This window comes from Canis aureus, chromosome 1 (genome assembly GCF_053574225.1).
Source record: "Canis aureus isolate CA01 chromosome 1, VMU_Caureus_v.1.0, whole genome shotgun sequence".
NCBI lineage: Eukaryota > Metazoa > Chordata > Mammalia > Carnivora > Canidae > Canis > Canis aureus.
In genome coordinates this window covers 8,482,016-8,690,124 of record NC_135611.1, presented here as the reverse complement: position 1 = coordinate 8,690,124, position 208,109 = coordinate 8,482,016, and the positions used below count along the sequence as shown (strand labels likewise).

Here is a 208,109-nt window from a genome sequence, read left to right as displayed (position 1 = left end):
TTGAGTGATTCTGAAACTTTGTTCACATTATAGGACAGAGGAAATAAGGAGATCTATTTACCCGATGTGGTAGGGAACCAGAGTTCTCACTATGGGGAAGAGAAACACATGAGAAGGAATCAGGAAAGAACTCTGTGTTCCTAAGCCAATAGGAAAGTTATCAGCGTAAACTCATGAACTTAAAACACATGTGTCCTGGCTCTGTCCCCTGAGAGGGGGACAACAGTGATGTTGTCCTGGAAGCAGTGATGGGCCAACAGCTCTGTGCAAAGCTCCCCACCCCCAGGACTTGCTTTCTAGATCTCATTCACTGTAAAGACACCAGGGCTCCTAATTAGTCCCGGGTTGGGAAACACAAGGCCACACTCTCATCCTCTCTGGGCACAGACAGAGCCAAGTCCCTGCACAAACCACAACAATCACCAAACCCCTCTTCCAGGCAGCCCAAGAGAGCTGCTTCCACACCAAGTAGAGCTTCAGCTTCTCTCCACTTCCCTCCTCCTGTCATCAAGTCCCCAGCACCCAACACAGATATCTCCCCATCTCATAACACGAGTTAAGTTCCTACAGCCAGGCCATGTTAGCATCTCTTGCTGCAGCACCCTGCTGGTCATCATGCTGTGTGGTCTCTGTGGCTGCACGCAGCAGGAAGGCTGAGCCTGTTCACTACAGGCTGCGCTTCTCTCTTGTATGAGGACTGTCAACACCTCCCATCCACCCACAAGGTAAGGCACATATAAGTATATGCCAACGACGGAGCTGGAACACATTGCTAGAACCTTTTTTTCATAATTCTGCGACACACAGCCAGAATGGCACTTCAGGAACTTGCTCTACCCTATGCCTCATCTGGCTTTGCTGGTCCCTGGAAACAATTGTTCTCAAATCTTTTGGCTGGTCTTCTTAAGCTATATCCCTAAATAACATGCCTCTCTGTTACGTCTTGATTTACCTGTTTGAAGCATTATTTCTTACCTTACTGCAGCAATATTATCTCTCTTGTACATGTGAAGAAAAAATTTATTCAAATTCACAGGAAAACAAAATGATAATTGCTTGATTTTTATGAAATGCTAAAGCATTTTCTCATAAACCTGTTTGACCCTCATCTGACACTCTTGGGAAATGTAACTTTACTTTGTTCACAAGATATTTGATTAATAATTCAGTTGATGAAGAGGTTTCCCTTCACACACATCCATATTCACTTTCACCTCCTATCTTCCCGACTTACGAGTTTTAAAAACTGATCACAGTACTGCATCATTATGACTAGCAAATACTGATCATTGCTTTCATGAATGATTTCTTTTGCCAAGTGCCAACCTACCCCTCTCTCAAATGTGGAAAACCCCATTTTCTGGGCTACGGTGTCTTCTCTATGAAGCACCAAGTTCCTGACTCCCCCTGAGCATATCCCAACGTGCTTTTGAGGTCAAGTTCAAAAGCAGGGATGGGAGGAGCCTCTGCTGATGACCAGGGACCATCGTGGTCTGGTTGAAATGCTCATCTCACCCTCTCATCTGTGTTGAGTGGATTAGTTGAGGAGGAGCTGGGGTTAGACGATCCAGCCTCACTGTTTAAAGTAAACCTGGCATTGGACAGAACATTAATTCCTTCCCTCTTCCCTCCTTTTTATTGCTGGATAAAAGAAAAGGGTTTACACCATTTTTATGTGAGCTATGTGGATACAGTTTTATCTTTATTTTGGAGAGCTCAAAATATATTAGCATCATTATATATTTGATTATATAACCAGATACTCAGATACCATTTAATGACCCACAGGATGAGGTCAGGTTAGTTTTCTGAATCTAATGTTCTGAGGTCCTTGAAGAGGAAGTGAGGGTAGACAGTGAAGAAGGGCCCATTCCTGAGGGTGTTCTGGGAGCTAGCCATTACAAAACACACTCAGTAATGCTGCAATTTTGACAAGGTCAGCGGAGAGGAGAGCACACAATTATTTGCCTCCTGAAGATGTGGAAACATTTTAGAATTGGAGACAGATATGAACCTCTAGTAGCATATTTTATTCCTTTTCCAACTCAATCTTTTTCTGTTCATTATTTCTCCATTCTCATAACTCTCCATAAAAATCTATGGACAGGATGACCCCCAAAATTCTCCAAATTACATTTAGCAATTCTCTGCAGTCTGCTCATCATGCTGTGACTGCTTGTCAGTGACTGAGGTTGTAGGATTCCTGCCTTGTCAGCTTGAGCAAACCACAGGTTATGGGGATGGGATGGATGTGGAGGAAACATTAATGCCTCTGGAAGAGGCCGCTACTTAGCTTTAAAAGGATGTGAGAAATCAGGTCTCGAGAGAGGCTGATGGATAGTGGGAAGGAACAGTCGGAATGAGACCCCGGTTTACAAGTAGACCCAGGTCTTCCCATTACAGGCAGTAAGTCTGTAGGAGGTGATTTGACATCTTGGGGAAAGTACACAAAAGAAAAAGAGGTGAAGAAATGTTTATAGCAACACTAAACCAAATGTGACACCAAACCAAAACATAAACCCCAAATTCTAAAGGGTCCTTGAAAGTTCAGAAGGCAGATCTTAAGGTGGGTTCAAATTCTCAGAAATGAGAACCAGCTCATAATTGAGTGGAAGTAAAAGTGAAACCCTTGTCACAAGTATTTTCAACTTAGCTACCATGCTAGAATGGCATCTGGAGGAGAAATATTTCTTCTCTTCTACAAAGTACTAACAAAGTATGCTAAAAAAAAAGATCTGGAGACTAAATAATAAACATTTAGCAGTCCTAAAATGCTAGAATAATAATATTAAGGCTCCATGATAAGACACACACCCATACACACACACACACAAACTCATACTGAATTCAACTATATGAAACGTCTCACCCAATAAATCAGGCAAAAAGAAGGAAATTAGTGACTGTTGTCTGAGTACTTGAGATCTACAGCTCTCTGAATATGGAATAGAAACAGATTAGCAGTCATTTTCTTTTCAATTTAATAACCACATTAACTTGATCTGTGCTTTTATCAGCTCTTAAGCAGAGGGGAGACAGATCTTTAACTTTCATTGGGCCATAGAACGATAATGCACAATTCAGACTTCTCAGAGAGTGAGGTAGTGATTGAATGTCTGGCGTCCAACTGTAAAACTAGTTTGAAGATCCCTATATAATCAGAAATATCCTACTTGTGAGAGCCACTGGACATTTAGTCTAGAGTGGATGCCATGGCCCAGGGCAAGGTGATGGGGTCCACGTAAGGGCATTTGCAGGTGAGGGCAGCCCTGCATACAGCTCTGCAGCCTGAGTCATGTGGAGGAGCTTCTGCACAACAGCATGGTCCAGCCCAGCTCAATATATTAGAGCCCAAGCAATGATGGACCATGAAAAGTGGTAAGTGATCAATCTGAAGGTATATGTTGCTTGGTATCAATCCTTTTGTCTCTAGTCTCTTCTCTAAACTCTGATATATATAGCTCTATATACCCATGATATGTGTGTGTGTGTGTGTATTTTGTGTGAGGGAGGGGTCCACTTTCTCCTACTCTAGAGGATACTGGGGTTTCAAATCCACATAATTCCAAGTCCATCTAGACCAAACCTCTTTCTTATCTATTCTTCTCCTTTGAAATTCAGGCACTTTTATACCTCCTGTGGTTTTGTCTAAATATAAGTTCAAATAGTACTACTTTTCTAAATTCAGAAATAACCCAAATGCAATAGTGAGCTGAGCTAGTCTTAAAATGCCCACTGAAGTCAATATTAACTCTACAGTAAGTGACATTTTCAGCATTAGAGACGTAGGGGCAGGTGAACCACCTCATCCATTGGATCCTAAGAGCACATAGCTATTATATTTGCCATGCCAACTAGCAATTAATGTGTGTTCATGTTCGTCTCTGCTCTGAGGGGTTGAGCTGTAGGCTGCTTAACCAGGAGCTCAGTGTCTCACAGCTTGGTGGCCAGGCCCAGAACACAGTAAGTGTTCAACAAATGTGTGTTATGTGTGTTGTGCTGATACATGGCTAAGCCTGGGAAAAAGCACCGCAGCCTGGCACGTGGCAATTTTTTTTTTCTGAGATTTGAAACAATGATGCTCAGATTCCAGTTATGCTTAAATAACAATGAAATCTAAGCAGTTCCTTCTAAGTTATGACAGTAGATTAAAGGCTTAAAAATTTATTTTTTTTCTACTAAGAAAATTTTGGCAGTGGGAGCCTTTTTTTTTTTTTCAGAAACATACAATTTCCATCTTTCTTATTCTATCAAATTATTTCTAAATTTGTTTCCAATTCGTGCATTAAATAATGCTTTTCTCCTATGCTATTCATATGAGACTAGAGCTTAAATTGAACAGTATATCAAAGACTTGCAAACCATATGAATATATGGTTCATTCTGTGTGTTTGTTAACATGTGAACTTGAGACCCATCACACAACATTATTCACCTTGAAAGGTAAACTAAAAGAATTGGTTGTACAGAATCAATGAAATAAAAAGCTCCAAGTGACTACGTTTGTAGTTTACAAATCAAAAGGAGAAGAAAACTTCCACTCTTGGTGCATATATCAAATCTCACCCAAAAACCCTGGTCAGCTCCTGTGGACAAGGGTACATGATGAGCAAAGTTTGGGTCATGCCTGCTTTAGCCACTAGAACCAATATGATTTCAATAAATGGTGACAGAAAAACTGGATATCCACATGTAAAAGAATTAAGTTGCACTCCTTCTTTATACTGCTCACAAAAATTAACTCAAAATGAATTAAGGACTTCAATGTAAGACCTGAAACCATAAAGCTCCTAGAAGAAAACATAGGGAAAAAACTCCTTGACTTTGGTCCTGGCAATTTTTTGGAAATGATGCCACAAGCACAAGTAACAAAAGCAAATTTCAATAAGTGACCATGACTACATCACAGTAAAAAGCTTCTGCGCAGCAAAATAAATAATGAACAAGATGAAAACACACCTTACCTAGTAGGAGAAAATATTTGCAAACATATACCTGTCTATTTCCAGGACATCCAAGGAACTCACACAACTCAATAGCAAAAAAAAATTCGAATTAAAAACTAAGCAGAGGGGGATCCTTGGGTGGCTCAGTGGTTTGGCGCCTGCCTTTGGCCCAGGGTGTGACCCTGGAGTCCTGGGATCAAGCCCCGCATCGGGCTCCCTGCATGAAGCCTGCTTCTCCCTCTGTCTGTGTCTCTGCCTCTCTCTGTGTCTCTCTTGAATAAATAAATAAAATCTTAAAAAAAAAAAAAAAAAACTAAGCAAAGGACATGAGTAGATATTTTCCTAAAGAAGACAGACAGGCAATGCATGAAAATGTGCTCAACATCAGTCATTACCAGGAAAATGCAAATGAAAACCACAATGAGATCACCTCATACCTCACAGAATAGCTATTACCAAAAAGACAAGTGATAGCAAGTGCTGGTGAGGTTGGAGAGAAAAGAGGGCCCTGGTATATTACTGGTGATAAACTGGTACAGCCACAGTGGAAAATACTACGGAGGTTCTCAAAAAAATTAAGAATAGAACTACCATATGATCCCACAATTCCACTTCCAGATATATATCCAAAAATAAAACCACTATCTTGAAGAGATATCTGCACTGCAGCATTATTATACATAGCCCAGATATGGAAACCAACTAAATGTTCATTGATGGATGAATGGATAAAGACAATGTGTGCATATGTTATGTTTATCATAACATATATAAATATATTAATCCCCCACACAATGGAGTATTATTCAGTCTTAAAAAGAAAAGAAATCCTGCAGCATGAAACAACATGGATGAGCGTGAGGGCATTATTGAGAGTAAAATAAGCCAGTCATAGAACAAACACTTAAACACGTAGAGTCAGAAAGTGGAATGGTGGCTGCCAGGGGCTCAGGAAAAAGGGAAATGGGGAATCGCTGTTTAATGGGTATGAAGTTTGAAGATGAAATAGCTCCAAGGATCTGCTGTACAAAATTGTACTTATATTCCACAAAACGGTATTTTATACTTGAAAATTTGTTAGGAGGATTGATCTCATGTGCTTTTTTACAATTAAAAAAAAATCTACTATTTAGATCCATCCAGATTGCTGGATATTATTGTTTATTCACTTCCACTGCTGCAGAATATTCCATTGTGTAAATGGAATTTTAAAAACTGCTTGTTCATCGACTGTCCCATTGATTGGCACTGGAAGGCTCCCAGGTTTTTATTCATGCAAACACTGCTATTAACAATTTTCATGTATCCCTTGATGTTCATATTCAAGAGTATTTCTTGGGGACATACTTAGGCGTAAAGCTGCTAGGTTTTTGTTAATATTCGACTCTAGGGAGCAATGCCAAATTGTTTTTGCAAAATGATTGTGACTATTTACACTCCCCCAACAATGTATAGGATACTCGGGTGGATATCTTCTCCAACATTTGTTTTTGTCAGACTTTTTAATCTTTGCCAACTCTGACTCCAGTCTTGATTTCTATTTCCCTAAATGAAAATGATGTTGAAAACATTTTTATATGTGTATTGGCCATATGAGTTTCCTTTTCTTTGAAATGGCTGCTCATGAATCTTGCCTATTTTTCCAAAGGGTTGTTTTACTTATTGATTTGTAAAAGCTCTCTCTATATATACTACTCATATTAATCCATTATCAATATCATATGATGCAAATATTTCCTCCTAATTTATAACTTATCTTTTCAATTTCTTTATGGTGCTTAGTTTACAAATGTCTTATTTTTTATATACTAAAATTTATTAATCTTATTATATTCAATGCTTTTTTTAAAATCTTGTTGAAGAAATCTTTCCTAGTCCAAGGTTTAAGACACAGCAATATCTTCTACTAAGAGTGTTAACATTTTGTCTTTGGTATATCAGTCTCTAATAATTTGGAACTTATTTCTACATATGTTGTGAAGAAGGAATCCAACTTTATTTTTTCCCATATGGATAACTTTCTTTTAACACTATTAATCAAACTGTCCCACCCTTCTCTATTATGACTTGTGCCACCTTAGTCATATATCAAACTTCCATAGATATGCTTTATCTCTAAGCCTCTATCAGACAGTTTTAATTACCATAATTTCATTTTAAAGTTCTGATAGAGTTCATTAAGAAAAATCCTCTCTTCCTGGTATTCCTCTTCAAAAATGTCCTGGCTAATACAGATATTTATTCTTTCATAGAGACTTCAGAGTAACTTCATCAAATTCTACCAGAATTACCTTATTGAAATTTGACTGGAATTGTTTATTAAATTTGTCCATCAATTTGAAAAGAATTGATGCTAATCTTGGAAGTTACAATGTATTACTTCTACCAAAGAATCAGAGACCAACATCCCTCGGGGAAAAATATCAAAGTCACTTTTTAAGAAAAAAAAAAAAAAATAGGAAATACTGCTGTGGCTGTCTTTGGAAAATATAATTTGCCACATGTGTCTCCTTGTCTCCTTTTAAAGACATTCTTATGGAATGCCTCGGTGGCTCAGTGATTAAGCATCTGCCTTCGGCTCAGGTTGTGATCCGGGAGTCCCGGGATGGAGTCCCACATCAGGCTCCCTGCATGGAGTCTGCTTCTCCCTCTGCCTGTGTCTCTGTGCCTCTGTGTCTCTCATGAATAAATAAATAAAATCTTTAAAAAAATATATGACTTAAACATTTTTAATTTTCCCTGTGGAGATTGTTTTTAGGTAAATTTACTGCTCAGTATACTATATTCTTCATTATTATTGTCAACTAGATCTTCTCTTTTTTTTTTTTTTTAAGATCTTCTCTTTACATGTTTTTACTTGCTTGTAAAGAAATGCAACTGATTTTGAATCCAGCCACCTTACTAAATGCTGCAAATAATGATACTTTTATTTCTCCTTTCTAATCTCTATGATTTAGGATATTTTTCGTATCTTATTGCACTACACATGATCTTTAATAAAACTGATATAGAAGTGGTAATAGCAGGCTTCCTTGTGGCATTCCTTAATTGTAAGGGAATATATACTTCTACTGTTTTTCCATTTAGAATGATAGCGCTGCTTTCTTTTTTTTTTTACATGTTCCTTACTGGTTAAGGAATTACCTTCTACTTCTAATTCACCAAGAGATTTTATCACTAATTATAATAGAATACTTTAAGTACTTTTTCTATACCTACTAATATAGATTTTTTTTAATACACTGATTTGTTTATAACATCATTTAGAACTTTTGTCTACATTCAGGAGAGAAATGGATCTATACTTTTCCATTCTCATACTGTCTTGGTTTGTTTTTGGTACCATGGTTATACTTGTCTCATAGAGTGAACTGGTTGGCATTTTTCCCTCTTTTGACATAATTACAAGAGTTTGAATAAAATTGGGATTGCCCTGGGAATGTTTGTGAGAACTTGCCTTATAAAACCAACTGCCTTGTGTTTTCTTTGTGGGAAGATTATAATCAGTACTTCAGTTTCTTTAATTGCTACAAGACTATTGAAGTTTATTACTTTTGAGATCAATTATAATAAATTATATTAGTCCAAGAATTGCCCATTTCATTTATGCTTTCAAATTTGCTAGTCTAGAATTGTTCTTAATAGTCTAGTAGTATATCTTTAATTTCTACTTCATTTCTATTTATGTCCCCCTTTACATTCACTATAGCATTTGTGTCCTTTTGCTTTTTCAGTTGGTCAGTTTTGGCAGAGATTTGTTTTTTTGTTTGTTTTGTTTTGTTTTTTGTTTTTTTGATGTTCTGTTATAATACCTTTGATTCTATTTCATTGACTTCTCTTGTTTTTTATTTTCTCTTCAACTTGATTTAGGTTTATTCTGTCATTATATTTTTAACTTTATAAAAAATAGACATTTGACTCATTATTTGAAGCCTTCTTCTTTGGGACAGATTTAAAGTGAAAAATTTCTCTCAAGGATAAAAAAAAGCGAGAGAACTTTCACTTTTGCTGCATCCCACAGGTCTTTTGGTATAGAGTTTTCATTATCATTCAGTAAATTTCCATTGTGGTTCCCACTTTAACTTGTGGGTTTTTTAGAAGTCTCTTTTAACTTCCAAATGTGCAAAGATACTTACATTTCTGTTATTAAATTTTAACTTAATTACATAGTGGTAAGAGTTCTTGGTCTATATATATGGACTGATCCTTGAAATTTAAGGCTTTCCTTGTTGCCTAATACTTGGATCAACTGTAAATGCTTCACGTGAATTGAGGGGGGAAATGTGTTTTCTTTAATTCTTGATTGGAGAATTCTGTATATATTCATTAGATTAAGGTACTTGTTATTCAGATTTTCTATATCTTTTTTGAATTGTTGACTGTTTAACCTATCAAAAATCAAGAGCATGTCTTGAAAACTACTTCTGTGATGTCAGTTTTATCAATTTATCCTTGTATTTCCGTCACTTTGGGCTTCATACATTTTGAAGGTATTTTACAAGACGTATGTATGTTTAAAATTGCCACATCTTGAGGAGTTTAATTTTGTCATTATGGTGACCTTTCTCAGCCCTAAATTTTTTTTCTTAAAGTCAATTTTATTCTACTTTAATCCATTTTATTTTGATTATATTCATTTTTTCATCCTCTCATTTAAACCTTTTAAACTACATATATTAAATTTTTGAAATTCAATCTTTCAAGTTTATCCTTCACTTCTGAGTTCATTTACTTTTATTGATCATTTCTGTCATTTTAATTTCTTCTTTCAGTTTGTCTGCCTTTTCCTTTTTCATCCTTTCTTACCCCCAAAAAAGTATCCATATTCATCCATATTCCCCACTCTAATAACAATATATCATTTTATATCCTTTGTTCTTCCTCATATTGATATTATCTAAACTTAACATGTCTTATTTACGTATAATATATAGTAACATGTATAATTTTTAAGATTTTTTACATATGCATACACCTGTCACCATAACCTAGATCAAGATATACTAGCCAGTCAACACATTCATTCTAAAAGATTAACATTATGAATTTGTCAATGAGAAATGAGTTTTGCCTGGTATTGAACTTCACATAAGTAGAATCACCCAGTATGTTTTCTCTTTGCATCAGGCTTCTTTTCCCAATTTAGTATTTTTGACATTAATTCATGATATGCTTATTGGCATTTTGTTATTTTTTTATTGCTTAGCAATATTTCATTTCCTAAATAAACCACAATTTTTAAAAATTTGTTCATTCATTTTAGAGAGACCGCAAAGAGGGGAGGGGTACTGGGAAAGGGAGAGAGAGGGTCTCAAGCCAATTCTGTGCTGAGCGTGGGGTCCAATGTGGGGCCTGGTCTCATTACCCTGAGATCATGGCCTGAGCTAAAACCAAGAGTCAGACCCTTGCCACTCAGGTGCCCCTAAACCACAATTTTTAAAACCTATTCTCTTATGTTGGCCATTCAGGGTTGTTTCCAGCTTGGGGTACTATGTCACCATTTCTTTTGGGTACTATTTTTTTTTTTTCTTTTCCTTTTATATTATTAAATTTTGTAGTAAGGAGTGGTAGAGAGTCCAGGACAACAAATGATTGTAGTCACATACTCCTCACTGCAAAAACAAGCCCTCATGAGTGAGACACAGCATTAGGAAGAGACACTTTTAAGACTGTAGTGCCTTGGCATGGGGGTCTGAAGTGGCAGCAAGCAGAAGGACCTGACTGGGGGATCAGTGCACTCCACCTATTTTCTCAGCCCCTCATGAATACAGGGATTCTGTGTGGCTGCCTGGAGTCTGCAAGTGAGCACACCAGGGTCAGAAATCTGAACAGGCAAGGACAGGAACTGTTTTTCCCAAGGCAACAGATGGGAGAAAGGAGAGCAAATCCCCAAGATCTGCACAAGCCTTGCTGAGCTGCCTCCTGCTACTGACTGGAAGTACACCCAGGATGACACACAACGGTTCCAGCAACCCATGAAACCAGGGCTCTTTCACCACTCTCTCTTTCCTCCTAGGAGTGAATCTGGGAGGAGGATCAGCAGCCCTGACAGTTTAGCATGTTGGTTAGTCTCAGCCCCCACATTCTTAACAATTTCAAATCTTTAAATCATACAGAGCAAATGCTATACATATGGGATCTACCAGTTTTGATTCAGACTCTGTACACTTAAAGCATCCCCATTTGGGTCAAAACTCAAAATCACCACACAGGAGCTCTGGTGCCCTCACCCTGCAGATGGAGCTGTCCATTATCAACTGCAGATTAAGAAATATGCATAAGAGATTGAAAGTGATGCAATTATAGGCTTCACTCCCTACTGCAATTGTGCCAGAAGAATAACCATTTTCCCCAATTTTCATTAAGTCAAACTATTAAAAGTTTCCTTTCAGGCTTTTCCATTGCCCCCTGTGCTCTTTCTGTGCAAAGCAGTGTCATGTTTATCTCAGTTGAAGTCGGAGTCTTCAGTGCCTGCTGCTGCCAAATGTGGGCTATAAGAAACAAGAAGTGGAAGGAAGCTGACAGGTTACCTGTTGATTTGTGCTTCTCACACAGCATGGGTGATACAAACTGGCTTCTTCTGGTTCTTCCACACTGCTGGAGCTGCAGCTTATATAATCCTCAGAATTCACGGTTCTATCTTCAAAAAGCTGAAATCTATAATCTAGCGCCCAAAAAAGAATATCCCAAGTAAGATTCCTAGGAACCAACGGATCTTGAAAGTTTGGTGTCTTTGTTTCATGTTGGTGCTGGTTATATTTTTAAGTATATATAAAATATTGGAGTTTTTTTTCTCTACTGGACTAAAAAATATCCTAAGGTTACAATATTCATAAACAGTGTTTTTTCTTTCACTCTTTATATTTAGAACTTAATCTATTCTCATAAAAGAAACATGCATATTTTGACAGTCAACAGAATTTTTACCTTAATTTACACTGTGAAATTCTACAGCTTTTACTAATATTTTCCACATTCATTCATTCATTCAAATAAATATAAATTGTGCATCTCCTTTGTGCAAGATATTGTGAGAGGCAGAAAATTAAAATTAAAGCTCAATCTAGAAACCATATCTAAGCAGATGGTGGGGACTGTATGCAAATCAGAATACAAGGAGAAAAAAAAATAAGTGATATAAAAGCTTTAAAAAAAAAAAAAAACACCAAAAACCTAAACTAAAACAGGTGTGGAAAATCAAAAACTAAAGAATTTCCTCCCAGGTAGGGAATCTGATGCAGCTTAGAGGGAGAGGTAACATTTGATCTTGACCTTTTAATAAAGCAGAAATGGAAATGTGAGGGTGGGTGGAGGCCCCTGATGGAGGTCGAGAAAGTACCCATAACCTCTAACCTCCGGCACTCTTTTTCTGAACATAGGGCCAGGCAAGAATTAACCAGTAAAGAAACAAGAGGAAGTGCTAAGTTCCAAGAAATCTTATAAGCTTATAGTGTAACGGAAACTCTTAATTGGCCCCCACAGATTTGCTAAGACTTAACAATTCCCTCCATTCTCCCGATAAGTGCAGCAGCGACAGTGGAGCCCATGTGCTCAGGGGCCAGTGGACCCCTCCAGCACAGGCCTCTGGCTTCCATTAAGCAACTCTCATGGTGACCTAGATCCAGCTGTACTTGTTCCTAAGCAATATGAACCACTCAGACTTATTAATGAAATTACAGAACTTGGTTAAATAGTAATGACAGAGTGAGGTGAAAAATTTTTATTTCTTTAAGAACAAAATAAAATGTTTTGCAAAAAATTGCTAACAAGTGGTACCTTACAAAGGGCTACTGAATCTGGTGTGGTGACGTAACTGCAGGGAAAAAAAAGAAAAGTCGATAGTAATAATTAGATAAAGTAGTAAAAATCCATTAGAATTCCTGGGTAAGAAAGTAAAAACAAACAAACAAACAGGAAGAGGCTGGGGTTTAGACTGTTTATAAGTGTGTTAGTTCTTGCTGCATTTCTAGAAACTAAAATTGGATAGCTAAGGCTATCCATGTCAGGGGAATAAACTCTACACAGGACATCTGGCTTCACACTGGAAAGTTATCTTACTTTGTTCTCTGACATTAGTATTTCTGGTTCTAAATGCAACTAGAATTAATCACAAAGTCTAAATGCAGATTTAATAAATTCAACCAGCATCTAATCTAATTTTTTATTTGGGATGCTAATATTTTTACCTCTCATTCTATCACATTTTTCTCTTAAATTAACCAGAACATTGGCCTGTGGAGTGGTGGTCGCCTAACCAAGCCCCTCATTCCGTCCTGACCAGCAGAGGCCTGAGTCACTAGATATGGCAGTGAGCCTGGCTCAAGGACTACGCTCCTTCACCACTCTTGCAGCTGGGAGTGACCACGAATGTGATTGTGCTCTGTCCAAGATGATGTGAGGGCAAGTTGTTGGAGTGCTCAGCTGGAGACATCTTTTTCCATCCTTTTCCTGACATTCATGAGGTAACTTGCTGAAGGAAGCATACTACCAAGTCAGGAGAGCAGAAGGATATGTGCTTGAGTCGCTGAGGACACTGTCAGCCAAGGAATGGCCCCCGGGGGGGCTGCCTACATGTGGGGAAAAAACCAACATAACAGGAAAAAGAGAAAGAAAATCCTCTTTTGCTAAAGCCATTATTATTATTTTTTTTAATTTATTTATTTAGAGAGAGACTGCATGTGGGGGAGGAGGGGCAGAGAGAGGGGGAGAGAAGCAAGCAGACTCAGTACTGGGCACATAGCCAATGCAGGGGCCCCATCTCATGACCCTGAGATCACGACCTGAGCTGAAACCAAGATTCAGCCACTTAACTGGTTGCACCTCCCAGGCATCCCTGAAGTCATTATTATTTTAGATTTTTTACTTTGTGCAATCCCGGCCTTCCTTAACAGATATAAACTGTAAACCAGGTACCATATCCATAAACTGATTCTTTGCAATCCAATCTTTATGAGTTTCATCAGAAATGATTAAAAGTAGTTCTCCATTTTATAATCTGACTTTTTATCATCTCTCTCCGTGGCAAGCCAAGGGAAGAATGTTCTAATAGAATATCTGAGGAAATCATGTTTTCAGAACTTGTCCAGAACTGCAAGCAATCTGCTTGCTACCAGAATGCTGAGTATTGCTGCCCAGATGAACCAAATGGGACACAGACACTCCAAAGGCAGTCATTGGAAGAGGTGAAACCACAGGGGGAAAGACATTATTGAAAAAGGAGAATCGCTTGCATGAAAGAATTCATTCCTTGAAGATTACATTAAAACATGTATTTTTCTCTTGGTTTTCATGCCAAATTAATTAAAGATAAATTTATTGAATGTTACCTTGTGGATCTTTTGTGAGACATTATTTTAAAAGACCTTTTTTTTTTTTTTTTTTTTTTTCTGAAGCAGATTTCTCAAATGCAGAAGAAGCAAATGAAATGCAAAGATGAACATTGTTGGGAAGATTTAAAACAGGATCACGCTGAGCTCGTCATGTCTTGCTGCCAAATCTCAGAATCCTGGGGTTTTGGCATAGTCTTCATCCTGAGCCTTGAGGTCCAGCATACTCTGAGTCAGTCCCAGCTGACTATTTGAATTTTATAAGTAATTTCCCAAGAGGAACATTTTTTAACTTAGGAAGAATAAACTCTAAGTTGCCCATTCACAGAAACAATAGCATTTAATTATCTAATCCCTTTGACTGACTGAATCACAAGTCAACAACAGGCAGACAGACGAAAAGGGCTATCCCCAAACACATGGACTCTTTAAGCTAAGGTTTTCTTTTGGATGCTAAGTTTATATTTCCTGTATTTTTCAAGTCAGGTTGGGGAAGAGCAATATTTCAGCAACTCACAGTCAATCCAGAAAATCTGACAAGCAGAATAAAATGTACCACATTCACCCAGCTGCATTTCACACACCCACACAGTGCTTTGCAAGATTTAAGCTCTCCACGATGACTTGGTGAGTGTCCGTGAGCTCAGGACCTCAGGACGGTGAATACAATCCTTTTGGAATGTTGAAACCTTAGCTGTGACAACATAACTCACTTCCCAGCCTATCCTCCTCACCACATAGAAGCGCTGCAAGGACACAAAGGATTTAATGTTTTAATGAGGGAGAGATACATTTTTGAGAACTATGTAAGAATAATTCATCACTGATGACATCCAAGGGATAATCAACTATGTACTAGGTACTTGCTGGGCACTCCAATCTCTCCCCAACTTTACATGGCAGGTATCCTTATCCCAGTTACAGCTCAAGAAATGGCCTCAAGGCTGCCCCTGGGTTGCCACTGCTGTGCAGGTGCCTATGGCTCCAGAGCCCAACACCCTTTAACCACTCCGTTATGCTCTCTCATTCCCCAAGAGAACCATAGGCATACCTGGCTATGGCAAGAGCAGGGATGCTAATCATTCATATTCCTATCCATCAATCTGCCAAATTTGTGGAACACCTTGAGTCAAGAAGTGGATCTCAGGAAATGGGGGTAGGCAAGATGCAGCCACAAAGACTAATGATGTAAGGTAACTACAGATGCTGAGTATGTTTAATACTACAAAGGAAAATTGATGACCTTCATTTAAAAAGGCAAATTGTCATTTTCACTCCATTCTTTACAGAGCACCAAAGAAAAATACACCCAGCTATTCATATTAGAAAGTGATTTTAGGAAGAGGAGAAAAAGGTTCCAGGTAGGTCTAAGTATTCTACTTTTTCCTCTGTTTTTGAAACCAAAGGCTGCCTCCTCCTGTAAACTGCTCAAGGTCTTAAATTCTGAAGCCTCTCTATCAATGTCTGCACATTCTGTTTAAAATGGTAAGGCTTTGTGCACATTCATAGCACACAGGCAATACTAACCAAACAACCAAAAAGGCCAGGGGATGGGAAATTTGGAGACCACTAGGCATGAACTAGTCCCCTACAACTATGTTCTGAATCTCTGCCTAAACTAGGAATGTGTAACTACCATTGACTAGTCACTTGACTAACATTCGAGACACCCAGATTTAAGTCAGATTTCATAAGTAGTTGAGTGATGTTAAATCATTTTCATGTTCTAGGCAGTTTTCTGTAAAATCAAGAGATTGATTAATCATTGGTTCTCAAATTGTGGTGAGTGCAGAGATCACTTGGGGAACTCACTAATAATTCTCCTGGACATAGGCCTAAGACTCCCTTTCAGTGGGTCCAGGAATCTGTATATCAACAAACATCCTAGGGGATTTTGATGCTGGTCCTACGTTAGTGTCAAAGCTGAAATAGTGGGCTGGTGACCTCAGAAATCTCCTACTTACCAGTTTCCTCATTGGTTGGCTGGACATAATCTGAAGAGACACAGATAGGAAGGGCTGCCGTCAAAGGACTAGGTCCTTGGACGCCAACAGATGACAGTGCAGCTGCTCCTGAGGCCATGACCTCTGTTCTTCTTCCAGGAGTGGTAGTCCTTCTGGGCTTCAGCAGGTAACATCCCTGGAGTAGCTCAAGATACTGCATTATAATTCCCCCCATAGTGTTACCTGGAACTTCTAGGGAAAGGAATCAATTACAACTCTTTCTGGTTTCAAAGATATGAGGCAAAGATAACCCTGATATGTCAATTAATGAATCAATGAACCATAAAAGAAATTATCATTTCCCTGGAGAGATTTGATTTTTGTAGGAAAAATGGTAGTTATGTATAAGATCTAAATACAAAGACAGGAATTCCAATGAAGGAAAAAAAGGAGGCAGCATAGCACAGACAGGTAAGCAGCCACAGACCACACTCAGCCTCCATTTATTCACCTCTAACACAGGGATAACAGTATTTTAGAGAAAGACAGACTAAATAATAAACATTCTGAGAATAGTGCCTGTGATATATAGAGAGCTCTTTTAAGTGGAAGTTACAAAGAAATCCATGTCATTACTCATCAGTGAGAGTTTATATGATAATACCAAGAAAATGGTACAGAATATAAGAAACGAAGAAAAAAGGTAGAAATAATTCCTGATTCCTGCTCTCAGAATTGGTAAATTTTTCAGAGTATTGGCATGTCCATTTCTTTGAATTAACTTAGGTGGCCCAGAAACTCCTGAGCTTCCTAGATCCATCGTTAGGACCTCTAATCAATAATTTTCAGACACCACAGATTTATGTGCTTCTATTTCAATATTTAACATTTGTTCTGTCCTCATGCCTCTAGCGTAAATAAAATTACCTGGCTTGTTTTAGTGATGATAGCAATTTGCTAAAGCACTTTAAAAATGTCATTTTTTAATTAACCTATTAATTTGACTAGAAAAATTTTCCCTAAATAATGAGCATGTACAGGTGTGTGTGTAAATAAGCGTGTACAGGTGTATGTGTGTAAATAATGAGTGTGTACAGTGATGCATTTTTCTTCTCTTACACAGAATTTTCTTACTTTCAAAAGTGTTGGGAAAACTGCTGAAGGTGATCAGTACTTGAATGATATTGGTATAAGTTCTCAGTTTAAAACTAATGTTTGCTAAGAGTTACATCATGAGTACTTGACACAACTTCTTTCTGCTAGATTGTTTATAAGTCTTATTCTTGGTGATGTTTTAGGCTGAGCTAGAATTTGAACCCAGGCCTACCTGATCATAAACTCTAATTCTTCTTTATTACATTTCAGAAGTTAAAAGGTGAAAATACTAAAAATATAGGTGAAAAAGAAAAGGCAAAAGTAATAAAGTGTAACAGGTTTATAAATCATATAGAAATGACTTAATATCACTAAAAATTGCATAAAGAAGCTACTGACAAAATTAGGGACATTTACAAACAAATATGTCTTTACCAATATGTATGTTTTGGGCAATATGAAGGTTTGAGAAATAGGATTTGTACTGAGACAAGAGCCAAATTCCATCTAAAAAAATTAAGGAAAAGAAGGAAATGAGAACATCCTGTCTTCTTCCAATTACTACAATTTACATTCATGAGACTGATAAAAGTCTGCAAGCAGGAATTATTAGTCGATTTTCAGTATCTAAAAATATTTTATTAAATAACTGTTAAATATTATTTTTACAAAGCAAATTGCATAGAAAAATGTAAAAATGTTTGTGTTCCCAAAACGTTCTACGCCTTTTGTCCATCATCTTCTTGTCAGTTGCTCTCTCTTTAAAGAGTTGGTACAAAGGGATAGAGAAGAGATGTCACCAGTTTTATGTCTCATCAGGCAGGAAGGGCACAACACCTTGCAGAAATTTAGCATGTCTCCAGGTAACGGTTGCTACACAGAGTTTGCTTCAAGCTTGGCTCACCTGTCTGGCAGCCATCAGTTTCAGGGAGGAGAATCTCACATTGCTCAGGAAGAGTTAAGAAGCTGAACGAGATTTTCAAGACATTTCAAGTAATAGGCATTTAGAGGGGTTTCTTCTGAGTTTGAGAAAGCTGAGAGAGAAAAATAAGAGTATGGAAGAATAAGTTTACTAAATTTCATGTTGCACTTAAGAACAGAATTCATACTTACTTTTTATTTGTAATTTAATCAAAAGGTATAAACAAAAAACAATACATCTCCATAATGGCAGCTGTTACCTACAACCCCAAAAGAATGCCTTGCTCTTTTCATGTATTAAACCATCTCTCCTAATGCATAAATTCTAACATAACTCAATTATTCACAACCTCTAGAAACTCATGGTCACAGTGAGAAACAAACCAAAAAATCCACAAACCACTTATAAAGAATCAGACCAGGAAAGCACAAACTAATAACCAACAGACTTAGTACAGTTCAAGAAAGACACAATACAGTGCCTTAGCATAAAAAATGTTCAAAGAATAATGCTCATTGAAAACCGGTTTCACTTAAAATGAAAAACGAACTGTCAAAGAAAACCCTGCCTTGTATCACGATCACATCACAGGGCTGAGAGGATAGAGGGGCAATGGGATCTATTCTCGGAGGACTATAATTCAACTCCCTGATGTTAGATCAAAGTTTTCTGTTCAAGGTCAATTCTAATTGGGCCCAGTTCTTATCACCTCAGAACACATTATAGCACGGTGGTATAGCCACTGGCAAAGGAAGTTTAGTGAAAGAAAAGGAAAATGAATTGGAGAAAGATCAAAGACATGTTTTAAGAAATTGTATCTCAAGCCTTCATCTATCAAAACAATTTATTATTTAAATAGATGACATAATGAAAAGCATGGACCGGTATCAGTACATTTTATAATGCTTCGATAAAAATGCTCCTCAAACATCAGCGTAGAAAACTGTCATCTTGCTGTGAACTATCCAAACAATTCATTAATCAGAGAATTCACTTAACAGCTTCCAAGTTGAACTATAATCTCTTTCATAATAAAACTTACTTTTCTTTGCTAAGGAATATGCTTCATCCACTCTTCTTTTTATGGATGGGTTTTTCAAAGTCATTTTTGCCTGCAGGTAACATAAAACAATCCATTAATTAGATTTATTCCCATATGCTAAGGCTCAGGATACTACGATACTAATGCTGCCACTGCTGACCACAGCACTAAGCACAACATTTATAAAGTACAATAATGGAGCCTGGGAACTATCTATGAGTGCACCCCACTGAACTGTCGCCGACATCCTTCCCTCTCCAACTCATTTCTTTCTCTGCCCTTCCCTTTACCCCTTCTCCCCAAACTCAAGCCTTAAAGGAAGACTCAGTCTTGGTTTCAATATTTAATATTCTCTCAAACCCCCAATTTCAGATGAATTATATCAAACGTACAATTGGTTAATAAATATTCACTAAGTGGCTGCAAAGTGTCAAATCCTGTGCTAAGCCCTAGGGATACGAGGTGAAAGTGACAGCACTGACTCTTTCCTCGTGTGCACTGTCGCCAGCTAGCAGAGAGAATAAGCCGCACAGACAAGGGACAAAATGCCGAGAGTATTCGGCATTTTTTTCGGCATTCAGGGATGGTGTCTATCCTAATAGTGTCTAACATTTGGGTCACTATTTAATTGCTAGGTACACAAGGGCATTTCTCTCAGGAATGAGGTGTCTGCAAAGAAAGAAAAGCCCAAAGGTCAGAGAGAGCAAGTGCACGTCCGCACCTGTCAATCGTCCCCTTGGGACTGGCCCTGGGCTGCAGCCTTACAAGAACCAAGGTTTCTCAAAACTCAGAAATGGCGCACACTAGAGAAAGAGGAATCACACAGCTGGATAAAACCTCACTATCTGGTTTTATTTCAGGATGCATTTTTCCTTAATACATCTTTTAGCAGAAACAATCTATACAAACATTAAACCAATGTCAAATCAATTTATATCAACAGGGAAAATTCGCCCAAAAGAGACACACTTCTGAAATGAGAGATCCTGTTAATTAAATGAAAAGTATTTCTACTGATGGCTCACTAATTGTATAAATGCATAAGGCAACAAGGTCTTTGAGTTCATGGTTTTTTTTGTTGTTGTTGTTGTTTTTTCTCTTGCTGATACTCTTCTGTCGTCCCTGGCTACATTCTCAGAGGCTTGGTGTTTGCCCCCGGCTATAACAACAACTTTAAAAACTGACCTTTTGATAATTGTGAATCAGAGCCCAAAGTGCAGCTGCTCCAATCCTCTGAACGTTTTGATTCTCGCTTTCCAGACAGGCAGCTAGCACACTAATGACTTTTTCTAATAATAAACACATTAGAAAAAAAAGTTCAGTCCCAGATATTACAATGTATTCTGTTCTTGGGCTAATCAGATACTCCCTTCTCCCTATCAGAATACATACAAAGTTGGTATCAGTAGACTATGGTAAAAACAATCTTGTATAGCATGTGTGGGAGGACAACCTCAAAACAAATTATTTTCATGACAAGCATAGAATACTCAGGAAAGCTGTGGCAGTATAATTTTTTTGGCCCTAATTCAACAAAGGCACATTCATTTAAACAACGATAGTGCAGAAGTAAATAATTATACAAAGAGTTGTATAAATGAGCTGTTCAATTATAGCTCACATTTTGGTGTGCAGGCAAACAGATTTGTTCTTATGATAAATTATAAAGACTATTAAAAGAACATCAACTGCATGGGTTACTATATAAAACAGTAATCAAGAAATATGAAATTAGTTAAGCCCTTTAAAAAAGGAGTAAACATTTTAGAGAAATGTTTCTGTGTATGTATATACGTCAGAGGAAAAAGTGATTTAAAGGCATATTCAACACTCAAGGTACGTCCCCTTTTTGCAAAGCTAGCCAGAGTATGAAATCAAGACTTATAAATTACCTGCAGCAGCCTACTCATTTTAAGTGAAGATGCAGAGAAGTCCAGTCCTAAGGAAACTGTCAGGGTATTTCAGACCAACATATGAACCTATCTTATTACTTATTTTTATATACCATTAAATTGCATCAAATCATTTTTCCTCTAAAATGTATGTTTAAAAACATGTAGCATTCTGAAGGGTTGTTATTGGGAACTCTGTCTGAATAACCACTCTCCACTCTACTGTGGATGCATCTAAATAAACTGTAACCCAGTTGAGGGCAAAGTGTGTGTCTACTCACTGGTGAATATTCCAACCATCAGGCCAATTTATTTTAGGGGCTCAATTAATACTAGTTTATGAAAGATTCCATAATTAAAGCAACAAAAATGCTGTTTAGGTAATTCTATTTAGTTGTCAAAGAAATCTTAAGGAATTTTACATCTTTTATAGAGAAGAAAAAAAGCTGCTCCACAAAGTATCTTCAGTATAGTGAGGGACAAGTGTAGAAGGTACATATGGGTTCTGAACTTCCCTGCCAACTGGGCCCTACTCCTTACCACCTTCTCTGTATTTCCTAGCCTCCCTTGCTTTCCCTGTGCCATAACTAGTCCATACCAAGACTTATCTGATGAAATTCACTATGTGAAGTTATAGGTGGCACCTGGTACTCTTAGGGTACATCATGAAATGAGAGGGTAGTTTCCTCTGTATCCCTGAGTATCATCAAGTGATGTTTTTATATATATGAGAACATAAAACCCATATTCTAAGTAAGTTTATAATAACTCCTTCTACCAGTTACTATTTCTTAAGCATATTTAATAAAGTACATATACAGATCAATTAATGTGGTGTCCCCAATGATGCAACGAATTTAAAAAAAAATACATTTCATTGTGAAATATAACATGCATACAAAAAAGGCACATTAAACATTTTTAAGTTTAAATTATAGGTGTAAAATAAACACACCCCCCCCCACATATATATAACCTCAAGAGAATGGGTAACAGTAAAATGTAACTAGTAAGTAGGAAATGATGAGTTTTAAATACTTATTACCTTTCTTCTTAATAGAATTGATTTAGTTACAAATTTAGGAATATCATATTGCTAGCCTGAAATCAGCTATCCTAAGAGTAATTTACACCATGAAAATCAACAAATGCTACAAACCAGAGCTGAATTAATGGTAAAGCTGAAAGAGGTTTGTTTTACGACTACATTTTGCATAAAGGTGAGAACTAGTTTTAACAGTATTAGATTTAACAAATTAGATTTAATGACAATAAATTTATTGGGAAAAAGAGCTGACGGGGATGTAATTTCATCTGTCAAATCATGATTGAACTGCAAATACAGACTGTCTAGAGATACAAGAGTTCAGCAAAGTTCTCCCATGTTTGGTACCTATATATTTATAGAATTTGTTTGGTTATTTTAAATCTTTCAATTTTTCACTTTCCTGTCTCCTGCAAACATTTCCAAGCTTGTCACTTACTTATCTAAATATGGTATATTAAATTTATCTTTAAATCTGTTTTTTATAATTCTAATATCTAAGCCTGGGCAGATAAGTTGATGTATTTCCCCCTGCTGGTTCTTACTCATGTTGCCATGTTTCCTTCCTGATGAGCTTGGTCACATTTAACAATACATTAATACTTTTGAAAAATCGTGAAGGTTCTCTGAGGCTTAGTATGCACTTGTCCTCTACCCATCAGGGGCAGCCTGGCTCTGCTAAGCACCCAGGGGCACTGTCAATCGAGGTTCTGCTCAAACCAAGGTCATAAGTCACTTGGGCCATACATCTCTGGGCTACAGTGCTGTGAGGGGCAGTAGGTGGTGCCCATTCCTCACATTTGTTTTTCTTTTCTTTATAATCACCTGAATAAGGGTTGGGGAACCAATATAATTTTGATTCATCCTTCTCCTAAGGCTAGTTCTTTGGAGTTCCCTATAAATACAGACAACATGGCCTATAAACTCCCCATCTTGGACACTCCTGACTGTTGTTTCCTGACTCCTCAGCATGTCTAAACAAAAGCCAAGTGTACAATGTTGGCAAATGTCCTTGAAACAAAAAATACATATTTCATATACATATTTTGTGTTTCTCTAGGCATGAACTTCCAGTCACAATTGGGCCTGGGAGTTTCCCACTATTTTCTCAGTTCTTTGTTTTTTTTTTTTTAAAGGTGATTTCTGATATATTTATAGCATAAATAATATAAATAATAATATAAATAAATTTATATTTTTTAGCATATTTTTGTTGTTCTCAGAGAAGACCTTGCCTGACATTACATTACCAGGAATACTCTAGCTCTATTCCTAACAGTAAGGTCAAACCCCACAACCCACCCCATCTCTGACCATCAAAACCAGAGGTTTGGGCACTAATGATCAGTTTTGCAGTCTTACCTGGTAGATTTTAAACTAGCTGACTCTGCTAAGCCCTCCCTCTGGACCCCAAGTGAAAATGGGAGGGCAGTGCCTATGACGTGCTTCAAAGGTTCATACAAAAACTGCCCAGTTGCTGCCTCTTATCCTGCCTTGATGGCCCCTAATCGCATGTCTCTGGGGCTGAGAAAGCTCTTTTTTACCAAAAATTTGTCCAACTGCTTTAAGCTCAGGAAGAAGAGAGAGCACTGCTATTACAAAGAAACACTAAAAATAAATCCAGAGGGAAAACGTAGACTTTTCATTGCATTCCCTAAAGCCCATTCTTTCTCTAACTCTCTCAATAATAAAGTTGCAGTGAGTAGTCCTCAAAGAAAAAACTTCTTCTGAGAAAGATGAGTAACTAATAGGTGATAGCAGGTCTGGGAACAGATACCTCACATATGCTATCTCATTGCCCTGTAAGGCAGGGCCTATCATTATCCTCACTCTACCCCATGGCAGCTGGCACAGCGTCAGTAGAGGAGCTATAGAAAAGCAGAGCTCAGATCCACTGTTCATTTTGCTAAGTTAAAAGCTGACTGAGCTTCTAAAATCTTTCCCAGTATTTCCAACAATTCCATAATTACCAGGAAAAGAGAATCACCACTGCATACATAGCAGGACATATGCAGAATCATTGTCACTCACTTAGAAAACTCCATGTGCCATAGAAAAACACCTCTAAGAAAAGATTAAGTAAAGAACATGAAAGGAAAACAGAATTAATCTATCTGCAGCATCTACCACATACCATAAGTGGTACTAGGCATTTCATGTGTGTTTATAAACTGATGTCTACCAAAACCAAGAAAGGAAGGGATTATTTTACAGACGAAGAAACTGGACCCGGGGAAGCTGTCTCAGGTGATACTGGAGTGAGCATCCAACACCAGGTGTGTGGAGGTCTAGATCCCACCTCTTTTTTTTTCCCTCCAAAAAAAAACAATGCAATGTAACCTTATAATAAAACTTGCTCCCTATAAAATTCACACTCTCCTCACAGAAACGGCACATGGTTGCAAAAACAGAGCTTTCCATTTCTCTCCTTCTGCTTCAAAATTTTTCTGAATCCTCACCTCCATCTGTCCTATATCTCAGAGAATGACGTCTCTGTAAGGCTAATTTCACCATGTGGTCTTGGGTTCTGAATTCTCCTGCCTGCTTAGGAGCTCTCTCCCAGTCACCAAATACTCATGGGATGCTCACTAGTGATAGGCACAATTCCAGACGCTACAGATAAACATGAAGAAAAGAGATGAAAACCTCTTGACCTTGTAAGAGCTAATGTCCTAGTGTGCACAGACTCGGAATAAACAGATACATGCCAAAAACATACAGTATCTCAACTGGTGGTAACAATATGGAGAAAAATAAAACAGGCAGATGGATTGGTGAGTGAGAAGGAAGTAGAGGGGGCAGGAAGGGGATGTGGGGACTTTCATGCTGACAGGTTGGTCTGGAAAGGCTTCATTGACACAGCAGCTGCTCAGAGACCTAGAGGAGCAAGGGGAGAGAGACAGGAGAAGTCGGGGTGAGGCCACACAGCACCGCCGCCATGCTCCTCCTCCCTGCTACCTCCTGGATCCTGTGCAGCCACCAGGGGCAAGATCTGTGAACCCTGAGAAGGTTCCTGGTCCCTGGAGGGCTGGAGCCACATCTGGTTCATCTCTGAGGAGAGGATCCACCTAATTCATTTCAACAGCCTCTGCTTCCAACAGTGCCTTGAACACAGTGGTATTTAACAAATACCTGACAAATTATTTATAAAACAATTTTAGGTTTTTATCTGAATGGAATACTCTAGGAATGACCACATGTACAGGTGGATGTGTGTGTACGTGTGTGGTGTATACTGTGTGGTGTATACTCACCATTAGCCAGGATCTTGGGCTTATTGGCAGGACTGAAGCAAATATTATGAAAGATAAGAAGAGGTATATAAGGGCTGCTCTTATGCTTATATTTGCTCATCTCTGTAAGTAAGTCTAGACAGCCATCCAGCCTCAGGATCATTTGTTGCCCGTCTTCTCCAAATGATATATTCAGGAGTAACTTCAACCAAAGAATGGTCAGATTACTGAGATGTTTATTTCCTCCTTTTGGCAATGTTAGAGATAGAAAGTTCTGTAAGAAGTTACTCTGTGGGAAAATAGAGAGAATATTATTTTCTTCTTGAATCTTTTCATTATTTTCCTTGTCCCTTGGAGACCAATTAACTAGCATTCTGCTCTTCTTTTCTGCAACCTTAATTCATCCTTTCTCCTAACAACTACCCTCCAAATACTCCATCTATATTGTTTCCAGGTATAAGTGAAAAAGTTAAGAAGAACAAAATCATGCTCCAATTTTAATTCTTACTAATTCTTTCCTGATGATGGATAAAGTAACTACATATAGTCAACTCTTAATTATTTTTGGGTGGATAGTTCAGTTTGGGGATTATTTCAGGCCTCCTGAGTTTTCTCTTTCTGTCTGCCTTCTGGCAATTTTGCTCCTCATTAAAAGCTATCCTATGGGGAGGAAAAAGAAACAAAACCCAAATCAGTCTTGGATACCAGTTAACAACGCTAGTACGACTGAAAAGATCTGAATCTTTATAGCTACAAGCGTTCTTAAAAATAACACAATCTATGTGTACATCTTATATTCACTTTACCCGAGCTGCTTAACTTCGCAGATGACTTCTCGTGGCTACATGCCATTCTAGTACACTTATAGACGAATATCAAACATTTCAGTTAGATAGAAATGTGATCACTTAACTTTCATAACTGTCCAGATTCTCTCTCCTCTCTTTCCTACTTAGTAATCTATTATGGCCTATTTCCTGGGTTCCTTGCATCTAAATCAAGATGTTGGTTTGAATCTGTAAGGTAAATTTAACACTTTTATGTGAAACGACTCTAAGTCTAAAAATGAAATGATATGGAAGTGCTAACTCACAATCTTATACACCTGAAACTAATATTAACTTGTATATGTTAACTAACTGGAATTTAAATAAGAACTTAAAAAATAAAATACAAGAATGAAATGAGCTATAGAAATATTAGCAATATAACCCAAGCAACAAGCAAACTATAAAACTACATGCTCAGTTTGCACTGTCCTTGCCATTACTAACATCTACTTCTCATCGTTCCGTCCAAATTAATGCTTTCTAGCTTTGTCCCGTGCCTCTCCCACTCAGCTAGATCCTGCCATGATACTGGAGATTTGGGCTGACGCTAGTGATAAAATACATGGCAGTGCCTTCAATTATAAATAAGCTATGGGCATTCCTTCTTTTTGCTGGAGCTAAAGATGTTTGTAGATGATTTCCTATACTGGACATGGTAGAGAGAAACAAGACCTTTGTACTGGCTACAGTTTCTAATGCTCAGGGATGAGTAATGGAGAAGTCCAACTGTAGTGACCAGGGCTCATTAGGACAAAGCAGCAGGGGAAGCTCAGGGGTTGCCTAATTAGAGCAGAGTAAAAACAACTTGACTGAGCTAGCTGTACCTGAAACAGAGTCCAGTGAAATATACATCAAAATATGCATGAACACACAGTACCAGAACCACAGACTGAGAGTGGAAGACACCTTCAAGATTATGTTGTTCAACCTGGGAAATTTACAAATGAAGCTTAAGGAGAGAAGGCCTCCAGCTCAAAGTCACATGTCAGACCTGGGATTAGCACTCATCTGGGAGTTCCCATTCTACTTCACCCACGTGCTCTACAGGGAAGGGGCAGGAAGCACTACCCCCAGTCTGTGCTCTCACACACCTCCAAGGACGGTTCAGTAGAACTTCAGAACTCCAATCCTATGCCAGTAAATAAACAGCCAATTCTGCTGGGAGTAATGGACCTCTGATTTGCACCTTTTGCCAATGTATACAGTGTGAGTACTCCCACCATGGTTGATTTCAAGGTGGCACCGTGATGTCAACTAGGTCACAAAATTCCTAAAAATCAGCAATGACACTCATAGCTAGCCTGACTTAGCTCCAACACACCACTGAAAAGACTGTTTCTTACCTAGAGACTGCAATCGATGTGGGGTTTTGTAGGGTGGGTGGGAAGCTGACACAATAGAGGAAAAGGAGACTGAATTCTTATGAATGCTGTCAACTTTCATAATTTGTCTTGGCCTCCATATAAGAGAAACAGAAACACTCAAAGTACTAGGTACTAGTAAACAACAGATAATGCGATCATATTTACATCTTAAAGGATCTTCCAAATTATGGATTATGTTCATACATATCTAAATATAATCTCACTGAACATGTGTATTAGAATTTAACTCATTCAATCCTTTGTAAACTACCCTAGATTAAAATCAGTGATAGGAAGTCAAGTTTTGGCACTGGAGTTCCAGAGGACTGATAACATTGCCTCTTATGTCATAAAGAAGTTACGTCTCAGGGCACCCGGGCAGCTCAGTGGGTTAAGCATCTGACTTTGGCTCAGGTCATGATCCCAGGATTCTGGGATCCAGCCCCAGTCAGGCTCCCTGCTCAGCAGGGAGTCTGTTTTTCCTTCTTCCTCTGCCCGCCCCCCACTGTCTCAAATAAATAAATAAAATCTTTAAAAAAAAAAACAAAAAAGAAGAAGAAGTTAGGCCTAAGTGGGGAGAGGCAGCTGTGATTTCACACACCGTTTTGACAATGCAAATTGAATGGAAATGGTTACTGTTCAATTTGGTCTACATAAAGACTAATACATTACTTTTATGATCTCAAATAAATGTAAGACAGCTGTCTTTCTAAATCCCTCATTTTTGAGGAAGATAAAATATAATCCAAAAGCTAAGAAGATAAACGAAAAGGAAATGGAATGATCATTCTCTAGCTTGTCACTTTTCATGTGTTATCTATCAACTGGCTTTAAACAAAGTGAACTTCTTAATCCTTTTACAATCTTTTAAAATACAATGCCTTGAAATCATAATAATTTAATTTTTAGAAATTAAGTTCTAGATTTTTTACACATGTTCTCCATTAGAAGTATTATTTTACTTTTTTTTTTTTTTTTTCAAGCTATAAAGGTGACTCCTGGGTGGCTCAGTGGGTTAAGAGTCTGACTCTTGATTTTGGCTCATGGCATGATCTCAGGGTCCTGAGATGCAGCCCAGCATCAGGCTCTGCACTCAGCACGGAGTCTGCTTGAGAGTCTCTTGCTCTCCTGCCCCTCCTCTAATTCTCACACCCACTGTCTAAGATAAATAAATAAATCTTAAAAAAAAAAAGTTATGAAGGAGAAATTAAGTACTCACTTTCTGAATTACTCCTTTACAGTCATGAGATAAGGCCAGGTTTGAAAGAAACATAAAAACCATCTGCTGAACTGCAGTGTTCTCAAGAGGCATCTGGGAAGCCAACTTCAGGATACACCCCATCAGAGAGGTGCTGGGGGCTCCTCTATACGCAGCTTGAGCTGGATATTGTCCGTAACTTGACCAACAAAGAGAACTGCAACCTTAAAAAACAAAACAAGCAAACAAACAAAAAACCAGCCTTTCACAATGTCTTCTTAGTTTCATTATTTAGTTAAAAAAAAAAAAAAAATGAAAAACAAAATCTAAGCCATGAAGCATATCTGTCCATCAATGACTTATCCACTACCTATGAACTGCAAATCAGCACTAAAGGCTAGTGCTGAAGTCTCATTTAGTTTCATGGATCTGCCATCTTCACCAAGGGTCTAATGATCTCAATAGGGCATTTTAAAATGCTAAGTTTATTTTTTTAAAGACTAGAATATGCATAAGAAGTTTTTAAATAGTTCCTTAAAAAGACATCTAAATAAAGACTTGTGTAGAAGAACAGAATTTTGGAAATGGGAGGTAACTTGATCTAATGCCTTCATTTTATGGAAGGGGAAAAAAAAGAGGGATGAAATGATCCCAGGGTGTGGGCCCAGAACAAATGGTACCAGCCAAGTACTCTAAATAAAGGCATAGAACTCAGAAAAGCCAGCAACTTGCTCAGAGTGACACAGCTCATAAGCAGCAAGAACCAGCAGTGGCGTAAATTGGTTTTCCAGCATTCAGTGTTTTCTCAGTAAATTAAACAACCATATGGGATTTATCATGGGAGTAAAATAATCATAGAAGAATTAGAAATTCATTTTACTGTATTGTAACATAAATCTAAAATATAATTAACTTGTGAAAGTCCATGTGAGGAGGCCAGCCTAAGTATAACTAGATCAGAATCAAATACATTCTGTAAAATAAAGTCACAGAAGGCAAGGAAACACAAATAAATATAGTGATCTTTCCTGTATTCATACTATATACAGTGTCCAAATAGCAAGGTTTCTATCAAATCTACTAAATGGTGCAGTTTTGCTTGAAAACAAACCAGGTAGGAAAATAAAGTTTCTTCCTCGATTTAGTTACCTAACCACAATCTCAGACTTACATCAATTTGAAGTATAAGAGTAACACAGACTACAGCTTCAAGAGATTTAAAATATGTTTCTTTTGCTCAATGTTTAGCAGCTGATTTTGTCCCTCCTGACTTCCCTAACCCTAAGCTAAGGAGTGAAGGATGGGACAGAAGCATAGAGCACAGATGCAGCACTGGACAGACAGCTCTACTGCACTGATCATGCCGTCAGGAGGTGGTGAGCCGGAGGATGCAGCCAGAGGAGACCATCCAAACAGAAGAACAAGACAGTTAGTGACAGAATGGAGACAAGGAAATTCTGTGCTGTGGTGTATACTCCATACACCACAGTGAAAGTGCAGGAGTTCAGAACCTGAAGGTCTGCCTACACCATCAGTTTCTGCTGGTGAGACAACCAGGGTGGACTCCAGGAATGGACAGACCAGAGCTGGGGTGGAGGCCCATGTCTATTGCGGAATCGATCGGTGCCTATCATGGTAATGACTAGAAGGACTCTGAATTGAGTTCCAGTCCTTTCTCTGCATATCATTCAAAATTTGGAGAACCCAGTTGCTGAGCTGCTGAATGGTGGCTAGAAGTAAGAACGCACACTTGCTGACAAGATCTTATATGTATAACTCAGTTTTTAAGGGGAAGTGAATACTGTCAGCAATTCTATTTTACCTCCAAGGTGGACACGCTTTCCCTCAGTTCAAACAGCTACTTCACACACCTCCTCTTCTCTTCTCAAATCACCTCCACCCTCGCCTTTGCTCACTCTTAGCTGCTGGCCTCTAACAATGTGTGTGGCCCTTAGTGGCTTCTCAATAAAACCGCTGTTAAAGGAATGGAAAGAGGTGTCCCAATGACATCAGTTATCACAAGGTAGACTGTATCCAGAGCTACCTTTTATCATGCCAGCTCTTACTCTAGAATCTATAAAAGTTTTAACCTTTAAGGTCTTATATCATAAGGTTTTTAAGGTCTTATATCATAATTTTTACTCTCTCAATTTTCCTATTAAATTTTCCTATTGCCATATAAGCAGGCAAGTTTCTCCCTCTCTATTCCCTGAGCTAATGACTCTTCCTATCTCAACAAACACATGCTGAAGTATCTTATAATACCTTTGAGAAAGCTTCGCTCTAACCAACATACACTCCAAAGTAGAAGAAATGATTCAAAATATATATTTGATTTTCCAGTCCACTTTAAACAACATTATATAAAATTAGTATTTTAGTGATATTACTGAAAGGCAGTGCTGGGGATCTATTTACCATTTGGAAAATTTGCAGTATAGACACAAAGTAGCTGCAGAGCAATTTGCATCAATGAATCATCCATCAAAAGCCAAGGCCAGAGAGAGTGCAAGACAGGAACAAGATGAGATTCAAGAGCCGCTTCCTGTTGTGAAAAGGAAATATGGACAGTATTAGTCTGAATATATGAAAATATAAAATTAAAATCAAGTAAAAAAAAACAAATCAAGTTACCAACATAAGGAGACAGAAACTGAATTCATCTTTGTTCTGATTAGTACAAGCTGGCATTACAATTTCTGCAGACAGATTCAGCACCTTGCCCAGGACTGCTGGGACCATGAGTCCAGCCAGTCTCAGGAAGTCCCTTCAACACTCACATGGCCACAGTATACAACTTAGGTAAGAAATGCTACAAAAACAGCTTCTGAACATGTAAATTAAGCAAGACAGTGATATCTCACTATACTGAATAAATTCTTATAAATACTCCAGTATGGTTAAGAAATGGGATTTTCTGGTTAAGTAAACATACTGAACAGTTTCAAGTTTGCCCTCCACCTTCTCTCTTCTCTGTGTGTATATGTGTGTGTGTGTCTGGTAAGTGTGGACAGATCAGAAGTAGATTACGGTTTGTAAATAATTTGAATATAGTACAATTTATTTAGAATAATATGTTAAACCAATAAATTCTTAAGTAATTCATAGTCTTTATTACAAAGACTATGTATTTTTACATACTAACTGTTTTCAGTAAATGAAGCAATTGTTTAAGTGAACAGGAATTACTAGGTAACTTATAGACCTATATGCACACACATGGGTATTTATATAAATACACGCATCCTATACAATTTTACGCAGCATCAATGGCAGAAGACAGTGAGATGTTATTCCTAGTGTTCAACCCTCTCCATTATCTTTGACATCATTCCCAATGTTATTCATCCCACTTTCCATAAGCCTGGAAGAGAGCCCTATGATTACTGAGAAAACAGAAACAAGTAGGTCTAAGCTCTTTCTCTACTCTGCAGTTCTGTTCACCTAGTTTATCTGTGTCTCCAACCACTCATTGTTCCTGCCCAGAAAAAGGAATAGGTGTTCCTCTTTTGTTGGAGGTCAGGAAGTCCAACTGTGTTCTGAAACACAGCCTACCCCCTCCTCAGGGAGCTTCATCCATCAATTAGTTCTGTTCTTCCGGTCTCTTTAACAGCAAATCCCCAAGTTGCTCACTTCTACTTATGTTCAAGCAGTTTATAAGTGAGGAGAAACAAACATACAGACTAACTTCTTATAATGCTATATGTCCTAAATTATCAATGCTGCTTTTCATGATCAATCTTCTAGAAAGAGTACTCTTACTACCATCACATCCCATCTCTTCTTGAATCTTCAACTCACTTCAATGTATTTTCTGTCCTAATGGTGCTAACAAGACCACCATGGCACCTGTTAAAGGTCTGCTTTTTCTTTATTTCCACATACCATCTGGACCCCAGGATATCTTCAAATCCTTTCCGGCACTCCTTTCCCAGCTAGAATCTGCCTTCTCTTATAGTTTCCACAGATATTTTCATATACAGCCTTTTGGGGAATTTCAACAGTTTACACTGGTAATTCCTAATATCCTCAAACTGTATCACCACTCAGAACCCCGGAGCCCTGTAATCTACTGACTACCAGCCATCTTCCCCCCGGGATGTCCCAAAGACCCTTCACATTAACGTGTGTAAACCTAAACATTACGCTCTCTCAAGCCTACACTCTGCTCTATCATGTGCACCTGCATTAAAGTAGAGCCTGGAAATCATTCTACATTTCTCTTTTCTCCTATCTCCCTATCCTCCTTCGCTTCTCCACCTGCCCCAGCTGCGGTCTCATCATCTCCCACCTATCCCTTACCTCTAACCTTGCCCAATTCTATTTACCTCACAGCTATCACCATCTTCCCAGTATGGAAACTCTTTAATGTCCCACGTGTATGCTGGTGTAAGGGAGGCATGCATGACTTGCTGAATTACCATAAGAGTACCAAATGATTAGTACTGGGAGCATCTGATACTCCACAGGTAAGTTGGAACAGGAAAAGAAATTAAGAATCTTTACCCCATAGGACTGTATTTATACTCAAGAGTAATCTAAGTACTCTTCAAATTTATTCCTTATTAAACAACTTGGAAATGTAAAAATGCTTTGCCTTAGTGAGAAATTACACTTTCATAGATCGCTAATGTGACACAAATGTGAACACTGTATTTATAACCAGTACTAGCTAGCATCTCATAAATCTCTATGAGCAGATCCTACCTGGAAAGTGTTCCAGGGTATTCCCAGTGTAAGGTGTCATGGATTAATATCAACTGCATCCAGTCACAAGCACACTATGTAGCATAAGGGATCACAAATTTAGTAAATGACACCTCCATTTTGAGTAAAAACTTCATACATTGGGAATTTTAGTAAAATTGATAAACATTTAATTCCCATCAAATTGTTTTGAAATGTAAATTGCTAGTAACACATCATGAACAAATTAACACAGCCTAAGGAGTATGTTCAAAATGTTCATTTTCTAGAAATGTTTTTTCCAATTTCATCACAAGTAAAAGCAAAAAAAAAAAAGAACTTTTTTAAAAAGGAAGCTCCTATAATTTATCTTTCTCTTATTCATTTTCCACAGTATTTCTGTGTGAAAGCTAGTGCTTCAAAAGTGTTGTATCACCATGACAAAGCAAATCAAAGAGCTCAAGACACTGTATCTTATATAAGTTACTAACACAGTATTTTAAATAACAGCATCAATGGGGCGCCTGGTGGCTGAGTCAGTTGAACAGCCAGCTCTTGATTTTGGCTCAGGTCATGATCTCAGGGTTCTGGGATAGCACCCTATGTCGGGCTCCCTGCTCAGCAGGGAGTCTGCTTGAGATTCTTTCCCTATGCCCTTCCCCCTGCTCACGTACGTACGTTCTCCCTCTCTCCCAGAATGAATAAATAAATCTTTTTAAAAATTATAAGTAAATGAATGAATGAATGACAGCATCAATGCTCACAGACACAACAAAACACCTCAGTACTTCCCAGGCAAAGGGGCTGAGTCAAGGGGCAGAATAAGCCGGCACAGCAAGAGGTGAAAAGCCTCCCAAGGTGAACAGGACCATGCTCAGTGACAGCAGTAAGCATTTTCTACCCAAACAGGAGACACTCTTTTTTCCTTATGGATACACTTATTTCCTAGACGCTGCTTGACAACGGACTTTGAAAGAACTCTGCTTTATAAGATGTACCACTTAACTCCATCTTAGTAAAAAACACAACTAAAATGTGTAACCATAGAGAAAGAAGCTCAAGTTTGCTTTAGCTGCCTGAAGTTTCAGGGATAAAGTTAAAATGCTGATATAAACAAGAAATGCCATCAATGTTAAAGAATAACAAGATGCACCCATTTCTATGAATTAACAATGACTTTACGGACCAATCAGCTATGCATCAAAAAAAATCTGAAGAGTTTTTCATGCTTCCTTCTATATTATCTCATATAAAAATTACTGTTTTGTTTTTTTTTTAAAGATTTCATTTATTTATTCATGAGAGACACACAGAGAGAGAGGCAGAGACACAGGCAGAGGGAGAAGCAGGCTCCATGCAGAGAGCCCGATGTGGGACTTGATCCAGCGACTCCAGGATCATGCCCTGGGTCAAAGGCAGGTTGCCAAACCGCTGAGCCATCCAGGGATCCCCTAAAAATTAGTTTAATGCCAGCATTACTATCAAAATTTTGAAGCATCGTTTTACTTACTTTACACTCTTCATTTTGATAAAGACAGTTTCTTAGAAGCTGCATGGCAATGCTTAACTCTTTAATAAAACCATCCTCCTGTTTAAACAAAAAGCAGTTTAAAAATCTGAACACAATGGCATATTCAACTTTAAAAAAAAAAAAAGATTTTATTTATTTATTCATGAGAGACACACAATGAGAGAGGCAGAGACACAGGCTGAGGGAGAAGCAGGGTCCACACAGGGGGCCCGACGCGGGACTCGATCCTGGGTCTCCAGGACCACATCCTGGGCCAAAGGCAGTGCTAAATTGCCGAGCCACCAGGGCTGCCCATATTCAACTTTTTATATAAAGTAATTCCTTCTCCTTTGAGTCACATTACAATGCAGGTATGCTCTCGTGGCACCTGACCACCATAACTCTGAGGGGACTGACAAGCTAATGATCTCTAAAAGATGACCATATCTCAAGAAGCACATCCGCTACGAAAAAGCTATTTCTGTTCTATCAAGCATGGAGGAACTGAGATATATAATAGGCTCCATGTTTCATCTCAATAAAGTGAAGCAGGTACTGACTGGTTTTCAATCATATCAGGTGTTGGCTGACTTTCTCAATGATGAAGTAAAGAACCTTTGCCTAGAGAAGAAAAGGAAAAAGAAGAAAAGAAACTAACAAACATGTAACCCCCTGCATCAAGAAAATTATTAAATAAGATGTTTTCTTGGTTTCTTATAAAACACAACAAAAGTTATTACATAGGTCACTGCTATAATGGCCTTAGCTATATACATATTTACGTATATTTATAAATTTATATACATATGCATTCATCTTCTCAATAAGCCTGTATGGCAGACTATTTTTTTAAACATTATTATCATCAGTACTATATAAAAATGGTGTTATCTTGAGCTTACATAAGCATGCATTTTGAACATGAGTCCAGTAAACTCAATGCTAGAAAGAGACATTCAAAAGTCATAGAAGGAATAAACAGAGATTAGGAATACCAGCTCTACAACCACCCAGATACAGAGCAACTACTGGCTTTATCAGTTCCTAGCTGTATGACTGTGTTGGCCTGCGTGTTCATGAGATAACAAATATGACATACTTAGAACAGTTCCTTGGCACATAGAAAAGCTTAGTATGTTATATCTCATTCCTAGTGCACCCATGCTTGCTTTGAGAAAATATCTTCTTTTGTAGTATAAACAATTTATCTGGTGAAATATACACACTCCAAAATGTTTACAGTAACAAAAACATGTAATACGTAAACCTCATTTTAAGATCTTTAAATGAAACTTAAGTCATATATACACACACAAGCCCAAGCCCAAAGCTGCTAATGTAGAAATCCCATTAATTTATCTAACTATATCTCTCTTCTAAATCAGATACACATTTCTACCAAATATGATGTCATGTATAAGCACAGGAAACTGGAGTGATGGTCTCCATGTCACTCCTTCATCCATCCAGATATCTGGAATTCACAGTTACCTGTTTCTTTAGGGTTGCTTTCCCAGGCCTAAGAGAATCTAGGTTCAGCTGGGCATTAATGTGCTTCATCTGCTCCATGCAGCTGTCTATTAGATCAGCTGAAAGATAAAATCCAAAATAATCAAAAGGATATTCCATTCCCAAATAAGTTGAAACCATATATAACAAAGTCTCCAAAAAATAATGTGTGTATTTCTGATCAACTTCATTTTGCTATTTTCAGTGGGAGATTAACAGATCAGAGAAAAGAGAACTAAAATGTTTAACAATTTCAATGTTTTCAATTTAGTATGATACTCCCCAAATCTACTTTATGTTCTGAGGCATGCATAATATGCTTTAATAGCAAATCACAATTGAAATTACCAGACTTGATGTTGATGTTATTCTCTTTAACTCTTAGACCTGTGTTCCCCCAGTTACAGACAAGAAGTCACAACATTCTGGAAGGGAAATTTATGTGAAAATATAGGATCATCTAACACCGTTGTTACTACTATCAAGACTGTGTGGTTTTTTTTTTCAAGTATGCAATATGTGCTTGTGGTTACAAATATTTAAGTATTATGAAACTGAGTGATGTGATACTTTTTAAAGTTTTCCTAATAGGCGTACCTGGGTGGCTCAGTCAGTTAAGCATTCTACTCTTGATTTCGGCTCAGGTCATGATCTCAGGGTCCTAGGATCCAGCCCTGCGACAGGCTCCCTGCTCAGCATGGAAATCTGCTTCTCCCTCTACCTCTTCTCCTCCCCTCAGTCATGCGCTCCCTCTTTGTCTCTCAAATAAATAAGTAAAATCTTTTAAAAAAAAAAAGCTTCCCTAATATTTATATAGTCTCTAGATTAAGAATCATTACTCAAAAAGTAATCTACATATGTTATCTTTTTATTTTAAAAGTTATGCATATTTACTATGTTTCTGTATGAGAAAAACTTTTTAATCACTGAGATTATAAGTTCTTTACATTTTGATTCCAAAGAAAATTAAAATTAATAAGCAGTAAAATATATGACCTGACAATATGCCATAAAAGTTGATGTGTCACATGGTTACCTTTCAAAGCCTGTCTCTGTGCTCTTCTACTGACAGCCAGAAGTGACATCAGTGTATTTGCAGCAACTCTTTTCAGGACATCTTTGGAGGATTTTCCTTCATAGCACTGCAAAGAATATATATCAAACTGCCTTGAAGAAAAACTTAATCTGGAGCAAAACCGTTGTGAATAAAAGATGTAGTCTTTTTAAAAGGTATTGCTAGGTTTCAACTACTCCACGAAATTCACTGGAACTTGATAAATCATTAAGATTTGAGATTGAGAATGCTCTGTGTGAAAAGGACTGTAGAAGAAATTTACAGTATGGAAAAGGCAACAATCATTCTCAAAGGCTCATCATGTAAAGCAAAAACTGTGCACTTACTCAAATTCACCAGGGAATGTACATATATCTACGTAACTTACTAAAAAGGGCCCTCAGAGAACTGAATAGAACTGCCATCAACTTCCTTCTATCTTCTTCTTGAGACACATCCCCATCCCTTGACTTCCACCAATATACCCATTTCTCAGGGGATGTGGTTCTTTCTAGCTTGCATTTCTACAGTAACATATATCTGTCATATTACGTTTTTCAAAAAAAATATTATTAATTTTGTTGACTTACTTAACTTTAACAAAATCACTTGTAATTTTGAAAATACTAACATTTTGGTATGTTTCTTTTATACATTTGATATTTACAAGTTAAAAAAATTTTCATAATCAAAAATTTCAAATATGTGCAAGAGTGAAGGAAACAGAATAACATTCTCTTTTTAAAAATTTTTGGTTGAACTATTTCAATACTAGATATCATATAATATCATATTCTAATATATATGCCCATAAAGCCATTATCATGCTTAACGTATTTAATAACTTATCTTGGTATCAACCTAATATCCAGTCCAAATTCAGATTTTCTCTTTTGTCTCAAAAATGTCTCCTCACAGTTGGTTTATTGGAATCAGCACTTAATAAAGCTGTATCTATATATCTCCTAAATCTAGAGCACTTGCCATCCCTCACACCTCTCAACCCACCCAACAGAGTTTTTCATTTTGTTCCCTCATGCTGTTGAGTTGTTGAATAAACCAGATCAGTCATCCTACAGAATGTCCCACATCCTGGGTTTGTGTGGTTGCTTCCTTGTGATGATTTGGAGGTGTATTCTCTGCTCTGTATTTCTCATTTACTGGGTGCTGTAGCTCTAAAGGCTTAAGTACATTCAGGTGAAATCTTTTGTGATAAGATTCTCACGTGTATATACATATGAAGTTTAATTACAATTTCAAAGGGTTCATAAATTCCAGTGTAAGAACTAGAAACACCTCATATGACTTATAAATATTAGATATAATTCATAGTTATAATTTTTCCTTCTACTAGTAATTCTCAATGATCCAGTTTTATAATATCATCATTAAAATTAAATTCAAAATAATAAAATTTTACATAAAACACAGTATATCATACACAGATGCAACTTCACTATTCCTGACTGGCCTACACTTGGCAGTGTAACACTGGAGGAGCCTGCAGAATTGGGGGCCCTTCCAGCCCCATCACCAGGGGCAGTGTGATTTCACCTTAAATATCTCACTCGGGCTGCTGCCTCTAACCAGGCAGGTAACCTATTTAGCCAATGAGTTAGATACTACATGTCTGGGCCCAGGGATGCTTGATAAAGATCATGCTAATGTGACCATGAAGAAGGTGGGGGGAAAAGGCAGAAAATTATTTAGGATAATGAATATGTTTGGAGCATAGTCTATAATTATAGTTAATTATGAGCATCCTAATTTGCCTATAAACTTAATCTTCACCACTAACAAGAAAATCACTCTCATATACATACCCTTATTGAAACTGCATGCATTAATGTTTTGAGAAAAACTAAAATGATCTCACTAAAATATATTACTCATCTATTCTCTGCAGCAATGAGGCAGAAAAAAGAGGTCAGAGTTCTAAGGAAACTGTTGTACACACAAATGTGTCTTTTATTCCCTCATGAAATCTCACCGAAATGATAGAAACGGGATTAAACATCAAGACAGACAGACAAACACACTCACTCAGTGATTCACATGACAAGTCTGGGAAACTAGAAAGCACATGGGTGAACAACAAATGCATTAGCAGGCTTGAGAACCCAGAATATCACCCCTATCCATACAATGAATTGCAAAGAGCTGAGGAAATTTAGCACCAGGTACCCCTGGAAGTGAGAACAAAGGAGAATTGTTTGAAAAGTCTCTGAAAAGCAGTTTGAGGACCAAATTTTCCCTGCCACCCACAAATCTCTGCACAGACAAGTCATTCTTCCTCCCCCTACCCCTTGCAAGATCCTGGAAATTTAGTCTCTGGAGAGGATAAATTAGAAAGGTTCTAAATTGGCAAATATGAGGCATATTTGTGGTGGGGGTATTACACTGAAAACAGGAAGGATTAAGTGACATGTGCAAATTGACTTCTAAGACCCCAGCTCTCTTCCTCCTACTTTGTGGCAAAACACTTGGCAGTTGGATTTTCATTCCAGGCAGGAGATGAGAATATTCTTCTCTAGAGATTTTGACAAGATCAAGAAGGCAGGGTACAAAGGGCTGTGCCCAAATCCCCTTACACCATACCACTTGTAGTGGACAGGCTCCACTCAGATGTGCAGGGCTTTCCATCTAACTTAAGTCTCCCAGTTTCAAATGCAGCAGACAACCAAGATTACCAGATACGTGAGAAAAGCTCTAACCAGAAAAAAGAAACCAAAATAAAGAGTAGAAAAAACAAAGAAAAGAGAAATTATGTAAGAAGAAGAAAACTTAAGTTTATTAAGTTCTGACATGTTTGAATACAGTGAGAGGACATCTGATTGCTGGCAAAGTGCACCAAACTTATTAGTAATAATAGAAAATCAGCAAATTTAAAAATAATACAACAGTTACCTCTAAGGAAAAAGGAAGTTGGGCAGGCAGAGAAAGAGGGACACTGTCTGCAGCACAGTTCAAAAGTGTGCAGTATTTTCAGACTTACCACCATACATGCCTTATCTCTAGTCCCCATGAAGATACAGGAAAGCAGGGAACAAGAAGAAAGCCCACTATGGCCAGGTAGGTGGGTGGAGCCTGGAAAGGGAACTGAAGTCTCATTTTCCAAAGCAGCAAGTCAACAGATAATGTTTAAGATAGAGAAATACAAGCATGCTATTTAGAGACATGGAAGGGAAGCATAAAACAATCAGCTAAAAGAGGTATGAGTAGTTGTCTCTAAGACGGAAATAAAGGAAAAAGGCAGAAATCTTCTAGTTGGGTACAAAACTTATAAACCTGTTTGGCGCTCTAAAATGAATACATAGAAAAACTGATATGAAAGCCAAAAACTAAAAACAAACAAAAAAGAAATAAACAGGATTAACATCTAGTAAATCTTCATACTTTTCAACCACAGGTCAGAGTAGAGGATTTGATTTCTACCATTTTCCACATAGTGCTTATTACAGGCTGAGAAGTTGTTTTGAGCATCTATCTGTGCACAGAGTAGGAGCATATGGCTCAGAGTGAGACGCCTGGGAGCAAGAAGGCAGAGGCTAAGATCCCATGTCAGATAGTTGGACGTGACAGACAACAAGCTACTACTGGGTGATGCAGATACACGAAAGAGGAAAGATAAATCAAGAGGATATAGAGCAAAAAACATCATGTTTTTTCATCAACTACAGGAAGAAAGAAAATCAGGACTTAATGTAATTTATTTAAATTTTATGCTCTTTTTAGATCTATTCCCTTCTATACATTAAGTGATCTAGGTATTCTAGTTCAAGACTCTGCTTTCTTTCCAAAAGGCACTGATATAAAGAATAAGTTTTTTAAATTACCGTGAACATTCACTGTCACAGCAGTATCTCAAATAGATAAGCCTTCTCTCCAAAAGATTTACTCTTGAACTTCACCATTCACTAATCTCTAGTACAAAACCTATCTCCTAAAATGTGAAATAAGAGGCTGTTTGCTTCCATTACTATCCTTAAATATCAGACTAAATATAAAGAGCAAAATTAAATCAACATCTCAATTATGAGCAAAATTTATTATTACTGAAAGTTTTTACTACTCTTATTACTTACATGTATTTGCAAATGAAATATATTTTCCCACTAGGGAAGGCAAAATCTCCATTAAGTCAAATGTGTTCAATATGTTATGGTCAAAAGAGAAATATCATAAGACATATATGTCAAAAGACAGAATAGTTTCTAAGAGAATATTCAAACCCTCAAACCTCCTCAAAATGGAATTATGAAAAATAAACTTGCACATAATTTAAGATATAAATACCAAATGCACACTTTCACCATGTACCCACTATGGGAGAGAGTTTGGTAAAGCAGCCACTTAAAAGATTCTCTGTCAAGACATTTTAATTGAAGTTACAACATAACAATCTATTAGGAGGATAGAGAGTTTTAGAGCTAGCTTATATAAATTTAATACAACCCTCTCATTTTACATTTGCATTTTAAGAACTGAAACACAAGAGGTTAAATGACATGCTTAATTAAGGCCACACGTCTAATATTTTTGAGTAAGGTTTTACAGAGAATTGAAATAAATCTTTGAAGGTCATCAATTTTAGTATATTATTTCTTCTGACCATTTAAAGACTGTATATTTTACTTTCCTTTGTATAAAATCTGGCACAATGCACAGCCTACACACATGTATATTAAGAAATGTATGTAATTTATTATTATATATTGCTGTTTCATGTATTTGAATAACATTTTAACTCACATATCATATTTATATAGGGCAGAGTAAAGAAAACATAGTGTTTATAGTTTAATAAAGCTCATTAATAAATGTCCCATCTCACGTGAGGCATACATTTTCTCCTAAGTATGTCACAGGGATACTTCCCTTATTTATTTATTTATTTATTTATTTATTTATTTATTTATTTATTTATTTTTGTCTTAAACTTGCTTGTGCCCTTCTAACAAATATTATATATTTATATTCTACTGTTTATGTGAATGAGAAGAGTATGAATTATTAGGAAAACCAGTTTATATAATTGGTTAAAATAGCCATATCCACACAATACCTTGTATCTTTTATAATTTGGAGGAAATGGAGAGGAAAATTGGCTAGTCATTAGGAAAATCATTGAAATACCCTGTGGCTCTAGAATACCTCATTTTCTTTGGCCAGGAAGGTAACAGCAAAAGATAATATAACTTTTATAATGAATAATATTACAAAATATTAAGGAAAAATAAGGAGCAGGGTAAATTTAGTAAACTCTTGCAGCACAGAACTTTTCCTATATATGTTTATTTTAATCTGATGCATCAACCAACATGAATTTTTATTTGTCACAAGCCTAATCATGATTCCTTGAAACAGCATGACCATAAAGTGAAAGAAAACAGCTAAGAAATAAAATAGCTTTCGTTTGGCCTGGATAGAGGTCTTTAAATTTCACCTGGTCCAGGAGGACCCACAGTCATGTGAGTCAAGGCTCCCAGAGCTAGTGGGCATTCCTGGCCTGGGCAAAGGAGAGGGGAAGAAAAGGACGCAGGGGCAACCTGGGTGGCTCAGCGGTTTAGCACTGCCTTTAGCCCAGGGCGTGATCCTGGAGACCTGGGATGGAGTCCCACTTCAGGCTCCCTGCATAAAGCCTGCTTCTCCCTCTGCCTGTGTCTCTGCCTTTCTCTCTCTCTCTCTCTCTCTCTGTCTCTCTCATGAATAAATAAAACCTTAAAAAAAAAAAAAAGAAGAAGAAGAAGAAGAGAAAAGGATGCAGGGACTCCAGGAATCATTTATATTCCCTTTAGGGGAAAGCATGTTGGTTAAGAGAGAAGGCCCCTTCCCTAGTCAAAAAGTATTCCACTAAAGCCCAAATTAGCAGATTAATAATGCTTTTGAATTGGGGGAAGATCACTGTAAAGGTGTGAATTTGAGTTTCCTCTTAGAATATTCTTTAAAGTGCAAAATGAGACTCAGTTAATCGAATAAAGCCTGGTGTTCTGATGGGGAAAAAGGTAACTGACATACTATCCAGCTTTGGTTTTAAACTAAGAACTGAGTGTAGCAAGTGAGGCAGTAGCTACAGGGAAGCCATGGTCTCTCAAGGTAAGTGACTTTCAGCAATGCTGTGAGGACCTTTTCCCCCTAGGGTTCCAGCTTCTGAAGATGCTGCTGGAAACAGAAGAAAATGTCGGAGACCATTTATCAGTCTCCCTATCTGTGCTCTGAAAATAACGGTAGTCTGTTGGGCAAAGGAGACAGAGACAAAAGTCTCCGAAGAACTCAGAGCCCCACCTTCACTGGACCAGGAGCCGCCCCTGGCCTCTATTAGCCTCGTCTGCATTCCAACATAATCGGAGGCACTGCATACAATGCCAAGTGCTCATGCCAGCAAGATCATAACTCCCCTAGGCAGAATGGGGCAAAAATCCCCAAATTCTAAGCAGCAAAGAGACAGCAACAAATTGGAAGACTGAAAAAACCTTCTGTCTTTATAAAATGTGGCTGGCTGACTGGAGAATGGAAGCAAATCTGTCAAGGCACAAGTTTACTTCTTTTCCACTTTTTAGCAAGAGAAGGTTGTGAAAAATCACAGAACCATGATTAGAAAACTCTAGCAAATTTCCTATTTATATAAAAATAACTATATAACTTAGGAAGCACTTCAAGGGTTTTTTTTTTGGTTAATCTATTTATAAAATCATATTTAGTGATTTCAGAATATTTTTCAATGAACAAAATTCTTGGTTCATATTTTAGGACTGCAAAAAGTAAGTTTACAAGGTAAGTTTTAAGGCAGTGTGGCTTAGAAAGGGGGTATTTTCTCACAAATGTACCAACCAAGTCCACCCACCTCTATAGACAAACCGCCTGAAATATATGTAATTAATGTATATAATAAATGAAATATCATTTAGATGAATATATTTTCAGAGACAGAAACATGTCTTTAAAATGGGAGGACAAAAAAAAAAAAATAAAAAAAAATAAAATAAAATGGGAGGACATTATGAATTATACTTGCATTCCTGAAATATAAAACTTTGGTCATGACATGGCATACTATTTCAGTAAGCTGTTGGATTTATTTTTCTAATATTTCATTTTGAATTTTTATATCATATTCATTAAAAGAAAGTAGCTAACATCAGAGGATCAGCACTGGAGAGGAGATGATTACCTTAAGTTTACATGCTTTTGTTCCATTTAAATGACCATTATGAACATTAATTACTTTTTAATTCAAATGATTGAAAAAAATTTTTTATAAGACCAAGACTGATTTATTTAAAACTAAACAAAGTTTCTGAAAGGTCAAGAAATCACATACCTGAAGAATTACTTCATTAAGTCGTTCTAGAGATTTCTGATTTTCTTGAGTTTTATCGAGAAGTGAAGCCATTGATGGAGTGTGGCATGAATTTGTTTTATTCTTATCCTGGAGATGCCTTTTTGCTTCTTCAGTCAAGAGAATAGAAAGGAACTGCAGGCTGGCAGTAGATAAGGTAGGGCATGTGGTAGACAAACTCACACATGTGCACAACATATCTAAGAGAGAATAATTTCTATGTAAATGTTTGAAAACTTCTTCAAAATTAAAAAAGTGAACAGATCTATTTGAGTAAGTTAATAGCCTTTTTATTTCTAATGAAGTAAAGCTATCAATACTTACAAGTATGAGAAACTCTGGTGTTTAAAGGTAATTTAAACAGTCAACATTAAGACAACAGAATAAAGGAATCTATTTAATCTTCATTTCATTCTTTTTATACAGGTTCTTTTTTGTATGAAAGTGTATGTGTGTATACAAATGCACATACACACTATATTTGCTAAGACCCCAAATAAAAGGATTATATATAGATGAGTACTGACCCCTCTGGGGTCCCATTGGGATCGACAAAGCCCCTGGAGTTTTTGACTTTTCATTTTTTATTTCAGTGCTAATCTAAAAAAAATTTCATGTAACTGTATTCTGAACTATCTAGATCACCCATGTATAATTGTGTTTCTGTTTTCAGACAAGTTGATGCTAAATGGTACTTGCACGAGTCAGTATGCAGTGTTGGCATGGTGCAGAAACAAATGTTTCACAGTAGTTCAGAATAGAGAACAAGAGTGGTTTTGCACAGATTTGCAAACATAACACAGATTAGAAAGAATAGGCAAGCCAATTCAAAAGAAACTACACTGAATCAGTCATTATTAATTTCCTGTTGTGAGCACTGATTTGATCAAAGGAACATTTGATGCATTATACTAATTTTATTGAGTAGCACTGGTTTATAATTTTGTTATATTTTACTTTTATATTATTTAGAATTTGTACTTGCATAAGAGTTATAACCCTAAGAATTTCTACCTAGATTTAGACTAAAAGAAATTCTTATTTTCTTAAGTAACACAAGAAAAATAATTTAGTGAGAGTGGTGTTTCATGAAAATCCTGTTCATTTAAATGATGTCTAAATATTACTCAAGTCTGAGAAAAAGACTGAGATAACATGTTACAAAGTGATAAGATGTTTTAAATATGTATGAACACATGGGTTGAAAACTAAAAACAAACAAAAGCAACTCCATGGCAAGAAATAGCAATGATCATTTTTATTAGTTATGTTTTCATAAACGTTACTATGATCAAAGCTAGCTGTTTATGCAGTAACTTATTTCTGATTAGCACCATGTATTATATAAACTGTGTGCATGTTTTGTAGAAAGATTGTGAATTTACTATGTCCTTATTTTATCACTAGGGAAAGTGTCAGGTAAACAGGCATAAAGCAGGGACCAGCAAACTTTTTCTGCAGAGGGTCAGAGAGGAAATGAATATTCTACACTTTCCGGGTCATCGGCCTTTGTCACAGTATTCAACTCTATCATTGCAGCAGGAAAGCAACCCTAGGGAACATGTAAATGAGTAAGGGTGGCCGTGTTCCAATACGATCATCAATACCATCCTAGTTACCAAAACGAGCATGGGCCAGATTTGACCACTTGGCTTGGATGGCCCACATGAGTAGTACCTTGCTTTATGTTAGTAGTGATTTGGGTGGTAAACTAAATATCCCCACCATGGATGTAAAAAAAAAATCTCAATTATATAGTCAATCTCTTTCAGTTTTACTATCTTCTAACAAAATAATGATTTCTAAATGGTGCTATTCTTCTTAGGGTAAACTCAGAATTAACAATTCCACTTCTTATTGAACATGTATTTCCCTATAAAACTCACTTCAACACTACCACTCTGGTTGTGGATGTATCATCCATCTAAATTTATAGTAAAATGTGAAAAAAACAAGCCAGCTACATTAGTGGTAACTGGGAAACTTAAAAGAACTCTATTTTTAATACATTTAAACTAGTTATTTTTAAAAAGTAACATTTTATAAGCATTTATGTTGAAAAAAGGTCTTCCTGCTATGCTATAATTTAAAGGAGACTTTATGAAAAATTAGACGATAGTCATTCTTAAAAATAATGTTTATGGCTTTAGCATTTCTGTACTATAAGAAAATCCTTATGTCTCGACACACTATTTCTACTCTAAGTTTCCATGTTATCATATATACAGAATTTTAGTTGCAGATTTACCCACTTATAGTGCATATATGTCAAGAAAGAGACTGGCTTCTATGCCAACACATGAAAATCTATCTCATTGTTTTATAATCATGTCATATCACATGTCTCTTCATAAATACCATAGGACTTTCTTAACTTGTTTTTACAGTTTTTTGAACTGGGTTTCAATTTTTCAAAAATGTATTTTTGAGGCTCCTCAAGAGCACTGCAAATTTCTCAAAGTAAATCCCTGGTTTCTATTTCAAATGCCATGCCATAATTACATAATTTTAGAAAAACAATACATATATAAAAATTGTAAACAATTATTATCTTAACATTTATTAGCAGAAAGACCCCCAGCCTAGTGCAAGTATCTTCTTACCAATCACTGTTGCCCAGTGCTTGGCCAGACCCATCATAATAGAAGAGAGAGAGGCAGTAGCAGCTTTCCTCAGGAGCGTAGCCAAAAGGTTAAATAAATGTGTCCATGTATGATAAAAAGCAGATATCAATTCTACATCTATAAAATTAATGAAAACATTTCAAGTTATTAACACAAAGAATAGAAAATACAAAGCTCACAGGATACTTCATTACACACAAGAGGCATACACCTGTCAGATGAAGACAAACGTAATTGAGCATGATCCAAAATTCATTTCAATGAACTTTTCCACTGCTTTTTAAAGAGCTCTTTCATCTACCCCCCTACATAGAGACAAATACACACTCACATATCCTCCTCTTATTAATGCATATTCAACAACAAATCAGAAGGTATGGCAAACTGAATATTAAGCCATAACTTAGGAAACATATATTGTGTATACTATAAAAGCATGGCATTGTTTGTGCTACTTTCATAAAAGTTAAGAAGTACAATGTGCCAAGGTTATGACAGAAAAGAAAGGAGAATTTCTTTGAACAACCAAGAAATGTGCCCCTCTAAGAAAATATGACATGAAATAAGATTCTGCAGCTTTGCCTATAGCTGAGAATGTAGCAATTAACCTTCTATTGTAAGGACAGCCTTTCCTTTCTCTCTACTTGGCAAATGGAGGCTGGAGAGCAGTAGCAATCTGATGACTGTCTTCTCTGATCATGCCACCAGTAGTATCTGCCAGCTTTTGCCAAACTCCATTACCAAGCAAAACTAAGGATTTCCATCTCAGGGTTCTTTTGGAAATGGCATATTCCAGGGAGTTTGGATTAAAGCAATCCTTGGTATGTGTCTCAACGTTTTTGTCATTATCAGCTCTGTAAGGAGTCTTTTCAGATATAATGTTTCCTCCTCCTCAACCCCATGAAACTTTAATTCCATAGATCCTGTATATCTTGTTTATGTACTATCAGTATATCTGTATTTTATACATATAAAGAATTAAGAATAAAGCTTACTGATTTTATTCAATATAACCAAATAAAATTTTAAGTTTAAAGCTAAAATTAAAACACAATTAACATTTAACTTTATGGGATCCCTGGGTGGCGCAGTGGTTTGGCACCTGCCTTTGGCCCAGGGCGCAACCTGGAGACCCGGGATCAAATCCCACATTGGGCTCCTGGAGCCTGCTTCTCCCTCTGCCTAAGTCTCTGCCTCTCTCTCTCTCTCTGTGTGACTATCATAAATAAATAAAAATTTTTAAAAAAACCATTTAACTTTGTAACTACTTTTGCTCAATAACTTTCAATGTAATTTACTCATATAAAATGTATCAAACTATGTATGAGAATTAGCAAATAATATAAATATATACTAGAAAGATAATCAGTATTTTATACTATTCACTATTATTTTTCCAAAAAAAATTTAAAAATTCATTTCTTAAAAATTTTTTACTCAACTTTTACCGTTTATTAGAATGAGAAAATTATTTCTAACTTAACTAGCCAATGGATATACATTCAGATATCAGGGACATTTTTTATTTTCAGGACTTGACATAATGTGACAAATAACCTACATAAAAATAAAACATACATTATTTTTATTTAATTCTCAAAGCCTAAGTCACACACAAAAACAAGAGAATCAATTAAAAAAAAATCCACAGGGCAGCCAATGACAACCAAGACATGATACGACTTTGGGACATCTCGCCATATGACTTGGCTACCTCTTGTCAAATGACTTTGGGATTAAGTGTTGAATCAAAAGTCCTCCGGTCAAAACCATGCACTGCAGTTTTTAGCAATGATACTGTTTATTTCCTGTTTATCTTTGATGAGCTCAGTATCAATGCCTCCCAAGTGACAGCCAAGACAACCCAATACAAGAAATTAAATACGAAGGAATAAGATTTTATTGTGTAGAACTAAGCTCTAAAGGGTCACAAATTGGTTTAGCTAAGACTTTTCCCCCACGGGGGTGATATCGGCCTCACAGAGAATGAATGGTCTATCCTGATTTGCTTAGTTAGGATATCACTATCACTTGTAAACTTTCTTAGTAAGGAATTAGTATTCTTCTAGCACCAGGATATTTTAACATGAATGAGACATTGTGAACTAGATTTGCTGGCATCATAAAACATTTTACTTACCTGAAACCAGGCAAATCCATGAAATTCAAAAAACTAAGAATGAATAGGCAAAAAGTCACCTAGCAATAGCCAAATTATCAATTACTGCATTATAAAATCTTTTTTTATTATCATATTTTAATTCTGTTAAAGATCCTATATTGTTTCACTTTTCTCTTCTACTAAGTACTATGTTCAACTTTTTATCAGAGTATTTTTTTCAATAATTTAGGACCTTCCCAAAATTCTGGTATTTGTTACACTTACGTATACTTGTTATTGCAAATAAGTTAGTAGTAGGTCATTTGGCTGTACCCATAGCTTATAAGAATAATTACTACCTAAACTCACTGCATTTTGCTAATACTACATACAGAACTTTGCCTTCATTTAAACTGACAGCACAGGGGATACTCCTTCATTATACTACGTATTTGCCTCGAATGGTCTCCTGGAACCACTTAAAACATCCAAAGTATAAAACACATTATAAAAGCCTTCAAAATATTGGCAAAGCATGACATAAAATTTAAACTTGGAGTATCTGGTGCAGAGTAAGACTCTTTTCCTCAATATTATTTGCTTCCATCCTAAACTTACAAAATAAAGCTTACCTAACACATCTTTGGTGCATATGGTGAGGACCCCAATGATGTTTGTGACCAGAGGTTTCAGAAGCTCATCCTCAATCACAAGGTCAGGATCTACCAGTAAACATGACTGCAGAAGCCTAGACAAAGAGGACAGGTATTCTAGGAGAAAGGACACCTATTTGAAAAAAGAGATAAAGGAAAACAAGACATATCATATGAAAAGTCTAGCTCAGTGATATTTCTATACATTATAAGCCATTATAAGCCACTTTCTTCGTAACGTAAGTTAATAAAAATAAAATCATAATTCTTAAAGATCTAAAATGAATATGGAGCACACAAAGCATTATTTTCCTCATATTACAAATATGCCATTAATGACCACAATAACACTGTCAAGTATAGTAATGCCAAATGAAGCAGTATTTTCAAAGTCAAATTTCAAATTCCATTTGGAGAAAGAAAGCAAGTTTTTAAGTAGCTAAGCTGTGGAATCAATATTCTGAAAGAGGTAGAAAGGGGGATTCCAAAGCCATTTATCCTATAATTTTATAAAGAAAGAGAGATTACAAAATATTTTCAACACATCTTTCAGGTAAAAATGCAAGTTTGTAACATTCAGTTTCTTTATTGCTATGAAGTCTTTTTTGATGCCTTTGTACACTATACCATTGATTGCAGTTACAGCAAGTCTGACTCTGACGTAGGAAGTGTTACCATAAACAGAGAAGGCATGGAAGGTGAGAGCTAATGAGAAGCATCAGAGAGAGAACCAGAGTCACTGAAGCCTCTCGCAAGCCCACACTCCACCTAGTTACACTCGCCGCTTCCTCAGCACCTCCACTCTCAGGTCACATCTTCCCTCCTGAGGCCTCTTTCTGACCACCCTGCCAAAACAACGCACTCTTTCCCCTACCACACACTCTTTCACCCACCCTCTTCTTCCCATTCTATTTGTCACCAGCTGATAAAATACTTCACATTTTATTTACTGCTGTCTGTCTTCTGCACCAAAGACAGAATTCATGTGGGCAGGCGTGTGTGTTTGCTTTGTTCATGCATCTGTCAGTTGGCATCTAGAGCACAATCTGGCAGAGAAGAGGTTCCAGAACTTTTCTAGAATGAATGAATAATCTTGTGTGAGGACAAACAGCCAAGAAGCAGTTAGCCTACACAAGGCCAGGTGAGGAAGTAGGTAAAAGTGTGAGCTCTGGAACCAACCCATGTACACTGGAATCTTAGCTCTACTCCTTTCCATGTGAGCAACTTTGGACATTTCCAGTCATTTACTTTTAAAATGAAGCTACTAAGGATACTTCATGTGAATATTGGGAGGATTCATATGAGTTTGTACATAAATTAGACAAACAAGCACCCCGTAAATGTTTGCTACTGTTGTTATTCATTCATTCCACAAGCACTGAATGAGTACCTTCCACAGGACAGGCACTGTGCTCAGCATTCAGAATACAGCTGATACAGAAGAACGGGCAAAGCATTGCCTTCACAGAGCTCACTGTAGCCTCCAACCTCATCTCCCCCTCACAGATTCACTCTAGCCACTCTGGCCTCGATATTTCTTGGATAGAGCACACATAACCCAATCTCAAGGGTCCTGCATCTCACAGGACATACTTCAGTTTACATGTCCCTATCTGAAAGAACCTCCCTGACCACCCCAAGTGGAAGAGCCCTATGCTTGCAGCTCTGACATCATTCCCTGTCTCCTGTTTTAGTTTTTCTTCTCAGATATCTATCATCAGCAGCTATATGTGGATTTCCTCATGAACTGCTCTCCCAACTTGAGGGGAAGAATATTTATTTGCATAGCTAAGATCCTGGTACATGGTAGGCCCTCAATGAAAATTTGTTGGATGGATAGACAGTGAATGCAAATAAATGCACTCAAAAGTAAAAATACTACACTGTGACAAGTGTTTTGAAGGAAATGCATACTGTGTTGCATAACCTTATAAAAGGGTATCTATCCTATTCAGAAACCTCAAAGACAGCACTACAAAGCAAGAGCTACTAGTTTTGCCCACCTTTAATTATCATACTACATAAATCTTGTAGCCCTTCTTAAAAATCTGATTTGAGGCAACATTCCTATTAGCAATAATAAGGAATTGTGAAGCATACTTTAGATACAGACACTAGCTATAAGCAAGAACTTAAAAGTAGTATCTGTAAAGGAACAAAAATAAGTTTATTTTTATTAGACTGGGTTTTGAAAATGCATAGAAGTCACTATGTATTTTAACAACTTCAATTTGGTGAAAATGATAGAGATAGCCTAAAATCATAGAATGGGAAGGTGGTGTATACAATATCCTCTTTTTTTTAATATGGTGCTCAAAGATATCCATATCTGGGCAGCTCGGGTGGCTCAGCGGTTTAGCGGTTTAGCGCCGCCTTCAGCCCAGATCCTGGGGACCTGAGATCGAGTCCGCGTCGGGCTCCCTGCATGGAGCCTGCTTCTCCCTCGGTCTGTGTCTCTGCCTCTCTCTCTCTCTCTGTTGCTCATGAATAAAAAAATATTAAAAAAAAGATATCCAGATCGGTGGATAAACATTTTAAGTGGGTTAATTAAAAAAATTTTTTTTTAAAAGCTGGTTAAATTTTTTTAAAAGCTGGTTAATAATGGAATCAGGAAAAGAATCTAGATCTTTATACCCTGCTGCTGTTTTCTACCATGCAAAGATGTCTCAAATTAAAATGTTAAGTAACCTTTTTGAAATAACCTAATCACACCATGTATATTCTGAAAGATTCCCATCCCTCTTCTATGCTTAGTATATTTTTAGCAGAATTTATGTTCCCGGCACTTAAAGCAAATAAATGCACAAAAAGACATGAGGTGAGAGGGAAACATGACACTTACCTGAGCCTGAGTGTGTTCAACTGGAGATGACAAAGGCAGTGGACCCTTCAGCTCCTGCACACAGCTCTCTAGGAAGGTGGCATCCATAATACTGCAAAGAGCAGAAAAAGAAAACCCTCCAAATGAGTAGCATGTTGCTTATTAAAAATTAATAAATTAGTATTTGAAGTCTGAATATAACCTTAAATAGAATTCAAGAGAAAGGATCTTCACAGAGAACAAATCAATGGTTGCCAGAAAGAACGTGGGTGGGCATGTTGGGCAAAATGGATGAAGGGGAGTGGGAGATATAGACCTCTAGTTTATGGAGTAAGTCACAGGAATAAGAGGCACCACATAAGGAATACAGTCAGCGATACTATAACATTGATGTAATGGGACAGATGACAGTTACACTTGTGGTGAACACAGTATAATACATAAATCTGTGGACTAATTAAAATGCACACCTGAAAATAATATAACATTGTGTGTCAACTATACTCAAATAAAAAAAAAAGTAAAAATAAAGAGAAAAGATTTTCATAAATATAATAAATGTATACAAACAGGTATCCTATAATATTTTAGAATGCAGGAAAAGATCTTATCTAATAAATGTGGGAAGCAAGGAATTCTGAAGAAAAAACATCTAATGAAAAGCAGAATAAAATATAATGAAGCTCTTTTAGAAGGAAAGCAAACAAAAGAAAAACCTTGGTGGTAGTTTCCTATTTAAAATAGGAAAAATACTTGCTAGGAAATATGTTCTGATTTAGAAAGTAAAAGACAAAATAATGCAAAACAAATAGGAAAATTTTGTTAAGCCAGGAATAAAGAACATGTTCAGAATATGATAAGTCTTTGCCATAAAAGATCCTTTAATAGCTCTGTTGCCTCAATTTCACAGCAGACTCCTAACTGACTCGAGAAGTCAGAGGATTCCTAAAGCTCATTCTGATGGTTCTCGAGGCAGGAAAACATCCAGGAGAAAAAGTCAAACAACTAGCAGGTTTCTTTTTCTTTTTTTAAACATTTTATTTATTTATTCATAGAGACACGGAGAGAGAGAGATGCAGAGACACAGGCAGAGGGAGAAGCAGGCTCCATGCAGGGAGCCTGTTACGGAACTCGATCCTGGGTCCCCGGGATCATGCCCCAGACTGAAGGTGGCGCTAAACCCGCTGAGCCACCAGAGCTGCCCAACTAGCAGGTTTCTTTTCCAACTCTAGTAGGTCTAGTAGAAAGATGACAAGTAACTGTGAACAAACCCACATCCCACAACTTAATATAAATGGTAAAAGAGTAATGGCAAGTGAGCTGAAACAAGGGATACTTCTTTCTTTTTAAAGTTTTCTTAATATCTCAAAAAGAAAAAGAAAGCACTGTGATTTGACAAAAAGGAAGAAGATATTTCAGATGATGAATGTTCACAGGCAGATGAACGCAAACAACTAAGTGGTCCACAGGAGGTAGGTATAGTAATCTGATGTGGGAAGATAGAAAAGGAACAGTTACTATAAAAAGTGTCCTAACACATCAGCACTTAATCCTGACACTAAAGCCATTCAACAGATGTTACTAATGACACCCCAGAGATTAAAATAACTTCCCCAAGACTGCAATGCTAAGGAGTGAATGAACTACAATCAGACTATCAGTCAGGCTAATTCACGATCTATGGCCATTTTTACTATACTATATAGCCAATATGATAATCGAAAGGTTCTGCCATAAACTCATTAATATTAGCTAAAATGAAATGAAAGAATAAAATCATGATTTCCTAAATTTTATCAGAATACTCTGTAATAGAGAGTTTAATATCCAATAATGAAAAGAACCCCAAATGAATTTGACAATGATTTGCAACCCATGGCCACTATTCTGATATAACCCTAGTGAGATGAATCCTTGACCTCTTTCACTTCCAGTTAGAATTACAAAGTTGAATGCATCATATTTCTTGAGTGTGGTGGAGGACAAATAAGACTTAAAACGTCTGAATTATTAAAAAAAAAAAAAAATCAGGATGGTGGGAGTGCGTAGCAGCCAACATAACAAACCAATATAAGTGCTGTCATAGATCCAAACTAAAATTGTCAAAAGACAATTCTGGCAAAAGCAAAATCCTGCAGTCTAATGAGCCAAAAAAAAAAAAAAAAAAAAAAAAGTAAAAATATATCCCCAGTACACATGAAGTCTTACACCAAGTCACGAATAGAGTGGTGTTGATTCATCTCCACCACCCTTCCTCTCTTACCTACAGAGAAGCTCTATGAGACGGGCCTGCCGAAAAGCACGTGCTGTGTCTCCTGGAGCAATTACCAAGAGGCCGTCCAGAAGGCTGCACACTGCTGAAAGGAGAGGTGGGGTGACCACACACTGCTTGGGCAGAGGGGCAGGAAGGGATGTGTCACGAGGAAGCTGTGCTGATGCAGTTTCATGTGGACCTATTACTGAAAATAAACATTAAAATTATGACTATTTTTTTCTTTACTTTGTGCTTCTGTACAATATTTATAAGTTCTGATCATCAGAGAAAAGTTCCTGAAAGTGCTAACGAGAGATGGTTGGGGAATTTCCCTAATGCCTAATTCATCTGAACCCTGAGGCCAAGGAAGCAGACATCTAACTCCTCCACTCTGTGTGTGTGTATAGTTGTACACAGATGTGTGTGTGTGTGCGTGTGTGTGCCTTGTAAGAGCCAAGACCAGAAGGGCAGTGCACATATTGTGCCCTCAAACATTCAGATACTGAAGAACAAATAGTCTACAACAACCCTTTTTCTAAAACTCTAGAGGCCAGAAATACTTTAGAATTCAAAATTTTTTAGATTTTAGAATAATAGAAAGATGCATATACTGTACATTAACTCACAGCTCCAATGGGATATTGGGCAGTACCCCACAATGAAGTAAGTATTTCTATACTATGATACATGTATAATCACAGTAAACAGGATGCAGAAAGAAGAAATGCCACCTCAACCAGGACTGCTCAGGTTCTGCAGCAGCTATATTCAGGTCCAGGCAGTTTTACACCAAGTGAGTTTTGAGAAATCTTTGAAAGTTTCAGAGATTCTGGATTTTAGAACTGAAGACATGAGACTATAGACCTTTCCTAGAAAACTCAGCAAGGGATTAACAAGAAAGCTACCTTTGTTAATCTACCTCAAGATTCTCCTCATGACCCTTATTATTTCTTTTCTAAAGAAACATTCTCTATTTTGAATAAACTCAGACTTATAGAAAGTACAAGAGTACAAAGAATTTCCTTATACCTTCACCCAAATCCCCACATACTAGTATTTTATTTCTACTTTTTATCTACCTACATAGCTATCTTCTTATGAACTGCTTGCCTGTAAGTTCCAAATACCCCTTCACCCCTAAATTAATTTTCTAAACAGGCTTTGTCTTTTATAATCACAGTACAATGATCAAAACCAGGAAATTAATACTGAGGTAATGGTAGGACATTTTCCAAATTTTGCATGTTGTCCCACTCATGTCCTTTATAGTGCCACAGTTCCTGTTTGGGTCCGATTCAGGGTCACACTTTGGATTTAGCAGTCATGTCTCCCTGGGTTCTAAACTGGAAGATATCCTCAGACTTGCTTTGTCTTTCAGGGCCCTCACATTCTGTAAAGAGCATAGGCTATTACTTTGTGGAACCTCTGATGTTTGAGATTTCCTCATAAGTAGATCTTTTAGTGCATCCTCCCAGGAAAAACAGGATTCCCTTCTATGTCACTACTGTTGGTGTTAACTTTAGCCACTTGATTGAGGTAGTGTCTACCAGGTTTCTCCAACTTTCCTTTGTAATTAACTAATTCCTTAAGGGAAGAATTAGAGGACTATATAACTTTGGGACTATGTAACATCAAGGAAGATTTGACATTTTAAACTAAACAAAACTGGGAAAATTAAATTTAGGTTAATTCCACAGAAACAGTTCAATGGATTTTAAGGGAAAAATTTCAATATTCACAAGATATATATTCCGTGTTTTCAGCATTTTTAGGCCAAGTACAGAAAGGATCAATAAAAGGGGAGGGCACAGCAGTTAAGAAATTCAAACTCATCCAATTTATTTAAATAAACTTTTATATTTTATCTAGTGAAAATTATCCCAGTTATTTAAGTTAATAGTACTCAAATACAGTAACATTTTTATTTTTTTAATGATTCCTTTTACCTTTGTATATCAAATGTAAGTTTACAGATCACAAGAGACCCTGCTAAGTTTTTTTTTTATAAAATAATTTTTCGGGGCATCTGGGTGGCTCAGTGGGTTAAGTTCAGATCAAGTTATGATCTCAGGGTCCTAAGATCAAGCCCCACGTTGGCCTCCTTGCTTGGCAGAGTGTCTGCTTCTTCTCCCTCTCCCCTGCTCGTGCTCTTGCCCTCTTTCTCTCAAATAGAATATTTTTTAAAAAATAATTTTTCTTTTACAAAAGTTGGAAACTAAATTTAAAAATCAAAAATTAGATGTCAAAAGTGTCCCTAATGTAAATGTTAGAGAAAATTATTTTCGCCCTATCCTATATCACTTTGGAGCATATTAATTCCCTGGTTAAGAATCAGCAAAACAACAAATAAAAGGACTAACCAGCTTCACTGGGAAATCCTGCTAGATGTTCCATTTGAGGGAACTAAAATCTCATTACCACTAAAAAAACAATAATAATAAAAAAAATTCACATTTTATCTTAATACTATTTTAAAGAGATGGAATTCTGGAAGATATCTAACAACAACAAAATAATTGTTCTAGTCTTATGGCTCATTGACAATATATATTCAATGCTTTATAGCACTGTTCATTGGCAGATTCAACAAAAAGCTTTTTTGTCAAATATACACTTAAGTGATTGGCAACTAGTAAAACTTTACATGAACATATATTCTAAGCACAATCCTTGAAAATAAATCTAAATCAAGAATGCAACAAACAAAACAAAACAAAAAAAACCCCGCACAACTATATGTCCACACAAAAACCTGTACATGAATGTTCATAGCAGTATTATTCATAACAGTCAAAAGGTGGAAAAATCCAAATGTTCATCAACTGATGAATGGGTAAATAAAATGTGGTATATCCATACAGTGGAATATTTTTAGCAAATTAAGTACTGACAAATACAACATGCATCAACCTTGAAAATGTTAAGTGAAATAAAAGTCACAAAAAACCACATACTGTAGGACTGTTTTTATGAAATTTCCATAACAGGCAAATCTATAAAGAAGGAAAGTAGATTAATGATGGCCTAGGACTGGGAAGGATCGAAAAAGAGGAGTTATTGCTAATGGCAAGATTTCTTTTTGGGGTGATGAAAATGTTCTGAAATTAATTGTAGTGATGCTTGTACAGCTCCGTGAATAAACCACAAACCAGTGAATTGACACTTATTAAATGGGTGACTGTATGGTATGTGAATTATTCTCAGTGAAGTTATTGAAAAAGAGTAACACAACATACTTCTAGAGATAAATCTTCATGAAATTCATTATCAAATTTCATTTCATTCTGTGTCCTTAACTATTTAAACAATGTGAGTTTGCTCCTTTTATTAAGAGAATCAAATGAGTACTTCCTACAATTAAATATTTTTTTATATTGTTACTATAAATTACTAAAAAAAACGAAGTGGGACATTGTTTAGGAAGTTAGGGAACAAATATAATAAAAATTCAGAGTAAAGTCTTAATTAAGCAATTATTTCTGAAGTTTTAGAAAGCCTTTCCCTGTGGATGCTTATATTTCAGTGTTTATGATTACTTTCTTTTTTAGGTAGCATATTCCTTACAGGTGATGAATTTAATGCTACTGAATAAAGGCTTGTACATTCTCTAGAATAACCAAAAGCTAAGTTGTAATCTTCCAAATATATAAAGTTTGAAGCATAATAGAGTTGGAAGCAGTCCCTAATACAAAGTTATATATTACCATTACTAAAAATAAATCCCAGGCTACTCATCAAGCAGTTCTAATAAAATAAAGACTCCACACATTTTGTGGGCTTTAAAATGGAAGCGTCCCCTTAAAAAATACTTATGACCGGACCCTCTCTACTTTCAAATGGACTACTGTAGTAAACTGAAGTGTTTTCCCTAAAGAGGGAAAAAAATGAAGGTAACTAATATCTATCAGTTCCCTAGTTCAAACGCTAAATATTTACACATAATTAATGAGAAACCAGATAGCAGCCAGACTATTTATCTGATGACTAAATTCCATTTATTAGTTAAGGGTATTTGTTTTGTTAATTTATGATATATTTATTCTATCATGTTCTGGGTCACTTCATTTTGTTATCATCCAGACATTATGTTTTATGACTTATTTGATTTTGTTCTCATACAGACAATTAGTTTCAAAATATTTGGACCAACTTGTCATTTCTTTTTGAAAGCAGAATGTCTTCCTGAAAGTGTACCTTGAGCCGCAAACTGGTCATGTGAAGCCTCAGGGAGAGACACCGATGAGGGCCCAAAGGGTGGGAATTCAGTACTCCCCGATGAAGGTGTCACCTATCAAGGAGCAAAGGAAATTATTTTATTCCTAACATTCACTCATTCATGTTCCCACATAGTAAGTGAAACAGAAACAACATGTACAGAAAATATCCTTAAACCAGAAGGTTTTTAACAAAACCACACGAGTTAATATGACTGGAAAACATTCCATATCTTGAGAGTTGTAAGTTTTTTGAATGGCACTTCCTACCTCTTATAGGACCTGCTGGATTTTATATAAATCAGTAACTTAAAGGAGCAAAGTTTTGACTTAAAGCCCATTTAGGATTTTAAGGTCTGGATAAGGCCTATCCCCTCTTATTGCCCAAATGTTAAAAGCCTAAAACATGCTCCTTTAACTTTGGCATAATTCACTGTTTCCCTAAGATAGTTTGCTCTATTTGATTCATAATAAGAGGGTTTTTTTTAAATAAGTTTCAAATAGCACACACAAATTTTAAAAGTGCCTAAGAAAAAAATCAACAGAAATATTAAAAGATTTTTCTCTACCTTTCCCCATATCACAAAAGAACTGTTTCAGGCAGTATGTTGACACTGTGTTTCAGAATACAGTATTTTTTAAAACATTAAGCATAATATAAATTCTGTAGAAGGCAAACAATTTCATCTACAGGTTTACAGATGAGCAGACTGTGTGGTCTCCTAATACAGGAAAAGTTTACACTTATGTGTTTGGCACCTTCTATGTGAAAAATATCTAGAGAGGTCAGATCACTCTTTTTCTTACCATCAATTTATTTTCTCTGAAATAGCCTGAACTTCCCATACCTGGATAAGCTCCATACAGTGCATGCATACTGTATGAGTTGTCACTAGAACTTATGAATCAACCCTACCTTGAACCCAGATACCACACAGCTCAGTACCTGTATATTGATTGTATATGTATCTTAACATATAAAGTAGGGCACCTTAGACTTAATATGATAGAATAAAGCAAAAACCAAGGTTATTTTTGTTTTCACTTTCTGTTAGTAAAGAGAATACAAATCTGAAGAAAATGGCTGACGGAATTTGTATACAGTTTTTAAAATCGCCTTTCAATTTAAGACTTTAATCATCTCTCACTTCAAGTATGACATCACGATAACAAATAAATAACAGAAAGTTGTAGCCAATAAATATAAGCCAAGCCCATAAAGTCATCTAAGAAAGTAAACCTGGATAAATTTCAGTCTAAATAAACACTTATAAATAATATATTAAATACCTTATTTTATATAATATTAGATCCAGGTAATAGGAAAAACCCTGAAGTTTATTTTTCTGATAATGACATTTACCTACAACTGGGTCTAAGATATGTGAAAAAAAATTCCTGTCAACAGACATCCAAATAGCTTTCATGGTCTGTGAAGACGACAATCATAACTGAGACGGTTATCACAAGACACAGGAGCTGACCAATTAAATACAGAGCCTACCACAAGCTCCTTTGTTTGTATAATAAAATTTAGGAGGACAACGATGCCAGAATCCTTTACCTTTTCATTGAACATCCTTTCAACTGACACTCAAGCAATCCTCACTACACAAAAACTAACAAAAAAAACACAGGTAGCATTCAGCGCAGGAAGGCTTCTAAGGGCCCACTGATTACCCAGCTCATTAGAAGAAAGGAAAGTCATAATGTGTGACCAAAAGGTCAGATATTAATAAAAGTTGTGATTTTCCTCAGTAGAGTCCAAGGAAGTGATACACAAATTTAGAAAGTATGATTTTAGAAAGCACCTACCTAATAGTTGTATTACAACTTACTCTATATGGTTGAGAAAACACAAGGACTTCTTTATATACATTGTGTTTTAAAATTTGATTATGGGTGACTTATATTTCTACTAACTTATCTATACCTTTAAAATTTGCTATATTTCCACATTATTATTTTAACAAGTAAAGATAAAAAGTATTAAACTGAATGGCTTCGGTTCTATGCTCAAATCCTTACTTGTTTGAAAATAATCTCCAATGGTATTTATTATATGTAATAATATATACATCCATATGTAAATATGTTACTTGTGTATCTTAAAATCCAAGTAATAACTAGTCTACTTTGAAATTCAAGTATTAGCTTCTGGAAGTTGAAGGGGGTTCACATGAGCCTATGCCATAGGTAGAAGAGGGCTGATCCAGTCTAGGTCCTCACCTGGGATCAGGACCACAAGAAAGGGTCCAAGGTCACACTCTAACTAGGATTCTCAGTTGAGGACATGACATATATTCATGATAGCACCAATACGCTCAGGTCAGAGGAAGTCCTCAGACAAACCTCCAGAATGCTGGCCAGCCAAGCTGAGTATGGCTAAGTCACCTCTTGCCCCAGAGCAGAGAACACACATTCTCACCTGCGATCTCCTCTCTCTACCCCATAGTAACCAGAAAGCCCCAGCTGCGAAGCCAGGGCTGTCCTCATAACAGTGAGTCTAATTCTTTTATCACTTGCTCTATTCATTAAGATGGCTTCAGTACAAAATCACAATCTAGACATTTTCCTCTTTCCTGTTTGCCACATAACACAGCCTGAGATTTTCAATTTACATTCCCTTGTTAAGACCAAAAAAACTGAGTTTTCCTTGAACTGAAGTATATATACTTCTAGCCTTATCACCTTACTAGTATTATAAAAGGCAATAAAAGCCTGTTAGTGCAGATAGATTGGTGTTACTTAAAGCCACTGTCCTAAAACAGAATCAAATTTTTCTTATAAAAACTAAAAAAGATAATAGCCTTTTCTTCAATGTGTTTATAAACAGATTTGATAGCTAAAGAAGCTTTCTGAATCATGCCTTATTGTAAAAGAGGCAGTTACAATTTTAAGAGTCCCTTTGAAGTAGCAGAAAATAGCAAAGTCATTTACCATATCAAAGTAGAATTTGGGCCATTTCCATCATATAAACAAAATGCATCAATGTTCAAAACTATTTTCTTTGTATTCTGCCCTACAGAAATGAAGAGTTCACTGGATGCTTCAAAGTTTCTGAAAGCCAATTTAGGACTTGAATATTTTATCTGTCAAGTAATTTTGTAATATTTTCTATCCTCTTTCATCAAAAGTAGATTGGTTCCCAAATAAGTTATTTGGTTTTTAAAAAATTAAAAGAGAACAAAGGAAGAAAATGAGGATCCGTGAGATGAAAAAGGGTACAAATCTACTCACATTTTTAATAAAAGTATGAAGGCTTCTAAGGAACTCCAGGTTTCACATGTTCATTACTATAGATGATACCTGGTTCTATGCCCAAGAGCAGAAAAGCTCTGGCACAGTTCACAATTTATAATTATTAATTCTCACCAAATTATAACAAGAACTTTAAATTGCTTTGACTATATATAGATCCATGATTCAAATAGATTGTGTACAATACAAATATATATAGATCTATATATCTCTAAAGGAGTGAGTGTAGGATGATATATAAGATTCTTGCCTAACAATAAGATCACTCACTCACATGCAGAGACTTAACCCTAGGATACAGTCACAGTCCCAATGCCCTACTGTATATAATTTATGAGAAGAAGTTTCCTAGAGCTTGTCCTATTCCACTCTACATTAGCTTTGTGACCCTAGGCCAAATGCTTGAATTCTTGAATATACCGCTTCTTCACTTGTAAGAGGGTACCACATTCAAATGGTGTAGATTTACCACCTTAACCCATCTGTAACACTACAGCAAACAGCAAACTAGAGGCTATTAACATATAAATTGTAAAGGCCAAAAGTCGACTCTCTACATATGTTAAAACTAATTATATAAAATACAGTTTACCAAAATTAAGTATATTTAGTATACCCATTTTAGTTACAGTTATCTGCTTAATAAAATTGTTGAAATCTATCTCAAAATGCTTTTGCCAATTTCCTTAAATGCTTGCACTTGACACTGATGGCTATCCCTCTATAGTAACTTAGTTTGGATAAATGCAAACACACCAAAGTGAATACAAAATACAGGGGGGAAAAGCCCCACAAAATAAATACTATTTTCTCTTTCTAATGATTTTTAAAAGAAAAATTATTTATAAAATAGTACCATGCACAGGATGGAATGAATATTCTATTTTCACTAGCTATTACAGTCATTCTAATGTCACATACAAAAAAAAAAAATTAGAAAAAACTAATATGGCGGCATTACTAACCATCAATATCTAAGTTTTGTTAAAAGAATTGATATTAAGGGTGCCTGGGTAGCTAAACTGATTGAACATCTGACCCCTGATTTTGGCTCAGGTCATGATCTCTAGGTTCTTGGGATTAATCCCCACATCAGGTTCCCTGCTCATTGGGGAGCCTGCTTCTCCCTCTCCCTCTGTAGCTCCCTGATTGTGTTTTCTCTCACTCTGTCAAATAAATATTTAAAATCTTTAAAAAAACAAAACAAACAAAAAAAACCAACACACCTGTTTATTTTCATTGTACTACAGCCCTGTGGCCTATATTCCCAACACTTAGGAATTAGAATCTTACTTATATTTCCTTTCTAACTATAATATACAAATTCTTAGATCCTGGGTAATCCACAGTTGGTTGAAATTTATTTAAACAAAGTATATCATTTTCTTTCTCTCCACCATCATGCAAATTGCTGTCTTTCCAGGTTTTCCTGGGGTCACCACACTGGAAGGATGTACCTACTCTATCACTAATTCCTATGTCAAAACTATTTTTTTTAAAGCCTCTTCGATTCATCCCTGGTTTAACTGTCCTTGGTCTACTCTTCATTCTATAAAATAACTTGTAACGACCATCACACAAATGCCAATATATATTTTGTAACATCAACTGTAATATTTAATGTATTTTACTCTGCTGAAATATCTTTAGAGCTGTATCTTTATAGCTATTATGGCTTACCTCTTCGAATCCAAAAACAGACTTAGCTCTCTTAGCTAACCCCTAATCTGGTAATTAAACTTTAGCCTTTGTTCCACACTCCAAACAAACTAGGCATTTTCTGAGTTTTCTATACTTTCAGTAGTACCACACAACTTGGCATGCAGTTATTTTCTCATTGTGCTTTAAGTTCTTGACAAGACTTTCAACTCTTATAAGACGGTACTGAATCCTCAGACATATGTGACATATATGACATATATCTTTTCAACTCCCTGTAAATGTGTGCATATATTTAAGAAAGATTAATCTTTAAAGCTCATTTCAATTGCTACTTCTCGTACATGCCCTCTAATGTAACCTCACTGCACCCTGACCATAACATCTACCATAGCACCTATCACATCTGCTTTGTCGTGAAGGAGTGGAACATTATGGCCAACAACTTGAACCAAACATACTTCTGGATTCAAATAATGCCAGCACTGGAACCTTGACCAAGACACTTATTCACTGCATGCCTTAATCTCTTCTTTTGTAAAATAGCAAAAGTAAGAATGACTTTCAATACTTTTAAGTTTATGAAGACCCATGAGTCATTTCTCTTTAAATGTTTAAATAAACTTAAACTAAAATAAAATCATTTTTATTTAAACTGGTGTTCCCAAAAGTTTCAGAGAATCACATATTTCACAAAGAAAAGCTCAAAAGGAAAGAAACCACAACTCCTTTATTTTGACAATTGATAAAACGGATTAAAAAAACATAGACATAATTCTGCTCAACAGCAGTAAAAAAAGAAGACCACATTTTGGTCAGAAAATTGTTGATGCATACTGGTGTATACTAGGCCTAGGTACCCACCTAATGTGGATATTTCTAAGAAGTAGAAATGAGACTTCAGGAGGAAAAACAACCAATGCCTGACCCTTCCTACCTATGAGAAGGAGACACTGAGCTGGAAGGAAGCCATCTCTGAAAAGCCACTTACAAGGGCAATGCCCCAAAGTGAAAATGACACTCCTTACCCTGTCTATACTTTATGAACAAACATGTCCCAATCCCTATAAAGATTGTCAAACAACTGAACTAATATATTCATTAGGGAACACCATCAAAGTCCCTAAAATAACATTAACTGCCCAGAATGGATAATGACCTAGCAACAGCACACTAGATGGTATGACCCAAATCAAAAGATAGTGCTTTCCTTAGAAAGACAAAATGGAAAAATAAACAAATCAATAAATAAACTGTATCTTTTGTCATATCTGGGAAATACACTAAATAATGATATAAATAACCAGGTACACTTATTGGCAAGATTTAAATCCACTGAACAGATACCTCAATTTGTAACTTCAACATATACTTAACAAAGTATTAGCTGATGTAAGTATGACAGCTTAGGTTTAAAGTAATACTGGTATATGGGATGCCTGGGTCGCTCAGTCGGTTAAGTGTCTGACTCTTGGTTTTGGCTCAGATCATGATCTCAGAGTCCTGGGATCCAGCCCTGAGTTGGGTCCGCACTCAGTGGTGAGTTTGCTGAGGTTTCTCCCTCTCCCTCTCCCTCTGACCCTCCCTCCCATGCATGCTCTCTCTCAAAAAAATAAATAAATCTTTGAAAATAAATAAATATTTACTGGTGTGATGAATAAATTCCCCGAATTTTTTTTCCTGTGAACAAGGACAGATAATATCTCTGACATGACAAAAAAAACATGATTATTAGTAAAATTGGGGTAATGAGACTACTTCTATGAATAAGTCACCAATCTGGTGACTAAGAGTCACCAATACCAAAGCTCTTCTTTTTGGAATCAAAAAAGAAGAAAACAAAGAGTTGACTATAAAAATTCTAATAGATAATTATCTTTTGAGAAACTATACAAAATCTCACAAAGAACTATAAAAGAATTCTTAAAAAAAAATAACAGATTTCATTGGTATATATTTCTAAAAGAATATGTAACATCCAAACACAACCAAGTTGTAAGAATCTTAGGCTCTATTAAGTACTTCTATTTTAATAATGACTAAAATAAATATTTCCAAAATTTTTCTCAGAAAATCTAGTATCTTGATCTCTGAGATTTGTTATTACTAAAGTATCTATTATTAGGTATATTGTATATGTTTATTATTATTATATATTATTATCTCTTATAAAACAGAGAAATGCAAAAGTACTCAAATCTTCTTACGTATGATAAATACAATTTGGTATTTACAAAATAGCTAAGATGACTCAAAGTTAATTAGAGCAATTACTACTTACTGAGTTCCTACTATAAAGCAAACAACTGAAGCATGTACAAATTTCAAGCTTAGTCTATAGATAGCCCTTTTAATAGACAGCGAAGTCTAAGAATTACTTTTAAGCATATATTAATGCTGCCCTTCTGTGAATTAAATAACTAATACAGCTCCTTTTTGCATTTAATCATATGATTTCTCTTGTTGAAACAAAAATACATACTATTTCTAGCACAGAAAGGAAAGCATGACATCTAGTGGAAATGAGGTAATTAGTCAACTTTTCCAAATAAAGGTTCAATGCAGCAGTAACCACAAACTCTTCTGAGTCTACAGAAAATCATGACACCTAAAACTGTAGCAAAAAGTACCAGTGTTGGGATTCCTGGGTGGCTCAGCGGTTGGGCATCTGCCTTCGGCTTAGGGTGTGATCCCGGAATCAGGGATCGAGTCCCATATCAGGCTTCTTGCAGGAAGCCTGCTTCTCCCTCTGCCTGTGTCTCTGCCCCACGCCCCCACCCCCCTGCCGTGTCTCTTATGAATAAACAAAATCTTTAAAAAAAAAAAAAAAAAAAAGTACCAGTGTTGAGAAACTATAGGAGGTGAATTTTATTACTGCCTTATAATTATCTATTATGCTCACATTATTTTTGCTCCTGGAAGTAGGAGTGCCGTGCGCCTCTGCCTTCCTGATAGATCTATGACACAGTAACTGTTCCAATCATTTCTTATGCTTATAAAAAAAGTGAAACCTAGTATCAGTCATATTTAGAAATACTTGGTGTATCTCAAACTTTTTAGAACAAAGCAACTTATGAATGAAAAGAAAAAGGAAGGCAGGCAGGCATAAATTTCAGGTATTTCAAACAATGAAAACAAGCTTCTGACACAAATATTTAGAAATAATGTTCAGAATCTCTAGTACCAAACTGGAATCACTTGAATGGGCCCACTTTCTCCAAATTGCTTTGTCCTTAAGCAAAACCGCACAGTAATCAAGCATTATTATCACATGGGATCTATTCTATTACTACTGATAAACATTTTTGAACTTTTATGCTTCTCGGTCTATCAAATAAGGTATAAAAAAGGTTATAAATTCATCTAAAAGGACATTCAGCATAGCTATATGAGTACATGGGACCCTAGTTCTACAAAGACAGTAGTTTAAATTAATCACAGCTATTGGGACACCTGGCTGGCTCAATCATTGGAGCATGGGACTCTTGATCTCAGGGTTGTGGGTTTGAGCCTATGTTGGCTACAGAGATTACTAAAAAAATAAATAAATAAATTTTTAAAAGTAAGTAAATCACAGCTACCTAAATCATAACCTTATACTCTGTATACAGTCTTAATCTGTCCACTGTGTAAATTCAAGTATTTTCAGAGATTCAAAATGAAGCACTCATGCATTCTTTAGAAGTACCATTGTTTCCAAGGTGGAGAGAGAACTTGGATCTTGATCTTGATTGGACATCCTAGATGGAGCTCTCCAAAACTTGAATGAGTCATCTAAACCTGCGACAACAGGAAAACATCAACATAGTCTCCTGGGTACCATAACATTGAATAGAAAGATCACTTGTTACAGAAAACCAATCAAGAACTAAGGAAAAAAGTTTGCTTAATTTTTATTATTCTTAATTAATTTATATATAAAACTTGTTAAACATTTTAATGACAATTAGTGGACCTTGCTTAATCTAATTTATCAAGACCACCAGCTCCCAAACTTTAATGCGCACAAGAATCATAAAGGACTTGTTAAAGTTATTTCCTGGGTCCTACTGCCAGAGATTCCACCCCCCTAAATCAGGATGGGAGCCATAACTCTGCATGTCTAACAAGCTCACAAAAGATTTCAATGATGTTGAACACTTATTTAAAATGTTCAGACAGGGCAGCCCGGGTAGCTCAGCAGTTTAGCGCCACCTTCAGCCCAGGGCATGGTCCTAGAGATCCAGAATCGAGTCCCACATCGGGCTCCCTGCGTGGAGCCTGCTTCTCCCTCTGCCTGTGTCTCTGCCTCTCTCTCTCTCTCTTTTTTTTTTTTTTTTTTTTTGACACTTCTAGGGCACCTGGATGGCTCAGTCAGTTAAGCATCTGACTCTGATTTCAGTTCAGGTCATGATCCCAGGATTATGAGATCAAGGCCCACATCAGGCTCTGAGCTGGGCATGGAACCTGCTTAAGATTCTCTCCCTCACCCTCTGCCCCCACCCCATATCCCTCCCTCTCTCAATCTGTGTTTTTTTTTTTTTTTTTTAAGTTCAAAAACTTCATCAAATGTCATTTTCCTCTTAATTCCTCCAAGAATTGAGCAGAAAAGTGAACTAGAAGTTCACACTTAAGTATTTCAGGGTAAAGGAATTATGTCTGCAATTCACTCTTAAATAGCTCAGAAAAACATATATATACATGTATATTGCATATAAATAAATGCATATAAATAAATTTTTTAAATTTATAAACACATACCCATATACATGTAGGGGAACAAATACCATAAAATGTTAACATTTGAGAATGCTTATATTCTTCTTGCACCTTTTCTGTGAGTGAGAAATTATGTCAAGATTTTCAAAAAATACTAGCAAAGACTAATCTTAAAATATAACTTATTTTTTAAATCATTAAATTATTTATTATTATGAGACAACAATATTAATATGTGCTAAGATCATAGGAAATCTAAAGAATCTAGAAATAGAAATAAAAAGGTTTCAGCAAGATATTTTGTTTTCTGTTTTGTTTTGTTTTTTTTTTTTAAGATTTTATTTATTTATTATTGAGAGACAGAGACAGAGGCAGAGGGAGAAGCAGGCTCCATGCCAGGAGCCCAATGTGGGACTCGATCCCGGGACTACGGGATCAAGCTCTGTGAAGGCAGACGCTCAACCACTGAGCCACCCAGGTGTCCCTCAGTAAGATATTTTGATAAATGAGTACCATACCAAAAGCAAATAGCTTTTTGATATATTAGCAAAACAAATTAGAAAATTTAGTAGAAGGGGTACCTGGATGGCTCAGTGATTGAGCGTCTACCTTTGGCTCAGGTTGTGATTCCTGGGTCCTGGGATTGAGTCCTACATCAACTTTCCCACAGGGAACATGCTTCTCCCTCTACCTATGTATCTGCCTCTCTCTGTGTGTCTCTCATGAATACATAAAACCTTATAAGAAAAGGAAAGGAAAAAAAAAAGAAAAAATGTAGAAGGAGATGAACAGGAGAGACTCCTAACTCTGGGGAAACAAACAAAGGGTTGCAGAAGGGGAGGAGGATGGGGGGATGGAGTAACTGGGTGACAGGCATCAAGAAGGGCACTTGATCAGATGAGCACTGGGTACTGTACTACATGCTGGCAAATTGAATTTAGATATAATTTTTTAAAAATTAAAAAAGAAAATTTAGAATGAAAAGGTCTCATTCTTGATTACCTAGAAAGAACCTTCCAAAAAGTTTAAAACATCAAAAAGAGAAAAAAAAAAAAAAAAAAAAAACAGTAAAACTTTACTGAAGGGCATGAAATAACTTATAAAAAATTAATAAGATGTCAAAATGTTTTCCATGAAGAATTTATAACATAGAAAAATGCTTAAGCAATGTTTAGTGAAAGGAAGGAACAAAAATATACATAGATATGAACACAATCATGTAAAACAAACAAAAGCTATAGGATGAGAGAAGACGAGAAAATTCACCCTGACGTTAACAAAGGTCATCTCTGTGTAGTGGGGCCCAGAGATAAATGCTCTCCTGGGTACTTTCAATTTTTTAAAAATATTTTGTAACAAACACATAGGTTACGTAGGTTTTCAATAGTTTTTAAATAGTTAGATTTCATAAAAATAAAAATATACTACCATTTAAATCACTACCTTCTGAAGTTCCATCCAGAGCAGAAAAATTCAAATCAAATGTATATCGTCCCAGGTAACAGTGTTTTATCATCTGATTCAAATGTTCATAGAAATGGCAATGATATAGAAGAGCCTGAAGGGCAGGTTTTCCTATGAGCGACAGGCCAGAATCCTCATCGTGGACACAGGGACCCTGTAAGGAAAAGAGGGAGAGAAAAAGAAAGACACCCTGATTATAATGTAATTTCTTCAAAAAGACCTGCTGTCTGCCTCTCAACCCCAGCCTCCCCCCCCCGCCCCCAAGGGACCAAACGGGTCCCAGGTGCTACCAGGATACTTATACCTGACTCTGTCCTTCCACACTCAAAGCAGTGTGACCTAGGGCAAATATTTCATAGTACTCTAAGTTTTTGCTGCCTAAAAATCCTCTGAAGGCAGAAGGCTGATCTACTCTTGAGAGATAAACATTAGTTTACAATGCATCTATAAAATGGTACAGTTTTAACCAAGTAATTACATTTCTTGATCCACGAATACAATAAAAGCAGTATTTTTCAACCTACACAGAATATTCAAATATCTGAAATAATGTGATCCAGTAATTATGTTCCAAATTATTTTTTGCACCTATCAATATGCCAGATAAAAATGAAAAGACTCATCACTACACATGATAAAATCTGTTTGCCACATTACTTCTCACTGAATTAACTGTGACAACAGAAACATGTAGGCAGGCATGCATGCGCGCAGGTACACGCGTGCGAGGGCGCGCACACGCACACACACTCACTTTCCATCAGGAAGCTGAGAAGAATCTGCCATTCTATGATTTTAATCTCATTGTACTTTTTTCCAAATAATCTTTTTGTGCTGCCACTTATTACTTTTCCTGGAATATCCAATGGCAAAAGTTAAGCAGCCAGGATTGGTTTAAAGTTTGCAAATAAGCCTGTCCCTGGCTTATAATTCTATTTTTGGAAAATGACAATAAAGTTATGATTTTTAAAAAAGACCATAAGAGAGAGAAAAATAAAAGACAGAAAACAGCAATCTAAGTTCTAGCAGGAAAGGTATGGTCAAAATATATCCAAAATGTATCATTAACTCTGAGATTTGTGTATGGGTCCCTTTTCTCAGGCCTCCTCATCACCAAGGAAAAATGGATGTTAAAACTTACTATCTGGAAGATAAAATAATTCACAAGTTAAAGATTTAATTAAATCAATATGATCATTTCAATTAATCTTTTTTTCAGGATATTATCATTATAATCAAATATCTTACTTTATTATTAAATAAATTGTATGGTTATAAATCTGTTATTGCTGTATTCTAATAATAAAGCAATTTACATATCTAATAAGAAATAAGAATATATAATAAGCAACCAGCACATGATGGCCCCTGTGTAACTTTAAATTTTGAGGTCTGGAAGAAGCAGACAAAACAGAGTAAAGTACAATAACAGGGTCATGTGGCTGTCTGTTAACCATGGTATATGTTTCAGACAATGTGGCCCTTTCATGTACTACTTTATTTTATTATCTGGGATGAAATAATTCATCCCAAACCACAGAGCCAATCCTAATATCCACAGCTTCAAACTCCTCTATCTTTTAAGCAATTTACAACATTCTAAATGTACAAAACGTGAAATACAGAGATTTGTAAGAATTGCTTAAAATCATGAATTAAAGCTCTCATTACAATAATTCAGAGAAGGAATTAACAACCAAGATGAGAATTATAAATAATTCAGCTAAATTTACTAGCTTAGCTCCAACAACTTAACAAACTTCAATAAACCAATAAAATAAAATGATTAAACAAAGTAGGATGATACTACCTTTTCTAAATATATTTCATAATGATGCCCAGAACAATTTTTAAATTTTATTACACAAATTACATAAAATTTTTACTTTTCCAAAATTATACCTATATACTTATTTCCTGGATAAGTTACACCACAGTCCAAAATTCATAAATGTTTAACAAAAATAAGTGAAGGAATATAAACTATATAAATCTTAAAAACAAGCTCTTCAAGAGCTCTCATTAAATCTATTGATTCTTTATTCTCTAAACGTTTCCTGAGGCTGATGGTTATACCAATTGCTAAAAGGAAAGGTAATACAAACTCACTGTCTTGTAAAATCCACTTTTTCAGGGAGCCTGGGTAGCTCAATCAGTTTGACTTGCTCAGGTCATGATCTCAGGGTCCTAAGATTGGACCCTATGTTGGGCTCTACACTCAGCAGGGAGTCTGCTTGTATCTCTCCCTAGACTCACTCATACTCCTCATAAATAAATAAATAAATAAATAAATAAATAAATAAATAAATAAATAAATAAAATCTTTAAAATGATAATAAAAATAAAATCCACCATTTTTTTTAGTTTTAAGTATTTCCAAAGTAAATGAGAAATTACACATATATAGAACTGTAGTAGTTATTCCCTAAGTATATATAATTATCATAGTGATAATCATTAACATAATCACATTTACCCTTCAATTAAATACAAATAGTCTCTGACTTACAATGGTTCAACCTATAATTTTTCAATTATAATGGAGCAAAGTGATACATATTCAGTAAAATCCACACTTCAAACTTTGAATTTTGATTTCTTCCTGGGCTGGTGATATTCAATAACATATTCTCACAATGCTTGGTGGGCAGCAACAGCCAGCCGCAGCTCCTAGTCAGCCAATGATCACAAGGGTAAATAGCTGATTCAATCACATGCTTTTTATTTTCAGTACAATATTCAATAAATTACAGGAGATATTCAACTGTTTAATTATAAAACAAGTTTTGTATTAGATGATTTTGTCCAACTGTAGGTTGGTAGAAGTGTTCTGAGCACATTTAAGGTAGGCATGGATAATCTATGACGTTTGATAGGTTACGTGTATTAAATGTATTTTCAACTTATGATATTTTGAATTCAATAATGAGTTGACTGGGACATAACCCCATTGTAAGTCAAGGAAGATTCATATTTAAAAATTTTTTTCTCTAGTCCTTATGAATATAAAAAGAAAAGATTGAGAAAATGATAACAATATAAATCATAATAAGAAATGCAAGTTTAAAATTCCATCTACTTAATAAGGTTTCAGAACTCATTTTATTTTTTGTGCCTGGCTGGCTCAGTGAGAGAAAATGAAACTACGGATTGTGGGGTTGTGAGTTCGAACCCCATGTTGGGTGTAGAGATTCCTTGAATAAAAACTTAAAAAAAAAAAAAAAAAGGGTACCTGGGTGGCTCACAGAGTTAAGCATCAGATTCTTGGTTTCAGCTCAAGTCATAATCTCTGGGTGATGAGATCAAACCCTTTGCTGGGCTTCATACTCAATGCAGAGGCTGCTTAAGGTTGTTCTTTCCTTCCCCCACTCACATCCTCACTTGCTCTCTCTCAGATAAACAAATAAATAAAATCTCTAAAAAGAATCTTTTTTTTTCTTTCCCTATATATCACAGTGAAAATTGCTTCAGCCTACCAAGATTGAAGAAATTAAATTCTAATATGAACAAAAGGATATCTCAGAAAATAAAGACTAAGATAAAAATATAAAAGATAAGGAGATAAAAAGAAAATCAATTCGAGAGACCTAATATAGGACTCATATGATATATGGAAAGAGAACAAAGAAAAGTTATTTTTAAAATAAATAAACATGAGGGATGCATGGGTGGATGCATGGGTGGCTAAGTTGGTTAAGCACCCAACTTTTGATTTCTGCTCAGGTTCATGATCTCACGGTCCTGGGATTGAATCCTGCTGAGCATGGAGTCCACTTCTCTCTCCATCTCTCCCCGCCCCCGTCCCTTACCTAGCTTGTGTGCAAGCACATGCACACTCTCCTTCCCACTAAAATAAATAAATCTTAAAAAATAAATAAATAAATAAATAAATAAATAAATAAATAAGAAAAAATGTGTCAGAGTCAAAAAAAAATAGAACATCTAGGTCTTCAAATTAAGGAGTTTAATGAGTGTCAAGCAAGAGCAATGAAAAAGATATATAACCATAAAATTCTAGGACATCAAAGATAAAGAGAGAATGATAAACAAAAAAGTTGGCCATAAAGGGATAAAAGAGCCAGATGGGCATCCAACTTCTCATCAGCAGTATAGGATGTCAGAAGATAGTAGAGCAAAATTCTTATAAGGAATGATTTCAACCTATCTTGTAACTACCCAAACTATCAAGTGCAATTTAAATACATTTTCAAATATGTAAGAACTCATTATGTTTGTTGCTCATGTACTTGTTTTTAAGATAGAAATATGATTATTTTGAAGATGATTTCTAGGAAAAAGTCTCTCAATCAAAAAGAAAGGATGGCTAAGAGTTTAGAAAAAAGTGTGATACGATATAGACTTACAATTCAAAGAAAAAAAATTATATAGATAGATAGCCAGGGACAGAAACTCCAAGGGAAAAAAAAAATAAGTCACCCAAATCACTTAATTAGACACACACAGACACAAACTTATGCATGTATATACACATATATATTAGAAATATACATATAAATATTAAAAACTTTTAATACAATAAATATTAGACAATTTTTCTTCTGAGCCCTGTAAGTATAGATACAGAAATATAACCACAGCCCAGTAAGTGGCTCTATAGTAAATCACTAGTTTTCAATTTTTAGAATCAACTTACATATAAAGCAAGACTGAAGAGAATATGAACGTCATCAACATTCACAAAGTAAAAGTAAAGATAAAACTGACAAAGATTAGCAGAAGTGAAAGAACAGGAATATCTTAGCTACAACTTTCTTACCTTCTTAATGAGGGGACAGAGATATTATCCACAGGTAAGAAGACAAGAAACAGCAGGTAGAGAAACTAAGTCTGGTAATAGAACTAAATTTGCAGGACATTATTTAAATGAGCTAAATCCTGTGTATCAACACAATAAAGGAACAAACATTATAGCAAACTACTATTTAGATATGAAGGTAACTACCTAAAGAATTAAAATCGGTAGGAGGTAAAGCTATCTCTGTGAATGAAAAGAGGCAGTAAATTTCATTATAAGCTCTAATGGTTGTTTTAACCACATACATTTTTACTTAAAAAAAATGCTTCTAAAAATACAAACAATTCATCCAGAGTATAAGTTCTTAAAGAAGATCAAATCTGGAATATGTACATATGTACATATTACACCATTATTTTTTATTCGATTTATTTTAACTAATATTAAGCCTGAATCCCCATTCTCAACGTGCCAAAGCTTCCTAGTGGCAATGGCATGTTAGCAACAGAGCTTTACTCAGGGCAGTAAAGCCAAACCCAGCATATGCACAAAAAATGGTCTGACTCAGGCTTTCCATAGATGACTAATGGTACAAGGTCCCAAACAATGAAGCTTTTCATGCATACACAAGGTTCCGTTCCACAGATCCATCAGTAATTGATGGGGCTGTCTTCTGGCATAGTGGGGAATATCAGCATGGTCTAAGTGCTCTGTCTTTGGATGTCTATATCCTTACCAGACTTGCCCTCAGGTGAATGTGCTGGGGCTGTCAGATCATCTACAAAATTGCCAGGGAGAGTTGAGAAGGACAGTATGCAAAGAAAGAAAACTCTTCAAATCACCAGGTATCATTACAAATAAGTTTGCAACGAAAATCACAAATTATGTCATAGAACACTCCAATTAATTTGAAATCATTGTTTTCAAGGATGCAATAAACTGCAATATTAATTTAAAAACATGTATTTTACTCCTAGTGTCATACTCATTTACCTGTGGTTCAAAAGGAACTAGAAGCAAAGTAAAAATCACATTTAAGAAAAGCAGACAATACAGGCACCTGGCTCAGTCAGTGAGCACATGACTTAATCTCGGGGTTGTGGGTTTAAGCCCCACATTGGGCATAGATGTTAGTTAAAATCTTTAAAAAAAAAAAAAAAGACTAGAGAGTATTTTCAAGAAGAAAAAAGAATTATTTTAATATGTAACAAATTAAAAAAACTGCTGTAATATAATACAGAGATTGGAAAAAAATGATCCTAATTACATAAGCAGAAATCCCTAATTACATATAAATTATGAATACAGATAAAATGATATTGCTTCTCTGACACCAAGTATTTATTGTTTTGTGAAATCAATACTTAGGAGGATTCATGATGAACACCTTTAAAGATGAAAAATATGCACTGATGATTATCACATCAAATATGAAAATGATGCATACTGCAACAATAAATGAGTGGACTATCTACCTAAAACGCAAACACATATGCAGTTTCCACTTATGTCCACCATTAGTACACAGAAGCAATGACTCTTTCCCTCTGTCCAGGAATAATGAAAACGTCTAGAAGCCAGATCTCATTTCTAAATACCATTCTCCATTAAAAGAAATCAGGGCTCTCTGAGTAAATGTCTGATTCTAAGCTGGGGCTGGAAATTCTGGAATATCTTGCTATACCAGAAAATACAGAAGTGCTCAAAGACTAAAGAAAATAAGTTAAAAGGACAAAAGATTCTTCATGAAGGGGCGCCTCTAAGTCAAATCTGGAACAATTTGAATATCTAAAAATAATGATAGAAACAGGCTACAACTCATAAAACAAAGAGCCTTTGAGTCTACACTGAAATGTAGAAAAAAAAAAGAAAAGAAAGAGAAGAAAGAAAAAATGAAAGCTCTTTCTTATAGTAAAATGTAATAAATGTAGAAAGAATGACATAATTAGAAAGTCACCATTTGGCAACCATTCTATAATAATTGCTTCAGACAAGAACGGAAGTCAAAACTAGTGGAAGAAAGTTGATGAGAAGTAGGCATCAGTGCAGTCTCAGAGTGTCTTCCTGCAACAGAAAAAACTGAAACTCCATATGAAGGAAACATGCAGGCTCTACCTTAACCAAGTTAGCAAAGTCAGTATACCTAGTAAGGGGACAAACAGATGATCTTGTTTCCTGATACAATGTACTAACACTTCTACAGCTTTTCTATCAAAAAATGTATAACTTGAATCTAATCATAAGGACAGATAAATCTAATTAAAGAATATTATAAAAACTAAATAGCCTGTACTCTTCAAAAATGTTAAGGTCATTAATGCTATTCAGGAACTATTTTAGATGAAAGAAAGGAGAAAGATACAACTATCTGCAACATGTATTCCTGATCCTAGATCCTGACCGGGTGGTGTTATTTTTTTCTTTTCCTATGAAGGACAATAGTGGGACAACTGGAATAATTTGAATAATTGCCTAATTTTGGTAATTTTTATGATGATTTTATGAGAAGGTCATTTTTAGGAAATTCACACTTAAGTGTTTAGAGGAAAAAGCAGCATTATGCCTGCAACTCTCAACAGTTCAGAGAAAAGATACTTGCAGACAGAGCTAAAGCAAACTTGGTATAATTGTTAACATATGGGGAATCTGGGTAAAAGTTATATAAAAACTGTACTGTTCCTGCAACTTTTACATAGGATTAATTTTTTTCAAAATAAAGTTTAAAAAAATAAATTATGTGGACAATTCAAAGTCCTACCATAAATGTGGAAAGGAACTAAAGCATAAACATACCACAAACTGACAACTCACTATATTTAAGTGCATGAAATTACATTTACCCTTAAATGTGTAACATTTTCAAGTGGGAAGACCAACTTTAATATTACAAAAATTATGCATAAGCTACCCTAATTCTACATAAAATATTATAGCAATGTTCTCTGGATACGTGTTTTTCTTCTCTCACAGGCCATAAGCCCCAGAGAATTTAATCTGATTACCTGTGAATCCCTAAAATTTAGGTACTCAACCAATGTTTACAGAAATGAACTCAAACAAACTACACAGATAATCCCTATCTAACCAATACATTTGTTATAATCAATTCTAAAATTCTACTCTGGTAATTAAAGTTGCAGGGATATGGATCTGTGACAAAGGTTCTCAAACTAAACCCAGCAACATAATCCTCCACGTGCAAGAGTACTAAATTCAAGTCAAACTGCAGAGAACTGCTTTACCAACTGGAGAGCTAGGAGCATGACAGTTTAGAGCCCCATGGACAATGATTCTGTTTTCTCTACCAGAGAAGACTATTAACCTTAAGGAAGAGAAGACCAATATTTATAAGCATCACTCTTAAAAAACAATGCCTTGAGGGATGCCTGCGTGGCTAACTGGCTGAGCGGCCAGCTCTTAAATTCAGCTTGGCTCATGATCACAGGATCCTGGGATAGAGCCCCATGTCCAAGTTTGCACTCAGCTGGGAGTCAGCTTGAGGATTCTTTCTTCCTCTCCCTCTGCCCTTCTGCCCACCTGTGTGTGGGTGCATGCTCTCTCTGTCTCTTTCAAATAAATAAATAAATCTTTAAAAAAGAAAAAAAAAAAAGAACCAAAAACAATGCTTTGAATAGAAAAGATCTGTGGCACACCAAGCCTGATGAACCAAAAACTGGATTCTCATTGCAGCAGGAGCCATGGTTTCAGGTCCCTACTGAAGGTGTTGGGTGCTGAAGGAAGCTGCTCAGAAGTCAGGCTCCTTATCCTCCCCTGCTCATAGTAACTGCCCAGGTCCACTACACTGCTGTATCCATGCAACAGTAAGTGGGGAATCACACTACAAAAATTAAGACCTGATTTTTTAACTTTATTTACTTAGCAATATCATCATGCACTAGCAAAGACTGATAAAGCGCTATCATGTCTGTGGTGGGAACTAAAAGAAACACTGAAAAAATATATGAAAAATATGAACACATATATTCTACACAGAAAGATTAAGTTAAATGGCAAGAAATAAGGCAAGGCAGTAAAGGTAATTTATGAAAAAGAACTTAAATTATAGATAACTGATATCAAATGCTATTGTCTTTCTGAGTAAAGGAAGTTAAAATGGATTATATGGTTTACTGAAAGCATTTTTTAATACTTTTTGAATTAAAATGTTTTAACTGATTTATGACCCACCTGTTCTAGAAAAGATTTAAGGCCTATTACAAGGAAAGGTAAATTATAACATGATAGTGAAAATATAGCAGGGATGAGAGAAAGACAAAGAAAAGTATGAAAATATCAGACCCAGGAATAAAGCCAAAAAACATATATACTAGATAAGCCACATGTTGATAGGAAGGCTCTAAACTTTCTAGCATTCAGCAATAAAAGGAAAAACCAACCAGTTACATAATTTATAGATGCAAATTATTACCACTCAGAAGTACAATTCCAGATAGTGACATGAAATAGGAATTTCTTTTGGGTGTGTAGAGAAAGAATCTGGAGTGGGGGTAGTAATCACAGAAAGACACTGCAGAATGCCCAGTGGAGTGACAGTACAGAGCACATCCACTTAGACTTCAGGCATCAAAACAAAGTGCAAAGCAGTAAAAACAATTCTCTTTGTAAAATGTAATTAATGAAATATCTACCTTAACCAAAATAAAATATTTACAGTGCTTCTAGGTACTGGTGCTACTTCCTGCCCTATCCTCAAAATATTGTGAAATACATAGACAAGCAAATGAAACATTTTTTCGAATAAGATTATCATTTATCATTCTACCAGTTTTAGTTGTAGAATAATAGATGTGTAGCACCTTCTTTCTAGATATAATAAACTGGCAAAGGTCACAACCTTTGGAGATTATAAAATTCCATTGAAGTATCTGAAGGCTATTTTGCTCCCTTCTTGGAACAGCTGTTTTCACTTTGGGATTTAAAGTACCACTAAACTGTTAAACAGGGGGACAAATATGAGGCCACCAACTATTCATAGTGCTAAATAAGGATGCTTAAAATTCAAAAGAAAGACTAAAAACAGATCAAAAAAGAGGAAAAAAATCTGAGTTTACTAAACACACATACACAAACCAATTAGAGCTTATTTTTCTAATTTTGCTTAAGACTAGCAAAAGGTTCATCATCAAATACTATTTGGAATTAGAGTAGCTCTCAAAATTTTTGACTTTGGCCAAAATAAGCAAGGCAAAAGACTGCAAAAGCTCATTTAAAGCACTATTTTCAACTTTTTAATAGAAAATTATTCTTTGATAAAGAACTGGAGAATAAGACCAAAAGCTACAATAAACATGTCACTAGTAACAAAAAGGAACTGTATACTATTTAACTTGTAAAAGAAAAACATGAACATCTATGCATGTTTCTATACTATAATAAAATGTCCCAAGAACTCTAATAGAACCCAGAAGTAGCATTAACTCTTGCTTTCATATTATATTAATTTAAATAATAAAAAAATCATTGACATTACATTACCAAGCATATAAAACACAAGTGTTGCTAGTTTAACAAAGGGACTAGAGATGATTTGTATTTCAGCCAAAAACAACACATTTTAAAATCTAGTTGTTGGATAACAAGCATCAAAATTACACCACCATTAACATAAATATTAATCCTGTGTATTCTTTCCAGTTTTGTGTCCTATAGTTTTATTATAATGCAGACTATGAATAGCCAACCATTATCAGAAGGAATGTTAAACAAATTAGAGGAACAGGTGGAAAGTGGCCTAGGTTTTTCCAGAACTAACAGTTAAGCTGGGTGTGTCAGGTGTGGAAAATAGAGCCTTCCAAGAGTTAAATGAGATGTAGGTCTTGACCTGGATTCAGGATTCAAGTCACTGTCTGAAAAGCTGCCCTCACTGCAGGCTCAAGTGGATTCAGCAATTCCTCCACAGGTATATTCTAATGAAAAATTTAAAAGAAAATTTGGATTTGTCGAGGATCCTGGGGAGTGAGATGCAACAGTATGATTAATAAACACAGAGAAAGAACATATTTTATGTCCCCAGTGACTGCACTTTTCTATCCTGCAAATCATCTAAAAAGTAGTAGGCTATAAAAAAGTTAGGTACTACTAGACTTGATATTCAGAACATGAAAAAAAACTTAATCCAATAAAAACCAAAGAAAGATAAATTATGACCTTAAACTGTACTAAGGAAAGGAAAAAGGGCATTAACATTAATGCATACTTAATCATAAACAAATTTATGTATTATGATTAAATTATAGAGACAGTACAATGAGTAGGTAAGAGAGACTAGCTACACTCAAAGCAAAGATGTGATTTAGAGCAAACTATTTAAACCTTCTAATGCAAAAGTTCCTTAATCTACAAAATGAAAATAATTTAGTGGTTCAGAATTCAAACAATTATACAAGTTAAATATTAAGTTAAATATTGTTAAGCTCCTAGAAGAGTACACAGAATACTGTATTAGCTATTCTATTTCTGTACATGGAGAAAAATCCGTAAATGTGATAGAATATAAGAAAATTTCTACATTTCTTTTAAGAGATCTTGTTGCCATAGTTTCATCAGTAATGAGATATATGCATATAATATACATACACACGCTGAAACTTTATCAATTAATCTCAAATATCTAAATTGATAACTGTTTAAAAGCCACTCACCTGCCAAGTATAATCCTTTATAATTACTGAAGGCATTGGAATTACAAGAAGATTCTGAAGAATAAATGCAGCCTAAAAAAAAAAAGAAAGAAAATGTCAATACTGCCATCTTGTTGTCATCTCTGAAATAACCTATATATTGAAATTTAATAATAAAGAACATTTCACTGGATAACTGAACATCCTGAAACATCATTATGAAAACTGCCAAGCTCATTGCTTATTATATGATGACCTAACAGTGGGTGGAATTATTTCATCAGAAAATATACTTTTTCCTATTTCAGAATTTTATATTTCCAAAAAATGGTCTATAAAATGTAAACTGTTCTGGTAACAGTTAAGAAATACTTACATGTTTCTATTATTACACACACACACACACACACACAGACTCTCTCCCTTCTCTCTCACCCCCCTCTCTCTCACAAGTTCCTTTCAATAAAAAAGTTCTAACTAGAAATACAAACCACAAATGTCCAACTTTACCTTCTAGGTCCTAAAGATAGTCAAATTAAATAACTGTATATATAGTGAAGATTACAATATGAAGATGAGTAACGGGGTAACAGAGGGGGTCCAAGAGAGTGAAATTTTCAACCATCTTAATTCGAAGTCAACAGATATGTTGAAATTCGTAAATCAACAATAAGCTACAAGTTTAAGCATTACTATTAAAAAACAAATAACAAGAAACTATAGCATTTGGATAGTGGAACTGAGAACTTGCAAACAGGGGGCCTGGATCTGCTGTTTCCTCCATAAAGCCTCAAATCACTATTTCATTGCTGTTTTTAAAAATAGTTGCATCAATCATCATTTCAGTAAAAGCAGTAATGAAAGAAAACCACCAATTATTTAGAAAGAATTAAAATAGGGTTTAATTTTCCTCATATTTTATGATTACTAGAGTACTCTGACAGCCATTCATCTCAAGTAAAGCTTTACAGATATTTCTCATATACACTGAGGTAACAGAAAAGTAGTTTTTTTTTCTGTGAACTACTTTCCAATATATAATAATATAGAAGAGTTCATATAAAACATAGCAAATTCTGCCCTGATCTTACCAAAATAAAGGAATCCAGTATTTACTGTGAATTAGTATCTTTTTTATTCTCTGGTAGCATTTTATTTGGGCTTTTTTTGTAGGCAGAAAAAATCACGGTGGGTAATCAGTCCCCAGTCTTTATAAAGACCAACACAACGAATTTCTAGATCTTTATGAAAGGGAAAAAGTACTAAATGGACAGGCATACCTCCCGGCGCACCATACTACATTCCGACTGGTCCAGCAGAATGTTCACCACTGTCCCCCAGAGCCCACCAGAAATGTTTTGACAACTATTTGCCAACGCGACACAGCCAGTTTCAAGGGTGGTCAGTGCTGATCCTAATCCCAATGAAGTGAACCTCACCTGTTCAGATTTAAAAAAGTTGTCAAACCAAAAAAATCCAATTTCCTAACATGAATTCTTAATTTTTCTGGCACATGAGATATCACACTTTCATGACATTGTCTTGACGATCCTAAATTATAAAAGGCACTTACAGAAAATAGTGCCCTATAAATTTATGAATGAATAAAAATCCTATTCTACAATTCAAATAAGCAAATATCACAGAAAATCAAAACCAGGTATAAATAAGAAAAAAAATTATATCTGACAAACCTTGTTCTAAGGAAAGCACTGGGTGCTTACATATCTTTTGTGAACATGATTCCTGTTTATTCCTCCTTTTTAAGGAGGTTATCTATTATTTTGTTCTACTATCCTTAAGTTACTAGTGTTTCCTCCAAATGGCTTTAATTTTTTGAAACCTCTTCTCAAAAAGAAAGAACTCGATCTTTTTATAAATTATCTAGTATTTTCTCCAAAATTACTATAAAAGAAAAATGTTTCAAATAAGATTTATGTGGTATGATGTGTTTACCACAGTGCCACTGCAGCTCAAGCTATGCATTTTGGTTTACTTCTGAATTCTGATTCTAAAATAGTTTCACAGATAGTTACAGGGTAACCAAAAATAATGTAGTCATAACATGGTCATGCAACAAGTCCAAGGTCAGTATTACAAAGAATGGAACCTCTAGGTTCAAATAGTGTTTCTAAAAATCAAGGTTTATAGCATAATAGAAAATAATCATTTCTTGCTTAAAACTAATGGATGGTGCCCATAGTTGACAGTATTGTATACTTAAAAATTTGCTAAGAGGGTAAATCCTATGTTGTGTTCTAATCATAAAAATAACACAGCGGAGAAGGGGAAACCTTTGTAGGCGAAAGATGGGTTTACAGCATTGAATGATTTCAGGGGTTACACTTATCTCCAAATGCATGAATTTGTACACATTAAATACGTACAGCTTTTTGTATGTCAATCATATCGCTTTTTAAAAAAGCGATTAAGTGGACAAATGGCTAAAGCTGGAAAATTTATTAATAATATAAAATTTTGCACTGCAATGGTATTATTCTATTAAATGACACACGAATGTCATTAGGCAGCTATCCTTCTAAAATCTTTGAAAATGGCTAGCATCTCCATTAATTTTTCACTTGTTCTTTCTAAAAGTGAAAAATCCTAAGATTTTTTTTTCTATTTTTAATCTGTAATGAGTTTGACTGGAGAGGATCTGCTCTGAACTGAACTGTGTCTCCTTTAAATTGCTGTGCTGAAGCCCTAACTCCCCTGTTGTTAGAGATTTTAGGAGATAATTAAGGTTAAATGAGGTCAGAAGGGTAGGGTCCTCATCTGATAAGATTGGTGGCTTTATAAAAGGAGGAAGAGAGGAAAGGTCACTGACTATACAGTGAGAAGGCAGCTATCTGAAAGCCAAAAAGGAGAGCCCTCACCAGAACCCAATCATGTTGACACCTTAATCTCAGATATCCAGCCTCTGGAACAATGAGAAAATAAATTCCTGTTTTTCAAGTCACCCATGTTATGTGTTATGGATCCCAAACTGACTAAGAGAGGGAGTAAAGAGTTTAAGGTATGGTCACTAAAATAATCTCATACTGGAAAATACGAATTTATGTACATACATATATTTGTTGTTTCATTTGTTCTAATCTATAGATTAGGACTCAATTTTCCTTCACACTGACCTCTGGGTCTCGGTCAACCCATAATGGAATGAGCCACGCCAATCCTTGTGGGGTAGCATGTCCTTCACTGTGACTGCCCAAAGGCAAAAACCAAAGTGACATCCACTCCTGGAGTGAAAAAAAGGGAAGAGACACATGAGGTAAGTTTCAAAGAATAAAATAGAGGAAGTTCAAATAACTGAATTTTTAAAAATCAAAACAAAGTGTTAAAATGTCCTTAAGACTTGGCTTAAATTCAGTATTTAATCAAAATAAAGGCAATAAAAATCTCAGCTTCTTCTTAAAAAGCTAAATAAAACAATTTTTCTTCAGAACTATCCACCCCATGATTTAGACAAAATGTAGTTCTCTAAAGCACACAAACTTCAATAAAAATAAATCTCAAATAAAATTCAGGTTCACAGCTTCTAAGAAATCTCTCAGTCAAAAATCATGTCTGTCTAAGAAGAAAAGTCGGGCAGCCCGGGGGGCTCAGCGGTTTAGCACCACCTTCAGCCCAGGGCCTGATCCTGGAGACCCGGGATTGAGGCCCACATCAGGCTCCCTGCATGGAGCCTGCTTCTCCCTCTACCTGTGTCTATGCCTCTCTCTCTCTCTCTCTCTCTCTCTCTCTCTCTGAGACCCTGAGACCCGGTATCGAGTCCCACATCAGGCTCCCTGCATGGATCCTGCTTCTCCTTCTGCCTGTGTCTCTGCCTCTCTCTCTCTCTCTCTCTCTCTGTGTTTCTCATGAATAAATAAAATCTTAAAAAAAAAATGTAAGAAGAAAAGTCAAGAGATACACTTTCATAGAGACTTGAAATGCGTGAGCCACAGCACATTCCTTGGCCAGCAACTCTTCAGAAGGCAGCCTATGCTCTCACCGAACTTTGGGCCTGGGCCATCATCTCGTGGGATAAATGAAGCAAGCAAAGAACTGTGTTCTTAGTGACCCCTTTTCCCATAAAGGACATAGCATTTCCTCCTCGCTCCACATAAAAAGAAGTAATGACCTGAAAAACAAAGATAAACAATATCATGGGGGCTTTACTCTGAGCAGTATATAAAAATAAATATGTAACTTTCTACTAACTTGTCTGATCTGAATCCTAACCACATGAAGTATATGTAACATTTTTAGTTTATACATCTCAAAATGGTTACAATGGTAAATTATAGGTTATGTGTTACCACAATTCAATATTCTTAGTTTAAAATTTTCTACCTTTGGAACTTGTGCAAAGATGTGTAGTATCCTCCTAGGAGACTTTTGTGATGTAGAATATGCTCATACATTTTTCAAATGTTACACTATCCTTGAACTAAAAGAGCTTATACATATCTTATTGAAAAATATACTTAGAAATTGCTACCTTTACAAAAATCTTTTGACTATCAGAGTTAGCTAGATTTTTCAGAATAATGATTTAAATATAAATGAACATTTTTTCCACTTCTGAGCAATCTTAGACTTCTATTCCATATTTAAGAATATGTCCATTATTTAAATTATTGGCTCTCAACTTTTTCTCAACTTTCCCACATATCTGAAGGGTTTGATACATTTCCATCAGTAACAAAAGAAATGTTTCTTATCTGAAGAAATATGTCCTTAACTGAGGAACTGAATCAGAATGGACAAGGGGAGTCAGATGACAGCAATTTGAGGCAAAGTTCTTCCATCTAATTTAGAAAATCTTTTAAAATATGTGGCAAACACTTTTGAAACATTTCTGTGTTTGAAGGACATACATTGTCCTTCAAATTGGACAGTACTTGTTCAGATTGAACAAGAACCTTTATAACTTTTTAACTCTTTTTTAAAAAGATTAATTTATTTTATAGCAAGAGAGACTGAGAGACAGCAAGCACTGGCAGTAGGGGAGGGGCAGACGGAGGAGAGAAAATCTCAAGCTGACTCCACACCAGACTCAGAGCCCAATGCAGAGCTTGATCTCATGACCCTGAGTGCCCCACTTATCAACTCTTAAATAAAAATATTCAAAGTGATGAACTATCACTTAAGTCACAAAATTTTAGTAAAAAAGGAATGCTAACCATATTTAGGTGGCCATACATTATAAAAGAAAAATCCATTTTAAGTCCAATCAATCAAAACTCCTTGTTATCTGGGGCGCCTGGGTGGCTCAACTGGTTAAGTGACTGACCCTTGACTTCAACTCGGGTCATAATCTCAGAGTTGTGAGATTGAGCTCGGCTAGGCATGGAGTCTGCTTAAGATTCCCTTTCTCCCTCTCCCTCTGTCCCCCCTCCCCCACTCATGGGCTCTCTAAAAAAAATAGTAATTATAATAATTTTTAAAAAATTTTTAAACTACTTGTTATCTGACCAATACAATAAAAAGTATTTCAGTTTACCCAAGGCCTCTGAATACTTTTATTCACCACAGCATCCTTTAAAGTAAGCCATTTTGTCTTAAGATAGAGACTATATTTCTAGTTTGGATTTTTTCAGCTCATACAGATTATTTTTAAAAGATAGCATAAATCACAAATGTTAGGTACAGCTTATTTAACAAAAGCAATTATTTGAAGATGATTTGGGATCTGTGAGCCAAATTAGAATTTTCATAAACCAAGTAAGTGTGTATTATGTCTAAAAAATAAAACGAGATTGTCTAGGAGTTAAAAACTATAGATGATGGGCACTGCTCTACTATTCCTTCCTCATGTGTGTTTTTGAAATTTTTCATAATTAAAAGTTTGAAACTTTAAGGGACTATATTAGTAATAAGATACCTGAATGACCAAGTCCTTATTATTCTCCTCTAAGTCACTGGAGAGAACTATATTGTGGTTTCATTACTAGTTGAAAAGGGACAAGCCAAGAACTTCAGTACTAGCTCCTTTCGATCTTTTTGTCAGATCCATGGAATTATATTCCATATGTCTGGCTTTAAGGATTTAATTATCAGTCTATTCACCTATCACAATATATCATGCTTAGTTTATTATTTTTTTAAAGACTTCATTAATTTATTCATGAGACACAGAGAAGAAGGCAGAGACATATGCAGAGGGAGGAGAAGCAGGCTCCCTGCAGGGAGCCCGATGCGGGACTCAATCCCCGGACCAGGATCATGTCCTGAGCCAGAGGCAGACGCTCAACTGCTGAGCCACCCAGGCATCCCATCATGCTTAGTATAAAAGCCTCATTTCTCAATTACAAAAAGCAAATATTTCTATTCAAATTTTACTGGGTAAAAACAAAATATCTGTATTAGAAATACAGCTCCCTTCTGAAAAGGAATCAGCTTTAGTGAGAAACTATAAAGTAAGTCATTTGGACCGACAATGACTTTGTTTCAATGTGTACTCACATAAGCCTTACTTGATTCTTTAAAAAGGTACACTTAACCAGTAGGAAATAAATCTAAATGTTTACTAATTATGTAACTATGAAAAGATTTCAAGTTAGATCTAATGGGACTCTGCCACAATGCCTAACAAAAGTGACAGACATCTTCATATTATTTTCCTGTCACTTAATGTGAAGACAAAAAGATTGTCTTTCCAACACATTATATAAAGCATGAAAGGTGCTCTTCTGTTTATACCAAATCAAGATTTGTTAATCAAGTGTTACTTAACTATGGAACATTATAAACAGGGATTGCACTTTTTATCTATTCCTTTGCTAATACATTGTGCTGATTCTTCTTACCTCAAAGACAACTGAACATAGAATTACATTACTGCCTCTTTGCCTCGACTTCTCACCTAGAACTAAGAAGCCTTTTTGTTCTCCAATACGAAAGCTCACTTTAAGTTCTGGTATTTGAGACACAAGGTGTGATCTGAAATCTCTCTTCTTACACAATTTTAAAAATAAAAGCAATCCAGACAGTTTCCAAATATAAACAATGTTAACACTTAAGTTCTTCAGTCACTACTGTAGCAGACCCTCACATATCCCTGCTCTGAAACAAATGAAGTCACTTTACAGAGGAGATGGGCTCCAAAAGGTTTATAAAGGGAGTATATACAAATCATATTACACATAATGCTGTAAATTAGGTACTTAAATATTGAATTATATTTTAAATGCATTAGAGGATCTGACTTTTTAAAAAATATTATGGTAAGTTCTTGAAGCTAACATAACTATTCTAAAACTTCATACACTTCTGGCCATGGACACACTGAAGCTTAGAAGAACTAATTAATATACTGACAGTGTACACTTTTTTAGTAATTATAATTATCCAAGAAAAAAATCTATTTGATTAAAATGGCTACATTAAAATTCATATTAAATTTTATAGTACAGCTAATACTATTTAGGATTCTGAAATCTTTTTAACAAAACAAAGTATACTTTTGGGAAAAATTCTATGTAACATCATCTGAGGCATGGTTTACAGCTAAATGTACAAACATCACCTTAAGCTGGATTTAATAATGAAAGCACAAAAATTAAACACATATCATCACATTCATGTTACATTTTAAATATTACTCAAACTGTATTCTAAATTTAAAAATCACACATAAGACATATATAAATTAAATTACTATTTCTCCAATATGTACAAATTACTGTTAGGATAATGAGAGCTATGGGAAAATTGAAATAATACAAAGATAATTCTCATAAGCTCACAGTCTAACAGATCAACCCATTAAACAAAACAGAAATACAATGTCTTAAGCACCATAATAGTGGCATATACTAACTGCTGCTGGCGTACAACCTAAGAGGAAACCAGTCACTCTACTGAGTGTGTATATCTGGAAGATAAGGAAAGACTTCCTTAAAAGGAAGGTAAATGAATAAGTGAGATCTTAAACTTTGTGTACAGATGGCCATCCGAAAAAGAAAAGAAATTATATGAAGAAACAGACTTTTAAAATAAACTTTTTTATTTAGTGAAAAGAGCCAAATTAAATGGAAACTTCAGGGTAGTGGGAAAAATTAAAACAGATATGAGACTCAAAATGCAAAATTACAAAGAGCCATATGCACTTAAAAAAGAGCTTTGGGTTGAAACATTTCTGTTTTAGGGATGCCTCGGTAGCCCAGTGGTTGAGCGTCTGCCTTCAGCTCAGGGCGTGGTCCCAGGGTCCGGGAATGGAGTCCCACATTAGGCTCCTCTAGAGAGGAGCCTGCTACTCCCTCTCTGTGTCTGTTTCTCATGAATAAATAAAATCTTAAATAAATAAATAGATGGATTTCTGTTTTTAAAGGATAATCTGGTGGTAGGTAGACTGCTGGACCACAAACAGAAACATGCAGCAAGAAAAGGAACAGGAAGTCATGGATACAAGTTGGTCAAAGCACCCCGTATCTAGAATGCCCATCACTATCAAATATTTCATTCATGTTTCAAAACCTACCTCTACATTGCCTCCTCTAAGAGTCTTTCTTAACATCCTAATACAGTTAAAGATCCCAACCTCTGAGTATCATTCAAACTTGGGCTATCACTGAACCTTTCAAGACAAGCAATGCTGATGGATTTGGTCAATCCAATGAGCCATTTTTAGATCCAGACAGTTCATTACTTACGTAAACAGCAAAAGCAATAGTAGCCAAAGGTGCCAGCTTCCAGTGTCCTTTGCAGGGTGACACTGAAACAGAGGGCCAGATGATAGCAATGTGGATAGGAGGGCACTCTGGTGTGGAAGAGTTCATGCCCTGCTGCAGCTAAGCTGCTTATGGCCCACAGCTATACTCCAAGGGAACTGAGGCAGAAAGCCTCACTCATCAGAACCCAGGAGGCAGTAAGAGACAGGCTCGTGACAGACATCCTACAGAGAGCAAAGCAGTAAGAAACAGTCTTGTAGCAGTTCCTCGAAAGCCCCCCATGTTCTCATGTTCCAGAAGGATCACAGGAACTTTTTTAAGACTTAGATCAGAGCAAGCCCTGTCTCTGTGGACTACATGTATAAATGCAAGGCTGGCAGGGAACCCTGATGAAGCTCTTCGCTTACAGAACTATGTATAGCTACATAATTGCTATACTTACTACATTATGCAGAAACTATACTGACCTAAATGATAAAAATGGGACATATAATGTGTGATATCATGTTAAGGCCATGCTTATTAGAAGGTAATGAGAGCTAAAAATACTTGAAAAAAAGCTTTTAAAAAAATCAATGAAATAAGACTCCATCTAAAAATTTCAGAAAAAAGAAGGGCACCTGGGTGGCACAGTTGGTTAACCAACCACAGTTTGGTTTTAGCTCAGGTCGTGATCTCAGGGGGTTGTGGGATTGAGCTTTGCATTGGACTCCACCCTCAGTGCGGAGCTGGCTTGGGGGACTCTCTCTCTCCCTTCTCTCTCTCCTCCCCTACCCCCACCCCTATAGTAAATAAAGAAATTTTTTTTAATTCAGAAATATCAGAAAAAGAGCCATATATTAAAGCCAAAGGAGAAAGAAATAAGCATAAGCAGCAATTAATTAAATGGGGAAAAAACATTAAAGGGAGGATCAACAAAGCCAAATTTCATTCTTTGAAAAGAATGATAACAATAAAACATACAAACCAGCAGTAAGACCATTCAAGAAAACTTAGAGGGAAGGAATAATGAGTACCTGGAATGAAACAGGACCTCACTGTAGAGCTGATATACATTTAAAGAATAAGCTGCACTGATGGATCATTTTAGAGCTATGAATTCAAATGTTTAGATGAAATTCTAGAAAAACATAACTTATGCAAAAAAATTTAAATCTCAAAATTCTAGATTTAAATTCATTTCATTTCATTCAATTTACTTACAATCTTCTCCAAAAGAAAACCGCAGGTCTGATTGCTTTATCATCAAATTCTACTAAACATTTAAGGAAGAAATACTACCAATTCAAATCAACTATCCCAAGTTCCAAATTTTTCCACATATTAAAAAAAAATACATAAAAGGTGGGCTAACTGTGATATTAAAATCTGACAAAAGTTTTATGAGAAAGAAGACATGCAATAATCCTAAAAGCATTTGCTGCATAAGAAAATTGGAAGAGGGGCAGCCTAGGTGGCTCAGTGGTTTAGCACCACCTTCAGCCCAGGTTGTGATCCTGGAGACCTGGGATCGAGTCAAACGTCAGGCTTCACTCATATGTGGAATATAAGAAATAGTGAAAGGGACTACAAGGGAAAGGAGGGAAACTGAATGAGGACAAATTAGAGAGGAGACAAACCATGAGAGACTCCTAATTCTGGGAAACAAACAAAGGGTTGCAGAGGGGAGGGGGACAAGGAGGTTGCAGAGAGGATGGGGTAACTGGGTGACGGGCATTAAGGAGGGCACTTGATAGGATGAGCACTGGGTGTTATACTATATTTGGCAAACTGAACTTAAATATTTTAAAATTAATAATCACTAAATTTATTTATCACTAAATAAATATAGTGATACATATAATGCACTTAACATTATGCCTGACACAAAGGGAGTGATCAATAAATAGTAAATAGCTATTCTTTGGGGGTTGTTACTATTGTTGTTATAGTCACTGGTTATTTTTACTTACTTCAAGTAAACCTGACAAGTACTTAACACAAATTTCAAATGGCTTTGTGAGAGGAGAATGTGAGCTCCATCCTGGAGATGCTGTGAGATGAGCCATCCCTCGCAAGGTCCTCTCAAGGGATGGCAGGCCATAGAAGTGAGGAGCATCTGTGACTCTCAGGCACTGGAGCAGTTTCAGAGACAGCTGTGTTTGGAAAACATAAAAAAGTTCCAAGCATTTTCTGTGTATGTAAAGAAAGGAAAAAAAGAAATCAATAAGAGCATTAAATGTGATGGGCCTAGTGAGTTAACTTATTGATGGTAGAGGGTTACTAATAACTTAATATGTGAGAAAATTACGAAGCAGGAGAAGTAGCAGTCTTAAAACTGGAAAACATAATTAAAATACCATCGAGGGCATATGATGTAAAAGACCAATAACAATTACATTGAAAACATGTAAACGGATATTGGTAATTAGCATCCAAAAATAAAAGTTGGAATGGAAAATTAAATGTGTACTTTAAATGAGTTTAATTGACATATATTAAATCTATACTTTTATTCATTAGATATCATTTAAAAATTTATTTTTAATTAGCTGAAATTGAAGTCCGACACATAATTTAAATGAAACTGTCAGGAACAGAACAAACAAGAAAACACTCTTTATGAGAAAACAAAATCCTTGAAACCAATACGTAGGCATGAGATGAAATTCTTGGAAGAAGTACATCACTTTTTAACAAACATTGAATAAAATCTGAAATTTCTTGTTTTACAGATTTTTACACTGCAAAATTGACAACTACTGACTATATTTTTACCTATCTAATCACAGTATTATAGGTATATAGTTGTATGGTTTTTTAAAGATCATAATTTTTATATACCTGTCATCTGGATGTTTTTAAAGTTTTAGAAACACAAAGCCTGAAAGTTATTTGTATAAATGTATATTTCTCATGAGTCAACAACAAACCACTATAACTGGTGAACAACATGGCAGTTAGGGGTACTGACCCCCATGTGCAACATACAATCCTCGTATACTTTTCGACTCTCTGAAAATTCAACAAATATCCTACTGTTGACTAGAAGCCTTACTGATAACATAAAGTCAATTAACTTGTATTCTGTATATGTTATTGAATACTGTATTCTTACAATAAAGCAAAATAGAGAGAAGAAAAAAAATTTTTCTTTAAAGTAAGCTCTATGCCCAACATGGGGCCTGAACTCACAATCCTGAAGTCAAAAGTTACATGCTCTACCAACTGAGCCAACCAGGCAACCCAAGAAAGGAAATATTAAGAAAATCATAAGAGAAAACACATATACAGTACTATACTGTATTTATCCCCAAAAAAATCTGTGCATAAGTGGACCCACATAGTTCAAATGTGTTGTACAAGAATCACTGTAATGTAATTATCAGTTTTTAAAATGTTCTTCTGGTTTTTTTAATTAACATACAAATAATTCTCATTTTCTGCTCCTTTTACCTTAACCACTCCAAAAGAAAAACTATACTATCAAAGGGAATGATATCCCTGCAAATATCTAACCAACCCCAGTTGAACCTGGCACATCTGCCACCAGTTCCTGGTTCCTGTGAACCTTCCCCAAGCTCCACACCCAATTGGTCTCAACCTCCTTACGCAAGTTCCTCTCAACATCCAAAGAACATTCATCCAAAGAACAGTCCATAGCACTATTTCTCAAAGTCTAGCCCAAGGAACTACCTATGACACTTACTTACTATGTAGATTCCTGAGTTACTGGTCTTAATATTTAATAAGCATTCCAGGAGATTCTATACACATTTCAGTCTACTACCAATGGATTCACTTTGTTCTTGTCTTCAATACTTTAAAGAGGCATAAATGCATACGGTAAAATTCACAAGTGTTTTACATACACCAGCAGGATGGTTTCCATATGAATATAATCATGTAACCACCAAGCATAACAACAAACAAAACATTCTCAGCACCTCAGAAGGTTCATAGGTGACTCTCTCTAGTGAAATTTTTATTGACTTCTATTCTAAATTCACAAATCCTCTTTTATAACATGTCAGGTCGGCTGTTAAGCCCATGCTATGAATTCTTTACCTTATAAACTCTATTTCTCATTTGTAAATTAGTATTTAGTTCTTTTTTGCAGTCTCCATTTCTCTGCTATTGATATTCTACATATTTTTACTAATCTTGTCCATCTTTTCATCTAATATCTATTGTATGTATATTGAAAATATTACATATAATAATAGCTTTAAAGTTCCTGTAATGGTTGACATTTCTGGGTCTTTTTCTAATGACTTTTTTCTCTCAATTATAGGAGACATTTTCCTACTTCTTTACAAGTCTCTTCATTCGTGATTATATGCCAAACATTTGTATACAAGAGCTATTGAAAGCAAAGTACAGGGACACCTGAGTGGCTCAGCGGTTGAGCGTCTGCCTTGGGCCAAGGGCATGATCCCAGAGTCCCAGGATCAATTCCCACATCGGGTTCCTTGCATGGAGCCTGATTCTCTCTCTGCCTCTGTCCCTGCCTCTCTCTCTGTGTGTGTGTGTCTTTCATGAATAAATAAATAAAATCCTTTAAAAAAAAAAAAAAAAGCAAAGTACATAATGGTTTCTCATAGAAATGGTTTGCAATTTGGTCACAAGATTTCGGTTAGGGACTGAGCTTTGAGATCTAGTCAGGTGTTGAGCTGAATTAGGGTTGTTCTGACACTTTAGTTTCTTTCAAAGATAGTATATGTGGGATCAGGTCTTTCCTTCCAGCAGAGATTAGGGAGCTGAGCACAGGAAGACCTCATCAGATGAAAAAACTTTTGTACATCAAAGGACACTATCTAAAGAGTAAAAACACAACCCACAGAATGGGAGAAAATTTTGTAAATCATATTTAATAAAGACTGATGTCCAGAATATGTAAAGACAACTAAACAATAACAAAAAATCAAACAATGCAAAAACAGGCAAAGGACTTGGATAAACATTTCTCCAGAGAAAATATACAAATAATCATTAAGCACATGAAAAGATGCTCAACATCATTTCTCATTAGGGAAATGGAATCAAAACCAAAATGATTCCAGTTTATACTACTAGGATGGCCATAAGAAGAAGTGTTAGGGAGGATGTTGAGAAACTAGAATGCTCATACATTGCTGGTGCGAATGTAAAATGGCATAGCTCCTGTGGAAAACAATTTGGCATTTCTTCAAAAAAGTACTCAGAGTTACCACAGGAACCGGCAATTCTAGTTGTAAAGTATATACTGGAGAACTAAAAACATGTTCACACAAAACATGTACACAAGTGTTCACAGCTGCACTACTCACAATAATCAAAGGTAGAAACAACTTAAATATCCACCAACAGAAAAATGGATAAACAAAAAGTGGTATATCTGTACATGAAATGTTAATCAGTTATAGGAAGAAAGAAGTACTGATATGTGCTACAATACGGATGGACCTTGAAAACATGAAGTGAAATCAGACACAAAATATCACATATGTCTGATTCCATTTATATAAAATGTCCAGAATAAGCAAATTCATAGAGAAAGACAGTGGTTGCCACAGGTTTGGTAAGGGGTAAATGAGGAGGAACCACTTAATAGTTACAAAGTTTCTTTTCAGAGTAATGAAAATATTCTGGAATTAAATAGTGACAGTTGAATGACATTGTGAACACATCAAAACCATTCAATCATATACTTAAAATGGCTGAAGCAGTAAATTTTATCTAATTAAAACAAATTTAAAATAAAAAAATAAAAAAATAAAACAAATTTAAGTCAACTATGGAGACACACTTGAAAATCATCTACATAAAAAGTCATAAAGTCATAGAAATGGGTATTACTGCTCAGAAAATTAAGAGTGGACCAAGACCTAAAACCTAGAGACAGCAAATTGTGTGTGTGTGTGTGTGTGTGTGTGTGAGAGAGAGAGAGAGAGAGAGAGACAGACACACAGAGACAGAGACAGAGAGACAGAGACAGAGATTACAATTAGGCTATACCAGAGACTCCAATAAAGTAAAAGACAGACTACAACTGATTATTACTGAATTCTTTCTTCCTTGATTGGAAACAAGTAAAAAGTAAGACTCTTTGGAAATCAAAGCGAACTAGGTTCTCTATCAATGTCCCCAAATTTTCAATGATACAAACGGTACCTGTCAGTAACTGCCATGAAACTAAGCAGCAAGGTATTGAAAAGAGCAATCAGTTCTTTCTGGAGCTGTTGCCTGACAGCAGTCTGGATGTCATCTGTTTCCTCTCGTGCCTGTGACTCCGTCAGAACCAGCAGGTCTAACAGTGGGTTTGGACTCTAAAAAATAGTATTTGTAAAAAACCATTTACTCTTTAGTTGAGCTGTGTGTTGTTCCTATAAAGATTTTTATTGCAGATCATGTTCTGGACTATCTAAGAGTTCTATTACCTCGCCAGTAGGTATGGGTCTCTAGTGCATTAATAGAGATGTTATGTTCTAAACTCAAAAGGTGCTTCCTATGTTTCCTCAACAAAAGAACAGTACATCTATTATAGAAAACTGAGTAAAATATAGAGAAGCACAATGAGAAAAACAAAAAACCCCAAGATCACACTTCACAGAGATAGCCACTATCAATATATTGGTGCCCACTATTCTTTTTTGTGTGCGTATAAACAGAAACAGAATTATAATTCTGTATTGTTAACAAAACTGAGATCAAGTGAAAAAAAATCATTATTGGTACCCCTTTTTTAACTTAATATTATAATTATTTCTTCAAAAAACTCATTTTAATATCTGATTATTTTTCAACCATAATATTTACCACACCAACTACTAAAGAATCAGTGATTTCTAATTTTACTGAGTCGTGGGGAAGGGTGTTCAATTCTGACTATACCATATGTATGAATTCTAAGCAATGATATTATTAAATCAAATAGTTTTAATGCTTTCAACATATATTTCCAATTTTCTTTGCAAATCGTGTACCAACACATACAACTAAGCAGGGTGGGAGAAGACCCACAGCATCCAAGCCAATGCTGAGCATTATTACTGCTTCAATCTTTACCAATTTGATAGTCTGATGAAACTAGTGCTACTTAAATTTTTTGTTTTCTAACTTCAAAAAAAAATAGCCAAAGAAATATAATGTCATTATTTTCAATACTACTAAGAGTAGAAAATGTTATATTAACCAACCACATTGAAGATATATGGAATAGTTACTGATCACCTATAATGTCATAGGCGCTATGTTAAAAAGAGAAAGAAAACAAGATTCCACTTTTTGACTAAACTAGACGATGTACATTTTCAAATTTTACAGATGGGCAAATGGGTTTATAAAGAGGTTAAATAACTTGTCCAAAGTCCTACAAATGAACAAAGCAAGGATTCAACCTGAAGATCATCTTTCTTCAAAGCTAGTTAATATTCAGTCCCCCGTATTATGTCAGATCAATTGTGCATATTATAACATACAAAAAGAGATGAAATCAAAATATAATTATTATTGTTATGAAATCCTTCCCCTAAAGAACTCAATTTAAAAATAACTGCATTCTTTTTAGAGAAATGAAAGAAATGGGAAGAAAATTCTAGGTTATTTAAATTATGCAGTACATGCAGAATACTTCAATCAGGTGCATACAATTATAAAGAAAACAGTTGAGAGCTTTTAGAAAGTTGGGGACAGATGGTTTGCTTTTAACTTACTTTACTTTACTATGTTTCACACCTAGGTAGCATTTTTTTTTTCAGCCTTCCTTTCATCCTATATCTCATTTGGATCAAATAAAATTACATGAAACATAACTACAACTTCTGTTTTATATAGGAATAAAATAATCAAAATACACAATAAAAATCATAAAATATACATACTCTATAGTATTCTTAGCCCCAAATAATGAAAACCTGACTTACACCCACCTTCCCTCCAGCTCCCATAAATACTGACAAAATTATAAAGCTGTTTTTAATGTAAACACCTTGGTAAAATTTTACTATCATGAGTTATTAATCCTGATATACCCATAAAAATTAACTCCTGATTGACAGATTAATATGTTCTGATAAGTATATACCTAAAACTAAGATTCTTCCCAAAAATCTCATTGTCACTAACTTGTTTATGTGGTACTTGCTAAGACTTTTTCCCTTTATAACACATCTTAGGCTTCCATGTTAATTTTAAGATTCAGTGAGCCTCAGCAACATCACTTCTAAAATATGGGATGAGGGACACCTGGGTGGCTCAGCAGTTTAGCATCTGCCTTCAGCCCAGGGCATGATCTTGGATCAAGTCCCATATCGAGCTCCCTGCATGCAGCCTGCTTCTCCCTCTGCCTGTGTCTCTGCCTCTCTATATATGTGAATAGAGAATATCCTTCTGATCTCATCTCCTACCACTATACTCAATTCATCCTGTTGCTGCCACATGGACCTCTGGTTGTTTTTCAAACACGGCACTGACAGCTAAGTGCCTCTGCACTCTTTTCCTTCCCTGGCTAGAACATTCTTCCCTTATCTATATGGCTGACTCCCACACTTAACTCAGTGTGCTGGACAAATCTTGGTCAAAGCAGCAAGCCTTATCTCTGACCATCGTATTTAAAGTAGCATCCCACCATGACTGTCTAACTCTGCCTTCTTATTTTGTTTCCTCATCATACTTATTGCTCCTACCTGCAGAAAATCTTTGTTCTCTGTCCTCTCCACCCCACAGAATGTACTCCTCACAGAGTACATTCACTGCCATGTTATTTTTATGTAGTCATATTATAGATTTCTTTATAGGTCCTACCTTATCTTCTTGGAAAAACCTTCTCTACTCCAAAGTTTTAAGTAAACACTTTCATACAACATGAAGACTACTTTACTAAACATGGGCTATATAAAAATTATACTTTTTCATTATAGCATCACTAATTTTTACCAATAAATCATTTGTCAGACCTAAAATCCAATTCCTTAATAACACTTACATGTCTAAGAAGTAATTCTAAAAGCCAGTTTAGAAGTTCCACTGATGAGCTTTTTCTTTGTTCCTTCAGTAACTTATTTAAAAAATGTATGATATCTATTAGCAGTTTCTCATCTTCAGTGCAAGCAGGAAGTACCTGTAAAAACCTATAATAAAAAAGACAATTATGGTTTCTAGCTCTTTACAGTAAGTGGTGTGCTGATAAATATTTAACAACCAGGTAAGCAGTAGAATGATTTCTTGCATTTGCCAATTTCCATAGTGTAAATATATCCCCATGGCTGACTGTAAGCCACCAACATAACACAGTTGTGGAGAGATGGCACAGCAGCACACCATTATATGGCATTTTTATAATACAGATATAATAGCTATACATAACCTCAAGAACATATAGGTATTAGTAAAATGTTGTAAAATACGCTGGAAGTGATGATATTTACATGATTACCTTCATTTTTCTCATAATTTATTTAAATTCTCTAAGTTTATTCAATTTCATTTTTAATAATGGCGATGTTTTAATAACTAACTTAGACAAATCCTGATATTCACCTGCCAGCTCTCTCACAAGGAAGTACTGGAGGATTCCAGCAAACCACGGGAAAAGCCAGATTAGGTATCCGAATTGTGAAAGATACATTTTGAGTTCACATCTTGGAAATTCATTTAACCTTACATTTTGAAAACCACACACTTTATGTTTAATAGAAAGTTATACATCTTAGACTAAATTCACATGAAGATTAAAATGTAAAACTGCTGGCAATGGCTACATGTCAGTCTTATTTGTTTCAAATGTAGCCATCTGCTACCAGTTAAACATGTTAAATTTACAAACTAGAGCTTTCTCAATAACTACTAAAGGATCTCCACATGGCAATCAATTTCATGAATTCCGGGTAAAAAGAAAAATGAGATAATTTTCTTAAGAACAAACAAAAGTAAAAACAAGGCAGCCCCAGTGGCTCAGTGGTTTAGCGCCGCCTGCAGCTCAGGGTGCGATCCTGGAGACTCGGGATGGAGTCCCATGTCGGGCTCCCTGCAGGAGCCTGCTTCTCCTTCTGCCTGTGTCTCTGCGCCTCTCTCTGTCTCTCATGAATAAATAAATAAAATCTAAAAAAAAAAAAAGTAAAAACAAAATAAAACAGCCCACTGCAGGTATACCAAACCCATCAGCCACTCCACTGATGTCTGGGCTCCTTTAAAATGTGGATAGGAAAAAAACACTCATTTTGTTCAGCCACATCATATCCTAATTATCTACTTTTGTGAGATAGCAAAATAAAATTTTCTATGATAATATAAAAACTGTATAATTTATTAATTCCAAAATGCAGGGATTAAGAAAATTTTTCTCTTTTGCCATTATTACTTACTACACGTTAAAAAAATTCCAGTTTTCCACACTGAAAAAAAACTTTCTCTAATGATAGCAACATAAAGAATACATGCTCTTATCTTCAAAGATGTGGAGATAAACCCAAATACAATTCAATCCTGGTCTTTGAAACTGGCAGTCTTGAGCTGTATATACTGACCTGTTTAGTGTGGTATGCCACGACAAGGACTTCAAGGTAACCCCAAATGGGCCAGAGCCACCCTTTAAAGACAGTCTGTCATTCAGAAGATAAAAACTCATTCTTGTGACAGCAGCCCTCACTTCCCTGTGGGCTGCAGCCTCGACAATGGAATGGAGACAATCCTTCAGTCCACTAGCTGTATGTGTCATCTTCAGAGTGAGGGTGTCCTCTGTGGTTAACTGCAATGTATCTGAAAATCTAAACAAAAAGAAACAAAGGAAGAGCAACAAAGTTATTTAAATAAAAGCTCACATTTATGTTTATTATAAACTCTAAAAAAATTCTATTTTATCCTCATTTTAAATCTGGGCCAAAAGAAAATCTGGTATATATCTGTCAATGTTAGAGTTTTTTACATTAGCATCCTAAGTGTTTGTATTGACATTTTCCTGCTTACAAAAATATAATTTTCATTTAAACAAGAAAGTGATGACAGATCAGAATATTCGGATATTCCAAAGTAATCTTCATCATCACCACAGTAATGAAAACAACATTTATACATATACTTACTGAACTCTGACTCTAATTCAGACTACATTCCTAGAGATTTATATCTATTAACTAACCAAACTTGGGGCACCTGGATGGCTTAGTTGATTGAGTGACTCTTGGTTTCAGCTCAGTTCATGATCTCAGAGTGGGGAAGACTGAGGCCCAGTGTCAGGCTCTATGCTGGGTGTGGATTCTCTCTCTGCCTCTCCCTCTGTGCCTCCCCACCTCTCATCAGCCTCCCTTCCCCCAGCTCATGTGTGTGCACACATTCTCCCTCTCTCTGAAAAATAAATAAAAATTTTAAAAATAACTAACCAAACTTCATACAATCTCTAAAACAACACAGAGCACATGCTTTTTAAATTTCCTTATGTGATGGTTCCTAAAAAGTAATGAACACATGTAATCTTTAAAACAAAGTAAAAATTATAATCTTCAATGGAAAAACAAAATCAGATGATAAAAAGTAAAAAAGCCATTTGACCTAAAGGGAAAATAAAACCTAGCTAGCTACTTATAATTCACTAAATATGAACTCTTTTTCAATTAAACATAACAGCTTACTCTTGGATTTTAGATTCGGAATTCATTTGCTTCAACAGATTCTCACTCCCATGATACCAGGACAAGTTCCAAGCTATTCTCAGCATGTCTGAGACTGGTTTCAAGGCCAAACAATCAGTGGATAATGGCAAAACTATCGAGTAAGGACTCACAGCATGGTGGCCAACTACACGCACTGGTAGATGATACCTAAAGAAAATACATACAAGTAATTATGAACTTCAAAATTCTTAAACACTACTAAAATGGATGAGCTACAAATGAGGGCTAGTTCTATTCCTCACAAGAATATAGAGATCACTCTCACAGCCTCTATTTTGAACAGTTATCATGCTGTATATAGTATATCATTTACTCTTTTGCCATCCTCTGAACTCCCAAAAACACTTTTTAAAGTCTTGCCTGAAGACTTCCTTAACCTGGGTTGTATTAGAGTTGTTAGCAGAGATGGCTAATGCCCCCTTCAAGTCAAGGCCTGTGGCGACAGTGAGCCACACATAAAAGGTTTCAGGTAGAACATGAGTGCCTACTTTATGCTAAACATAAGTAGGCACTCATGTATTATCTACCATTTGTTCAGTTACATGCATGGCACTGATACCTATTTTACAGATGATCAAAATGAGCCTTGAGGCTAAATAAACTGCCTTAGGTTCACAGGAATCACTAAGTGTCAAAATCACAACTTAATATCGTCACTTGAGCACAGTTTATTGCATCATCAATAAATTCAACCACTATGTGTCACCACAAAGACCCAGAAATATTTTTAGATCTGAGAAGAGATACAATAGCAACAGCTCTTAAACCATTCCAAGTTAATTTAATAGTGTTTAACAGGACAGTAATGTCTAGCATGTTCAAATGTTAAAAAATAATTTTGCTAAAAAAAAAACCTAAAACCCTAATTCACATATTGTGACTAATATTAGATAAATACAACTGGGCAAGATTTCTCAGGGGAACTTTACTGTGCTTTTTCATTTCTTGTGTCTCAATAAGCTAAGGGAGAGTTCTACATATAAATCAGGCTGAATAGTTTTAAAAAAATACTTTTTAAAATTGAAATTTTCTACAAAAGTTATCAAGAATCAAGATAAATGGCTAACACGAGGTCTCGAGAGGGAAACAAAAGGTGATTCTTGGATGTTTCTTTGTGCTAGAACACAAGAAAATAGTAATAGACTCATGGCACCTTGACAAAAAGACACAGAGCCCACTTGAAAGGACTTGACTGAACAACAACAAAAAAAAGGCAAGGCAATCAATGGGGATTTTTTAGTAAGTTAGAAAATGAACTGCACATTAAGACTGAAGAAAAAGAAGGAAAAAAGGGATAAAAAGCACAAGGCAATACATCACAACCAGTTTGAAAAACCACTATATGTCCACCAGATGGATGATTTTTAAAATGACAACATTACTATGAGTAAAGGAATAACAAAACCTTTCTTCTTCTCTATGGACAAATTTTATCTTGAGCTAATTCTGGGCCCGTCCCCAGGACAACCAATAGATATGGAATGTCAACAATATTACTAAGCTGTCTTTTTTGCTTATGGTAAAAATGACTCCCATATCTGGGAATAAATGGTAAATGCACATCAGGAAGCCACAGTTCTGAGCAACCCTGAGTGCTGTGGCTCTTGCAAGCGCCATGTCTTGTGGGGTCCTGGAAACTATGCCTATGGCATAGTAAAGAAGATATTTCCTATCAGCACGTGAGTCTTCTAAGCCAAGACAGCTCCCAGCACCCTCACGTGCAATCTCATTCCAAGCAAGGCCTACTGCAAGCGCGACTTTGATTACTTACCCAAATCTAGAGACTGTGAAGAGTAGGTGATATCTACAAACAAGGAAGTTCACTCTGAACAATATATTTAAAAGGAACTCTTATACACTATACCAGGAAACATGCATATGCTTGTTTACAGGGGTGGATACAGGAACAAAAACCCAGAATCAAACCAATACCTTTTGACTGGAGAACAAATAAATTGTGGTAAATAAATTCAACAACAGAATATTATATAGCCAGGAAAATGATTACAGTACATGTAATAAGATTTACCAAATTATGAAATGTTATTTTTAAATTAATCATAGTTTTATTAAGACATAATTTACTTATCTTTAGAATACAGAGATTTTTAGTTTATATATACAGCCTGATGAATTTTTCCATTTGGATTCATTTGTATGACCATCACTCAGAATAAAATACAGAACATTTCCATCCCTTCAGAAAATTTCTTTGTTCCCTTTTCTTGTCTATTTTTTTTGCTCTCCTCCTAGAAGTACACTTGATCTTAGCCAAAGGGCCAAGAAGCGATGCTCCTAGAAGTAATTACTATTTTGGATATAATTGAAGAAATTAGATCATGTTACAGAATTATTTTTAATTTTCTTAGATGTGATCATGCATGGTACAGTGGTATACAGAAAAATGTCCTTAGTTTAAGGAGGTACATGCTACAATAATTAGGAGGTAAGTAAAATTATGTCTGAAACTTATTTTCAAATGCATCAGAGAAAAATTACATACAGATAAATAAATACACTGAGAGAAAGAGAGAAAAAGCAATTAAGCCCACGTGTTAACAACTGCTAATCTAGGCTGGAGAGTTTCTGTACATCTGAACCACATTCAGATGGAAAGTTAGTAATGCGGACATGCGCTTAGTGAGCTCACCACCGTGAGGAAACACTGAAGCACTACATGTCATGTGATTTAAATGCCAGATAAAAATTGTGAAACTTATAGATTTTGATTTCCCTTCCTGTAACATTTTCCCTTCAAAAAAAAAAAAAATCAAAACAATAAATCATTTACCTTCTAAAAACTGAAACAGGCAAACTGAAGACTGATGGTGAAGAAGGTTTATTGGAAGGATTAACAGACCTATTTCATTAAAAAAAAAAAAAAACACACACACACACACAAAAGGAAAGAAAAAAATGAGTAAACCATGGTTTTATCTAACAAATACAATTTGCTCCTTGACTGAATCTCCAAACAAGAGTTGCAATCGGCTCTATCATTTGTATAGTTACAACATGTTTCCTACTACCTAGATTTACTTCTAAAGAGTAAATTAGCACTTAGGAAAGTCATATAATAATGATTCATAGAATGTAGGCACTGTACTGGCAGGTGAATCTGTCCTCCTCCCACTCGATCCTGCTCAAGTGGAGTGCTAATCACATATTACCAACCTAAACAACTTCCCCAAATTTTCTAATAAACTATTAAAGAAAAAAAACATGAAATTGAGAGTATATACTAAAAAAGAGTATTAATGACAAAAATTGCTGCAATAACTTTTTAATTTTATGCTTAGTAATGTTCAAATTAAAAGTTCAGGGGACTTTTTGAGCCAGTAGGCTTTTTGACTTAAATCAAAATGGAAAACATAGGCTTCATAATTCAGAAATTTCCATGCATTGCTCTAAGATTGCATCAGAAACCTTAATTAAAAGTAAAAAAGTTTTAAAATTCTTATAGCTCACCACATATCCATTCTTGATACTTCATCAAATAATAGAAGACAAAATAATGCTCCGACTTCAGTCACGACAGCACAATTTTCATGAAATATTAAGGAAACTAAGAAATAAAAAGAAGTAGAACTTCATGAAATATCTTTACCTCTAGAAAAATGAACTTCAAATTTAAAGTATCTTAACTCAAAGGGAAGAGATGTCATTCTCAGAAAACTGCAACATGGGATCCCTGGGTGGCGCAGCGGTTTGGCGCCTGCCTTTGGCCCAGGGCACGATCCTGGAGATCCGGGATCGAATCCCACATCAGGCTCCCGGTGCATCATGGAGCCTGCTTCTCTCTCTGCCTCTCTCTCTCTCGCTCTCTCTCTGTGACTATCATAAATGAATAAAAAATTAAAAAAAAAAAAAAAAGAAAACTGCAACATGAACCCACATATACTGATATATGTGGATCTAGAGGTTAAAACAGAGGTTTTAGCAGGTTTGGGCTGGAGTCTGTGAATCCCACAGCCTGATGGTCCAGGAAACACACCTGCACATCCACTCACTAGATACTGTGTACTTTCAGTTTCTCAAAGAAGCAAACTAACGCAGCTTCTAGTAGGTTTGCCAAATCCTTTACTCCAACTAAAGTTCACTCGTTCAGAGATCACCTTAGTTATCATCTGCCCTTTCCTATAAACATATAGTCATAGAACTCGGGTTTGATTTCAACACACTGTGTTTGTGTTGGTGCTGTTTGTTTGTTTTTTTTTAAGATTTTATTTATTTATTCATAAGAGACACAGACAGAGACAGAGACACAGGCAGAGGGAGAAGCAGGCTCCATGCAGGGAGCCCAACGTGGGACTCAATCCCAGGACCCCAGGATCACGCCCTGGGCCCAAGGCAGGTGCTCAACCGCTGAGCCACCCAGGCGCCCCTGTTGGTGCTGTTTTAATTCGTGTATCTTATTTATTACAAGATAATGGAAAAAGAAACTGCTCTGAACTAACAAGACTAAAGCTAGCACCATCACATACTACTAGTGAAGTGGCCTGATCAAATACTGCAGCATTAATAAGCCTTAGTTTCCACCTCTGCAGCACTCCCAATGCCATGACTTCTCAGTGCTCGACAACTATGAAATTCTAACCAAACAGGTATTGTGGTGGTACCAATCACACAGGAATACTAACATAATACAGAGTCAGTAAGTCCAGGAAAGCAGCAACAAGAAATTAATTTCAAAAGAAGTTAATTTTCCTAACTATAAGAAAAGGATAATATCAACCTAATTGATAAGTGACATGATTGAAAGTAGTAATGAACTAAAAACAAACAGAAATACATGTAAGAATTTAATTTTTATAGACACTTTATATCAGTGGGGATAGGATGAACTACCGCATTTCCAAATACATAATTATTGTAATATAATTGCCTACAATATTTAAAAAAATAGATTTAGATACCTACCTTACACTATCAAAATCAATTCTACATAAAGATCTAAATTTTTTAAACACTATAAATGTGTTAAGAGAAAGAATAGAAGCCTTTTTAGAATTTTAAATTCAGAATTGGAGAAGGCCCTCCTTTCAGAGCATGATGAAAAGCTCAGCTGCTATAATAGAAAAGCTTTATATACTTCCATAAAATACTTAAGGCTAATGATAGGCGAAGAAAATCTTAACATAAAATCGAGCATATAAACTCTACAAGTCACTAAAAAGAAATTAAATGCAACAGAAAATAGGCAATTATAAATTTGAATAAATACATGAAAAGATAATCACCTCCACTAAAAATGTTTTAAAAATAGAAAATAATAGTGAGATATTATTTTTACCAATAATATTAAAGAAATTGTTTAAATGAGACTTATTCGGGGCCACCTGGGTGGCTCAGTCAGTTAAACATCTGCCTTCGGCTCAGGTCACAGACCTAGGGTCCTGGAATGGAGCCTCATGTGGGGTTCCCTGCTCAGTGGGGAGTCTGCTTCTTCCTCTCTTCCCCTGCTTATGCACTCTCTCAGTATCTCTGTCTCTCTCCCTGTCTCTTAAATAAATAAATAAAATCTTGAATGAATGAATGAATGAATGAGTGAGTCATATTCAGTGTTAGCAAGGTTATGAGGAAAATAAGCATTTTAAAAAATCACTGTTGGGAATGATGCGGAGATGAACTGAACCATATCCTATAAAATTTCTTTGACCCAGCAATTCTAATTACAGAGCATGCACAAGATGATCATAAAACATGATTACTATTACAGTTAAAATTCTGAAAGAAATATTAATATGACAAACTGAAACTCTGAAACACTATGTAATAGTTTCTTGGTTTCTTGGTTTTGTGTTTTTTAAGAAAACAGATTCACATGTAATAACGTGGAAAGATATTTAAAATACATTTTCAGTTGGAAAAAGCAACACCAACAAATATACAGCATAAAAAATACAACATAGGTGTAAAGAAAAGATCATTCCAAATGATTTTTGACAAAATATACCTAGTACATTCTTCTTTGGGGAAACTGAGAAAGAAAATTTTAAAAACTGCTGATGTTTTACTTTATATCATTCCATACTGTTTGAATTTTTACAATAAGGATGTAGAAATTCAGTAATTATTTAAGACAAAAACAAATCAACATAGGTAAGAAAATTTGGGTTCTTTTCTTGCCTCCACCATTATCTGGTTATGACCTTGGCCAAGTCGATAAATCTCTCTAGATCTCAATTTCCTCACTGTAAGATGGCGTAGTGAGTTTTTTTATATTAAATTTATTTTTTTATTGGTGTTCAATTTGCCAACATAGAATAACACCCAGTGCTCATCCATCAAGTGCCCCCCTCAGTGACCATCACCCAGTCACCACCACCCCTAGTTCCTTTCCCAGAGTTAGGAGTCTCTCATGTTGTCTCCCTTTCTGATATTTTCCACTCATTTTTTTCTCCTTTCCCCTTTATTCCCTTTCACTATTTTTTATATTATTCCCCAAATGAATGAGACCATATAATGTTTGTCCTTCTCTGATTGACTTATTTCACTCAGCATAATACCCTCCAGTTCCATCCATGTCGAAGCAAATGGTGGGTATTTGTCGTTTCTAATGGCTGAGGAATATTCCATTGTATACATAAACCACATCTTCTTTATCCAGTCACCTTTCGATGGACACCGAGGCTCCTTCCCCAGTTTGGCTATTGTGGACATTGCTGCTAGAAACATCGGGGTGCAGGTGTCCCGGCGTTTCATTGCTTCTGTATCTTTGGGGTAAATCCCCAGCAGTGCAATTGCGGGTCGTAGGGCAGATCTATTTTTAACTCTTTGAGGAACCTCCACACAGTTTTCCAGAGTGGCTGCACCAGGTCACATTCCCATCAACAGTGCAAGAGGGTTCCCCCTTTCTCTACATCCTCTCCAACATTTGTGGTTTCCTGCCTTGGTAATTTTCCCCATTCTCACTGGTGTGAGGTAATTTTAAGTTAAGTTCTCACCATGCAATTCTGTCATGGGTTGGATTCTGTCATGATATAAGATTTATAATTAAAAGCAGTGTATCGGGCAGCCCAGGTGGCTCAGCGGTTTAGTGCCGCCTTCAGCCCAGGGCGTGATCCCGGAGACCCGGGACCGAGTCCCACGTCAGGCTCCCTGCATGGAGCCTGCTTCTCCCTCTGCCTGTGTCTCTGCCTCTCTCTCTCTCTGTGTGTCTCTCATGAATAAATAAATAAAGTCTTTAAAAATAAATAAATAAAAGAAGTGTATCTGGTGGATTAGTTATTATTCCCCTGTGGTCTACTCTCCTGTAGATAGAATAATCTTTCTGAAACAGATACCCCCTCAGTTTAAGGATCTTAAACGACTTCTCAGTGCTGTTTCCGGGGATCTACCAGGCCCTGAATGAACTGCCCTCCATGTGTCACCTCATCATCTTCCTCTCACCCCAGAAGCCCCCAAAATCCAGTCATTCCTAACCAACCACCATTTCAAAGATACATTCTCTCTCAACATAACCACGGCTCCATCCAGAAATCAACCCTCTCTCACTGAACTCCTATTCATTTCTGAAGTTCCAGCTTGGATCCAAATGTCCTGGAAGCATTCTCTGATGTTTTCTCACCACCCAATCTGCTCAGGAACACTTCCCTCTGGCACCAGGAATTCCACTATTATAGAGAGTTTTATGCTGTATTGTGTATTTGTCAAAGTCTCCAACTATACTGTCAGCTTCAAGATGTCATTTACCAAACTGATCGGTGTATCCCAAGGGCCTAGCATGTACTCAATAAACATTTGCTGAGGGATCCCTGGGTGGCGCAGCGGTTTGGCGCCTGCCTTTGGCCCAGGGCGCGATCCTGGAGACCCGGGATCGAATCCCACGTCGGGCTCCCGGTGCATGGAGCCTGCTTCTCCCTCTGCCTGTGTCTCTGCCTCTCTCTCTCTGTGACTATCATAAATAAATAAAAATTAAAAAAATAAAATCTTTAAAAAAATTAAAAAGAATAAAAAATAAATTAAAAAAAATAAACATTTGCTGAGGAATTTCCTAGTTGAGTACCTGATTTAAAAAAACTAATTTTGCTGTGGTGCCTGGGTGACTCAGTCAGTTAAGTAACTGACTCTTGATATCGGCTCAGATCATGATCTCAGGGTTGTGGGATTGAGCCCTGAGTGGGGCTCTGTGCTCAGCAGGGAGTTTGCTCAAGAGTCTCTCTCTCCCTCTGACCTGCCCCCACCTCACTCTTGCACATGCATGCACTCTAAAATAAGTAAATCTTAAAAAAAAAAACCCACTAACTTTACCCTGAAACTAAATCCATTAATAAAAAATGTTATAATTTACTTTCAGACTCACTGAAATAGTTCTCACAAACATCAACAAAATAGAAAAATTGTTAATACTAACAGGGTACATATGATGCTGCCTTAGAAAGTACCTTTGAATCTAGTAATATGCTCATGAATGCTTGAATAATTTAAATCAAAACAAGAAATAACTTAAAATTATAAAAATAAAAAATAAAAAAATATAATAAAAATAAAAAATTATAAAAATAAGAATTTAAAAAAAAAAGGCAAACTAGGGACTAACTTCTGAATGAGGTTATTAGGAAGATAATTAACAGGACTAAAGAAAACGTAAGATCCACAGGTACTACTCTTCTAGATCAATCTATTAAAAACTGTAAAAATGTTATACACTATTCAAGATGCACAAGCCTGGACACACTGAGTCTGTTTAGAACTTCACCTGGTTTGGACTTGTATCAATGCTTATATTAAATACACTGTCCTCTTCACTTAGCAAGCAGAAGACATCAGAAGAAAATGCTAAAATAAAATTACTATATTCTACTTTATATTCTAATAATATTTTGAACATAAATATCACTTAAGATAATTAACAAGGTTTAGTATATTGAGAATTTGATCAAGATGCATATTGTAGGATTATTTAATAGTAGTGGCCTAAATTTCTAAGAAAGAAAATAGCACAAAATGTTACCAAGCTCTCTACTGAGAACAGTCAGAAGGAAGAAAAAGAGAAAAAAACTACATGGAATTTTTTCTACATAAACACATTAGTAAGCTACAACCAAATTGAAATGGGTTTAAAAAAAAATCACACTTTATAATAAACTAATGCTCATTCAGGATGGTCTAGTTCCCACTCCACATAAACAGGGTGTACCCTCCTACTATCAGTCTGATGACATACTCAGACACCATGCCAGAGGTCAGGATGCAAAGACACAAGCCAACTAAGACTGCGGAAATGGATTTGAAAGAGTAGGCAGCAATGGCAGCGGCTGCAGCCTGCTCTCTTCATAGATAATAGGTAATTGAGCACCAAATGAAAGCCACATCAACTGTGCAAAGAACAGAATGATCAGCCTTTCTCAGCTCTGAGGCCTCCTCAGTAACAGGATTACAAGGTAATTTCCACAAAAGAAACATTATCCATTGTAATGCATATTTTTAGCAGCATAGTCACTAAAAAACTTTGTTATTCTGTTAGTCAAATGGAAAGTAAATGTTACCTACAGTTAAAGCATAACCCTTAAAGCTGACTTATTATTATTAGCAGAATTTTATTCACCTCTGAATAACAGGGTCAAAAGAGAAGCCTGCTGTGAGAGGGCCAAGCGCATGACCGGGTCCGCACAAAGAACTTTCCTGAAGAGTGTGAGGCTTGGCAGAATCAAACATTCTATGAGCTGGCCAGGAGGGAAAACACAGTTATTGTACAATCATCAGTTCTAAGGGGAAACAAAATAAACTATAATAGTAACTTTTTCTAAATGTTATGGTTTTTTATCAAAATTGTGTAAAACAAAAATGCAAATTAAGAATTATTTTCCGCTGAAAATAAGCTTTGTATATACTTCTGCTTACATATCCTAAAAAATCTAAGATTAGTTTTCCTTTAGAGAGACCCTACTCTTAGAAATAAAAAAATAAACAATGTACTTGGTATTAATCAGGTTTTAATCTCCAAGCACTTACCTAAATTCAGCTGAATTCAGTTTCAGATCTGATTAATAAAAATACCAGTATGTAAAAATGTCTAGGTACACTATTAATCTTACCTCACCATCCTGACCTACACATTCATTTAGATACTCAATTATCGTGTCAACTAAGTGTAACTTTTTCACCACAGCATGCATTTTAATATCTGTTGACAAAAAAAAAAACAAAAAACAGAAGTCACTTAAAGAATATTTTCTGAAGTTTTAAAATTTCAGAGCAGATATTCACAACTCAAAAAGTTTTAAGTAGTTACATCCGGTGTTGAAATTAGAGAAGAAACTTTAAACTTTTACTTTATACACATCTAAACTATCGGAAAACTTTTAAGTAACAAGCACATCTTAATTATTTCTACAATGTAAAACACAAAAGCTATTTAAAAAAGAATAATTAAATCAACTGGTTCAGACCCTGAAAACTACTAAAATTTTAAGTATATAAATGAATCCTTTTATTTGTACATAAGTTATTTTCTTTATATTGTTTCATCGACAATTCTTTTCTTTTCCAAATCCATCACCTCAAAATGTTTAAAATTCTCTACAAGTAATGTTAATAGCTTGCAACGTGGTCATTTTTCTATTAACAGAAACTCAGATCTCAGGGGCAGCTGGCTGGCTCAGGTAGTAGAGCATGTGACTCTTGATCTTGGGGTTGTAAGTTTGAGCCACACACTGAGCGCTGAGCTTATACACATACATACATGCATACATAAATACATACATTAAAAAAAGTTTAGATTTCTAACCTCAAAACTGTCAATAGCAAATATGAAAGTAAAGGATTATAACATACTCTATATTTTCTGAAAAGTATGAGCTTTTAAAGTAAGCATATATGTGTGACTGTGTGTGTGTGTGTTTATTCACTGTTACGGACTGTTTATGTTCCCCCAAAATTGATATGGGGAAACCTAATCTCCAGTGAGATCAGGAGGTGGAGCCTTTAAAAAGCAATTAGGTCATGATGGTGGAGCCCTGAAGAATGGGATTAGTGTCCTTATAAAAGAGGCCTCGGGCAGCCCTGGTAGCCCAGTGGTGTAGCACTGCCTTCAGTCCAGGGCCTGATCCTGGAGACCCGGATCAAGTCCCGTATTCGGGCTCCCTGCATGGAGCCTGCTTCTCCCTCTGCCTGTGTCTCTGCCTCTCTTTCTCTCTCTGTGTGTCTCTCATGAATAAATAAAATCTTTAAAAAAAAAAAAAAAAAAAGAGGCCTCTTCTCCCTATGAGAATACACATACACAGAAAAGATGGCTATCTATGAACCAAGAAGCAGGAAGCAGGCTCTCACTCGACACTGAATCTGTGGGCACCTTGATCTTGGACTTCTAGCCTCCAAACCATAAGAAGTAAATTTCTGTTTTTATAAGCTATACAGTCTGGGGTATTCTAGTAGTGCCACCCAAATATAGTAAGACATATGTGCATACATACACACACACACACACACACACACACTAGAGATATTACTAGCAATAACATCTCTAGGTGCTTATAGACCAGTCACAAGTATTTAATATCTCACAATTTTCTTAACTTATTCTCTCCTATAACTCTCCATATATATATATATATATATATATACACACACACACACACACACACACACACAATGAAAAAAACATACCAATACACATACTGATACTAAATTAGTAGCTATGACTAGAACTACCTTTGGTTGCCAGTTTGAAAAAAAAAAAAAAAAGTTTCCACTACCTGCCAACAAGTGTACACCAAAATTACAAGCTTTATTTTTGTAATGTTAACAATACTAGAAGAATACTCCCTAAAAGCGTTTTATGATCTTCTTAGACAAAGCTATCCACATTTTCTAGAGCCTTATTTTCTGAGTTTGTATCATTATTAAAGCCACAAATATGTTGGATATGCTTTTTCACATTACTCTTCTCATTTCAGATTCCACTAATGTCAGAAAGGAACATTAAGTACATCCCATGTTCCAAGTTAGAATCTTTTCATGTAAGTGCAAAATTATCATTTCTCTCAAACATTAAAGATAAGTTACATACAGCACACATGGGGAAAAATAAAAAAACTAATCCAAGGAATGGAAGCCTATGGAATAACAACACTACAAATAAAGTTAACAATCTATTTTACTTGTTGTTGCTTTTTAAATAAACCTTTAAAAAAAATACATGGTTAAAATGCACTATTTTTATTTTATCTACCCACAAAGTAGTGTTTGATTGATTTATCTACCCAAGACAACAAACAAAACATCATGTATTATGTAAATTAAGAAAGAACATCCAATTCACTGTTAGAATTCTATCAATATTCTAGATAATTCTATCAAATGATATTCTACAGGTTAAATAATGGTAATCTCGGCCAAGAGGGGTCAGCAAACTTTTTCTGAAAAGAACTAGATAGAAAATACAGCAGATTTGGCTGGTAAAAATTGCCTTTGACACATATTCTTTATGTTTCTTTTTTTAAATAATTATTTAAAAATGTTAAAACCAGGGCACCTGGGTGGCTCAGTTAATTGGCTAAGCATCTGCCTTTGGCTCAGGTCATGATCCCAGGATCTGGGAATAGAGCCCTGCATCTGTCTGTATGCTCAGTGGGGAGTCTGCTTCTCCCTCTCTCTCTGCCCCGCCACCCCACTTGTACTCTTCCTCTCTCAAATAAATAAATAAAAAGTCTTAAAAAAATAAAAATGTTAAAACCATTCTTAAGGGCCACAAAAAACAAAACAAACCAGGGATAGCCTGTATCTGGCCCCTAAAACTGCAATTTGCAACCCTCAATACCACTGCACATAGCTATCTAAAATTCAATTATCAGCAGTACAGCAATCATTTTCCTTAAGAGACATTACCTTGCATAATCACAGCTAACTGTTCTGCGGCTGACTTTCTCAAAACAAGATCAATATCATCTGAGGTAAAGATTTTATAAACCTTTTCAACAGTCTCCAACTGAAAACCGGAAAGAAAAAAAAAAAAGAAATTGTTTTCATCTACTTCCAATTGTCCAATAAAATTTTATGATTCATACCATACAAAAGCTCCAAAGCCCACTTACTTAAGTGATATATATACATGCAAATTTACAGCAATAATGTGCTATATCAGGGAAAACTTAGAATCTAAAACAAAGAGCCTTTCTTTTTAAGGTACATTTCTGCCAGGAAGTCATTCATAACCCATTAGCACCTTAAGAACTTAACGGAAAACATCTAAGCCGTATAACGTCTCTGCAGGTAGTAACTTGAGAATAGAGACACCAGAAGTGTGACTCCAGATTTGTCCATGGCCTCCAGAAGACACGAGTCAGAATTCCCTGACCTCTGACTCTCTTCCCTTCTAGAGGCCTTCAAGCCCATGGCTATCTAGGACTTGCTGCCCAGCACTCCAACACAGCCACTCCCACTCCCTGTCACTTCATTCCATGGCAGGGTCTGAGATGGCAAACCTAATAGTGAAGGGGAAATAGAAAAGGGCAGACACTCCTTTACCCCGCCTACTGCTATCTTCTGGCCCTAACACGGACTCCCAAAGACAGTGCTAGGACCCCATATTCCCCATCTTCCTCCACATCACACATGGGCACAGGAACAACTAGCAGTGGTCAGCACTCAGGGAGTCCCCAGCAGGACCTGAGTGTAGTCAGGGGAAGGTTCTCCAATCCTGCTGCTAGGGCTATCACATGGCCCTGAACACTCAGGTTAGAAGAACACTGAATGTGCTTCCCCATTTAAAAAATCCGTCGTATCACCTGGGGCCGTCTGGTCTAAACTTCAGTGAAAACTGACAGACTGTAGACTTGAAGTCTCAGTAGAAGCTATAAAGCATAGGAATAAATCAATAAAGATAATAAATAGCTTTATCTAATCCTGCATTGGCCCAAGATGATTTGGGTACCGTCCCTAAAGATAAAGCAAATGGATGCTAAGACTAAAGATAAGCAAATGGATGCTAAGCTCTGGAGGTATATATAAGGAGACAAAGATATAGAAAAGAGATTAACAACAAAATCCCAGAACCACCATAACATTTAAGAGAAACCACCTTTGCCACCTATATTATTTTTTGCCTTTCATAATACAGAGGCTGATAACTTCTGTCTTAGAAACTTTCTCCTTTTTCCTCATAGGCTATTTCCAACATAAGAACAAGTGAATTTCCAATTGTTTTTATGCCAGTAACAAATACTTGTTTTTAAGAGTCACCACAGAATTTCTTTCCACTACATTAACCTTATGTTGTGAAGATGCTTTTCAATTAATTTGCATTTCCAGTGTATACATTAAATGAAAGGGATATAATGCCTGGCATACAGTAGGCACCCAAGAAATACTTATTAAATAAATAAATGTATCCAGAAGCTAGACAAAGCCAGAACACAATTTCAAATTAGCCATGAATAATCACACTAGAAGCTAGAACTTCTCTTCCTCTCAGATGCATATACAAACTGAAGAATGTAACATAAAATAGGTGATATACAAATGCATCAAGTTACCATGAAATGATAAACCCAAAAGTTATACTCACCCTAATAATCAGTTCTCTTCTGTCATCCAACGTGAGTTCAATAGGTTTTTTCACAATAAATAAATTAGTAACTCTGGAGAGAATTCTGGCATCTATTAAAGGACGCTTTGTGTCAGCCCCTTCTTCCCTTGTGAGATGACATGCTAAAAGCTTTAATGCTAGTGAACGGACCCTAAAGAAACAAAGTGTTTCAGTCAACATTTTTTAATATACAAATATAGACATATTTTAAAAGCCTATAATCACAAAGCATTATTGTATATTAACACAATATATCAACACTATATTTAAAATATAGACATTTTAAAAGCCTATAATCACAAAGCATTATCGTAAATCAACATGATAATTGCCATGCTTATACTGACAACAAAGGTACTTTATTTTTCTATTAAAATAGTGTATAACTACAATTATTCTTTCAATTTTATATTTATAAATAAATATCAGAAATAAGGAATAATCAATAGTTATAAATGAAGAGACTGACTCACTGAGACTATGAACTTCATAGTCTGTGGTCAGTATCACAGTCAATGGCAATAAATTAACACAATCTGCAAATTACATCCATAACTCTTGACTCAAAGTCTAGTGATCTAATTCAAAATCAAAAATTATCATGGACTCACAAACAGGGCACAAACTAACATTAGGTCAAACCTCCAGGAGTGTAATCACATTAATAACTAAAATGTAATGTCACAACATATAAGAACGTTCTTATATTAAGGGTCAAACAGAGTCTTCTCAAATAAGAAAATGCAAATACTTGTGATTCCCATCAAAATTCTATTTTATCTGGAATGGATTAGGATTAAGGTCAGTTGAGTGAGAAGTAGGAGATTACAAGGAAAGATTAAATATTGCATGCCATTAGACAATGAAATGGAAAAACAAAAAACCACCAAGTGGACAAAGGGCCTTAGAGTTGGGAGACAGTGAGACAACTAGGTATGTATCACTACTCTGACAGGTTCTTAAACTATAAAAAAACTAGGAATATTTTAAGTGATAATACAAGTTCCAGGTTTAAGTATTACTTACAAGATGACAGTTAAAAGCTGTGTACTCAGGAAGTCCTCCCTACCACAGCCAAGACTGGGTCACTTGCTCTGTGTGGTCCTGTCACCCTGAAGTCCCAGTAGCACAACACTGATCTTGCTCTACTATAATTAATAATAAAGGATAACTGGTAAAATTTCTCCTCCCAATTCCATGCCTAATTCTATATGGGCAGTGCCATGCCCACGCTGAGTGCTGTTATGTTCCCACAGCCTACTGTGGCTCTGAGGCACACAGATGACATCCAGTAAGTACTTGCCAAGTCTAACAGAAATTTACAGTGATTTTAGTAATAGATATCATTCTTCAGAGTACTGATATTTACTCCAAGATGGAGTGAGAAGTCAGACAAACTTACTCCTTCTACCTATTCTAGTTAGAATAGCTAGACACCTACATAAAGCTTTTCCTTTGCTCCTTTCATTCTAAGCCAAGGCTATACTAAACTCTGGGGCTGTAGCCCCCAGAAAGATGGCCAGAGTAGAGTATGTAAAGCATACATTTATGCATCTCCTATATAAATTCAGCACTTCTTTAGCTTTAGCATGAGGCAACAGAGTCCCGTTATTCCCACCATTTATTTCCTTCAAAAAAATGTTGTGAGCATATTTTTTGTCTTTGTTTACCTGGAGACTGTGAACAGGAAATGCACTTCTATTATATAACATCACCAAATCTGGGGGTGAAGAGTACTACGCTAGCACATTAATAGACACAGCCCCACCGTATGGAGGCCACTCCTGAGATGCAGACATTTTAACTCCACCTACCCCTGCTTCCTGCATCACTTTACTCTCTATCAAACTTTACTCTCTACACTACAGCTATAGTCTCTTCTCTTGGGTCTTCTTCCTCTCCATTCTCTTAATGTTTTAGATTATTTCCACCTACTTCCTTATTTTTCAGTCTGATCATGTATTTATAAATAAGCCACTGTATCATCCTGATGTAAGGTTTGAGTAAAGCAAAGCTATTCATTGTCAAAAGGACATCTGTTCCTCCTAGCCTTTGCAACCGATTCTTGTTCTTCAACACTGCTTACTCATCGTGACTCTAAGCTTTCCTCTTCCCAGGGAAGGAAAATCTAACAACTGTTACCTAAAGAGAGCAGAGAAGATCCATGTCGCAATGATAGAGAGGTAAAAAAAAAAGCAATATATTTTTCTTCTTTTCTTTTAGTTTAAATGATACACTAGTGGTCAAGAAAAGAACACTTTTCTAATTTTCCAAATAAGAGAACAAACTAAATAGATTAAAATTCCTACTTACTCCGGTATATGGTCAGCTGGTCCATTACACTTTTATGAACATTTAATTTTCAGAATAAATGTTTAGAAAAGGAGGCTAACAATTTCTAAAGAGGGAAGACCCACTCAATTCATACCCATGGCTCTATAACCTGCCCACAGCACCAGCGAACACCACCGAAGGCATGAAGGCTGGCCGCCAATGAAGGTTTCAGGAAAGCACCCTCAGATTCATCCTCATGTCTGTTCAGCTTCACACACTGGTCTCCTCTCTGCCTAACAATAAAGAGTCATTTTCTCTTACCTTCTTTAGTTCTACCCTACTTAAGAATGACAGAATTACTATACCTCCTTGGAATGCTCCCATTAATCTTGAACATGGAGAAGAACAGATCCTGCTGTACTTACAATGGCTTCCTGACAAACAGGAGCCGCAGCATGGACTTCAGTCGGGTGGTACAGGGGAGAGCCCCTTCGCCCGCCTCAGGATTCCCTTTCGTCAGAAGGAGAATGGAGTTACCCAAAGGATCTTCTGTGTCAGCATAGCCCTAAAAGATTCCAGAAAAAGAGAAATTACTTTGTTTATACATATTGCTGAACTCTTTAACTTGAAAATAAGAATTCCTAAATTTCTTTCAATTCAGGTGAATAGTCACTTGTCAAAATATCCTATGTGAGGTAAGAATCCTACATACATAAAGTTGTATTAAAAAAATAATATTGGACTTCAGAAAAATATGCCAACTCTCTTGATGCTTGCTAATTTTTTCCATTTTCCAAAATTCTGGTAGTGGCACCTCCCCTAAATGAGGTGCTCACAGATCTTCAGAACTGTGGCCACATGACAGAGAGGGAAGCAGGGCAGTGCCCTGAACTCCCCTCACTCCTCCTTATCACCAAGAATCACGGCTGGAAAAGCCTGTTTCCCAGAACTTGTTAATCAAAGTAGCACTCTGATCACATACATCCATGGATGGAATTCACAAGGCAGCTTAGTTACATAACACCTGCTTAAAAAGCACTGTTAGCTTTTCCTAAATGCCTTTATATAAGGCTGAGTTCTATTTTTCATAGTCAGTGCCAAATGCCTGCACCCCACTTCTTAACCTCCCACCCAGATCCATAAAGTGCAGACAAATTAGCTCTCCTGGTTTAACCTTCTGCCAGAAACAAGACAGCCACCCACTCCCTGCCCCCTTATCCACAGAAACTTCTCGGCTTCTCCTCATTTCTCTCACATGACAGCTCTGCTGTCTGCATGTGTTTCAATCAATCACACTCACCCAAGATAAATGGTATGGGAAATGGGGACTCGCCCAGCATACCTGCAGCACAGGAATGACAGGACAGAGAGACTCAATAAACTTGTTCCAGGTCACTGCTGTCATCATCAATCGTCCCTGCAGCAGATACAGCAAAATGGCCTTGGCAGCAGCATTCACCTGTTCAACAACATGGATCACACAATCCAACAAAGTGAGGCTCCTGTTAAAGTCACCTATGTATCTGTAACATTGTCTAAAATCTGGAAAAGTGCTCTAACCAACAACTCTTTCTTCAAATGCTCGTATTCCATAGCTTCATCTTACATTCTGTTCTCAGCTAGTCTTCCTCCCTAATCATTCCTTTTTTCTAACCTTTAAGCTGTAATTTTTCATTAAATAAAAATTTCCTTGATGAAGTAACCTGATTTCTATAATACTGTAGAATTCATGTCCTACATGAAAAACATAACAACTTCCTCTGAATTCTTGGAGAACAAGTATGTGCTCTTATCTTGATTCTCACATTTTCCTTAACATTCCTTTTTATGTAAATAACATGTCAACTGAAACCATAAATCCAAAGCAAGTTTCTTTTTAGCTTCTCATCATACGATCTAGTTATATTAGAATAGTATCTTGATTTAACTGAGTATCTAATAATTACACTTGTCTTTTGCATTTACTCTTAGCATGCCATACCTCATTTTTGGGCTCTTGAATGCCAAATGCAGAGATTTCATACAGAACTTTCGGGTGAAGTAGAAAATGAATTCCGTTACAAAGTGAAGACACAGGTTTAGTGACGTTATAGACACCTAAACATTCCTGTAAAACAGTTTTTAAAAATTATTGATGCTGATTTTTCCAAAGGATTCCTCTTTCTTCTGTTTACAATTCAATTCCAATTTAACTTTCCACTTCACTGAAACTTTTCTTTTACCTGGTAGAGGATGAAAAACATTTCTCTTACCTCTGAGTTTACATGACATATGTGTTATGTTTCTTTCTGCCAACAAGTGGAGTTTTGATAAATTAAATAACCAAAATTCTGAGACAATCATAATCTCTTGAAGTTATTCATAATGATAGGTATTAAAAAATAACATTTAATAAACCTATCCTAGGGTGTTTACATTTTGCTTACTGAGGTTTGAGAAAGATAATGATAATGGTTGCACAATAGTGTCAACGTACTTAATGACTCTTAACTGTACACTTAAAAATGACTAAATTGAAAATTTTGTGTTACTTGTATTTTACCACATTTTTAAAAGCAAATCAGAAATAGATGAGGAAAGAACTAGTGTACTGAATGGCTGCACTGAGGAATTCCATCCAAACAAATAAAGATACAGAAAATGTGAAAGAGCACTTAAAAGACACAAAGGATAAAATAAGAAGGCCTAACAGATCTCTACTCAGAGGGAACAGCAAGGATAAGAGAAACAGTAGTGAATAAGAATTATCCAAAAATGAAGGTAGACAGGATTCTTTCGGCTGAAGAGTAATAAACAAGATAAATAAAAAATGTACACAAAGACCCTGTAGTGAAACTGCAGAACACAGTGACAAGGACTTTCCTGTCTTAAAAGCAACTGGAGAAAAAAATTCAAGGAAATTATAATCTAACTGCTAGCAGAATTTTCCAACAATGATAGAAGCCTAAAAACAACAAACCACCTTTGGCAGAGTACTAAAGGGAAATCGCAGCAGACCTCAAGTTCTACATCCACATCCTGCTCAACTATCATTCAGGAGGAAAGTAAAATGAAGGCACTTTCAGATACATGTACTATTAGCTACAGACTGTCAATGAAAATACTGACGAACTTATTTCAGCAAAAAGGAGACTGAACCTAAATTTCTATCAATATAAAGTATTTCAAACTAAAGAGCATTAATGAATGAACCAGTAGGAGTCCAACTATTAAATGAAAGGCCTAAGGCAGAAAAAACATACGTATGGTATGAAATTATATACTTTTTTAAGCAGAAAAAACAATGTATATATTATATATAAAGACATACATAAAAAAAGACATACATATATAATAAAAATATTTAAAGCACATAGATGGAAAGGACAAACATCAACTTTATAAAAGTGGTTGTCCTGGTGGATGGAGGAAGTGGGAAAAAGGAAGAAGCTTCAGTTACAACTAATATTTTTATTTCTGGGGATAAAAAGAGGGTCAGAAGTAAAACTGGAAAAATGTAAACATTTGTTATATCTGGTTAGCATTTACAAGAAAGTTAAATAGAAGAGTACACAGAAACATATTTTTAGTACTGTCCTATGTACAATGTTCTTTTTAACATTTAAAGTTAATATCTTATATACTATTCTACACTGAAATATTTTATAACTTAAAAAGAGAGAAACATATTTTCTTCAAAAGAAAAATATTACTAAGAAAACAGATCTGACACTGTAAAATTTAAGGCTAATAATCTAAAACTTTTCCTGAGCATAGAAATGACTTTTGTTTTTTTAAGATTTTATTAGGGAGGGGAGGGAAGAGGGGGAAGTAGACTGACTCCCTGTTGATCAGGGAGCCCAAAGTGGGGCTCGATCCCAAGACCCTGAGATCATGACCTGAGCAGAAGGCAGACGCTTAACCAACTGAGCCACCCAGGCGCCCCAGAAATGACTTTTGAATACATGGCAGAAATTAACATTTTCTTATAGTGCTTCTATCATTAAATAACACAACACAAATATAATTCTTAATAAAACTTCTAGTAAGGCAATTTAATAGCTAGACTTGCTACTTAAGGGAATTAACAGCAAAAATTTCTTAAAGTTCACTAATAATTATCATTTACTTTTATGGTAATAATTCTTATAGCTCATGTAAAATATCAACTAATTTTAGAGTTTTGATAAGAGAATCCAGTTGGTAGAGCTGGTTCAGTTGGTAGAGCATGAATCCTTGTTCTCAGGGTCAGGAGTTCAAGCCCCATGCTGGGTATGAAACCTACTTGAAAAATAAAATAAAATGCTATTTAAATAAATTAACTAATTTAATTTACTTTAATTAAATAAGAGCATCCACTATTAGCTCTCCCCCAAACAAACAAACAAAAAGAAAACAAAAACCCACCTTAGTAATTTCCAGACAGCAGTTATAAGTTTCAATTTTCACTTGCAGTAATGGGTGAGATAACATGCGCAGAAACACCTTCTGACTTTCTCCTTGAAGTAATGGACTGGCCTGCGCAGATTTGCAGCTGGTAAGAAGGTAAAACATCCAAGGCATCTAAGTTAAGTGAGTTACTAAAGAAACTTAGGAGCATAGTGGAAGGGGTTTCTTCCTACTCTAATTCCTCCAACTGGGATCTTACTTACTAATCCACTATTAATATTTACCCCAAGCACTTGTCTCAATGGAAAAAATATGCTCCTAAAAAGTACAAAACAAGTCTTTAAAAATCCCTATTTGGAATGCAAACAGATACAGCCATTATGGAAAACAGAATGGTGTTTCCTCAAAATAAAAACTACCATATGATCCAGCAATCCCACTTCTGGTTATAAAGTACCCTCCCGTGTTCATCCCAGTATTATTCACACTAGTGAATACAGCTGACCTTTGAACAACACAGGGTTAGGGGCAGTGACCTCCACACAGTTAAAAATCCATGTATAACTTTTGGTGCCCCAAAAAGTTAACTACTAATAGCCTACTGTTGACCAGAAGCCCTCCCACTAACATACATAGACGATTAACATATAATTTGTATATTATATGCATTACACATACATTGTATTCGTACAATAAAGCTAGAGGGGAAAAAGTTTTAAAAATGATAAGAAAATACATTTACAATACTGTATATATATTTACTGAAAAAAAAAAAAACAATATAAATGGATCCTCACAATTCAAATCTCTATTGTTTAAGGGTTAACACAATACGGAAACAACCAAGTGTCCATCAATGGATGAACAAATAAAGAAAATGTAGTATATACATTTGGAATATACAATAGAGTACTATTCGGCCTTAAAAAGAAGAAAATCCTATCATTTGTAACAACATAGATGAAGCAAGGAGGACATTAAGCCAAGTAAGATAAGCCAGGTACAGAAAGACAAATATACTGCATAATCTCATTTATTATCTAAATATAAATCTAAAAAAGTCAAACTCATAGAAGCAGAGAGTAGAATGGTGGTAGCCAGGTGGTGAGGAACACAGGGAATGCGGAGATGTTGGTCAAAGCGCACAGGTTTCAGTTATTCCGAATGTAAAAATTCTGGAGATCTAATGTACTCTAGGATGATACAGTTAATACTGTATTATATTCTTGATACTTGTTAAGAGAACAGATCTTAAACGTTCTCACCCCACTCCACCCCCACACACAGAGATATTAACTATGTGAGGTATAAATAAATAAACAATAAAAACCCATATTTAATCAGTATTTGTCATCATGGCATCTACTCTCTCCAAAAGCAATGAAGATACTAAATTCTAAATGGTAATCTGCTCCAATATCTTCAAAATATTTTTAAAATTTTTTTGAAGATTTTATTTATGAGCAGCCCCAGTAGCTCAGCGGTTTAGCCCCACCTTCAGCCCCAGGTGTGATCCTGGAGACCTGGGATCGAGTCCCACGTCAGGCTCCCTGCATGGAGACTGCTTCTCCCTTTGACTGTGTCTCTGCCTCTCTTTTTCTCTCTCTCTCTCATGAATAAATAAAATCTTTAAAAAAAAAAAACAAAAAAAAAACACATTTCCTTTCCTTTAAAAAAAGATTTTATTTATTTATTTATTTGAGAGAAAGTGAGCATAAGCAGGGGGAGGGAGGGAGGGAATTAGACTTCCCTGGTGAGCAGGGAGTCCGACATGGGGTTCAGTCCCAGTACCCCAGGATTATGTCCTAAACCGAAGGCAGATGCTTAACCGAAGGCAGATGCTTAACAAACTGAGCAACCCAGGTGTCCCCAATGTCTTCAAAATAAATTAACTGATGCATGATGCATTCTAAAAATCTATATGGGAAAAAGGTAGGAAGCAATGAAACATTAAAAAAAAATCCTCAATTTAAGTTATTAACTAAAACCTTAAAGGTAGGGCAGCCTGGGTGGCTCAGAGGTTTAGGCTACCTTCAGCCCAGGGCGTGATCCTGGAGACCCGGGATTGAGTCCCACATCAGGCTCCCTGCATGAAACCTGCTTCTCCCTCTGCCTGTGTCTCTGCCCCTCTGTGTGTGTGTGTGTCTCATGAATAAATAAAAATATTTTTTTAAAAATAAATAAATAAAACCTTAAAGGTAAATAAATAAACAAATATGCTTGACTACTTAGTTTGGATGGATGCCAAACAAATGTATAAAATCCAGGGATAATTAATCTTGATTACAGGCATGACATTTTTAGTTTACCCTTGAATAAAATAGCTGACTGCCTTAATGTAGCTATATATGTATAGTTTAGAGGTTAGACATATATAAAAATAATTTTAATTAAAAAAAAACAGAAACGAGATTTAAAACTAGTTCTATTTTCATTGCTCCTTCATTTCATTGCACACATACACAATACATCCTATAATAATATAATCATATCAAGAAAGAGAGTATTACATCTTTGAACACATGCAGATCATTTCCTTTATTAGGGGGAAATGCTGATGATAAGAAAAGCTTCTCAAGGCTTGGTCTGCCAGCTCTACTAATTCCAAGAGATTCTTCTCGCCCTAAAAAAACAGCAGAATGAAACAGTAAACATCAAGTTCATGTACAATAAAATTCTCAACAGCTAAATAAGCAACTTCAAGAAATTTGCTAAGAAAGAAAACAGATGAACATTTGAAGCGGATGGAGAGAGAAAATAAACCATAAGATACTCTAATGAGAGACAGCAAACAGGGTTGATGCAGGTGGGCGGGGAATGGAATAGATGGGTGAAGGGCATTATGGAGGGCACTGGTGATGAGCACTGGGTGTTGTATGTAAGGGATGAATCACTGAATTCTACTCCTGAAACCAACATTGCCCTGTATGTTAGCTAAGTAAAATTTAAATTAAAAAAAAAAAAAAAGGATGCCCGCTGGCTCAGCAGTTAAGCGGCTGCCTTCAATTCAGCTCAGGTTGTGATCCGGGGATCATGTTCTGCATCAGGCTCCCCATGGGAAGCCTGCTTCTCCCTCTGCCTATGTCTCTGCCTGTGTCTCTCGTCAATAAATAAATAAAATCTTAAAAAAAAAAAAAGAAAACAAATTAGATCATTCAGAGACCTTGAGACTATTCATATTTCCTTAAATTCACTTTTCCAACAAGCAAAATAAAAATGTCAGCCTAGGAGGGAAAATGTGGGAAAAGTTCTTAGCTCAATGCTGTAAGACACTTTATTTTTCACCTCTAAGTAGGCTTAAGATTACAATCGAATGGCCTCATTCTTCAGCTATTTGTTTGTAGCCCTATCTCCCCACTAACTGCAGACTAAAGGCAGGACTCATATTTTATGATCCACTCCCCTCTTCTACATGCTGACTGCTTCTACAAACATATAGGATGACTAATATATGCATGATTAACTGACCATGCAGAATACCACAGAAATAATTCAACTTAAAGACAGTTTGAACTTCTATCACAGAGGAAACAAGAAGCCAGTGGCACTGAGATATGGCTAAAGAAAAAGAAAAAAAATAATGGGTAAATAAACGAAAATTAGAGGCTGAGAAAGCTTCCACTGTAAAGAAGAAAAGGAGTAAGAATTTAGTTCATAATTTCTTAAGATTTTCAGGACCTGCTTTGGTACTTTCAAACAGTAAACAACTACTATAGTCACTGTCTACTTTAAGACTTACTAACCTCCCTTCTTTGATAACATACTAAACATCCCAACAATATCTCTAAAAGGATAAATAACAATACATAATTATTGCTATAACACTGCACCTAAAGTCATCCTACTTTACAAACAATCTAGTTCATAGTTTTATCTAATAAAAAATCAGGCTCTTCCTGTGAGTATGTAATAAGTGTCTATAAAATATTAAAGGAAAAATGTGACTATAGATAAGCACTAAAATGGCCCTTATAGTTGTTTGTCAACTGTCACTGTGTTCATATACAGTAAGTCACTTCAAAAAGGAACTCACTATTAAATATTAAGACATTGATAATAATTACTGCCTTTTTAAAAACCACTGGTCTCACGAATATACACCATTCATCCATCTAAAGTCACGTGTACCTTTACACAAATTACATCCTCACTTTAATCTGATAAATGACCACTCGGTAATAATGTATCCCATCTCCAACAATTTAGTTATTGTATGTCCACTAATTTGAAAATGTAGGTTACATTTTCTAAATATTTTAGCAAAGGAATTGTTAAAAGATATTAATGAAACTGTTTACCTCCTTCCCAACATCAGACAGGAAGTTACAGGTACATTCAATTGAATAAACAGCCTCTGCAGTTTGTTTATAAATACTGTAGTTTTCAGAATTCAACTGTTCCAAATATGCCACAACAGCTTCATGAATATTTGGATATTCCAAAGAAACAGGCATGTCCAAAGAAACTAGAAATAATGCTGCTGACATAGGCTCCGGTAAAAGGTGGCTTGCCTTTAATGAATTCAAAAAAAAAAAAAAAAAAAGTTAAAAATTTTTTAAGAAAAACATAGTAGACTATGATCTTAATGTAGCTAGCTCAACTTTATTTTTATCATTCTCTATCACAAACTCTATGCTTCTCCAAAAAAAACTCTATGCCCTAACACACCACTCACTCCTGTGTCTTGTTCAATATAATTTTCTTCTGCCCAGAGTTAAGTCCAGTCCAAATTTCAACTCTTTCCCAAAGCCTGGGACACAGGATACTTCCTTCTTCCCAAACCAAAAACCAGAACTACCCTCCCTCTGAGCCTTCTACCTTGTTTATAACTCTGCTACTGAACTGAAGGCAGGAGGCTTTTTGATCTAAGTATTTTGTACTGTGCACATAAATCTCCAGGATAATGCAATAAACTCCTAAAGACAAGAAGAGCACTTTCCTACCAAAGCCAAACACCTAACCCAGGGCTTATTAATGACACACTGAATTAAGTAACACTACATTAAATAGAACTATAGATTGATTTGAACATAAATTATTTTAGCTTGTATTTTAGAGTGCTAAAGGGGAATTCAACAATATTTAAATAGTTCTAGAACACCCAGAGAAGACTGACCCTTAATTAGTATAAAACCACAGGCCCAAATGAAATATTACACATTTTTTAGCCTGAAATCAACAGATTTAAAATTGAAAGAAATGATTCTAATTTGGTGATAGGATTCTATGAATCAGTGAAGGAAATGAAAAAGATTAAAAATTCAATGTTCAAAGAAAATCACTTGACAGAGCTCACTGCTTTGGCTGAAATGATGTCTTTATTAAATGAGGTTTGGTCACCATTTATTTCATGGATAACCTATCTTAAGGATAACTAGTAACTGCCTGAAAATCTAAGATTAAGGACTAAATCAGCTAAACAATCTTTCGGAATGATACAAAGTTACCAAATAAATATCAGAAAGTATAGGTATCAGGGAACCTGGGTGGCTCAGTTGTTAAGCATCTGCCTTCAGCTCAGGTCATGATCTCGGGGTCCTAGGACCCAGCCCTATGTCAGGATCCTCCTCAAAGGGGAGCTTAATTCTCCCCCTGCCTTCCTCCCTCTACTTACGCATGCACTTTTTCTCTCTCTCAAATAAATAAATAAAATGTTAAAAAAAAAAAAAACTATAGGTTTTAGGTTACTAAACGTGAGGAAAAAAACAGCTATTAATAGCTATTAGGAAGTCAAGAAAAATTTCATGATCCTGTGAAGAGGTCTCTTAGTAGAAAAAAGAGAGGCAAATTGAATTACCTGATCAACTATTATTTGCTCACTCAGTAAATACTTATTGGGCCCCTATAGTGTTCCCTTACTACAGACCAGATCCTGGGGACATAGCAGGAAGAAAATTGAGCCTCTGCCCTCATGAGGTGAACATTCCAGCAGAGAAGGCAAAGTAAATTAATATATTTCATAAGACATCAGGTGTCACCAGCAGTGCTAAGAAAAAAAAAACAAACAGAAACAAGCAAAAAACACACCAACGGATGGGAAAGATGGAGAGGAACAAAACTAAAATGCAGAGTAGAACAAGGAAAGTGCTACTGCTCTAGAGTAGCAGGGGAAGGCTTCTCTGATAAGGCGACAGCTAAGTAAAGACATGGAGGAGTGAGGAGCCATATGGATATCTGGGGGAAAAGCGTCCGTAGAGGACGGAACTGCAAGTACAAAGTCCCAGAGATAGGATTTATTTAGCAGCAAGGAGGCCAGTACACCTAATGCTGAGGGATGGGTCAGGGGCAGCAGTGACCACATCAGGTAAGGCTTGGTGACTTGTCTTTGGAGGAAGCACTGGAAAATTTCAAGCAGGTATCAAGAGCAATCTGTAGGGAAGAGATGAAACAGTGCAAGGATGGAAGGAGGGTCATCAATGAGGAAGTTACAGGAACAATCAAGGCAAGAAAGGGACTTGAACCCTGATAGCAATGGTGGGAATGGCGAGAACTGTTCAGATTCCAGACAGATGTCAAGGAAGAAATGACAAATTCTGCAAAGGGACTAGATCTAGGCATATATGAAAGAGAGGAATCAGACTCTAAGCTTTCTTCCTGATCAACAATCAATAAGAAGAGTGAAGGTGGGGACGCCTGGGTGGCTCAGTGGTGAGCATCTGCCTTTGCCTAGGGCGTGATCCTAAGGTCCCAGGATCAAGTTCCACATCAGGCTTCCTGAGTCTGCTTCTCCCTCTGCCTATGTCTCTCTCTCTCTCTCTCTCTCTCTCTCTCTCTCTGTCTCTCATGAATAAATAAATAAAATCTTAAAAAAAAAAAGAAGGGTGAAGGTGCTATCTACCCAGAGAGGGAAGACGTAGAAAGAACAGAAGAAAAGAGAAGAACTGGGATTAAGTCACATTTTGCTGGAAACATCAATTGTCACCCAAGTGAAGATGTCAAAGAGGACGGTGAATAAATCTGAGTTTGTAGTCCAGGTGACACATGTGGTCTCGAATATAAATCCAGGAGGTGTCAGCAAACTGATGATGTTTAAGACCACAAATGGGATGATGTCTCATGAGGGCCTCAGTCCATCCTGAGGTTCTACTCCTTTCAAAGGTTAGGAAGAGAAAGGGGAATCAGCAAAGGCGATTTTGTGAGTTGGGCACTATGCTAAGATATTACATCCCCATGGATCTAATGCCAAAGGCATCGTGCTCTAGTTTACAATGACCTTTCTCTGGCTCTAGTCAAAAAAGAGAAGCTGATGTGAGAATTAAGCACCAAGGAGATGTCTAACATATCTCACTTAATAAATATTAACTTCTTTTCTTTCTTCTTTTCAGCCCCACTAAGGAATCCTGACATCTTCACTCTTCTTCATCTACATTTGAAACTTCATTATCTCAGCAACTCAAAGCACCATGCTACAGTGTTGAGTTTAATCGTGGCATGGTCCAACAGACTGACCACAGTCCACAGACTGGTAGCTGTCCTACGTCCATAAGCATTAGCCACATGTCAAAACTAATCACTGCAGAACTAATCAGTGCACATCTATCATCACTCTTTGATAAAAAGAATCAACAACATCATTTTGTGTGCTTAAGGGAAAAAGAAGCATAACACTGCTTTCTCTAAACCCTCCAGACTCAGCAGGCAGGGCATTATCTAAAGGGCTAGTGAGAACGCAGACCTTCAAGTCTTACTCCGGCACTAAAGGAGGAGAATATGCAAGATCTGATTAACAAGATCTCTAAATGATCCATTTGCACATTACACTTTAAGAAGTGCTGCTCTGACTCTATCGGATTTAGCAAATTATTGGACTATATATCTCACAGAAAAAGTCAAAGCCTTGTGGTATAAATTCTTCCTTACCTTCAGTCAGCTAGCTAAGAAACAGTCACAGAGGTTCCTAGGATGCTCTGGATCCTGCTTCAGCACAGGGCAGATATTTGTAGCTCTTATTTTATACCAATTTGATTTATCCAACCAGATTATTTTTCGTAAGATTGCTAATACACCGTTTAAACCTGTACATTCTCCCAAAATCTTTTCAAACAAATAATTATTGATTTCAAATAGGCCTGCAAGGTCATTTTGTCAAAACTTTCAAATCCAGGAAGTCTCTACAGAGATTCACGTTATCATTTTCCAACTTCCAAATTATGCATTTGGCAAGTGGCAACCCAAATATTAAAAACCACTTTCCAGGTTGGAAGTTTTAGAACAAACTGCACTTCAATTTTTAGTGGGCCAGCAACAGGCAGAGGGCAGCATAATCTTGTAATCATATAAACTGAAAGAAGAAATTTAACAGCAATGGCAGAGGATTTGTTTATATCTCATTCTAAAGTTCTTAAAGCAATTAACCAATTAACCAATATCTATTAACCAATATCTTAATTACTATCTCCTCCACAGCCTTATTTACTGTTCTAATGGAGTGCCAAGTTATATTTTTAGGAAAGCTACCAGGTATTCACAAATACTGATTTGCCTTCAAAAACGAAGACAATTAAATAAAAAAGAACTAACTTCCAAAAGTAAAAAGGCATGGAAGCTTTATTTTAGTCTAACACTGAAGTAACTCAAAATAAAACAAATTACTGATTTCTATTTTAATTACTTCCCCAAAAGCACATAGATGAAAAAAAAATCTATAATCAAAAGGTAATAAATAAAACTATATAGTTGAAAAGTCTTCCATCAGTAATACAACGTATAAATAGACTGATCATTTGTAATAAGTTAATGAAGCACTCTTAATTTTTCAGTTATATCTTATTATATAGTGAGGCATCCATATTTTAAATGCAATTAGTCTTATATGACTGGAATTCTCCAATGTCCAAGACTTCCAATGTAATACTAATTTTACATTGGAAAATTTCCTCAAAACAGAAAATTTCTTCAGATTAGTCACTTCTTCAAAGTAATTAATGAATGGAAGTTAAAAATTAAAATTAACAGAAGTGATACGCTTTTCCCTAAAGCAAAACACTAAGTTTAAAATTTAATGTTTTGGGGGTGCCTGGGTGGCTCAGTCAGTTAAGCATCTAACTCTTGACTGGGGTTCTGGTCATGATCTCAGGGTCCTGGGATGGAGCCCTACATCAGGCTCTGCATTCAGCATGGAGTCTGCTTGAGGTTCTCTCTCCCTCTGCTTCTGCCCCACCCCCGCCCCCTCTCGCTCTCTCTAAAATAAATAAGCTTCTTAAAAAAATTTAACATTTTGTTCTTGTTTTCCCAGGTGCTAATAGCTAATATAGTACATATAAAAATGTTATGAAAAAATGGAGGTTAGGGACACCTGGTGACTCAGCAGTTGAGCGTCTGCCTTCGGTTCAGGGAGTGATCATGGAGTCCTGAGATCGAGTCCCACATTGGCCTCCCTGCATGGAGCCTGCTTCTCCCTCTGCCTATGTATGTCTCTACCTCTCTGTGTGTGTGTCTCTCATGAATAAATAAATAAAATCTTTTAAAAAAAATGGGAGGTTAGGCTATATGCTCTGCAAAATTCTAGAAAACAAAAGGACAAAGGACAAAAGGCATAGGAAATAGTTCATTAGTTGCAGTAATTTCTCCTATACCTGCATTAAAACATGCCACACCTTTCTTTTTGCAATAAGTATATTACAAGACACTTGTGCATGAATGAGATGTTTTTATCACTAACATTCAAATTCAGCAATATAACCTCTATTTATGAGATGAGACATCTACAGTCATAAGACGATTTAAAAGAAATATCTACACATACTAAAATCATCTTTAACATAGTTATATAATAGAATTGTAATTTGCAATAAAAACTTAACTACAACAAGCAACAACAGTGATGAATCTCAAAAAAAAATAAAAATAAAAATAAAAAAAAAATACAAAACAAAACAAAACAAAAAAAACCTTGTCAGAAAGGAAGAGTTTAGCTTAGAAGAAAAAGGTAATGGATGGGGAAGCAACCTTTGAAATGCTGGTAATATTCTATTTCATGTCCCGGCATGGTGGTTACTTTTTAAACACAGGTATATTCACTTTGTAAAAATGTACTTGAACTGTGTACTTTTCTAAACCATGTTACACGATAATTTTAAGAAATTACCTAAAAAAATTTTTTTAGAATTAATGTTTTTTTTCTATCAAATGATTTGTAAAACTGTTCAGAAATGTTAGTCTTTCTCAATTACTACATTTCCAATATAATCTTTGTACACCATGAAATGATTACAAGAAATGTACAACAGAGCACTTACTTATAATATCCCATAAACTGTAAGCAATAGTGCCTGCCTTACCTTTTCAACAGGGAGAAGCATCTGCAGGACTCGGACTGCAAACAGTGAAACGCTGACAAAGGCCATTCGGTGGTGCACCAGCACTAACTCTGGCTGGTCCTGGCTCACTCCACTTTTATGGTAGCATATGGTATCTCCCAGGGACCTCAACACCATAAGCAGTTTTTCTTTCTGCAGACATTGAAGCACGAAACAGGAAAAAAACAATTTTAGGGAACCAATATGGAGACTTTCACAAATAATAATTTAAAATATTATGACTAAATAACAAAAATAAAAATGTATTCCTCCAAGAATAACCTATACATGCTGAGATGATTTAAAAAGGCAAAAAGGAATAATCAGCTCACCTAAAGTTTTTCCAAACAATATTTTTAATAATGAATAAAAATAAACAAAATACAAAAGCTTAATAAACCATACATTCCTCCTAGTTTCTAGTGTTTAATTGTTCTAACTTAAAAATCTGCATGCAATTTATTGGGCTTGCTGAATGCTTAACACAGTGGCAGGTATAATGGCGGAAAATGCATTATTAGTACAAGAGACATCCTTGCCCTCAAACTGATCCTAAAATTTCTAAAGAAATGAAACAGAAAAAGTCAGATAACTAAAAAAACAGTTAAATATCAAATTGTGTGAATCCTCCATGTAATAAGGTTGTTTCAAGGCAAATGTCCTGCCATCCTAATTTCTAGATAATTTACTACTTAAATAGAAGTTATATCCTTTAAATTGAAAGGCATACATAAAATACAAAGAAAAAGCTACAACATAGTCGGCTAACGTGCAAATCATTACAATATAGACCAAAATACATCTTACATTACACTGACATGCCCCTGTAAACTAGCTGATAAAAGGACAGCATCATAGTAGACATAGACAGTAAGACAGAAGAACAAAGGAGCACTGGAGATCTTACTCTCACCTTTCCACTGAGAATATATGAAAATAAAAATAGGAAATAACCTGTAGACTAAGGATAAAAATGTATGCCAAGAATGTTTTTATTCAAAGATGAATATACTAGAATCAAAACTAAAAGGTATGAGGCCTTAAAAAAATATATAAAGGATCAACACCACAATGAGATATTACTTCATCTATTAGGATGGCTATTGTCAAAAATAATGGAAAATAACAAGTGCTGGCAAAGATGTAGAGAAACTGGAATGGAACCTTTGTGCATTGCTGGTGAGTCTGTAAAATGATGAGGTCACAATGGAAACAGTATGTCAGTTCCTCAAAAAATTAAACGTAAAATTACTATATGCTCCAGCAATTTCACTTTTGGGTAATATACCTACGAGAATTGAAAAAAAACAGGGACTCAAACACATACTTGTACATCACTGTTCACAGAAACACTATTCACAACAGTGAAAAGGTAGAAACGTGCCTGTCAACAGATGAACAGATAGATAAAATGTGGTATGCTATACCTACATAATGTGAAATATTATTCAACCTTAAAAAGGAACAAAATTCTGACATATGACACAACATGGATGAGTCTTAAAAACATTATTTTGCATAAAATAAGCCACATACAGAAACACTGCTATTGTTCAATTCATTGCACTATGAGGTACCTACACCAACCAAATTCATAAAAACGTAGGATAGCAGTTGCCAGGGGCTGCGCCCAAGGGGGAAGGAGAGTTACTATTTAGTGGACGCACAGTTCCTGTTTGAGATGATGGAAAAGTTGTGGAGATAAACAGTGTGATTGTACAGTATGAATGCATTTAATACCACTGAATTATATACTCAAAAAGGGCTAAAATGGTAAATTTTATGTTAATATATGTTTTACCACACATACACAAATTGCATATAAATGAGTAAACTCTTATTATTTTACATGGATCACTTGATAAAGTCAAGTTTTTAAACAAACACAAAATTAAAACTATGATATTTCCTAATCACTGAAGATGTAAAAAAGACAAAATATTCTATACAGTAAAAAAATAGGAAACAAAAAAGGTAGCAAAATTAATAATTTACACATATAAAGAAAGATACCTTTATCTTTGGGCATAAAAGGTTAAAAATTAAACGTCTAATGAAATATGAATCAAAAAAATATACTAAATAGGAAAAATGAATAATTCAGGGCAAAAAAGAAAAACCTGGATAAAGGGGTAATTTTCTTTTGATAAAATGCAGAATTAAGAGTACAGACCCAATATGAATTGAGTCTGTGTGGTCTAAATAACATACAATATCAGGCAAATCCTGTTATTGAAACAAAGATAGTTTTACAAGTTTTAACCTAGTCATTTTCAGCATAATTCATAAATAAGTAGATATAAACTCTGAACATTTCAAAGAACACAACTTCTCAAGTAGCCAAGAATCACTGACAAAAACTAAACATGTACTTAACCAAAAAGAAAACTATGAAATATACTTATTTTCTTGAGAGTAGAATCCCAAGAAAGTAAAACTAAAAATCAATTAAATTTAAACCAGAAACCATTATATTAATAACTACCAGTCTAAAGAAAACAAACCAGAAACACAGTGACAGTCTTATACTATGTTGACATGCAACATTTCTCCATAAAAATACTTTTATATAAAATGGTTCACAGTTTTAATTCACTGAGCTAGAAATGTTCAAAAGGCTGTGGAGTCGTTGCTGGAGAGGGTGAGGGAGGCTACCTTTTAGAGGATATTCATAGCTTTTACAAAAGAAGGCAAAGAATTGCAAAATATTCCAAATATTCTCAATAAAACAGAATTTACAGGGAATATTCCAAATATTCTCAATAAAACAGAATTTATAGGGCAAACACAATTTCTCTACTATGTGCACATGACAAGATAGGCAGTAGATACTGTGAAGCATCTGAAAACAGCAAATGGATCAGGCTCTCCACCTTCCATGCTTCCAGCCTCACGCTCCACTCCCTTCCACTACAGCCTGTGCAAACCTCGCCATGCATCCTGTGGAAGAGCAAGCCCACCTTGCCTTCAGAATGGAGGCTAAACTACACGACCCACCATTGTCTCTCCCACATCTTCCACCATGTATGGCTTGCATGCCCCCACCAGCATCCCCTTCACACACCAGTCAGGATTACACACTCCTCCCTGTCCTTCCTTTCCCCTCTGCCAGATAAAAACCCTTCCTTTACTGCTTAGCCAAATCATACTGATAATTTAATATTCATTTCAGTCATGATTTCCAAAAAGGCTCCCCCCACCCCCAAGATTCTAAGTTGAGAATGTTGTCAAGGCATCCTTGCAAATAAAACATGATTGAAAACCTTCTTAAGTGATTCTTAAGTGACCCTGAAAAAGAAAATGAGCCTCCATTTCCTCATCTATAACATGTGTTAATCTGCCTTATGGGATAATCATGATGATTATGTGACTTCAAAAACACACAGTGCTTAAACAGGAACTACAACGGAGTAAGTGCTACCCTTAAACTATCTTTTTAAACTATCATTCCTCTCTGCTTACCTCTGTTTTACACAGCAAAAGTACCTATCTTCCACAAGAGTCAAAAGAATGGCCTCTTACTTATCTTGTGCCCCCAGGGCCTAGCATATAAGGGGCAATCAAGAAATGTTTGGTGAGCTGAAATAACGGTCTCTGGACTGATGGCAGCAGCAGGGCAGGCATATGCTAATTAGAGATTCCACTCACCCAATTATAAATTCACAGTCGGCTTCACTTACCCTTACTGGGTACAAAGCCTTTCTCTCCAGAAGCGTTCACAACGCTCTCAGCCCCGCTTGAACTCCAACTAGCAATTCTTCGACATACCTGAAAAGCTAAGTTACTCACTGCCAGCAGGTCCGATGGGAATGTAGAAGCAAGGAGTCACACAGAAGGAGAAAAGACTGTTTTTCACTACAGTGCAATGACAGAAGCCACAGAGAGGAGAAAGTAAAACATGAAGAAAGACAGTCCCTCCTCTCCCCCACAAGCTTGGGGTTATCAGGCATGAGGTGAAGATCCTCATTCCTTGAACCTACTACTCACCATGTGATGTGAATGAAGATAAAAACAGACTTGATTTCAAAGGGAAGCAAAGAAGGGATGGAATACTTTAGGTCAACCTAACTTTTGTAAGTGCTTAACAAATTTATCTTAACAAAATATAACCATTCAGTAAAAATGTTTTTCTCTTATTTACTTCAAGGGAAATAAAAACATTCAATGAATGGGCGTGGAGAATACTTTCGACTATGCTTACACAACTAAGGTATGGAGTTCCAGACAGGACTATTTTAAACACCATCGGGAAAAGTCTAGAGATCTGATTACATATACTCAGGTTTCTGCTTTCTGAATTGGTAGCAACATATTTATTATTTTGTTCCTTTAATGCCTCAACAAAAATACTGCTTCTATCTTCCTTTTTAAACTTGATAAAAGTAGGAACATTAAGAAATTCTATTGTTTGCTTCTATTAATATATACCCAAAGGAATGATTTTTTTTCCTTAGTAGGCATTCATTCTTTTAAACAAGTAAATCAAATATAATTTTAAGCAGTATGGTTTTATTTAACATTTCTATCATACCAATTGGCACTTCTACAACAGATTTAACCTTTAAAGTAAAAATAATTCATTGAATCATAAAAGATCAGCAGCCAAAAGTTAAAAGTGAATGACTAACTTTTACAGATGAATGTTCTGGCCAAGAAAATTTAAGTTAATTTAAGAAGCAACCGATAAAACATTCTTCACACTTCTAAGAAAAAAATCACTTGTTGAAAACCTTCAATATGTGAAAATCTTCTAGAAGTACTACCAAATAGTATGATAACCTTAAGGACTAAAGAAAAACTAAGATTAAGAACTATTATCCCTAATTTATGGATAAAAAAATCAAAGACTTGAAATAATATATTATACCTATTATAAAATACATGTTTCTATTTTCAAGAGCTGTGTGTGTGTGTGTATTTTAAGGTTTGGGTTTTCCCACACACAGGTATTGGTATTAAGTAAACATCAGGGGCAGCCTGGGTGGCCCAGCAGTTTAGCTCCGCCTTTAGCCCAGGGCCTGATCCTGGAGACCCAGGATCCAGGAGTTGGACTCCCTGCTTGGAGCCTGCTTCTCCCTCTGCCTGTGTCTCTGCCTCTCTGTCTCTCTGTGTCTCTTGTAAATAAATAAAATCTTAAAAAAAAAATAAGTACACATCAGTATTTTGTTTTTTAGGTTCTAACGTCTATTCACAAGAACCAGGCAGTCTATAACAAAGTTTAATAAAACAAAGGTAAAAAATAAAATATAATATAAAATAAAATAAAATAAAATAAAATAAAATAAAATAAAATAAAATAAAATAAAAATAAAATAAAATAAAATAAAATAAAAAATAAAATAAAATAAAAATAAAATAAAACAAAGGTAGACCTAGGTCAACATAACAAAAAGAGAAAAAAAATGGCAACGATGGGAATCAAAATATATTTTTGTGACTAATAAATTTTGCTTTTGCTTCTCTGACAGGAAGGCATAAATAAAAAAAGAAAGACTTAAGTTACCAGCTTACATTAATAGAAAAGACAGATTATCAGTTCTTCAAAGAAATCGGATGATAATTTTAAAACGGAAGACATAAAATGACAATTTATGATATACTGAAATGTAAAAAAGAATATGGTTTCCAAATACATGGAGACATACATATTTAAGGAAATAGTATCTAACACTCCTGAGGTTCCTATACACGTTAGTCACTCATCTGAAATATTACTTATCAAAACACTTCTTTCAAAAAAATAAAGCCGTAACTCTCAAAAATTATCTTCCCTACTGAAATTCAAATAGCAAAGAACACAGCATCTAGTAATAAAATGAATTTCTGATACACACAACATGACTGTATCTCAGAATAATCTCACTCAAAGATAGCAGACAAAAAAGCATGAGTTCATAGATACAAAATTCTAGAAAATGCAAACTAATCTACATCATGTGTATCCATGTCAAAATGTATCAAAAAACTTTTTAAAACATGTGCAGCTTATTATATGTCAATTATACCTCAATAAAGCTGTTAAAAACCCACATAAATATATATTCACACAGATATGACTAAACAATGAGAAATGTGCAAAATCTATATGAGAAAAATACTCTTAAAAGACGAACATGTAGACTTCAAGAAATAGAGCATGTTTTTCCCAAGATGTGAAGAAAATCTATAATTCAAAATCCAGAACCAATCTTTTTTAAAAAACTGACTAAGGCAGCTATATAAAAAAATGAACAAATATAGGAGCACCTGGGTGACTCAGTGGGTTAAGTGGCGACTCTTGATTTTGGCTCAGATCGTGACCTCACAGTCATGAGATGACATCCCACTCAGCAGGGAGTCTGCTGGAGATTCTCTTTCATTTCCTCCACCCCTCCCACCTTTGCTCTTGCACTGTCTCTCTCAAATCTTTTTTAAAAAATAAACAAATGAATAAAAGATTTTGCAGAGTCAAAAGCATCATTAGGAAAGTGAAAGAAAGAAAGAAAGAAAGAAAGAAAGAAAGAAAGAAAGAAAGAAAGAAAGAGAAAGAGAGAGAGAGAGAAAGAAAGAAAGAAAGAAAGAAAGAAAGAAAGAAAGAAAGAGAAAGAAAGAAAGAAAGAAAGAAAGAAAGAAAGAAAGAAAGAAAGAAAGAGAGGGAGGGAGGGAGGGAGGGAGGGAGGGAGGGAGGGAGGGAGGAAGGAAGGAAGGAAGGAAGGAAGGAAGGAAGGAAGGAAAAGAAAAAGAAAAAGAAAAAGAAAAATCTGAGGAAATAAAAATTACAACCTGTCTTGGGAAGTCAAGGTCCTTAATATATAAAAGCTCATAGAAATCAGAACACAAGACCAATGACCCAAGAGATAAATGGATAAATGCCTGGACTGCTTATAGAAAAAGAAATGAAAATGATGTTACAAAAAAGATCCTCAACTTTACTCAGAGAAGAACAAATAGCACCTAAATCCTCACTTATTTATCCAAATGGCAAAAATCTGAAGTTGGACTATAAACCCTACTGCTGAGTGTGTAGGAGAAAACACATTCTAATAAACTGCTGGTGAGTGAGTGAAATGGTACAGCCATATAGAAGAATGGGACAATATGAGGATTTAAAATACATTTACTTCTTCAAGTATAGTTGACACACAAGGTTACATTTACTTTCAGCCATACAATAGTGATTCCACAACTCTGTACTTTATGTTGTTCTTATAAGTGTAGCTACCACCTGTCACCATGCAATGCTACCATAATATCATTGATTATACTCCCTATGCTGTACTGCTGTACCTTTCATTCCCATGACTTAGACATCCCATAACTAGAAGCCTGTACCTCTCATTCCCCTTCATCCATTTTGCCCATCCCCACATCCACCCTCCCTCTGACCTTTTTTGATATAGCAATCCTAAAGAAATCTACCCTAGAGACACACTTGTACATGTATGAAATGATATATGTGCATTATTCATATTACATAATTTATATTAGCAACTGTGTCTAATAATAGGAAACTGGGTGAATAAGCAGACACTGAAACACTTGTACCCTATCCAACAGAATGATGAACACCTCCACATATGGACATGGGAAAATCTCCATACCTATTATCCTGAGCAAACAGGATATATTTTTAAGTTAAAAAAAAACAAGGTATAAAATCATATATAACATACGATCTTTTATGTGAGATGTGAGAAGAGCAATGAGAATCTACATGCTTACTTGGTTATATTTGCAGAAACTAAAATAAAAATAGAAAATACAAACCAGAGAACAGGATGACAAGGGAACATCTCTGAGTTACATGTTTATAAGGAGAAAACAATTCCCAAAAGTAAAAACAAATTAAAACAAATCTAACTGTATAATAAATTGTAACAGAAAAAAGTTCTTTCAAGTGACTCTGAGGCAGTTTTTTTTCCTGTATTTTTAAAAAGATTTTATGTATTTACTTAGAGAGAGAAAGAGAGAGCTCATGTGGGATGAGGGGCAGAGGGAGAGAATCTCAAGTAGCCTCTGCACTCAGCACAGAGCCTGATGTGGGGCTTGATGTCAGAACCTGAGGATCATTACCTGAACAGAGATCAAGAGTCACATGCTCAACCAACTGAACCACACAGGCACCTCTTGACCGTATATTCATAGTGAGACTTAATCTAAGTCAAAAAGAATTGCAAAGAAATCTTAGATTTTATCAGTTATTGACCACAGTGATACAAACACTACTATTCTGAAATTAGCTTAGCATGTGCTGAAGGTTAAAGCTAATAAGCAATTATGTTGATATTGCTAAAAACTAAGACTTTCTATGAGCAACAGTGTAAGTATGAGCAAAGAAATTTAAAATCAGAAAAATAGCAATTTGGACTCATTTTTTAAAAATACGTATTTCCTAGGACACCTGAGTGGCTCAGCAGCTGAGCATCTGCCTTTGGCCCAGGGTGTGATTCCAAGTGTTGAGATCGAGTCCCACATCAGGCTCCCTGAATGGAGCCTGCTTCTCCTTCTGCCTATGTCTCTGTCTCTGTGTCTCATGAAAAAAAATAAAATCTTAAAAAATACATTATTTCCTAATTACTAAAAGAAGAAAAATGATAGGACAGTAGTTATAAGGACCACACTGGCCTGTTTTTCATCCCAATATACCTCCTCCCATTAAGAAACCAGAATCAAAAAAATAAGTAACCAGAATTTCTAGAGAAATGGCCTGTTTCAGAATGAACAAAATAAGCCTGAGACATATTGGTATGAAAGAAAGCTTTCAAAGACTAATGAGACAATGAAACAGGCTTAAAAGGATCAAAACAAAATTAAATATTATTTACCATATCCCAAGGAAAATACAGATTCTCACCATATCTACAGCAAAAAGGCTGTTGTCATCCCAGATATCGGCTGAAATTGCTTCACCAATAAGTATCATATCCTCTGCAAGCAATTCCAGAACTCTTATTATCATTTGTCTACTACCTAGGAATATAGATAGAAGAAAAAAAATTAACTTTCAAATGAACAGCTATATATCATACTGCTCAATCTTCTAGTTAGTGATACCCTCAAACTCCTATTTTCTCTTTTTATTTTTTTATGTCCTTAGAATCACTGAAAGAGACATATAGGGAAGTCACAATCTACAACCACCATTAACATTTTTGTTCCAATCACAATCCTAATTTAGCCACAAGTCCAATGCGCTCAGAAGTGAGATATTCAAAAAGAAAGTAGCAAAATCTAACAATGCCATGAGATAGGTTAAATTTTTCTAATTCAGAGACCTTTTCGTATTACACATGTAGTATGTGACAAAGCACCAGGTTAGGTTTAAAAATGCATTCTATTAATCTCCTATTTAGTGCTAGGAGGCTACACACCCACCAAAGCAATCTCTTTTCTCCAGAGACAGAACAACAAAGGAATTCTACTATCCATAAGGCGAACATTCAGTCAAGACTTTCTGGTCCCACATACCAAAGGCCAATTTCCAATGAATAAAAGTAAAACCACCAGATCATAAGGGCCTAGATTAATTGTTCCATTAGAACAGCTGGAGCAAGTTCTCTTAGAAATCTCTTATGATATTGAACAATTACAAATTATGCAATAATTTATCACAAAAGGGCAAGAGAACATTTAGAAAAATTTATGTACCAAGATATAGCTTTATAATTATCAATCTGACTTTTTACAGCAAATTAAGAAAAGGTTAAATGCGAAATCATTTAATCTAAAACTGTTCTTCTCAGTATACCATGCAGGCAAACATATATACTTCATGATGCCAAAGTTCAGCTCTTTCTTTATTTCACATTACTAATACATGAATTAATTAATACGTGTGTCTAACTCCTGGCAGCAGAGTTATTCAGTCAGTGATAAGTTAGGGTATTTGGTTTTCCTTAGGATAAAAACATTTTTAATACTTCCCAAACATAGACCTCCATCCTGCTTCCCTCCCCATCATCTCCAACCAGGCAAAAATAAACTACGACACTTAGAAAACAACTCAAATGGGATAGATTTTATTGAGCCAGTATCAACCAAAAAAACAAATCTTATTTATCTTATATCTTGACAAGTTTATCAACTACTGAAAATGTAGAGAGTCAGAGAATAAAATATTGTTATCACTTCCAAACCTTTTTATTTTTTTATTCTTTTTTTTTATTTATGCTATAAATTTTTTGAAACACAATACCTACAATAAACTGGTATGGAATAATTGCCAGGGAGCCCGACGTGGGACTCGATCCCGGGACTCCAGGATCACACCCCAGGCTGCAGGCCACGCCACACCGCTGCGCCACCGGGGCTGCCCCCCAAACCTTTTTATATCTCACAAACTGCTAAGTGCTTAAGGAGCATGGTCACTGGCTTCCGAAGAATCTTGGCTCAAGCCTCCGTTTTAGCTGCATGACTCTGGATAAGCTCCCAAAACACTCTGAACCTCAGTGTTCTCATTTATAAAATGGGGATGAAAGTACTAACTACCACTCATGGAAAGATAAAATGGGTTGGTGTGAGGAATGCATGAAACCATGCACACAAAGCCAGATGAGCAGGACGGGAACTCCACATAGGCTAACTGCTGTTCTAGTGAGTCTGGCAGATATTGGTCATATTATTACTGTTCCTATCACGCTTGACTAAAATTACAACTACACGACCATATATACTTTAGTACATCTTTTTTTTTTTTTTTTTTTTAAGGTAGCTTTTTTGTTTTTTTTTTTATTATTATTATTTATTTATGATAGTCACACAGAGAGAGAGAGAGAAGCAGGCTCCATGCACCGGGAGCCTGACGTGGGATTCGATCCCAGGTCTCCAGGATCGCGCCCTGGGCCAAAGGCAGGCGCCAAACGGCTGCGCCATGCAGGGATCCCTACTTTAGTACATCTTTGAGAATTTACCCAGCATACTGAGAGAAGAGGCAACTCCAGAATGTTTGGGAGGTTTTTTTGAGTTTGGTTTTTTTCAGAAAAAGAAATTACTGCAAAGGTAAGAATCCAGTTTGGGGTTTGTTTGTTTTTCACATGTTTCACAGCTTAACCACGAACTGAGTAGGACAACTGAACAACTGTGAGAGACTCAAAAAGTTTCCAAAGAGCAAAAGCCAAAGATTTTCTTAGCAAAAGCCAAAGATTTTCTTATCCCAGTCTATTCATGCTGGCCCACCTTCTTTAATTTATTATTCTGGTCACATTGTTTTTTCAGTGCTTATGTTTAAAATAGTCATACAGAAGTGGAAGTATATACAAAAAGCCATAAATGGAAGGGGATACTCTATCCAAACAATGCTCATGTCATCCACATTCACTTGGACAATATTAAGACTTTATTAAATTCTAAGAATTTGTATCCCAGGGGCGCCTGGGTGGCTCAGACAGTGAAGTATCTGCCTTCAGCTCAGGTCATGAACCGAGGGTCCTAGAATCAAGTCCCGCACCAGGATCCTTGCTCTGCTCAGCAGAGAAGTCTGCTTCTCCCTCTGCCCCTCCCCCAAATAGTGCTCACTTGAGCTTACTCTCTCTCTCTCTCTCTCTCTCTCCTCTCTCACATAAATAAAATCTTTATAAAAAAGCTCCTAACAAAAAAAAAGCAAGTTCCTAACACAGGTAAGTGAAAAGAAGAAAAGAGTCCCACAAAATGGACAAAACAGCGATAAATTACATAACAAGAACTATGACTTCAAAAACAGCTAACCTGTTCTTAAGAGAGGAACTGCTGATTGCAGAACGGAGACACAGAACTGGGGCAGACTGAGCTGCTGGAATTGTAGTTCCAGAGTGTCTTCGGCCTCCAGCTCAGGCAGATCTATGTGTACCACATCCAAAGGCGAATGCACAGAGATCCTAGAGTTCACAGGAGCATGACTACTACTTCCACTGTAAAATAAACAAATGATAATCCTTGAATATGGAAACAGCTCACAAAAAGGCTTACTGCATCTCTGCTGTCTGGCACATGAGAAGCCTCATGTTAGACACAACTACATTGTTTCATGCAACAATGTGGTCAGATTTGTGAAACCTTGACAAATTATAAGATTAAATTCCATAAAGATAGGTCAAAACTGTAAATGAAACCAAAAATGCACTCATATATCGCTTTTCAAAATGATGTTCTCAAAATTCCTAGAAGAGCAATCAACATTACCACTAATAATCCATTTGTTTCTAGAGAAAAGCAAGCCAATTCATAGCAAAGTTCTTCTGTAATCAACTTAGAGGCAAAACTAAATCGTTTATAGTTTCCTAGATTTTCAGTGATTTTCACCAAATGTTCTAAATAAGCCAGTGTTAGCAACTGAAGAATGCTAGAAAATGCCAGAAAAACATGAGGAGAAATGGATTACTTCATTTAGTACATTCAGCATCACATCATGATTTTGAAAATGTACCAAAAGTGGATCATCCCATATTTCATGGCTTTCTTCATAAAAAATTCTTACCTTAGGTGTCAAGTGAAGGGGTGGGGATAAAGTGCTATAGAAAGGCCTAAAACTCACATTTATAAAGGACCTCAAATTTTTTCCTTTTAATGTTATCCATAATTGAAGCTGAATCCCAGATATACTAATGCTATTGAACATGTAAAACTCCCAAAATTTAATATAAATTTTGTCATTTCTTCAATTTCAACATCCCAAAATACGAAAATGAGGTGGGCTTCTCTCAAACTCTAACAAGCCCCGTGAGGATGGTGTTGAGAGAGGAGTGAGAATTTATATGCACGCAGCACACCAGATACAACTTAGAGAACAAGACAGAAAGGCTTTCCCAGAATAAAGAGAAAAACCATGCCTGACCAAGTAACTCCTACAGAAGGACTAGGAGCACAGGCTCTCAGCTCATACTGTCTCAACACCAGCCTTCCTCTTCACCAACTATATAAACTGGGGCAAGGCTCATTGCCTTTCCCAACCACGTTTGCCTGTAAAATGATGACGATGATAATACCAATGCTATTACAGGATTGTCAGGATGACAAGTAAAGGAGATAAAGCATGTATAGCACTTGGTGTAACACCAACCATGCAGCCAGCATGAATCAGTGTCAGCTTGTAGCAACAGCAGAGTCATGAGTAAATAATCAAGCCAACAGAGGAGTATTCATCTCACTGAGCATTTATTAAGATGACACCAAAAGAAGAGACTAATATGTTTATAAGATGCTGGTAGCCTAGGGATGAGGTAACACACAAACACCCATGCCAATCCCGTTAAACAAAGTTAATATATAAAAATCTATATTTACACAAATAAGTAAAAGACCATAAATTGTGCATCTTAAATGAACCTTTGTTTTATAGCCTCCAATCATTCCCTTTAATAGTAAATACTGATGCATTTAAACTATGTTTAGACTTACAAATGCGGGTTTGAAATACTATCAAAATATTATCTATCATCTAAACCTATGCTTTTAAACTAGATTGCATTCCATTTGTGGCTGATAAAAATAATTTAATAGGTCAAAATCATCAATCTTTTTTTAATCAAATGGAAAAAAACAGAAAATACAGTTTACTACGTAGCACAGGGAATCAAGGGAGTATTTTGTGAACACCTTATTTTGGCAGGAATACACACACAGCGTACAAACACACAAACATACCTATACACACACATAAGAACATACATCTGTGTACTGAGTATTGAGTTAAAACTAAGATTATTTCTTACTGTGGCTCACAGTCAAAAAAGGTATGAAAACCACTGGTTCAACACAAGGCCAATACCTGTGGTAATATTCCAAAAGAAAAGATAGAGAAAAATATTAATCTCCCTCTGAAACCAAAACACACATGCACAAGTTAACTGGGCATTTCAACGGTCACCTGGAAGACACAGCATCCCAATCCTGGCCATCTCCTCTGGGTCGCTGGCCTGTGCGTCCAACCACAGAAGGCCGGGGGCTACTGCTTCCCAGAGAAGGATTCTGAGAATGATGAATAACTCTAACTTCATGACAGTATGACAAAGAAGAATTCTGGGAAACTGTATCTAAGAGGAAAAAAATAAAATAAAATTATCCCTCAATAGCAACAAATTATGATTACGGAATTTTTATGTCATTTTTCCAAAAAAACATTAACAAAGTTAAGATGTTTTGTAAAAACACTTCTATTGGGGTAAAAGTAAAGATCAACCTTTTTGAAGTATTCACTTAGCACATTTAGATTTATATCTAAGTGACCTGATTATCTCTAGCCTTCAAGCCAGCACTATTGACTTGTAACATTCAGGACTGCCAAAGCAAAATAGCAGGTCATGCACTCCGCTGCTCACAACTCTACGAGAAACCCTACCTCAAACCACATGTAAAAATGAACTCAAAAAGAATCAACAACCTAAATATAAGAGTTAAAACCATAAGCTCAAAATAAATAAATAAATATTTTTAAAATTTTTTAAATTTAAAGATAAATAACTAAATAAAAACCATAAACTCTCAGTAGAAAATATAGAGGTAAATCTTCACGATCTTGGATTTGGCAATAGATCCTTAAACATGAAACCAAAAGCACAACCAAAGAAAACAAAGATAAATTGGACTTCATCAAAATCAAAAACCTTTGGGAACCTGGATGGCTCAGTGGTTGAGGTCTGCTTTGGCTCAGGTCATGATCCCAGGTTCCTGGGATCAAGTCCCGCCTCTTCCTCTATATCTCTGACCCTCTCTGTATGTCCCTCATGAATAAAATCTTAAAAAAAAAATTAAAAAAAAAAACTTTTATGCATCAAAGGACATTATGAAGAAACTGAAAACCTATAGAGTGAGAACAAATACCTACAGATCATAGATCTAAAAAAGACTTTATAATCAGGATATATAAAGAACTCCTAAACTCAACAATAAATAAATAAATAAACCACCACGGGTGCCTGGGTGGCTCAGTTGAGCTTTCGACTCTTGATTTCAGCTCAAGTAATGATCTCAGGGTCAGGAGATCTAGCCACTTGTCAGGCTCTGAGCTGAGTGGAGTCTGAACGACGAGCAGGAAGAGGGGCAGAGAGAGGAGACTCCACCTGCTAAGTGGGGAGCCCGACGCAGGGCTCGATCCCAGGACCCTGTGATCATGAACTGAGCCAAAGGCAAACACTTAACACATTAAGGCACCCAGGCACCCAGGGCAAAGGACTTTAAAAGACATTTCTCCAAAGAAGATACACAAATGGCCAATATGCATGTAAAAAGTCAATAGGAAATCACCCACTAGTCATTAATGAATAGTCTGTAGGGAAATACAAATCAGAACCATAGTGAAATACCACCTCACACCTACTAGGATGACTGTGATTTTTAAAAGGGAAAGTAACAAGTGTTGGTGGCATGGGAAGAAACTGGAAGCATCATAGGTTGCCAGCTGGGAAGTAAAATGAGGCAGCCACTGTGGTCAACAGGTTGGTGGTTCCTCAGATGGCTATATGTAGAATGAACATATAACCCAGCAATTCCACTCTCAGATATACCCAACAGAACTGAAAACAGGAGCTCAAACAGATGTGCCGATGTTCACCAAAACATTATTCACGAGAGCCAAAAGGCGAAAACAACTCACATGCCCATCAACAGGTAAATGAATGAGCCAAATGTGGCATTATCCATTCAGTGGAACATTATCCGTAAAAAGGAATGAAGTTCTGACACAGCTGAAGCATGGATGAACCTTGACAACATGATGCTCAGTGAAATCAGCCAGACACAAAAGGACAAATGCATGATTCCACTTGTAAGAAGTACTAAGAACAGACAAATTTAGAGACAGATTGTAGAAGAGAGGTTATCAGTGGCTGCAGAGGGAAGGGGACATGGGGAACATGGCTAAATGGTCACAGAGCTTCTATTTAGGGTGATGAAAACTGTTTGAGAACAGATAATGGTGATGGTTGCACAAGACTATGAATGCAATTAATGCCAATAAAACTGCATAGTTCTAAATGGTTACGATGGCATACTTTATGCAATACATATTTTACCATAATTTTTTTCAAGACTTAAGTAAAATAAAGGTATCTGCAGAGGAAAAAAAATTCTCCAAGAGCGTCTCACTGCACTACAAAGAAAATATGAAATGCTTACTAAGGGGATCCCTGGGTGGCTCAGCGGTTTAGCGCCTGCCTTTGGCCCAGGGCGCGATCCTGGAGTCCCGGGATCGAGTTCCGCATCGGGCTCCTGGCATGGAGCCTGCTTCTCCCTCCTCCTGTGTCTCTGCCTCTCTCTCTATGTCTATCATAAAGAAAGAGAAGAGAAGAGAAGAGAAGAGAAGAGAAGAGAAGAGAAGAGAAGAGAAGAGAAGAGAAGAGAAGAGAAGAGAAGAGAAGAGAAGAGAAGAGAAGAGAAGAGAAGAGAAGAGAAGAGAAGAGAAGAGGAGAGGAGAGAAGAGAAGAGAAGAGAAGAGAAAGGCTTACTAAGATGTACAAATCTGAACACACTCTGGCCCCTGATTACCTCTCTGATCTCACCCCATCCCCTCTCTGTGCCCCATTCCCTGCTCACTCTACTCCACTCACCACACCAGCCTGGTTTGCTGTTCCTCAGGCAGGTCACCTCATTTCTGAGGCCCCCAATCCTCCAGGAATACTGTCCCTGCAGCTCTTCAAATAGATGGTTCCTTCTCACCCTTCAGGTCACCTCCTCTGAGAGACTCTCTCCGCCCATCCTATCCAGGTAAGCCACGTTTCCCTGGTCACCTTCGGTCATACCACCCTTCCTATTTCCTTTAAGCACTTCTCATCTGAAACGAACTTGTTTACTCATTTATTTCCTATTCCCAACCTTCTCATGGATAAGCTCAGAAGGGCAGGCACATTATCTGCTTTGTTCAGTGTTAACCCCCCTAGAGACTAGAACATCAGTTGGCATATAGCTAGTAATAGATAAACATTAATACACGAATAAATCTTCAAAGATACTATTTTAATCAACAGTATAACTCTTAATTCTGATGAAATATGGGGTACCTACAGCTCTCTGTTATCAGTCATTCAGAAAACGCTCTATTTCAAGAATGTTAATGAAGAACTCAATACCCTCTGAGATCTATAATAAAGTTAATGTACAGCATAAGTATTCAAGTGGTATAGAATCAGGGAAACTCTGAACAGAATAGGGATTAATTGTGAAGCATGATGACAAATCACTGTAACTTAATATTCAACTTTCAATGAATAAGTGCATAGAATTCCTAAATTATAAATACTGTTTCGACAAAGCCAGTCTAGTGCTTTATTTGGCCATTAGGTGGTGCTTTCTTCCTTAAAAGTCTGGCACTGCTATCATATAATAAATGAACTACATCGCAAGTTGCATAAAAATAGTTTTCATAAAATACAAACCCGGGGCATCTGGCTGGCTCAGTCACTACAGCATGTAATTCTTGATCTTGGGGTTGTGAGTTCAAGCCCATGTTGAGTGAAGAGATTTTTTTTTTTTAAGATTTTATTTATTTATTCATGAGAGACACAGAGAGATGCAGAGAAAGAGGCAGAGACACAAGCAGAGGGAGAAGCAGGCTCCATGCAGGGAGCCCGACGTGGGACTCGATCCCCAGGTCTCCAGAATCACGCCCTGGGCCAAAGGCAGCACTAAACCACTGAGCCACCCGGGCTACCCTGAAGAGATTATTTTAAAATAAATTAAGTAAAATATACCAAAGGTTAAAAACTATTAACAAAATACAAATTGTTATTCTTCAAACCAAACAATCTATTAATACAAATAACTTTCCAAAATGTTCAAGGTCCCAAATGAATAGCTGAACTCAAAATTCTAGTTCTTAGTTCCCAACAGCACTATATGCCTAAGAGAAAAGAAAAACATCTTGCAAATGGCTCTTACCAAAAAAGAGGATGGGATTATGAGTGGTTCTGTCATTCACACAATTGGTTTTCAAAGATGATCATTTGATTACATTTAAGAATAAGGAGTTTATATTGTGAAAATCTATACAGTAAATATAATACTCAAAAAATCTGCAAATACCATCAATGACTAATGAACAAACAAACATAAATACCTTCTTTACTGGAGAAAAAACCTGGATCTCGGTGAAAGTTAAGTCTGTTTCTTAAGTATGTGCACAGCTGCTGCAAGCAGGACACTGACTGTAATGCCAGGCGATGTCTTCCATCTCCACCAAAGGCCAGTTTCAACAGAGATAAAAGGCTCTGAAATAAAGAAGAGCAATGAAAGTCATCAAGGGAAGATGGATGTGGAATTCAAATAAGGTCAAATGAACCACCAAAGGAAATAAAGTAACTTGCAAAATATTTTTAAGACCAAGAAATGGAAACAGGCAAAAATGACTTAGCATAAAGCAAAAGATGGGACAAAGCAAGAAAATAAAATTTAAATGGACAAGTCAGTGTTTTATCTAAAATCTGTTAGTTGAGTTGCTATTCTGAAAGAACACATGAATTATTCCCCATTAAGTTACACAGTACTTTTTAAAAATCACAGCAAGCCTTCTGCAACTCTAAATCATTTTTGCCACATTTTGGCAATGAACAGCTTTTCCTCTGCTGTCTTTTGACAATGGCAATAGTATGTAGTAATAGCTGCCATTCAGAAGCATGCAGTCCAGCCCTGGGATGGTGAGTGAGGTGCTAAGGTATTACTAGAGGCTATAGATATGCCAGGATCCCAGATGCAGGATCCCCAGCTCTACTGTACAAACAATAGACTAGATTGCAAAGAATTCATCTGAACTGCTCACTATGACCTTATTTCCACAGCATCTAGCACTGCCTGACCTATCCTCGATACTCAAAAAGCAATGCTATTCTCACTGTTAGGAAGGGTTACTATGGCCCAATCTCAATTTCCAAAGTCCATTCTCCCATTTAGGTGACTCATAAAGGGTAAATTCAAGGTGCTCAAACTGCATATGTCAAATGAGACTACCTCCTATCAGAAGAACTACCACCATTCAAAGAAGTTTCAGAAACTGAATACTTCATTTTTTAAATACAGTAAATTACTTCCTAAGGACTGACTTCTGCTTTTGCAAAATTTGTTTCATTGTAAAAAGTTCTCTATTTCAAAATCTAAAACAATTACAGAGCATACGTACCTGAACAATTTTTGGCCTTTGAAGGAAAATTTCAGCAGGAAAGTCTTGCATGATAACGTCCTTCAGTAGCTCACAGGTGTTCCAAATTAAAGTATGGTTACTACTTCTTAAAGAGCTACAAAAAAAAAATACCATTTTTTTTTTAAGATTTTATTTATTCACTTGACAGAGAATAAGGAGAGTGGCAAGCAGAGGCAGAGGGAGAAGCAGGCTCCCCACTGAGCAGAGAGCTCAACACGGGGCTCGATCCCAGGACCCCGGGATCACTACCCAAGCCAAGTCAAAGGCAGACACTTAACTGACTGAGCCACTCAGGCACCCCTCATTATTTATTTTTAAAAAGAATTATCTATACCAGAGTCTAAGTAACCTAGTGGCATAATGACTCTATTAACAGTTCTTCAGGTCTCAGCTGAGACTTCACTTCTCCCGGGAAGCCTTCCTACTAGATCTTTTTCCTAATCAAGAACTCTGGGATAGGTCCTTCCTCCACATGCTTATAACTGGTGCTCTGGCAACTTCATGTTGATGCCTTTCTATCCCCTACTAGACCTTCCTCAAGAGCAAGCACTACACGGTATCCACCATTGTATGCAAAGACTATCAACAGTGCTACAAAATGAAATCAAGGAAGTCAAAGGGCACAGAATGCAATGAAATCTGCTAAATGAATTAGAAAGTAAGACAAAAAATATTATAGCAAATATATAGTTAAATTCTAGAAATTAAATTCCTTACCACTCTTCCTTTGTGGAGTGAATCAAGCTGGGATTCTTCTCTTATCCCAAACAGAGGACAGCCCTCAGGTAATATGTGCCCACCTAGGGATTCAGCAATCATTTACCTCCCACCTGAAGAATCCACACTGCCTCTCTCAGACCAGCTCCAGTCCACACCATCCAGAAGTGTGCCCTAGAAGTCATAATCTCTTCCATGAGGCCTGATTCAGAGCTGACCTCAAAACCACCTCTGCCCCCTGCCCAAGTATACTGTACACTTCTTCAATATGTTGATCCAAGAGAATTTACTGATGCCTTGGAAGTGCCAGCACCATGGCATGCCAGGGTGGCTCAGCAGTTGAGCACCTGCCTTTGGCTCAGGGCATGATCTCGGATTCCCAGGATAGAGTCCCACATCCCACTCCTTGCATGGAGCCTGCTTCTCCTCCCTCTGCCTGTGTCTCTAATGAATAAATAAATAAAATCTTAAAAAAAAAAAAAAATACTCGATACTCAAAAGGAAGTGCTAGCATCAAAATACATTTAATAGCATCCAGCTGTTTACTTAGTCCTAACTCTAGCAAGTTGGTCTCTATATTGTCCACTGGATATGCTGTCCACTAAAAAAGACTGCATTTTAAAAGACTGCATTTATGTTTAATTTTTTCTGCCACCAAAAAATATACAAGATTCCAACCACAAAAAAAAAAAAAAAGGATGTGTAGCCTGATAAGGGCAAACAGGAATTTTTCTGGCCTGCTTTTTGAAACAGTGAAAAATCATTCATATATTCCCATTACTACCTTTCATAGCCACTTAGTATTTTTTTTTCTTGGTGAAAATGTACAGTAATACTTTTTTCTTGGTGAAAATGGCTATAAATGAACCAAAATAACCTGACACACATTAGGTACCATACCTTTCATTAGAGGAGAGAACATGTCTATCTGTTGTAGTCAGGGGTAGCCAAGGAAACGTAGAAAACTTCAAACACTTCACAGTCTGATTCACTGTTAATGCAACAGCAAAATTTATGGGATCAAAGACAATGTTGACAGACTCACAATGCAAAAAGTAAGGCTTTACCCTGAAAACAATCCCTCAAATAAAGTTACATCTTACAGTAACCTCAAATATACCAAACAAGGTCAGCTGCAAATCTGTTCCCTAACAGGATAAATAAGAGAGCTCTATTTTCATAATTTACAGAGAATCCATGTATTATTAGAAGGGCATTAAACACAAAACAATATCGAATGACATTTAAAGTTTCTATTACATTTTCTGTTTTACCCTGTGGCTAACCAGAACACAAAGCTTAAATTTAACATAAAAGGAACTGGCATTTGGAGATCGTTAATCGTAGAAATTAAATATGATATAAACATAATCATATACTATATTTAATTACTCATGATCAAATATCCTAAGTGGTGTTAGATGTTAAAACTTCTTTGAAAATGACTTGAAGACCATAAGGTTGAAGATCAAATCTCAGCACTCAAGATTAAAAGAAATCTGAGAAACCAACAATTTCAAACTACTCGATTCAAATTATTTTTTAACAGCCCTTATATTGTACAAGGTGGCAATGCTGAGAAACAGTATCTAGTATCTACATAATCTCTTCCAAGTGGCAAATATTCTTTCTGCCAAATGCTTTGAAAAGAGCACGAAATCTCTGCATTTAGATAACAGCATTATTAAACACACAAATATAGCACAGTTGTTTCTTTCAAAAGTGCTAACATCCAAGCAGGATTTACTCTCTAACAGAAAAGTAAGGGCAGGGTGGAGGGAAGGACAGACTTATACAGCACACAAAAAGATGTATCCAAAATAAGGTGTATCATCAATCCACAAACTGCAATTCCCATGACAAAATATTACCATCTCAATGATCCCTAATGTTTTCAACAGCTGTACTCAAGTGCCCACCTCCCCAGCCCTGGACATACTCTCTCCCTTCCGGTGTCTCTTACTGTCACTCAATGAAACCTCTTAATCAGAAACACAAAGAAACTACCATTTCCAAACCAAAGCTGCCTAACAAGCCTAACAGAACTTTTACAGAAAGAGTTATTCAACCAGAGAATTTCTATGAAACTTTTTAGTAAGAGAGCTTCCAAACAGAGTTAAAGTGAATACGTGACATGAGCAGATATGGACGCAACATTTTCAACTGTGCAGGTAATAAACTGTTTCGGTACATGCTTATTTCATCATTCCCTAAGTGCAGCACCCAGAACGAAGATTTTATCCTTTCTAAGCCTCAGTGCCTTCATCAGTCAAATGGGATAGTAACTATCAAGTTCACTGGGACTCCAATGAAGATTCATTCATTCATTCAAAGAATACATACTGAATGCCTAATATGTTTTTGGCATTGTTCTGTGCATTGGGGATAAAGCAGTGTACATAGCTACCATTTAGCATTTTTTTTTTAAGATTTTATTTATTTATTCATGAGAAGACACACAAAGAGAGAGAGGCAGAGGCACAGGCAGAGGGAGCTGCAGGCTCCATGCAGGGAGCCTGACGTGGGACTCGATCCTGGGTCTCCAGGATCAGGCCCTGCGCTGAAGGCGGCGCTAAACCGCTGAGCCACCTGGGCTGCCCATATCATTAAGCTTTTAACAACAGAGACAAACAAGAGGTACATAAATATGTAATTTCAGATCATGATATACGTCAGGAAGAAAACTAAACATAGGCAGTAAGTGATCCCTGGCTAGAGTTCTCAAAAGGTCTCTGAGGAGGCGACATGGGAGCAGAGACATGAAAAGACCTAGATGAGATTCCAGGGAGAGCAAGAGAGGCTCTAAACCAGAACACTTCAATTAGCTAGATGCTGGGATAAAGATAAATGAATGAATGAATGAATGAATGAATGAATAATGAAGAAACCAAAACAATCCTGAGACTTCAGCTTGAGTAACTGGAAAAAGAGCATCACTTAGTGAGCTGGAGAATAATTAACATGATATATATATAGTGCATGGCACAGTTCCTCACAAGTCTGTGTTCGGTAAGCCCTGAGTACTGCCACCATTCCCACCCTCCTATACTGTTGCTCAAATGCAGTTAGAACATAAAATTCTACCCTTTAAACTCTGTATCTTTAATTTGAGGAAACAAACATTCAGTTTAGTGCTGAAATATTCCAGTCTAATCACAATAAGGAACAATAAGGAAAAGTACATTAATTTCTGATTTACCAGATTAACAGGATCTACTTCTCTATACATACACACCCATTGGTCGTGGAGACACTTCCATCTGCTGGAGATTACTTTTGTCTTTAGGAAAATATCCTATTAAGATTTCAGGTTGTTGTGGCATTTCTGATAAGAAAATACATATCACCATATTAATGGCTCCTTATTTGCTAAAAGTGAAATTTACTCTTTTCAAATTTTAAACTTACTTTTCAATCATTTTAAAAACTAGAAAAATAAGTTTTTTTTCTCTGAGGAGTCTTCCTACAGAGGAAAAAAATGTAAATGCTGAGTCCGTTTTTAATGGGGAAAGGGGGTTCCCTGTCTCTTTTATGGTTCAGCAAATACAACTATTTGTTAGAATGAAAACATCTACAATGTACATAAAGAACCTGCTACAAAGTATTTATTCAAGAGGATCCTTAGTCCATCCCCCTCCACCCTCTTACTCTTATTAGGTAGTTTCTGACTACTTCAACTTTAATTAACACCTTTAAGGAAAAAGTTGTCGGACACAAAGCAGTCAGGCACTATCTTTCAATATCTTTGATGACTCTCTGTCACATGGGATTGTGACATGTGATTGATGAACACCAGTTCAGTTGCAATAACAATGGGAACACAGTATTGTTATTACTATTATTGTTGAAGATTTGTTACTATCGTAGGAATAATCTGTCAAACTAGCCTAAGGAAAAGAAAATCTCTGGCATCTTTTAGGCCCCTTTACCAAAAAAAAAAAAAAAAAAAAAAGCAATAAATACGTATGTATCGTCCCCTGAATAACTGTAGAAAAAGGGGAAAAGGTCAAGCTCAAGTAAGTAAGTTAATGAGAGAAAAATAAGTTGAGTGAGAGGATCTTTTTTATTTTAACCTAAGATCTTAGAATTAACCACTAGAACCAATATATTTGTATTTTAACAGAATGCAACAGATTGATTCCAATGAATTACCAGTTTGTTTGGTTTGGTAAGATGCAGCATCTACTGAAGGAAGAATAAAAAGTCCATCCAGAATGCCATCAATTTCAGCCTGTAGATTTGGCTCCACATTACAACGAAGTTTAGATAAGAATTCGACAGCACCAAGATCAATCAAGTGCTGGACTGCTGGGGGATACTGAAAGAATAAGAGAAGAGTCTTGAGAATAACTCCATATATCAAAATTTCTACACTTTATTCTACAGCAAGAAAAACATGAAATTATTTTTAGTATACTAAATGCTCCTTTTATGAAAAATAAATCTTGGGACACCTGGGTGGCTCAGCGGTTGAGCATCTGTCTGCCTTTGGCTCAGGGCGTGATCCTGGGGTCTTGGGATCGAGTCCCACGTCAGGCTCCCTATAGGGAGCCTGCTTCTCCCTCTGCCTGTGTCTCTGCCTTTGTCCATGTCTCTCATGATTAATAAATAAAACCTTTAAAAAAATAAAACTAAATTTAAAAAAATAAATCTTGCATTCCTATACCCAAAAGTAAAGAGCTTCCATGTACAAGACATAGATTCAGAGACATACATAAATCATGTGGTAACATTTAGGAGAGAAAAGCCCAGACGCTGAGCACGAGACATGCACACTGTAAAATGTTACTTATTCAATGGATCACCTCTCTCCTCGGACTCTCACCCTATCCTTTCCTATTTCCAGCCAAAGAATGCCCAAGTCACATAAATCTTAGGACTCATAGTGACTTACAGTTTTGAAAGATCACACTTGCACTTCTGACATTTGACCCTGACAACTACTCTCAAGACAGGCTGAGGTACACAAATCTGAAAAACAGGTATGGAAAAATACAATTTCAGGGGATCCCTGGGTGGCTCAGTGGTTTAGAGCCTGCCTGTAGCCCAGGGCGTGGTCCCAGGGTCCTGGGATCAAGTCCCACGTCGGGCTCCCTGCATGGGGCCTGCTTCTCCCTCTGCCTGTGTCTCTGCCTCTCTCTCTCTCTCTTTCTCTCTCTCACTCTCTCATGAATAAATAAATAAATAAAATCTTAAACACACACACACACACAATTTCAGGGGCGCCTGGGAGGCTCAGTGGGTTAAGCATCTGCCTTGGGCTCAGGTCATGATCTCAGAGTCCTGGGATGGAGCCTGCTGCTCCCCCTGCTAGTGCGCTCGCTCTCTCTCGCTCTCTCCGACTCAAATAAACAAATAAAATCTTTAAAACAATAAGAAAAGGAAAAAAAATGCAATTGCATATTCATTAACCATGGTCTGTAACGTTAACACGTCCTCTTTCATACAGACACATGTAACTTTTAATATGCAAAACAAAACACAAGGAAAAACGCAATGACAAATACCAACTTCCAAAAAGGATTCCAAAAATCAGAACACGCCAGCACGCAGGAGTTATTTCAGTAGAGACAATGTGGGAGCTTCAACATTAGAAATGAGAGAAGAGGAAGGTGAGCATTAGACTCAGGAGAACTCAAATCCAACAGCTCCAGTTGTTTTAAAAAAAAAAAAAAAAAGTTCGAATTATTTAACTTTCAAAAAAGGCTGCCGTTAAACGACTACCAAACACCCGCTCTTCCGATTTCTTTTCTTTTTTTTTTAGATTTTATTTACTGATTCACGAGACCCAGAGAGAGACACAGGCAGAGGGACTCCGAGGCGGGGCTGGATGGCGGGGCTCGATCCGGGCCGGATCAGGCCCTGCGCCTCCCAGGCGGCCCCCGACGTTGTCTGAAGACGACCCCACCTTCACCAATCTGTTCAACAGGCTGAGAACCTCCTCCTTCATGGGAACGGTCGGGAAGTTGAACCAGGCCAGCAGACGCAGGAAGAGCGGCTGGTCCTGCACCACGTCCTCGCAGCCGAGCAGGCCGAGCTCCAGCTTGCACAGGATGCTCCGCAGCGCGCGCTCGCGGATCTCCGCCAGCTGATGCCCTGCCGAAGGACCGCGCAAGGCTATTGCCCGCGGCAGGGACCGCCCGGCTCACCCGAGCCCCCAGGCAGGCACCGACGGGGGCACCGCGCGCGGGGGGCGAGCAAACCGCCGCGCGCTTGTCACAGGCCGGCGCCGGGCCTCGGGGCTGACTCCACACCGAGGCCGACCGGGGTCCCGGGGGGGGGGGGGGGGCGGGGGCACGCCCCGGGCAGGTGGGGACCAGGGGGAGCCTGCTCGCGGCGGCCCGGCCTCCAAAACGTTACGCGGCCATTCACAGCGAGTGGCCTCGACAGGAGGGCGGCGGGGGCGGGGGCCACCTCAGCCTGTTACCGAGTTTCCTGATGAGCCCCGTCAAGACCGCGTCGTCCCGCTCCATCGCCGCCGCCGGAGAATTAAACCGCCGCGCCACAGCGTCCGTCTACAATGACTGTCCCCATGGAAACCCGGGCGGTCCGGCTGTGAGTTCCGCAATACCGCACACAACCACCAGACGAACGGGACGCATCCCGTAAGCGCCTGCGAGGCCCCGCGCCTCCAACAGAAGCTTACGGTCTCTCTGTAATCGCTACTTCGCAATCCCCAGACAGCCGTCTTTGTCGTAAGAACTGGAAAGAACCGGGCGACAAGCAGGCAGTAGAACCCGCCCCGGCCGCGGTGCACGTCGGGAGTTGTGGTCTTCGCCCATTGGTGCTCCCCTCCCGGAATTCCGGGCCCGCCACGGCACCCCGCCCTTCCTGGGGTTCCGGCCTCCCTGCGCGGGCTGCGACGGGCGGGCTGCGGGGTCCTGGCACGTCCCGCCCTGGCCCGCGCACCTGCTCTGCCCCGCACACACCCACACGCTCCTGCACACCCGCCCTGGGCCTGCACACCCCCCGCACCTGGACCAAAAACCCGAATTCTCGGCTCCTAGAACTTTACAGCTTACAACGCAAAGTCGGGGTGGGTGGGCTCCCCCCCCCCCCTCCTTACCTGTAAAATGTCCCTGCAAAAGCAAGCAGTGTCCTTGGATACCCAGGGGCATTATAAACAAGCAAGTCACAAAAGGAAAGGCAGGCAGGAGGAAATAAAAGAACAGAGAGGAAAAAAGGTGGTAGAAAAACAAAATGGGGGAGGGGCGGGGGAGGGGTAGGAATTAATATTTGAACCCCACCATGCTGGGCTTTTGCACTGAACAAATGGGGGGGGGGATTCTGAACGATGGTAAGAGCAACAACAACAGAATTAAGTGTGTAAAAGGATTTGCATTTTGGAGAGCATTTTCTCTGACGGGTGTTTTTAGTTTCCCTTGGCAGGGATGTCAAGGCAGGCATAATATCCATTCCTATTTTGCAAAAAAAAAAAAAAAAAAAGGAGCTTACAATCAGAGAAGTTCCTCACCCACCGTCACATCAACTAGTAAGTGGCCGGTTGAGGGCCTGACCTTCATTTTCTTTGTAACATTATTAGGACTTTGCTGCTTCTGCAAGGTGTGTAGGCTAGAGAGTGGGGATATTGGAGCTGGATCTTGAAGGATAAGTAGGACTTTGTCTGCCAGGCATAGACCTGGGGTAAGGGAATCCCTGCCAGAGGAAACAGTACATGCAAAGCAAGAGTCAGAATGGGTCAGTCAGGGTCAAGGAAAGAGCGACACTATGTGGACAAACGACCTCTGGGAGGAAGATAGGGAAGTAAAGGGGCTGCTAGCAGGCTGGTTACGCTCCATTGTCCCTCTCTGGTGAATGGAAGACAGCAGTAGGACATTGGAGAGTGGAAGGAAAAAGAGATGTGGATATTTAACCAGTGTCCCACCGGCCCATACCTAAGCCTCCACGGCCAAGATGCTAACAGTGGCTGCATTCTTCAACTCCCAGGTAAGAGCTCTTGATGGATCCTGTGCCAAATGGACCAAGAAGTGAAAACAGTTATACCAGCTGAGAGGTTTCTGTAGTTATCCAAGCATGAAGGCTGTGGTTGGGGATTTCAAGTATCAAGGTCAAAATACACATGACAGTTCAGAGAAATCATGGAAATAACTTTTCAAAGATATTTCTAAGACGAAAGTCTGAGATGATGAGAAATTGAGGATGTCAGTGCGGAAGGGATGATAATACCGTGGGAGAAAAATAAATTACAGTTGACTCTTGATCAACATGGGTTTGAACCACACGGATCCACTTACGCACAATTTTTTTCCAATAAATATAGTACAGTACTGTAGGTGTATTTTCTCTTCCTTATGATTTTCTTAACATTTTCTTTTCCGTAGCTGCCTATATTATAAGAAAACATTGTATACTACCTAGAATATACAATGTATGTGTTCATCGACAATTTCTCATCCGTAAGGCTTCATGTCAACAGTAGTTGGTAGTTAAGTTTCTGGAGAATCAAAAGTTATATGTGGATTTTTGACGGCACTAAAGTCAAACAACAAAACCCTGTGTTGTTCAGGGATCAACTAGAATTTAAAACAGGCATGTTGCAAGTAAGAGGGAGGAGGTCAAAAATGAAACAAACGGTTTCTTTTTTTAATGAGGTGTGATGGACATTTAACATTATATCAGTTTCAGGTGTACAACATGGTTTGACATCTGTGTACACTTTGGAAATGATCAACCATGACCATGGTATGTTTAGTAGGCAGCCATCCATCAAAAATGGTTTTGTTTATGTTGCTTTTATTTTCTAATTTTTTTTATTTTTTTATTTATTTATTTTTTATTTATGATAGTCACAGACAGAGAGAGAGAGGCAGAAACACAGGCAGAGGGAGAAGCAGGCTCCATGCACCAGGAGCCCGACGTGGGATTCGATCCCGGGTCTCCAGGATCGTGCCCCCGGGCCAAATGCAGGCGCCAAACCGCTGCGCCACCCAGGGATCCCTTATTTTCTAATTTTTATTGTTGTTGAGTGTGTATTATTTTAATGATTAGACAAAATCACTACATCCTGCTATTACATTCAAAGCAATTATGGCTCATTTTTCTATTAGACCAAGTATTGATTTGTCAATTTTTCTCCAAAAAATCAATCTTCAATTTATTCTGCAAGAAAGAATACTCACACTCTAATGTATTTACTGTACTTTTATTTATTATCAGTAACTTTCTTATTCTTTTCTTAGGTTTGTTTTGCAGTCACTTCTCACTTCTTGAGCTGAAGGTTTTGTTGTTTGTCTTCATTCTTTCTTATTTAGCTATAGAGAATTTCGTGAATCCACATCTAAGAAAAGCTTTGATTATATATCATGAATTTAAATTAATAATCTTCTAACTATGGGTAGAACTCTCAACTATTCTGAAACTACTGTTTTGATACTTTCAATTTCACCCAAGATCTACTTAGGAGGAGGTTTTTAATCATCAAGTCTGTCCTTTAGTTATTAATTTTTACTGTTACTATATCCCAGTCAGCCTAGAGCTAGGGCTTTTGTAATTTTGAACTTCGACATTAAGTTTTTTAAATGAAAAAAATGGTCAATAGATATCTGTGTGGATGTATAGAGAACTGTATTATGTGTATTTGTAATTCTCTACTTGTACTTACAATAGTTTTTTAAATATTTATTTAAATGCTAATTTATAATAAAAACATGTTGAATTTGGGACGCCTGGGTGGCTCAGCGGTTGAGCGTCTGCCTTTGGCTCAGAGGGTAATCCTGGAGTCCCGGGATCGAGTCCCACATCGGGCTCCCTGCATGGAGCCTGCTTCTCCCTCTGCCTATGTCTCTGCCTCTGTCTCTCTCTCTCTCTCTCTCTCTCTCTCTGTGTGTGTGTGTGTGTGTGTGTGTCTCTCATGAATAAATAAATACAATTTTTTTAAATGTTGAATTTTTCCTGATGGTAAATGATAGGCACTCAGCTGGCAGTGTGTGCATGGATTGGGAAAGGAATGAAGAGTAGAGACATAGTATGTTGGAATCTGCTTATCACAAACCATGCAACATTATAGAAAAAAACATGTGGCCCCAGAGGCACAGATAAAATTCTAATTTTTGAGCTCAACTTAATTATCAACCACTCCTCAACCTTTCAGCCATGGTCACAAATCTCTGGCAGGCATTGCCTCAGTCTGCTATACTGGATCATTTGGCTTAGATGAAGGCATTTATACTCAAAGTCACAGGAAATATTCAGTTACTCTCCTAAGAACTCATACTACTCTCTCTGGTGATTTATTCTAGGAGAGAAAGAAATGCTTTATTTTTTTTTTCTTGGAAAAATTGTGCCATTTTTCTCTTCCTCACAATTTGAACATGAATTCTAATACTTGGGGTTATATGTACAGTAGGTCTGTCAGTTGTGATCATATGCATTTCCTACCCTTTATTTCTATTACTTGATGAACTTAAAAATCTGGTTCATGTTCATATAAGCTAAACAAAGTATTACATAGAACACAAACTTGGAGCCAGACATAGATTTTAAACCAATTTTGCGACCTTCTTGATTGCATAATTATGGGTAAGCTAATTAACTTTCTTGGTTGCAAATGATATGACTTTTACTCAAGGAAATAAGCAAAAATGAGTAATTTATTACCTTTTGCTAGAAAAGGATCTGGCCTCAGAGACTCAAAAAATATTAATATTCTTTTTCTCAGCATCTTACTTTTGCTTCTCTTAGTATGTTTGTCTCATTCTTTTGTATAACAGGCAGGATTCTCCCAATATATTGGGCAAGACAGGAGTATGGTCCAGACTTCCATCTTCCCATATAGTGACCCTAGAAAAAAGAATATATCTTTCTCCCAACATCGAGATATAAAATCCATGGTGGGAAATCCCATCAGGATAGTCATTACGAGATTGCCTGATCCTAGGTAACTTACTCTCACACCCTGAACTGCAGGGCAAGGTATTATAAATGCACCAGAGTTGCAAGGAGTTGGACAGAAGACTTCCACTAAGGAAAGGGGTGGGATTAACAGAAAGTGGGTGAGAAAGAATCTTGGGTAGGGGGAAAGACACTGATGCCCCTATAGCCCCTAAATGTCAGCTTCTACAGGTAGGAATTGGAGTTAAAGATAGCATCCACAGTGTGAGGCCCAAAGGAGAAAACATTCAGGGAAACTCATGGAAAGCATTTATCCCAGGAACTCCATGATAGGTACTTGCTACAAATAACAGCTATTTTAGTGGCCATGAAACCTGAGGATGCCTCTTTGTCATATTGAATCTTAGTGTCCTCCCCTTCTCAAAATTCATATTAAAATATAATCCCCATTGTGATGGCATTAGGAGGTGGGACATTTGGAAAGTTACTAGGCCATAAGAATGAAGCCTCATGAATGGGCTTTGTGCTTTTATAAAAGATGTTCCAGATGGTTCCCTCCCCTCTCTCATGTGAAGATACAGAAAAAAAAAAAAAAAAAAGTGCTATCTATGAACCAGAAAGCTAGTCCCCACCAGACTCTGAATTTGTTTTAAGATTTTATTTATTTGTTTGTTCATTTCTTTATAAGAGAGAGCATGAGCTGGGGGAGGGGCAGACTCCCCCCTGAGCAAGGAGCTTGATGCAGGGCTCCATCCCAGAACCATGGGATCATGACCAGAGCCCAAGGCAAACACTTAACTGACTGAGCCACCTAGGCTCCCCTGGACCCTGAATTTGTTAGCGCTTTGATCTTGGGCTTTCCAGCCTCTGGAACCGTGAGAAATAAATTTCTATTGTTTATAAGCCATCCCCATCCAGACTATGGTATTTTGTTACAGTAGCTTGAATGAACTGAAATAACTGTCTTTGTATGAATTTTATATCGTATATCAGTACTACCTGCATGTATAACCACAAGGTAGCTCGTTGTGGGAGGCCCCACAGGCAGAGGGCCTTCCAGCTACTTATAGGGCCATACCCAGATACAATTTCCAGAAGAAACAGAGTTCTCTGAACCTTTTTTCCTCATTTTTTCAGAAGGAAGGAATTCTTGACCCAAAGGAGAAATCCTTTTACAAGCTACTTTTGTATTAATTGAGACATTAATTTATTTATCAAGACAACATAAAAAGAGGACACTAGCAGGATTCATAAATAAAAGGACTCTCACCAACAGATGTGGGAAGGTTATTCATGGTCCCCAGAGCCGGCATACATTCTGCGTGCCTTCCAGAAGGTCACCTGGACCCCAGTGTTACTCAAGAATAAAGATAATGATTTGGGGCCCCTGGATAGCTCAGTCACTTGGGCTGTCCAACTTTTGATTTCAGCTGAAGTCATGATCTTGGGGCCATTGTTTGAACCCAGTGTCGAGCTCTGCACTCCAGCAGGGAGTCTGCTTGAGATTCTTTCTCTTCCTCTCTCTCTGCTTCTCCCCCTTGTGCACATGCATGCTTTCTCTCTCTAAATAAATAAATAAAATTTTTTAAAAAGGTCATGATTCATTAATAATTCATATATAATGAACAATTCATAATTCATCTATAATTCCTTTATATATATATATATATATATATATACATATATATATATATAGTTTTTTTTAAGTAGGCTCCATGCCCATAATGGAACCCAATGTGGGGCTTGAACTCAAGACCTTGAGATCAAGAGTTGGTCACTTAACCAACTGAGCCATCCAGACACCCCAATAATTCTGATCTTTAAGAAGGAAGAATGGTTGTGGTTAAAGGCTTCATCTCCTACTTAAGAATTTCCCTAATCATGTTCCATAACTTTGTCCTATGAATTTACATAATATTTAATTTTTAAGGGGATTGTCAAATTCTAATTCATCTTCCCAAAACCAAAATAGAAAAGTAATAAATATTTTATGTCATTTTAAAGTAGAAGAATTGAAACAAGGTATATTCATGTTCCACTTCAAATAGCAAAGCAACACAGATTTGAACTCTGCTTTCTTTGCACAACTTAATAAATAGGGGGTCCTAATTATAGATGTGGAGAAGCAGACAAGGATGTCTGCTGTCACCATGTCTGTTCAACATTGTACTGGAAGTTTTATTCAGAGTAATTGGCAAGAAAAAGAAATAAAAGACATTCCAGATTAGAAAGGAAAAGTAAATCTATTTCTATTTGCAATTGACCTGACCTTACATGTAGAAAATTCTAAGGAATCCACAAATCAACTATTAGAGCGAAGGAAAGACTTTAGCAAGGTTAGAGAATACAAAATCAATATACAAAATCAAATTCTATTTCTCTACACAAGCAATAAACAATCTAAAAATTAAATTAAGAAAATATTACATTTACAATGACATTTAAAAGAATGAAATACTTGGGAAAGCTTTTAACACAAATATAAGGCATCTACATGGAAAACTACAAAATATCATTGAAAGATATTTTGAAAGACCTAAATAAATAGAAAGACATCCTGTATCATTGATTGGAAGATTTTGTATTGTTAGAATGGCAATACTCCCCAAATTGACCTACAGATTTAAAGCAGTCTCTATCAAATACCAAGTTACCTTTCTAGTAAAATTAACAAGCTTATCCATATGGAAACAATATAGTTATTATTGTCTTATATTCATGGAAAATTACAGAAACCAGACTGGCCAAAGTAATCTCAAAAAAAGAAAAAAATTGAATGACTTCTGCTTCCCAATTTCAAAACTTGCTACAAAGCTACAATATTCAAGAGTGTGTGGTACTGACATAAGGACAGACATATACACTAATGGAATACAACTGAAAGTCTAGAAATAATCATTCACATTTGTGATCAGTTGCTTCAATCAATGTGCCAACACAACTTGACGAGGAAAGAACATTTTTTTTTTTAATGGGGCAACTGGATAGCCACATGCAAAAGAATGAATCTGGATCCATAACTCACACCATTTACAAAATGAACTCAAAATGAATCAAGGTACTAAATTCAAGCACTTAAAACTATGAAATTCTGGGGGAAAAAAACATAGGCATAAATTTTCATGAGTGTGAATTAGGCAAAGGTTTCTTAGTCGTGACAGCAAAAACACAAGCAAAAATTTTAAAAAGTATATTGGACATCATCACAACTTTAAATTTTGTGCTTCTAAAGACACTACCAAGAAGGTGAAAAGTCAAACCAAGAGTAGGAGAAAACATTTGCAAACCATATATCTAATAACAAGCTCTTACCCAAAATATGTTTTTTTTTAAATCTTTACAACTCAACAATAAAAAGACAAATAACCCAATTTAAAAATGGGCAAAAAATCTGAATAGACAGTTCTTCAAAGAAGATATTTAAATGGCCGCTATACACATGAAAAGGTTCAGCTCCCTTACATTAAAGAGAAAATGATATTATCAGTGCCTTGTAGGCCTGGGATTTCAACCTGTGGCTGTTAACAAAAACAAGAAGCCATATGTGTCATTGTCCCAGCAGATGGCATCACCTCATCCAAGCAATAGTACCCTTAGCAGCAGCAGTGGGACCAATGGAAATGATCAGCTGAGCAAAATCAACTTCTATATCCAGGGATTGCAACTAAGCACTACTGACCAAGACCCTGTCAAATTGTGCCAGTCATATGGGAAGATTGTCACCACCAAGGTGATACTGGACAAGAGCAGGAAGAAATGCAAAGGCTATGGCTTTGTGGACTTTGACAGTCCTTCAGCAGCATAGAAAGCTGTAACAGCTCTGAAAGCCAGTGGTGTACAGGCACAGATGACAAAGCAACAGGAGCAGGACCCCACAAGTTTATAAATATCAAACCTTCCACTATCAATGGATAAGCAAAAACTGAAGGGGATGCTGAAGGCCTTTGGCCAGGTTGTCTCCACTCAAATCTTCCGAGATACCAGTGGGACCAGCAGAGGGGTTGGCTTTGAAAGGATGGAGTCCGCAAAGAAGTATGAAGCCACTTTAATGGAAAGTATATTAAGACACCTTCTGGGGTCACCTATGTGGCTCAGTCAATTGGGCTTCTGCCTTCAGCTCAGGTCATAATCCCAGGGTATAAGGATTAAGCCCCATATTGGGCTCAGTGAGGAGCCTGATCCTCTCTCTCCCTGTGCCCCTTCCCCTTGCTCATGCACACATGCTCTGTCTCTCTCTCTGTCTAATAAATAAATACAATCTTAAAAAAAAAAAAAAAGACATCTGCTGGAGTACCAGCTCCATTTGATCCCTTGCTTTGCAAATTTGCTGATGGTGGTCCAAAGAAACAACAGAACCAAGGAAAATATGTGCAAAACTGATGAGTCTAGCCAAGGAATAGCCTTGACCTATGACCCCACCACAGCTCTTCAGGATGGGTTTTACCCAGCTCTTTATAACATCATTCCCAACAGGAAGCTTGCTCAGTCTGCACAGTCCCCATATCTTCCATCTTCCGTGTGTTCGTATCAGAAAGTAACTCAGACATCTCCTCTACAAGTACTCAGCCCATCTTGGATGCACCACTAATCATACTTCATGCAGCCTTCAGGTTCAGGTCTTTTTTTTTTTTTTTTTTTTTAATTTTAATTTTTTTTTAATTTTTATTTATTTATGATAGTCACAGAGAGAGAGAGAGAGAGGCAGAGACACAGGCAGAGGGAGAAGCAGGCTCCATGCACTGGAGCCCGACGTGGGATTCGATCCCGGGTCTCCAGGATCGCGCCCTGGGCCAAAGGCAGGCGCCAAACCGCTGCGCCACCCAGGGATCCCAGGTTCAGGTCTTCCACTAGGGATGGGTCACCCCATTTCTCTCCAGCCTGCCTCCATGATGGGACCTCTTACCTAGCAGATAGCCACCTCTCCCTCAGAAGTACAGGCCCTACATGCCTAGGGCTGCCACTATGCAGGAACTCACATCTCCCAAGACACCTCTATGCTTTCTTCCCGTGTTTCAGCTGAGAATGGCGGCCAGCAACAGCAAGTGAGATGGATGCTCCCTCAGACCACCGAGGTCTACTCTTTCCTGTTCAACAAGTAACAGTGTGGTTTATAACTGAACTCACAATGTCTCTGAGGTATGCTGGTACAAATAAGTTATTGGAGATGCTGATGCTCCCAGACTTTAGAGGTCTAACCAGGAATACAGACCATCTGTGGGTCCTGCTTAGCACTAACACTTGGCCTGGGCCTGGAAAAAGAAATCTCTGCACTCCTAACCTCTACTTATTCCTTCATTCCTGAGGGAGCCTAGGAAAATGGTCACTTTTTGTGTGTGCTACATTCAAAGAGATCAAAAGAACTTTTTTTTTCTTTCTTTTGGCAAAGTTTTTATATTTTGTTTTTAACTGCAGTATACTCTTCCCATATCCTCCCCAAACAAAAACAAAAACACGTGAAAAGATCCCGAACATCATTAGTTGTGAAGGAAATGCAAATCAAAAGACCAAAATGAGATACATCTTCACCCTCTTCAGGTTCGCTTCACCCAAAAATCGGGGAAATAGCATTGTTGGCCAGGGTGTGGAGAGGCTGGAACCCTCCCTCTCTGCTGCTGAGGGTGTTATACATGGTGCAGCCACTGTGGAAACAGTCTAGCAGTTCCTCAAAAAGTTAAACGTAGAATTAACATATGACCCAGCAATTCTACTCCCGGGCATATACCCAAAAGAACTGGAAATAGCCAACTGTTCCTCAGAAAAGTAAACATAGAGTGACTATGTGACCCAGCAATTCCACTTCGAGGTACATGCCCCCAAAATGAAAACATGTACTCACAAAAACTTGTACGTGAATGTTCATAGCAGCTTCCTCCATAAGATCTGAAAGGTGGAAGCAGCTCAAATGCCCATAACTCATGAGTGGGTGGGTAATGTGTGTATGGAATGGATAAATTATATCTATACAATGAAATATTGTATAACTGAGAAAAGGGGGAAATGCTGATACACCCTTTAACAAGGATGGACCCTGAAAACATTATGCCAAGTGAAAGAAGCCAGACACAGAAGACCAAATATTATATGATGTCATTTATATGAAATATCCAGAACAGGCATATCTATAGAAGCAAAATGATTTAGTGTTTACTTAGATTTGGTGGTCGTTGGGGGAATAGAGCTGTAATAGCTAAGGGGTGAGGAGTTTCTCTTTGAGATGATGAAAGTGTTCTAAAATTCCTGTGGTGACAGTTGCACATATCTGAGAATATATCAAAAACCATTGAAATGTACAGTTGAAATTGGCGAGTTACAAGGCACATGAATTGTATTTCAATAACGTGTTATAAAAAGAAAAGCAATAAGACATTAAGTTGAAAACAATAATGCTTCTATAGATATGCCTGTTCTGGATATTTCATATAAATGACATCATATAATATTTAATAAACTTACTCAGTAGCTTCTATTTTCATACGTTTTTATAAAATTACTCAGTAACTTACCTTCTTTGTTCAACATTACATCCTTGTCATTGGACCGATAAATAGACCTCTGTTGATGCTGCTCTTTTTAAATACTATTATAGTATTGACTATTTCATGCTAGAATGTACTATAATTTTTTTTTTGCCATCCTCCTTATCAGAGGATGTTTGTTTTGTTTCTAGTTCTTTTACTTTTGCTGCAATAAATATCCTTGTACATTAAAGAAAATTTATTTTATAAAGAACTGAATCTGTAAAGACACCAAGATAGCTTGGTAAGGAGAATCACAGTGTCCTTTCCAGAGAATTTGTGAGAGAAGTATTTTCCATGTATCTGGTGACATTTAGATTCAGCCTTCTAAAGTGATAGATAGGATGGATGGCCCTGGTGTGAATCGTTGAGTTTCCTTCCTGATATATACATTATTCAGCAAGACATTTCTGCCCCCATTCCTCTACTACCTTCCCATTGGGGTAACTGCTCACTGTCATTTAACTGTTCAAAAGCGTTCCCTTTGGTGAAATGAGGTAAGTATATACTTTCATTTCCACACTGTGGGATTTAATTAGCTAATGATGGAGAAATCTTTGGATGAAGAGTGCAGTGGAAGTTCAAAGTAATATTGTTATTACGTTTAGGTATATTTTCAATTTATAAAGTCATATATTCTCATTCATATGGTCAGATATATGACTCTGGGCATGCGTTACTTCCAGGGGGGGGAAATAAAAGCCAACTCTTCAGAGATCCAGCACAAAGATATATTTTCCTGTGATCTTCAAGTGGTGCCCGTGTTTGCGACCTCTCTCAACTCAACATTAATGGTAATGGCCTCCATTTGTGCCCCTGCAGAATGTAATCTATTTAATTAAAGTTCCAAAAATGACCCTGACTTTCAGTCCTGCTCTGGCTGGTGATACAGCTGTGCTGGATGTGTCCTGGATCTGTAAATAAAATACTGATTCTAGTCACTTCTACAGAATGCATTTTGATACTGGGGGCTTTTTCAGTGCTGGCCCCATTAAGTTACGTATCTCTAAGGGAAAGCAGGGTAACAGTTAAGGCAAAAAGGCAGTCCACAGCTAACACTGGTAATTTCTTTAAAAAAATGCTTTGGCCCTCTCCTAATTTGTGAAGGTAACCTTACACAGCAATCAGACAGATTAAACACCATGTCATGTTGACTCTGAAATGAAACAAAAGTCTTGGAATTCTAAAAAAACATCTTCTCATGCAGCACGTCTCTACAATCGATACACTCTACTGATAGTATTTTAGGACACCTGAGATGGCTAGGACAGACTGGGTCTCAAAGGGACCTTTGGCTGACCACTTGAGGACTTCTCCATCTTGGCTTTTCCACGGGAATTGACCCATGTTATCTGCTTAGTAAGTATTCTGATTGAAAAATGAATGTACTTCTAGATGACACTTAAAATCATGGTACTGGTAGTTTGTTCTGACCATAATTTTTTTTTTTACTTACTTACTTATTTACTTATATTATATATATATGTGTATATATACATATATATATATATATATAATTGAAGTTCGATTTGCCAACATATATTGTAACACTCAGTGCTCTTCCCATCAAGTGCCCTCCTCAATGCCCCATCTGCATCACCCAGTTACCTCATCCCCCCACCCACCATGACCATAATTTGTTAATCACAAGCGTTTCCCTGCTCTGGGAATTCATATGCTTTGTCTGTTGTTCTGATGTGCACGTGGTTGGCAGAGTAATAGTTCCCCCAAAAGATGTCCACAGCCTAATCCCCAGAACCTATGACTCTCTTTCTATCATGGCAAAGGAGAATTAAAGTTGCAGATGGAATTAAGGTTGCTAATCAGCTGAGTTTAAAATGGGGAGATTAACTACCTGAGTGAGCTCAATGTAATAATCATAAGGGGCTTTAACGGTAGGAAAAAAAAGACAAAAAAAGGAGGTCACAGTGAGGTAGTGTGAGTTTTACTTGCTGTCACTGGCGTTGAAGACTAAGAGAAAGGGGCCATGGAATGCTGGCAGCTCCAGAACTGGGAAAAGGCAAGAAATGGATTTTCTTCTAGAGTCTGCAGACAGGACATAATCCTGCAGACACCTTGATTTTAGCCCAGGGAGACTCTTGGCAGACTTCTGACCTGCAAAGCTGTGAAATAAAAAACTTTTGTTGTTTTAAGCCAGCAAGTTCATGGTCATTACAGCAGCACACAGAAAATAAATACAGTTCCATTTTTCTTGTTGACTCACTAGAGTTCCTTGTATATTCCAGTTTCTGACCCATGCTTTACTTTTCCATATTAAAAGTATCTTCTTACTTTTTTCTTAAGATTTTATTTATTTATTCATGAGAATACACAGAGAGGAGAGAGAAGCAGAGACACAGGCAGAGGGAGAAGCAGGCTCCATGCAGGGAGCCCGATGTGGGACTCGATCCAGGGTCTCCAGGATCACACCCTGGGCTGAAGGCGGCGCCAAACCGCTGAGCCACCAGGGCTGCCCTCTTCTTACTTTTTAATCTGTCACTTTTTCTATGGTGTCCTTCATTCAACAAAAATCCTTACTTTTGGGGGGGAGGGGGGTGGGGGTGAATGGGCACTGATGGGGGCACTTGACGGGATGAGCACTGGGTGTTATTCTGTATGTTGGTAAATTGAACACCAATAAAAAATAAATTTATTATTAAAAAAATCCTCACTTTTGTGAAGTCAAATCTCTCATTTTTAGTTCTCATGGATGGTATTTTTTGGTATTTTATTTAAAACCCTTGCAGGGCACATGGGTGGCTCAGTCAGTTAAGCATCTGACTCTGGGTTTTAGCCCAGGTCATGGCCTCAGGGTTGTGAGAACAAGCCCTTTGTCGGGTACCACACTCAGCAGGGAGTCTGTGTGAGGTTCTCTCTCTCTCCCTCTTCTCCAGTCTCTCTCTCACTTTCTCTCTCAAATAAATAAAAATTTTAAAATGCTTTCTCTCCATCAAGTTCCAAAACATATTCCTTTCCTTGTTTTGTTACTGTTATGGCTTAGCTTTTTCCATTTGGGCTTCTTATTCACAGAGAACTTTATCTTTCATATGGTGTAAAGTAGCTTTCTATTGGTTAGGATACTGGCTCAGCTACTTTAACAGGGTCCAAACTATCTGTGGCTTAGGAAAGACAGAAATTTATTTCTCTCTACTAAAGGTCAAGACATCAGCAGACAATCAGACATGTAGGACCTCAATGTGTGCCCTCCATTTCAGAGTCCAAGTGGCCATTCTAGTATATATTTTACCTCAAAAGACAAGGAATGTTTTCCTTCTCACTCACTTTCTGATAAATGTATCCAAAGACAGAAAGTTATATTATGTTCTGCTGTAGGGTTGTCTCCAATTTTTTTTTGCTTTACGTACTTTAAATGTCATTTATTCCTGAGTATCTTATAAGTTGCTGGAGGATTTCTATTAGTCCTCTAAGTAGAGGATTATCAGTTTTTCCTGTATTTCATTACATTGCCTGCCATAGAACCATGGTTTTTGTCTTTTGTCTTTCAATGTTGTGTCATGGTATAATATTTTGGAAGGAATCTATTTATTAATTAATGATCCAAATATTAGTTTAAATTTCACTGATACCATGAAATGGTATCGATGGAAATAATTAAGCTAATCTGATAGTTACATGGAGTCTTCAAAATATGACTGCATTGATACATGGGTAAGTGATGAGACTCCTTTTTTAATTGACAGTAGGCAAGTTTCTTCTGATGCTTATTTTTGAGACTCATTTTAAGAACATAAATGCAATAAGAATAGTAGTAAATAAGAGAAAACTATGCAATTTTTCCACTTTTCCACTAAAATCTACCACAAAACTAAATTATGTTCTTTAGCACCACAGACTATAAGCAAATATCTAGGAGAAGAGGAAAGTGGGAGAAGCACAGAAAAAAACTGTGACTGTATGAGTTAAAAAGGGAGGAAGAACTCGAGTAGGCATTTCTCCAAGCAGAAATACAAACGGCAAATAAGCACATGAAAAGATGCTCAAAACACTAATCAATTAGGGAAATTCAAGTTGAAACCACAATGATATGTCTCCTCAAACCCATTATAATGGCCATTTTCAAAAACAAAACAGGGGTACCTGGGTGGCTCAGTCAGTTAAGCGTCTACCTTTGGCTCAGGTCATGATTCCAGGATCCTGGGATCCAGGCCCCCATTGGGCTCCCTGCTCATCAAGGAATCTGCTTCTCCCTCTCTCTCTGCTCCTCCTCCTGCTTGTGTGCTCTCTCTTTCTCTGTCAAATAAATAAAATCATTAAAACAAAACAAAGCAAAAGCACAGAAAATAACAAGCTTTGGCAAAATGTAGAGAAATTGGAAGCCTTGTACATTGTTGGTGAGACTGCAAAATGGTACAGAAAACATATGGCCATTCCTCAAAAAATTAGACATTCAATTACCAATTCTGCTTCTGGACACATACCCCAAATAAAAAGCTAGAGCTCAAATAGATATTTGTACACACTTGTTCATCCCAACATTATTCAAATAGCCAAATGCAGAAGCAACCCAAGGGTCCATGAATGGATGAGTGAGATGAACAAAATGTGGCTCATATCTACAATGAAAAAGTATTTATACCTGAAAAGGAATGGAATTCTAACACGTGGCTGGCTGACACTTGAGGATATTATAAGTAAACTAAAGCAGAGACAGAATGAACACTGTATGACTCCACTTAAAGAGCTATCAAATTTACAGAGGCAGAAAGCAGAATGGTGGTTGCCAGGAGCTGGGGGAAGGAGCAGTTCTGTTGAATGGGTACAGAGCTTCAAATTAGGAAGATGATAAAGTTCTGGGGCCGGGTAGGATGATGATTGGACAACAATGTGAATGTGCTCATGCCACTGAGCTACACACTTAAAAACTATTAACTTGGTATACTTTATTAATGTACAATTTACTACAGTTTTAAAGATACATTTTTAAAAAGAGAGATAAGTTGGAAAAGTGAGAAGAAATGGCCAATGATAGGATCCTATCATGTCTCACACGGTTTCATGATCTTGTCCAAAGGTGACCCTTTACAGTTAAGTAATAAGAAATGAGGCATGAGGACATATCAGTGCAGAGGGACATCCAACCCACATCAGGAACGTGGAAAGGGAGATTGGAATTGCAGAATGTAACACTTCAAAATGAATTTAGATACTGAGTTTATGGTTTAGTTTGTTTGCTTATTCATGTTTTATTTTAAGCCAGTGGCCACAGGTCTCCAGAGTGCCACTCAATCCCTAGCTTTTTTATAATTTTTGTTTAACTCCCACATGTGAAAGTCCATGGCTTTCATTGGATCCCAAAGCATTCTCTGAACCCCCAGAAACTAAAGAAATGGATCCAGTTCACGCTCACCTTTCTCAGATGAGGAAACTGACAGTAGAAGAAACATGGCTTCAAGCCCAAGGTCACAGAAATAGTTACAGTAGATCCTGCTTCTCCTTTTCACAGAGGCATTTTGAGTTTCAAGTGACTTCCCCTTTGAGAGTGTTTCCATTTTTAAGAGAGCTCTGCTTGGAACTAGCTGTCCTCAGAACAAAGGAATGGCTTGTAGGGCAACTGGCTTTGCTGGTCCTGCCTTTCGTGATTCCAGTGGGTGTCCTTTCCCGAGGGAGGGAGGGATGAAGGCGACCAAAATAGAAGCAGAGGAAGGGTACAGCCATGAGGGGCAGGGGGCAGGTGCTGGCTGTAACTTTTTGGATGGCCTTGGGTTTAAATGACTCCCCTGAGAAGGTGACAGGAACTAGAACCATTGTACTCATATCACAGAAGGATCTAGCTGCAGGGCTGGGCACAGCACAGTCCAGCTACCCCAGGGAGGACGGAGAGTGATTTGCAGCAGGAACCTTCCCAGAACAAAAGGAGAAGGAAGAAATTTGGGCTTAGCCCAATGACTACAAAGACCAAACAGGCAGTCTAATAAAGCATCAAGGCGGCCAAAGAAATTTAAGCCCTCTTCTTGGCGGGAACCAGCTCTGTGTTAGTAATAAGATCCTTTCTCAGGAAAGCAGGTGCTTTGTAGACAACTGGTCTTAATGAGTACACATCAATAGGTTTGGCTGAAAACCTCACAATACCAAAGAAAAGAATAGTTCAATCAAAGAATGAAGGTGCCATAACGGCTCAGCAAAAGAAAGCACACTGCCCAGAAGCTTTGTACTCTTGTACTAAGTCTCAAAAATGTTGTGCCAGGTGACACAATGCTCAAAAGAAGTGTTAGTTAAATTAGTAGAGTAGAATTATCAACTAATTAAATGGTGGGGCACAGTCTTTCTAGCACAAGGCAGTAGTCAGCAGCAGAGCCTATGCCAATTAGCTAGAAAGAAATGGCATTCATGGAAGGAGGAAGGTGGCAGCTCAGTCTCCCATATGTTTCGACTCTCCACAGTGTCAGTTCAGAGGATCCACTCAGTGATGGGGAGAGACATGTTTTACAAATGTGGAAGATTCCAGCAACAGCTCTTTTTCCTATACATGACTATTAATCTGCCTCTTTCAGGCAATGTAGACAGCAAATACAAGACATGCTGCTTTGTTTTTTCTTATAACAGTGAAATGAACATGCAGAAGGTCTGAGGCATAAGAATGAGACTGTTCTGACAATCACCTGTCAATTTGAATTATTTACCCAGAGAGAAATAAAAATTGTTTTCCTGTGATGTCAAATGTACAGTTTTCTGCCATTATAATTTTTTAATTGTATACTGACTAGGGGCAGCCCGGGTGGCTCAGCGGTTTAGCGCCACCTTCAATCCAGGGCTTGATCCTGGAGACCCGGGATCGAGTCCCTGCATGGAGCCTGCTTCTCCCTCGGCCTGTGTCTCTGCCTCTCTCTCCCTCTCTCTCATGAATAAATAAATAAAATCTTAAAAAAAAATGTATACTGACTAGTGAGCTATCTGAGGACTATATATAATAATGTATAGCATGAATAAATTTTAATGGGGACTTAAAAAGATATTAAAATCTATATGGCAAAAAATCTGATAAGAATATAGACATGATTTGCATTTAACATCATATAAATGAATATTATATGAGCTGCTTGCATGAGAAGTTGCAAAAAAAATTATATGATTGACCAGTGTCCATTTGACATCAAATACAGCAATTTTATTTTTAACATCATAAGAATAAACATACAATAAGTTCTCAAAGAGGATGCATCATAAATAATCCAATCTGGCTATTTTAACTACCAAAATAATTTAAGGTCTGGATTTTTAAAAATTATATATTCAGAGTTTTCACAGTAGAAGTAGTCATTGTTGTTAAAGACATGTTTGAAATTATAAAAAGGTGGAAAAAGAAAAATTACGTTGTACTTTTACTTTAGGACTTCTACAGGTGTCTTTGCTTATTTGGGGCACAGAGTCATAGTTTTATAGTGAAAATGATTTAGTATTCTTATTTTTTTCCTTAAATAAAAATCATCTTCCAATGCTATTATGCCCTACTTCCAACAATGACTTCTGTTATTATATATACCATACTTTCTAAATTGCAAGTTAATAGTCACACAACATTCCTACTAATTGTTTATTATTTATAATGTCATCAAAAAATACTTAGGAATCAATTTAACAAAATAAATGTAAGACTTATAGTTTGAAAATTACAAAACACAATTGAAAAAAATATTTTTAAGACCTAAATAAACGGAAAGACATCCTGTGTCATGAATTGGAAGACTCCGTATCATTAAGATGGTGATACTCCCAAACTGAGCAATAGATGCAACACAATCCTTCATGAAATCCCAGCTGCCCTTTCCACAGAAGTAGACAAAGTTGATCCTAAAGTTCACTGAACAGAAAGGACCACAGACACAATTAAGATGCTAAATCAGATGGTTATTAATTAATTCCAAACACACAGTGAGACACTGTGTGGGGGGAGACAGAATAGTTCAACCTAGCATAGAGTACAAGAGAGGTGAAAGATGATCCTCCCTGATTCTTGAATCTTGGGATTCCCTTCTCTCTCTCTCTCTCTCTTCTTCCTCTTCCTCTTCCTCCTCCCCTCCTCCCCCTCCCTCTATTCCTCCATCCCTCTCCCCACTACCTCCCTCATTCTGTCACAGGTACCAGAGTTGAGGTTGAGAAGTTAAGTCGGAAGTGCCTAGGATCAATAAATAACATGCACTGGCTCCTTTGGAACGCAGGGCAAGTACTTCTGGCATCAGCTGTACATGGCCAGCTGGCCTGCTGAAGAGCCATGGTTTTGTCTGCCTTTCTTAGCCCAAGCACCATGGGGCCACAATGAGTCCAAATGAGTGGCCAACTTAAGGATGATTAACTGTCAACTCAGAAGTGACAGGATCTATACCTTATGACTTGGCTGCCTCATATTTTTCTTTCCATAAACAAACACTTTTGCTTCTTTCATCTTATTTATTATATATATAATATGTCTTGAATGTTACTAATATATTACCTATATTTAACATATCTGGTGAATTCTGCTCATGTTTTTCAAGCTACTTCTTTACTCATTTTCTATGTGTAGCACATCTTATGAATTTTATCTATAACTCATAAGCTGTTAGCTTATATATTAGTTATGCTTAACATGAGTTTCATCCATCCCATCTGTGATGGTTAATTTTATGTGTCAACTTAACTAGGCTAAAGGATGCCCTGATGGCTGGTAAAACATTATACCTGAATGTGTCTGCAAGACTGTCTCTGGAAAAGATGAACATTTAAATCTGTAGACTCAGTATAAAAAAGATCCACCATCATCAGTGAGGTGGCATCATTCATTCAATTCCTTGAGGGCCAGAATAGAAATAGAATAGCATAGAAAAGGTAGAGGAAGAGTGGATTTGCTCTCTCTGCTTAGCTGGGACATCCCTCTTTGCCTTCAGATATCAATACCTGTGCTCCTGGTTCTTGGGCTTTCAGACTCAGACTGAGCCTTACACCCCCCATTCTCAGACCTTTGGGTCCAGACTGAATTGTATCAGCAGCTTTCCTGGTTCTCCAGCTTTCAGACAGCAGTTTGTAACTACATGAGCCAACTCCTATTGGCTCTGTTTCTCTGGAAAACCCTGACTAATACACCATTTGCCTTTCCGGTCTTCTGTTATGGAATTAAATATTTCATAAATAATACAACAAACTCACATTATAAAGATTGAGAAAAATTACTGGGTTTAATCAATTTTTAGGGCATTCTCATATTACTCTCTCCTTACAAAATATTATAAATTTTAGCCACTTGATCTTCCAAGCAAATGTGAACCTTTGTAAAATACTAGCTCTATCTGTTGACTGATTGTTATAGTTGAGCTCTTTTCATCCCTTGCCTCCTAATACAACTGTAACAGTGAAGAGACAGAAATGACAAGTTATTTTAACAGACAATTTAACATAAAGGATCAATAACTAGATACAAAGAATTATTAACTATGTTTTGAAGGTCTGAAAAGGTAAAACAGGAAACACTAAAGCACCAGGGAGGTAATAAAACTTTGGGAAGAAGATGGTCCTTTCCTTTTGGAGGGACTAAAGAGAAACTTGGAGAACTGAATCCCAGACCTCTGAGAATTGAATTCCATGACACTGGAACCCCAACTTTTCTGAGCTGGTGTCTCTTAAGGTGGCACTTTTTCTTTAAGTAAGTTCTATACTCAACATGGAGCTCAAACTCATGACCCTGAGATCAAGAGTCACACGTTCTACTGACTGAGCCACCCCGATGCCCCCAAGGTAGTACTTTGATTTTAGTTCTTCATGGATTATAAAATCTGCAAAATGGATGCCCCAGGAATCAGCTTCTGCTGCTGGAGTGAAGAAACAGGGCTTGGGGGTTGCTCACAGCTTCCTGTCTAGAAGTCCCCAGGAAGGAGAAGCCCTCCTCTCTAGCCCTGCATCCTCCCTCCAGGCCTCCTCATGGGCATAACCCACAGGGAACCAGTTGGCAGAGCAGATATGTGGTTTGCAGACACCCAGCCCCCCTGTCACAAAGCCTAGCAGAGGGGGTGGTTTGGAGCTAAGGGCCAATGACTTAGTAACTGTCACCGCAACCCTGTCCAACGTAGTTAGATAATTTGTTTTGTGTAACATTATTACTGGAAAACAGGTGGCAGTTCCCCACTGACGTCAGAACTACATATGAACTGAAGATACAAAGACCAGTTTTTATTTCCATGTGTGACAAACTGGAATTCTATTCCAGGTGAAACTTAAGAGTCAGTCTCAAAAGGAGTAACAGACATTTCTTCTTTGAATGGGGAAACTATCCTGAATTATCAGTTAATGATCAATACTTTATCCTCCTGAATGTTTAATTTATAACCCATGTCTCCTTCAGATTTTCAGAAAGATCTATTCAGTGGTTCCTACTAGGATATAATGATAAGATCTTTCAAAGTGTTAACACCTCCAGTAACTATCCCTATTCTCTACACATCTATAAAGGGTCACTCTCAATTGCCATGTGACTTTTTACCTCTATCCCTTTGGGCATAAATGTATCTATAAAATTCTACTGAAACACTTAAACAATGCATCAAAATAACCTCCATTCACCTAGAGGTATTATGCTAAGTGAAAGAGGTCAGAGAAAGACAAATACCATATGATTTCACTTATATGTGGAATCTAAAAAGCAAGACAAGTGAACAAACAAAATAACACAGAAACACTCAAAGATACAGACAACAAACTGGTAGTTGCCAAAAGGGAGACTTTTCAAAAGTGAAAAGAATTAAGAGGGGCAGCCTGGGTGGCTCAGTGGTTTAGCGCCACCTTCAGCCCAGGGCGTGATCCTGGAGACCCGGGATTGAGTCCCATGTGGGGCTCCCTGCATGGAGCCTGCTTCTCCCTTTGCCTGTGTCTCTGTCTCTCTCTGTCTCTCTCTGTGTGTCTCATGAATAAGTAAATAAAATCTTAAAAAAAAAAAAAAAGAATTAAGAGGTACAAATTTCCAGTTATAAAATAAATAAGTCATGGGGATAAAAAGTACAACATAGGGAATACAGTCAATTATAGTTTAATAACTTTGCATGATGACAGATGATGTGATATGATTTGTAAGAGATACATATTGGGGCGCTTGGGTGGCTCAGTCAATTAAGCATCTGATTCTTGATTTTGGCTCAGGTCCTGATCTCAGAGTCATGAGGCCAAGCCAGCATGGAGTCTGCTTGTCCCTCTCCCCCTACTCCTTGTCTGTTCATGCTCTCACTTTCTCTCAACTAAATAAGAAACATCTTTAAAGAAAAGAAAATAAATATATATTTGGTCAGATGACCAAAATATATTTCTCACATATATTTGATCTACATTCAGTTACTGAAAATGCCCCAGAGCATAAAGGTGAAATGAATGTCTTAATAATAAGGCAACTTTTGGACTCTACCCAAGGATGGAGGTTAGTTGCCAGGAGGACCAACCCTGAGATTAGAAGGTTAGAACTTTCAGTCTCATCCCCTGACCTCCAGGGTGAGGAAAGGCCTGGAGATTGAATCAGACAATGGCTAATAACAATCACGATTATGCAATGAAGCCTCCATAAAGACCCAAGAGGACTGGATGTGCAAGCTTCCAGGTTGGTGAACCTGTGGAGATATGGGGAGAGTGGCTCACCTGGAGAGGGCAGGGAAGCTCTGCACCCAATCCCTGTCACTTGTGCTGTGTATCTCTTCATCTGACTGTTGATTTGTATCTTCCTTTTATCATATCCTTTAATAAACTGGGAAACATGAGTGTTTCCCTGACCTCTGTGAGCTGCTCTAACAAATGACAGGAACCTAAGGAGGAGGTTGTTGTTAGAACCTTGAATTTGTAGCTGATTGGTCAGAAGCATAGGTAACAGCCTGAGGTTTGAGACTGGCCTCTAAAGTGGGGATGGGGGGACAAGTCTTGTAGGACTGACCTTTAACCCGTGGAATCCGATGCCATCTCCAGGTAGACAGTGTCAGAGTTGAGTTGAATTCGGTTGAATTCCTGGACATACTGCTGGTACCCAAGAATTGTTTGGTGTTGGGGATGTGGAAGGAACATCCCTAGAAAGTTGAAATCAAGTCCAGGAACCTGAAAAGAGATAGTAACTAGATCTATCATGGTGATCTTTTTGTACTGTATGTATCAAGTCACTATGTTGTAACCAGAAATGAATATAGTATTGTAAGTCAACTATCCTTCAATTAAAAGAATTGGAAGAATTTTTTTAAAAAGCAAAAACTAGCTCCATTCAAGGAATATTATTATACTGGTTATGTGTAGTTATTTCCAAAGAGCAAAACTCAGTTTAACTATCAAGGGAATTATACCAATATCATTAAGCACAGATGTACATATTGAATAGTTTTTGAATATCAGTAGAAATTCAAGACTATATTGAAGTTTTAATAATTCATCAGAAATATGCAATGTTAATGAAGCCCAATATATTCTGTATGACTTGTTATACACAGCAGGGGTATAGAAAAGCTCACATCACACTATGTAAATGAGACCATAGAGTTGGGAAAAAAAACAGTACTCATTGTGGTAACACTTTCCCTGTTTTAATTTTAAGGAAGTTTACATCATATTATTAAAAGCTAAATAAAACTAAACATTATACTTGATCACAAAGAAGAATGAACTGCATTCTCTACTTACTAGAAAATATTTTCAAAGTAAAATTATTAATGAAGATATACTTCGATTTTATATATATCATCTAAAAAATAATTTTAAAACCTCTGCAGTAATAGAAGAATATTCAGGAATTGTTTACCATAGCAAAAGATACTGTTTTGGGGAAGAATATAATTTTAACAATGACAAGTAGTTTCTTTATCAATATATATATTTTTTTTAAAAAAAACAAGTTTTTTTTTTAAGATTTTATTTATTTATTCATGAGAGACAGAGAGAGAAAGAGAGGTAGAGACACAAGCAGAGGGAGAAGCAGGCTCCACGCAGGGAGCCCTACGTGGGACTTGATCCGGGGTCTCCAGGATCAGGCCCTGGGCTGAAGGCGGCGCTAAACTGCTGAGCCCTCCGGGCTGCCCTATCAAAATATTTTTTAAAAGATACATGTCCAGATTTTAACCATTTTGTATTATATATTTCTCAATTCACTCATTCAAAACTTTTTTTTTTTCCAAGAAATAACAAAAACTAGTTGTTGCCTCTGCCCAAATGGAATTTGGATTCAGTCATTCTGGAATTTTAACTCTACCCATCATGTGCTTTCATCTTTTTTCGTGCAATCTTGGAACAGTTACTGGCCTGAGAAAGTAACTGATTTCAGGTTGAGATGTAATATTTACAAATTTTGTCACAATGGTAACATCTGGCTAAGCCATCTCACCTTAGTGAGCAAGTGCCTAGGGTATGTTATCTATTTAAATAACACTTTCAACCACTGTTTATAGAATACACACAGGGTTATAGGAAAGGTTACAGCACTTTTCTGGATAAGAAAAGCCAAGCAAGAATTTCTTGGTCGGACTGTATCCTTGATTGAATTCACCAGATCATAGTCAACAGATAATTTACTGAGCCACAGAAAGAAAGAAAGAAAGAAAGAAAGAAAGAAAGAAAGAAAGAAAGAAAGAAAGAAAGAAAGAAAGAAGGAGAAGGAAGGAAGGAAGGAAGGAAGGAAGGAAGGAAGGAAGGAAGGAAGGAGAAGAAGAAGAAGAAGAAGAAGAAGAAGAAGAAGAAGAAGAAGAAGAAAAGAAAGAAAGAGAAAGAAAGAAAGAAAAGAAAGAAAGAAAGAAAGAAAGAAAGAAAGAAAGAAAGAAAGAAAGAAAGAAAAGAAAAGACTTTTCTTCTGTTTGTATCTATTCGATTTAATTAGTTTTTGGTCCTTGTGGTTGCTGTAGGAAGTTTTCAGAACTTGTTACTGCTAATTAAGTTTTAGTCTGAAGACATAAACATACACAGTGATTGTGCCAACAGGTGGGAAAGGTTTATTTTGGATACCTTAAAGATGGTACTTCTTTTACAATCAGAAATTTCTTGCAATTTTCAGATGACTGATTAACATGCAGGTTGCTAAACCATAACAGCGCAGTGAGTAGAAAAAACATATTCAGTTCAGCAATGAAGCACCAGGATTTCAAGAAGCTTTATGGAATGATTTTTAAATTCACAGAAAGACTCTCCTTTTTGAAAATGCTCATTTTTGCTAATAACTATGACTTAAAGTGACCATATGTGTCCGGTCTACGAAGTAATCCTGTAATTAATCTCCAGGATTTTATGAGGAGGTTGTTCACACAAGAGGAGAATGAGCTAAAAAGCTAAAGACAGTTGTCTAAGATCACACAACCATTAAATGGCACAATCTCATTCTTCCCATAGAAGCACCTCAGAGCTAGTTTTTCTTTTCTTTTTTTTTTTTTTTTTTTTTTTTTTTTATTTATTTATGATAGTCACACACAGAGAGAGAGAGAGAGAGGCAGAGACATAGGCAGAGGGAGAAGCAGGCTCCATGCACCGGGAGCCTGACGTGGGATTCGATCCCGGGTCTCCAGGATCGCGCCCTGGGCCAAAGGCAGGCGCTAAACCGCTGCGCCACCGAGGGATCCCAGAGCTAGTTTTTCTTAGAACAATTATTTTCCCACAGTTTCAAGGGGCCATTCCACAAAGTTAAAATTGTAAAAAATCTGGAACATCCAGGAGCCAGAGAATCGTTTGATTCAAAGCCTGATGGTGAGCCTAATGCTAAGAACCTGAGAGACCAAAATAACTCATGGCTTTGTATTTGGCATCTCCAGCAGCAGGAGCGCCATTCATTTGTACCTGTAACCCCCAACAGTGCCCAATCCAGCCACACGCTAGAGACCTTTCCATAGATGTTCCCTCCGTGACTCTCAAATTCCAAAGTTGACCCTCCTATGCCCAGTTTCCTCTTTAGCTGTCAACTTAATCTCTGCTAAGGTTTCGGGTAATATTGTTGGGGCTGGTTATTATTAGCTCACATGCTCATTTGCACACCCAGAAGGCCTAGAAACTAAACTTCTGAGGCATCTTCAGTATCAACCACTGTACCTGACACGTATCGAATGGATAAATAGAGGAACGAATAGGCGAATGAATGAAAGTACGTCACAATGACAGGACAAAAGTTATTATTTGGGATTCATTCTAAGTGTAGTGTGGCAACCGAGTCTAGAGAGAGAAGCACCGTCTCTACTGCGTGTTGTTCTCCATCTCTTCTGGTCATTTCCTCATTTTTTCCTGCTGGGACTCTCAGATGAGGACACCATGCTCAACTACCTCTCTTTTTCCCCCCACCTAACACATGTACCCTCCTATTAATAAGGGAGTTAGTACAAAAAAACAGCATATCTCTCCTAATCTGTGGTGTGCTGGAAAATGCTGAATAAATGCAGAGAATGGGAGGAAAGGCAGTAAAAAGCATAACTAGGCTCAGACTTCTGAGATGACTTAGGAGTCTAAAATTGTAGAACTAGAAAGGCCTTTGTAAGTTATCTAATCAATGCTTTCTCTATTTTACAAGGAAAACCTGAGATCCAGCAAGAATCAAGTCCTTGAGGTTGCAGAGTTAGTGGCAGAGCTAGGACCAGAAACCACGTCATGCACTCCTCATCCCTATGGGTCGTTCCAAAACATTGGTCCACGGATCCAGCTCATAGGAGTCATCTTTCCATAGCATATCAAAAAAGATAACAAGTGTGTTCACTTATTTTCACTTATTTAGCACTTCTCTCCCTCATAAATAACATAATATGGAGATGACTCATTCTCCTCATTTTGAAGAATATTCTAATTCCATACCATTAGGTAGTGTGGTTATCATTATTGTTCTAATTAAAGTAAAAACCAGGTCTGAGATGAAAATCAATTGCCAAGATGGAAAAGAAATAAAGATAAGCTACTATCTTTCCTCGACTATAAGTAATCTAAGGATAAGTCCCCCACCGGTATTTTTCGAGACTCTAAGGCAGTTTTTTTTTTTTTTAAAGATTTATTTATTTATGATAGACATAGAGAGAGAGGCAGAGACACAGGCGGAGGGAGAAGCAGGCTCCATGCCGGGAGCCCGATGCAGGCAGGACTCGATCCCCGGACTCCAGGATCACACCCTGGGCCAAAGGCAGGCGCTAAACCACTGAGCCAGCCAGGGATCCCCTCTATGGCCGTTTTTATGCCTTCACCAGAGAAAGTAAGGATCGGAATCCACCAAAGTAGGTGTGAGAATTCCAAAGGTTCTCTTTCCTGGCAATCACTTACAATTTACAAAAAAAAAAGCCAGGTATTCACTTTTGCCCTTTCCATCGACATTCCTTCTGGTCAGACGCACATCCACTTAGTTCATAAAGAACAGATTGCTGAAGTCAAAAGATCTGAACTCAAGATCTAGCTCTTGAGTCTGGACTGGGACACTTGACATCTCTTCCATATCCATCTACTGAGTGGAAATGATATGAACATTCCTTATTTTTCAGTATCAGGGAAATCAAAAGTGGCGATGCATGAGAAATGATGTGGTAAGTACACTGGTTTATTATTCACCAATACATCCTCCAGAGAGGAAAAGTGATGTGCTTAAAATAGACCAGCCTTTAGTGAATAAGTCAAGTTTGTTTTGGTGATAACTGGCTTGTGAAGTATACTAGTTCTCAATTTCGAAAATTGATTACAGAGAAGAAAAGCAGATGCAATGTCTGTGTGAACTAGAGATCACCATTAGGCCAGGGAACTTTCAATTTGCCAAATACAGGCAAACAGTAACTTCCTCGGATGTTTTTAAATTTCACAGAGATCATACAAAAATAGGTTTTTGAGAAACTGCATTTTTTTTTTAAGATTGTGTTTATTTATTTGGCAGGGTTGTGGGAAGAGCACAAGCAGGGGGAAGGGCAGAGGGAGAGGGAGAAGCAGGCTTCAGGCTGATCAGGGAGCCCGATTCAGGTCTTGATCCCAGGACCCCAGATGATGACCCGAGCCGAAGGCTGATGCTTAACCAACTGAGCACCTGGGTGCCCCCCAAATTGCATTGTTTTTAACAATCTGGTTGATTTATTACTTTCTCCACAATTATTATGCTTTTAGGTTTAAAAAGGTTAGAGAGGGACACCTGGGTAGCTCAGTGGTTGAGTGTCTGCCTTTGGCTCAGGGTGTGATCCCTCTGCCCATGTCTCTGTCTCTTTCTGTGTCTCTCATGAATAAATAAAATCTTTAAAAAAAATAAAAAGATTGGAGAAAAGTGAAGAAAAAAAATATGTGAGGCTTACAAACCTCTGCGTAAATATGTGTTGAGTATTGCAAGGTCCCTCTGTGTTCTCTCCATTGTACTTGGTGTCACTTATGGGAAGAGCTGAAACCCCTGGATTTCCCCGTCACAGTCACTTAAATTCCATGGCTGTTTGCAATAAGCTTTTCATGGCTTATTCACATTTCTTTGCACAAGGTAACAAGGTGGTGAACAAGTATTGTTTTTAACTGAAGAGTTGTCTCTCAATAGAGTATTGAATTCAATGGCTATTGAGTATTTGAAGAAGGAGAGTCATCTTCTCAAAGTTTCAATGAGGGTACTCGCTCCACGGAACTATATTTTCCACTTGGAAGTATTTATCAGTTTGGGCACAGGATCCTATTGTGCGAGGGTGTTTATTTTACTGCAGAAAAAGACATCTTTCACTTGGAAAGAGTTCACCTTTTTCCTGAAGCAAGCTAAATTTGGTAACACACGGTAAAAATAAAATAAGTTCTTCATGTGGAGCTGCCAGGTGTATGTATGCTGTCTACTAAGACTTTAATCACAGTATATTTTAATGGCCTGTCCTTATTTTTTCCACTCTGGGACCTACATCCCAAAGTGCCTGGCTGAGAAGTATCCCGTATATATTTTAATGAATATCAGTGCTGACTAGTCTCTGTTTAAAAAAAAAAAAAGATATTTTATTTTTACCAAATGGAAGAATTGCATAAACCATTGTGACAAATGCTGTGTGAGAAACCTTCCCCCATGCATGTCCTTGCTACCCTTCCTTGGGTTGCATTCCATTATCAGGGAGATAAGCCCTCATCAGTCCCAGGTTGGGATGGGGATGGAGGCTGACCCTCCACTGGTCACTCCGCCAGGGGTTGGTGGCTTGGTGGATGCAAGGCCAGCCAATGAGACAAGAAGGATCTATGGGGGACTCATTCTGAAGTAGGATACCAGAAGGAATGTGCTCTTCACTGTCCATCCAGCCCCTGGATACTTTTGTATGAGCACGTGATGTTTGCAGCTGCTGCAGCCACCTTGCAACCATGGGGAATGGCAGGAGGTGGCTCAATGCTGTCAGGAAGGCAGAACAGAAAGATGAAATCATTTCCCTCCACGATGTAAGCCTCTGGCTTAATGACCAGGGAACCCCCCTTCCCTCCAGACTTCTTGCTATGGAAGTTTCCCCTTAACTTTTGAGCTGAGTGCTCTGTTACTTTTAGACAATGCTGTCATAGCTGACATTTGATATCACTAACAATCGATTCGTTAATTTTTTTTTAAAGATTTGTTTATCTGAGACAGAGAGAGATCTCAGAGGGTGGAGAGGAGGGGCAGAGGGAGAGAGAGAATCTCAAGCAGACTCTCCACCGAGCAGAGTCCCGCTCAGTGACCCTGAGATCTCATGACCCTGAGGTCATGACCCAAGATCACAACCTGAGCTGAAACCAAGAGTTCAGCACTTAAAGGACTACACTACCCAGACAGCCCAACCATCGATTAGTTGATTGATTTTTGGAGTGGAATACTGGATGTTCAGAGCTTACCTTCATAAATCATTACCCTGTCCTGGTCCTAGCTCTAACAGGACATCAAACTAATACTAAGTGGGGGGCGGGTGACGTTTTTCCCCCCTCAATCCAGTGTAGACAGACATATACCAAGAACCTTTACCATGAAGATAAGAAGTAGAGACAGATTTTTCCTTTTCCAGTCTGCCAAGCGCCTGCCTCTTCCAAACTCTTCAGTCCTTATAGACAGCGTGGGTACCTGGAGTGCTGTGACACCACCACCACTCCTGCAGAAGGGAAACAAGATGGTGCGTATGTCAGTATGCAGAGGGGAGGCCTCGTCCTGCTGGATGCCAACTTCTGTTTTCCATGCTGCCGCTGCATTCCCATTCCTATTGATAAAGTTAATTTGTCTATTGGGATCCACAGGCCCACGTTTAAACCTAAGGCGGCCTGCAGTTACTGGAAATGCCTGTCAAGGAAAGCTAGCGCGAACCAATCACAATCCACCTGCTTAGCTTTAGCTAGCTTACTTTACCCTAGAAAACAGGATGTGCTGCCTTCCAAGGAAATCCTGCCCTCCTAGCACATCATGCCCTGTTTCTCTGATGCCTCTTCTGAAGCCCTATAAAACTCACTCTTGCCACAAAGGGCCCCAGAATGGTGTTCCACTGCTTGTGAGGCACAGCATTCTCCTAACCCATGCATTACTTGACCTTGGATAAAGGACATCAGAGTTGCTGCTAAACTGTGGATTTGTCCTTTGCAACTATTCAGTTCTGCCTTGTTTCAGACTCAAATCCTTAGTGGACCTGGCATCTGGATGACATGCTGATCACGTTCACTCTACGTCTGAAACTGTACATTTGCCTCTTTTATCTGGATTTGATTTCTGCTCAGACTTGATAACCAGACTGGCCAGAGTAGGTAAAAGAACTTGAATTTAATTTAGATGGGATGAGAAACCACCATCTGCTTTTAAATGGGAGGAACCTGACCCAGAGAAGCAGCTGATTGCCCACCTGTCTGGTTTCATTTGCTTACCTGTCCCGTCCCTCTGGACCTTGGAGTTTGTGGCTCTTAGTGTCAGAAGAAGCAGGGCTGGGAAGTCAACCCTGAGTCCAATACTAGCTTGAAAGCATGGTAGCGATAAGTAATGGGCAAAACCACTTAACGTTTTTCAACCACAATCCTATTTAAGTCTGGGGGTGATGGAAACGAAGTATAGGCAGCAGAAATCAAATCACAGAGTCTTCCATTCCCATCGCCGATAAAAAGTGAGTGGAAGAAATGGTTGAAAGAAAAAGGGAAAACACACCTGCAATGATCAAAAAGAGCATGACATCATGACAAAGGGCAGCAGTTTAGTTGATAAGCAAATCCTGGTGAAACTCCCAATAGACTCATCAAGAGTCAGAAGTCTTGTGAGTATATCTCAAAAAGGGAGAAATATATTCTGGGGACATCTTTACCTTCTTCTGCCATAAGTGTGTGTGTGTGTGTGTGTGTGTGTGTGTGTGTGTAGGGGGTTGACCTCTGGGAGGATTTAATGTAATAATAAAATGGTAGGGGGAAGGAGGGGCTTGGCTCCCTGCCTGAAGCAGAGGCTTCAGGGTGCTGGCTAGGGAACCACCGAATCCTGGGGCCGGCTCCGCAAGGATACAGCATCCTTCATGCTTTCTCTCTCTCTGGGTCAAGGGCACACTTGGGTAGGGAGTTAGCAAAGGCTGAAAAGAGAGAGTAAAACTCAGTGGATTCCGTTTATAAACCAGTCCCTTTGGCCGTCTTAAATAACCCTGACTTGTCAGGACAAAAAAATTGAATCTGGGGTAAAAAATCTCTTTGGAGGGCGCATACAATAAATGAATGAAGGCATGGGACAACTCCTACTTGAGCATCAAGAGCCTTTGCAACAGCTGCACTTTCATTAGAATAAGCAAGAAATAAAAAAAAAAGAAGCAAGAAATGATTTCCTATCCATTTCAGCTTTATTAATTACGTCAAGGGCAGAAGCATCAATACTCAGTGGTAGGATTTTATTACAAGGGCAGAGCTGCGCATCCTGCATACTTTCCGAAGGTGTGCCCTTGCTAGCCAAACCCGGCGAGGGTGTGGTACAGCCGCACTCCCTGTGCACTTACAGGCTTATGAAAACAAAGGCATTGGGGCGCACTTCATTCACAGACAGTGGAAAACTCACAGATTAGTGGGTTACTTACTCTGAACTTCAGAGTGGAGCCAGAAACAAACAGAAAATAGTCTTACTCAGAATTTTGAAGTAATTCTTTCTTAAAAGGTTTTTTTCCCCTCCCCTGCTTAACAATGATCTATTTCTTTATTCAAATTTGTAGAGCATTGCCATGCAAGGCAAAACAGTGACTGGGCTTGAAGGAATATGGAATTTCAAATAATACAAATGCTGGATTTGTGTGAAGACCAGCAATCAACAGAGAATATCAACAAATGACGTTGCTTGCTAACTCGGGCACACAGGAAAACTTAGTGGACTCTGGCTCAGGACTGTAAGAGGGGCTGTCCTGTTTACCTTTCCCATATTCAGAAATAAGAGATCTACCCCTGATTTAACCCTGGTTACAAGTAAAATACTTGGTGCTTTATTCTTTTGTTTACTCAAAATTCTCTTTCTCAATATGTAATTACAATGGCGCATTAGGCAAAGTCTGTGACATAATATTCACTCCATTTTACCCTAGCAAAGAATTAAAAAGCAAAAAAAAAGACAATCAGGAATTTCTGACAATGTTTTGGGAAAAAAGTGTGACATTTTTTGAGTATCATTGGAATGTTTTTTTAGTGGGTGGAAACAGAAACGGCAGACACTGAGAAACATAATACTTTTTTTTATTTAATGGAAAAATACTTTTCAAATGTATTGCAGTTTATGTATAGAAAAAAATCAGTTTGTAGAAAAGTGAAACTTATTTGCTAGGTTTCAGAGTCATAAAATTCAGACAAAAATTTAAGAAATTTTATTTACATGGAAAGTGTATTTAAAACTCTAAGGTAGGGGCAGCCTGGGTGGCAAGGCGGTTTAGCGCCGCCTTCGGCCCAGGGAGTAACCCTGGAGACCCAAGATCAAATCCCACGTCGGGCTCCCTGCATGGAGCCTGCTTCTCTCTCTGCCTCTCTCTGTGTCTCTCATGAATAAATAAATAAAATCATTAAAAAAAAAAACAACTCTAAGGTAAAATATACTTTTTAGGGGATCCCTGGGTGGCTCAGCGGTTTAGCGCCTGCCATAGGCCTGGGGCCTGATCCTGGAGTCCCAGGATCAAGTCCCGCATCGGGCTCCCTGCATGGAGCCTGCTTCTCCCTCTGCCTGTGTCTCTGCTTCTCTCTCTGTGCCTCTCATGAATAAATAAATAAAATCTTTAAATATATATATATATTAAAAATAGTCATCGTATTAAGCTGGTCAGGTAATTAGGGTTTTTCTTTGTTTATACAAATACTCTGATATACATAGAGAAATCTAGATACCAAAACCCCTCAGTTTGTATCAATGGTTTTCCATATGTATCTTTTCAGTATGGGAAATTTAAAACGGAATCAATTATTCAACTTAAGACTGCGCGCCATCATCAGTTGTATTGCATTGTTTAGGATCACAGGTAGATTGTGGATATGATGATCAATATCTATTAAATGCCCATGGTACTTTATAAAACAAGTACTCGGACATTTTTGTGTCAAAAATGCATTCAATGAAAATTAAAAGACTCACATGAATTCCTGGTTTACCATTTCCTTTTTGCAATGCCTGCTATACCATGACATCACACAGGAAGACTTCTACAGAGTTCTTTTCATCTGGCCATGCAACTTTTGCTGTAATTCGTATCATAGCCCATGTTCCAATATTCTGATGAGAGGAGAACACAGAAATGAGACAGTGGCTGGTGGTTCGAAGTCTAGTCGGACATGAAAACTATCCTGAGAGCTGTTTTTGAAAATCATCATAAAGCCCAGAAAAGTATAGAATTATAAGAATTAAAAATAAGTCTCCATTTCTTTCCTTTTCCCCCACAAACCATTTCCTAGAGATAAGCACTGTCAACAGTCCAATGTAAATCTTTCCAGCTATCATGCGTGCCTATATAAGCACGTAGGAGTTACATGGAAATAGAATGTATGCACACTCATTTTTAGATAACTCTAATCTTATTATGCATATCACCGTTGTGCAACTCTTTCTTTTAAACATTTGTTTCCCTACTTAATCTATGGTAGACTAAAGGTTTATTCATTAAAGTCACCGAACTAGAGGGCCCAGACCACAGATTTCCGACACAGCCAAAGCATCTCAGGCAGTCTTGGTAGGAAACAGATGGCACACTCTTCTTTGCACAGGAAAGAGGAGGATAAGTGAAAGTCTTTTGTTGGGTGAATACCCAGCAGAATTGCTGGACAAAATGGTATTTCTATTTTTAATTTTTTTTTGGAGGAAACTCCATATTTTTTTTTCATAGCAGCTGCACCAATTTCCATTCCCACATTCTCACCAACACTTGTTATTCCTTGTCTTTTTGATACTAGCCATTAAATGCAACATGGTTTTACACAATGAAAAGTTGGAAAGGTATAACCAATTATCTCAACAGCAAGATCAAAAGTAAAAACCAATAGTTTCCTAGTACTACTAATACAGCTATTCAAGATTATATATAGACAAAACTATTTACATTTTATAGATAAAGAAATTTGGTAAAACTCAATTAATCTGAATAATCACTTTCACAGTTATCGAAAACATTTAAAAACATACTCATGGTAATAGAGGAAACCTTTGTTAACCATAGAGAATTGGGTAGTTGTTTTCACTTTGTGTATATGTATACTGTTGCTGTGTATGTGTATATACATGTCGTGTGATTTAGCAAACAAGTATGCAGAGCACACGGTTAAATTTGAATTTCAGATAAACGAATGTTTTTAGTATAAAAGTATCTGAAATATTGTATACGTACTTACATAGAAAATTATTTCATGTTTTCCTGAAATTCAAATGTAATGGTACCTCCTATATTTTATCTGGCAACTGGTTGCAAGGCTTCTGGTAAAATCGGTTAACATCCAAGCAATGCCTCCTTTTTACATTAGTGCATTTATGAAAATCACATCAGAGAACGGTAAAATAAAGATCATTTTATTTTACTTATTTATTTTTAAATAAAGATCATTTTAATCTTACTAAACATAAGCTTCTACTTAAAAAGAGATCACCATTTGTACTATCAGATACCACTGTACATCGGTCAATTAAAATGCAAATTGAGGCTATTTTTCCTGATGAACATACTTCAGAGATGAATAAAACTCATGAATAACTGATTAATGGTGAAAAATGATATATGGGTTTTAATGGCACTGTTAGATAAGTTAATCAGTGAAATTGGAAACAGGAAAAGGAACAAATGGCTGTATAATTATAAGATGCTCTATGGATTATACAACAGCAAGACATCTCCTTAAGGGAATTTGGTACACAGGACTATTTCGAGGAAGTAGTGGGGCACGCATAATCACATTACATGCTTCCTTCTCTACCTAACCAGCAATTTTGTCCAGCTGGAATCTAGTTAAATAAATTTCAAAGTCTCCCTTGAGGAAAAAGAAAAGCCACAAAAAGGCAGAGGGGGAGTAGTTTCTTCTTTTGCTTTAGAAATTTGAAAAGAGAGTGTAGAGTGAATATATGTGCCTATCAATTTAGCAATAACCAATGTGGAGAAGATGTGGGGGTGGAGGGGAAATGGAATAAACCTTTTTATTTTCTCCTCTACTTCTCCAGCAATGGGCCCCTCAAGACAAAGGACTGATGCCATTTATGGCCCTAGGGATGGCTTCAAACATAAAATCAAGGAACTCTAAAATATATGGACAGCTATCGATTCTGAGATGTCAGAGTTTCAGGAGGTAGAGATTTGAAGGAGCAAGAAGTAAGGCATTTGGTACTTAAACATTACAGATACATCTTGATTATAAACAATGTGTACAAGAATCATCCCAAGATGTTTCCAGGCATCTGTGAAATACACTTGTTCTTGTGGCTTTTCAGTGTTGTTTCCTTATCACCTCCCTTTCACTCCCACACCATGGCCTCAGATGTGGTCCTCACCTCAAGCGGCAGCCCTTGTCTGGAACCTGTCCTTTGGAGCCCAGGCATGCTTCCTACACCTTCCTAATAATTTATCATCGACACTATTGGGAACCTAGAGCTGGCCCTCATTCCTGGTTTTTCACTCTTTTCTGTATGAATTCATTTTGCTCTGGCCTGCAGCTCAATGCAACTCAAATGAATTATATGCAAGTTTTGTTCTGAGTGAAAATTAGAATGCAACAATCTGTCTCATAATTTTGATGTATTGCTCATCAATTTCCAAGATAATCTTACATTTAAAGGTCATGGGTTTATGGAGCTCCTGGGTGGCTCAGTTGGTTAAGCCTCTGACTCCTGGTTTCAGCTCAGGTCATGATCTCAGGGTTCTGGGATCAAGCCCTGCATCAGGCTCTGAGCTCTGCCTGGAGTGTGCTCTGCCTGGAGTCTCTCCCTTTCCCTCTGTACTTCCTCTGATTTCTCTCTCTCTCTCTCTCTCATCAATCAATCAATCAATCAATCAATCAATCCTTTTAAAAAAATAAAATAAAGACAGTGGGTTTATGTAAATAAAATATTTCTTCCCATCAACAGAGAAAAAAGATTAACAATTCAAAGACAAACCAAAATACAGAAAAAGCAAACTCTCCAAGTGGTTAAGAACTGTAATGAAATCATGTGTGACTATGATACGATTATAGTTTATCACACTTGGTTCTAAAACTAAAGTGAGGGGATCCCTGGGTGGCTCAGTGAGTTAGCGCTTGCCCACCGCCCAGGGCATGATCCTGGCGTCCCAGGATAAAGTCCCGCGTCAGGCTCCCTGCATGGAGCCTGCTTCTCCCTCTAACTCCCTCCCCTCTCTCTGTCTCTCATGAATGAATAAATTAAAAAAAAAAAAAAAAAAAACTAAAGCGAGGGATGCCTGGGTGCTCAGCAGTTGAGCATCTGCCTTTGACTCAGGGCGTGATCCCTGGATTCAGGATTGAGTCTCATATCAGGCTCCTTGTGGGAAGCCTGCTTCTCCCTCTGCCTGTGTCTCTGCCTCTCTCTCTGTTTTTCGTGAATAAATAACTAAAATCTTGAAAAAAAAAAAAAAACTAAAGCGAGAGTAAAGTCAGATTTATATAGTATATGCCACATAACTGGTACTTTCCCCTAATTACATTGTCTTTTCTTGCTAGTTCAGGAAGAATCTATCTTATTAAAATTATCTTATTGAAATTGTTTTTACTTAAGATAAACTTAAATGACAGTAGTTTCTCTAACATCATCTCATTTGAAGGGGAAGCAACCAGGGGCAGAGTAGTGGAGGCTGGATTGATGTGAGATTGTCCAAGAGAAGACCAAGAGCAGGCACAGAGACTTCTCAATTCTTTTCTGAGAGCTAATATTTTGTATGCATAGATTTTGTGTTTGTTTTGCTTAAAAAATCATTTCTAAAACTATTAGCTCATATTTTCATACTGACACTGTATTCCTCGGAATATCAGTCTCACCTTTATGTGTTGTTTTGTCACTGCCTGTTGCACATAAATAAATCATTTCTTCACTTCATTGCCTTCCAATGCAATTTCCTAAATCTCATTATTCAATAAAAGGGGCTCTATTTTTTAATACCAGGCACTTTAATATTTACTTCTCGACATAATTAGTCTTTTTTCCCCTAGTAAACAAAAAAGGATGTTTCTAACATACAAAATCTACATGAAAATTTAAAATGGGAGTAGACCATAAAAACTGTATTTAACCCGAAATGCCACATTCAATAATAGCCCCTTTTCCAAGCCTCTCATTAGGTTCTCATGTTATTTTATTAATTTTTCAACTACTGTTAACATTTTAAGACATAACTTTGAAAAAATAGTATGATGAGCAATGACATCACACACATTATGACATTTTAGTTCAAATTCAGCATGCATCTCCAAAAAAGAATATTCTCCTTTATGATCATGATACCACTATCCTAAGCAGGAAAATTAACAATAATTCCTTAATACTCAGTGTATTTTCAAATTTCCCCAGTTTTCTGCAAATTTTTTTTATAGCTGGTTTTATTTTAGTTTGTGTTTACAAATAAAACATAGTATTTGTGCTAATTGAATATGATGTGCCAATCTTGAATGTGAATATGTAAACATAGATTCCATTTTATATAAGTGGAAAGGCTTATTGAGATTCCATTTACACATCTCTGGCTGTTTAACAGGTGATGTGTGTACTTTGTATTACATCCCACCAAGAAGTACATAATGTTAGATCATCCTAAGGCATTTCACATAAGGCAGAGACATTTCATATGAGGCAGAGACAGTCTGATCATTCCATGGTGGGTCCTTTTAAACTTTGTGATTAGGAAGTACAGTGAGTCATTTAAACTTAGGAAATGTTCTCCTAAAAACCATCAGATAGGCAAAATCACAAGATAAAAACCACAGGGTACGCGGGAAGTGGGGGCAGAGGCACTAATCACAAAAACTGCATCCGTGACACAATAAAGATAAAAACAAAAAAACAAGAAACCCAATGAAAATGGCAGCAAATCAGTATTACACATGCTAAATGGTTAAGAAATACAGAAACACTAGATAAATGTGGCATTTCCCCACCCCCCCACCCGGAGATAGTAGATTGCATGTGGGTGTCAGGAGGATGGCTCTGGTGAATGAAATCATGCATAAGCAAGTGTTATGCCCAATTTGTGTTATGCTCAAACTGTTCCCTACTACATCAACCACATTAGAACTGAACTGTGGCTTCAAAACCAGCATTACAGAGGAGTGCAGCCTGCGGGTTGATGCTTGGACACCATACGAATATCCTGATTTTCACCCAGCCTCCTCTGCCTGGTTTTAGCTTCCAGTGGCCAGTCCTGTCTGAGTCAATGATTTCAATGGCAGTTGCAAAGTTTTCGAATTCTATCAATCCTTCTACATGTATCAGCTCACAATGTATGCAAAGAGCTTTCCCACTTCTATACAGAGGGTGATCTCTGTTACCTCTTTGCACTACAAACAAGTGTAATCCTTCTTTTCCTGTCTATCTTGCCAATGTTTTATAAAGGCATGATTTTCAATTTCCTCAGTCTTCCTGTCCCCCAGCTAAACATCCCCATTTCTCTATTTCTTGTATCACATGCTTTGGAATTCCTTCACTGTTCTGGTCACGATCTTTTGAACAAGCTCCACTTTGCACCCAGAAAATACAATTTTCCCAGTAAGGTCTTATTGAATGGATTGAGACAATTGCCTTCTTGACTCTGGACGTTATGGTCCTAGTAATGCAGCTGAAGGTCAGCACAGCTTTGCTAAGGTCACATCTTTCTGTTGACTCATATTTTCACTGAAATTGCTGAGCTAAATTTCTTCCAACCACACTTGTCCGGTTTGATGTTTTTTGGTGTGTGTGTGTGTGTGTGTGTGTGTGTGTTTTAAACTAGGATCAAGAACTTACTATGCTCAATGCCATTTTAATAAATTCAACCCAGTCGTCCATATTTTCTATTCGGTTTTATATACTAGCTATAAATCTAAGGGGCCCTATATTTTTATCTAAGTCATTAACAGATTTGATCAGCAAAGGGCTGAGGACAAAGCTTGCCCTTGATTACGATCATCTGACATTTCTTGATTATAATCATTCACCCAGAGTTCAATCTATCAAACTGTCCTTGCCTGAAGCTAACATTTCTCCATCGAATCTTCAAAGATATCATATGAGGACCTTGTCAAATGCTTTGCTGAAGTCCAAATACTCTGTGTCTGCAGTGTGGCCTTTAATGACTCCTTTAGTCACACTCTTTAAAAAAGAAATAAGGTTACTATGACATCACTTGTAATTAGTGAAACCATGCCAGAACCTCACGATGCTGTTTTCCTTTCTGAGAGGTTCATAAACGACTGACTATCAGGCAAGTCATTCATCAATGTAACAAAAGAAGATGCTTTTAAAAAGTAAACATGGAATACATTGAGGGGGAATTATGTTGAAATTCAGAGAAGATATGAAGTTGTAATGCTTGCTTATTTAAAATTTTTAAATTTCTATTGTGCTTTCTGACCACAAGTTAATTTTGTAGAAGCATGAAAATATAATAACACAGCAATAAGTGTGAGTCATTTTAAAAGAAAGGCTTTCATTTATATTTTTGATGCACTGTAGTAAGTTTTGATTTTTATATATTTTTAACAAGTCATTATTTTCAAGGGTTTGCAATATTCTAAGGGAAAATAAATATTGAAGTTAGTCTTATTCTTGAAACCTGCTTTTAAAATTTTAACATCATTAGCTTGTAACACCGGCTGTGCAGCCTCATTAAATAGCATTCCCACATTAACAGCTTTATGCAATGTTTGATAGGTCTATAAATCTATCCAGAGAAAGAAGGAATCAGTTAACAGGGTCCAACCAAAGGGATCAATCAGTAATTTCGTGGCAGACAATCCTGAAAATAGATCAATACGTGTTAAAAGTTTAGCACTGATGTTATATCCTGGAGTGAAAATTCATGCAGTATAATTGACATAATGTTACTTTATAAAATTAAACATAAGTGGGAAGAAATCCAAAGACTATTTTTGTATAGACTTAGAACATTAAAGATGTGTTTCTGGCAACACATTTTCCTAGACCTAGAACAACACCATCATTGTCTTTGAATGCAAGTAGGAAAATCATTTAGTGCAACACCCAAGATTTCTTTTGTGAGTTGGTGCTGCTGAAAACCAACAGAGTGAGGTATAAGGTTGAAATTGTAGAGACATAAAAACATACTTAAACTGATGCGCTTAAATATGTGTTCTGTTTAAGATATTAAAACAGTTAAAAGAGCTAATATGCATGCTTAAAGTATAGGGATTGAAAGTGAATATATAAATAACTTTAATTTTAGTATGGAATAGAACACTAGGCATCTCATCCAAGAAAACTAATATGTTTAATAGTATCACAATATGTGAAAGGCTCATTTCAAAGTTAAAAAATAGAAAATACTAGGTTGCTTGGGTGGCTCAGTCTGTTAAGCGTCCAACTCTTGATGTCAGCTCAGGTCATGATCTCAGGGTTATGAGATTGAGCCCCGTGATGGGCTCTGCACAGGGTGAGGAGTCTGCTTAAGACTCTCCCTCTGCACCCCCTGCCCCTCCTCTGTTCTCTCTCTCTCTCTCTCTAAAATAAATAAATAAATCTTTAAAAAAATAGACAATATTGAAGTCCATTTCAAATGGAGTAAAAAGAAATCTTATTTTTTTAAAAAAGATATTTATTTATTTGACAGAGAAACAGAGAGAGCACAAGCAGGAGGAGTGTCAGGCAGAGGAAGAGGAAGAAGCAGATACCCCGCTGAGCAGGGAGCCAGAATGGGGCTCAATCCCTGGACCCCGGGATCATGACCTGAGCAGAAGGCAGCCGTTTAACCGACCGAGCCACCCAGGCTCCCTGATAATCATATTTTAAGAAGGATAATTGAATTTCTCTGTTTTGCTGAAAAAGATAATTAGCACTTTGCCTTTAATTAATTTGAATTTCACTAGGAATTTGGGATCTAAATACTATTTGGTAATTTTCATCTTCTATTGAAATATTTTTTTTCCTTGAAATATGCAATAATTGTCACATGAAGTAAGGAATAAAATTCACATGGCAAATGATTCCTTCCTTTCTTTCTGCATTGAAAACAGAAATTGTTGTCTGCTTCTCTTTTCAGTGATTTTTAAAAATCTTGGTAATCACTATGCTATTAGTATTTATTATGCTAGCCCATATTTTAGGGAATTATGGAATATGTATTATACAAATGAAATCAATGTATCAGTAGTAAGTTATACAAAATACTATGGGAGGTTCTATGTTAAGTTCAGAGGACTTTCTTATGAATTTATTCATTTCTCTTCCTTTCTCTCACCCCATCTAAATAAATTCTAGCAATCACAAATTTAGCTCTGGTTCAGGAAATTACTGACCATGCTTTTCATCTGTTTGTAGTGAGCTCCCCAGGACTATAAAATTAGTGGGATAGAACATTGTCCTGGTTCTGTGCCAATTACTTTCAAAATAAACATCTTTGAACTAAAATGAACACTGTGCCAATTTATGCGTATGATTTAGAAAATGATTTTTAAAATTAGAAGAAAGTCTTGGCTTGATTTCTATAATGGTCTAACATTACCCAAGTCCATTATCTCTTCAGATTGATGAGTTCCATTGTGGATGACATTTAATTAAATAAGATAATGCATATCTTATTAATATGAATGTTCTTATTTATCTCAAAAGAGGGAGTTCACATAGTAAAGTCACATTTTAATGGTCACATTAAATAATATTTTTCAGGTTGGAGAATATAAAAGGTTTTTGAAGTATAACCAGTTTCCAAATATTTATTGTGTTAAACACAGTTAATTTCACAAACTGATATATTAAGATTCAATGTTTTTTTGTCTCTTCTATTCCTTTTTGAAATAAATGAAACATTTTTGTGATTCTTAGATATGTTGGTCATGTTTATCATACTTATCTTTATGAAAATAAACTTTTTTCTTTTCTGATATACAAATATTCAGGCACAATCCACAATATTACATGATCCATCAAAGCAAAGGCACTCACAGAAAAGAAAATTTTGACATAATTTGTTCTTTTTTTTTGACATAATTTGTTCTGAATGTTATTACCTAATGTCATGTCACATTTTCTGAGATGAATATCAGATAGTGACTATACTCTATGCATTAGAGTTAGAACTTTGAAGAATTCCAAAATAAGAAAGAAAATAGGAATGTAGCCACTTCCAAAACATAAAAAAAAAAAAAGGGAGACTAATTAGGACCCTTTGTTTCAACACACACACACACTGAGGACACGTGTGACATAATAATGAGTTTCAAGTATGTGAAAAAGAGTCCATAAGGAGAATATGGAAACTTGTCTGTGTTTGCAATGAATGTCACAGTCAAAAGTGAGCTCATATGGAGGGATTTTCATTGGCCCAATAAAAGGCCTTTACCTTCCACTGATAAAACACTGGAATAACAGCAGGTTGCTTACTAGAAGCAGTTTAATAGAAGAATAGATAACACTTATTTTCTGACTGTTTTAGACATTCATAAACTCAAGTGAGAGAGGGAGAGAGAAAGAATGGCATTAATATGGATAAGCAAAATACACAGGTCATTTAAAATTTATAAGTTAATGATTTTTTAAATATTTTCACAAAGCCTAATAACTACCACAAAATAGCTTGAGAAATAACAAAAATAGCTCATTTGAATTTTATTTCAATTTCCAAATCTTAGCCTCTGTGAGGATGCTAATGGCCTCAAAGCAGGCAGCCAGATTGACATTAATTAGTTAATTATGTTCTCAAAGAGAATACCATTCCACAGTGTTATTTCTAAGATATTTTAGAAGGTAATGAGGCTCTGAAATTATAGTTGAAATGGCATTAATAAAGAAGAAAGTAACAGAAAGTATTTTAACATGTAGGGGAGATAAAAGGGAAGCTAAATAGGGCAGATAAAAGAACGGTGGTATAAATACGTGAGGGTTTTACTTGAGATGCAGAATGACTATGTATATCCTTTGTTATAGAAATATGGGTATATCATAGGGACTGACCGTACACAATCATGGGAGCTGAGTAGGTAGTCTCTGTAAGGTCTTTCTACCTGCTGTTAGGTCTTTAGTCTGCAGGGCCTTAGGCAGGAAGGGAAGACAAGACAGTGAAAAGTGTCAGGGAATCTGGAACCCAGGAGCAGGAGCTGGAGCCCACAAGGTCAGACTGGAGCCTGGTAGGTCCATCACTCTATGCTGGTGATGCCATGTCCTTCAGGGGAAGCTGGCACTTTTCACCTTTGAGCTAAACACACACCTGGCCCAGGCATCAGAGAAGCGAAAGCAGGGTGTGGATACTGCCCATACCATCCAGGTGAGCCGGCAGGTAAATGAAGCCAAGTGGGTGAGCCTCCACAACACCTGATCTGAGTGTAAGAATAACGAAGTGCAGCTTCACTTCCCCTTTTCAAATGTCTTTCTAGCTCCCCCCACCCTGTCTAGAAATATACAGGGCCCAGAATTCTGAGAAATGTTGTCCAGCCTCGCCAAGTTAGCACATTGCCAGGCCACCAGAGTATGCTTGGGATTATCCAGAGAATGAAATGACAGCCCGGTTCTCAAATGTATGCTCCAATAAAACTCCTCCAAGCTGCAAGCCTGAATTGCATCCACTTGCATGCTGTGCAAAAAAGAGGTGCTATAGCAATCAGGCTGCTGGCAGAAACAGAAGGCAGACCCAAAAGGTTTAACCAAAAAAAGCTTAAGAAGGAGACAGTACAAGAGTGGCGAGCAGAGCTAAGGACTGAGGAGGAATGATGACGCCCAGGAAGCAGTGGCGGCACAGAGCCATCAGCAACCAGGGTTGCCTGCAGAGCCAAGAGGAGGGAAGAGGCTAGAAGCATCTCGGGGGACCTAGAGCCAAGGAAGGCAGTGTCTGTCTACACAGCAGCACCGCAAGGAGGGAGGGACCAAGCACCCTGGATTGTCTCTGCTCTGGGTCCCACTCACAGGTGGTTTCCCGAGATGGGACCCGCCGGGACGCCAGTGGGCAAGGAGGTCCCCGCGATGCCGTGGGCAGGGAGGCCTCTGGGCACACAGCCTGGAGGATGCATCTCCCAGGAAACCGAGTAAGGAGCACCAGTGATCATTCTAGACCCAGATGGCCCTCCTCCTAAGCGGTAGATGTGGTTAAATGACTTTTGGGGGCGCCTAGGTGGCTCCCTCCGTTAAACGTCTGCCTCCAGCTCAGGTCATGATGCCAGGGTCCTGGGATCGAGGCCCGCATCAGGGGGAGCCTGCTTCTCCCTCTCCCATTGCCCCTCCCCCTGCTTGTGCTCTCTCCAAATGAATGAATGAATGAATGAATGACTTTCGCTGGCCCTACTGAAGAAGTTACCAGTCAGTAATAGAATCGTGTAAATATTACTAAGGGTGTCGCATTCCTGGGAAATACTAAATTTCGCAAAAAGTAGAACGTCCCTAAGGGTCTTTCTGCCTGTCGTGCTGTGTTTAATGTTGCCTGAGGTGCCAGGAGGCTTGCAGAGCAAGCGCAGACCCCCACGGGGGGCCCCCCACTCTGCTTGGCATATGTACATCTCACCAACTGTTGGATCCCCTCTTCCTTCCCCACATCTCTGCACCCCCAGCCTCACACCAGCAAGCCTCGCATGCACTGGGCCCCCAGCTCCCACCCAAGGACGGGGTAGCTTCACTGAGGGACTGACTCACAAGGATCCTGGAACCAGGGAGGTTTGACTGAGAGAAAGCCAATTAATTGTTAAAGGGATTTGGGCCCTTTCCTCAGGAATGCCCTGGGACCAGCTGTGGGCCAACGCAGGAAGAACCTTCTATTGAGATCTATCCTTTTCTGCTTCCTCAACTTTTTTTTTTTTTTTTTTTTTTTTAATGTGTGTGTGGCTGGCCTGTCCTCAGCCTATCTAGAAGTGGAGCCTATTTCTCTGTACCACCTAGAAATAAAGACTTAAGTAGCCCCCAAGCCATTTGTTGGGGATAAAATGTTTATCCGGCTGCCACTCAATACTCAGCAGCGACTCAACTGGGAGATACTCTATTTACAGTGACGGGAAACCTGTCAGGAGCCCCCTGATTCCCTCCAAGAGGAGAGCTAAGTGCTCGGCCTGCTATTGTTTGCTCCACGATCCCTGCAGACCTGTTTTCAAACACAGCTGAACCTGAAAACAATCAATGACAGAAGGAAATTTGAATCACACTGATGTTTCCTTAATAGTTCCCTAGGTCTTTGCTTTCTCTTTCCAAGGTAAGTCCTGGAGTTGCCAGATTTTTCCTGACTTGACGCACACTCAGCAACACTGCAAAGGGCGGATCTGTTAGAAAACCATTTTGAAAGATCTGAGTCAAAATCGTTTATGTTTCATAGACGTTGGCTTGCTCTTGTCATGAACTATGCACCGTGTGCCAATGGAAAGGTAAGTATCTGAAGGTAAATATCTAAATTCTGGGTAGGCATTCGTTTATTCCCTTTTGCCAAGTGCTTTTCCTAAGCTGGTGCACACAGCCTCTTCTATTTCTGGGTCTCATTTGAAGTCATACTTTTTCGAGATGACAACCTAGAGGTAACAAAGGGAGAGGGGAAAGATGTGCATAGGTGGCTGACTTAGTATTTAGCTTGTGATACTTATTAATAGATAGTTAAAAGCTAACTCTACCTTCCCAGCTCCTCACGATCAAAAGTTGAGGAATGAGGGAGCATGGAAAAGTGGTTTGCTCCACTCACTCCCTTTTCCATGTAATTATTTTATAGTTTCTTCCTCGCAAAATATTGTTAATGTGGTCGCCATGGACATGGCAAGGTGATTATCCTGGTGTCAACAGTAAAGAGAAAACCAGAAAGACAGATGAGACCAAGAACGAGGTCAGGGCGTGTGGCTTCTTTTTATGAGGACATGAGGTTCGGAGATTAAGCGGTTTATATATTTTGAGCCCTCACAAGTAGACATTGAATGTTATTTTCTTAAAGCATTAGTACCTCATCAGGTTATTTAAATCAGACATCCAGTCTGTTACGAATAAAAATTGTAATAATCCAGGTTACAATTAACAATGAAGAGAGGTACATCAGGGTAAAAGAAAATGTTTCCTTCACAAAAATAGTTTTAGTGATAAGAGTGCAGATGAATCTTTATTATAAAATGTTTGATCCTTACTGGCTTCTGAATAAGTTCAAGTACATGCAGAGGTTTGATGGTTAAAAAAATAATAATCAGTGTTCTCTGCTCAATGTTGCTGTGAACCTAAAACTGCTCTAAAAATAAGATCTATTCAAAATTCTGGAAAATAAAAGACTGAAAACGTGAACAGAAATACAAGGGCATACTCAAGTACCTGCCGGACACCTAGAGGTCCCACTCATCCCCATGCTGAGCATCACACCTCACTGTCTTGAAGCGGTTAGAGGCGAAGTGTGCCATGGTTAAGGAGGCGTGCTGAACCAGATGATGGGAGTTCAAATCTTAATTTTGTCACTTTTAGCTGCATGACACCAGCAAGTTATTTAACCACTCTGTGCCTTATTTTCCTTAGTTATAACATAGGGTAATATTAGTTCTCTACTACTGCATAACAAATCAGCTCAGAACTTAGTGATTTATTTTGTTTTTTATAATAGGTTTTTTTTTTAATTTTTTTTAAATTTATTTATGATAGTCTCACAGAGAGAGAGAGAGAGGCAGAGACACAGGCAGAGGGAGAAGCAGGCTCCATGCACCGGGAGCCCGACGTGGGATTCGATCCCGGGTCTCCAGATCGCGCCCTGGGCCAAAGGCAGGCGCCAAACCGCTGCGCCACCCAGGGATCCCAGAACTTAGTGATTTAAAACAATAAACACATGGACCCCTGGGTGGCTCAGTGGTTGAGCATCAGCCTTCCGCTCAGGGTGTGATCCCGGGGTCCTGGATCAAGTCCCGCATCAGGTTCCCGCAGGGAGCCTGCTTCTCCCTCTGCCTGTGTCTCTGCCTCTCAATCTGGGTCTCTGATGAATAAATAAATAAAATCCTATAAATGAACAAACAAACAAACAAGCAATATTTTGGTTTCTTTGTTCCAAGAACTCAGAAATGGTTTGGTTGGGTGGGTCTGGCTTGGGGTCTCTTCTGACTTTGAAGGCAAGACATGGGCTGGGCTGCAGTCATTTGAAGGCTGATGTGGGGCTAGGGTTTCCAAATGGCTTACCGTTGTTGGCAGGAGGCCCCAGTTCTTGCCCACTTGGGCTTCTTTGTGGGTGACTTGGGTCTCCTCCCAACATAGTGATGATGTAGCAAGAATCCCCCCCCCCAGCCTTCCTGTCTCCTCTTAATAGTGGTCCATCCACTGGCCCCTTCACTCTGCTATGGGCTGTAAATCCTCACTTGTCTTTACTGTGTTCCCAGGGAAGCCAGTCTCTCTCCCCTGTTACGACAGTCTTGACATCTATCACAAGAAAGTCTCCCTTCCTGTCTTAACAAGAATCAGAATAACTTCTTTAACACTGTAGGCAAGGTCCTTCATAAGTTGCTTGGTTCCAGCTCTGTCCACAGGCCCAGGAAGCCCGTCATCAGTTGGCTCCTGTATCCTTGGCCTGCCGCACTTTGGGGCGCATGTGTGAACCTGACATTAGGCCTCAACAACTCATACCAAGGCCACAGATCAAGCTCTCTGGTTTTTCTGAAGCTTGTCATCATTTGGCTTTAAATGTGGGAGGAAACAACTCCTTTTTTCCCC

General features: G+C 37.1%; 1 protein-coding gene and 1 pseudogene across 11 annotated transcripts; one reads left to right on the top strand and one right to left on the bottom strand.

Annotated features, from left to right (window-relative positions):
- Positions 1-17,927: 17,927 nt before the first annotated feature.
- RTTN (rotatin) lies at positions 17,928-160,371 on the bottom strand. Of its 11 annotated transcripts, none has more exons than XM_077884128.1 (49): positions 160,060-160,365; positions 159,541-159,728; positions 157,785-157,950; positions 156,868-156,957; positions 154,533-154,623; positions 152,895-153,009; positions 151,839-151,989; positions 147,657-147,822; positions 145,520-145,701; positions 142,671-142,786; positions 133,820-133,990; positions 127,838-128,050; positions 126,050-126,162; positions 123,558-123,684; positions 121,153-121,278; positions 120,514-120,630; positions 119,597-119,736; positions 116,877-117,048; positions 115,199-115,298; positions 112,408-112,496; positions 111,918-112,035; positions 105,836-105,932; positions 105,159-105,227; positions 102,326-102,514; positions 101,225-101,464; positions 99,685-99,829; positions 96,873-97,027; positions 92,693-92,912; positions 86,078-86,206; positions 85,215-85,322; positions 83,361-83,519; positions 82,102-82,173; positions 70,648-70,837; positions 68,210-68,301; positions 59,582-59,675; positions 55,397-55,592; positions 53,155-53,245; positions 50,292-50,445; positions 47,538-47,675; positions 44,917-45,134; positions 37,578-37,683; positions 36,524-36,621; positions 35,033-35,110; positions 31,255-31,381; positions 28,858-29,060; positions 25,466-25,733; positions 20,460-20,563; positions 19,275-19,344; positions 17,928-18,344 (listed from the first exon to the last, which is right to left on the bottom strand). In XM_077884128.1, exons 1-49 carry the CDS (start codon positions 160,103-160,105, stop codon positions 18,259-18,261), a joined length of 6,693 nt encoding a protein of 2,230 aa, XP_077740254.1. In that variant the 5' UTR covers positions 160,106-160,365; the 3' UTR covers positions 17,928-18,258. The 11 variants fall into 11 exon arrangements, 7 of the variants coding, with proteins under 7 accessions (XP_077740254.1, XP_077740317.1, XP_077740385.1 ...); XM_077884191.1 differs by having other exon boundaries at positions 70,663-70,837; positions 160,060-160,360; XM_077884259.1 differs by lacking the exon at positions 105,159-105,227 and having other exon boundaries at positions 160,060-160,361.
- Positions 160,372-167,957: 7,586 nt separating this feature from the next.
- Positions 167,958-169,613, top strand: LOC144323876 (RNA-binding motif, single-stranded-interacting protein 2-like; annotated as a pseudogene).
- Positions 169,614-208,109: the final 38,496 nt, after the last annotated feature.

Bases quoted from the DNA above. Each gene is read 5' to 3' on its own strand.
- RTTN (XM_077884128.1), bottom strand. From the start codon at position 160,105: ATGGAGCGGGACGACGCGGTCTTGACGGGGCTCATCAGGAAACTCG. The intron at 50,446-53,154 runs GTAAGTGTCATG...TTTTTCAAATAG, and splicing joins TTGAACACACTCAGGCTCAG to GTGTCCTTTCTCCTAGAATA. The intron at 47,676-50,291 runs GTAAGCTTTATT...TTAATTTTATAG, and splicing joins ATGCACCAAAGATGTGTTAG to ATGTAGAATTGATATCTGCT.